The sequence below is a fragment of the Mus caroli genome, unplaced genomic scaffold (assembly GCF_978045245.1).
Source record: "Mus caroli unplaced genomic scaffold, Mus_caroli_1 scaffold_7, whole genome shotgun sequence".
Lineage (NCBI taxonomy): Eukaryota > Metazoa > Chordata > Mammalia > Rodentia > Muridae > Mus > Mus caroli.
In genome coordinates, this window is record NW_028227262.1 from 83,086,128 (window position 1) to 83,374,485 (window position 288,358).

Below are 288,358 nucleotides of genomic sequence, written 5' to 3' on the forward strand. Positions count from 1 at the left end.
AAGGCCCTTGAAGTCTAGTAGAGAATAGACAGGATTGATGGCTTCTGTACTGTTTCTGGTCAAAGAAACTCACAAAGATGGTTCGATTTCAGACATGAGGAATTAGACTCTATCTCCAATAAAAGAACAAAAACTTTGTGGTCACATTCTGTCTACTCAAGCTCCTATAATCACATGCTAAAAGCTCAGTATAGCTGAGTACAGGCTCAGTAGTATAATTGGAAAGAGGTTCTAATAGCTCAAACACCAATCCCCCACTCCTTTGAAGACATGCCATGCTTTACAGAATTAGATAATGGGGGGGGGTATTTCTATAGTCTTATTATCTGTTCAGTAGATGATGCTAATCTCAGATCCTCACACATGCACACAACTCCAAGGCATTATCTTGTTTGTGTAAGGTGGAAGACCATTCTTATAATACTAATGAAAAGAACCAAATTAATGATTGATTTAGTTTATTTCAATCTGAATAAAACACAAAAATATATTGCTTTCTTTTTTTAGAGACACTCCATGGGGTAAACAATTGCCCCAGATACCTGAGGAGAAATGATCAGTAGAGCCATAGCTATGACTTAACTTGGATGTCACTTATTAATTCCTACTCACGGAATTAACAAATATGACAGTACTTCATTGAACACTCCTAACGTTATATCAACACCTCAAAAGCATAGAAAAGATGACGGTGTCAACATCCCACCAGCAACATTCTGCTAGCAACGGAAAGTCCCCAAGTCTGCCTGAAGCAATAAAAAGTTTTACGTTTTAAACTTTATTTCTACTTTGGAAAGGGTCTTTCATTTTTTCTGTTTATTTTTTCAAAGTCTAAACATTGAAAATACTTTTTTTCTAAATTTTCTGTAGCATTTTGTACCCAATGTTAAGCTAATGCTAGTCTTCTGCAGCATACCTCTTCCACTCCGCCTGGTGGTCCTGAGGATGGGCTCTGTATGGCATGTTCTGCATGGCCTGCTCTGTTAGACGATTCCAGTGATGAGTTGGTGGAGGAGAGCACAAGGCTGGAGGAAAGAGGAGCATATTCCTTCTCTTTGATTCTTGAACCTGTTTTTACTGCCTGCTGCCATCTGCCTCTCTGTATCAATGACTCTTCAGGCAGTGACAATAAGTTTTTGGACACAGTAGTTGACTATAGTTGATGGGTTTCTGTTCATTGTTCCTCATCACATTTCCTCAGAGACATCAGTACCAAATGACCAGTGCCCTCTCCTCAGAGGTCCAATATCCTTCCCAAGGTCAAAGATAACAGAAATAGATCAATAATGCCTTAACCTTGAAGATCAGAGCTGCACTTCACAGGGTCTCCATATATGTCTCTCCAAGCTTCTAGGTTCTGGCACTTTCTCTCTTCCATCCCACAAGTTGCAACTGCTTTCGCAGGGGCACCCTGTGTGGTTATGTAGTGACCACCTTTTATTTTTTAGTTCTTTGAACAATTCCTGTTTTAAAAATAGTTAGAGCTCCTGCCTTAAGATTGGATCCCAACAGATGTGTATTATTTACCATATGAAATATTCTCTTAATAAGCCAAAGAGCACAGTAAGGCATTAAGACTAATAAGAGTGCAGAGGTGAGAAAGACACACATCTGATTGATCTTCAGCCAAAAATGCCAAGGTTGCATGGTGGAGAATAGCTTTATTAAATAGTATTGGGAAAACACGTGTGGGAGAATAAAATTAGATTCATATGTCATATCATGTACTGAAAACCTGTAAGTAAAGTTGATTAAAAATACCAATAGAAGTCTTGACAAATGTTTGTAAATATATTTATTTTCATTTTATTTGTATTGGTGTTTTGGCTGCATGCTTGTCTGCATACAACTGTATACAGTGTCCATAGAAGCCAGAGAGGGCATTGGAGATCCTGGAACTGCAGTAACAGATCGATACTAGCTGCCATGTAGGTACTGGCAATTGAACAGCCAGTGCTCAACTGCTGAGCCATAGCTCCATGCCCCAGTCTTGAAACTTTTTTTTTAAATTTTTAATATTTTTATTACATATTTTCCTCAATTACATTTCCAATGCTATCCCAAAAGTCCCCCATAGCGCCCCCCACTTCCCTACCCACCCATTCCCATTCTTTTGGCCCTGGCATTCCCCTATATTGGGGCATATAAAGTTTGCAAGTCCAATGGGCCTCTCTTTCCAGTGATGGCCGACTAGGCCATCTTTCGATACATATGCAGCTAGAGACAAGAGCTCCGGGGTTCTGGTTAGTACATCATGTTGTTCCAACAATAGGGTTGCAGATCCCTTTAGCTCCTTGGGTACTTTCTCTAGCTTCTCCATTGGGAGCCCTGTGATACATCCAATAGCTGACTGTGAACATCCACTCCTGTGTTTGCTAGGCCCCGGCATCGTCTCACACAGTCTTGAAACTTTAATGGTACTATAAAAATACAAAGGGACAAAATTTGACATTGATATGGTCAATGATTTGGGGCCTATGACCCCCTCAATGAGCAAAATTAGCTCAATTGAAATGTAGCAAATCATTTTCAAAACAGAGTAAAGACATTCTGTGTAAAGGAAGAAAAAAAAATTACAACTCATATGTCTGATAAGGAGTCAATCTTCAAAATATTCCAGGAACCCAAAAATCTCAATAGCAAGACAATATGTGACCCTATTAAATAAACATGGTAAAGGGGTGTGATTTTCTCAGAAGGGTGTGACGATAAATGATCAACAGATAAACAAAGATCTGGACAGAATTAATCATTGAAAGAAAGTCCAAAGCTCAAGAAGATACGAACTCACACTCTTGAAAATAGCTACTCTAAAAACCAAACAGTAATAACCATTAGCGAAAACATGGGACAAAGGCACCTCATACAATTTAGCACTCCCGCATTTGTAGCATCACTATTTATAAATGACACAAATAAAGTAAATGTGAACACACAAATGCCACAATAAAATACCATTCAGTTGTAGAAATGAAGTCTAGCCAGTCATTCACAACAGCAGGGATGACCCTCTGCTGTTGTTCTAGGTGGTGGTGTGAGCTGGGGGAAACAGGGCCTAGAAATGAGGCAGACTAAAATCTCATGCAATAGCCAACTCTATTCAGAGCATCAGACAATTTATACTCTGAAAGTTAAGAATCGTCACCTGAATAAATTATAAAATCACAAAGACAAGCCACAGGGGACAAAAACATGGCTCCTTCCCCCCCCCCCCCCCCTAGAGGCATATGTTTAACAGCTGGAGTAAACTCCTATCTGCTACATCTGTAAGGAGCACAAAAATACATTCCAAGAACAGCTCTGAATTTTGGACAACCTGAGGTCACAAGACAGCTTCATACGTGGGCCATGTTCTGACAACACTGCAGGACATTCTAACTGAAATAAGCCAGAGACAAAGAGATACATCCTGAATGACCTCACTCACGTGGGACATCTAGGAACACCAATGTTTCAAGGAGTGAAAAGTTGTAATAAAAATAGTAGAATGGTTGGTTCCTGGAACTGGTGTTATGGTGGGGAAGGAGAAAAGACTGGCAAAGTGTACAGAGTTTTAGTTCAGAGGAATGATTTTTTTCTGGAGCTCTACGCATGTATTGCAAAAGATGATTCACAAACTTAAAACGTGCAAAAATGGAAGATCTTAAATATTCTCAACACAAAATATCTGAGATAATGGGCATGCAATGAAATGAGTCTCATGTAGTGACTTCATAATATAGAAGCACAATAAAACCTGATGTTATACTCTGGTGGACTACTTTTATTTTGTGACTATACCCAGTTAAAAGGAAATACATGAGACTAAAAAATTCTAAAAGTGTTTTATTATTAGATACATTGTAATATTATCATCACATATAACACATAAGGGTAGATTTTATAATATTGATATTTGGGATTAATCTGCTTATTATTCTCAGGAATATGATGTAAGATAAAGAGGATCTAATAAACCAGGCCTGTTACTTTAAATTTTTTCAAATGCTTTTAATTTTTTTCATTTTTAATGATGGTTCTTAAACCTTTTAACAACCCTTTGAGTCCACCATCCAGAAGAGATAGTGGAAAAGAAAGGATGGCGGCGGGGTGGAGGTGAGGTGCAGGGAGTGGAACTATTTAGAAAGGTTCTTTGGAACAACTCCTGTCTGTGTTGTCTGGTAATGTTAGTTTAGTTCATAGGTTAGCAGGGGCAGCTAGATCCAAACACTTGCAATCACTTCACAGATACATCAGCAGTCCAGTTAAGTAGAATTGAGATAGCAAACATGAATCAGCAGCAGTGGCACAACCTAGAAAAGACAGCCAGGCTCCAGCCTCAGCACAAGTCAGCAAGAGGGATCAGCAGGAATGCCAGGAGAAGTTCTCAGCTGTGCTTCTCTCAGTGAAATGAAGATCAGTGAAGATGTGAGACCAACAAGCATTGCACATCTAGCTCTATAAGCAAGCCTAGCCCAGCCTCCATCACTGTCCATCAAGTTCTTTTTATATGCCCTGCAAACATCAGATATCCTCCTAGGGTCTTACCTCTGCTGACTTTACTCTGCCAATCAGCCCAAGTACTCAGAAGTGGCAAGAAACTGCAACACATCACTAGAAGTTTTTTGGTACATTTCTTTCAATGGAGTCTCAACAATTGAAGCTCAACTGCAAAATGTAAGGCAGACCAATACATGCATGTAGACAGCAAAAACTTCATCACATGTCCTTTTGTGTACTTACTTTAGCAAGACATCCTTTCTCCTGTGTCTGCTTCAATGAAACATTTCTTCATGAGTCTGCACAAGTCTTTCACTTGTGTCCACTTCAGCTAAATGTCCCTTCACGTGTTTGCCCAGTAAAACACCCTCCAACAACTTTCCAATGAACCTTTAAGTTTTCACTTCACAGGACAATATTAAAATATAGTTTCAAATAAGTTTTTTTCAAACAAATACAGCAGAAAATACAAATATATAATTTTTATATTCAACTAAATTAAACAAGGGAATATAGAGGAAAAGAATCTGACTTTAGGAGACTGAGGTTCACTCAGCACTGGAGACTGTGGGGAGAGGGACACAGCTTAGTTATAGTTCCAAGCAGAAGAGATCTACCACATTGGGCTTTTTTGGCCCAGTTTCCTGTGAGGTGGAGTATCCTGTGTGTATTGAATAATGTTTTTTTTGCAGACAGAATCCTTCTCCTTGACTGAAAGGCTCTTAATATTAAATGAATAAGCCATGAAAGAAGGCCAGCTATAGGTGTCAGCCACGGGTCTCAGCCTTCAAAATTTGGAAGAAGAGTCGAGGCTGGAGAAAGATAGAGGGGGCACTAGAAATGTTTTATGGAGAATTCCATAGTACCTTGTACATATGTAGCCCTATGGGAGGACAAACAAGAACATTATCACTTCTCTTGTCCTAAGAAAGCCCATTTGAAGGGCTCAGGACTCACAGGAGAGACTTGCCTACCATTTGGTATATTTCTGAAATCCTAGAAGTTTATGCAGCATTAGTGTGTGTGTGTGTGTAGTCATTCTTGGCGTTAAGGACTGAGATTAAAGGTGGTTGTGACAATATATGTAAAGACCCAAGGGTGCCAAAGTCCATTGTAAGTTGAGGAAAGTCAAGTTAAAGGCACAGGAAAATGGCTGAAAATGGCTGAAGGTACTGGGTAGTGGTCATAGTATGCTCACTCTTAAGAACCATCTGAAGGTATTTGGACTTGGTCCTTCAAATCATGAGAGTAATTCATGTGTTCATGTGTTCAAAACAGGAATAATTAGATTAGTATTTATCAAGCTCTTATTTCCTTCAGTGTGGAAAATGGATTATCAGAAAACATAACATTTGCAAATGTTACTCCATTTTTTTTCCTGTTGCTGTGATTGACACCATGACCAAAAGCAACTTGGGAAGAAAAGGAGTCATGTGGCTACACATCCATCATGTCACAGTCCACCATCAAAGAAGTCAGGGTAGGACTACAGGAAGGAACCTGGAGACAGGAACTGATGCAGAAGCAAGAAAAGTGCTGCTAACTGGCCTTCTCCTCGTGATTGCTTAGTATGCTTCTCTATATAGCCCAACACCACCTCCAGTTGGCTGACCCTCATACTATGTTTAATTTTAAAAATTCCCAGAGATAGCTCAGAGTCCAATCTGATGGAAGTCATTCTTCAACTGAGTTTCCCTCTTCCTAGGTGACTCTAGTTTGTGTCAAGTTGAAAATGAACCAACTGAGTAGAACCAATAAGTGACCTGAAAGATAACTCAAAGCTGTCAAAAGATAAAGACTAGACACTTTGTTTCTGATTAGAAATTGACATGAACCTTATCAAGAAGGTGAGATCTAGCCAATTAAGGTGATGTGTCGCTGAAAGGCCAGCATTTAGTAGGATGAAGATTTCAGGCCAGTATTGGCTACATGGTACATACCAAGAATTTGGTGTTCTGTGATTCAAGACCTTATCTCAGATATTCAGATAGATGATAAATAGATGGATGCATGAATGAATAGATAGATGATAGATGATACTACATGATGTGATGTGATGTGATATGATATGGTATGATATGATATATGGGTGGATAGATGGATGGATGGACAGACAGATATGATGTGATGTGGGGTGATGTGATGGATGGATGGGAAGATAAAAAGAGAGAGAGAAAGAAAGAAAAAAGATAGATAGATAGATAGATAGGTAGGTAGATAGATAGATAGATAGATAGATAGATAGATAGATAGATAAATGGATAAATAGATACGATAGACAAGGCAAAGAAACGAAAGGAGAAAGACTAACAAGCAGACAGAAAGAGAAAGAAAGAAACACAGAGAGAGAGAGAGAGGTAAAAAGAAGAAACCAAAAAGAGGAAAGATTAGGGAAGATTTATCTTAAATATGTGAAAAAGTTGGAAGGTATTTTGTAGTAGAAGAAAAATATCAGTGAAAAGAAAATATCCAAAAAAGTATTTTGGGCATGATGAGCAGGAATTTCAGTGCAGTGTTATATATGTATTACATCTCAGAATATAAGTTGGAGCTGTATAGAAAAAAGCCATGAGTCTCAGACCTAGGGGCTTGGATTTGTTTTAAAATACAATAAAAAGTCAGAGAAGATTTTCTTCCCCATATTTGAAAGTTGGAATTTTGAGAATTTAGAAAGATATGGTAGCATACTAAAAATAAAGACATAGAAATGTTGAGTGTTTTTCTAAAGCTATAAATAATTGGATAGAAATGGTCAATAAATGGTGAAGTAGCTGGATGGGTGAGAAAGTGAGTGTTCTACTCTGTCTGCTGTGGCAGAGGGCTACATGCTTCATGTCCTTGGTGCTGGGGACTCGCACCCAGGGCCTGCTGTCTGCATTTACAGCAATGTGTTCTTGGGAGACCAACATCCAACCTAGAACGTGAATTTCTAGGCTTTCAAAAACACAGAGTGGAAAAAAAAACAGATTGGATAGAGAAATTTACTGAGTGTCCACTACTTTGGTTTTTGTATATAAAACAAATCAAAATCTGATGTTCAAAATTCCCTTTTGATAAGTGATTTAAAGGGAAACTAGAGAATTTCTGTTAGTTTTTAAGATTCTTAAATTATTGGGTAAACTATTTTGACTGTAAATGTAAAGGAAACTATATCTCAAAACTTTAAAAATTAATATTTCCTTCAAATATAAGAGCTTTTAAAATGTTAAAAATTCAATGGGAGCAGAGGCCCTTGGCCCTATGAAGGCTCGAAGTCCCAGTGTAGGGGAATGCCAGGACAGGGAAGTGGGAATGGGTATGTTGGTGAGCAGGAGGAGGGGAGATGGGATAGGGGATTTTTGGAGGGGAAACCAGAAAAGGGGATGACATTCGAAATGTAAATAAAGAAAATATCTAATAAAATGTTAAAAATTGTAAGTATTTCAATTTAATTTACTGCAAAGCATGTTAAATTTTAGTAAGGAGAGATTTTCATATTTAGGACAGAAGCTTCAACAAAGAACAAAATGTGCTCTCCAGCTTTGATATGTGCTATTTGCATTAAGTAAAGTAAGTGGTACAGTTTAAGTAAACTTGTGTGCGATGGGTAAGAGTGTGTGAATTAATGCACAGGGGTAGTTTGTGAGAATTCGAGAGACATGCGGGATGGACACTAGAACTTGCTCTTTGTGGGCATGTTTCCAGTCTTGAGGGCTTCCTCAACTTTTTGGTTGGTACTTTGTATTTTTATATATTTACATGTCTGTGAGGTTTTAATTACTGGCTTATTAAGGAAGTCTTCCAAAATTCTAGTTTTAAGGCAAAATTTTAAGCAAAATATTTTTACTTGTTATTATTAAGCCTAAGAAAGAGAATAGTGCCCAGGAGGATTGAGCATTGGACCATCTTAGTTGAAGTCTTCACAGCGGTGCAGTTCTGAATATCAGCTGTCAGATGGCATGCATTCAAAGTGCTAATGTTGCTTATATTAAAAAAAAAAAAAAAAAAAAAAACAACAGGGAAAGAGAAGGAAATCATCCTTTAGATTTTATGCCCTAACAACAGGGAAAGTTGGAAATAGGTTTTCTAGTCTCATTTGTTTGAGACAATAGTTCCACCTAGTGGACATTTGACTTAGAAACAAACCTTTGAATCCAAATGTTAGTTTTCTCTTTGATGGGATCAATATTAAAGGAAAATAATAATAGATATATTATTAACAAGGTAGAAGTCAAAGGTATTAACAGAAAAACAAAAATTCAGATATTTAGGAATAAGCTGATACTTAGTATAGGCCTGTCTAATTTGTGACTAAAAGGAGCCAAAGCCACACAAAAGGCCCAGTGGGACTGTGGCCAGAAACAAACCAACTTGTTTAAAATGTGTCTTGTCTAAAAACTTCATGACAAGATTACTTTTTCATGACTCACTTGGACAATGTTCATTATTACTGTGTGGACACTAAAGTGTGCTTTAGCAGAGTGGCCAAGTAAGCCTCTTAATCCTGAAACTTAACCTGGTCCAAAGTGAACTATGGAGAAGAATAAAAAGGAAAAAAACAAAACAAAACAAAAAAAAAACCAAACCAAACAAAACAAAACAACAACAAAAAAAAAAACCACAAAGAAGAAAAAAGCACTTCACTTCAGATGATCACTGTTCAAATGTTTAAATAAAACACCAACCATGCCAATGATTCCAAACTACTAGCCCAGTTGAAAGATTTATATTGGTTCTGTTGAATGTTGTCTGTCTCTAACCATTCTAAAAGTAGACTAAAACCCTGTAGTGTAACTAGAATGCTGGGAGATAGAACCCTGCAGTGACAGGTCTTTCCCCCTGTTTTATCCCACTGTCAGTATACTTAAAACCTAAAATGGTCTTTATGAATGGTTCTATGAAGCAGATACAGAATTAATTCTATTCTGAAAGATCAAATGGTTAGATTATTATTTACTTCTATTTTGTTTCAAAACCAAAATGACTATACCAGACAAATATTTTAAAATCTACAGCCTGAGTTCTCATGGCAAGATCTGAAAGACACATGATGTTTTTGACTACATTGCTGGACAAAGATGACTCAAGCCACAGCCTACAACCTGACCAGAAGGGCCCCCCCCCAGTTTAAGGGGAAAGTTACTTCATCTGTTTTTTATATCTTGAGACCAATTCTAGCCTGGGTTTAGGCTTATGAGATACTGTTTCTCTTAAGGATTCCTATATCTTCAGGCTAACAACAACAACAACATATGCAAGCTTACATTCCTAATCGGTGACATGGTCCTTGAATGTCTTTTCTGTAAGCTTTAAGAGTTAAGCCTGGGGGCTGGGGAGATGGCTCAGCAGTTAAGAGCACTGACTGCTCTTCTGAACATCCTGAGTTCAAATCCCAGCAACCACATGGTGGCTCACAACCATCCGAAATGAGATCTGATGCCTTCTTCTGGAGAGTCTGAAGACAGTGTACTTACATATAATAAATAAATAAATCTAAAAAGAAAAAAAAGAGTTAAGCCTGGTCCTGTCACCGAGATGGACAAGATGTAGTTAGATGAATGTCTTTCTCAGTACCTTTCCACATATGAGCTGCAAGGAAACTGCCATGAACACTCCTGAATCCTGAAAGCAGCTCATTGAGTGATTCTGGTAGAAGAAGTCTTTGAAAATGAAATGCTGCAGATTAGTAAATTGGAAAGTGACGTGGGATCCATGTAAGCAAATAAAATAAAATCCCCAGGAACCAGTAGAACGAGGCAAAGAACAAAATCCAGATGTGACAATGGAGTGAAGAAAACAAGTTGGTTCATAGGAAAAGCTAGTGGTTTAAGTAAGTGGTTTGAGAAATACTACTTACTACTAATGCTGATGGATAGAAATTGCTCTTTTACAGACCAAAGCGGGTACTGGGGATCAAATCCCAGGGCCTCACACAGACTAGTCAAGAATTCTACCATGAAGCTTATCCTGCCCCTAATACCAGCTCCCCCCCTCCCCGCCCCCCGGCTGTCTCATTTATTGGAAATTTTTACTGAACTGTTCTGAAGAACAGAGGTTGTTTTGAGACAAGGTCTCACTGTGTACCTTTGGCGAACCTGTAACTCACAGGCCTCCTGCCTCAGCTCTCAAATGCTGGAATTAATTGTAGGTATGAGCCAGCATGTCCAATGTACTGGATAGTATTATATCAAGTTGACACAAGCTAGCAACATCTCAAAGGAGGAAACCTCAATTAAGAAAAGTCCTTTATTAGATCCAGCTGTTGAACATTTTCTTAATTAGTGATTGATGTAGCTTAGCCCATTGTGGGTGGTACCATCCCTGGGCTGGTGGTACTGGGCTCTGTAAGAAAGCAGGCTGAGCAAGCCATGAGGAGGTGGTCAGTAAGCACCACTCCTTCATGACCTCTGCATCAGCTCCTGCTTCGAGGCTCTTGCCCTGTTTGAGGTCCCGCTCTAACTTCCTTCAATGATAAACAGTGATGTGCAAGCAAAAGCCAAATACATCCTTTCCTTTCTCACTTGGTTTGTGTCATGGTATTGCATCACAACAATAGTAACTCTAACTAGGACACCCAGCTGGGATTTGATTTAATTTTAATTTTTTATTATTGTAGGCCAGGTCTTCTGTTGTGGCAAACAAGTAGAGATCAGACAAGAATTTGGGTGTAGAGTTAATTTCTTTTTCCTTCTTTCTTAGTAAGAAACTCTGCTGAGCCTTCTTGCCTCCCCATATTTATTGGTTTTTGCTTGCTTGCTTGCTTGCTTGCTTGCTTGCTTGCTTGCTTGCTGACTGGCTTGCTTGATGGCTTGCTTGATGGCCTGCTGTCTGTCTGTCTGTCTTGCTTGCTTGTTTTTCTGTTATGAATAGGATTCTTCTCCTAAGCTTTCTTTTGAATGGCTCATGGTTCATACATAGAAATACCCTGGTTTTCATACTCCCAATTTTGTACTTGGCCACTTTATTGCATTTATTTTTTATTTTTATACTGTTTTGTTGTTGATGATGAGGGTTTAGGATTTTTTACATAAGCAAGGATATTTCCTTTCTCCTTCCAATTCAAGAGACTTATTTTTTTCTGGTCCATTACCTCTGGTATGTCATGAACAGAAGCAAGCCTTGTGGGAACCTTGCTTCCTAGAACCCTCTCTTTGGAGAAGCCTCACTTTGGACCGGGCATGGCTTCAGCTACCCCAGTGAAAGCAATGTTTCCTGTGATTTTTTGGATGTTGAACCTGCCTGGCATTTTCTGTGTGTGCTGAGATGATCATCAGTTTTTATCTCTTCTTTTGTCCCATACTATGCTGATTTACTTGTGATCAAGGAATAAGGAGCAGTACCTATTTCAGGAAAAGAATCACAGATACTTTCTTAGCCTGGGTTTTTAAACTGACAAGTAGGGGGCTCTCCTTTGCCTTTTTGCTTGTTTCTGAATCTTCCTTCTTTGCTTCCTTCCATGTGAATGACACTGAAAGAGCAAGACAAGCTAAAGATTATACACAGTGGTTAAATCTCATCACGCAGTAGTCCAGAACCCTGAGAACAGAGTTAAGGGTTGAAGGGACTGTTCAAAAGGAAAGCATAATCAAGCAGGGTTTCTTTGAAGGAGGAATTCACTTATTTATTCAAGCATGGATATTTACTGAGGACCTGTCATATACCCGAAGCCCCTCTTGCAGCCAGCACAGTCCTCTGCAGGATGTGGTTACAGACTGCTACTTCCTGAGTCAGGTCGATAGCAGAGTTTCAGAGATTTTGTATTAATGTGTCTCTAGCTCACAGTACAGTTGGACCAAGAATGGTGATTGAAGCGACATAGCTTTAGATACAGCAGAAAGCAGCAGGGCATTGTAGATCAGCTTGCAAGAAAGTCTGGCGTGAGAAAAGGCACTGGGATGGGATGTGGCATGAGAATTGGGGTTTCAGGTCAGCCCACCTCATACTCAGCCAGACACAAGTTAAACTTCCCTAAGGAGGGGTCACCTACCTTTCTGTATAGTATCCATCCAGAGGCGTAGGTAGGTGACACTGTCTATGTAAAACTGTCTGTCCTCTGGGTTGTGTCATCTTATTATAAATCTGGCCAAGAGCATCCACTTCTAATATTTTGGACAAATGCATGGATTATACCAGCGGCGGGACAGTATATGCAAAGATGACAATGACACAGAGTCAGAGATGGCTCAGTATGCTAAAAGCAAACTGTCCCTGATCTGTTGACCCTCTCCCACAAAGAGAACCTTTGCTAATGTTTTCCATCACAAGGGAGGTGTGATGACTTATCTTGATTGTTTACCTAACAGGATCTGGAGTCACCAAGATCTGTTGGGACATTTACAGAAAGAATTAGCGAAGGAGAATTTTTCTTTGAGACAACATCGTCTTCCTCTATGTGGTCTAGATCACAAAGAGATCTGAGAAAAGGACAGTGCTTCCTGTCAGGCCTGTCTTTTGATTCCTGATGAGTGAGGTTATCTATCCCTCCTTTTGTGGCTCCCACTTCCATCTCTGCAGACTTTTGCCACCACCCTAGTACCTTGGACATTCTAACATAAAGAGTAGTAGCTACCTAGGAATCTTCCAGGCATTCACTGGGTTTCGATCCTTGACATCCAGCTTCATGGACTGAGCAGTAATTGGTGTCTCAGCTTCTCTAGCCTGCAGGCACTCATGTCAGCCATTCCAGTGAATCCCTTTCATAATGCTCTTCTCAAATCTCTTTCTGTTCTTCTAGACTCTGAATCTAGAGGATGGTGCCAAACAGAAGAGAAGTGATGTAATTAGTTATAAAATAGATGGCAGAAAAAGACAAAGAGCCATGAATTAGAGGACAGACTGAAGATCATACAGGACCTCTTAGGCTCAGTCAAGGTGACCAGAGGATGTAAAAAGAGCAAAAACCACTGTGAGAACAAAACCAATTATAGAGGCTGTGGAATCTCTGCCATTCGAGATTCCATTCAAAGAAGTACTTTAGCTTAGTGATGCAGAAGGAAAAAAATCTCACAGGTGAAGATTCTTATGACTAAATGTTTAAAACACACACAGGTTTTAAGTTGAGAGGCACTTGAGGAACGATGCCTGCCATACACAGCATGGCCTCACTGCTTCAGGGCTGCTTCCTTTCAGCAGCACTCCCTTTCCAGAAACAAGATTATGATTAACATGATGAAGTAGATTTGACTGTGAACAAGATAATATTACAAATCAACATGTTTCTACTAACAATAAAAGTTTTAAGGAAAGATTATTTATGTCTCCTGTACTGTCTGGTTACTGTGCTTTTTTTAAACTGTGAGTTATGGTAAGTGGGAGATGTCTTAGTGAATAGTTCCTTGGTTAAGGATAAGCTTAACCAAGCACAGGTAAGCTCTGCTCTGCTAAATGTGTCCATGAAGGTTTGACTAGTCAGGGTTCTCCAGAGAGACAGAACTGATAGGAGGAATATATACTAACAGAATTTATTAAATAAACTTACATTAAAATAGTAGCTCACCGGAGAGGCTTCTTAAAATAGAGCTCACCTGTCTCAGGGGTGGGGATGGTGAGTGCCTCAGTTGTCCTGATCTGAAACTGAAAAACTGAGAGGTTCCTGCAGAACCACTGGCCTTAGTCAATGATGGGAGCCTGAAACAGTGGTTCTGTTAAGAACAAAGGAATTAGCAGCAACAACAAGGTAAATCTATTCAAATCAACAGTAGGAAAAAAGTCCAAGCAGCCAAGAGGGAAGGGCAATGGGGAGAAGGCACATAACCTTCCTGCTGCCATACCCATTTTTATCTGGACTGCTACCAAACGGCGTTGCCACACTTGGGGCAGGGGCTCATTCCACATCCATTAAAATAATTGGAACAGTTCATGTGAGGCTCCTTACTCAAGTAATTCTACTTTGGGCAAAGTTGGCATTAAAGCAACCATCACAGAGAGACGTTGTCAAGAGGGGTTGCTAAACTGCTCGAACTGAGTTTGTAATTCAAATTCTGTGCTGTAGCCTAAGAGGTTGTAATTCTAGAAAGGCCCTAGGTGGGTCTGCTACTGCTGGTGATCGTTTTGAGAATAGCATTTGTAAACTAGAATGGTGTGCTTCACTACAATGATGAAATCATTACTGAAATGACAATGTTACAGCTTGCGATGAAGTTACTGAGTTAATGTGTGGACCTCTCTGCTTCTGAGATAGACAACTTTGCTCAGACCACTCCAAAGATGTCTGGTGCAAAACGGGTTAGCTGCAGCAGCATTTAAGTCCTGTCTTGCAGAGGCAGATATCTGACTGGAGAGTTAGGTAAGACTGACTAGGCTATGCCAAATAAAGGAAAGACTTGTTGGAAATATGGACTGGCTTCATTCGTCTATTAAATAATGACAAGATTCTTGATGGTGAGTTTGAAGACCTTCATGTGCCTCAACATAAACAAATCACTGTGAAATTTGCCTGCACAATCTTTGGACAAAACACTTTATATTTGAAGAAAAAAAATAAGACAAGGACAAAGGACAAGGACAAAAGGAACAGAAAGAATAGACTTCCTGGTGATGTCACAACTCGTCTGAGAGCCATATGGATTCTTTTCAAATCAAAAGAATCAGCACCACAAGTCAGCAAGCTACCCTGGGCCATGCTTTATTTAAATACCTCTTGGTTAAATGGCTTATGTAGTTCCAAATGAAGCTCTGAGTTCAATGGAAACAAAACTCCTACAGCTGTTCCTCCTGTTTTTACTGCCAAACATACCTCTTCAGTAAATAAGTTTTACCCAATGAAGTAATAGTCAGCCCAGGACTTAGTACAATAAGCTAGTTGGCTGAAGGGGTTTCTGATATTTGTCTCAGAGTGATCTCTCATTTGAGCATTCTATATTACTCATAGGTTGTCACAATAATATAAATCCACAAGCTATTTTGGGAAAGCAGTAAGTGATGGGTCCTACTTCAAATGGAATAAGTTTCTTATAACACAGCTATTCTGAAAAGGAGAACAGTGGTTCTGAAAATAAAACTGTGTAGGCACTGCATAAATACCATAGGAAACATTGCAGAATCTTATTAGGAATGCTGTTGGAAGTAGCTGTGCTGGGAGGGTGGAGTTCACCCTTCAAGTTTCTTTAAGAGGAAGGTTGGAACTATTGAGTTAGCGCTCAGCTCCTCTCATTAAAAGGGACTTAAATGAAGACTCCTGACTGAGAAAGGAAGGCTAGGCAGGCTGGGTGAGGGAGGCTTCTGCTAACAAGCCTGGTATGGGGGCTCACACAGAGAACCAGCACAATTGACTCCCTTTGTTGTTTTCACGTGGACGGATGTATAGGGGAGAAGGCCCTGATGGGTTAGTTAAGGATATCCCTAGAAAAGGAGCCAGATGGTATAATAAAGCCTAGCCCAGATCAATGTGACATGGCCTCTGCAGCACCTTTTAGTATGGCTCTCACTGGGAGAAAAAAAAGAAATCTGTTTGTTCCCCTTGCAGTTATATGCTATGTTCATGTGGTGTGAATGTCTTGAATGTGCCCATATAAATGCAAAAGGCTAAGGCCAGTGCAGAGCATTATTTGACTGTACACACACAAAGAGACTTCAATTAGGCCTCCTCCAGGATGTCAGGATTTTAATGGTGCCATTGTTTACTTTGCATATCAGGCCAATCTAGGTAGTCACAGATAATCTGATGAAGAAAGATTGACTAGAATTCTTTTATGCCCATACTGTGAGTTAGACCACTTTGAGTTCTTAGCAGCTGTGCTTTCCAAATGTGAAGGATCAGCTGGTCCCAGTGGTTAGTTTCCTGTTTACTTTGCCTTTAGAGGGTACACACATTGGTTCTTGTAGTTCAGCTCAAGGAGAAGGTCAGATTCAAACAGGGATAGTCCTGATTATAGGAACATTCTCAAGAAGGGAGTCTTAAAACATCTTAGAGACATTTGATTCTTACTTTTAGAGCATATACCATCTTGGAAACGCTTCAGTAACAGAAAAACTGAACCCAGAGACAAGATTACAGCAGGATAAGGGTCTCATGACCAGAAGTAACACAGACATTGATGAGACTGGCAGCTCATTTTTGTAATCCCTTAGTGTCTGTGGCCTTGAAAGCATTCCTTAAGGATTTTGTTAAGTGTAATAAAGCAGGACAGCTGACTTTGCAAAATCTTAGTTATCAACAGTAAAACGTGATCAGTTCTTCAAATTTTCCAAATAAAAATCTTGAAACATACTTGGCCTCTGTACTGTCATGTATCTCCTTAACCTCAGTATGTAAAGTTCACAGAGTAAATGACAATTTATTTATGGCATCCTAGTGGTTTTGTTGGGCAGTATTTTGTTCAAACTTTCAATGTATTTCTTGTGTGAATTTAAATACATTTCAACTGTCAAAGGCAAAACTGATTTTCAAGGTTATTGATTTAAATTTGTCTTAGAGTCCTCAAAATGTCTCATTAGTTTGGGATACCTGTATGCTTCTTTTCATAGAAAAAGCATCGAGTCTTAAAAGTTACAGAACCATGCCCAGTTAGTCTACTTCTCACCACCAGTGTACTAGTACCAAGCTTTTTTCTAAGTCCACACCAACCTAATCACCTATAACCATCATCATTAATAAGAAAATGCAATTCAAAAGATGAAGAGATTTCAAAATACTGAGGCACAAGAAGTAATATTTTGTATAGATAAGAGACTGTAAAGAATAAAAATAAAGAAATAAAAAGAAAGATCTTTGAAAATAAAACCTGACTCAGTCTCATGGTGTGGATCCAAGGTCCGCAAAGACCTTTTCTTCTACTCTACTCAGCTTTCCTGTCTGGTCCATCTCCATTCCTTTAACAAACTTGCTGTCCAGGACCTCCAGTGTCCAGATTAGGCTAGAATGCTGGTAATCAGTTTTTATTTCCCTTCCTGCCTTCTGTTCTGGTCTCTTCAGACTCACTTTCAGTCCTGCTGCAGCCTGACTAGGGGATCCCCTCCTCCCACTTTCCATGAACTCAACCTCTTGGCACAGATCCAGAGGGCCTCCTTCCTCCCAGCTTTCTTCAACTGCTCCTCTCAGCCTTTTCTCCTACACCATTTCTATTCCTTTATGTCATTCACCTAACAGTGTAAGCACATTCACACTTTACCAGAGACCCCAAAGCCATCATATTTGCCTAGAATCCAGAGTTTTCAACAACAACCAAAGAATGGGACAATAGTCCAACAAAGACAAAAACAGAAATTGATACCAATGAACACCTCCACATGCCTTGGTCCCAGAGCAAAACACAAACATAACTAGGAAAGAAAATATGCCACCTCTAGAAGCCAGTAACTCTATTGTAAATAGAACCTTAGAAATGGAATTTAGCTGAACTACAAGATAAGGTATTAAAAGTAACAATTATGAATATGAAATCCTTAAAGAGTATATAGATAAATACCTCAATGAAAACTATTAAAATACAGTGTAATGAAATAATAAAAATGTTTTAAGACATGAACATAGAAATAGAATCACTAAAGAAATGCAAATTGAAATAAAACTGAAGTAAAAAACTCAGGATATGAAACAAATACCTCAACAACAGATCAACAGAAGTGGTAGAGAGAATTTCAGGAATTGAAGACAAGATAGAAATGGTTAGCTCACTGAAAATGTTAAACCTAAAAAAAGTCCAGGCATAAAACATACAGGGAATCTGGTGTGTTATGAAAAATCCAAACCTATAGCTGAGATAGAGGAATGAGGAGAAACACATATCAAAGGCACAGAAAATATTTTTAACAGAATCATAGAATAAAAATTCCCCAATATAAAGAAACAGGTACGTATCAGGGTACAAGAAGCATATGTAACATCAAACAGACAAGACCAGAAAAAAAATTTCCCCCCACACATAATAATGAAAGCATTAAATGTATGAACAACAACAACAATGACAAACAAGACAAACCACACCAAACCAAAACAGAAACCTAAAAGCTACAATGGGAAAAGTCCAAGTCACATATAAAGGTGGGACTACTAGAATAACTCTTGACTTTTAAATGGGAACTCTGAAAGTCAGAAGAGCTTGGACAATTGCTCTACTAGCTCTGAGGGACCAGAGATGCCAGCACACAATACCTAGTAAAATTAACAATCAAAATTAACAGAAAAAGAAAATGTTCAACAATAAAAACAAATTTAAGCAATTTCTACTTACAAATCAAGCTCTATATATGCCTTAGAAGGAAAAGTTCAGTCTAAAGAAATTAACTAGACCAATAGAGACACAGGGAATAAATAATTCAAAAACAACAAAAGAAGGAGAAAATACCCACATCATAGCAACAAATAACAGGAATAATAATAATAAAAGAAAGCACTGTTTATTAATAACTCTCAATGATAATAGTCTCAATTCCCCAAGCAAAAACACAGAGAGTAAAATACTGGGTTAGAAAACAGAATCTATCTTTCTGCTGCATCCATGAAACACATCTCACTATCATCTTGATTTAAAACTATGGAAAATGATATTCCAAGCAAATAGGCCTAAGAACCAAATATAGTTACTTTAATATCTGAAAAATAGACTTCAAATAAAACTAATCAAAGGAGATAGGAAGGATACCATATACTCATTAAAGGAAAAAAATCCAAGAAGATATAATTTTAAACATTTATGAACCAAACACAAGAGTACCCAAGTTCATAAGAGCAAACTACTGTAGCTAAAAATCACACACTGATTGGTTGCTGTCAGTGCACTACTCTTGCCAATAGACAGATCCTCCAAACAAAAACTAAACAGAAAAATGCTAGAACTAAATGATGCCATAAATCACATGGACCTGGCTGATATCTACAGAATATTTCATGAAAACACTAAAGAATATACTTTCCTTTTAGCATCTCATGGTACTTTCTCCAATATAGAGCATGTATTAGGACAAATATAAGAAAATTGAAATAATACCCTGTATTCTCTCTGACAACCATGGATTACAGCTGATATCAACAATAATAGAAACATTTAAAAAGTATACAAACTCATGAAAACTAAATGAAAATTGGATCAAAAAATCAAGAAGGAATTAAAAGATTTTTTAGACTTGAATAAGAGTAAATATACAACATACCTGGACCTATAAGACATAATGGAGGTAATTTTTAAAGGTAAGTTCTTTACACTAAGTGCCAACAACAAAAAGACCGGAGAAATATTATATTAGTAACTTAATGATATGAAAGTTCCAGAGAAACAAGAATAAATAGTACCCAACAGAGTAGACAAAAATAATAACCAAATTTAGCACTGACACTAATGAAACAATAACAACAAACACAATGAAACGAAGAGTTAATTTTTTGAGAAAAATCAATAACTCTAAGCCAAATTAACCTAAAGACACAGAGAGAAGTTATAATTAATAAGATTAGAGATGAACTGGAACATTACAAGAGACACAAGGAAACTCAGAGAACCAAATGATATACTTTAAAAATGTGTATTCCACCAAACTGGAAAACTAAACAGAAATGGATGAATTTCTTGATATAAACAACCTAATTAAGTTAAATCAAGACAAAATAAGCAATTTACACAGACCTATTACCCCTAGAAAAATAGAAGCAGTAATTACAAATCTCCCAGCCAAAAGAAGTCCAGGGCTAGGTAGATTCAGTGTAGAACTCTAGCAGACCATCAAAGAAGAGTTAATGTCAATACTCCTCAAATGATTCTGCAAAATAGAAAATAAAGCAATGTGTCCTAATTCTTTTTACAAACCCACTATTTCTATGATAACAAAACCACATAAAGATCTAACCAAAAAAGAAAATTATACATCAGCATCCAATCAAAACAAAGATGCAGAAATTCTTAATAAAATACTTGCAATCCAAATCTAAGAACACACCAAGAAGATGATTAACTTGGGTTCATTCCAGAGACAAAGGGATGCTAAGTCCAGCTTGGCTATGACAAGAATCATGTGACATGGTTCCTGACCCTGGAACAGAGCCACAAGGGTGTGGGCCTCTATAAGTGCTGATGGTTGCTGTGGGCAGAAGGCTTGTTTGTGTATGGGGAATATTCTCCCAGCCAAGATTATCAGAGACTATTCTCCCTGCCAAGGTTAACTAATTATAATTAGAATCAGCATGAGTCCAGGAGTTGAGAGTTGATCTATTTCTCAGCAAAATAGTAAACATAGAGAGACCTTTAAGTCAGACCTTAAGGCTGTGGGAAAGAACTCTGAAAACAGGAGTTCAAAAATATATAATTTTCAATTATGTAAAATATAAGAATGCAATATGAATTATATAAGGAGCTTCACAAATCTAAAAGAATAGAGGGTGCTTCATTATGAGTCAGCTTGTCAGAAAGATACTAAGGAAGGAGATAAAGAGATTTAGGGAGCAGTGATCACAAGACAAGTTTCCAACCAGCTAAGATTTTTGTTTGTGGTACAAAAGCAGGCAGCTTTCTGAGTTCAAGATCAACCTGAGTCAGCTGGAGTTTAGTTCCAGGTCCAGGTGTGGTAGGAATGATAATTTCAGGCAGGGTCCCACCCAGCTATCTTATTGTTTATGTTTAACAAAGGCAGGAACATCTCTGAATTCTTTTGCAAGGTTAAAAAAATGTGCTTGTGGTCTCCTTTTAAGAATTAAGGGACTGGGGATGTGGGGCAATGATTCATGTGATAATCAAAAGAGAACCTGGGGTAATGACTGAATTGATATGTAAATAAAAGACTGGGATTATGATCTCTAAGAGCTATCCAAAGGGTTTTTAGAATTGAAAAAAACAAACAAACTGTCTCACAGAAAGCTGTCTGAAAATCTCCAGAGAAACCTGACTTAATAGAGAACAAAATGGAAAGCTGCCTCCAGCTGAATATAGGCTTGTAACCCACAATTTGACTCAAGTCTGTGTTTTACAGCTCCCGGACACCCCTTCCTCAGAACCCCTCTCCAAGCCAAGCCAAGGCTGGTCTTTGGCAAAGGGATAGTCCAATATATGTAAATCAATAATCAATAAAGTTAAGCTACCACATAAACATATTGAAAAACAAAAACCACATGATCATCTCATTAGATGAAGAAAAAGTCTTCCACAGTGCTACTTCCCTTCATGATAAAAATCCTGAAGACATAGGCTGAAGAGATGGCTCAGAGGTTAAGATCACTAGCTGCTCTTCCAGAAGCCTGAGTTCAGTTCCCAGCAACTGCATATTGGCTCATAACCATCTATTGTGTGTGTGTGTTATATATATATATATATATATATATATATATATATATATATATATATAAATGCTGTGCATGAAGAACGTGCATATATGTGCATGCGTATATATATTCTGAAAGACCCACAACGTGAGGACTCCCCCACATTTGACTCAGGAGAGGCAACACCCCAAATCACTCATGAGAAACAGTCTTGCTGCAAACTGCAAGAGGACTTTTAATTCAAGAGCGCTCTCTGGCCCACAGTCATACACCACACAGGTGTAGAGGACCTGGGTAAGTGGGTATTTAAAGGAAGATACCACAACTCAAGGAGGTGGGGAGGGTGTTGCTGGAAAAAACCAAAGATACCAGTTAAGAGTCACAAGGAAGTGCAAAGTCACAAGAGTCACAAGGAATACCTGATAATTGTGCTGGTTATTTCTCAAGACAGTTTCTAAGAGCCCCTAACAATAGCACATTTGCATAGTGGGTTCCAGCAGTGGTCAGGGTAGGTTAGGGTGACTTTCTTTGAATGAACACTCCTTGGACCCAGGTGGGTGGAGGAATGTCGCTATCTGTTTTGTGATTAGCATTACCTTGGAGCATTGAGTCACAGAGGTCACATTCCCAAGCCTGGGCCTAAAGGCCTAGAATTTTGCTTTTGCAAGGCAAAAGACACTGTCAATAAGACAAAAAGGCCACCAACAGATTGGGAAAGGATCTTTACCTATCCTAAATCAGATAGGGGACTAATATCCAATATATACAAAGAACTCAAGAAGCTGGACTCCAGAAATTCAAATAACCCCATTAAAAATGGGTCTCAGAGCTGAACAAAGAATTCTCACCTGAGGAATACCAAATGGCAGAGAAGCACCTGAAAAAATGTTCAACATCCTTAATCATCAGGGAAATGCAAATCAAAACAACCCTGAGGTTCCACCTCACACCAGTCAGAATGGCTAAGATCAAAAATTCAGGTGACAGCAGATGCTGGCGAGGATGTGGAGAAAGAGGAATACTCCTCCATTGTTGGTGGGATTGCAAGCTTGTACAACTACTCTGGAAATCAGTCCGGCGGTTCCTTAGAAAATTGGACATAATACTACCGGAGGATGCAGCAATACCTATCCTGGGCATATATCCAGAAGATGTCCCAACCGGTAAGAAGGACACATGCTCCACTATGTTCATAGCAGCCTTATTTATAATAGCCAGAAGCTGGAAAGAACCCAGATGCCCCTCAACAGAAGAATGGATACAGAAAATGTGGTACATTTACACAATGGAGTACTACTCAGCTATTAAAAAGAATGAATTTATGAAATTCCTAGCCAAGTGGATGGACCTGGAGGGCATCATCCTGAGTGAGGTAACCCAATCACAAAGGAACTCACACAATATGTACTCACTGATAAGTGGATATTAGCCCAAAACTTAGGGATACCCAAGATATTAGATACAATTTGCTAAACGCATGAAACTCAAGAAGAATGAAGACCAAAGTGTGGACACTGTGCCCCTCCTTAGAATTGGGAACAAAACACCCATGGAAGGAGTTACAGAGACAAAGTTTGGAGCTGTGACGAAAGGATGGACCATCTAGAGACTGCCATATCCAGGGATCCACCCCATAATCAGCTTCCAAGCCCTGACACCATTGCATACACTAGCAAAATTTTGCTGAAAGGACCCATATATAGCTCTCTCTTGTGAGACTATGCCGGGGCCTAGCAAACACAGAAGTGGATGCTCACAGTCAGCTAGTGGATAGATCACATGGCTCCTAATGGAGGAGCTAGAGAAAGTACCCATGGAGCTAAAGGGATCTGCAACCCTATATGTGGAACAACATTATGAACTAACCAGTACCCCGGAGCTCTTGACTCTAGCTGCATATGTATCAAAAGATGGCCTAGTCGGCCATCACTTGAAAGAGAGGCCCATTGAACACGCAAACTTTATATGTCTCAGTACAGGGGAACGTCAGGGCCAAAAAAAATGGAAATGGGTGGGTAGGGAAGTGGGGGTGAGGGTATGGGGGACTTTTGGGATAGCATTGGAAATGTAATTGAGGAAAATACGTAATAAAAAAATATTAAAAATTAAAAAAAAAAGAAACGATCTGAACTATGTGAATGGGACATGAGCAGTTGGGTCAAGAAAGAAGACTCAGTGTAGCAGCTGCACTTTTAATGCTACAGAATCTAGAGACTCTAACCATGAGGATTTCAGCAGGTTAAGAGAGAAATGACAAAAACAAATAGACTGAAAAGTAACAATGGGACCCTTAAGTTGGGGAGATCTTGGGCTGGTAACTGCCCTGTCCCTTCCAAATGTGGATCTACCCACATGCAGTGCAAGAGGGCAGTCATTTAAAAGAATTAAGAGATTATGTAAGTCATGACAGCTGGAGTGACTGTTTCACTGCCATTTCTATTACCTACTATATATATTTTATATCTGATTGTACTATGACAGACCTCTGATAAAAATGTTGGAAGTCAAAAGCAACAACATACCCATTCTTGGAGTATCTCATACACTTTGTGCACATTTCTTTCCTCACATAATCTAAATAAGACATTTATTTTAACTCAGGATGTAACTTAATAATTCTATATAATGTATATATTTTCTCTAAATATTTTTTTCAGAACTATGATAGAATTTAACGAAAACCAAATGCATCAACACAGGGAGCATAACTTTCTGGTGCAGACTAGAAAGCAGAGCTGTGATATCCACACACCTGGGCTTCCCGCTCTGAGGTCAGTTTTGAACCTTGGCTCTGTCACCTATTTGTCTCAGGGAAGATACTGAGCCTCTGTAAGTTTCAGATCAATAAGCCATCACAAGAACATAATTATATATTTTTTCTTTGTCTTTCTTTCTTTTTTTTTCTTTTTTCTTTTTTTCTGGTGTCAGAAGTCAGTGAACACAGTATAAAACAGAAAATAAAGCCTAAAACCAATGAAGCAAAATAAAGCCATCGAGGAGGAGGCATGGCTGACCTATGCCCCGGATGTTACCCGACCTGCAGTTTCCTTCTAAACTCATGTAACAACCAAAACAAAGTGAACACATGGTTCTCTTCACGTGATATCTTCAAGTCAAAAATCAAATTCTCCATGATCATCCAGACTCTTGAAGTATGCCTGCTTTTAAGTTTCCTTCCTCAGACAGGCATCATGACCTCTGTTCCTTTGAAAGCAATACAGCTATTGCTCACTAATGCCCACAAACTCTGTGTCAAAAATAAAACAGACCCACAGAGGAGAGTCTGAACCTTATTATGATTCCGGGCAGATATGTCTCCAGACATATCTTTATGGGGAAAAGGATACAAGAATGAGGGGTTGAAATCTCTCTGGTAACAGAGTCTGAATGAAAAAAAGAGTCTGGGATGAAAAATGATATTAGTCCTTATTAACTATTCTCCACCTAGATTAACATTTATGCATTCTTCCAGTGTTTGGCACCTTGTTAATAGAATAGGGGCAGTTTGAATAGTTAAACCATGTATTTTTGCTGTAGACATTAGTTACTTGCCTGGGAAGAGTGGTTTTCTGTGTATACATTTTAAAAAATTCTATAATCACATCTTGTTTCATAAACTTAATTTAGCAGGAGTAACAGACATTACAATGATTTTGTTAGCAATCTGAAGAAACTGAAAATTCCAATATGTAGAATGTCTTCCTAGAGCTGACAGTTGTTTTTCGGACTTAAAGTGATAGCCAAGGATGACTTATCTTTCCGATGAATAGCTGCATAAACAAAGGACTTGGGAGCAAATGTCGCAGGGTCATTCTGCTTCTCTTTTTTTTTTAAATTTTTAATATTTTTATTACATATTTTCCTCAATTACATTTCCAATGCTATCCCAAAAGTCCCCCATAGCACCCCCCACTTCCCTACCCACCCTTTCCCATTCTTTTGGCCCTGGCATTCCCCTATATGGGGGCATATAAAGTTTGCAAGTCCAATGGGCCTCTCTTTCCATTGATGGCCGACTAGGCCATCTTTCGATACATATGCAGCTAGAGACAAGAGCTCCGGGGTTCTGGTTAGTACATCATGTTGTTCCAACAATAGGGTTGCAGATCCCTTTAGCTCCTTGGGTACTTTCTCTAGCTTCTCCATTGGGAGCCCTGTGATACATCCAATAGCTGACTGTGAACATCCACTCCTGTGTTTGCTAGGCCCCGGCATCGTCTCACAAGAGACAGCTATATTTGGGTCCTTTCAGCAAAATCTTGCTAGTGTATGCAATGGTGTCAGCGTTTAGAAGCTGCTTATGGGATGGATCCCTGGACACGGCAGTCTCTAAATGGTCCATCCTTTCATCACAGCTACGAACTTTGTCTCTGTAACTCCTTCCATGGGTGTTTGGTTCCCAATTCTAAGAAGGGGCACAGTGTCCACACTTTGGTCTTCATTCTTCTTGAGTTTCATGCGTTTAGCAAATTGTATCTTATATCTTGGGTATCCTAAGTTTTGGGTTAATATCCACTTATTAGTGAATACATATTGTGTGAGTTCTTTTGTGATTGTGTTACTTCACTCAAGATGATGCCCTCCAGGTACATCCATTTGGCTAGGAATTTCATAAATTCGTTCTTTTTAATAGCTGAGTAGTATTCCATTGTGTAAATGTACCATAATTTCTGTATCCATTCCTCTGTTGAGGGACATCTGGGTTCTTTCCAGCTTCTGGCTATTATAAATAGGGCTGCTATGAACATAGTGGAGCATGTGTCCTTTTTACCGGTTGGGACATCTTCTGGATATATGCCCAGGAGAGGTATTGCTGGATCCTCCGGTAGTACTATGTCCAATTTTCTGAGGAACCGCCAGACTGATTTCCAGAGTGGTTGTACAAGCTTGCAATCCCACCAACAATGGAGGAGTGTTCCTCTTTCTCCACATCCTCGCCAGCATCTGCTCTCACCTGAATTTTTGATCTTAGCCATTCTGACTGGTGTGAGGTGGAATCTCAGGGTTGTTTTGAGTTGCATTTCCCTGATGATTAAGGATGTTGAACATTTTTTCAGGTGCTTCTCTGCCATTCGGTATTCCTCAGGTGAGAATTCTTTGTTCAGTTCTGAGCCCCATTTTTTAATGGGGTTATTTGACTTTCTGGAGTCCACCTTCTTGAGTTCTTTATATATATTGGATATTAGTCCCTTATCTGATTTAGGATAGGTGAAGATCCTTTCCCAATCTGTTGGTGGTTTTTTTGTCTTATTGATGGTGTCTTTAGCCTTGCAGAAGCTTTGCAGTTTCATGAGGTCCCACTTGTCAATTCTCGATCTTACAGCACAAGCCATTACTGTTCTATTCAGGAATTTTTCCCCTGTGCCCATATCTTCAAGGCTTTTCCCCACTTTCTCCTCTATAAGTTTCAGTGTCTCTGGTTTTATGTGAAGTTCCTTGATCCACTTAGACTTGACCTTAGTACAAGGAGATAGGAATGGATCGATTCGCATTCTTCTACATGTTAACAACCAGTTGTGCCAGCACCATTTGTTGAAAATGCTGTCTTTCTTCCACTGGATGTTTTTAGCTCCCTTGTTGAAGATCAAGTGACCGTAGGTGTGTGGGTTCATTTCTGGGTCTTCAATTCTATTCCATTGGTCTATTTGTCTGTCACTATACCAGTACCATGCAGTTTTTATCACAATTGCTCTGTAGTAAAGCTTTAGGTCCGGCATGGTGATTCCACCAGAGGTTCTTTTATCCTTGAGAAGAGTTTTTGCTATCCTAGGTTTTTTGTTATTCCAGATGAATTTGCAGATTGCACTTTCTAATTCATTGAAGAATTGATTTGGAATTTTGATGGGGATTGCATTGAATCTGTAGATTGCTTTTGGCAAGATAGCCATTTTTACAATGTTGATCCTGCCGGTCCATGAGCATGGGAGATATTTCCATCTTCTGAGATCTTCTAGAATTTCTTTCTTCAGAGACTTGAAGTTTTTATTATACAGATCTTTCACTTCCTTAGTTAGAGTCACGCCAAGATATTTTATATTATTTGTGACTATTGAGAAGGGTGTTGTTTCCCTAATTTCTTTCTCAGCCTGTTTATTCTTTGTGTAGAGAAAGGCCATTGATTTGTTTGAGTTAATTTTATATCCAGCTACTTCACCGAAGCTGTTTATCAGGCTTAGGAGTTCTCTGGTGGAATTTTTAGGGTCACTTATATATACTATCATATCATCTGCAAAAAGTGATATTTTGACTTCATCTTTTCCAATTTGTATCCCTTTGATCTCCTTTTGTTGTCGAATTGCTCTGGCTAGGACTTCAAGTACAATGTTGAATAGGTATGGAGAAAGTGGACAGCCTTGTCTAGTCCCTGATTTTAGAGGGATTGCTTCAAGCTTCTCACCATTTACTTTGATGTTGGCTACTGGTTTGCTGTAGATTGCTTTTATCATGTTTAGGTATGGGCCTTGAATTCCTGTTCTTTCCAAGACTTTTATCATGAATGGGTTTTGGATCTTGTCAAATGCTTTTTCCGCATCTAACGAGATGACCATGTGGTTTTTGTCTTTGAGTTTGTTCATATACTGGATTACGTTGATGGATTTCCGTATATTGAACCATCCCTGCATCCCTGGGATGAAACCTACTTGGTCAGGATGGATGATTATTTTGATGTGTTCTTGGATTCGGTTAGCAAGAACTTTATTGAGGATTTTTGCATCAATATTCATAAGGGATATTGGTCTGAAGTTTTCTATCTTTGTTGGGTCTTTTTGTGGTTTAGGTATCAGAGTAATTGTGGCTTCATAGAATGAGTTGGGTAGAGTACCTTCTGTTTCTATTTTGTGGAATAGTTTGTGAATAACTGGGATTAGATCTTCTTTGAAGGTCTGATAGAACTCTGCACTAAACCCATCTGGTCCTGGGCTTTTTTTAGTTGGGAGACTATTAATGACTGCTTCTATTTCTTTGGGGGATATAGGGCTGTTTAGATCATTAACCTGATCTTGATTCAACTTTGGTACCTGGTATCTGTCTAGGAACTTCTCCATTTCATCCAGGTTCTCCAGTTTTGTTGAGTATAGCCTTTGGTAGAAGGATCTGATGGTGTTTTGGATGTCTTCAGGATCTGTTGTTATGTCTCCTTTTTCATTTCTGATTTTGTTAATTAGGATGCTTTACCTGTGCCCTCTAGTGAGTCTGGCTAAGGGTTTATCTATCTTGTTGACTTTCTCAAAGAACCAGCTCCTTGATTGGTTGATTCTTTGAATAGTTCTTCTTGTTTCCACTTGGTTGATTTCGCCCCTGAGTTTGATTATTTCCTGCCGTCTACTCCTCTTGGGTGAATTTGCTTCCTTTTGTTCTAGTGCTTTTAGGTATGTTGTCAAGCTGCTAATGTGTGCTCCCTCTAGTTTCCTTTTGGAGGCACTCAGAGCTATGAGTTTTCCTCTTAGAAATGCTTTCATTGCGTCCCATAAGTTTGGGTATGTTGTGGCTTCATTTTCATTGAACTCTAAAAAGTTCTTAATTTCTTTCTTTATTCCTTCCTTGACCAAGGTATCATTGAGAAGAGTGTTGTTCAGTTTCCACGTGAAGGTTGGCTTTCTATTATTTATTTTGTTATTGAAGATCAGTCTTAGTCCATGGTGATCTGATAGGATGCATGGGACAATTTCAATATTTTTGTATCTGTTGAGGCCTGTTTTGTGACCAATTATGTGGTCAATTTTGGAGAAAGTACCATGAGGTGCTGAGAAGAAGGTATATCCTTTTGTTTTAGGATAGAATGTTCTGTAGATATCTGCCAGATCCATTTGATTCATAACTTCTGTTAGTTTCACTGTGTCCCTGTTTAGTTTCTGTTTCCATGATCTGTCCATTGGTGAAAGTGGTGTGTTGAAGTCTCCCACTATTATTGTATGAGGTGCAATGTGTGCTTTGAGATTTACTAAAGTTTCTTTAATGAATGTGGCTGCCTTTGTATTTGGAGCATAGATATTCAGGATTGATAGTTCCTCTTGGAGGATTTTACCTTTGATGAGTATGAAGTGTCCCTCCCTGTCTTTCTTAATGACTTTGGGTTGGAAGTCAATCTTATCAGATATTAGAATGGCTACTCCAGCTTGTTTCTTCATACCATTTGCTTGGAAAATTGTTTTCCAGCCTTTCATTCTGAGGTAGTGTCTATCTTTTACTCTGAGATGAGGTTCCTGTAAGCAGGAAAATGTTGGGTCTTGTTTGTGTAGCCAGTTTGTTAGTCTATGTCTTTTTATCGGGGAGTTGAGTCCATTGATATTAAGAGATATTAAGGAAAAGTAATTGTTGTTTCCTGTTATATTTGTTGTTAATGTTGGCATTCTGTTCTTGTGGCTGTCTTCTTTTAGGTTTGTTGAGGGATTACCTTCTTGTAGTTTCTAGGGCGTGGTTCCTGTCCTTGTATTGTTTTTTTTCTGTTATTATCCTTTGAAGGGCTGGATTCATGGAGAGATAATGTGTGAATTTGGTTTTGTCGTGGAATACTTTGGTTTCTCCATCTATGTTAATTGAGAGTTTGGCTGGGTATAGTAGCCTGGGCTGGAATTTGTGTTCTTTTAGTGTCTGTATAACATCCGTCCAGGATCTTCTGGCTTTCATAGTCTCTGGTGAAAAATCTGGTGTAATTCTGATAGGCTTGCCTTTATATGTTACTTGGCCTTTTTCTCTTACTGCTTTTAGTATTCTATCTTTATTTAAAGCATTTGTTGTTCTGATTATTATGTGTCGGGAGGTATTTCTTTTCTGGTCCAGTCTATTTGGAGTTCTGTAGGCTTCTTGTATGTTCATGGGCATCTCTTTCTTTAGTTTTGGGAAGTTTTCTTCTATAATTTTGTTGAAGATGTTTGCTGGTCCTTTGAGTTGAAAATCTTCATTCTCATCCACTCCTATTATCCGTAGGTTTGGTCTTCTCATTGTGTCCTGTATTTCTTGGATGTTTTGAGTTAGGATCTTTTTGCATTTTACATTTTCCTTGATTGTTGTGCCAATGTTCTCTATGGAATCTTCTGCACCTGAGATTCTCTCTTCCATCTCTTGTATTCTGTTGCTGATGCTGGTATCTATGGTTCCAGATTTCTTTCCTAGGGTTTCTATCTCCAGTGTTGCCTCCTTTTGGGTTTTCTTTATTGTGTCTACTTCCCTTTTTAGGTCTAGTATGGTTTTGTTCATTTCCATCATCTGTTTGGATGTGTTTTCCTGTTTTTCATTAAGGACTTCTACCTGTTTGATTAAGTTATCCTGTTTTTCTTTAAGGATTTGTAACTCTTTAGCAGTGTTCTCCTGTAATTCTTTAAGGGATGTTTGTGCTTCCTCTTTAATGTCTTCTACCTGTTTAGCAGTGTTCTCCTGTATTTCTTTAAGTGTGTTATTAAAGTCCTTCTTGAAGTCCTCTACCATCATCAGGAGATATGCTTTTAGATCCGTGTCTAGCTCTTCCGGTGTGTTGGGGTGCCCTGGACTGGGCGAAGTGGGAGTGCTGGGTTCTGATGATGGTGAGTGGTCTTGGTTTCTGTTAGTAAGATTATTACGTTTACCTTTCGCCATCTGGTAATCTCTGGGGTTAGTTGTTGTCGTTGTCACTGTTTAAAGATTGGAGCAGAAGCTGTGTTCCACTCACCAGCAGTCTCAAAATCCTGTGGCGGGGGTTGTGGGTAGCTGGCGGGTGTCAGCCGACCCTGCGCTCTAGCAACCCGGTGCTGTTCCGGCTGGATGAGGCCTGTGGCCCTACTGAGGCTGGTTTCTGCTTCCCTAACTAATGCAGTCTCAGGTCCCACGCGCAATTGGATTGGAGCAGAAGCTGTGTTCTACTCACCAGAAGTCTTAAGATCCTGTGGTGGGTGTTGTGGGTAGCTGGTGAGTGTCAGCCGACCCTGTGCCCTAGCTACCCCGGTGCTTTTCTGACCGGAAGAGGCTTGTCCATTCTGCTTCTCTTAAGGGTTAAGTTACACCATAGATAAAGACCGAAGGGGAAATGCTCAGTTTCCTGGGACTTTTTTACCTTCTCATTATGCAGTGTGTACCCACAAATTAAAACAAAAATAGTTTGAGTTAGACAAGCTGCATAATTATGGAAGCGAAGATAGATAGATCCGGTAGTTTTCTTTGCACATGTTTGCTGGATGTTATTGGTTCTATTTAGGTTCATCTAGAAGTGTTAGATATGTGCAGTTCTCACACTCTTGTCAGGAACATTCATCCTTACAAACAGAAACTCAAGCTGACATGAGCAAAATCTTACAGAAGATGAACTTAATGCTTTTAAAACTGCTGGCTTTTTAAGAAATCTGTTAGGTCACTTTGCAATTCAACTGCAATAAAATGTATATATGTGTTATTTTTAGGTTAATAAGTTCAAAAGGTCATAGTCAAATTTCTTCAACCATTGCTCAAATTCACAGGCTGGCAAAAAGACAGAACCTCAAAGGCTGTTTTTGGCAATTCTGGCTGACTACATATAGACAGAAGGTGGCCGTCACCATCCTGTCAGGACAGTTCCTTTTCATAATGCATGTTACCAAAAGATGAAAGAGGCTCATAACTTCTGACGAGCATAAAAATGATCCACTGGAAGGGCAATTTCATGTTTGTCATTTTATTTAGTTTGACTCACTCTTTTTAGTCAGGGGAGTCTGTAGGTCTTTTGATTGTCTATTAAAATTCATGTAGTTTCAGTTCAATAATAATGAACTTATCACCTAGTCCAACTGTCAAACCACTGAAGAATTAACTTAGCCATTATAGAAAAAAGTTTTCTTCCAGGGACTACACGGTGTATTACTAATTTTTTGAGATGCATAATTGGCTTATGTGGTGTTTGTGTTGCAACCCAGGCTGGCCTTGAAATCGTTACAATCTTCCTGCAGCAATTTCTCATGGAATTATAAGATGCACCACTGTGCCTGGCTTAAGAACTGTACATTCTCCAGCACCAGAGCTGGAGTCATCTCAATCCTGGAGGCATCTTTGCAAAGCCATCAGTAGTTAGTTGAGGAGAGCTGTGAGGAGGAGCATGTCATCATGTCCTGTGTCATTTGAGAAGAGAAGCTCGACTTGTCTGTAGAGTTCTACTGGGTCCCAGTGGTCCTGACTGGAACCACTATGAGGTTTCCCCTAGGAGGGCCACAGAGAAGGTAACTGGGAGCAGATCTCGAAGGAGAACGTTCACAGCTGTCCTGAAGCAGCAAAGCGGTCACAGCTGAGAGCTCACGGCCCTCTGCTCTTCTCTGCTAACATAATGCTACAGGTCGGTTTTCCTTTCTGAGGAGAAACCTATGAAAGAAAATGATTCAGATTAAACTTTTAAAAATTTCCTTTCTCTTCTGGCTCATGGATAAATACTGTACATTTCTGAGTTGGCAAAATGGAGTTTTAATCATGAATTCCTCACATGCTTTCAAAGGTGAAAAATTGTCATTGTTTCAAGTGCCACCATATGCTTACCACTGGGAGTAATCGCTTGTGGTAGAATTTTAGATATGAATGGGGAAAAATATTCTACTTGGATATTCTTCTTGGATCTCATTCTTACAGAATGAGAAATATTCTTCTTGGATCTCATTCTTACAGGCATTCCGATGGCTTGGGTGTTTGCTTGTAAAACGAAGTCATTTTTACTTTATCAGTCAGGCTCACCCCACCTCTCAAAGAAAGAGCACTTGCCAAGTAAACACAAAGGTTAATGGTTAAATGCTATAGACGTGTCTATAATCTAGCACTGGAGATGCTAAGGTAGGAGCAGGACCAGTTTTAGACTAGCTGGCACTACATAGCAATATCCTGTCTGGAAAAAAACAAAACAAAATAAAAAAACCAAAAGGATAAAATGGTACTAGCTGTATTGTAAAGCAAAAGAAAAATAACATGAATTCTTAAGATTTGTTAGTGCAGTTTGAAGCCTTAGATGAAAGTTTTGACATGTTTTTATAGGCTTTGGATAGAACACCATAAGCAAGCATGACAAAGAAGACATAGCCAGAGGCTTACACATAGCAACAGAAATCAGGTATAAAATATGTCATTTAAAGAAAATGTCCCAAAAGCAATCTACAGATTCAGTGTAATCTTCAGCAAAATTCCAAATCAATTCTTCATTAAAGAATTAATGAGAAAGAGCAATTTGCAAACTCATTTGAAAAAAAAAAACCTGGATAGCAAAAACTATTCTCAACAATAAAAGAACTTTGGGCAAAATCACCATCCCTGACCTCAAGCTGTACTGCAGAGCAATCCGTGATAAAACCTGCATGGTATTGGTATAGTGACAGGCAGGTAGATCAATGGAAGAGAATTGAAGACCCAGAAATGAACCCACACACCTATGGTCACTTGATCTTTGACAAAGGAGCTAAAACCATCCAGTGGAAAAGAGACAGAATTTTCAACAAATGGTGCTGGTTCAACTGACAGCATGTAGAAGAATGCAAATTGATCCATTCTTATCTCCTTGAACAAAGCTCAAGTCCAAGTGGATCAAGGACCTCCACATAAAACCAGATACACTAAATCTAATAGAAGAGAAAGTGGGGAAGAGCCTCAAGCACATGGGCACAAGGGAAATTTTCCTGAACAGAACACCAATAGATTATGCTCTAAGATCAAGAATTGACAAATGGGTCCTCATAAAAATGCAACGCTTCTGTAAGGCAAAGGACACTGTCAATAGGACAAAACTGCAACCTACAGATTGGCAAAAGATCTTCACCAACCCTACATCCTATAGAGGGCTAATATCCAATATATACAAAGAACTCAAGAAGTTAGACTCCAGAGAACCAAATAACCCTATTTAAAATGGGGTACAGAGCTAAAGAAAGAATTCTCAACTGAGGAATATAGAAAGGCTGAGAAGCACCTAAAGAAATGTTCAACACCCTTAGTCTTCAGTGAAATGGAAATCAAAACAACCCTGAGATTCAACCTTATACCAGTCAGAATGGCTATGACCAAAACCTCAGGACAGTCCATGCTTTCGTCTTAGCTCCAAACTTTGTCTCTGTAACTCCTTTCATGGGTATTTTGTTCTCTATTCTAAGGAGGAATGAAGTATCCACCCATTGGTCTTCCCTCTTCTTGATTTTCTTGTGTTTTGCAAATTGTATCTTGGGTGTTCTATGTTTCTGGACTAATATCCACTTATCAGTGAGTGCATATCTAATGACTTCTTTTGTGATTGGGTTACCTCACTAAGGATGATATCCTCCAGACACATCCATTTGTCCAAGAATTTCATAAATTCAATGTTTTTTAATAGCTGAGTAGTACTCCATTGTGTAAATGTACCACATTTTCTGTATCCATTCTTCTGTTGAGGGACATCTTGGGTAGTATTATGTCCAATTTTCTGAGGAACCTCCAGATTGACTTCCAGAGTGGTCCATCCCATAATCAGCCACCAAACCCAGACACTATTGCATATGCCAGCAAGATTTTGCTGAAGGGACCCTGGTATAGCTGTCTCATATGAGGCTATGCCAGTGCCTGGCAAATACAGAAGTGGAGGCTCACAGTCATCTATAGGATGGAACAAAGGGCCCCCAATGGAGGAGCTAGAGAAAGCTAGAAAGGAGTTCCCCCCAATGGAGAACCCCAAAGGAGCTGAAGGGGTCTGCAACCCTATAGGTGGAACAACAATATGAACTAACCAGTACCCCCAGAGCTCATGTCTCTAGCTGCATATGTAGCAGAAGATGGCCTAGTCGGCCATCACTGGGAAGAGAGGCCCCTTGGTATTGTAAACTTTATATGTCCCAGTACAGGGGAAAGCCAGGGCCAATAAGTGGGAGTGGGTGGGTAGGGGAGCAAGGTTGGGAAAGGTATAGGGAACTTTTAGGATAGCATTTGAAATGTATATAAAGAAAATATCTAATTAAAAAAAAAAGTCAGGTGACAGCAGATACTGGTGAGGATGTGGAGAAAGCGGAACACTCCCCCATTGCTGGTGGGATTGCAAGCTAGTACAACCACTCTGGAAATCAGTTTGGTGGTTCCTCAAAAAAAATTGGACCTAGTACACCTGAGGACCCAGCTATATCACCCCTGGGCATATAACCAGAAGATGCCCCAACATGTAATAAGGATACATGCTCCACTATGTTCATAGCAGCCTTATTTATAATAGCCAGAAGCTGGAAAGAACCCAGATGTTCCTCAACAGAGGAATGGATACAGAAAATGTGGTACATTTACACAATGGAGTACTACTCAGTTATTAAAAACGATGAATTCATGAAGTTCTTAGGCAAATTGATGAAACCAGAAAATATTATCCTGAGTGAGGTAACCCAATCACAAAAGAACACATATGGTATGCATTCACTGATAAGTGGATATTAGCCCAGAAATTCGGAATACCCAAGATACAATTCACAGACCACTTGAAGCTCAAGAACAAGGAAGTCCACAGTGTGGATACTTTGGTCCTTCTTAGAAGGGGGAACAAAATACCCATGGGAAGAGACACAGAGAAAGTGTGGAGCAGAAACCGAAGGAAAGTCCATACAGTGACTGTCCCACCTGGGGATCTAAATGGAGTTACCAAATGCAGACACTATTGTGGATGCCAATGGATGCTTGCTGACAGGAGCCTGATATTGCTGTTTCCTGAGAGGCTATGCCAGTGCCTGACAAATACAGAAGTGGAGGCTCATAGTCACCCCTTGGACTGAGCACAGGGTCCCCAATGGAGGAGCTAGAGAAAGGACCCAAGGAGCTGAAAGGGTTTGCAGTCCCATAGGAGGAACAACAATATGAACCGACCAGTACCCCCCAGAGCTCCCAGGGACCAAACCACCAACCAAAGAGTACACAAGGAGAGAAGCAAGGCTTCAGCCGCATATGTAGCAAAGAGTGGTCTTGTGGGACATCAATGAAAGGAGAGGCCTTTGCCCTTGTGAAAGCTCCATGCTCCAGTGTAGGGGAATGTCAGGACAGGGAAGTGGGAGTGGGTAAGTTAGTGGGCAGGGGGAGGGAGGATAGGATAGGAGGGTTTTTGGAGGGGAGATGAGGAAAGAAGATAAAATTTAAAATGTAAATAAAGAACATATCTAACAAAAAATGAAAAAGAGAAAATGTCTCATGATAATACCAGAAAATTATATTAAATATTTATATTTAATATCCTGAATTTGGAATACCTAAGACCTGGAAAACTAACACCTTGGTTAATACAAATGAAAACCAGTAAGAAAATGTTAATTTTCTCTATTTAATGAAGCATCTCTTTGCAACAGAAGACGGCTATTCCAGAAAACCACAACAAATCAAAATGAAGAGAACAAGGGATAATGTAATACCCACCCCAACATCTATATCTAAGGTTTAGTGATCCTATTAGAAGAAAGGCTAAAAGGACTGGAAGAGCCAGAGGAACAGGGCATTTGCTGTGAACTGTGTCCCCTAGAAATGTCATAAATTAGACACACAAAGTCTCATCAAATGCTTGCTTAAAAATGTGCTGAACAAAGATGACAGCAGTGAGCGTGCTACAATGGAAGGGAAAAGCTCACCACCCAGCAACTCTAGACATAGAACTATAGGCAAGAAAAGTATATTGAGAGTGGGAGAAATAGCTTTTTAAATAACCCCAGTTTGTTATCCAATACCAAGTGGTCAGTCCTGAAATCTCATATGAACAAGTAATATTAAATAGACTGAGCAGCTTATAATTACATATTTAGGAATATATATTCACATATATTCACATATATTAAGATATATTTATAGTTTAAATATATTTAGGAATACATATATATTTCTAGTATATTATAAATATACTTAAATATTTATAAATTGCTATTATATGTATAAACACACACATATACTAAAAATATAGGCCATGAACTTGAAAGAGAGTGAGGGAATACATGGGAAGAGTTTAAGGGAGGCAAAGAGGATGAAAACAATTTAACTATATTCTAATTTAAAAAAGATTAAAAAAATACATTTCAAAAAGTATAACCGTTATAGAAAGTCCATCTAAAGAAGTGCTGTGACAATGAAGAGAGCCATTGCACACTCCCTCAGAAACAAGATGCCGGAATGTTATACATGCTTTAACAAGAAACAAGATGCATGTGACCATGTGATATGACCCACTACTCATTAAACTAAATCATAATAATGGAGAAACAAGAACTAGAAGCTTTCTCTACATTGAGAAAACTATTGAGATAAATATATTTAACCCTGAAGTATAATTTACTGATGTAACCAAGAGGAGTTAGGAGTAAGCACCAATAGTTCCTGTCTATAGGTGGCTTTAAATAGCCCACTTGTCATTTGGCCAGTGCTTTTATGAGATAGGTAGAGCTAATGTCTTTGTTGTCTTGCTTTTGAAAGAGCTGTGGCCATTAAATAATCTATAGCAGAATGGAAATTTGAGGGGAAGGTTTCTAATAGCTATGCAACTAACCTCCTTTGCATTTGAGATGCAATAATATACAGTTTGTTTTCCATCTTAAAAGTATTTAGTTGCTATTTAAACAAATATAAAAAATTTACTATTTAAGTAACTGATTATATACCATACTTATTCATCCATCTCTCATCTATCTGTATGCTGTCTGTATATTAATGTATGCATATATGTATGTTTATATAATCTATCATCTATTTACTATCTATATATTATCTATCATTTATCAATCTATTATCAACTATCACTTATCAACTATTATCATCATAATCATCATATCTCTGTCTATGTTGTCAGTCCATATAATCTATTTCTTATCTAGTATCTATTATCAGTCATCTACCAAGTACCTATCATCATATCTGTCATCTACTACCTATCATCTAGCGATCTAGCTTAATCTATCTGTTTTTCTGTCTGTCTGTATACTTATCTGTCAACATATCTGTCACCTACCCCTCTTTATCTATATATCTTTTTAATATCTATCATCTATATATATATATATTATCATCTATATATCGCCTCCATATAAATTATTTATCTTTCTATCTAAGATCTATCTTTCATCTATCTGTATGTATTATCTATCTACCCCTCTACTATCCATCAATCCACCATCTGTCAATCCATCTGACATCTATCTACCATCTATATATCTTCCATAATTTATCCACATATCTATCATCTATCATATAGTATATATCAACACATTCTATCACCTATTTATCCATCTATCCATCTACCATCAATCACTTCTCCATTATCTATTCACCTAGTTATCATTGTTCAATCATTCATATATATATATGAATGATTCATATATGTATATATATATATATATATACACACACACACAAATTATCTACTGGATATATATGTATTTGTTAATGAAAGTATTTAACATTCACTTATAAATCAATGGGGTTTTTTGTTGTTTGTTTTTTTTGGTTTGTTGGTTTTTTGAGACAGGGTTTCTCTGAGTAGCCCTGGCTGTCCTGGAACTCACTCTGTAGACCAGGCTGGCCTTGAACTCAGAAATCTGTCTGCCTCTGCCTCCCAAGTTCTGGGATTAAAGGCGTGTGCCACCACTGCCCAGCACAAATCAATGTTTTAATACTATTTATCACTTTATGTATATAAATGTATGTACATGTAAGTATATGCATATCCTTATATATCCTTATATATATGTATACTTTATTATTTCTTTAGCAAAATTGCTGCATTAAATAAGCAATTTTGCTTATTAATTACTAGTAGAATAATGAAAACTGTATCCAATAAGGAAAATTTATAATAATTTGTTTTGGATATTATACTAAATATAATTGTAAATATCCTGTTTCCTATAACTCAAAATAAGCCTTGTTATTTACAGTAGCACCTTTGTTTTTGCATACTGACAGGAACAGAAAATATCCAAATAAGCTAGTCTTTTACTTTTATAAGCATTATCTGTAATGATGAAATATAATTGCAGTTATGAAAAACATAGAAACTTAAAATTACATATTCTGGCTTTCAGAATAAGATCATTATAAGTTATTTGAGCAAAAAGCATTCATGTTTAATTCTATTTTATTTTACCTATGATGTAGCTCAGGACTGTTTATGTTCTTGGCGGTCTTAATTTGTGATTTGCTGTGCTAGCCAGTAACCAGCTATGCTTCAATTTTCATATTTATAAAACATGGCCAATAATAGCGCCTACTTAACAGGCTTACTATGAAGCTTCGATAATGTAGTGTATGTATATACAAAGCACCTAAAATAGTGTTTACCATGCAGTCAGGGTTATGGGTTTAATTGTACCCTTGATAAGATACGTTTAATTCCCAAAGCTTGAAAATATGTGTAACAAGTTCTGGAAATACAGAGGACTCCTTGATTATGTGGCTGGGTGTAGAAAAGGCAGAACTCCTCCGGGTGACCTCTTAGTCCATAGAACCAATATCTTTAACATAAGAGGGAATTTGACTGTGAACACAGAGGAAGATGGTCAGGTGAAGTGAAGGTGGAAACAGAAGCTTTGGCCGCGATGGCTGTTCTGGCGTTTACTTGATTATATTTCTTCACCTAAGAGGCAATCCCTTGGGCATGTCTGTGATGGTGTATTCAGAAAGGTATAATTGAGCTAGGAAGATGTATCTGAAGGTGGGCAGGGCCCTCCCATGAGTTAGGGTTCTGGACTGAATAAAACCGAGAGTGTGTGGAACCCCAGCATTCACCTCTTTCAGGAGACCACATGTCTCCTGCCATTGTGGATCAAACACTAAGCCAAAATAAACCCTTTCATGTTGCTTTTTGTTAGATATTTTGTGACAATGATGAGAAAGGGTATTAATATTCAGAATACCTGGAACTGCGCCAAATTGAAAGAGGAAAGGAAAGAACCTCCCTTACAGAGATCTTACGGAATTTTGGACCTTGCCAACACTCTGATTTTAAACCACTATGAAGAATGTTTCTGTTCTCTGAAACCACCTAGTTTTGGATTTATATATTTCTATTTCTACAAACTAAATCCAGGCAGTGTTCAGTATTCATCAAATGGTCAATTGTGATGTTTAGGTTCTGGTCCTCTTTACTTGTAGCACATTCTAGGAGTTCCTTATTTCATAACCTAACTTACTAAGCCAATTCTGCACTAACTGAGAAGCTGGCAGTGCACTCAAGTGCCAGGCATGTAGTGCAGCCAGCCAGAGCTCTTTCATTTGAAGAAAGCAAACAAACATCATGTTTTCAAGATGTACTGATTCTGTTATGCTATAGTCATTCTTCAAATATGGAAGCAATTTTGCATCTCATTACAACAGCACATGAAAGGAGATGGAAATGTGCTCTGTAAAATCACCTTTGTAAACAGGAGCTACCACTCATGAACATCTGTGGATTTACACACATGAAAAGGCTCATCGTTCAGTCAGGAGGTAGGAGATTCTTCAATGCCTTGGAAATGTTCCCTGACTTCAACGTGCCTCGAAAGCATTCAAAACTAACCATAGATAGTGGATGAGATCAAGGCTGGAAATTAGGTGACTGGAAGACTATGTCAGGTGGTACTCTGCTCCACTCCAGCTATGACCCCCACCCCAATGTGTGAGTACTTTTTCTTCCCATACAATTTCCTAGTACACAAGTGTTGACTCCAAAGATCCTGCCCAAATGTCCCTAAACTCTCTTCCAGGAAACACCTAGTCTCTGCACAACTTAGGGTCCTGAAGGAGACATTTATGTGGGATAGTGATGGAGGTAGAATCAGATTGTGCAAGCTGTGCTGTCTTGAAGCCCACGAATAATAGCTCTATAGAGCAGTGAGAGAGGAAAAGAGGGCGGCTGTGGGCAAGAAGCTAGGGCTCATACTGATGCTGGGAACTGACTTAGAAAGAGCATTCTAAATCTACTCAGGCCTATCTCAGAGATGCTTATTAAGGTAATGAATGATCTATAAGAGTTTCCAAGTGTGATTTATAGAAATTTCCATAGAGTGTGCAACTCTGTATTTGTTCTTGCACCTGTTGATGGTTGTTTAAAAAATTATAATTAAAATTTCACCATCATCTCATATGAAGCATTTCCAGGTTAGATGGCACCCTACAGTTATCTCAGTGTGACCCAGTGAAGGGAAAGAATCAGAAAAAACATTGACTAGCTTCAAAAACAGAGAGTTGCAAGTTCACAAAGGTAGTGATATAGAGTATTTTAAAAGAAAAAAAAAGATAGAATATTTTAAAAGAAAAAGACGAGAAGTGGGGGGGGCGGGAGGGGGGCAAGTCAGCCACAGCTCCAGACATGTGGTTCCCCAGAGCAGGAAGAGAGGCAGAAGTCTCTTCCAGAAGGTCAGCCAGGAAAGCTTTGTAAAAAGAGACTGGCAGTCCAGTTCTCAGGGCAAGCCATGGATGGGCCTCAGTTGCAGGTTCTGCTGAGACAGAGATTCCTGCAATGTGTAAGGATCTCATTTTGTAATGCAAAATGAGGCTTGGAGGACATGGGTCTGGTGCCATTTACAGCAGCAGTCTATTGCAGCTGCCCCAGTGACCTTAGCACACAGAGAAAATAAAAAATCACAAGTCCCTGAAACCTGAATTTAATTTGCCACAGGGCAATAGATAGGTTCTGCAGGCAGTTTTGACACTCTGGCTGGTAGATGATGCCAAGGCCCAGGTCTGCCAGGAGCAGATCTTATAATGAAAATAACCCTGGTGTCTGATAGCCCTGGGAGTGAGATCACGAAACCTCTGGAGCCACCTATTTATGGTCATTGCTGTAGAACCTGAAAATTCTGAATCCCTGAAGTCTGTCTGACACCCACAGTTGCATCTTTTCATTAGGGTGATTACATCCTTAAGAGGACTTCAAAGCACACATACAAGTCCCTTCAACAATGACAGCATAGGATAGAATAAATGTCATAAGAAGGGTAGTTAAACAAAGGAGAACTATCAGGAAATTCATCACACCCCAAGCAGCAGAGCAACCTTTGATACAGACAGGCCAGAAGGTACATATCAAACAGTATCCAGCCAGGCAGAAACAACCAACACCATTTCAGAAATTGGCAAATATCTCTTAGTGATAATCTTAAATGAAAAGGATCTCCCCTCACCAAGAGCCCAGTCCAGATGACTGAATTATAAAAGTAGATCCAATCATCTGTTGTCTCCAAGAAACACAGTTACTGGTAAGGACACCCACAGATTAAGAGTCAAAGGATGAAAGATGATAAATCAAGCCGCAGAAGTTGGAAAGCAAGACAAAACTCTACACAAATTAAAAAAAAGAAATACAGAGAAGACCCAAATCAATAAAATTACACATAAAAGTGAGAATATTGCATCAGATGCCAGTGAAATCCAGAGAATCATAATAAAAAATATATTTAAGAAAAACAGAAAACTCAAGAAAAAATGAATACTTTCTCAGACACATATGATCTACTAAAATGATTTCAAGGATATGTTGTAAAAATTTAAATAGTTCCAAACAGATGACAGGGTTAAAACAGTAATAAAAGGTCAGCCTATTGTGAGAAACTCAGGACTGGATGGACTGACAGGAAATTCTACAAAACATACAATAAAAAACTAGCACTAGTATTTCTCACAGTGTTCTACAAATAGACAGAGAAGGGATACCACCAAAGTCATGGAGGGAAGCCCATATTACCCCAACACCCAAACAGAATAAATACATTACAGATGCATAAGCTATAGTCATGTTTCATTCATGAACAGAGATGCACAAATTCTCAATACATTTTTTTGGGATCCAATGACACATCAATAAGATCATACACCATGATCAACTAGGCTTCCTTTGGGGGATGCAGGGCTGGTTCCACCTGTATAAGTCAATAAGTGTAAATAAACTTCAAGACTGAGATCATACCATATTCTCAAATAAACCCACAAAATGCATTCAATCAAATTCAACATCCCTTTATGATAAAAGCCCCAAAGACAGTAATGACTGGGGGAATAAAACTCAATATAATAAATGCATTTTCCACAAGCCTATTATCATCAGAAAGGAAGGAAGGAATCTTAATGGGAAGGGTAAGAGAGGACAGCAGAGTACATGTGCCATGTAGATAAAAGGGAGATCAAGAAGACAGGTCAGAATGAGGGAAGGAACAAACAAGAACAAAATATAAAGAAACATATGCTTAAAATGCCAAAATGAAACCCATTACTGTTTATGCTAACTTTAAAAATAAAATTTTAAGTGTAGCCTTGTTTGTAAAATATGAAATAAGACTCATGGAATAATTTCCAAATAAATATCCAAGGTATAAAAACCCCTGTAATTTCAGCTTTAATTTTCAGAACAGGAATAATTATAATGGAAGATACTGGATAGATAATGGGTAGAAATTATTATTTTATCACTTCCATTAATTAGAAATAAAGAAATAAACTTGTCAGCAACCAGGAAACTATTATCAACAATATTGTCTGATCTTTAAGGCACATGTATCAATGAGTGATATATGAAATATCATCTTTTTGTCTATATCTGCCATAGAGTCAAATCTTTACACTTTTAGAACTATACCTAGGAAACAAATCAATATACTAAAAAGGTACCTCAGTATCAAAACTCTACATAGGATTCAACCTATTTATCTATTAATGTGCAAATGGATAAAGAAAATGTGGGTTATGTGCATGATAGAATATTATTAGTCATAACATAATGAAACCCTGTCATCTACAGCAGAACGGATAGAACTGAAGGTTGCTATATTAAGTGAAATGAGCCAGACACAGAAAGACAAATACCAGATGTTCTCTTCTACATATGAAAGCTAAACTTTTTTATCTCAAAACATAAGAGTGTATGATAGTAATCACTAGATGCTAAGAAGGATGGCTAAAGTACACGATATCCACCCTACATTCCACAGGCCTAAAATAGCTAAATAAGAGGAAAGGCCCATGCAAGGATGCTTGACTCTCACTTAGAACGGGGAATAAAATAATCATAGGAGGTTGATGGAGGGAGGGAAATGGATAGGAGAATTGAAGGAGTTGGAATCAGGTGTAGGGAGAGACAAGAAAGAGGGCCAGAGGGCCCAGGAGAATGAATGGAAATCTGCAGCTGCTGGGGGTGGCAGGGTATGCAGTCATCTGCCAGAGACTTGAGATGGGGGAGGCTCTCAGAAATCAATGGTCCTTTATTGAGACTCACAGCAGTGGAGATATGGAACCTGAAGATGCTCTCTCCTGGAGCCAGGCAGGATTGCCAGTGAGGCAATAGGGACACCAATCTATCCATAAAACTTCCCACTCAGAATTTATTCTGTCTACAAAGAAATGCAGGGACTGAGGATGGAGCAAAGACTAGGGGAATGACCAACCAATAATTGGCCCAACTTGAGAGCCATCCCATGATCAGGCACCAATCCCTGACACTATTAATCTCTGACACTATGTTGTTGATTAACACTAGTTATCATGTACTAAAACAAGGACTACTGACATTAAACTATAAGATGTATGTTGTAGTCACTTTTAATTGTCATTTAACACAATCTAGAATCAAGTGGGAAGGACTCTCTCAACAAGGAACTGTCTATGTTAGGTTGAGCTGTACGCATGCCTGTGAGGGATTTTTATACTTAGGTTAATTGAGGTAGAAAGAACCACTTTAAATGTGGACAGTAACACTTCATGGGCTGGACTGTGGACAGCATGAATAGGAGAAATCTCTATTAATTAATCCATTGATCTAGAGTGTAAGCCAAAATGTGAGCCAGAAAAAGGCTTTCTCTCTAAAGTTGCTTGTATCAGGGTACATTATCTCAGCAACAGGCATAAAACTAAGACAATGTATAATTTAGAATGTAAACCTAAGATTTCTTAGTAATCATGACAGTTAAATTGTTATATGAAAATCCAAAACAACCAAGTTAAAACTACAGATCCAAAGGGACTTCCCAGTCAGATGAACCAAAGCACAGCGAGGTTCACTAGAAAAGTTAATGATAGCACACATTTCATTGTGACAAGGATGATTTCAGACTTGATGAAGTCGGGCTGGCTTGAGCTATGAAGTAGTCACTTAAAAAATCCGAGTAAGGGATTTATTTAGTATTGCTAACCGACAACAGTCATTCCCTGGCTGTATCCAGTCAGTCAGTGACAGGGCTGGGTGGGAGCAGAGAATGGCAGGTTACAACAGCAGCTGCCTGAGAGGTTCTGCCAGGCCTTTTATGCATGGGCTAGGTAATATGTTTATTAATATAGTACTGTGCTTTTTACTTGTGATATTCTAAATATCAGATAAAGAATACACAATATCTTCTGTTTGCATTAAATGGTGGTTTTTATCCTCTCCCTTGGAGCAATTATGTTGCTTATAGAATGAGTGTATGACTTTTGAATTAAAATGAAAAGTTTTAGAAAAGGCTATAATGCATGCTGTGACCTCAAAGGAAGACAAAATTATTGAAAATTAAATATCGCTCAGCTAATTATCCAAATTAGAGACCACGTTCTCATTTTTAACATTTTAATATAGTTATGGAAATTGAAATTGAAATCCCCAGGTTTTCAATCCTTTGTACAAAAGGATCTAAATTTAGTGTTAAAATACACTGTGAAATTTAAAATGTTACTACAACTCTCTAAGGCTCAGTTTCCTCACACATGTTATAGTATTGCTGAGAAGATTAAAATAAACAATGTTATAAAACTCCTTGAGTTGGTACATTATAACTATATTTCTTGATTGTTTTGTTATCATTGTAGACACGGTTATAAGTTAATATATCAGAAACTCATTCTATTTTCGTAGGCAGTAAATTTTATGCAACTGACAAGTTTCACTTTATATATTTTATTTAAGTTGTGAATATCATCATAACTAACTCATACTTTATGTGATTATTATCTTCTGTGACATTGGATTAGAAATACTTTGGTAGTGATATATGGATTACTAGTTAGTGAATTTGAAATTTTATTTTCTAATGACTAAAACTGCAGCACATGAAGATAACATCTTATTTTCATTGCATACCACTAGAAAGTGGGAAATTATACCTTATAGCAATTCAATGGATTTCAAAGCTACAAACTTTATGCAATGGCCCGGGTTAACAAGATGCCTTTCTAATGCATTTCTTCATTGGGGTGTGGGCAGGGAACCGAAACTTTACTAGTTATACTTGTAGTCTATCTGTAGTAGAAATCAAAGCAAAATGAAAGTCTAGTATGTGTCTGAAAAAATAACTGGACATTTTATTACAGAGTATCTATTTTTTATGTTTCTTTATGATACTAATGTAACCTACAGCCTTTACTACTCTCAGTGCTGATGTTTGGTGCTTTGTGTTAATTATCAAAATCGTGAATCACCTTGGAGATAGCCTCTAGGTATGCCTGGGGAAATTCTTTTGGTTACATTAATTGAGATAGGAAGAATTGCCCACCATGGGCAGCACCATTCCCTGGCTAAGATACTGTACAAAAACAGAGACAGGGAACTAAGGGGCAACATGGCTTCATGTTTGTCTCTGCTTATTGATGATGGATGTAAAATGAGAAGCTGTCCCACACTCCTACCACTGTGGCTTCTCCACAATTATACAGCATGCCCTCAAACCGTGAGGTTTCAAATAAGCCCTTCCTTCTAAATTTTCTTTGTCAGAGCATTTTATCACAACTGAAGAGAAACTAAGTGGGGCGCTTTCTATATGAGCATACCAATGACGTTCTTCAGTCCTTTGAACTGTTAGCACTGAAACATTCAAGAGTTTGGTGCTTTGGAAGGATAGCTTAATAACCATTTTCTGGGATCTTGAGAAGCAAAAGTGCTGCAAAAAAATGAAGACAATGGGGGCCTGGCTCCTGAGGCCTCAAAGCAGAACGGGAGCTCTATTGGAGAAGGACTAGGAGGTATTCATGTGGTGTTTTGGTGAAGAATCTGACTACATTCTGCCCCTGTCCCGAGACTTCCGTGAAGCTGAACTTAAACCTATTGGACTAATTTGTTTGGTTGATGGAGGGAATGGCAAGAAAGTTACAGTTTCACAGAAAGAGTGCAGACAACAAAGCAGCTATAATTGTTCTTGAGAGTAGCATCACTGAAGCGTACAATGGCACTCTACACTGGAACAATTTAAAGGATAACTTTTAGATAAAACCTACTCACTTTATAAAAATAATGCAAATTTACATGAAAGGAGAAAACCTGAACTGAGAAAGCAGCTGAGGGTGTTCCCCATCCCTCAAAAGCAGGAGCTTTGGGGAGACCTTTCCCAAGGTCAGCACACAGAAGCTGATGCAACTCGGGTCCAAGTGTCCTAGATTCCATCTAATGGAACAGAACTTGACAGTGTCATCCCCATGGTACTACATTAGAAGCACGAAGGCCAAGGCTGCAAGTGCCACAGAGTCCTACTCCATTCTATGGTTTTAGAGAGCTGAGGCCAGGCCATGTGTGGCTGGAACAAGAGAACATTGTGTGAAGTTGCAAAGGTAGAGCTAGGTGGCAGTAGAGACTCCAGGTTATTAGCGATTACAGATGACAGAATTGGACGAGTGGAGCATGTTAAAAACAAAACTCATTATCTCAGCTTTGAATTAAATGTGATAACATCTCAAGTATATGTTGAAGCAACAGAGTTTATCCTGAGGTTTCTAGAAAAATTCCCATCTAGAAAAATTCTTTGTTCATCTCTGAAAATGACCAAGGTGGAGTAAGTATATATCATGTAAGGCTTTAAATGGCAAAGAATAGAAGAATAACTTCGTTCATACTAGCACTGGATGGCCAGGTCCAGGAACTGTACAAACAAACAGAAGGTAAGATTAACTCCAGAGAAAGGGGGAAAGAATAGTAAACCAAAGGAGAATGAGACTTACAGGCGCTTTCAGTTTGGGGTATTTTGCAGATGGCACTTACTATTTTTCCAGCCCCATAGGAGGTGGTTGCTGTAAACAGTTTTGGATGAACAGAACTGTTCCTTGGAGTCTGGCATCACATCCCAAGGGAAAGCAGTTCTGAGCTTTGGGGTTCTGCCAATGACATTTGAAACATCTGCTTTGCTAGGCTTGGTGGCGCAGCCCTGTAGGTCCGGCTCTTAGGACATCGCAGCAGGACCAGGACCTCAAGCTCCTCCTTAGCTACCGAACGCAACTGAGGCTATTGTTCTATGTGAGACCACGTCTCAAAACAGGACAAGCAAGAGTCTGCCTTGGAGCCTCCTAGATTGTGGGTTCACACCTGTCCTTCAGGGTAGAATCACAGTGCTGTTGCTGTTACAGGGTGCTGTAAATGGCTGTATTTAAAGGTTCATCTCTAAGTCTCTGACTCTGAACCTAAAATAGGAGCAGAACACAGATTTGGGACACACGTTTTGGCATCTCAACATTGTCTGAAGGAGTTCACTCCAGATCACAAATTGGAGCTGTGTGTGCAACACAACTTCACAGTAACTTCTTTCCTGGTACAAAGGGATGTTGAATAGGCATTCCCTAGAGATCCCTTTTGTATACACATGAAGGGTTGCCTATTAAAGCTGTGGTCTTACCATGTGCCTTGTGCTGTACACGTGGAGGAAGCTGGCTGAGAGCATTCCACTGATAGGCTGGCTGTGAGGAAAAAAATAAAGCACTGTTATAGAAATATAGACTTCAAAAACAGCACGGTGGCACACTAAAATATAATTAAACTCGGTGGGTTTTGTTAAGTAACTGATGCCCAAAACGTCGTTTTGATACAAACCATTTGCCAATCTTCCTCATCTTACTGCTTTACCTCAGCCACTCTGAATGTGCCTAGCTAGAATTTTTATGACTTGGAAGTTGTACATTTTCTGCCTCTTTCCTCCACTCATCATCCTGATTCCTTTTTTTCCTCTCTCCCCTCCCCCCAACTTCTCTATTTTCTTAACATTTTTGTCAATTTGACATTAAGTAGAATCACAGGGAAGAGGAACCATCAACTGGGGCATTTCTTCCATCAGACTGACCTGTGCACCCATGTGTGGGGCATTCTTTTGATTAACAATTGATGTGGAAAGGCCTAGATTATTGTGGATAGCCCCATCCCTGGGCACATTGTCCTGGGTTATATAAGAAAGCAAGCTGTGGAAGCCATGGGGAGCAAGTACCATCCCTGAGTGGTCTTGGCTTTAGTTCTTGCCTCTAGGCTTCTGCCTTGTGCTTCTACTGTGGCCTCCTTCAATGATGAAATGTGTGATGCAAATGCGTGAGCCACATAAACCCTCTTAGCCCCAAATTGGTTTCAGTGAGTGTTTTATCATAGCAGCAGGCAGTAAGTAGAACATCCCATTCCCTCCCTCTCTGTCTCCACTTCCTCTCCCTCTCTGTCTTGAAATGGTGTTTTTGAATCTGAAGAAGTATAAACCCCTCTGAAAACTTACTATCTCCTGCAAATCAAATAAAAGCTATTTTTTTTAATACCTTCACTTGTAGGCAATAAGAAAGCCAGAACAAAATACCAATTTAACAATTTCTAGTGGACCGAAAAGAAAACCACGGGCATCTTGGGAATACAGTAAAGTCCAGGAGGCAAAACTGGACAAAGCTTCTTTCCTGCTGCAGCTCTAGAGAAGATTGGCTCCACATTGCACAATAGGTACACTAAATGGAATACACACACACACAAACACACGCCCGCGCGTGTGTTTGTGTGAGTGTGTGTGTGTGTGTGTATTTTTTCTTGAAGCTTCCTCCTAAGTTTCCACTTACCTGATGATTTTTAGGGAACAAGCCAGCTGCACTGAATAAATGATACTTTATTGTGTTGGCTAGTTTTATAACAACTTTACACAAGCTATTGTCATCTAACAGGAGGAAGCCTCTATTTAGAAAACACTTGCTTAAGATCTGACTAATTAGCCTGTCGTAGGTGGTGCCACCCCTGGGCTGGTGATCCTGGGTTCTGTAAGAAATCAAGCTGAATAAGGCATGGGAAGCAAATGAGTAACCTTCTTTGTGGCCTGCTGCCCCTGTGGTCTCTGCATTAGCTCCTGCCTCTGTGTTCCTATCAAGTTTGAGTTCCTGTCTTGGCTTCCCTCAATGAACTATGATTCACAACTTTTAAGCAAATAAACTCTTTCCTTCCCAATTTGTTTTTGATTATTTTGTGTCATCACGGCAGTAGTAGCCCCAACTAAGCCCCAACTCTTATCACATCCTAAACTACCAGGAAAATTTTAAGCCACTGGCTTGGTATTTAACCTCTTGGAATGAAGGTTAGTCAGCTCTTTCAGGTCACAGCAGTCTGACCCAACTCACCCCTCAGACACCTAGGCTCTTGACTCTTTGGCCCATGAAAGAACTGCAAGATGAAATGAGATCAGCTGTTTCTTTATCTTCTTGTTTATTTTTAGATGGCACAAGTAGCACATGGTGCAGCTAAGTGATGTGAGCCCCACCTTTCTATTCCAGGAGAGCTGCCAACAGGAGGTAAGAAAGTGTAATCTTACCAACATTAATGAGCTATGATTTAATTCAGGGGCAGATGTAAAGAAATATGAATTATTCCTTTAAAATTCTCCTTGAGGCCGAGTTACACTGATTTCATTCAATAGAATACTGTTTAAAATATAAGCCTTTACTTCTCCTTCATCAAATACTGGCTCTTCTGGTATTAACGTTATAATCTGAAATTCCTTCCGGGAAAGTTTACTACACCACAGGACATGGATTTTTTTTCCTTCTTCCTGTTAATGAAGGTTGACAGAAGCAGCCAACCATATCTATTTCAACATAAAGTTGAGTTATTCATGTACCTTGTATTTCACAAGACTATCAAGTTTCTCTTTTTCCTTATACTTCCCACAAACTTAATTTACTTCTATATCCTCGGGAGAAAATTTGTAAGGAGTGATGGCTATGGTGAAAGAGCCCCAGAAGTGTCTCTGGTGAAGACTGAAACAGTAGGAAAGCCAGTAAGAAAAGATAGAGTAGAAGTGACCAGCAACTAGCCACATCTGGGAAAGACACAGGTCCAAAGGGACCTCACTAAGTTCCAGTGTCCTGCTTCCCAGCAGATACCATCTGCTCCCAAAAGAGAAGGGTTTAAGTTATACTCTCACACAAAAGTACCAGGGTTCCAGAAAACCTGGAGAAATTCATTTTTCTAAGTGCTTTGCTAGGAAAATCCTACTTCAAAGCCTCAGAGCTGAAGTATGATTACATTGATGATAAAACCTAAAGGCAGAGAGAGTTGGTTGTTCATTCCAAGATGTAGAAAATGTATGACCGTTCCACCTGAATGAGGGTTCCACCCATACTGGCAAAGCAGAGTAGAATCAAACAGGGGGATCACAGAGGCAAGAAATATTGTTCCTCAGAAGGACAGCAAAGGTGCTCAGGTTCTGACTCAATCAGGTTCCTGGTCCAAGTCAATTCTGCTTACAAATAATTATTCAACGGTCTTGGCAAACACAGCTACAAAGAAGAATTTTAGTGAGCTACTTTTTTCTTGCATCTTCCAAGAAAATCCCTTTTAACCTGGAAAATGTCAAAACTCTTGCGCATCTACCTAGTAAAACTCATGGTAATTCAATAAATAGCACTTTATAACCGAAGAAAACAGTGTAGTTGTTTGGTTTGACTATCCTTACTTTGTTCATCTTATATGTAAAAATGGCCTCTGGGTGGTGTCATATGTGGTGACTGAGAATAGCCCATGTAAAATATATTTGTTCAAAAAAATTAGAGCTAAATTTGATATCTTTTACTTAATCAATTCATATCTGTATGTCCCGTGGGTTCTGTGTCCCAAGGATAATTATAGTGGACATAGACCATGAGAACATTGCAAATTGGAGGTCAGATGAAGGAGATGCTCTTGTCTGGGAGCTGCATGATCATTTCTACCAACCGAGATTCCTATATCCACATATTTTGGAGGAGGAAGTCTTATTCATTGAACATTTCCATAGATGCTGTTCTGACCCTGAGGCTTTTGGTACTCATGGATCCCATAGATAAAAAACTATGTCACAGTTACATGTTGGAAGACACATCTGAGGAGAAGGATCAATTTATTGGAAGTGGGTGAAACTGAGAAGTTACACTGATACTTGCTATACACAACCAGCCTTTGTTTACATTTGAAGGTTCAGCCTGATCCAGCATAATACTTGCTCAAAACAATAAATGTTAATTAAAAACTTAAGAGTGTTCGAGGTGTCTCATGAAGTAAGTCTTTCCCAAGATGGCATTATCATTAAGGGAATTGGGAACACTTGAAAAGTCCACAAACTAGCTGTTTATGAGTTCTTTTCATAGAAGGCATCATTAAAGGCCAACCATTACAGACAGAGATGCTAAGAAGAGATTTCATGCAGGCGATTAGTAGTGGAGAAACACGATGTCAAGTTACAGAAGTAGTGGGGTGAGATAGTTCAGTGACAGAAGTGTGTTCCATTTTCTAGAGATAAAGCTCTTGATGCAGTTTTCCAGATTATGTTATGCAAGTAACTGAAAGAAACACCAAGAGCTATAGGAGCTTGTGAGTTTGTGAAGGAAACCACATTTGCTGTGTGCCTGTGACACTCTGAGGGGTACATGGATTTCTTGATATTCTCTGTAATTCCTAAGTATTATCTATTCACTGACATAGTGAAAAATGTGGGTAGTTCTGGACCAGCTACTGAATTACTAGAAAAAGATGCCATTGAGACAATGGGAAATGTTATGGGGGAATAAAAACTGTTGATAAAAGACAAGAGGTCTTATGTGTGGACCAAGATGTTTGCCTATAAAAAAAGATATTATTTATCAGGAGATTTCAAGTCATTAGTTCCAAAGTTGATCTTGATCTAGCTATGAGTGACTCACTCAGAAACCCAGGGGTAGGTTCGTTGCCAACAGCAATGCCACATGAAAGAGACTGCCCCTGGTTGTGATATGTTGATTTTATCTTGAAATTCCCAAAGGCAAGTTAGAAATTAAGCTAACTTTAAGTTGTTTTCCAAATTTGTCAGTTCATATCTTTCTGTATTGGTAAAAGTATTTAGATATAAATACAGAAATGTTTACTGCTTCCTAAATGAAATTGGAATTGGTTAGCCTGAAATTGAGACTCTGAATCTCTCTCTCTCTCTCTCTCTCTCTCTCTTTTCTGTGTGAGAAGTATGATATGTGTTAACACAGGACACTTGCTGCTTCATGTACCTTCTGTACAGTCAGGCCTTCTCCACATGCCTCTATGCAGCCCAGCAAAATCTCACCCTGAGAGACGATGACACTGGGACACAAGATAGTTATGTTGCTTAGAGCCACAACTCTTGGCTTTACGTCTTCTCACTATTTAAGTCCCAACTTCATCTTGCTAAGTCAACAACCTATGATCTTCCATAACTGACACACTTAGAGGAAGCTGGCTTTTGACCTATTAGTCATACCAATGAGATCTGATGTCCATGTTATCCATTTCTATAAAGCATGGGCAAATGTCCCTGTCAGTATGATTAACATGGACCATCAAATCCATGCAACTTTTTATGAATTCCATTACTACTTTACCACAATGAATGAGAAATTTAAAAATAATTAGGCTATCATAACTTGAAAGAAAGTTTCTAATAGATTTAAGATATTAGATCTGAGGATTTTTTTAGCTTATAAACACAATTTTTCTATATTGTGCTTAGACAGCTGAATGTTTTATTGACATAAGTAAAAAATTACAGATATCTCCTGGATAAAAGTTACTTGTGGGTCTTTCTCTATAATGTCAAACAAAAGAATATATATGTTACAGAGCTCTGAAATAGGAAGTACACTGCCAAACCTCAACATCAAGTTATCACCAACTGAATTTAATACAGTAGGAATGAAATATGGTAGGAAATAAAATAATTTCTACTCAAATAACATGAATTAAAGTAGCTTCACATGTAAGAAATAAATGAGAGGGTAATTTGTTCACTAGAAACAATTAGAGCTTTTTGCCTATTGTTGTTACTTATTAGATTGAATAAATGATTTTCACAAAATTACCTAATTATATTTTGATCCCTTTTAACTTAAAATTTTATTACATAAAATAACTCCTAATTTCTTAGAAATGGTTCTGCCAAAATAACTCATATGTAAAATTTGGAATTTCATGTCAATCCTAGAAAAAGAGTGAAGAAAATAAAATTTAATTCATAATCTACTGTGAAATAAGAAGGAAAGAAGGATAATTAATACTTTAACATTTCCTGAAAGGCTGAAGATTTTGAAGCTAAATGGCCAGTCAAGCAGGTCTCATGCCAGTTCCCTCCTTTTTCAAATATCTGACATAGCTTTCAAGTACAATATTCTTGTTCTTTAAATTATAAATCACATTATTTAAGGTATGTGTGTATGTGATATAAAAATAGAAAGAAGATCATGAGAGGAGTGGAAGAAATCTCAAGGGAGAAATGATGGAAGTTAAAAATCTGTATGAGACAAATACATGGAACATATAATGAGTGAAACATCTGAGAGGAGGAGAGCATCTGAGAGGTGGAGAGGATCTGAGAGGAGGGAAGCATCTGAGAGGAGGGAAGCATCTGAGAGGAGGGAAGCATCTGAGAGGAGGGAAGCATCTGAGAGGCATCTGAGAGGAGGGAAGCATCTGAGAGGAGGGAAGCATCTGAGAGGCATCTGAGAGGAGGGAAGCATCTGAGAGGAGGGAAGCATCTGAGAGGAGGGAAGCATCTGAGAGGAGGGAAGCATCTGAGAGGAGGGAAGCAACAGACAGGATGGAAGCATTTAAGGGGAAAAAACACCAGGAATAGTGAGACAGGAAAAAGAGTGGCAGACATGAATATATTTATAAAATGTCACAATGAGCTGGGCGTGGTGGCGCACGCCTTTAATCCCAGCACTCAGGAGGCAGAGGCAGGAGGATTTCTGAGTTCGAGGCCAGCCTGGTCTACAAAGTGAGTTCCAGGATGGCCAGGGCTATACAGAGAAACCCTGTCTTGAAAAACAAAAAACAAAAAAACAAAACAAAAAAGTCACAATGGAATCCTTTACATTGTATGTTAACTTCAAAATTAATAGAAAGGGGACATTAGTTAATTTTCCTTAATTAACATCAGTATTTACTTAGCATAGTAATTTCCTGAGTCTACCTTTAGTATATTCTATTACACTTAACTTGCTTATATTTAATATACTCTACCTCGTGAAACTGGCTTCCTTGAAAGTGTACCAGTTCCATTAAATCAAGAAATCCACTGAACAAAACCTGGGATTTCACTAGTCATGTTCATGGCATTTAGAAATATGTATGCCTTGGAAGGCAGGAACATTCCAGCACAGCCCTTCAAAGAAAAGGTCTTCAAAACAACTACTTGAGTAGTAGGTAGTTAAACTCTCATTCTCCCAAGATAAATATTATAAGAAAAAGATCAGAAGAACTCTTATTTCATAAATAGTCTCTGGGACCCAGTGTTGGGTAATGCTTTAATACACTTAAGTTAAAAGGAATTTCTAGTGGTTTTTATCTCCTTATAAGAATGTATGGGGGTGATTTCATCCTCAGTCATAACCTCTTAAAAACCAAGTTCCAATCACCAGAATTCAAAAAGGCTGACGCTTAAAAGAATAAGAAAATAAAAATAGAACATGCATACACTTGGCGAAAGTTCCTTGTACTAACCTATAGCTGAGAATTCAGTCTGTCCAATCAGGATTGAGACGTTATTTTCCTCTTAAATAGTTAAATTATTTCCAGAAAAGGTATCATTTGTGCTTTTTCCAATTAAAGTATTCTTATCCTCTGTCCATGAATATCCCATCGTGGTAGAATATAGAGATACCTATGATTATAACTTTATCTTTCGTGGTTTGGTGAGCCAGCCAAATTTTTTTATTCTTGGCATACACAAGCAGCTCAGATGTAAAGCAGCATGGGGAACTTTTAAAACAGGTCTGTACCCATTTTAAATTTTGTTATTACTATTTTGTTCACTCTATACCACTGGCTAATGAAGTTTAATATCGACACTATTTCAAGTTCTAAAATAGAGCTAACTAGCAATAGGTGAAATCACTGAATTCCACACACTGCAAGTATTTCATATGGCACTTGGTGGTATGATCATTATAGTCATGCAATTAGAAAAAAAATGGTTAAAATATAAATGAAGGATGTTAGCAATAGAGCCATTAAAACACAGAGGAGGTGGGTTTTGATTGTCTCTTTGCTATTACAAACCAGGGTTCACTTGCCACTGTCTGCATTAAACCTGCATTTTCCCAGAAACTTGTCCTTGCTGGGAAAGAAGATCAAACTTTACCATTTAATTTTGCAGATCATCTATTTACTATGATGTAGTAACAAAGTCCACTCGATAAGGTTTAGAGATGCTGGGGTAGTGAGAGGAGAGAGCTGATGTCCAAAATCAAACATGTTGCTTACCTACTAACAGATGGAAGGAACTGAGCTAGCTTGATTGTCAGTGAGTAGGTTTCTTTTTGGAAACTGTGAGACAGCTCAGTAAGTGGGAAAGTGCTTGATCTGACCACTTGTGGCCTCTTACCTGCTGCTTGTGCCATTCCACCTCTGTTCTCATCTCTGCATGGCTGCACCTGCCTTTACACTTCCCTGAGTCCTCAGAAAGCGGAGAGCAGCCAATGGTCAAGGCATCTTGAAGAACCTATATTAAAAATGAAGCACACTGTCGATAAGAGATTTACTCTCATCTTAGTAATTCTTTCATAATTGTTAGAATCTCCTCCAGTACAAGAGGAGGCATGTTTTATACTCTCCACGTGGCTGACTAGCTTTTCTTTTTTTCATTGTCTGCATGCGTGCATATTTTCCAAGTCTCTGTATTCCCCATAATGATGTAAAAAGTACTCAACATCCACTATTTTAAGGGGATCACTCATGTTGACCTCCCTGTCTCCTAGCTAAGAAAAGAGAAGAAAAGAGAAGACAAAAGAGGAAGAACCTTCTGCAAAGCCTCTGATTTCCTGCAGTGTGTTTGCTATCTGTGCTATTCAACTGTTGGAGGCACCTAGAAGAGCAGATTCCTTGGCAGTCTATCTAGAGGTTCTGAATCAGTAGGTCTAATGGGGGATCCAAGAACACTGTTGTAAGCCATGCCATATCTCCAAGGAAATCTATACCAAGTGCCCATTTGTAGAGTTAAGGCCTCCAGGCCTGCTGTTCCTCTTCTGCTCTATCTTTTCCTAGCACACCGTTCTCTGAGCTAGCCAGACATATTTATGTTTTATCAAAACATCTATTTACTCCTGATTGTGTGGGATAAAATATGCTATAACTTTATGATTTTACCAAGGAATAAGAAGGCAAAGCGAAGCTGCTATTTGCTAGTGAATTCTCACCCTTTCTCACTTGCCCAATGGGGCTTCATACTCATACTTAGATTATATACGGATGTTACTTGTTAGATTATATACAGAGTTACAATTCATGGTGAGTTTCATAAAAATAATTTCAACATTGTAAATTCAAGATGCTCTCATCCATGAGTATCCTCATCACCATAATTGGCAGTGTAATAATTAGTCATGTGAGACCTTTGGACTCAGAAAACGTTCACCTCAGAGGTCTATGAGTTCACTTCCTTAGGAAACAGCTTACAAATCTTAGTGGGGCAAGCAGATAATCATAGCGGCACTGTACTGTCCACACTGCTACACAAGACTGTCATAAAGGCAGAAAGGAAAGCCAGCTTATAGTCTTGAACAGATTTTGTCACACTGAGAATTTTCTACTATTGGATTTTAGAATCTATTCACACCTCCTAGTTCAATGGAAGCATTAATTTTCAGAACATTGCAGGAGAAACTAAAGGAATCGGTATAGCCTCAGATCCCCCCAAGACTATGTTCTCAGCACAAAGAAGAGACAAAGGCAGGAAATAAGAGATAAAGACAAAAGATACAGACTGAGGGAGAAGGGGAAGAGAACAAAGGAGAGGGATATTTGTCCTGGGTTGGAGAGAGAGGACACAGACATGGCCCATAAGAAATATCTAAAGATGTGTTAGGATGAGGTGTTTGATTTTAATTGGGCATGCTTATTAGATGAGCCATAGAGGCGATTTGATTGCTGGATTTCAGTCCTTTGATTTCAGGACCTCAGGAGGAGAAGGTGGTTAAATAAGGGAATAGACTTTGGTCTATCTTTAAGAATGTAATCTAATGATTTTCAGCAAAGGAAATGGGGGAAAGGTCAAGGCCTGTCAGACCCATATTTGCCATGTTTGGGTTGGCTAGAGTGCTTTTAGACAAAAAAATATTTTTTGGTGGTGATGTTTTTGGTTTTGTTTTTCTTTTTTCTTTCTCTAGGAGAAAATTAAAGAACTAAGTTATTAAATAGTTTTTAATTAATATACTTATTTATTTATGATAGTGAGTTGGGAATCCTTATGTGTGTGAAAGCATTCAATTCTGTTGTAACCTGTAAAAGCTGCGAACTTCTAGGCAATAACAATCAAGTTGAATATTTGAAGCTATATGATCAATAGTAGAGAGAGACCTGAGAGGGTGACACAAGTGAGTAACAGCAATAAAACATGCCAAAGGAATGGCCAGGACCTGTCACAAGACTCCTTCTGGAGATCATCTTATTTTAATTGCCTGGTTACCTCTCAGTGCTCTTCTGAAAATTGAAAAATGAGTCATGAATGAAAAGTGAGTTGAATCAACATTTGTGTCATCTTGGTACTTTCCAACTTCCTTGAACCTGTCCTAGATTAGTCCTTTTCACTATCAGTTCTGATATACAAAACAGTCCAGCCTTTCCCAAAATGATGAGGTGGCAGACAAGGCAATTTTGCTCTGGATGGCGCTGGGTGATTAGGCTCAATTCTCATTCCCGTTAAATATCTATCATTTCTGCTAGAACTTGATATTGTCAACATCCTTGGATATTGTCTTCAAAGCAAATGAGTTTAATTAAATACAAGCATATATTTGTAAAGATCATATTAATTATTTGTGTTACTGTCTGTTCCTGTTGTTATTTTTAACCCTTGTATCTCTACTGAGTGACTGGGTTAGCAGTCAGCTAAAGGTTGCTCCCAAATTCATGTTCTGAGGTATACTCAAAATTTCTTCATATTTATTGCAATAGGTAAAAAAAGAAAAAAGAAAAGAATAGTATTCATCATAAAAATCCAAGCATCTGAACACTTAAGAGCTTTGGGGTTTAGTTCTTAGAACTCACATCAGACTATTTCCAACCACTTGTAACTTCAGCTCCAGGAAATTTAGTGCCCTCCTCTGGAATCTAGGAGGGGAACACACATGGTACACAAAAAAGACAGAGACACACACACATATAAATAAAATACACAAATAAATTTAAGCCTACTACTAATAATATTAATTATGTGCATCTCATCACTTTATGTATTTATTTATGTATGTATGTATTTATTTTATCTACATATCTATGCTTTTAAGTGACAGACTCAGTTGAGCACAGTGGGCTGAAATCTTTTGGGGTTTGAAGTATTTGGGAGTTTTATATAATTTTATGTTCCTTGTCATGAATCAGAGGCAATAAATGATGTGTTATGTTAGTGGGATGCCTTTTAAATGACGACACTAAGGTCAAAAATTAGTTATTGCATATGTTGTGAACTTTCTAATCACACTAATTAATTCAATGAACATCTAAGAACTTTGTATGACAAAGGCCTTGTTCTAGACACTCCAGAAACTTCAGGGCCCAAAGCAGAAGTTAAGGCTTCATCCTGACCCATTCTTATCAAACCTTTTCTCCAAGAAGGTCCATAGTAAAACTGTATTTTACAGCTGCTTTGTGGTACGAACAAATACTAACATATAATATGACTTTAACCTAAGACTTAGTTTTTCTTCTATTTAGAGAGAAACAAGGCATATTTATAAGTCCTTGCATGCACTGTGTACCACACTATGGTAACCAGGGCTTCTATCATGCGCAAGCCTACCTCACGGAGCTCACAATCAACAGTGGATCAGTAACTAGGGGCTGATAAATGTTACATATTATGCCCTGGGTGACATTCAGAAATGCCAGGAAAAAATTAAAGTAGATTGTATCTGGGGTGAGGGCATATAATTTTAATTGAGGTGAGAAGAAAAGTATTTTTTTTAAATATATTTGTGTGAAGACATGAATTTTGTTAGGATTATTTTTTTCTTTGATGAGATTTTGTGTTTCTATGTACCAAACTGTAGCATTACTTTTTCTTTGGAGACACACCTGCTAGGCCTGGAGCTTGCTATAGAGACCAGGCTGGTGTGATCCTCCAGGAGTTGTAGATCCTCCTGCCTCTGCCACCTAAGTGTTGAGGTTATAGTGAATGGCAAGTGTGCATGGCAGTTGCCTATTTCTCTGAATTTAAATAGGTTCTGGCAACCACAATCACCAATAGCAGAAAAACAGCATGCGTTAGCATTTTCTCTAAGCATTGCCCCAGTTACCTGGCAACAGCCAGGTGTGTCTAAGTTCCTCCCCACAGTTACCTGGCAACAGCCAGGTATGCCTGACTCAGTATAAAAGGAGCTGCTTGCACCCCTCCTCTCTCTCTTGCTCTTGCCTTCTTTCTCCCACTCTGTCTCCTCACCCCTTCCCCCCATCTCTCCATATGATCATGGCAGCCTCTACTTCTCTTTTCTCTTCCCTTCTCTTTCTCTTTCTCTTTCTCTTTCTCTTTCTCTTTCTCTTTCTCTTTCTCTTTCTCTTTCTCTTTCTCTTTCTCTTTCTCTTTCTCTTTCTCTTTCTCTTTCTCTTTCTCTTTCTCTTTCTCTTCCTCTTCCTCTTCCTCTTCCTCTTCCTCTTCCTCTTCCTCTTCCTCTTCCTCTTCCTCTTCCTCTTCCCCTCCCCTCCCCTCTTCTCTTCTCCCCTCTTTTTCCCTCTTCTCCTCTCTCTCTCTCTCCCTGCCTTTCTCTGCTGCTACTAAGCTATCAACTCCCCTCCTCGTGCCCCGAATAATAAATTCTATACTACATTGTGTGGTTAGTTCCTCAGGGGGAAGGGATGCCTCAGCATGGACCTGAGGAGGCACCTCCTTCCCCACATCTCATCACATATCCACAAAACATATCCCCCTGCTCTTTATCTTTTTATAAACACAACAGCATGAGCACATGGAAATGAACCAAAATACAAAACTTTTGAGTGTTTATATGTTTTTGTTGTTTGAATTTTTGTTTTGGTGTTTGTTTGTTTGTTTGTTTGTTTGTTTGCCTTCATGTGGCAAGATGACCAGGAGCTCAAATGTGATCATATTTATCTAACTTCCTCTGATGCATGTGGAGTAATTTTTCCAGTAGAGGATAAAAAAGAAAAGACATATATTTTCCCTGAACATTTCTTCTCTCTCTGAAGGATGAAATAGAGTTTATGAAGTCTTTCTTTACCTTCCTGTTTTCTCTTGAAGAATTACTTGTGCTGCAAGCAGACCTAATGCCAAGTCTGGTTAGTAAGCATCCTGTCAAAGACATCAGCATACCGCTCACTTGGGTCTTTAAACGGGGTCTGTGAGCATGAGCTGGCATGCAGTCCAAAGTATAGGACTAGACACATTTTAAAGGTCAGCCTGCTACTTTCTTTTGCTGTAGATAATTTCTGTTAATTTGGTCATGAAATAATTGCGCAATGCATATCTCAACTCAACCACATTCTTCAGTATGCCTGTGTTTACATTTGACTTAGCTCTTGGAAAAACAACAGTACAGGATTTATGTTTTTGTGCTACATTAGCTTTCTCATTCCACAGAATATTACATTAGTTCATGAAACAAAACACATACACATATACATACACCCATATATACAAATGTATACGCACATGTACATACACACAAATATATGCACACACTTATATACATATACACATATATACATACATAAACACATATACACACACATGTTTACATGCATACATCACACATATACATTCACAAACACATGTATATATATATATGCTACACATTACACACATACATACATGCACATATCACACATATCTAATACACACATATATGCATACATACATGCCCACATATATACATAGACACATAGGTACATACACACACCTATACAAACATATGCCCACATTCACACACACACTCATAGTCATCCTCTTACAACAATTCAGTTTCTCCTCTGAGCTTAGCTATTGAGCCATTTGTAGGCCCCCAAAGCCCTGCTCTTTAGTAGCTATTCACAGTGTACTCAGGCTTGCACCCCCGACAGCAGATGGCTCAGCCTTGAATTTGCCCCTGGGCATGCTCCCATATATCATGCATGCATCAAACCCAGCTCCAGAGCTATCACTTTAAAGAACAGCTTGCTTCCTCAGGAAGCTTTTGTGGTTGACCAAAATATGTGTTATTGTTCACAAACACCCCATGCAGTTATGTAGTTCTTTTTTTTTTTTAAAGAAAAAGTTCTTACTGACGACTATTATTTCTCTTTTATTTCTACTTTTCATGGTCCTTGGCAGGGACAAAAATTCCCTAAAGTGTCCTAACCAAATATGGCTACATGCTGTGGCTAGGTGCTCTGTGTAAACTGGAGAGAGCATCCTCAGCAGAAGCAAGAAGAACCTCACTGTGGCCCTGGCTCTGTTGTGATTCAGAATCTCCTGCTGAGGCTTTCTTGTTGACTCTCCTTGCTTCACCTGCTCTGGTACCTTATTGAGGCGTTTAATTTCACAGGCATAATGCTCTTTCTTCCTGTTGGCCAGAGCGTTGTTTTCTTTCAACAGCTTATTCTCCTTCTTCAGTGCCTGTAATTCTTTCCTTAGGCTGTCCTTTTCCTTCTGAAGAAAAGAACAAGAAAACAAGATCCAAATGAAAAATTACCGAAGGGAACAGTAGGACAGAAATCCTCAAACCGACTGCCTAGCGTAGGCATTCCCCAAGCAAGCAAAGAGAACCTGCAAGGCTTTCTCTAACATTCCTTTTGAGCATTATTCTCTGAATAGGGGATAGGCAGAGTTACTGAGTGCATCAAAACTCAATGCGATTGTGGTGATGCTTGGGGTAAAACTTAAAGACCTGAATCATATGCAGTAGTCAAATCAGTGGGTGTGGTGTGTAATCTACTTCCTATTCCTAAGGAACTGGTTTAAAACATTTAAAAGGCCTGGTCTACAAAGTGAGTTCCAGGACAGCCAGGGCTATACAGAGAAACCTTGTCTCGAAAAAAAAAAAAAAAAAAAAAAAGTAGGGGAAAAATCACTGCAATAAACTAAAACTAAATAGATCAAGGCCAATCCTTCACCATTCTATATCAAAGACAAGGACAGTAATTTTTAGAAAAATATGGAACTTCACTACAGGTAAATATTCAGAGTATAGCATTTTCATACAGATAAAAGGCAAAATTCCAGCCTCTCACCGGCTGTCCGTGCCTCAGAAAATCTCTAAGAAGTTCACTGTTTTATATAACTGGGGCTCCTGACTCACGTCTCTCAGTTCTTCATTTCATACAATAGCAAAATTTTGTGGAGTAAATTGGACCCTTAATGAGATTTCGGTCTAGAAAAATAAATATTTCAGAATATAGCTAACTCAAGATTCGAGGTAGCTAACATTGGTTAAAATGTCATTTCAGTCTTTATAATAACTTTCCAATCTAGTTATTATATTTAATAAAGCAACTTATTTTCTTTAAAAGGGAAAACATCTCATAGCACTTCCACTAACCCTTAGATGGGTTAATCATTTTCTATTTAACAGAGGTTAAGAGAATAGTATTGTATCACATCTATAAAAGGTTCCCAAGTACAGAAGGGAAAAAAAAATATTGAAATTCCCAGCTAGGGTGTAGCTGGAGAAGGAAGTGAGTGTGTGCAGAAAGGGAGCCTATACAACCTTGCTTCCTGGTTCACACTGTCAGTAACCCGAGGTAGGTGGGCAAACCTGGGCTATGGTATGGTGAATATGGCTCCTGGCCAGAGCGAAGATGCTCAGAGAGACAACATGCATGCCCTTCCTTTGACTGTCAGACTACTGAGATAAGGCTCCTAAGGATTTGGGATCCCATCCCCCCCCCGCCCCCCCAGGAATCTCATGCTGGAAATGAACCCTAGTGCCAGCCAAAGAGATTTCACAAGGATGTGTGTGTGTGTGTGTGTGTGTGTGTGTGAATTTGTCAGATTCACAGGGCAGATTGAAGCACAGCGATGACTAATCAGTAAGTATCCTGCAAGAGCCACAACCTAACAAGGACTGCTTAGTGGTGAACACCTCTTGACCTCCGTTTAAAACTGATCGTCAAGTCAGAACCCAGAGCCTGAACTTGAAGGTCACTGAACCTTTCTTGTTGTTCTTCCCAATGTGGGTACACACACTGGCTACATTTCCTATCTCAGGTTTTCACAATGAATCGTCACTTTAATTTGCCTATTGAGACTAGTGTCTGAATCCTGCCTGTCAGGGGCACCAGGACTCAGACATCACTCTAGAAGTTCTGCTAGCAATATTGTTGGACTTCTGCACTTAAATGTATGGTAGTGGCAAGCTTTCTTTATGAATACTTATAATTGTTTTTATTCTTACTATAGCTTCAGAGAAAGGTCATTGGAATTTAACATTCTCCTTTCATATACCTTCTCATGGAGTCCAACCACTGAAGACAAAGCTTGCATCAGGAAAAACCGCTCTCAAACCTGGGTTCAGGTCCCCATGTTCTTAAGGCTGACCTGCTCAAGGCTGGACTCAGGATTGTGAATGAGATAATGAGTGTGAAGTGGTTTTTAAAGTATACTACTTCTATAACCCACCCCAGGACTTGGGACCCTTAGGCAGGAGAGTAGATAGCAGGTTCAAGGCCAGCCTGGGGTCAGTAAACAAGTCTGGGCAAGAGGATTAAGACGGTAGATTTAGTGAGACTTTGTCCTTAGCAATAAAAGGGAGTCACAGAAGAGGTTCCAAAGCCCTGCAAGGTTCTCATCCAATCAGCCACCTTCTCATTTCCTGGTCACGGGAGGCACGCCTCCCTCCCTCCCTCCATCCATCCCTCCCTCCCTCCCCACTGCCCATACCTCCACTTCGGGGGCACTGTGCCTGCTTGGGACTCCTTAGAGAGCCGGTTTTCATAACCCGACCTTGCTCAACCAGAGGCCACCCACCTCGAGCTGCCTGTCGCCCTCTGTCACACTCTGCTTCTGTTCCTTCACTAGGGTGTGAGTGTTTTCTGTGGCCGCCAGTTTAGTTTTCAGCTCCAGGACCTTAAGGGATCATCAGAGAGGATGGCAGACAATCACACCAGGTGTCCAGCCCAGGGCACTTTGGATCAAAAGCACCTCACCCCACCCTATTCGGGAGGACCCCCAAGGAAGAGCTCTTCCCTACCTTAGGTAGGCAGGTTTGCATTTTAAAGGGCGCTTGCTCTACAAAGAAAGCACACAATTCCCTAATGGGATCCTGCTCATCTCTCCTTTCTCCAAATCACCTCGGTTTCCTACTTTGGAGGAGCTAGAGCATAGAAAACAGGAATGAGGGCTCCCAGATGTGCCAGATGTGCCCCGCCTCTAGGAGGTAAGGGGCAAGAAAAAAGCCGCAGGTGGCTGGGAAGCAGGTAGAATCACCCAGGCCTGGAATCTGCCGCTCCACCTCCTGACAAATTAAATCTCTGAGAACCTTAGTCGTGGTTCTTCCTCCACTTTGAGGGTTGTACTTGTTCTAACCTCTGGGTTCACTGGCCACTCTGGGAAGTTATGGAAACAGTCTTTCTGGGAACAGTGTTGTTGGAATTTGGACCCACAGACTGGTCCAGGATGGATAGACCTAGGTGGCCAGACAACTGTAGTAGTACATTATCTTTCTGTTTCTAAACTTAACGCTTCTGAGTATCAAATGGGGAAGAAAACACAAGGGCTGTTGTATTACTGAGGTCAGCATTCTTCATTTTGAAAGAAATTATTTAGGGGAATTTACTTCTGTCTTTTTGAAAGTGAAGTGCTTTCAAATAATAATGACTTTAAGTTATTAAAAAAAATTCCCCAAAAAAGTTCCTTTCTGGCTAAAAAGCTTTTCCACTGCATATGCTTTAGAGAAAGCAGAAGGGGGGCATTTCCCTTCCACCCTGGCTCTTATTGCTTTTTCTTTCTGTGTGGAAGGTAGCTGATTTTCTCATGGACTTCTCACTGACCAGACCTCAACCTTAACTTGGCAGTAACAACTCAGAGCTGGGAGCACTCAGGAGAACTCTTGGTACAGAGCCTAGACTACATTTCCAGCAACTGACTGACACTGAATCCTCAGAATGAAGAAACCGGTCATGATGATAGAACTCTGTTCTACATTTGCCAGTATTAGGGATCCTCAAAATTCTCTTGTGGCCTAACCAAAATTAAAGAAACCCCAAGGGAAGAGTTTCTTACCTTTCTTTCATATAACTCTTTCATATTTCGGAATTGCTGGTCCCATTGTTGATTGACATCCAGGAGCTGAAATTATTAAAACTTGGTGATTCAACAAAAGATTTCAATTTATTTGGAAGTTTAGAAAACCTGAGATCACTATTTGAACTTATTTAGAATTTTCTTTCTTTTTTTTTTTTGAATTTTTTTTTATTACATATTTTCCTCAATTACATTTCCAATGCTATCCCAAAAGTCCCCCATACCCTCCCCCCACTTCCCTACCCACCCATTCCCACTTTTTGGCCCTGGCGTTCCCCTGTACTGGGGCATATAAAGTTTGCATGTCCAATGGGCCTCTCTTTCCAGTGATGGCTGACTAGGCCATCTTTTGATACATATGCAGCTAGAGTCAAGAGCTCCGGGGTACTGGTTAGTTCATAGTGTTGTTGCACCTACAGGGTTGCAGATCTCTATAGCTCCTTGGGTACTTTCTCTAGCTCCTCCATTGGGGGCCCTGTGATCCATCCAATAGCTGACTGTGAGCATCCTTTCAAAGCCATAGATAAAGACAGCTCTCCCAGGAAGGTCTGGTTGGACTGGGATGGTTTTGAGGTCAGGCTAGAAAGAGTGGATTGTGAGGACATGGGTAAAAGAGCAGCCTCTCACCCCAGAGTCTGGTGGGATCCTCTCAACAGCTAAGCTAAGTCAATAACTCCAACATCTATTGTAAGACTGTATAAAGACAAATTTCCTTTTAGAGAGGTTTCAAGTAAGATGGTTAAAACAGCCATGCTCAAGGCCTGAGTGTGAATGGCTTTTCTCTTTTCCACAGTTATCTAGGAATCTCATTAGAAACTCCATCTACATTGGAAAAAAGGGTGTCTTAAGTTCTTTCTGTGCAAACTTTATGACCCACTGTTTATTTTATCAGTGTACAGTGCTGCCCAAGGCACCTCAAGGGCCATCCTATAACCTGTCTTATCAAATCAAGTAAAGGAAAAAATGTTTCTATACAGCTCTGTGAGTCACCAAAATAGTTTACATAGCTACCATTAGGAGAGTAAGCCCAGCTCTCTTATGAGGAGCCTACACCCACATTCTGGAGTGTACTTTATTCTTTCCCTGAATTCTTTTCTTCTTATTGTTTAAGTCTATGTTCAACTTCCTTTGTCATAAACTCCAACTCAACTTCATCCTGGCTAATCCTGAAATTCTTTTCTGTGGTGAAGTCAAGGATTTGGCTTCCTCTGAGTGGTGCCCCCATAAGCCAAGGGAACACCTCAAACTGCAGGTAGCAATGCTGGGCTGTGTCCCTCATAGCACCCCTGCTGGAAATTTGGATGGACACATCCTCATATCTCAATAACTGGTTCATGAATAAAAAAAAAATACTAGGTCTTAAGCCATGTCTTGACAAGTCAGCTGAGATGTATATTAGAAACTTTCTACTTTTCTTATTTTTTTTCATCTTTGTTTAATTCAGCCAGAATCTGGTTAAATTTTGTAAGTATTTATGTTCCGTATGAATTATTGTTAGGTGAAGGCTCTTTTTTCATATTTTTCTTGTTTGTTTACTATGTCTACCAGAATGAATTCTTGTTACAGCTTTTCAAAGAATTTATCTTGAAATACAAACTGCACTAATTGTTATCATTTGTTTGCAGGAGACAGACATAGTTTTGATTCCTCTTGGATGAAGGTAAAATAAAGTCATTCTGGAAGTATAGATTTTCAAGAGTAATTTTTTTTTGATCTTAAGACAGTATTTAGAAATACATTTAAAACTCTTTGCTAACTAGAAGAAAAAAAACATCTTGGTCTGTGTTTCATTGTTTTGTAAGAAAAGTTCACAATTCTGCAGTTAGCCACACGAGGCAGATATCAAGAAGATAGTCATAATGTCCAAAAAACAAATATTAATTAATTAATTAATTAAAAATCCAAAACTTCCACCTAAATATAAACAATACCAAAAAACTTAATCCAGAGTGGCAGTCATTAGAAAACTCTTGTGCTGAGAACTCTTACAGTTACTTAGCATACAAGTGTAGAATAGATTATGAAGATACTTGGCTTTCCTGCCATGCAGGGCTATGCCATGGTGTCATTCTGTAATAGGTTAGTGATTTTCCAAAAGGGCACGGCCCTACCCAGCATCAAAGGGGAGGAGAAGGTTCTGAAGAAGAAAACAAGGAAGTTGAGCTGCACAGAATGAGTCAGCACAGGAACCACAGAACTCATGTGTGATGTGTCTGCATTGCCTTTCACCTCCTCTGTGAAGAAGAAGAGTTCTGACACCCATCAGATCAAGAACACGCCAGCAGTACAACTAACAACAGTTGTTAATTCAAAGCAACATCTTAAAAATCACATTTCTTCTAGTGCATTGGACTTTATGTACTTTTTCTTTTAAAGATTGACTTTGAATTTTTATTTTATCTGTTTGGGTATTTAGCCTGCATGTATGTACGTGAACCACATACATGGTTGGTACCATCAGACATCAGAAGAAGCCCTAAGATCCCTTGGGACTGGAGTTACAGATGGTTAAGAACCATCATTTGGGTGCTGGGAACTGAACCTGAGTCCTCTACAGAAGTAATAAGTACATTTACTGAGCCCTCTCTCCAGCCCCAGACAGGGTTTTATTATAACTCATATTGATTAATGCGATCAACTCAGGAAGTCACTGAACTTTAATCCATTGTGCATAAGGTTTTAACAAATCAAATTTCTTCATGTGCCAGTTTACAAGGTTATTGGCAATAAGTTCCCATGATGCGATGCACATTGTGAAAATATCAACAGTTACAAAAGCAGGCTTATAACTACCACATTATAACATCAACACTTTTTCAGTTGTCATAGCACAAACATGATTTCTAAAAGCTTTTCCTTTTAAAATAGTACTCTAGAGATAAACACTGTGATTTAATGACAAGACATTAAGGATATCTTATTTTATTCTCAGTCTTAATATATGGCTATGTGACTTTATCTAATATTTCTATATTACCTCTTGTCTCTGTTTTTCCAAGTGTTTTATCTTTCGTTCAAGAGAATTTGTCAAGTCGTTTCCTCTTGGTGGAGCACACTTTAAAGATAATAATAATAAAAAAAGGTTGAGATTAAGTAGTCAATAAAATAAAGAGAAGAAGCTTTGATCTTCAAAAATCTCATTGATCTGATCTTGTGTTTTGTAAAAAAAATATTTGTTACAGGGGTTGTCAATATGCATTTTGTGGTATACACTTAGCATGCACAAGGCCCTGAACTTGATTCCCAGCACTTAGTACACAAAAACATCATGACAGGGACAAGCTGATGGGCCAGCCTAATATGCTATCTACTGTTCATTTATTTTAATTACTGAAACAATTCATTAATAAATTGTAAGTAAGCAAAACCAATACATACAGCTAAAATGCATCAATTTGATTACAAATTATGAACGAATTAACTGCCAGTATGACCATTACACAAGTATGTTATAGAAGTGGGTAGAGATCATCTGGCCCTATGAACTTTAGCCAGCCTTTTTAGGTGGGACATTAGAACACAAGTTTACACTAATAATAAGTTATCGGCATAATGAGAACTAAAAACCCTGTCTTCAGTTACTTTCCACCTAGGGACTGAGACAATCATTCAAAGAAAGGCCTAAAGTTCTAGAAACTGCCTGCTACCTAGCAAAGTAGACCACCTCCAGGAAAGCTTACAGAAAACAATGTTTTCTTGCTGTAATTCAATAGTCTACATACATCCTGTCCAAGTCATTAATTAATTTAATGAACTGGGTGATCAGGGCAGTTCTGAATTCTGTGCTCAGTTTTAGCAGCAGTCATTACCATGAGCCACAGCCCTAAAAGCCATTCATGAACAACCAAGAAACCTTGTTCAGAGTTAACGGTCTTCACCAAAAGTGGTTAGAGGAAATGACTGGCAATCAGCTTGGGATTTCAAGAACTTCTTTTCATTGGAAACAAATAATAAAGCTATTTTCTAACATATTCAGGTCTTAGTGTTTCAGGGCTTGATAACATTTTACAGAGAGTGGATGCTGTCCTTTGTTCTTAAGCTTTTAATTTAGAGTCGTGTGCTCATCAGACCACATTCTAAAGACAGTCTTCTGCTGGTCAATAGACAGAGTGATTAACAGTATCTCATTACCTCAAAAGGCCATTTAACTAAACTGGAAGTATGACATCAAAACCTAAGTGGCAGCAATGCCTGGCATTATTGTTGGACTTTCTCTTTTGGGGGATGATTCTGAGAAATTAGGTCCATACTGGATTAGAACTGAGTAAGCACAAAGTGACGTTGGTCTGGAAAATGCTAGAAGCTGATCCTACCCAGCATGCTCTGAGCTAGCAAGGTAGAGATGCCTTGAGGTTGATTCTAAACTAGTGATTCTCCCCCATAGCATAACATCACAGGGGAACCTGTGAAGGGTAAAGCACCCTGAGTATTAGACCAGTCCTGGGGATTCACAATTCCCCCATCATGATAACTATCCTAACATCCAACATCATGTGAACTCTAGGTCCTAACAACTCTTCCTATTGTGATACAAAAGTGTGCGTAGCAAACATTTGCAGTCTTGCATCTGGTGTCACACGCACCCTCCAACCCCCGAGCAGTGTTCTCTGTACAAAAAAAAAAAGAGTAAAACACATTGACTCTTGGCTTTTATTTTATAAGTAAGGTTTCTATACTAAATCTTTAAGAAAATCTACTTGTAACCATAGGAGTACTGATGTACAAGATTCTAAAATAGTCGTTAAAACTGGAGACATTGAGAAGAGAAGATAGAACACAGGGCTAGAAAGAGTTTTTGAAAGAAATATATCACCAGGAATTTCTAGATAGACTAGACAGGTCAGCATTTTACCATGGTTTCTATGCCTCAGGTACATTTTAAAACCAAGCAGAGTCAAACAAACACAAAGCTGTTCATATTTGGAGTAAGTTTTTGCGTGTGTTTTCTTTTCTTTTCAGTTTTTCTTCAGGTAGCAGTCATCTGATATCATAGTAAATACAAAGACATTTAGTCATTGGGTTCTAGGAAGGACCTACTTATGAAACAAGTAATCCTTCTAAACAACTCCTTATTATCATTTTTTGTGAAATAAAGTCTGTGTTGAAAATGTTTGGCTATTTCTTCTACCAAAACATTCAAGTCAACTGCTAGGACATTCAAGTTGTGACACAGCAAATTAAATATCTAAATGAACAAATGAATTCCACTTAGTTTCTCATTATGTCTTGGGCAACTCTTTAAGAAGAATTTGAGATAATCCAGCAAGTTGGCAGAGTGGGTAATTCACAGGCCACTGAGACAAATAACTGAATTTGATCTCTGGGACCTACACCGTGGAAGGAAAGGCCTATCACTGGCAGGTAGTCAGTCTTCTGGCCTCCACAGTCACTCTGTGGCATATGTGTATGCACACATTTAAAATAAATGAATAAAAATATACTAAAACTAAGAAAACATAATAATGAATTTATTGAAATAGTGAATGTTTTTGTAATAGCTGAAACAAATTATAGCACCAGTTGAATATATTAATAAGTCTTTTACCGCTAAATATCTTATTTCTAATCACATCTTTACAGTACATGTTTTAGACTTTACACTGAACTAACTTCTTCTACAGAAGAACAAAATCACATAGGAAAAGGAAACTGTGCAGATGTGGTCCTGTCATTTAATAGAAGCAGCCCAACTCAGTGAGTTCAAAGCCAGCACAAGGTACCCAGTGACCTTTCTTTTCATATGTCAAATAATACTGGTTCAAATTCTGAGCAGGTCTCAATTGAAGAAGGCAGTTCAGCTACTGAAGTTCTCTACTCTTTGACCCCTCTACCATCGTGTTCTTGGCTCTGGGTATAGCCACCTTAACCTGACACATGCTCTTACCTCTGTGTGCTCCATGCAAGCTCCAGCCGCACTCAGTCCAGACATGTCCTGGGAAGACAAGGAAGCTGTTTTTCTGAGAGTCTTGTAAAGCAGAAGGAAAAAGAGAGAAAGAAAAGCTCTTGTAGTGCCTTTCACGACGAGAACAGGCAAGCTTTGGAAAACCTATGTCTCTGTTGACTCGAGATAGAAAATAATAACAAGTTTTCCTTAGTCTCCAGCAGAAGTGACTGTATGTTAACCACACAGAATAAGGATGCATGAGGAGGAATGGGATTTTAACTTTTATTGGCTTCCATGTAACTGGGATTTCCCAGGATGTCTCAAGTAGGCAGGCAGTGACTAAGAGGTGGGGCAGATTGGCCTTGCTATGTATATAAATTACCCTTCTTCCTTTAGAGCAGTTTCTCCCACTAGAGGAGGAAGTTCCTACCCACAGAATGCCTGGGGCTAACCTAGCTTCTCTTCTGGCCTAACTGCCAGAAATTTATCATATTTACCCAAGTAGTTAGGTCACTGCTGATTTTTTGACAGCCTGATTTCTTGTTTCCTACGGGTGTGATTTTCCAGCAATGTCTCCTAAACATGAAGTTAGCTGTGTAGGCCATGGTGAGTCACACGCACCTGTGAGTGCTACGAACTATCACAGAAGCAAAAAACAACAACAACAACAAAAAAAACAAAAAACAAAAAAAACAAAAAACAAAAATAATTCTTAACAAAATAAAATGTATGTTGCTTATACACCAAGCCTGGCTTTCAGATTGAATACTCATAAGCTGAGTTCAAATTTTTTACCAAGGCATTTGCTTAAATCATTAAATCAATTTTCCCTCCAAAATTTTGATCTGCCTTAATTGGCTGGTTCCTTCCTGTCTTGCTACAGACCTTTCAGTTAATGGTATACTGGAGATGGGCTGCATAGGGGGCTGAGGGCATTGAGGCATTGAGCTGTTCTTTGGATGAAATCTTATGGAACAGAAACAAGTAAAGAAGGGGTTGCTGAAATGAAAAAAAAAAAACCTTCTTTAAGTTCAGTCACATGACTGGAGCCTTTTGTAGAGTCACCCCCATACAAATAGGATAAAATGAAAAACAAAACAAACAAAAAACAGAAAACTAAAAACAAAGAAAAAAACTCTGGGACCATAAAACTTAAAAGCAAGTGTGTACATTTCTGAGGTCTGTCCTTCCTTTTCCATCTATCAGATAGTCAGTCTATCTCTCACTTTCTCCTACACTACTCCATGTGCCTGTCATATTAACTTACCTTAACAACCTGAAATGAGGCTTTTCTGTTTGCCCTTGTGCCCTTGAGCATGCCCCTTTGTCACCCTGCTCCCTGCCCTTAGACCTGGTGAACACAGAACCTCTCTTGTCCTCTGACTGTACCCTGTCTCTTCTCCCCAGCCAGAGGGAACACTTCTCCAATTTTGACCATGAGTTTCTTTGTCACTGTGTTCATCTCTGTATCTACACTGCACTAGCAATATTAAATACATTTCATAATATGAGTAGATTGGTGAATCTCTGATATACTATACTCCAAATGTGTGGATTTTTGTAAGTGTATTTGCTTACTTCCTGCTATTTTGGGGATGTGTTCTGAAGATATATCTGAGTGAAAGAAAGTTGTGCTGCCTTAGAGCAATATCCAAAAATACCAGTGGGAGTCCAATTGTTCCTGTAGAGTTCTGAAGGTAAAAGTTATGACGCACACATGCTCTGAGTGTAGAGGAGAGAAACAGACGCTGACGTGTTATCTACACTGAGACATGCTCATCAAAAATAAAGAAAAATCTTTAATGGGAAAGCAATTTTATTCCAACCCACACTCATATATCCTCCTTCCAGTCCCCAAATATACATGCTCAGAGAAAAGTGTGTACGGTTAAAAGTTCTTTATGCTTTTCTGTGTTAGGTTGTACTGGAGTATCAGAAGCAGCAATGTGAACCCTCAAAAATGGTCTAAAAAACCATTCTCTTCAAATGTCATCCTTGGCATGTCTGTCCCTGAAGTCTTCCTTGTCATGGATCCTGACCCAGGCTCCTCATGTGAGGTATGATGGCTTCTGTCATGTCAAATCCTACAGCTTCACAAGTCTCATCACAACTCCTCTGTCTCTTCTGCTGTACAGACTGATAGCAAAGTGAGTTTCTGTGAGTTCTTGGTCCTAAAACGTATGAATAAGCCAGGCGTGGTGGCACACGCCTTTAATCCCAGCACTTGGGAGGCAGAGGCAGGTGAATTTCTGAGTTTGTGGCCAGCCTCATCTACAGAGTGAGTTCCAGGACAGCCAGGGCTATACAGAGAAACCCTGTCTTGAAAAACCAAAACAAAACAAAAAAAGAAAAACTCAAACAAACAAACAAAACAAAACCAAAAACAAAACCAAAAACAAAACCATATGAATAAACATTTCCTGAGGAGACTGAGAACATTAGTAGGCCTGGGCCAGGAATGAAAAGAGGCTCTACAGGCCTTGGTGCCTTGGCTCCACTCCCTCTCAGGGGTGACTCTCAGTCATTCTTTCTTTCACGGAAAATATCACCTGTTGAGGAGACTTTCAGAGAAACTGAAGTGTCATCTTAACATCTCCAAAGCAATTTTAAAGCTTTCTCAATCATGAAATTGCCAAAGTCATATTTTACAATAGGAGAAAATATACCTAAGGAATTTCCAGGCACTTATCAACAACCATCATTGGTGATATCTACCGCACTTTTCTCACAATTAGTCTGAGAAGATAGCATGGCATGTCTGCCGATGTCTGAAGGCTTTCTTTGGCAGGCATCTGAATCGATGTGCATGGAGGTTGAGGGGCACACACTATTTTAGTAAGAGACAGAGGACCTGAAAGGAACATGTTCTAGTTGTAGGGTTAGGTCCCCTGGCTTCGTACCTCAGCTCTATCGCTCAAGGCTTGTGACTGGGTAAGATGTTTCAGCAATTAAAGGGCCAACTCCAACATAATGCGGTAGGATAATGGTAATATCTTTCCCAGAGTGGCTTTTTGTGATAGTAAAGATAAAAGCTAGGGTAATAATCATAATGTGATATTTAAAATGGGCTAATCAAGCAGATTGCATAACAAAGGAGAGGGACATCCCTGTTTGGTGTGCCATTCACTATGCACTTGGGAGTGAGTTCCAAAGGAAAATAAGTAAAAGTCCCTGCTTATAAGGACATTTGCATATTCAGTACTCATGTGTGCATGTCTATAGATGCTGACAAGCATATGTAGGTGCACTTGTGTACACATATATGTGATGCTGTATGTATGTCCATATGTAAACTGGGCAATACATAGAAGCCAGAAAATAAGTGCTAATGGCAGTACAGCAAGTAGCAGTTCAGAACAGAGTGCTCCTTCTCCTCTATTCACAGTCATGGAAGAACGTAAGTGTCCAGGGTTATCCAGATGGTGAAAGCAGAGAGTGTGTGAAATAAAAGAGCAGCTTAATAAACACCACAGGGATGGCCAAAGCCAGGTACAGAGGTCTAAGATGCCCATCTTAACTAAAGAAGATCTTATGCATATGAGTCTAGCTACAGAAACTATGTGTGTCTTCCAATTTCAGAGAACCTTGAACATAGCAACTAAAGTGGACTTCTAGTAAAAACAAGCCTACAGGATATGTGTTGTGTATTACATGGCAAAGATGGGCATCTGCACACAAGGTAATAGAGCCTAGCAAAAGGTAATAGAGCCTAGCAAAAATATTTCAAATATGTAACATTCTGTGCCAGTCAACATATTTCATCACCTGTTGATCCAGACCTCAGTCATGCCAACTCTAAGAGCCCATGTTAGTAGCCATTTTGCCATCTCTGATGGGATGTTTCGGAGTTACATTTGTTTCCACACTAAGACCCATTTTCCACATTGCAATTAGTGAAATCTTATTCTCCAGACCCAAAGCCTTAGAGTCATTTTTAACTCCTCTTTGGGTCTGAGTGCCTGTATTCTTTTTCCATGGACTTTTTCTAGACTGTGTGATCCTGAAACAATAGCTTTCCATTGCTACAAAGACCTAGAGCATTCCCACTTGGGTGACTGATAAGTGGCAATGAAATAAATGCCTTTTCATAATTGGCTCAGAATGGGGGTAGGTGTTCCAGGTCTGCTCCCTGCTTTTATCCATAGAAACACATCTGTGGCTATGTGTAACAGTGACTCTCCCTGGCTCTGTCATCTTGTAGTCCACTTAAGTGGCCTCACTTAAGATGCTCGGTCTTTGGACTGACAGCAAACCATTGTTGTATTGAAAGACCCTAAGCCTGTTCTAAGCAACTTCTTGCCACCTTCTCCCTTTGTCAGCACAGTAGCTACTGTGTGACTTTAATGTTCATGTTCCTCATCACAGTTCTGTGGAAATGATGTTTGATCTTAGTCAGAAGGCCAAGAAAAGATTACATGTAGAAATTATCAGTCATAAAAGCCCATTTAAAGGTACGAAGCACACAGAAGCCTGCAAAGAATTTTTATAAAAGAATTTGGGGACTTGATATTTCAATTGATTCCTCAGAACAAAAAGAATACTTCCCCCCACCTTTTTTTTTTTATAGTGATCATTACATCTGTGTCTTCTCTAGTAATGACTAAAATTGCTTTGTTAAGCAAATTTAGGCCTCTTTTTTCATGGAAGGATTTCCGAGTAGTCAAGGCATTTGTTAGTGCAGGAAGGACAGTATCATACAAAAGTTGTGCTTCTTGGCAGATTGCACAATGAACTTGCAGGATACTATGTGCCTTGTATCTTTAAATAGGCTTTATAAGTGATAATTTCTACACATGATCTTTTCTTAGCCTTCTGACTAAGATCAAGTATCATTTCCACATAGATGTAATCCTTGAGTTTCATGTAGGCAATTATTTTTCTGTTCCCTAAAAGGGCTGTTCATCCAGTAGCATTGTACCTCAGAGGCTCTACTATAATATCATAGTCTGTTTTCTTGCTGCTAGGCTTTCTTGCCTGCTTCTCACCACATTCCCATTTCCTCTGTGCAGTGAGTCAGTCTCTTGCAGTTCTCTAATCTCTTTATTTATTTTTAGCAAGAGATGCTGAGAAAAAAAAGAGAGCTTTGCATTTGTTTCAGAACCTTTAATTAAATTATACCTCTTCTGTTTCGTTATCTTCCAAATTCATCAAGTCATAAACTCATTTTCTGCTCCTACACCAAGAGTCTACCTACCATTAGTAATGATTCCATTCAAAGCGAAACCAGAGCTGCCTTCCACAGTTCCTTGGCCACTGGCCCACTCCTGTCTACTCAAATAGAAATGTTCCGATCCTTTTCATTCTGTCGTTATCACAGTGAAAAGTGTGAAAGTGTTTGCTTTGTTCTGGGCAGAGAATTGCCTTCTTCAGAGTGTTAGTGCATAAATCCCAGTTCAGCCACTTGCCCTGGAGACCAAGCTATTTACTCAAGGAATCAAATATTTGAAGATACATTCAGAGGACAGTCTGGAGCGTGAAGAATGAAGACTCCCTCCCAAGGCTGTTCTTTTGAGAAAGAGAGAAAGGGGCACACTGGTTGAACCAAGTGTAGTGCTGTGGCCAAGAGGAGATGCTGCTCCTGAGAGGCTGCAGTCACTCCTGACACCAACCTAAGCTCAGTCCCCAGATGACTGACAGGTGGGAGGGGAGAATAAAAGCCAAACTATAGAACAATGGTTTTAGTTAGACTTAAGCCTGGGTATGGATTCTAAATCCTATGAGCTGTAAGATGATGCAAAAATTATTTCGCATTATTAAATCTTTTCCCCATCTGGACAGGGGTAGGGATTAAATAGGCTAAGATAGAGAAATGCTTTGCAAATTGCTGGCTCAAAATAGTTACTAACTAGACACCATCCAGAACCCAAACATAGGAACTGATAGTAATGACACACATCTCTGGAAAGTAATAGAAATTCAGGATGGCATGAGGATTTTGCATAACTAATGCTGAGGGCAACATTTCTTATCCTCAAAGGTGGAAGCCGCTGTGTGCAGCTGCCTTTGAGACATCAGAGGACACACCTCAGCTGGGGCATGCTTGGTACAAGGATGGTTACCTGACAGTGCTCCAGAAAGCAGGCATCTAGGTAAGAGATAGATGTATAGAAAACATTAGCAGACTGTGGAAGACAGACATAAGAAAGATCACATGGCATCTTTCGTGTGAGAACAGGGAGACTGCTTCTGTGAGTAGGATGGTTTGGGCCTAAAGTGTATTTCCAAATCCTTGTGTGCTAAAAGCTGATAGGCTTTGGAGGTGATTGGATCCTGAAGACTCTGATTTAATTGATGGATGGATCAATCCTTGGATATACTTACAATATGACAACATTATTTGGAAGTTCTGGAAAAAAAGAGGGTGGAAACTAGATGGAAAATATAGGTTAGTAGGTACATGGCCTGGAAAGGTACCCTGGTCCCTGGCTACCTCTGCTCTGTAGCTTTCTTTTCCTGAACACCATAAGGTAAGCAACATGGCTCTTCTGGACCTTTCTGCCTTCTTGTGTCTCATAACAGCTTTAGAAAATGAAGCTTTTTGGCATTAGTTAGGGAAGCAGAAACCGGCCTGAGTAGGGCCACAGGCCTCACCCGGCCGGATCAGCGCCAGGGTAGCGGGAGCGCAGGGTTGCCTGACACCTGCCAGCTACCCACGACCCCCGCCGCAGGATTTTGGGACTGCTGGTGAGTGGAACACAGCTTCTGCTCCGATCCAATTGCGCGGGACCTGAGACTGCATTAGTTAGGGAAGCAGAAACCGGCCTGAGTAGGGCCACAGGCCTCACCCGGCCGGATCAGCGCCAGGGTAGCGGGAGCGCAGGGTTGCCTGACACCCGCCAGCTACCCACGACCCCCGCCTCAGGATTTTGGGACTGCTGGTGAGTGGAACACAGCTTCTGCTCCAGTCCAATCACGCGGGACCTGAGACTGCTCTGGTTGGGGAGAGAGAAATCCGGCCTACATAGGGCCACAACCCTCTTCCGGTCAGAAAAACACCGGGGCAGCTGGGGCTCAGGGTCTGCTGACACTCACCAGCTACCCACAACACCCGCCACAGGATCTTAAGACTTCTGGAGAGTGGAACACAGCTTCTGCTCCAATCCAATTGCACGCGGGACCAGAGACTACATTAGTTAGGGAAGCAGAAAAACGGCCTGAGTAGGACCACAGGCCTCTTCCGGCTGGACCAGCACCGGGGTACCATCAGCTACCCACGACCCCCGCCGCAGGATTTAGAGACTGCTGGTGAGTGGAACACAGCTTCTGCTCCAATCTTTAAATAGTGACAACGATAACAACTAACCCCAGAGATTACCAGATGGCGAAAGGTAAACGTAATAATCTTACTAACAGGAACCAAGACCACTCACCATCATCAGAACCCAGCACCCCCACTTCGCCCAGTCCAGGGCACCCCAACACACCAGAAAAGCTAGACACGGATTTAAAAGCATATCTCCTGATGATGATAGAGGACTTCAAGAAGGACTTTAATAACACACTTAAAGAAATGCAGGAGAACACTGATAAAAAGGCAGAAGACAATAAAGAGGAAGCACAAAAATCCCTTAAAGAATTGCAGGAGAACACTGCTAAAGAGTTACAAATCCTTAAAGAAAAACATGATAACATAATCAAACAGGTAGAAGTCCTTACAGAAAAACAGGAAAACACATCCAAACAGATGATGGAAATGAACAAAACCATACTAGACCTAAAAAGGGAAGTAGACACAATAAAGAAAACCCAAAATGAGGCAACACTGGAGATAGAAACCCTAGGAAAGAAATCTGGAACCATAGATACTAGCATCAGCAACAGAATACAAGAGATGGAAGAGAGAATCTCAGGTGCAGAAGATTCCATAGAGAACATCGGCACAACAATCAAGGAAAATGTAAAATGCAAAAAGATCCTAACTCAAAACATCCAAGAAATACAGGACATAATGAGAAGACCAAACCTACGGATAATAGGAGTGGATGAGAATGAAGATTTTCAACTCAAAGGACCAGCAAACATCTTCAACAAAATTATAGAAGAAAACTTCCCAAATCTAAAGAAAGAGATGCCCATGAACATACAAGAAGCCTACAGAACTCCAAATAGACTGGACCAGAAAAGAAATACCTCCCGACACATAATAATCAGAGCAACAAATGCTCTAAATAAAGATAGAATACTAAAAGCAGTAAGAGAAAAAGGCCAAGTAACATATAAAGGCAAGCCTATCAGAATTACACCAGACTTTTCACCAGAGACTATGAAAGCCAGAAGATCCTGGACGGATGTTATACAGACACTAAAAGAACACAAATTCCAGCCCAGGCTACTATACCCAGCCAAACTCTCAATTAACATAGATGGAGAAACCAAAGTATTCCACGACAAAACCAAATTCACACATTATCTCTCCACGAATCCAGCCCTTCAAAGGATAATAACAGAAAAAAACCAATACAAGGACAGGAACCACGCCCTAGAAACAACAAGAAGGTAATCCCTCAACAAACCTAAAAGAAGACAGCCACAAGAACAAAATGCCAACTTTAACAACAAAAATAACAGGAAACAACAATTACTTTTCCTTAATATCTCTTAATATCAATGGACTCAACTCCCCGATAAAAAGACATAGACTAACAAACTGGCTACACAAACAAGACCCAACATTTTGCTGCTTACAGGAAACTCATCTCAGAGAAAAGGATAGACACTACCTCAGAATGAAAGGCTGGAAAACAATTTTCCAAGCAAATGGCATGAAGAAACAAGCTGGAGTAGCCATTCTAATATCTGATAAGATTGACTTCCAACCCAAAGTCATTAAAAAAGACAGGGAGGGACACTTCATACTCATCAAAGGTAAAATCCTCCAAGAGGAACTATCAATCCTGAATATCTATGCTCCAAATACAAAGGCAGCCACATTCATTAAAGAAACTTTAGTAAAGCTCAAAGCACACATTGCACCTCATACAATAATAGTGGGAGACTTCAACACACCACTTTCACCAATGGATAGATCATGGAAACAGAAACTAAACAGGGACACAGTGAAACTAACAGAAATTATGAATCAAATGGATCTGGCAGATATCTACAGAACATTCTATCCTAAAACAAAAGGATATACCTTCTTCTCAGCACCTCATGGTACCTTCTCCAAAATTGACCACATAATTGGTCACAAAACAGGCCTCAACAGATATAAAAATATTGAAATTGTCCCATGCATCCTATCAGATCACCATGGACTAAGGCTGATCTTCAATAACAAAATAAATATTAGAAAGCCAACCTTCACGTGGAAACTGAACAACACTCTTCTCAATGATACCTTGGTCAAGGAAGGAATAAAGAAAGAAATTAAGGACTTTTTAGAGTTCAATGAAAATGAAGCCACAACATACCCAAACTTATGGGACGCAATGAAAGCATTTTTAAGAGGAAAACTCATAGCTCTGAGTGCCTCCAAAAGGAAACTAGAGAGAGCACACATTAGCAGCTTGACAACACACCTAAAAGCACTAGAACAAAAGGAAGCAAATTCACCCAAGAGGAGTAGACGGCAGGAAATAATCAAACTCAGGGGTGAAATCAACCAAGTGGAAACAAGAAAAACTATTCAAAGAATCAACCAATCAAGGAGCTGGTTCTTTGAGAAAATCAACAAGATAGATAAACCCTTAGCCAGACTCACTAGAGGGCACAGGGAAAGCATCCTAATTAACAAAATCAGAAATGAAAAAGGAGACATAACAACAGATCCTGAAGACATCCAAAACACCATCAGATCCTTCTACCAAAGGCTATACTCAACAAAACTGGAGAACCTGGATGAAATGGACAAGTTCCTAGACAGATACCAGGTACCAAAGCTGAATCAAGATCAGGTTAATGATCTAAACAGCCCTATATCCCCCAAAGAAATAGAAGCAGTCATTAATAGTCTCCCAACTAAAAAAAGCCCAGGACCAGATGGGTTTAGTGCAGAGTTCTATCAGACCTTCAAAGAAGATCTAATCCCAGTTATTCACAAACTATTCCACAAAATAGAAACAGAAGGTACTCTACCCAACTCATTCTATGAAGCCACAATTACTCTGATACCTAAACCACAAAAAGACCCAACAAAGATAGAAAACTTCAGACCAATATCCCTTATGAATATTGATGCAAAAATCCTCAATAAAGTTCTTGCTAACCGAATCCAAGAACACATCAAAACAATCATCCATCCTGACCAAGTAGGTTTCATCCCAGGGATGCAGGGATGGTTCAATATACGGAAATCCATCAACGTAATCCAGTATATAAACAAACTCAAAGACAAAAACCACATGGTCATCTCCTTAGATGCGGAAAAAGCATTTGACAAGATCCAACACCCATTCATGATAAAAGTCTTGGAAAGATCAGGAATTCAAGGCCCATACCTAAACATGATAAAAGCAATCTACAGCAAACCAGTAGCCAACATCAAAGTAAATGGTGAGAAGCTTGAAGCAATCCCTCTAAAATCAGGGACTAGACAAGGCTGTCCACTTTCTCCATACCTATTCAACATTGTACTTGAAGTCCTAGCCAGAGCAATTCGACAACAAAAGGAGATCAAAGGGATACAAATTGGAAAAGATGAAGTCAAAATATCACTTTTTGCAGATGATATGATAGTATATATAAGTGACCCTAAAAATTCCACCAGAGAACTCCTAAGCCTGATAAACAGCTTCGGTGAAGTAGCTGGATATAAAATTAACTCAAACAAATCAATGGCCTTTCTCTACACAAAGAATAAACAGGCTGAGAAAGAAATCAGGGAAACAACACCCTTCTCAATAGTCACAAATAATATAAAATATCTTGGCGTGACTCTAACCAAGGAAGTGAAAGATCTGTATAATAAAAACTTCAAGTCTCTGAAGAAAGAAATTATAGAAGATCTCAGAAGATGGAAAGATCTCCCATGCTCATGGATTGGCAGGATCAACATTGTAAAAATGGCTATCTTGCCAAAAGCAATCTACAGATTCAATGCAATCCCCATCAAAATTCCAAATCAATTCTTCAACGAATTAGAAAGTGCAATCTGCAAATTCATCTGGAATAACAAAAAACCTAGGATAGCAAAAACTCTCCTCAAGGATAAAAGAACCTCTGGTGGAATCACCATGCCGGACCTAAAGCTCTACTACAGAGCAATTGTGATAAAAACTGCATGGTACTGGTATAGTGACAGACAAATAGACCAATGGAATAGAATTGAAGACCCAGAAATGAACCCACACACCTATGGTCACTTGATCTTCGACAAGGGAGCTAAAAACATCCAGTGGAAGAAAGACAGCATTTTCAACAAATGGTGCTGGCACAACTGGTTGTTAACATGTAGAAGAATGCGAATCGATCCATTCCTATCTCCTTGTACTAAGGTCAAGTCTAAGTGGATCAAGGAACTTCACATAAAACCAGAGACACTGAAACTTATAGAGGAGAAAGTGGGGAAAAGCCTTGAAGATATGGGCACAGGGGAAAAATTCCTGAATAGAACAGTAATGGCTTGTGCTGTAAGATCGAGAATTGACAAGTGGGACCTCATGAAACTACAAAGCTTCTGCAAGGCTAAAGACACCATCAATAAGACAAAAAAACCACCAACAGATTGGGAAAGGATCTTCACCTATCCTAAATCAGATAAGGGACTAATATCCAATATATATAAAGAACTCAAGAAGGTGGACTCCAGAAAGTCAAATAACCCCATTAAAAAATGGGGCTCAGAACTGAACAAAGAATTCTCACCTGAGGAATACCGAATGGCAGAGAAGCACCTGAAAAAATGTTCAACATCCTTAATCATCAGGGAAATGCAAATCAAAAAAACCCTGAGATTCCACCTCACACCAGTCAGAATGGCTAAGATCAAAAATTCAGGTGACAGCAGATGCTGGCGAGGATGTGGAGAAAGTGGAACACTCCTCCATTGTTGGTGGGATTGCAAGCTTGTACAACCACTCTGGAAATCAGTCTGGCGGTTCCTCAGAAAATTGGACATAGTACTACCGGAGGATCCAGCAATACCTCTCCTGGGCATATATCCAGAAGATGTCCCAACCGGTAAAAAGGACACATGCTCCACTATGTTCATAGCAGCCCTATTTATAATAGCCAGAAGCTGGAAAGAACCCAGATGTCCCTCAACAGAGGAATGGATACAGAAATTATGGTACATTTACACAATGGAGTACTACTCAGCTATTAAAAAGAATGAATTTATGAAATTCCTAGCCAAATGGATGGACCTGGAGGGCATCATCTTGAGTGAAGTAACACAATCACAAAAGATCTCACACAATATGTATTCATTGATAAGTGGATATTAGCCCAAAACTTAGGATACCCAAGATATAAGATACAATTTGATAAACGCATGAAACTCAAGAAGAATGAAGACCAAAGTGTGGACATTGTGCACCTTCTTAGAATTGGGAACAAAACACCCAGGGAAGGAGTTACAGAGACAAAGTTCGTAGCTGTGATGAAAGGATGGACCATTTAGAGACTGCTGTATCCAGGGATCCGTCCCATAATCAGCTTCTAAATGCTGACACCATTGCATACACTAGTAAGATCTTGCTGAAAGGACCCAAATATAGCTGTCTCTTGTGAGACGATGCCGGGGCCTAGCAAACACAGGAGTGGATGTTCACAGTCAGCTAGTGGATGTATCACAGGGCTCCCAATGGAGAAGCTAGAGAAAGTACCCAAGGAGCTAAAGGGATCTGCAACCCTATTGTTGGAACAACATGATGTACTAACCAGAACCCTGGAGCTCTTGTCTCTAGCTGCATATGTATCGAAAGATGGCCTAGTCAGCCATCACTGGAAAGAGAGGCCCATTGGACTTGCAAACTTTATATGCCCCAATATAGGGGAATGCCAGGGCCAAAAGAATGGGAATGGGTGGGTAGGGAAGTGGGGGGCGCTATGGGGGACTTTTGGGATAGTATTGGAAATGTAATTGAGGAAAATATGTAATAAAAATATTTAAAAAAAAAAAAAAAAAAAAAAAGAAAATGAAGCTTTAAAAAAAAAAAAGTGAGCCAAATTTTTCCTCCTTTAAATTCTCAGACATTTTTCACAATAATAAAAAACTTGATTCCTATACATACACAGTACATTAGTTCCCTCTATGGATCTTGAGAATGATTTGTAAGGAAATTGTAGGGGCAATCTATTCTAAATCTCACTCTATTATAGCCCATGTCATTGAACAAACTGTTTATTGCTGATATCTTTTAGGAAAATCCCCATTGTGATATGTTTTGTATGATTCTAAACAACTTAACTTTCTAAAAACCTATGACCAACCAACCAGTGGGATGGCTCAGTGGGTAAAGATGTGTGTCAACAAGTCTGATGATCTGAACTTGACTTCTGAAACTAACATGGTAGAAGGAGAGAACAACTCTTTCCAGTTGTCCTCTTATCTCCACAAAACTTGTCTTGGCATATGTATATCAAATATATGTACACATATTTACAAAATTAAAAAGGATTGAACATAACAAATAAAAATTTCATGACTAGTAGAGAACATAAGGTTATTCATGTATGACCCTAGAACTAAAGTAATAACACTTATGGATGAAGTAGAAAGAAGGCAGATGCTTACACCGAAGCAGGGAGGGACTCACACTGTATCGGAGCATGAACATGGCAATAGGTTTAGTGAATGATCTGAACAGGGACAGAACAGTTCATTCAGTAGGCAAGTATCCAGGGATTCTGTTGGGGGATTGATTGGTTCTAGTGGTTTTTCTTATCTTGGCTATCAAAAAGCTGAACTTCCCGATCTGAAAGTCTCTGCCCCCAGCTGGCTTCACTGATAATTAAGAATTGCCATACAGCCAATGGTTGGGCAGAGAGATAGAGACAGGACTTTTAGATTGCACAGGCGAGACACTGGGAAAGAACGGAAAGACAGAGAATTACCATGAGGCAGAAGGATCAGATGAAAGAGCTGCAGGAAAGAAAGCAACCAGCCATATAAAAATCCAGAGAAAATGGTCCTAGTGGCCATGCCCCTGTTTGGATCTGGGTAGCAGAGATGAAATGTGGATTTAGCAAGGTGAGCAGGAAAGCTGGAGGGGAGAATGTATGCTAGTCACGGGGAGGATTAGAAATGCCCAACCATTGAATTAGTAGTCAAGGCACATCAAAATTAGTGGGCATATTTGTGTCTTTCATTCGCAAATCTAGTGAGCTCTTGGGAAGGTGAGCACTTAAGCCAAAGTGGTTTAACTAATTCACCACTACAGGCTTCCAGAAGAAAAGATGCAGTATATGAAATCTTACAGCCCACTAGAGGATTATGGAGGGACTTTTTGAGAAGTGGCAGAACAAGCACATTTTGAGAGGTAGAAGAATATGTAGACTTCAACAATGTATTGTGGGGAAAATACCCATGAGTGATTTTACACCCTTGGTACTATATAATTTTGTAGATTTTGGCAATGATTTAAATTATTTCTGGAGCTTAATATTTTTATTAGTAAAACAAAGATAAAGATGGCCCCGATTCTCATTATAGATGTCAAAGTAACTATAAATAAACATTAGATCCTTCTTCCAATGCACACAGAGGACTTTCTGCATCATGGAAATACTTCGCTCTCTGCTGCAGGTGAAGGATAACAGCTTTCAAACTTCAAGGGCTCAGCTGTAAAGGGGAGGTCAAAAAAGATACCATAAAATCCACAGGGAAGAGGATAGACCTAAAGAAAATCATCTTGAGTCAGGAAGTAACCCAACTCAAAAAGAAACCATGAGTGTGTGTGTGTGTGTTCTCTTATATGTCAGCTTTTAAGTCTTCAATAGGTATAGCCAAAGAGGTTAGGAATAGATTAGGGGACTAGGAGGGAGGAAAGGATCTCCCAAGGAAGAGGAAATAGCATATATCGTTAGGGAGAGACAGGGAGGTGGACTGGAAGAGGAAATAGCATGTATCATTAGGGAGAGACAGGGAGGTGGACTGGAAGAGGAAATAGCATGTATCATTAGGGAGAGACAGGGAGGTGGACTGGAAGAGGAAATAGCATATATCGTTAGGGAGAGACAGGGAGGTGGACTGGAAGAGGAAATAGCATGTATCATTAGGGAGAGACAGGGAGGTGGACTGGAAGAGGAAATAGCATGTATCATTAGGGAGAGACAGGGAGGTGGACTGGAAGAGGAAATAGCATATATCGTTAGGGAGAGACAGGGAGGTGGACTGGAAGAGGAAATAGCATGTATCATTAGGGAGAGACAGGGAGGTGGACTGGAAGAGGAAATAGCATATATCGTTAGGGAGAGACAGGGAGGTGGACTGAAACAGAAGAGTAAACAGAGAGAGGGAGGGAAAGGGGAGAAAGAAACGGACTCCAGGGAGGGACAGCTAACACTAAGCTCCACTTGAGGGGTCATAATGGAAACCTCCTGCAGTAGGAATTCTCAAAATATCTACATATATGAAAGAAATGTAAATAGAATCACCAAATAACAAGAGAATGAAACCCTGACTAGATTTCTTTCCCCATCAAATGAAAACTCCAAACCCAAAAATGAGTTACATATAATTAAGTTATTGACCAAGGGGCAGCTCAAACAACTCAGACTATTGCTACGGCTATTGGTTTTCCCCCCAAAAATGGATGGTAACACCCTATTGCTGGAAACATATCTTGTTGAATATGGGGAATTTAAGGTGTGGCTTAACTAGAGCCTTCACACCAAATGAAGTACCACTAGGTCATGGTAGTGGTAGATTGTAGAAGACAGAGGTGATAGAAGGCAGTAAGGAAACAATACCTCTGCACATTACAGGACTGGTGCACATATGAATTCATAGAGACTGTGGCAGCGTAATGCCCGGTTTGGGTATTGTTTTTTAAACCCTGCTTGTCTTTTTTTATATTATGGTTTTTGGCTTTGAGGGGTTATGGGTTTTGTTGCTGCACTTGTGTTTCTAATGCTTTCCCTTTGTTTCTTTCCCTTTGTTTGTTTTATTTTATTCTGGATTGATTGTCTCTATATTTGCCTGTTTTCTAAGGAAAGAGACATGGAGTTGGACATGTGGTGGGGGAAGGAGCTGGGGGAATCTGAAAGGAGATGTGAGAATATATTGTGTGGAAAAAAATTATTTCCATTGACAAAATAAGTGCACATATCCAGAAACTCCAAATTTGAGGTAAGAGAGTTGGCATTAAAAGAACTTGGCATTCTTCCAGAGTACCTGAGTTCATTTCTCAGCACTCACTCACAACTTCCTGTACTTCCATCTCCGGGTGATCTAATCCCTGGTGAGTTCATTGGCCACCAGAACATGGTCCATGAGTGAACCTGCTTGAGGGGAGATTTTGAGAACTTGTGGAATAACTCCAAAGAAGCAAGACAAAAGTCTTGTTAATCTCCGTTTCTTCATAACAAGGGTTGTTATTAGAATGTGCTTTTGTGCCCTTTCCAGGTGTAATAAAGGAGTCGGTTTACTTTAGATCACACATTATTATTCAGAGTGATCTTTCCAAACAGAAGTTGGTCTGTGACTGTATATGGCCTAACCAGTGGTTCTCACCTTCCTAATACTGTGACCCTTTAATACAGTTCCTCATGACCCTTTGTTGCTACTTCATAACTATAAATTTGTTACTGTTATGAATGCTATTATGTTTTCTGATGGTCTTAGGTGACCCTGTGAATGTGTCATTTGATGCCCAAAGTGTCATGACCCACAGGTTGAGAACAACTGGATATGACCTTGCCCTTGTGACCTCAAGTGAACTTTGCCCATATGATTTTACCTAGCCCTCAGAATGCCCTCAGCATATAAATTGCCTGATGCCCCAAATAAAGATGCATATTGCACATACACTTCTATCCACTTCATTTTAGGCTCCATTCTCCCAGGTTCACACTGTCAGCTAAGGCAATACCAATAAGTACTTTCACTACAGTGGCACACACCCACAATTTCCAAGTCCATATGTAGGAGGTATGTGTGTCTTAGAGTTTCATGAGTGAAGAATTGTAGACACACTCCTGAGTCCTACTATAGGCTCAAGGAGGTGACTAAAGGAAACAATATGAAGAAAAATGAAAAGAAAAGGACCAGAGAAACAAAGTGTATGAGAAGACTGTAGATATCAATGTGTAACACATTTGAAGAAAATTGAGTTCTGGGTAGTGTGGATTGAAAGTGAGAGGATGGATGAACAGAAATGTACAAATGTCAATTACATTTGTAAAAGTAAAAGCTTTTTTTGTTTGTTTGTAAAGGTTTTTGTCTGTTTGTTTTTGGATTTTCAAGATGGCTTTTCTGTGCAGCCCTGGTTGTCCAAGAACTTACTCTGTAAGCCAGGCTGGCCTCAGACTCAGAGATCTACCTGTTTCTGCCTGGAATTAAAGGAATGCATTACTACCACCCAACTAGAAGCTACTAATTTTGTGCTGTGGGTTTCGATGGGGAGGTCAGTTGGCTCAGCTAAACTTTGAAAGAGTGGGAAGATGAACGTATTTCAAGTTGGCATGTGGAGGTAGAGTGTGGCCACATGGGAGCAGTACTGTTTAGCAATTAATCTTACAGTGATGATTTTCACAATGTGCTCTTCTGGATCTTATTTGCCTCTTCTGTTTTCTTGTTTTTCAATGGCCAATTCACAGATCCTTCAATTTCTTTAAACCCCACAGTTTCCTTCTTACAGTCTCTGCAGATGCCATTGCCTTGTGGGCCACAGAGAAGTTAGAAAACATCAACCCATTAACAAGTTCACATTAAGCCCACACAGTGGTTAGAACTTGATACCCTGTGATGTGTAAAGACAGAAGACGGTTTTCCTACGAAGCAGGATCCATGGAAGTGAATGCACAGAACAATGAGAAAGTTAGTTAGGAGCCTAGAACTGTGTGGTAAGAGAACACAGGCCAAGATTATTATGGAGATATCAGTGGTCCCTAGCACATTTCCTTCTGAGATGAGATAAGCATCAGAGGAGAAAAAACACATCTCTTCTGTTAAAGAAGAAAAATGCTCTGATAGCTGAATAGGCAAGAAACTAGAGGGGGCTGTTTTAAGCATTCTAATTGCTGGCAGAGGTTCACTGATAACTTTTAAAAGAGCCAGGCTTTTACATCCCTCCATTCAGTGACATGAACGAAAGAGATTTTGGAGTAATAATAATTTAGTAAGACAGGTGTGTGTGTGTGTGTGTGTGTGTGTGTGTGTGTGAGAGAGAGAGAGAGAGAGAGAGAGAGAGAGAGAGAGAGAGAGAGAGAGAGAGAGAGAGAGATCCTGAAATGTGCTCCCTAACAATGATGCATTTTCAAGGTAGGAGTCTTATAGTGTCTATGTCTGTGTTCAGTGGTGGCTGAAGCTTGTAGAATTCTGAGATATTTCTTAAGAAAAAAAGCATGTGAATTTATTGTTGCAATTTTTCTATGGCAATATATGTTCTTTAGGGTCATCTAGTCCCAATTTGCTCTACACAAAATATTTGTCTTGAATTTTTATAGCCTTCTGTGTGCTACTTTACTGATAAGAACTAAAATTACTTGGATCAAAATCTTATATATTCATTTTTTAACAGCAGCCATGAATGCAAAAGTATGTTGGATCTTAGAAACGATTGTTAGAGATGAGTTCTAAATTGAGGATTGTCCAGATCTGCGCAGTCCCCTGTGTTTTATGAGGCATCCCTGAAAAGTCATCTACCACATCCCAAGCAGTAGCTTATTATCTCTATTTACACGGCAGTACCACAAACAAATATCTTCAAAGAAAATAAAAATCCAAAACAATTCCTTAGCAATAAAGCGCTCCTCCCCCACTCTTTGAAGCAATGCAGAAAGAAATAAAATCAACTGCAAATGAACATGGATATGAATTGTGCTGACCTTAGCCAACTGGGTCACCTTCTCCAAAGATAGATGCCATTGGTACTCAGTGCTCTTTCTACTAGCAGGACTCAGTTCTTGTTCTCCTTTGCTTTAGGCCTCTACCTAGCAGGGGCCTCATATTGACTGGAAGATAAGATTTGTTCTGATTCATACTACCTTCTCAGCATCAAGAACGTTCATGGCTGACTATAAATGACTTGGATGAACACATTGTAGAGTGTGTGTTGAGAGAAAGCAGGAAGAGAATGACTCCTTACCTTTGGAGAATGGACATTTCTGTGGCTGGCTGTGGTCTCTGGGCCACCTGCTATCAGATCCCGGATTTTGTAATCAAGCTCCATGCTCTCACACCTGGAAAGCAGGACACATGACAAATGTGATTGAAAGTTATTCAAAGATGCAGTGAGTTTACATGCAGGAAGGTGGCATTTGTGCAAGGTAACTTTCTGCCATCATTCTTTATCAACAACGCTCCTTACTAACAGTCACTGCTACCCTCATTTTAGCTATATTAACATGAGTTCAGAATGTTGATTTGCTCGTAAAATCACACCCAGTAAACCTTGTAGGACAGGACCAAACTCATATCTATAGAGTGGCCTCTTGTGTGTGTGTGCAAGTGAGAGAAAGAGAGAGAGAGAGAGAGAGAGAATATGAGAAGAGAGAAAATGAGAGAGTGAGTCTCTAAGACTGTGGATGCATGCATAGTATAGCAGGCATATGGAGGTTGGAGGTGTTGGCCTTCTGCTCCACCTTGTCTGAGAAGGCTTTGTTGTTCGCTATTGTGCTCCAGGTTAGCTGGGCTACAAGTTTCTGGGACTCTCCTTTCCCCATCCCCCTCATATCTTGCCAAGGAAATCCTGGGATTACAGGGGTGTGCTACTGTGAATAGCTTGTGTGTGGATTCAAACTTAGGTCCTTATGCTTTCTGTGGCAAGTGCATGACTTGCTGAATCATCTCCCCAGCCACACTGCCCAAATAAACATGTGATATACATATATACACATACATATATACATATACATACACATACATACACACACACACACACACACACACAGAGAGAGAGAGAGAGAGAGAGAGAGACACTGTTTGAGGAGAGGATTAGTAAAAAGTAATACATGCAAACCTGGGCAAAGTGAATATGACAGATGATAATGCACACTTAATTGGCATCTCAGGAGCCAAAGAGAGGATATGGCAGGGCCATTGTACACAAAGAATGTGAAATTCTAGAAATATTCACTCCTTTCCGTAGCCCCTCTTAACTATTTTTGCTACTTGTATAACTCCAGTTAAACCAGACAACAAACCCTGAAGCAATTACTTGCCATCAGTGGGAAATAGTACTTTCCAGCTGAGGAGTATATTGAAGCTCCAGTAAGGAGAACCTAAATTTGCTTCATTCCGCCGCGCATTCCGTAAGTTTTGCTCTGTCCAGTGACCTGTTGCTGATGGCTCTGACAGTGTAGCATCCCTTTCAGTGCAAGACCAGGATTCTTGTCAGTTTGGTTGTGAGCCTACCCCTCCATGCCTGATACTGCCGCAGTCCACATCAGTATCTCCCGTTATGCTGTGTTGGAATGAATGTGAACGCTTCTCATTAAAACACAACTCAAGAAAATTATCCCATTAACTTTCCGGTAACTGTTATTTCTACACACACACACACACACACACACGAGAGAGAGCGAGATAGATAGATAGATAGATACATAGATAGATAGATAGATAGATAGATAGATAGATAGATAGATAGATAGATAGAGACAGACAGACAGACAGAGACAGACAGAGAGACAGAGAGATTTTGAGCCCCACAGGCTAAGAAGTTCTAATTGTCTCCAAATAAAATAAGAATGGAATTGGAAGGCCTAACAGCGAGTCTGCATGGCAGTGGCTGCCTGGATTGTCTGCCCAACCTGGTACCTTCCATATAGCAGCCTCCAAGAGAAATCAGTAACATCTAGACTTACGATAACACTTGAATTTGTTCACAATTATTAGACTCAAAGTAAACAACCGACCTTAGTGCTCTGTATCTAGAATTAACCATCTGTATTTTTCAAACCAATAGATCTAGTTTTATTTGTTTTCTGTTATTTGTAGTAAAAAAAAACATAAATAATGCAACTTGACCTTCATATTCCCTTTAATATTCCTAGCAGGCTGTGAAATGTCTGTACCGTATACTGACAAGTACACCTCACACTCTCTTGCTGCAAAACAGAATCTATAGAAACACTATCCTACTGCCAAGCTGAAATCTATGGAGTACCTTTCCACCTTTCATGGCCTAAAGGACTGAGTTAGTACTGGGCAGAATCTGAACCTACCTGCAAGGATTCCACACTTCTCTAGGAGGACTCTTAAGACTCCTTCCGTAACTATGTTGGCTTTTTGTCACTAACAAATAGTTCAAAGAAATAATTACAAGAAGAAAGATAATGTCTTTTAGTGTCTCAGAGGTTTCTGTCCAAGGCCAGCTGGATCAATTGCTTTGCACCAGGGTGGAGCAGGCTAGCAGGACAGTAACAAAGAAGGCTCAGGCAGCCCCAAATGACGGCTGTGTGGGTAACTGTCCTTTTTCTTATCTAGTCTTTTGGAGCAGGAGTGAGAGCAGATTTTCCCTTGCAGGCATGCCCAAGGCTGTGCTTTGCTAGTCTCACTGGAGCATCACGATTAACCAGAACAGAAACTGACCTTCAACCTTTCCTTTCAGAACTGGAGTGTACTGAAGACAGTTCCCTCCAGGGAACATTCTCTCTTGTACTATGAGCCAGTCTTGCCTGCCAAGAGGCCACACTGTTTTCTGGTATTGTAACCTTTGGCGGAACTACACATTTCTGTGCATTTGAGACCGCAGGCATGAGGAATCCTTGAGAAGACCCACTCTGAGGTCCAGGTCCTGAAATGTTCTGATGCCTTGCTGCCTTGCTAACTTTGTCTTTGATTCTCTCCTCCCTGTTTGTTTCCATGATGACTTCTTCATAGTTTATGAAACACAGTTCGCTTTCTGGGTCCCTGCAGCTGCCATTGCTTTTGTGGCTCTCACTTATCCAGTTCATTTACGTTTTAGCTTAAATGTCACTTCATTAAGGATACTTCTGTTTTCCTGCCACCTGAACCAGCGTTCTATATTCTTGCTAGTGTTGTCCCTCAGTTCTGCTTTATTTTCTTCCCGGACTTCTAATTATCTTGATATCTTTTCAAAGTTCAGTTCCCTCTATACTTTCCATGAAAATGTTCATTCACTTTTATTTGCTGTTCTGTCCCTTGGCAGATATAAGCCCTCCATAAATATTGATTATTGAGTAGAGTGATCCCTTGGCAATGTTTAATTCAAAATACCTGTTAACCCAATTGTAAACATTAAGTTGTCTAAAATATATATAAATAACCTCACACTTAGGGGTCAAATGAGGCAGAACATAGGTTATCAAGCAAGAGGGTCCTAATAACAGCTTCAGAAATGAGCATTTGAGCATTCATTACCCTTGGAGAGGCCCTGTCTTTACCACCTGGGTTATGTGTTCACTACTGCAAAGCACTGACGTCATGGAGAAAAACCACATGCAGTGAGGATTCTCACCACTTCACTTGATAGCTGGGTGTGCATGAAGACTGGCAGCTCCCTTCTCTCTGCACTTGAACAGGTGGTTAAAGGGTCGGCCCCATAGTTAGACCTTGAAGTATGGTTGAAAGTGTATTTGCCAGACTCACAGGCAAGAGGCATCCTTACTGAGAGGTGGATTCCTGACCATTCTGATGAGGGAGGTTCTCTTAACTGCCTTCAATCACTCTAGGAAGAAGAGAAGTGGCAGCAAAGGAGAGCACAGGTAAGTGACAGGAAGCAGGTAGTTTGGCCACCTCTATGGAGAGTGGGATGGGCAAGCACAGCCAGTGCTTAGCTGGCTGCTGAATGGAAGAGGAAAGGGCATCGACCTGGGTATCACATCTTGGACGGGACTTGAGCTAATGTGCTATTCTCATTGAAAAAGTTGCTGTCAGTGTCTGTGCCACTACGGGTATGACTGAGAAAATTCATTTGAATACTGTGGAAACATTTAGTAGAAGTTAAATAGATAAATACTCATCAGAGGTCAAGCACAGTGCTTCTAGTTGTAAGTCCCTCTGTGCACCCTGTTGGCTTGGTTCATAGACTAGGAAAACAATGCGGTTTTACTTCTGTTAGGCTCAGTGATACACACCCAAGGAAGGCAGCTTTTGCTGGATGCTCCCAAATGACGCTTTATTATTGTTGCTTTATTCTAAAGTCACTAAGGGTTGTCACAAGTGTGTTTGGAAAGTAGAACTCAGAAATTTAATATATTGCTAAAAAGAAAAGGAAAAATAATTTTAAAAGCACAGAAATTCAATTTAGTGTAAGAGATAATAAAATGTTTAGTAACACCATTGGATAGAAGGCAATCCATTTAGGTGTTATAAGAATATGAACACATTTTTTTAGAATATTGTCTAGTAAATGGAAAAACTAAGTAGGTGGAAATATTTTGTACTTTTCTTTTAATTAGTATACTTTCTTATGTGTTATGAATTTTAATGTTTCCTAAAAATAAGAGAAATGCAGGCTTGCTTCTTTTCTACAGAGTCACAATTCTGACAACTGAGGGCAAAAAAAAAAAAAAAACATTACACTTGGTAGGTGTCTGTTTTCTTTTTAGATCACTAATTAATTGCATACATATTATTATGTTCTTATTATAATACAATGAACTGAGGCTTGCAACAGAGTGCAAAACAAAACAGCAACAATAATAATAATTAAAAAAACTAGAGAGGCTGGGAAAACAGCTCTGTCTTTTCTTTCTTCACAAACCCTCAGATCTGAGTTTGATACCCTAGAAACTACAAAAATACATCACACCAAGCCCCTAGACACAATCTCAGCACTAGGGAGACAAGGACATGGAGAGTCCCAGGGCTCTTTGCCCAGCCATCTAGGTCTTGCTGAGCCCTAGACTGTCTCAGATCATGTTTCAGAAACAGGTGGCTCATGGTGCCTGAAGAATGAATGCCAGATTGTCATCTTGCTTCCACATACATGTTCATGCACTACTACCCCTCCCTACAGCCAATTTAAAGCAAAATTTCATGACATATTATAAAGGAATTAGTAGAAAAGTGGGGACAGTGTGTGAGGCCAATTTGGCAATAAACTTTTGAAACTTAGCTTCCCCCAGCTTCTATGAGATGGCGGTTAGTTTCTCCACTGACAACTCTCCTCCCAGAAGCCCAGGAGACCAGCAGAGAGGACAGGGAGAGGAATGAGTAACTGCCAGGAATATTTGGAGTTCTTGTGCTTTCAGAATTAGTTCAAACATTTCCAGCCGAAACATCTTTTAAAATATTCAAAACATTCATCCCCTCAAACAACTCTCTTGAATGCTATTGTTTACAAAGCGTACCCAGAGTCATTTAATTATTTACATTTTATTATCTGATCAGAGCCAAGCTACTGCTGACCAGTAGAATCATTTCTGGTAGAAAATAATCCTCAAACATTATGGATTATTGCCTGAAAGGGGAGTTTTGAGTCTAATCTGCCACTTCTATTTTAGCAGTTCTCCTCAATTGCCTAGTTCTTCAAGTGCTCTGTGACTGAACTACTTTCTATTTTGGTATACATTGTTTATTCATGTGCTGAATAAAACCCTGAGAAAATGTTCATTTTAGCCTGTATGTGATCCGTGCTCTCAATTTCTTGCACATCATATGTTAATGTCGCTGGGCACCTGCATCTTTCTAGCTAGCATTGGTGGTGTGTGGCGAGCATATAACTAAAAAAAAAAAATAAAAAGACTTTGTTTTATGGATTCATGATATAGCTATTTAATTAGCACCAGAATGTAGGTAAATTCCTGGGAAAAATAATTACACTCAACAGACAAAACAGAAAACCATACTTCTGGGAGTAATCACATGACCTCTCACTTCATCTCCTAGGTGATAGAGAAGCCACACGCAGCAGGACAGAGGACAGACAGCAAAGCTGGGACAAGGGTTCAGAGCCAGAGTTTTCTCTTCTTAGAGTCCACATGTCCTGCCCACTCACTGATAGAACCACAAGTTGAGCTTTTATCTTGTGTTTCAAGCCTTGTTTTCAAGGAAGAGTGTCTGGAGAACAAAGATTTAAGTACTAGACAAGGAAAAATTGGTAGTAGTTTCTTTTTTTTTTATGGAGATTCTTTTTGTTGTTTAACTCTTGAGATGCTTCCAGTTGTTCAAAGACCAGGGTTTGGTACCTAGACAGAGAACTGTAGACCAAAAGATACCGACCAAGGTTCAAAGTTCTACAAGTTACTTTTCACTAGTATGTGCTATGTTCCAGTTTCCTCTGAAATAAAACATTTCATTATAAGGAAGTTCATCAAAACTTAAGAAGGAAACAAAATAATGCCTTCAAGAAGTCCCTGAAGCTGACCGGATTCACCGGGATCCACATTCTCTGAGGTTACATTAACAGCAAGGAATATGAAGACTCTCTCAGACCGGTGGACTGCCAAGAAAGAGGGTCAGACCAACTAAATTACCTGGGACAGACACTCTCTCACATCCTGAATTGCCTATCTGGGATGAGTAGATTTTCATTTATGCTTTCCCAAGAATAGCGTCACAAAGAAGTATGGTTGATATTTTCAGATGCTTCTGGCTTTGGGGGAAGAAACTAATTAGTCAACAAAGGAATTGTGTGGGGTGTTTTAAGTTAGTAAGTCTTAGTGTTTTCGTTACCATACTACTGAAAACATTAAGCGCTGTGGCTTGAGAAGTAGGAGAAGAAAAAGCATTTACTCATAGTCTTTAAAGGCTTTAAAAACTTGCATTTATTTATTTATTTATTTATTTATTTATTTATTTATTTATTTATTTATATTCATTTATGTGGGTCAGTTCTTTCTTTTCACTGTGTGGGTCACAGGATGCCATCAAGCCTGTTGGCAGGCACCTTTACTGGCTGAGTCCTCCGAGGACCCTCAGAGAACTTGTAAAGTAGTATTGTCTTTGGACAAGAAGAAACTTTTCAAAAGTTTTATATAAGGCAATGTGTTCTTAATAATGTAAATAACTCTTTAAAAGTGTATTTCATTTCTGACATGTATCCCAGGTGACCAAGATGTAGACCCTGTTATTGTTCTCCTGTGTTCTTGGAGGGATCCTGGTTTCTTTGCTGCATTTTGAGATTATCCAGGTCACTGTTCTGATGCCACATGCCATGTCAAACGTCTTGTGGCTATGTCTAGAAGAAGCACAAACAGAGAAGCCAGACTGGAGCAGACACAGGCACGACTGCCTGAGCGGTCTGGTCTTTCATCTCCACTTGGCTCATTTGAGTAGGAAATACAGCACTAATTAATGGTGTCCCTAGAGGGCGCTCTGCATCTATTTCATTAGAAAAGCATTATTGACTTTCCTTCCTGGAGATTTTCACCTTGAATTTTAACTTCAGAGACTGAGATGTTGTAAGATGGAGGGAGGACAGATGGAAGGGCAGAATGTGTGGGTTACCTGTGAATAAAAATTACAGACCATTTCTGTTGTTTAATATATTTTACTAAAAGTATTAATGAAATACATTTTGGTTTAAAATATAGAATGCATCATGAATAAGCATTTCTTCTTTGTGCAGAAACCATGTTATTCTTTCAGTTACCACAATTTCAGTAGCTGTTCAACCAAAGAAAGCATCTCTATTTCTTTCTTTTTTAAAATTAACTGTCTTTGTAGTTGTGATCCTTGTAGGATATTCCGTATAGCAGAATTACAGATCAGCTGTCTTCCTACTTGCACTATAGAAGACATAGACAGCTCATGATCAAGTACAGAATTACTCACATATAGTGATAGCTTGCAATGACTTGATTGAACATTTTCTGTAACTTTTCCCACCTCTGACATGGGGCCTTGCCCTTAGTATCTTAACAAAAGGATATAGGACATGTTTTCTGAGATTAAAGGACTGTCACCCTTGTGCACATGGAGTGTGATCTACTTTTATTCTTCTCTTTGTCACGTTCCTAAGGAAATGAAATTTATGAACTTGGGATTTCTTTTTCTTCCAGAAAACAGGGAATCCTTCTTCAAGAACTGATTAAATATTTTCAACATCAAAGTAAACAAAAATAAAACTACAGTTTATGACTTAAGATGTAGCTTAGCGGTGGAGTGCCATGTCAGGATTTCATCCATAGCACAAACAAATAGCATGTAATCAACAAATAAAACTATTCATCTCCATGACAATAACAATTTTTGATGGAGAATGGGATGTTTATATAATTTCACTGAATCCTGATCAAAACTTATTTGGTATTAAAGGAATGTAGGATGGAGAGAGGATAGATGGACGGGCAGAATATGTGGGTTATCTTTGAATAAAAATTACAGCCCTTTTGTTTAATATATTTTATTAAAAGTTTTAATAAAATATTTTTTGGTTTAAAATATAGAATTCTGTCAAAAATAGGATAGAAAGTATCTGCAGAAGATATCACACTCACAGAGGCAGGCTCTGAGGTCCCATACACTCTCAAGCTATGCTCAGTGTGGTAGCCAGTCCATGGCTGGCAGCTATCTTTACTAAGCTAAAAGGGAGGTCTAAAATGTTCTTTGGCATTTTTGTTAAGCTATATTGTGTAAAGCAATTATGGCAGCATCCATAAAATATTCCCAAGGTCTCTTCTTATCACTATATCTCCTTTTGGAGAGTATGGAACCAACAGCAAGCCTTCAAGGTGGGTTGCTTTATCTGCTTTTGTCTACAAAAAGAGAGGCAATAAAAGGTCTCAAAAAAAACGTTCTATACCTTAAATGCTGCCAGGACCTGGCCTAAACTGTAAACACTGCCTTGCCAAAGTAGAGCAGTTCCCCAAGTTATTCCACAAGAAAATCTCTTAGATCTTCTGGGTCTTATGATTGAAGACCTAATGATGCCCTTTGTGGTAGGCAAAGGCTAACAACCTGTATCCCAATCAAAGCCATCAATATCAACAGAGAGGAGCCCAGGCTGCCTGTCCATGTAACAAGTAAGTTTCTGTCATTCTTAATTGGTTTGGAGGCTGCTTGCTCTATACTTCCTACTCAAATATATCCTTCTCAGATCTCCGAGATGGCATTGGTGGAGGGCACCAGCTTTATCAGACAGTAGTGTTGGGGAGCAATAGTGATATAAACTGCATGGTATTGGTACAGAGACAGACAGCTAGATCAATAGAATATAACTTATATAAACCAGAAATAAACCCACATACCTATAGTCACTTGATCTTTGACAAAGAAGCCAAAACCATACAGTGGAACAAAGGAAGCATCTTTTAAAATGGTGCTGGTATACTGGCAGTCTTCATGAAGAAGAATGCAATTGATCCATTTTTATCTCCTGGTATAAAGCTCAAGTTCAAATGGATCAAGGACCTCCACATAAAACCAGATTCACTGAATCTAATAAAAGAGAAATAGCTTTGAACACATTGGCGCAGAGGACATTTTCCTGAACAGAACACCAATGGCTCAAGCTCTAAGATCAACAATTGACAAATGGGACCTCATGAAACTGAAAAGCTTCAATAAGGCAAAGATTACTGTCAATAGGACAAAACAGCAGTCTACAGATTGGGAAAAGATCTTTACCAACCCTACATGCAATAGAAGGCTAATGTCCAAAATACACAAAAAACTCAAGAAGTTAGACTTTATAAATCTAAATAACCCAATTAAAAATGAGGTACAAAGCTAAACAAAGAATTCTCAACTGAGGAATCTTGAATGGCCGAGAAACACCTAAAGAAATATTCAACATCCTTAGTCATAAGGGAAATACAAATAAAAATGACCCTGAGATTCCACCTTACACTAACCAGAATGGCTAAGATCAGAAACTGCTCTTCATCCTCACGGAGCCCCCTGTAACCTTTCCCCAAAGATCAACCAGTTTCTGGTCAACAGCCCATATCAGCTCAGATCCCCACCCTCATGACTGTCATATAGCAACCACTTGCTTCTCTCTCCCCAACCCTTCAAAAAGGGCCTTGCTAGTTTGATTCCTCCCAATAAACCCTTTTTACCTACAGATTGCTACAGTTCAGTAGATTCTCTACATCATCACTTACAGAGGCCAGTGATTTTTCTCTGGGATTTGTTGAAATTAATGCAAGCAAATGATTTGTTAGCCTGTTTTATTATTATGAAAAAGCAAATAAATAAAGGATCATCATGAAGCCACGTTGTACTGACCAACAGCAAATAGTCCAGAAAATGAAGGGAAATATTCCCACCAGAATAGTTAGACTCCAAACCGTGAGAGTCAACATAAACAAGATCAGAAGTGAGAGGCTTTCACCTCCCTGTGGACTTTTCCAATGAATCTTCTCTTAGAAGATTGAAATAGAAACTTTCAGTAGAAATTGAAATTCTTTCAAAGATTTGTCCTTGAAATATAGGTCAGGAACCATATTCATGGACAAAAGAGAAAATGAATAACAACTTGGTTTAACTCAACAAACTTTTTGTAAATCCTCATTGATTATGGACCATTAATCATCTGAATTAATTGCCCATATCTTTATTATTTTAATGAAGTCTAGAAAAAGAAATATGCATAAATTATGTTTAATTATACATTCTATTAAAATATAAGCATTATGCCTCTCCACACCAGAAAGCATCACTTAGCTACTCAGAGACTAAGTGATATTTAGTCACTGCCACCATTATGTACAAGCTGCCACACCAATTATTTTCTACGCATTCCTTCCTAAAGAAAATGCCAAAACAAAATTCTCTTTATGTCATGAAATATTAAAATATTATTTACACATAGCAACTTTCACACGAAAAATCAACAGAGAAAAAAAAAACGTTTGGTGCAAAATCAACTGCTTTTCTTCATTAATTTTAATAGGCTCGACATAAAGGCCAGTCTTGAAATTTGAAGAAATATAACCACACAAATTCTGAAAGAAAAGTTTCTAAGGTCTAAGAATTTTGAATATCTGGCAGGATAGAGGAGCTTCATGTATAACTGGCATTTCAAAAAATAATCTATTTTGGCTAGATAATCTACTGTGCAACAGAAATGGGCAAGGAAAACAGCTTTGGGGGGCAGCTGCCTAGCAGGTTCAAGGCCTTTAGTTTCACTCCAGTATTGTAAAAATCAAACAAAAGGCAGAGGGACCTGAGTGCCCTCTGGACATCAGACCCCTCTCCAGGAGATCTGGCCACCTGCCCAAGAGAAGTCTGAGTCACAGCATCCCACCTAGGAACCAATGGTGTATTTCTACCTGTAGAAAGAAGACACAAATTCCTATTTACCTTTATAGATCTTTGCATCTTCGAATAATAATGTGATAAATATTGTGATTTAAAATGTGTGCTTGTAGATGGCTGACAACAGTTAACAGATTACCTAGAAGGAGGAATTAATAAAAAGCTGTGTGTGGGTGTGGTCTGTGCTCTTCTACCAGGTGGGTCCAAAAATGGGAGGAACTTAAGTAGTCAGGCCTGGTTTTTACATGCTAAGCTATCTCTCTAGACCTGCTTTTTATGTTTTTATTTTTCCTTCAAAAATTGGGAATTGGGAATAATGCCTTATATTTTCCTTTTCTGATTAATGCATCATCAGACCCTGGCAAGATTCTTGTAAGTAACAAATTTCATCTAAAAATGCCCCTAGTTTATCTAGATTCCCTATGAAGAGCATTCTATAAAATGAACTCCAGATTAGATTAAAAGTTTAGTGCAAGGCATTTTAGGAATAAACAGAAATAGATTTAACTGATATTAGTATTACCTAAAAAGACATTAGTATAATGACATTAGTATAATGGCGAATGAAAATCAATTTGAAAGCAGGGAGCTATTGCTAGTGTGATATAGAAACCACTCTCACTCCCTCTTTCTATCTTTCGGTCTGTCCCTTCCTCCCTGTTTCTCTCTTTCTGTTTTACACACACACACACACACACACACACACACACACACACAAAGATACACATCCCACAATAAGAGAAAAAAAGAAGAAAGGTAGGAAGGGAGGGAGGGAGGGAGGGAGGGAGGGAGGGAGGGAGGGAGGGAGGGAGGGAAGAAAAATGAGCTTGTCATATTGGCACATGCTATAACCCCAGCACTAGGGAGGTAGACAGGAATCTGAGGGCAATTAGTCCCAGAAAAAAAGGTAAAAGAAGTCAGTATGGGGCTTTTAAGAAAAGAATCTTGCTACTCTTCTGGCTTGGAAATACCCCCAGACTAGCCCAGACATGTCCCTGGATGGCTCAGTGGATACACAGGAGAAGCCAAAAGCCCAGAGGCCCTGGGTGCAAGCATAGCTCAAGAGGTGGAAGAGGAAGTGGCAACTGGTAATCACCAGTTACAGATTTTATCACTGAACTGATTCTTACCTCCCTAAATTCCCCTACTCTCAACTGGAACTGATTTTGGTGTCAAGCTGCAGCAGGCAGAGAAGAATGCTCTAAGGAAGAGAAAGCTGGTCACATACACCTAGAATCACAATGTGCCAGGGAGAGCATCCCTGCAGTACCCCAAGGGAAAAGTTGAGGTTCAAGAAGCTGTCTGTAAGATAATACCAGAGCAAGGGATGTAGCTCATCTGCCTTGAAGATTGCTAATTCCTAACTCACACATGGCTTAAAGGGTGGTGGCAGAGACTTTATTCTTTTTTTGTTTGTCAAGCCCAGAATTTTGAATGGTGTTCCTGCCGGGGGAAAGGGGTGCTCCTGCAGGCAAGTGATGTGAACAGACTGTGTGTGTGTGTGTACTTTAATAAACATAGTCAAAGTTGGGGTCACATTTGGCATTTATTCTGTTTGTGTGTTAGGAAGATGTGGCTGCGTTTGACTTTCCCTGCCCTCGAAAGGACAGAGATAATCCTCATGAACTTCCTCTGCCTTTCTTACCACTGAAGCCAGTGACACAACCACACCAGACGATGCTGAACAACAGCTTTACCAAACTTGGAAGATGTTTTGCAAAAAAGCCACTACATGAATCACAAAATCTCTTTTGCATAATCCTGAACTAAGTAGAATATTAACAATCTAAGGCTTCTCAAAAACTTTATAGGAGGGCCCTCCATGCTCTTTATTTAGACCCAGTTTCTCAAAACTGTACCTAGTTAGAACTCGTCAGGCTGCGGGGGTTTTCCACACTTCTGAGCAGTTTTTCATCTTTACACAGAGCGGTGGCAGTTAGCAGCTGTTGAGTCTCCAGAGTCTGTGCCTGTACCTTGAACATGTGCCCAGGCCAGCAGGTTCCCTTTGAGCATTCAGTAACCACCCACAGCCTCCTGATTAGAATATGTCCTTTTGCTTTGGTGAAACAATTCAGTTCAAAGAGCTGTGGATGACTGCTGGTTGTGGTATAAAGATCAGGGAATCATCTGCCAGCCATTACGTTAGACATCCAGTTTTCCATTGAACTTTGTTTATTTGCTTTAACATCCTTGGAGAGCATACTGTTTCCTTCCTCGCAGCAGATTTCTGGTGCCCTGGCCTCATTGGTTATTTCAGTTGTTCTGCTCAGGCCCTGTTATAAGAGCAGACTGGAAGATAACTATGCCTGGATGACAGTGTCACAAAGAGAAACTGACTCTCTGATCTGTTATGTTAGAGTAGAAGTAAAGGTCACTTTGTGATAACAGACTTGGCTGCTAGTAAAAGTGGAACTTAGTGTTGAGGAAGAGGGGAGGAATTGAAGGTCAAGAGGAAACTTGGTGGCTTGAGTCACTATGGCTGACTTGTGAATAGACTCTAATGATGAGGGTGGATGAGTAGGGGTCCAGAAGGGAAGTCCAGAAAGCCCTGTTAGTAAAATGTTCCACCAAGGAGCAACTTTCCTGACCATACTAAAGCTGGAGAGATGCCACATAAACCTTGAGGTTGCTTGGTGGACGTGGCTCCCTGCAGCTGTGGGTTACATATGGAATGTCCCATCAGTACGCAGCATTTGTGTCTCATGTGTTTGCATGCCGTTTCTAAGTAGTATTCTATATGTTTCAGCAGGAAAGAGCAATCCTAAAGTCTAAAGGAAAGTAGCATTTCTAAAATGGAGGAATGATCACTCTTTTTCACTGTTAGCTCAGGAATTTGCATGTTTCATGGAGACCATGGAGAGTGGTCTAGAAGCAAGTGAAGACCTGGACTCTATGCACACTTCTGCCACCAGCCAACTGTGTTTCAAGAAGACTTTCAGCTCATCAGTCCATCTTATATTAATACAAATCCTCATTTACTCAACATTCACATTGCAAGAACCCACTGCTTGCATGAAGATCTTGTTTTGGTCATATGTAAATTAAAGGAACTACCTCACATCAACTCCAGTGTTGAAATCATGTTCTTGATTTTTTTTTTGAAATTTATTTTTTCAATTAGGTATTTTCTTCATTTACATTTCCAATGCTATCCTAAAAGTCCACCATACACTACCTCCCACTCCCCTAACCACCCACTCCCACTTCTTGGCCCTGTCATTCCCCTGTACTGAGACATATAAAGTTTGCAAGACCAATGGGCCTCTCTTTCCAATGATGGCCAACTAGGCCATCTTCTGATACATATGCAGCAAGAGACAAGAGCTCCGGGGTACTGGTTAGTTCATATTGTTGTTCCACCTATGGGGTTGCAGACCCCTTTAGCTCCTTGGGTACTTTCTCTAGCTCCTACATTGGGGGCCCTGTGATCAAACCAATAGCCGACTGTGAACATCCACTTCTGTGTTTGCTAGGCCCTGGCATAGCCTCACAAGGGACAGCTATATCTGGGTTCTTTCAGCAAATTCTTGCTAGTGTATGCAATGCTGTCAGCATTTGGAGGCTGATTATGGGATGGATCCCCGGATATGGCAGTCTCTAGATGGTCCATCCTTTCATCTCAGCTCCAAACTTTCTCTCTGTAACTCCTTCTATGGGTGTTTTGTTCCCAATTCTAAGAAGGAGCAAAGTGTCCACATTTTGGTCTTCGTTCTTCTTGAATTTCATGTGTTTTGCAAGTTGTATCTTGTATCTTGGGTATTCTAAGTTTCTGGGCTAATATCCACTTATCAGTGATTACATATTGTGTGAGTTCCTTTGTGATTGTGTTACCTCACTCAAGATGATGCCCTCCAGGTCCATCCATTTGGCTAGGAATTTCATAAATTCATTCTTTTTAATAGCTGAGTAGTACTCCATTGTGTAAATGTACCATAATTTCTGTATCCATTCCTCTGTTGAGGGGCATCTGGGTTCTTTCCAGCTTCTGACTATTATAAATAAGGCTGCTATGAACATAGTGGAGCATGTGTCCTTCTTACTGGTTGGGACATCTTCTGGATATATGCCCAGGAGAGGTATTGCTGGATCCTCCGGTAGTACTATGTCCAATTTTCTGAGGAACTGCCAGACTGATTTCCAGAGTGGTTGTACAAGCTTGCAATCCCACCAACAATGGAGGAGTGTTCCTCTTTCTCCACATCCTCGCCAGCATCTGCTGTTACCTGAGTTTTTGATCTTAGTCTTTCTGACTGGTGTGAGATGGAATCTCAGGGTTGTTTTGATTTGCATTTCCCTGATGATTAAGGATGCTATATCTTTTTCAGGTGCTTCTCAGCCATTCAGTATTCCTCAGGTGAGAGTTCTTTCTTTTGCTCTGAGTCCCATTTTTTAGTGGGGTTATTTGATTTTCTGGAGTCTACCTTCTTGAGTTCTTTATATATATTGGATATTAGTCCCCTATCTGATTTAGGATAGGTAAAGATCCTTTCGTAATGCGTTGGTGGCCTTTTTGTCTTATTGACAGTGTCTTTTGCCTTACAGAAGCTTTGCAATTTTATGAGGTCCCATTTCTTGAGTCTCGATCTTACAGCACAAGCCATTGCTGTTCTATTCATGAGTTTTCACCCTGTGCCCATATCTTCAAGGCTTTTCCCCACTTTCTCCTCTAAAGTTTCCTGTCGCTGGTTTTATGTGGTGTTCCTTGATCCACTTAGATTTGACCTTAGTACAAGGAGATAGAAATGGATCAATTCGCATTCTTCTACATGATAACCGCTAGTTGTGCCACCACCATTTGTTGAAAATGCTGTCTTTTTTCCACTTGCTCCCTTGTCAAAGATCAAGTGACCATAGGTGTGTGGGATCATTTCTGGGTCTTCATTTCTATTCCATTGGTCTACTTGTCTGTTGCTATACCAGTACCATGCAAATTTTATCACAATTGTACTGTAGTACAGCTTTAGGTCAGCCATGTTGATTCTACCAGAGGTTCTTTTATCCTTGAGAAGAGTTTTTGCTATCCTAGACTTTTTGTTATTCCAGATGAATTTGCAGATTGCCCTTTCTAATTCGTTGAAGAATTGAGTTGGAATTTTGATGGGGATTGCATTGAATCTGTATATTGCTTTTGGCAAGATAGCCATTTTTATTATATTGATCCTGCTCTTCCATGAGCACAGGATATCTTTCCATCTTCTGAGATCTTCTTTCATTTCTTTCTTCAGAGACTTGAAGTTCTTATCATACAGATCTTTCACTTCCTTAGTTAGAGTCACACCAAGGTATTTTATATTATTTGTGACTATTGAGAAGGGTGTTGTTTCCCTAATTTCTCTCTCAGCCTGTTTATCCTTTGTGTAGAGAAAGGCCATTTACTTGTTTGAGTTAGTTTTATATCCAGCTACTTCACTGAAGCTGTTTATCAGGCTTAGGAGTTCTCTGTTGGAATTTTTAGGGTCACTTATGTATAGTATCATATCATCTGCAAAAAGTGATATTTTGACTTCTTCCTTTCCAATTTGTATTGCCTTGATATCCTTTTGTTGTCGAATTGCTCTGGCTAGGACTTCAAGTACTAGGTTGAATAGGTATGTAGAAAGTGGACAGCTTTGTCTAGTCCCAGATTTTAGTGGGATTGCTTCCAGGTTCTCACCATTTACTTTGATGTTGGCTACTGGTTTGCTGTAGATTGCTTTTATCTTGTTTAGGTATGGGCCTTGAATTCCTGATCTTTCCAAGACTTTTATCATGAAGGTGTGTTGGATTTTGTCAAATGCTTTCCCTGCATCTAATGAGATGATCATGTGGTTTTTGTCTTTGAGTTTGTTTATATAGTGGAGTGTGTTGGTGGTTTTCCCTATATTAAACCATCCTTGCATCCCTGGAATGAAACCTATTTGGTCAGGATGGATGATTGATTTGATGTGTTCTTGGATTCGGTTAGCAAGAATTTTATTGAGTATTGTTCCATTGATATTCATAAGGGAAATTGGTCTGAAGTTCTCTATATTTGTTGGGTCTTTCTGTGGTTTAGGTATCAGATTAATTGTGGCTTCAGAGAATGAATTGGGTAGAGTACCTTCTGCTTCTATTTTGTGCAATAGTTTGTGAAGAACTGGAATTAGATTTTCTTTGAAGGTCTCATAGAGCTCTGCACTAAACCAATCTGGTCCTGGGCTTCTTTTGTTCAGAGACTATTAATGATTGCTTCTATTTCTATACGGGACATAGGACTGTTTAGATCATTAACCTGATCCTGATTTAACTTTGGTACTTGGTATCTTTCTAGAAAAATTTCCATTTCATCCAGGTTTTCCAGTTTTGTTGAGTATAGACGTTTGTAGAAGGATCTGATGGTGTTTTGGATTTCTTCAGGATCTGTTGTTAAGTCTCCCTTTTCATTTCTGATTTTGTTAATTAGGATGCTGTCCCTGTGCCCTCTAGTGAGTCTGGCTAAGTGTTTATCTATCTTGTTGATTTTCTCAAAGAATCATCTCCTCGTTTGGTTGACTCTTTGAATAGTTCTTTTTGTTTCCACTTGGTTGATTTTGCCCCTGTGTTTGATTATTTCCTGCCTTCTACTCCTCTTGGGTGAATTTGCTTCCTTTTGTTCTAGAGCTTTCAGGTATGTTGTCAAGCTGCTAGAGTGTGCTCTCTCTAGTTTCTTCTTGGAAGCAATAAGATCTATGAGTTTTCCTCTTAGAAATGCTTTCTTTGTGTCCCATAAGTTTGGGTATGTTGTGGCTTCATTTTCATTAAACTCTAAAAAGTCTTTAATTTTTTTCTTTATTCCTTCCTTGACCATGTTATCATTGAGAAGAGTGTTGTTCACTTTCCATGTGAATGTTGGCTTTCCATTATTTATGTTGTTATTGAAGATTAGCCTTAGTCCATGGTGATCTGATAGGATGCATGGGGCAATTTCAATATTTTTGTATCTGTTGAGGCCTGTTTTCTGACCAATTATATGGTCAATTTTGGAGAAGGTAGCATTAGGTGCTGAGAAGTTAGATCTTTTTGTTTTAGGATAAAATGTTCTGTAGATATCTGTTAAATCCATTTGTTTCATAACTTCTGTTAGTTTCACTTTGACCCTGTTTAGTTTCTGTTTCCATGATTTGTCCATTGATGAACGTGATGAGTTGAAGTCTCCCACTATTATTGTGTGAAGTGCAATGTGTGCTTTGAGCTTTACTAAAGTTTCTTTATTGAATGTGGCTACCCTTGCATTTGGAGCATAGATATTCAGAATTGAGAGTTCCTCTTGGAGGATTTTACCTTTGATGAGTATGAAGTGTCCCTCCTTGTCTTTTTTGATAACTTTGGGTTGGAAGTCGATTTTATTCGATATTAGAATAGCTACTCCAGCTTGTTTCTTCAGACAATTTCCTTGGAAAATTGTTTTCCAGCCTTTCATTATGAGGTAGTGTCTGTCTTTTTCCCTGAGATGGGTTTCCTGTAAGCAGCAAAATGTTGTGTCCTGTTTGTGTAGCCAGTCTGTTAGTCTATGTCTTTTTATTGGGAATTGAGTCTGTTGATATTAAGAGATATTAAGGAAAAGTAATTGTTGCTTCCTATTATTTTTGTTGTTAGAGTTGGCATTCTGTTCTTGTGGTTGTCTTCTTTTAGGTTTGTTAAAGTATTACTTTCTTGCTTTTTCTAGGGCATCTTTTCTATCCTTGGATTGATTTTTTTCTGTTATTATCCTTTGAAGGGCTGGACTCATGGAAAGATAATATGTGAATTTGGTTTTGTCGTGGAATACTTTGGTTTCTCCATCTATGGTAATTGAAAGTTTGGCTGAGTATAGTAACCTGGGCTGGCATTTGTGTTCTCTTAGTGTCTGTATAACATTTGTCCAGGATCTTCTGGCTTTCATAATCTCTGGTGAAAAGTCTGGTGTAATTCTGATAGGCCTGCCTTTATATGTTACTTGACCCTTTTCCCTTACTGCTTTTAATATTCTATCTTTATTTAGTGCATTTGTTGTTCTGATTATTATGTGTCAGGAGGAACTTCTTTTCTGGTTCAGTCTATTTGGAATTCTGTAGGCGTCTTGTATGTTCATGGGCATCTCTTTCTTTAGGTTTGGAAAGTTCTCTTCTATAATTTTGGTGAAGATATTTGCTGGCCCTTTAAGTTGAAAATCTTCATTCTCATCTACTTCTATTATCCGTAGGTTTGATCTTCTCATTGTGTCCTGTATTTCCTGGATATTTTGAGTTAGGATCTTTTTGCATTTTGCATTTTCTTTGATTGTTGTACTGATGTTCTCTATGGAGTCTTCTGCACCTGAGAATCTCTCTTCCATCTCTTGTATTCTGTCGTTTATGCTGGCATCTATGGTTCCAGATTTCTTTCCTAGGGTTTCTATCTCCAGCGTTGCCTCACTTTGGGTTTTCTTTATTGTGTCTACTTTCCTCTTTAGGTCTAGTATGGTTTTGTTCATTTCCAATACCTGTTTGGATGTGTTTTCCTGTTTTTCTTTAAGGACTTGTAACTCTTTAGCAATGTTCTCCTGTATTTCTTTAGGTGAGTTATTAAAGTCCTTCTTGATGTCCTCTACCATCATCATGAGATATGATTTTAAATCCGGGTTTAGCTTTTCAGGTGTGTTGGGGTTCCCAGGACTGGGTGGGGTGGGAGTGTTGCCTTCTGATGATGGTGAGTGGTCTTGGTTTCTGTTAGTAAGATTCTTGCATTTGCCTTTCGCCATCTGGTAATCTCTGGAGTTAGTTGTTATAGTTGTCTTTGGTTAGAGCTTGTTCCTCTCATGATTCTGTTAGCCTGTATCAGCAGACCTGAGAGACTAGCTCTCTCCTCTGAGTTTCAGTGGTCAGAGTACTCTCTGCAGGCAAGCTCTCCTCTTACAGGGAAGTGCACAGATATCTGGCATTCGGACCTGCCCCCTGGCAGAAGATGAATGCCTGAAACAGGGCCTGTTCCAGAAGCTGTGTTGCTTAGGCCTGTCACAGAAGCTGTTAGCTTCTGTATTCCACACTTGCACCTGCACAGACTAGTCTTGGAGGGATCCGGGAACCAAGATCCTCCCCCAGGTGCTCTGGCAAAGCCCTCTCGGGCTGGGCAGACACCTCTCCTCTGGCAGGGAAGGTGCCCAGATGTCTGGAGCCCAAAAGTGGGTCTGGTTCAGAAGCTGTCCTCTAGGGACCTGGGTGGTGTCTGCCAACTCTGCGCCCAGGTGACCCGGTGCTGGCCCCATCTGGAAGGGACTTGTGACCCTGGTCAGGCCGGGTTTTCTGCTTCCCTGATGCTGTTTCAGATCCCGTGCATTTGCATTGGAACAGAAGTTGGGTTCCACTCACAGGTGGTCCTAAGATCGAGTGGAGAGTCCTCTAGGGGATCTTGGGGGTGTCCGCCGACTCCACGCCCAAGGTAACCTGGTGCTCATGTTCTTGATCTTAAATGCCACATTTAAGTAATGCTGAAATAAAAATTCTATGCTCTTTTTTTCCTTATTGTATCATGTGCTTCTATATGGTAGCCTGTTTATAGGTACGTTATATAAAATTTTCAAATACCCCCAGTTCATGGCCTCAAACATTCTAGAGTCTGTCACTGAGCTAAATTTATCCCTACACCCTAGTTTTTTCATTACTGGGTATTTTTACATTGTATAAACACATTCATTTTAACAAACAAACATTAGAAAACACACACAAAAAAACCCGTGTTACCTTCAGTTCCACTGGGCTGTGATGATTTAGTATTATGAGCGATTGCCAGATTGTTCTTTATGTTCATACAAATAAATGTTTTTATGGATATGTGTCCATATACGTATTTCAAGAATATGAGATAGATATTTATTTTCATCTTTTCTTTTATTTTCTTCTTTCCTTCCTTTCTTTCTTTTCTTCTTTTTTTTTGTTTTCTTTTCATTTTTTGACTTCCAAATCTTGATTATTCTGTTTTAGTCTTCAGAATACTAGCCTTACATGATACCTATCCTTTCAGGGGTATTTTATGATAGATACATCACTTGTATATTAGTTCTCACATTGTTATGTACAAATTTATTTAAAATTGTTGAAATATTAAATATAGACACAACCCAAGATATCTTGGAGAAAACTATTTAGGAATCAGAGCTTTACAATGTTTTGTTCATGTATGTTCCTTCTTAATCTTTATAAAATAAACTACACATCTAAGCATTCACTGAAAAGGACAAGGGGCTGAAGTCACTAAAAAGTACACTCACAGCACAGTTTGTGAAACAGGTATATTTGAGCTGCCTTTTTGTTTGTTTGTATTTGTTGCTGACTGGAGGCTGAAGATGAAGATAAAGGGCTCTGGTACCCTCAAGGAATTATTCAGACATATACAGAATGTTCAGAACCTAGCAGAGCCCTAAGAGGGTGAAAAGCATACTAATGATGTGTTTGAGCTCACAAAGAGCTCACTAAACTTTGCTAAGAAATTTTTGAATCAAAGGGAGAAGTAACAAGTCCCTTTTAAGTGGGTTCTGTTCAAGCTTGTTAGATATCAGTCTGTATCATGAAATAAAGTACAGTAGCTAAACTTAATGGAGGAAATCACTGTGAGATGCTCATGCACACAAAATGTATTATGCATATATAAAAATTTAAAATCATGCCATGCAAGACTGGTGACCCGAATTTGATCCATAGAGTCTACATAAAGGTTAATGAGAGAACAGACTCCACAAAATTATCCTGACCTTCACATACACCTGTGGCATATGCCTCTATAGATAATTGAATTTAAATTTTAATTTAAATCGTTTAAAACCTTATACTGTATAGCTTCATCATTTTGGTGATCTTTAAGTGACTGTTGTTACACTAAGTTAATATATTGGGAATAAAAGCAAAAGTAAACCAAGGAGAGGACAATTTAGACAAGGAGACCAAAACTTAATATGGTAAAAAGTTTGATTGGTCTTTGTCTCTAGCCCAGCACAAAGCACACCACAGAAGTGATATTTGTCAAGCTATGGAAATGTCCTTTATTGCTTGTAACTAGGCCCTCTGGAACACATCTATATTTACGGTAATGGGATGAATCTCTGGGGCCTACTCAAAGCTTCAGGATGGGGTCTGGTCACCAGTAAGATTACACCCACTCGTAGAGAATAGGATGTCTTCCTAACCCACATTTCCCAGAGAAAGGAGCCCAGCAGAGCTTACCTGCTGATGACACATGCATAGAATAAGGCATTTCAGGGAGGGCAGGAAAGCCCTCCATGAGCTAGGGCCACAGACACCTGTGTTCTTCTGGTCTCTATCTTTTATAATAAAATTGAAAACGTAAGTGCTTTCCTGCATTATGTAAATTGTTCTAGGAAATGGTCAAATCTGAGGAAGCCCCACCTGGCAGCTGATGATGAACTGAGTTGTTGGGTGCATGGTTAGCATTGGAGAATCACTATGAAACCAAAGCCTCCACTTAACAGAAAAAAAAAAAAAAAAAAAAGAGAGAGAGAGGGGGGGAGATGAGACACTGTATGTGGCTTCCATGAATCCAGCAAATAGCATTATCCAGAGAAGGAATGATGATCCCAGAGGAAGTGGTGGTGGTGGTGGGGTGCTATTGGTGAATTCTGAACACACAGAAGATGAAGTTTGGGAGCTATCACAGAGGGTCCCTCAGAGGCTCTGTGATGCTATGACCACCTACCCAGAAAATACCTATGAAATTTCCCATGGGCTAAGAACTCAAGTAGTTTTTAACAATATATTCTTGTCATAAAAAGCAAGTTAGTGCCATACTTTCTGGTAATATATCCAGTGTTTTCTACTATTACATTACTGGCTTCTAAAAGAAAATGGTTGAAATGCAAAATATTTTTTAGTGAGCTATGTTGTACATAGTAAACTAGGCTAGTTGTCTTAAGGATGCAAGATGACTGAATACTTACTACAGATCATGGCCTGTGCATGTATTGCTTTATTTAATCCTAACAACTTTTATTAGGTCTATCAGGAAAATGGGGAAAAAATGAAGATTTTTTTTGTTTTTTGGTTTTTTTTTTTTTTTTAGAGAGAGATTAAGTGACTTTCCTAAAAAGTATGATTTGAACTCAACAGTATGATTCAATAAGCCACACCCTTAACCACAATACTGGTCCTAAGTAGTGTCATTGAGTTAGCCAGTCCTCATCACTTGTACATAAATAAGAACCATAGTCTCAGCTCTGCTGAGATTTTACCATTTCTAATAAATTACACCATTCGTACATGAGAGAAACATTGTCATTACTTGAAATTTGAATATAAAGTTATATTCTATAGCCTTTTTCTTTGAATGTCTTTACTCTGGGCTTGAAGATCACTGCTCTCTCATCAGTGAAGTTGTAGCACAGAGCTAACCATCAAGTCTTCTTCTAAGGATGCTCATCCCACAAAGGACCCTGCCTCCGAAACTACCAAAAGGGGTTAGGGCAGCATTTCTCAAGCTTTAGAAATAAAATATGTTTATTTATTGCATACACAATAATTTAGTACTTGTGAGATGGATATGCTCATTTATGTGAAAAGTTCTTTTTTATTTTATTGAAAAAATATGTTTTTTATACAATATATTCTGATGATGGTTTACTCCCTTTTACTCCTCTCAGTTCTTCCCCATCTTTTCCCCCATCTGTATCCATCTTTTCTGTCTCTGCCATGGGCAGGCAGCAAACCCTGACACTATTACTGATGCCATCCTGCATTTGCAGAGAGGAACCTATCATGACTGTCCTCTGAGAGGCTCTACCAGCAGCTGACTGAGACAGAACTTATAGCCCATCATTGGACTGAGGTCAGGGATCCCTATGGAAGAGTTGGAGGAAGGATTGAAGGAGCTGAAGGGGATGGCAACCCCATAGAAAGAACAACATATCAACTAACCAGACCCCTCAGAGCTCCCAGAGACTAAGCCATCAAAGAGCATATGTGGACTGGTCCTTGGTCCCTGGTACATATGTATCAGAGGCTTTGTCTGGTCCTGTCTGGCCTCAGTGGAAGAGGATTTGCCTAATCCTGTAAGGAATTGATGCCTCAAGGAAGGTGGGGGTGGGGTAGGGTGGGGTAGGGGTAGGGTACAGGGGGATGAGGGGGATGAGGGGGGTGGGGGAGTACCCTCTCAGAGGCAAAGGGGAGGTGGAGAAGAACTCTGAGAGGCGAAGCCAGGACGGGGGCCAATATTTGGAATGAATATAAATAAAATAATTAAAAAAAAAAAAAAACAGGTAAGGCTGGAGATACAGCTCAGAAGTTAAGAACACTGAGTACTCTTCCAGAGGGCCCAGGTTCAATTCCCAGTCCCCACTGGCAGCTCACAATTGTTTGTAGCTCCAGATCCAGGGAATCTGGTATCCTTATACAGATATGCACGCAGGCAAAACACCAATGGGTGCGAGCATGTGCACGCAAACACACACACACACACACACACACACACACACACAAAATCTAAAAAAATAAAACAAAATAGACATCTAAGGAATAATAATAAAAATAAGTAAATCAGAACATGATAAAATAATGAAACAAGAAAAAGAGCCAAAGAAAAATGACAAGAAACAAGATTCAGTGACACACGTTTGCTCACACAGCATCCCATAAAAACACAAAACCAGAAGCTACAATACATATGCACAGGACCTGTAAGTTAGAAAACAATCAAACAAAAAGAGTAAATGAATAAAACTGCCCTGACTTAAAATTATGAAACAATGATAAAACCTTGAAGAATGTCATTGAGTACATTTTGTCTTGGTCAGCCAGCAAGGGGCCTACCCTTTATGCTGCTTTGCCCAGTGAGAGTACCTTGGGGAAGACTTTTTCTTTTCCACTTGCAAGAGATTATATATTGGAGATGGCTTTGGGGTTAGGGATGGGGACCCGTGTCTACTTCTTTCAGCTCTTGGGCCCATCTGGTACAGACTTGTGCAAGCCCTGTGCATGCTGCCTCAGTCATTGTGAGCTCCGATGTGTACCACCCTTGCTGTGTCTAGTAGTCCTTGAATCCTTGGTGTCTTCCATCTGCTCTGGCTCTTACCCTCTTTCTGTCCCAGTCTTTTGCTGCATTTCCTGAGCTCTGAGGTGAAAGGTTTGATGGAGACATTGATTTGGGGGCTGAATGAAGAAGCAGAATACTTCAAATTTCAATTCCCAACCAAAAGAAAACCTAAGTGTATAAATTATGCTGTGGAAGCTTCTTCTGAATTCTGGGTTGAAATAGGAACAAGTCACTGGGGTTGCTGGTAGTAAGGGGTAATGCTATAATGTCCAGCAGGAAGAAAGGGCCCAGCATTCAAAAAAACTACTTATCCTTCCTCACTAAATCATTTCGGTTAAGATGTTAATGAGTAAAATTGAAGAAGATATCAGAAGATGGAAAGATCTCCTATGCTCATGGTTTGGAAAGACAAACATAGTAAAACTGGCTTTTGGTAGGATTTACTCCCCATGAAAATTTCAACACAATTCTTCACATTTATTGAAAGGATAATTTTCAGCTTCATGTAGAAATACAAAAATACCAGTATAGCTAAGACAATCCTGAATGGGGAAAAAAAAGAGGTATTGAAGGTATCACTATACCTGACTACAGAGTCATAGTAATAAAAATATCATGGTATTGGCACAAACCCAGGCATGCTGATAAATGAAATAGAATTAAAGACCCAGAAAAATATGCACCTACCAGATATCTATGGACATCTGATATTTTATAAAGAATTGAGTAATACACACAGATAAAATGACAGCACCTTCATCAAATGGTGCTGATCAAATTTGAATGTTGCATGTAGAAGAATCCAGATCAATCCATACTTATCATCCTGCACCGTAATCAACTCCAATGGATCAGAGGCCTCAACATAAAGCCAGATAAATTGCATCTGACAGAGGAGAAAGTAGGGAATACCCTTAAACTCATGGGCACAGAACAAGACTTTCTGAACAGAATGTTGATAGCACATGCACTAAGATCAACAATTAACACATGGGACCCCAAGAAATGGAAAAGCTTCCATGTAGCAAGCAACTATCATTCATAGAACGTGGCAGCTTACAGAATGGGGAAAGATTTTTTTAACAGCTACATGCCAGATAGAGGACTAATATCTAAAACATATAAAGAACTTTAAAACCAGATATTTAAAAAAAACCCCAATACTCCAGTTAAAATACAGTACAGATCATGATCTAAACAGAAAATCTCAAATGAGGAAACTGCTATGTTTGAGAAATGTTCAATATCCTTACCTACCTAGGAAATGAAAATAAAAACTACTTTGAGATTTTAGCTTATACCAATCTGAATAGTGGAAATCAGTAAAACAAGTAATAACTTATACTGCTGAGGATATGGAGTAAGAGGAACACTCATCCATTGCATGTGGGGGTGCAAACTTGGATAGCCACTGAGGAAGTCAGCTTGATGATTCCTCAGAAAGGTGGGAATTGCTCTACCTTAAGATCCATCTATACCACTCTTGGGCATAAACCCAAAGGACACGTTATCGTACTACTATCAACTATGCCTTTTGCTGGTCTATTCATAATAGAAACTGGCAACAACCTATATGTATGTCAGTGGATAACTAAGTAATGAAAATGTGGTACATTTCCACAATGGACTATTACACAGCCATTAGAAATGAAATCATGAAATCTGCAGATAAATGGATGGAACTAGAAAAACAATATCCTGAATGAGGTAATTCAGGCCTAGAAAGACAAATTTGGTATGCATTTACATATATATGAATGTTAGATCTTAAGTCATTGTTTAGCAAACTACAATCCAGATAACCACAGAAGTTAGGAAGAAAGTAAGAGACTAGGAGGAGGGGATGAATCTTCCTAGGAAGGGTAAATAAAATATACAGTTATAGAAAGACAAGATGAGGGACTGAAATGGGAGCATCAAACAGAGAAGAGAGGAGAAGAGCGATGGAGGAAATATGGAGAGGGACAGCTAAAACTAAGAGCCATTTGAGTGGCATATGGAAACCTAATACAGTAGATGCTTCCTATAACATACATATGTGAAGGCAATCTAAAACAGGTGGGTGGTTAAATAAATATCCATAGACCCATGTGACTGAATACTTTCCAAATAAATACTTAATTTGTAAAGTTTCATACTATACCTTCTTTTTTAAAGGAGGGGGGTGGGGCTGAAGATATTGCTCAGTGGTTAAGAACACTGACTGCTCTTGTAGAGGATATGTGTTCAAATCCCAGCACCCACATGACAGCATACAACCATCAGTAATTCCAATTTGAGAGGATCAATGTCTTTTTTAGACTTCGGCAGGCACCAGGCATGCATGTGGTACACACACATGAATGCAGAGCAAGCACTTATATGTATAAAATAAAAGTAGATCTTTAGAAAATATCTTAAAGGAAATTTCAAATAGAATCATTTATTGTATGCTCATTTTTAAAAAAAATATTTTTTATTATAAGTATTTATGGTGTGTGTGCTTGTGTGTATTGTGTGCTTGGTGCTTGTACCACAGTGCAAACTTGGAGGTCAGAGGAGAGCTTGGAGAAGATGACTCCCTCATTGGACAGTGTGGGTCCTGGGGATCAAATTCAGGTTGTAAGCTTGATGGAAGTTGCCCTTTTCCACCAAGGCTTCTGTCTGGCCCATACCCATTAATTTTTTTCTTTTACTATTTACTCAAATTGTTTATTCTAAAATGGGAATGCTTCAATTATACTAACTGACTTGTAATTCTCTTTCTCACTGGATGCAGATTTGAATGCTGAAAGTTTGGGATAATGGAGAAGGAGGTAGCACATGGCTTGCTTTCAAGAACAAATATGGCTGAGTAGAAAATTATGGGGAGAGTGTGGCATCAGTGACATCCCAGGGCTGGAGTCCAGCAGGAGGATAACCTTAGGTGAGCAGCCTCAGAAGCACTGCCAGAAACAAGAGCAATGCCAGCTCCGATGATCTCACTGTAAACAAACAAACAAACAAACAAGATGCCCAAAATATTCAGTTGCTAGTTATCTCAGATGAGGGATTAAACACAAGGTGTGTGTTTGTTTTTCTTCTTGTTTCTATTTCACAATGATTTCATCCTCTATATAGCACCTCTTACAATTGGCAGAGAAGTAACTGACATAAACTGTTCTAATTTATTATTAGAACAATAAAAAATACTTTAAAAAGTAGAAGATGAGAATAAGAAGGTGGCAATGTCAGGTTAATTTGTAGATTCAGAGACATGAGCTGCTTAGAGAAGTCACACATGCAGGGCACTTGCCAGTCGTCATTAGGTAGTTTTCTGTTAGCAGCTAACCAAGCAACAGGTACAGCATGGATGCCATTGGCAATGATGAAGAGCTGCATACCAATGAGCCCTTTCTGTGCAGCTACTTTAAATGCCTGGGTGACATAAATCTCCACACCATGCAGACCATGAAACAAACCGAACATCTGATTATGATTAATAGTTCTCAATGCCATCTGACTAATTAATAATCATGATACTATTCAGTGTGGAATATCTTTGAGTTTCGTTGGTGATGCTTATAGTTTGGATTCCTGGTTTATGTATGAGGGTTCAGCCTATTGCTGCGTTTTAAAATGGCAATTGCAGTGCAGAGAAAAATGCAGCAAAAGGACAAATCAAAAAATGATTTGCATCTCAAAATAAATTCTGTTTTTAAAATGCTAATATTTTCTGTGATGATTAAAATCATTTAAGATCTGTAAATATAAAGAGATTAAAGAAATTTTAGAAATAAGAACTATGAGAATAATTGAGTTTGAAAGTAAAAATATCCTTGATTTAGAAATATTTTCTGGATAGAAATGAGAAAAATGTTTCCAGTTCTATGAGCTTAGAAATGCATTGATGTAGGATTTAAGTTGTTACATGCATGTCTAATAGGAGAGGACACGGGTCTATACAGTGTCACAAAATCTATGTCAGTGGAAATCAAGTAAGTTACAAATTTCAATTTCTCAGTCTAATTACCGGGTCTCCATGTAGGCTCATAGTGAGTTGACTTAAAGAAGCCACCAGAGAAGAGAACTTGATTCCTTCCGGGCACTACATTTTCAATAAGGAAGCTGTCCAAACCAAAAGCAAACTCAACTTCCCAAAATCTGTTCCTTCACTCTCCCTGATATTTCTTCAGTGTAGTAACTTGACTTCCTGTCAGAAAATTGGAAAGAGCTCTAAATTTCCTGTTTCCACTTGCCCTGAAAATTGAAATTTTTCTAATACAATGTCTTTCATCATGTTGATCTGCTCTGAACAGTCTCAAATTCAAGCCGCAGAGAGGGAGTGTTATTGCTGTAGACTCCAGGCCCGAGAGGGTCTGTGTGTTTATCAGGTTGGAGAAAACAATTCAACATCAATTCTGAAACCTTACTTTAAAAGAGAATGACTCAGCTCAAGGAGAGAGAGACAGAGGGAGGGAGGGTGGGAGGGAGGTTGGAAAGGAGAGAGAGAGAGAGAGAGAGAGAGAGAGAGAGAGAGAGAGAGAGAGAGAGAGAGAGAGTTTATTTATCTTTCCCAGGCTGTGTGTTGTATGTGGCTGCCAGGACCCAGCGCAGAACTCCACACCAGCACCAAGCATTCACAGTTTCATGAAAATTATTTCACTGAGAAACCATGCAGTCTCCAGTCTCCAGACACACAAAATTCCATACATAGAAGAGGCAGTGGGACTCCTCTCTAGGTAAATAGTGAGTTAATTATTAGGAAAGGTCTAACCTACTATATTTTCCAATATACTTCCTGGATAATGGTAATAGCTTTACAAGTGATTGCCACACTGTATCCAAAAATTTAAGCAAGCTCAATTTATTAAAATCTGCACAAAGGTAAATCCCTGATAGCTGCTTGGACTTCCCATAGAAGTGGAACGTCAGAAGGGATGACGTGCACAGAAAGCATTTCTACAATGAGGTTTATCAAGTCCTACTAAAAACAAATGGCGTGCCCTCCTCCAGTGGCATGGCTCGATTCTCTGTGAATGCCCTCCCCCCGCGCCCCAACTAAAGGTTAATTTCATTTGCTACATTACACAGAAGCCCAGGGTTAACAATTGAACTGATGTTCAGAAATCCATTGGGATTGGTGATTATTTGCTTGGAGAAATATAATTTCTGAAAAACTGACACATTTCTATTACGAGTAAATGAGAACAATTTGTAAAACAATTATGATCTGTTATGCTGGGTGTATCATGAAAGTATTTATTCAGCTCTTCAAAAAGGGATTTCTTCTTTACTTAAAACAATTGATTCTCTTCTCTGCAGTAGAGGGAGTATCTATGTGGAAGCCCCTTTACTCCTCAGCCTGTCCATGAGAGTTAAAATTTTAACCGTGAAAGGAGAGGGTTAAAAACAAAGAGGCCAAAATACTTGCTTACAATGCCATAAAAGAGATCATTTTAGTTTTTGATTACCACCACCATTGTCCTGTTCCAACCCAAACATCTGCCTGTCACCCCATAAACGTACTTACACTTCTCTTCCCTTTATGAGCAAATAAGGGGGCTTTGAGAGACATTTTAATAGAGAGCAGCTGTTTGGCTGCTAAACACTGCATCTGGAGGGGAGTAGGCTATTCACATGGAGGAAAAACACCCTATTGTTTAATTTTCTTAAAGTACACCAATGTTTTACAAAAAGATACTTTACATTGTATGTACAGGAAAAAAAAAAAGAGACTCTAAAGTGTTTCTGGAAACCAGTATATTGCTACCAGAAGGCAGGGGATTGCTGTAATAATAATAATAATAATAATAATAATAATAATAATAATAATAATAATAATAATAATAATGGTGTATAATACAGGGTCAATGACTGCTGTACTGCATGAGCTCAATGCCAGGCAATCCACAAGGATTGACATTTATTTCCTTTTGAAACGATCTCTGCTTCAGACTAAGATGAATCATTATTGTTTCCTTGCTAGGCTCTGACTAAATTTCTGAATGCATGATCCATTTAAAAATACTAAAAATAAACGTTAGAACAAAAATCATGGAAACATCTGCTTTACAAAAATTTAAATGAAGCCCTAACTCCAGAATCCCAGCGTGCTGAGTGAGGCTCCTTATAAAACGCTGTGGACCATGCAAACCAATGCCTCTCACTGAGAATCAAGGGTGCCTCCACCTCTTCTTTGCTTTTCCTTTGAAAGGTCACTGGATATACAAGCCCTAAAACTTCAAGGGCATTGAGTTCTGCCCTTGCAGTTGCTTCCATTAAAAGGGACTTAGTTTAGAAGTGGTGATGGATGGCTAACCCAGGCTTTCTCTGGCCTTCTGCCTTCCTTTTATTCTTCTTTTTTCTCTCATCCCATGTCTGTCTTTCAGCTTCCTGATTCCCTGAGGATAAAGAGATTTCAGCATTTGGCTCATCCCTCTCCCCCTCCTTCTGCACCCCTGGTCACATATACGACACAGGTTAACCTGCCAGGTATCTGCAATTTTTTATAAGTAATCTAAAACAGGCCCAGTAGGGCAAATATTTTAACACTGTATGAAAACAATACGAACTCTTGGGGGCTCTGTGGTTTTCATCCAGTATAAACACAGAAAGGCTGAATATTAATATGCCGAATAGCCTGTTAACAGTATGGTGGGGGATGGCTATAGCAAGTCAATTTAACACCACATAAAAACGGACATAGTATGAGAACTTGGATTCATCCTATTCTTTTTTTATTAGATATTTTCTTTATTTACATTTCAAATGCTATCCTGAAAGTTCTGTATACCCTCCCCCTGCCCAGCTCCTTTACCCACCCACTCCCACTTCTTGGCCCTGGCATTCCCCTGTACTGGGGCATATAAAGTTTGCAAGACCAAGGGTCCTCTCTTCCCAATGATGGCCGACTAGGCCATCTTCTGCTACATATGCAGCTAGAGACACGAGCTCTGGGGGTACTGGTTAGTTCATATTGTTGTTCCACCTATAGGGTTGCAGACCCCTTCAGCTCCTTGGGTGCTTTCTCTAGTTTCTCTATTGGGGGCCCTGTGTTCCATCCTATAGATGACTGTGAGCATCCACTTCTGTATTTGCCAGGCACTGGCATAGCCTTATACGAGACAGCTATACCATTCCTCCTTAGAATAGGGAACAAAATACCCATGAAAGGAGTTACAGAGACAAAGTTTGGAGCTAAGAAAGAAAGGATGGACTATCCAGAGACTACCCCATTCTGGGATCCATTCCATTATCAGCCACCAAACCCAGACACTATTGCATATGCCAGCAAGATTTTGTTGAAGGGATTCATCCTATTCTTAAAGCCCTATGATAAGACTCTCAAGATTACATAACGCTCTTGGAATTCCCCACAAGGGAGGCAGCTGTGTCAGTTTGTGCCCAAGGCAAAGGGATGGGGTAGGAATATCTTTTTCCATCTCTGCACAAACACTGGGTTTCTCAATTCTCATTCTCTGTCTCTCTCTTATCCTGTTCATTCTCTCACTTTGTGTTTTTTGAAACAAGGCCTCTGCTGATCTCAATCTTGCTGTTCTTTTTAACTCCTGATCCTTCTGTCTCTACCTCCCAAGTGCTGGGGTGAGGTGAGCCCCTCCCCGGTTCCCATTTCCCTTTCTTTCTTTGTCAATGTCAGAGTTTGTAGTATGACTATCTTCAGATTACTCCTGTAATAAAGATGTACATCTTATCACATTTTATTTAAACTCCTTAAAGGTCCATTGTGGTATAGGGACTCTTTCCTTGGAGTACATAAAATCTTACTAAGGAGGCAAGAAATGAACACCACTATTATAGAATGATAAAGAGTAGTATATAACAAAATACTAAATTGTCTATAATTGAGGTCTACTTATGAGAGACACTGAATTTAAACAACTTGGAGGAATCGGAGAAATCAATATTGTGATAGTTTGAAAAATAAAAACAAGTGTATTAACAAAAATTCAGAGCATACAACTTTGTCTTATACATTTTACCTCTATATAAGCATAATTGAAATACACTATAAGCTCATATATGTTGATTCCAGGGTCGTCAAAAATAGGCAAGAAATAAATGTCCATAGACATTTATCCATAGACTGCATGCTTTCTTGCAAGCTTTTGCTTTTAAAATAACCTCATCTGCTTGAGTCATATCATGGTAATTGCTGCAATTAGAACATATAGAAAAATAAATATTTAAAGGCAACATATCAGCAAGTGTGTCTTCTCCTGATGAACAGAGAGCACCAATCAGCCAGGGTCTGCATATGCGTGGGGTGTGTGAACACTGCTATTTATTAATGCTATTGCTCTTTCCCCTAATGGATTGTAGGCACTGCTGGCTGACTCTCCTGCTGTCAGTTCCCTGTCCAAGTTCTTTACATAGTCCTCATGATCTTCATATTGGAAGCAGGTTGTTCACAAGCTCAGAAACTGAAACTATGTCTCCAGCCCAACAGATGTCTCTAGTTGAAAACTAACATTAAGAATCTGAGTTTTAGTATGTCTTTAATCATCGTTTATCTTTAAGGCATTAAAGGCTGCCTATGCTGGCTTAACAGAAAGAAGTGCTTAGGGATAAGCCAGACAACCTAGTTCAAGCCCCAGAACCCACAGGAAGGTGGATATGAGAGAATGCATCCCATAATGCTGTCCTCTGATCTCCACACACATGCTGAGTCACAAGTGCCCCCCACCCCCACATATAACAGTAGATAAAATCAAGTCTAAACTCTTGTTAAAAGATAGATACTATAAAAGGGAGTCTCGGGAACAAAGAGATGTCCTATAGAATAAAGCCTTAGCTAGTTAGTTTCACCATGGGACCTCATCTGAGCTTCCCATGACATTACAGTACATAAAGATGAACAAATCCAAATGGCCCATTTCCTGATGCCGACACTCCTACTCAGCTTTCCTGTCACTCTGTGTCACACACTCCTTTGGACATCTCTATCCTTAAGTCTTGCCTTTCCCAAACTTCTCATATTATGTTTATCTGGGTGTTCCCTTTCTACTCTGTTTTGTTTAATTTCATACTAAGCCATGGCTTAAATTTTACTACGTAGACAAGGTGGGTCTCAAGCTTATTGAGATTCTCCTGGCTCTGTCTCCTGTGTGCTAGGGCTGCAGGTGTGCACACTCCATTCAGTTTGGGGCTATTTTTTTTTATTAGGCAAAACACTTAACCATATATTATTATTAATTATGCATGTAGATTTTTCCATTTTTACTTGTAAGCAGCTGGAGACAATGGTGTGCGCATGCCTTCTGCAAGCAGCTAGCATAGCATCTTGCACATAGACGGTACCAAGTGAGAACCGAGAGTTACTCACTGTATCAGTGAATAGAAGGAGACAGGAAAAACCCCTTTAATGATTGTCAAAATGAAGGGTGTGGCTGAGGAACCTGTGTAGAACTTCTTCAATGTATTGGCAAAAGAGTTGTTTCTTTAGCAAAGCAAAATTTGTACAACCTAGAAAGCATCACCAACACAAAATCTCCCATGGCCCACCACAGTTCCTGCCTCTTGGATAGCAATGGAAAAAATGTTCAAGTCATGTACCCCGGGAGACAAAGAGATGACTTAGCAGGTGAAAGTATTTGCTGTGCCAACTTCATGCTAGAGTTTGATCCCCAGAACACTCCTCCCCCACAACCCCCCCCCCCACTGAAGGAGGGAGCTGACTCTTCAACTTTGTCCCCTGACCTCTCCACCAATGCCTTGACTCTCTCTCTCTCTTGCTCGCTCTTCCTCTCTCTCTCTTCCATAGGTGAGTGTGTGTGTGTGTGTGTGTGTGCGCACACACATGTGGTTTGTCCCTCTCCCTCTTTCATAATGATGATGATGACACTGATGATGAAGATAATACAATAAAAACAAAAAGCCGTAAATGGCTCGTGCCCATTCCCACTGCCTTCTCTTGTCTGCTCCATTCACTTGCATCCATCAGATTCTCTTTCCAGAGTCATCACTGTTGAAAGCAGAAATGCTGCAAGCAGAATCTTTTCATTACAGAAATGTAACCTCTAACGAAAACACTGCTTTTACCTTTCATAATCTTCGCACTCGTGGGTGATTGTTACCAGTGTCTCGTCATGTTTCTCATGTGTGAGGTGTCGATGTGGAATCTAAAAGAGAGAAAAAAAATTAAAACACAAAGGATGCAAGGCTCAGATGTGGGAAGAAAAATCTATCAGTCTCGGAAAGAAAACCACCTGTTAGATGCATTTTTCCATCCAAAGTCATGTTTTTATTCTCATGACTTATTTTCCAGCGTGTCAGTCATGAGAAGAGAGGCCACAAGTGTGCTTTCTGTGTGCTTCAGCGACAGGGTAAAGAGCTGGGTATAAACAAAGTCTCAGCCTTTCAGTTAAGGAAGACTCTGATGACAGAGAGAAATTGTCCAGTAACAGGGAGACGGCTGGGCATAAACTGTTAAAGCTGTCAGGCTGACATGTTTGCAATTCAATTAGCCACACTGTAGGGACAAGCTGTCCAGGGTCTCACCACCACCCAGCACAAGGCCATTCTTCCCAGAGCACCCTTTCTGCCAGGTTTTGTTCAAGGGGAGTTGGTAATTATTTCCACTTTCAGGATAACAGAAGAAATTAGTGATGTTACAACTAAAAGAAATGTTTTTTACTTCCCATTTTTCTATTAAATATTAATTGCAGCATAGTTACCCAAACTGTTAAAAGCTACACAGGCAACATGGTGCCTCAGATGGTACATAGCAGACACTTGAGCTTGAAGAGTTAGATGAATCATGTATATTTTGAAAGCTAATTCCTGCAGGAAATTAACACATTTTAAATGTTCCTGGAAACTAGTAATTGCCATGATCCCTTTAGAAAACGCAGGGAGTTGGGTCTCTGGGAAACAGGAGGGTAGCTTGTCTGAGTTTTTTGAGTTTCTGTCAAATTATAAAAACTGGCCCCCAAAGTCTGCTCATCTCAGGTCTCTGAGAAGGACTCACTTTACCTATTGGCAAACTACCTACACACAGCGTGGGAGGGTGGCTTTTTGTTTCATTTTGTTTTTGACTCGGGACAGCTGTTTAAAAGTCATCTGTTACCACCATGACAGCCAGTTACTAGATGAAAGCAGAATGCCTCTTGGGACTGTTGAAAGAACTGGACCACCAACTAGTATAACTTTTTTTCCTTCTAATTATGCAAAATTGCATAACTGCCTCTCTTCTTTGTGTGATGCTCCAGAGATGTTGCACAATTCCCCACACTCATGGAAGAGAAAAGCCAGAGATACCTGACAACGAGGGGCCTATCCTGGCAGCTTTAGAAGTTGAGGTTTTTTTTTAATATATAAATGAAGTAATAAATAAGTTTGTAGCAAAGCCCATAAATGTGCTATTAGTTTAAATGAGGCATCAAGAACTCTACTACCCGGAGTTGCCAAAGGAAGCAACGGAAGCCCAGAGAGGCAAACAACCAGTCAGCTGCCAACCTAGGTCTAACTAGATATGTAGTTCTTTATGTTTATTCCTCCACAATTGCACATTGTAGAGGAGATATCTTAAATTTGAAATATAAGTATACTTCTTTTAACAGTAATGTTTACATTATAAGTGAAACCTCATCAATAGATATGACAAAGGCAGTGGTTTCACATTATTTGGCAGATGGAAAGGGAAACCTTGAGACTTCATCTGCACAAAATCCCGGATTAGGGTAACTTCAAGTTGTCCCACAAACAACTGTAGTGAAATATGCTCCTTAATAATCCCAGCACTCGGGAGGTAGAGGTAGGCGGATTTCTGAGTTCGAGGCCAGCCTGATCTACAGAGTGAGTTCCAGGACAGCCAGGGTTACACAGAGAAACCCTGTCTCAAAAATAAATAAATAAATAGATAGATAGATAGATAGATAGATAGATAGATAGATAGATAAATAGATAAATAGATAAATAGATAAATAGATAAATAGATAAATAAATAAATAAAATTTCACTAAGTAAATGAAGCACAGAATCCCTCTGTCTGGGTTGCTATGTCCTTGCATGGCTTGGGTCCTAGAAAGCTGACTAGATGTCCTGAGGGAATGGAGAAAGTATAGACACACAGACACAGAAAAGCTGGGATCGGGTGGACCAGGCTCTCTGATGTAGAAGCTGCAGCACCCAGAAAGCTCAGTGTGTTTATTTTATACACACTGAATAGAGACACAGGACTATTGCATACAGATAAACAAGGAGGCAGGGCTATTACACAGCTGACTAAAATGGCAGGTTTAGCTTATCTTGGCAAGAGAAGTCTGTGGAGGAGAGTAGTCTTCAGGGTGTAAAAGCCTAGGGGAAGCCAAGAGAATACTAGCATGGACATTATCTTCATACTGTCAAAATTCTCACTTGGAACAGAGGAAGCCTTAGACATCCCTCTGAGACCAACCATGAGAAGGCTTTGCCACTCCCATGAGTCTGAGTCATTGGACCTTTGACGTGGTCATGACCATGTCAAACAATACACAGTCAATCAGAACATCACTTAATCCCTACACTGGGTGATCATGAACTCACTGAAGTTCTCTTGGTTGGTATGAAGACTAGCAGACAGATAGACAGACAGACAGACAGACAGACTAAACACCAGGCAGGAGGCCCTGAGTCACAGGTCCACTGGCACTAAGAGAACACGGCAACTATCTTTGATAGTTTCTTGTTCAATGTAATTTAAGACATTTTATCTTTATTAAACATTTACATACTTAAACCAGATCTGAAATGAAATAAACAAGCTGGACACAGAATTTTTTTCCCAAGAGCAATTGTGCTGGAGGTATAGAAGGATCAACCAAAACAACATGCATAAAAATGCCATAAGGAAACCTATGACTTTTTATGCCAATTTGAAAAAATTAGTAAAAATTTAAAATTGCATGTGAATGCTAAATAAACGGCGTTAGAACCAAGGGTGTATCAAACCTCTTCACCTGTTTGCAGGAGCACATCAGAAGCCACTATTTTTGGATGCTCACAGTCATCTATAGGATGGAACACAGGGCCCCCAATGGAGGAGCTAGAGAAAGTACCCTGAAGAGGTCTGCAACCCTATAGGTGGGACAACAATATGAACTAACCAGTACCCCCAGAGCTCATGTCTTGAGCTGCATATGTAGCAGAAGATGGCCTAGTCGACCATCATTGGGAAGAGAGGTCCCTTGGTCTTGCAAACTTTATATGCCTCAGTACAGGGGAATACCAGGGCCAAGAAGTGGGAGTGGGTGGCTAGGGGAGCAGGGCAGAGGGAGGGTATAGGAAACTTTCAGGATAGCATTTGAAATGAAAATAAAGAAAATATCTAATAAAAAAAAGGCAAAAAAAAAAGAAGCCACTATTTTGCCTAGAAGTACTTGTGTCTCTTATAGATATCATGGTCTAACAGAGGTCTTGCCATGATACATCTGATCCCTCTCCAACAAAGTTACTGTCAATTTATTACCCTCTGCTAAGATCACCTCTAAAACTTATGATCTATTCCTTTGGAAACCTTCAGGAAAGTTCTACCTTTAAGTTGGATGACTGAGATGAGGAACATCAAGCTGCACAATGCCAATAGCTTTCAAAGGATCCCCGGATGGAACCCCCGCAGCTGCTCTCCCAACCCGCCACCTGCTTGAGAGCTACTTTTTAAGCCACAGAGCTAGAGCAGCAGAATAGCTGTGAGCAGCTTGCCGGGAAGTCTAATTTTCCCACACCTCTCCATCTCCTCTTCTGTAAGCAGGGGTGATGAGTACATCCTTCACAGGACTGCCATTCGCTCGAGTGCCTGCCTGGTAGGTAGCTAGCACTGTGCAATTTGAAAAATTGGGACACAGTGTCATATTCCCCTAAGTAATACAGTATGCTGGGAAGAAGTCTGGGCAGCAATCATGCTATTTTGGCTCCTTCTGAGTAGATGGGTCAGTTCACTACCTTGATTCATGATCATATTGACACAGCTTGATGTGTATCAGTAGATATGAATTATTATTTCTAAGATTTGTATGACTAATGATTTCAGGTAAGGCTAAGGAGATGGCCTCAGAGAAGTCAACACAAAGTGGCAAGCCTTAGAGGTTGCAAATCAAGGGTTTCTTGTTTTCATATCCCATCATGGGCCAGAGTAAGGTCTTTCTGCCTTAACAATAGAAGAATGATCATATGCTAACAGTATATGATGAATTGGAAGATAAACGTTATTGTCAGTTAAGAGTAGAGGGTGATACTTCATTGTCGCCAACAGTGTTTTGCTTGAAATTTTAGTAGAGTATTTACACTGTTTTATTTTTACATTTTTTTCGTCAACAAAGCAGGAAATCAGAAAGATTAAAACTTGATTTAAAGTTGCTTCAAAATTTAGTTTCTGTGGTGAAATAAGTTATAAGTCATATATAATTTTTAGGACCATAAGATTAAGCACTAAAGAACATAGGAGGAAAGATACCCAAGTGGTTGACGACATTCACTCAAGCTAAAAGAAAGTACCTTCCCATCATCGCTTTATTAATTTCCTCTTCTTTTCTCCCACCCACTTCCTCCTTTTCACAAAGGAGTCTCTATATTGCTAAAGAAGCAGAGGGTGCTTTGTGTTTAACATAACCAAGACTTGCCTTTAATTCTTGGATGAAGTTCAGTACATCAGTGAAGATCATAAGTTGTTTGATTGTTTAAGCAGAAGTTTACACAATCAAGTTCCAAAATAATTCAAACTTAGAAAATAGACACATTGTTGGAAATATGCTGTGCTGATCAAGTCTATGTTATATTGTTGGAATGTGTTAGAATATAAATATCATAAAAGGTATGACACCTTCTCTTAAGACAGGAGGTACTTGATGCTGACAAGTGATTTTTATCTTTACAACATGCGCTTTTCTCTGGGGTGTTCCATTTGTAGCTCATTATACTTGCTTAGCAAGCCTGTTTCATTTCAGGATCTGCCTTTGCTAAATTTAAAATTAAATGTTAACCAGGTTCAGTATATTTTTATGATGCGTCCTAAGTAAGCATTAAACCACCATCAAAATGTTATCCTCTTTTGTACATATAACCACTGAAAATTCTAAAAGATACTGTGTTGCAAATACATATATATTCATTCACATATTTTTATATATAGGAACAGCCACTAAATTTTTATGGCGTTTTGGTATAAGTGTACTGGATGCTGTCTCAGAAGACCCAGAACCCACACGCTGGCTCACAGTTGTCTGTAACTCTAGTTACATGGGATCTGCTGGTCTCACACACACACACACACACACACACACACACACACACCATTAAAACATAGAAAATAAAAAATAAGAATATGTATCAAACCTTTCTAATAGATTACAAAGAAGATCCACAAGTAGAAAGTTAATAAAACATTGTTAAGACTATGAGAGTAATATGTCAATATTATTTTACTGTATTAAATAGTTAAATATATGCCTTCTATTCCTAGTAGAGAACTATTGCCCATCTCAGCTTCTGATTAATCCTGTGATTCTAATTTTGGTTTCTTCATAAGAAGGCAACAATACTTTCTGAACCCATAGTGTTTACAAATTTTTATGGTATTTTTCAATCACATTCAAATTTAGTCTGATTTTATTTATTTATTTTTTAAATTTTTAATATTTTTTTATTACGTATTTTCCTCAATTACATTTCCAATGCTATCCCAAAAGTTCCCCATACCCTCCCCCCCACTTCCCTACCCACCCATTCCCATTTTTTTGGCCCTGGCATTCCCCTGTACTGGAGCATATAAAGTTTGCATGTCCAATGGGCCTCTCTTTCCAGTGATGGCCGACTAGGCCAAAATTTTCCCAGGTATACAAGTTAGCTTGCATAGACACAATAATTCTACATTTTTAGTTACACACAACATAATACACTTACATTTCACTTAAATTGTATAATTACAAATAGACATATATCCACAAGTATCTTGGGAAGACAAATAAAACTGGTTTTTCATAAATGCACTGTTCAGCTTTTAAAGGTAAAAAAAAATGAACTGGTTGTTTCTCGATGGGTCATGTGTAAGAGCGCTTGTCATGCAAGAATAAAGTTCTGAGTTCAGTCCCTAGCTATCAAATGCTAGAGATGACCATGCACATCTGTAACCCAAGTGCTGAGAGGGCCAGAGACAGGAAGGTTATAGGGACTTGTTGGCTGCCCTCTTAGCTCCAGAGTCAGTGAGAGACTCTGTCTTAGAGGAGTACTGTGGAAAGCGACAAAGAAGGACACATGATATCAGTGGATCTGTTCTCCTTACAGACACATGAACAGTTGTACACACATACACACACATGTGCACGCATGCTCTCTCTCTCTCTCTCTCTCTCTCTCTCTCTCTCTCTCTCTCTCACACACACACACAAACACACACACACACAAACACACACACACAAACACACACACACACACACTAGTGAGCCATTTCAACCATGAGCATATGGCCTTCCCTTCGTGCCATTCCTATACTGTAGAGAGAAAACAGAGAGTGTGTTGAGTTCGTGGTTGGCTGGAGACTGAGGAAGTAGAACAGATTCAGCCAGGAAAGGACAGATACTTGCAGAGTCAGGAAGCTTAACATCAACAAGTGGTCACGTGGCTGCAGTGAATGGGTAAATGAATCTGTCTTCTCCACTCATTAAATTCACTCAGAAATGAAGCCACAAGCGGAAGGTACAGCATTTGTAATGTTTAGTTACCTTCACTTTGCCTGGAAACTTCTGTGGGAGTCTTTTTGCAAATTTCAAAACATAAAATATTTGATGCCAATATGTTGATGAAAATAATCAACAGTGGTTCCTGCTATTATCAACAAAATAAATAAAAATAAAAAGTAAGGTAACCAGGGGGAAAACCCATCATAGATTAGAAACTATAGTTGTTTTTTTTTCTCCAAGTCTATTTCTCACCTGATTGTTAAATTAATTTGTTAAATTAGAGCTTGTTAAATTAAATGTAAAATATTAAGCCTTTTATTCTCTGTATATCAATTTTCAGAACCACAGTCTAATGGAATGAACTCTAAGGGTGCTGGAAGTGTAAAACACTAGACTATCGCTTCCAAGAATCTGTGGTCAGAGCCTGGGACTGGGTGAATATCCTCACTGAATAGCACCGAAGCTGCTCGTTTGTATTTGCTGGCTATCAAAGCAGAACTGGGGACTTGCACCATCTGAGAATTGCAATTTAATAAGTGCATTTAATGATTTGTCAACTTGGCTGATAATAAACAATGTCTCTCCAATGTGGTCCAACCACTGACAATGCCATCCACACTTGGCACCGTGGGGACACCCTGACTTCTCTGCCACTTCCTATCTGTTTTTTATGTTACAGCCATCTTAAAACACATTTGCTCTTGTCATCACCCCTCTTCCCACACACATAGTAAAAACTGTGTGGTCTTCAGTCACAATGATAGAGTTGTTAACACAGCTGAAAAGCTTGGAATCCCTCAGATGGGTCACCAGACTCTCTGCTATTCCCAGATCCTTGCCATTTATGCTCCCCAGTCACCATGGTGACAAGTTCCTCCACGGTGAGTGCTCCTTTCTACTCTGCTCCCTGCTCCCTCTAGACCCATTCTTCCCACAAAAAGCAATCTCTGTATATCCATTAATGTGAACTTTTATGACTCGCTCAGCCCTCTTAGCAGCATGAATTTTGATTTTACTATTTTAGAGCATATCATTGTCCATTCTAGATCATTTTTCTGCATCAGACTGCAAATTCTATGAGCTTGTCGTTCTGTCACAAGAAAATGCCCAGTATTCAATGTTTGGTTACATAAGTGCCCTACAAACAAGGAATGAATGAACTGAACACTGAGTATGGTAGCAGATTAGCAGATAGTTATACACAGAACTGGTAAAGAATTTAGAAAACATTTCTCTAATAGCACCTTAAATACCATGTTTAGGCTAAATCATTCTTCATACATGAAATAACCTGTTTGTATGTTCAAGAAGCCTTATACCTAAAGCCCCACACAATACTTCTGTGTGTGTATTTGCATATATGTGTGCAAACACACACACACGTGCATAGAAAAATAAAACATACCAATTAACTATCAAACTTAACAAACTTTACAAGCACAAAGGTAAGCCACCACTCCAATATTCAGAACATTTCTATGAGCAAAAGCAGGTGCTCAGCTTTATTTGTTTGTAAACAGTGTCTTCCTGTGTAGCTTAGGGTAGCCTCAAACTCACTATGTAACTCAGCTGCCCCGGAACTTTTGTCTGATCTGCCTTAGTCCCCTAGGTATTAGGATTGCAGGTGGACACCATCCTACCCTGTTAGAATTTTTAAAGTATGACAACATAAGCCAACAACAGCAATAAAGGGTATGCCTTCTACATTCCCATTCATCCACTGTCTCTAATCGACAGAATTCTCACACTTAGCTAGTAGTGAAGTTGCTTGTATTGTGGAAGAAATTGGAGGGAAGGAAATTTATACACCTGTCTCATTTACCGTAATGGCTCAAGGGAAATCAAGAATGAGAGATCTTTGGCTACACATCATTTGGATAAATCAAAAGAAATAACCAAAGAGCTATAGTTTGAGTTTGAGGTATTTTTTTCCATTTCATATTTCTGAGAAAGGTGTTAAATCAGGGGACTTTTAACACCTGTTTCCTTCTAAGAAATCATTTTGCTTTATATCAGTCAAGTTTTGCTACCACAGATTCTCCATAGTTCAGTCACATCAGGGTACCTGCATTTCTTTCATCTGAGAAAAATGTCACTTGGGGGGCCTCAATTCCAAATATTTCTAAGTCCAGAAATCAGGGACCAGCAGCAGGAAACTCAGTGTCTTTCACCCTAGTTACTAGAGACTACAATCTGTAGACAGTATTGAAAACTTTTTCCAATACTGTGAGTCATGAAAATTAGTGAAGCCAGGATTATTGCAATCCTGCTGAGGTACACATGGGCTTAGTGAAAACTCATCACCAACCAACTTCTAGCCAATGATATAGGTCTTGTTTGTAGAATGATTCCTTCATCTGCAGAAAAATAAGTGTCTCCTTATTCTTGGTCTTTCTTCTGCTCTCTCCTAGGAAATACTATTTTATTGAAGCTTTATATTGAGCAGTTTTAATTAAGGTTCCTCAAATTACAAATTTGTCCTCTTAAGCATTTTAATGGAAGGCTGATTAGATTTAAAATCAAAAGATATGGATCTCACCTATCTCTTACATCCAACAAGCTAGCTGCCCTTTACACTAAGCTCCGTCTGTGAAGCAGATTGAATGCTTGCCTTTTTCAAAAGAAAGAGCCTAATAGTGAAACAGGATGGTCCATCTTAGAACAGCCTTCAGCTCCCCTGACTACCTGATGATTTGATTGGTGTTTCCTGGTGAACTGAAAGTTCTAGATGTGATAGGATTTAAGCTATATTTGATGCGTCAAAACTGACTAAAAATCCTGTAGAGAAAGTGACTTTTAAGAGCTACAAATGTTATCATGTATGTAATTATTGATGAATGTGGACTACTGTGAGAAAGATCAGAAATGTTGGACTAAAGATGGGTCTTCTCTATGGAAGTTCAGCTCAGGTAAAACCTGTCATAGGTAGTTTTCATATCCACGACAAGTAAGCCAGCCCCACCTCCATCCTTAGCCTCTTCCTAACAGTATCACTTCCTCCAGACACATTCCCATTTACTTGAAAGGGAAGTTGGTAAAGGCCGGGCTGGGCCAATGTTTGTTTACAAGCCTGGGGATTGATATAGGTATTCTTTTATACCATGTAAGCCATCCATCACTCTGCTGCAACCTCACCCCAGCTTATTTGCCTGGCTTCTGTTTCTCTAAGACAAGGCTTTGTGGTGTTCCTAGATACTCTAACCTGCACTAAAGTTTTTAAGATGAAGAATATGGTGTATTTTTAAGTGTCATCACTAAAACGTCAATCAACCATACACAGTGTAATTCCCAGAGCCACACAGAAAGCACCTTGCAGCTCAATACTCAGGTGCTCATCCTCAGACTGACAAAAGTAAACGCAAAGAACTGAAGCTGGGAGCACAAAGTCTGGGTTCTACACACAGCAACAGAAGAGTGAAGTCTGTGTCTCTCAGCTCCAAATGGAAATCAGTGAAAGACAGTCAGTTGTGACCATCAGAAATGATGGCTGAGCTCGAACCGCACTGATGGAGGCTGTCTCCTGGAGATGAGGGCCAGGATTTGTATCTGAATCTGTTCTTTGGCTTTTATAAGTTGGATGCTCTCAGAACAATTATATCTAAATATTTGTTGTTATTTTAAAATATTATTTCATGTGTTCAAATAAGCAACAGATATTCTAATCAAAAATTAATTTTCCTGTACTAATCCATATTTAGGCAAATTCCAATCTGTCCATATCAGACATGTTATGTTTCTTATCATAAGTCAAACAATTGCTTTTGATACTATTTATGTGTTTTACATTTTATCCTACAAGTAATATTCAAAGAGAATGCATATTTTTCACTGAAGCTGAACAGTATTTCTCTAGTTTTAATATAATACAGTGTTTTCTCTTGTCTGAGAATGTCATACAAGCATACATTGTGTATTAATCAAATCCAGCTCCTTTTTCACCCTGGAATTTCTCCCATTATTCCTCCCCGACTCCATGTGCTCTTCTTTCAGAACCCAGTGGATACACTTAGTGCTACTAGAATGTGTGTAGTTTAGGGAAGTCTACTGTGTTTGTTTCAAAGTGGTCCCATGTATTCCTGAGGCAGTACTCTATATAACATGGGAGTAGGAAAGGACTTCCTGCTTTGGACTCAATTGGGCCAAGTATTAACGCCAACCATTGACAAGTGAACTTCCTGAAACTAAAAAGCTAAACAGAAACTAAAACAGCTAAAGAAATCATCAGCCTTCTAAAGAGAAAGCCCTCAGAATGGCTGGAGGATTATATGCAGAACATACAGCAAATTTGAAAAACAAAGAGTCAGAACCAAAACAAAACAAATGACCCATTCAAAAAAAAATGGTCCTGGAACCTGAAGAAAGAGTTCCCCCAAAAAGTAAAAATGGCTAAGGAATGCCTTTTAAAAATTCATTGTCCTAAAAAAATTATGGAAATCACATCAGAACAACATCTTATTCCAGGCAGAATTGCAAAAATCGAGAAAACACCTGGCAACAAATACTGGAGGGGAAAGGGGAAAAGGGAGCCTTGTTCTCTGTCGGTAGAATTGCAAAGTGGTGCGAACATTATGAAAGTTGGTGGGCGAATTCTCAAACGGATAAAAAAGCTACCATACATCCCAGCTATACCACTCTTTGGCATAACCCCAAGGGAACCAGCATCCTTCTCCACAGCTACCAAGCATGTTCATTGCTGCTCTAGTCACAATAGTTAGGAAATGAAAACAACCTAAATAAATTCTGACTGGTAAACGGATAATGAAAATGTGGTAGATATGCACTATGGAGTATTATTATTCAACTACCAAAATTCAGAGAGCAAAACAAGACCATGGCTAGGATAGGGGTGGGGGAGTGACAGGAAGGGAATAGTAGAGTATAATTAATCAGAATAGAGAAATGGGAAAATGAGGTACTATGGGGATGGAGAGGGGTAAATACTGAAGAATGTGGGAGGAGGAAAAAGAGAAATAGCAGGATACAAGTGATCTGATGGGGTAATGAGAAAAGGAAAGGGGGGGTATGCTTAATTACAGCCTCAAAAACAGACTAACTAACAACAATAACAGCAAGCCACTGAGGACATTTGGTGTTCAGCAATCTACTGTTTTTGCTTTTGACAAGGTCGCATGTATCCCAGACTGGCTTAGCATTTGCTACTCAGTGGAGGATAAATTTCTCACCCTTCTGCCTGAACCTCTTGGTCGCTGGAATTCTATCCATGGGCTGCCACAACCAGTTTACTTGTTTTGTTTGGAAACTCAATGATGCAAACTGTATCATGTTTTCATGGAAAAAAAAAAAACAACATTGAACAACTTTCCAAGTGAGAATATGTGACTAATGACAAAGTATTCTCTAAAACTGAAAGAAAAAAAAACTATGGCTATACCTCAAAAATGATGCTGAACACAGTGACAAGAGTGCCATCCCCTGAGAGTCACCTGGACATAGAGAGTCCACAGCAATTGTCTACAATCTTTTATAACTGAAGGAAACCTTTCTACCTATTTTGAGCTTGAGGTGAGGATCAAAAGAATGGAAGGGGCAAGCTCCCTTCAGATCCATGTCTTTAGCTAGTCTGATCATCTCAGACCAGCTTACTTTTTACAGAAGTAATCGAATCTAAGACTCAGCTTCTTGTGATTACAAATTAGTTCTTCCTTGTGTCCTGAAAACTGGGACAATGGCTACAAATCTAATGGGGAGGTTGTACTAGAGGCTAAGATATCTTAATTAAATGTATACTTCATGGAGACAGCGGGCAGGAACAATCTGTGGTAGACAAGTATGTTAGGGCTAGATATGCAGACACGTAGGTGGCAAAAAGGCAAGGAAGACATGAGGAGGGTTTTTTACTGCAAAATACATTGCAGTTTGTAATTTTAATCTTTCAAAATGTTGATTAAAAATAGTTTATGAAAATTGATCCGCTCTATAAATATTTAATACTTGTCTCTTGTCTTTGTCTGGGCCCTTGGAGGTCCTGTGCAGCAGGAATGAAATTGTGGAAGCCTCACTAAGGATCAGAATGCACTCCGGGCTTCAGGACAACTCAAGAAGGATGATGCCTATCAGCATCTCTTAGCAAGAAATTTCTTGGCTGTGCTTGCAGCTTAATGAAACAGCATCATGATGCCCACAGACAACTAGCCTACCTCGTTCTGTCCACTAGTAAAATAAGTTTCCTCTGAGAGCATATTTAAACTATTCCTAGAAAATTTGTTTTCTAATCTCCTTTGGAAAGACTAAATAAACCTAGTGAATTTATTCTTAAAAAACAACCCATTATTTTAGAAGTCCATATTAACGTGATTACATAATAGCATGCAGAATGTAATGGAGAAGTTCCCCAGCTATGGATCACACCGAATGATGCTTTCATTGAGCCCTATTTAATCGGTATTACTGAACTCTGTAGCAGCATGAGAAAGTGACTGGAGTGAAATTATTCATATGCTTATTTAAATTAGCTGCCATTTATAGAATTTGATTTAAATTGTACTCATACAGCAAGGAGTTCATTTCAATAACCTATGTGGTATGGATGAAATACCTAAATGGCAAAGCTCTCAAATGAATATTTGAAAGGAAAACATCACACATTATTACACCTGCAACAAGTTCCTTGTTATTTCCCACCTGGAACACACAGACCCTTGTTCTGGTTGCTAACAGTCCTGAGCTCATAATCACACAGGCACATGATTTCAAAAGGAAAAGCTTAAGCCTTTCATGAAGGACAGTTAGAGGATACTCAAGCAAACTGAAAGCAAAGGCACACGTCCTGTGTCACTCACCATGCTCTGTATGATCGTTCCTCTCAGATCTAGGTAGGGCACAGCAGGGTATAACACGGAGTCCTTGTTTTAAGAGCTCCAATCAAACAATAACTAAGTGGTTTAAATAGAAACATGTATTTTGAAAGGTTAATCCGCCCATGCACAGGGAACTCCCCCTTGTCACTCTACCACCAGTAGCTATTAATATTCCCTTCTCAGTACAAACACAACCTATAGATAAAAAGATCCACGACCTATGTGAAACACCACAGAGGATTCCCTCTTAGTCTCTAATGTTGCAATGGAAACACAAGAAAACAACAGACTTCTTCAGGCAATAGGGGTCCTACAGGAAATCCACCTGCCCACTGAGTGGAAAAGTTCTATCAGGTTTAAAGGGCCACACATAAAGAGAAGTTTAGAATTAGTATAATTTACTGTAAGGACCACACAGGTCAAACACTCATTTCTAAGAATGTTCCTCTCTTTCCTCTCACCATTTCTTTCCCCGAGAGAACCACTACTGAGGTTAATATCTAAATATCAGTATTTAAAGTCATTCAGAAATAAACACATTACCTTTTAAAAGCAGCAATGGCTGTTATCTTAGGTAGAAGAGAAATTACATTTATAAGCCCTAACTGATGTCTGACTAGTATTATAGGGTTCCAAATTGTATGTATCATCACCTAGAAAACAGTCTCCCACAATGGAGGACTACTCAGCTATTAAAAAGAATGAATTTCTGAAATTCTTAGGCAAATGGATGAATCTGGAGGATATCATCCTGAGTGAGGTAACCCAATCACAAAAGAACACACATGATATGCACTCACCGATAAGTGGATATTAGCCCAGAAACTTAGAATCCCCAAGATACAATTTGCAAAACACATGAAACTCAATAAAAAGGAAGACCAAAGTGTGGATACTTCGATCCTCCTTAGAATGGGGAAGAAAATACCCATGGAAGGAGTTACAGAAACAAAGTTATGAGCTGAGACGGAAGGAAGGACCATCCAGAGACTGCCCCACCCAGGAATCCATCCCATAAACAGTCACCAAACCCAGACACTATTGCATATACCAGCAAGATTTTGCTGAAGGGAACCTGGTATGGGGTCTCATATGAGGCTATGCCAGTGCCTGTCAAATACAGAAGTGGATTTTCACAGTCATCTATTGGAATGGAACACAGGGCCCCCAATGAAGGAGCTAGAGAAAGTACCCAAGGAGCTGAAGGGGTCTGCACCCCTATAGGAGGAACAACAATATGAACTAACCAGTACCCTCCAGAGCTTGTGTCTCTAGTTGCATATGTAGCAGAGGATGGCCTAGTCGGCCATCAATAGGATGAGAGGCCTTTGGTCTTGAGAAGATTATATGCCCCAGTACAGGGGAATGGCAGGGCCAGGAAGAGGGACTGGGTGGGTTGGGGAGCAGGACAGGGGCAGGGTATTGGGGGCTTTCGGGATAGCATTTGAAATATAAATGAAGAAAATATCTAATAAAAAAGTTAAAAAAATAAAAGAAGAAAACAGTCTCCCTAAGCAATGGTATGCCTCTCCAGAGTAAGACAGACATATAGACATTTCCATCAGTTTAGGAATGAAGTGTTTGCTGATGAAGTACCTGATATAATCAGTATTGGCTATGGATGACATTCTTTTGCATTGAGTTCACTCTTCAAGCTGGTGAAGTAAAGAAACTAATGGCCTACATTGCTGTGTGCATCTGCTGTACCAATCCAGCCCTCAGCACAACAAATGTGCCACCCCCAGACCCACCATCTGAGACCAGTTCACAAGATGTCTCACCTGGAACTCCACTTTCACGAGTACTTGTTAGAGAGTCTTCAAAGAATTGCTTCTTTAAAATTATAGTGTTTATAAGAATCCGTTCTGGGGGACCACGTCACAGGAGGTTTTAGAATTTTATATTTTTCTATATTTTCAAAAATATTCAAGAGCATAGATTGTTCATGTAGTTTGCACAGGCCGTCACGTAACTCCTCTCCTAGAATAGAGCAGAAGACAGGAAACAAACTGTTCTTAATCTGAGTTATTAAACACAGTTGGTGAAACACCATTGTTTCAAGATATAAAGTATTTTGAATGCCCTTTGAAAGGCCTCTCAACTAACACAGAATGACATTTTAACTTGTTCATTTCTCCCCATGTGAAAAATACTTACTGTTTCACTAAAATATGTCCTGTTACTGTGATGTCAAAGAGCAAGAAGAAATGCATCATCTAACATCAGAAAGGTTAGGTGTTAAGCTGCCTTTGCAGGGTGGAACTTTTACATGTAACCAAGGTTTTCTCTTGTTGTAAACACTGCTATCATCACAGAAGGCTGCACAGATGTAAGGCATGAACATTGTTATTACAACGCAGGAGAGTTCCCAGCGTTTACGGAGGAATCATCTTCTCTCAAGCCTTGTTCCTCCTCACTAGATTATCAACCACATAAAGTAAATGACATAAGAAAAACATAGGTGTGTATTACAAATCTGTCAATTCAGGTAGGAAGGTTATTCCCATTCAAAACCGGAAAGTGGACAGAGGCGATGTATGGGAGTGCTATGGAGGAAGAAGAGTGCCTGTAAGATGGACAGATAGACTTCGTTATCAACATTTCTCACTGTTCTGTCTGGAAAGCAGCCTGGATTCTGCACAGAATGCTGTGGTAGAGCAGGGTTAGGACAGGTCCCTAAAGCCCCTGAGTCTTTTCAGTACATTCAAGCCACTAAACACCAAAGCATTGAGTTGGCCATCTGCCTGCTAAGTGACCAGGGCTGCTCACAAAGTATCACTCTGTCCAGTGATTTGTCTTCAGGGAAAAACAAGGAAATGAGTTAAAATTTTTAATAAAACTTAGAGACATGTCTAAAGTGACTGATGAAAAATGAAGTTTACACGCCTTGAGGACACAAGTGTCGGGCAAGGGTGAGAAGATGGAGAGACTGAGACTAACGAAGTAAGGCAAGACACATGAGTGTTGGCACGAGAGAAACGCAAGCTCCAGACTCCATGCATTTTCTACCAAACACAAAGAGTAATAAAAAAACCTCACTCGAGCAGCTCCCAAGCTTCAGGCTGGAGAGAAGTCAGCATTGCCTGTCTCCAAAGACAAGCTGTCTGTGCCATGCATCAGTGAACTCCCCCAGATGTGTATGTCTCAAGTGCAGGCTCTGCACCTGTGTACCTTGTACAGATGTGCCATTATAGTTCAGTGCACCTTTTGAAGAGATTCTCAGTGCTCTCTTCTTTCTGCCTGTGTCATAGACTCAGGCCCTGACCCTTCTTGACCTTACATCATCCAGAGTCCAAAGAGCACATAGGAAATGAGAGTTGAGTTGAGAGTAGGTACAGTTGCAAATTCTACTCTCAAAGATTTCACCACCATTAAGTTTCTCTAAAAAGGAGGTAAGGCCTATTCGGCAATCCTTGTCTGATGTAAGTTCAGTCTCTCTAATTGTTCTACTACATTCTATCTGTTAGCTGGTAGTTTTCAGAGAACTGGAACCCTAGAAAAAACCCAGAATCCTCCTCAAGGGAAGCTACAACTCATTCCACGTTTTGGTACTTAAAATTGCCACAAGAGATTCAAGCCAGAGTTTGATTATATTTTTCTCACAACCCCAGAATGTCACCTGTGATCCTACTTAAGGACAGAAATAGCTGTGCAAGTATTCCTGGCTGGGCTGAGTATCAAACTGGAAAGATAACAGTGCAGGCTTGTGTTCCATTGTCTCCTAAGTCAAAATGCTACGAGCAAATTTTGTTGTTTGCTTGAAGCCTCTAGATTCATAAAAGGAATGTCATTTTCTATTTTATTCAGGCATCTGGAATGGGAAGTAGACATAGCTAAAGTTTAGTGACTCTCATTTCAAAGTAAAAAGGCAGTTTAGTATATTTTTGCTACTGTCCCAGACTACAGCATCCATTTTCCTGTGAAAATGCGTTTAAAAGACAGTTCATAGTAGATCTCATGAAATTTAAGAAAACATGAATTGGATCTCAAGTCCAAGTGGGTCAAGAACCTCAGCATACACTGAATCAAATAGAAGACTTGGTTCTCTAAAAAGATCTCATTCTGCTTTGTTCTGCTCCAAAGGAGGATACGATATGCAAAGATGTGGGGCAGGAGATCGGCATACATTACCTTCCTAAAAAGGCAGAAATGATGGAGACGGGTTGGAGATGCAGATAAATCAGAATCACAGCTGTCTGGGACTTAAGTCCAGTTATCACTGCAAGCCAACCCAAGAGACATTGTAGCTCTTAGAAGCAATGCTGTGTTGATGGCGCAGATCAGACCCTGGAGAGTTCTGGCACTCAGCACCTGTGACTTTTGCCCTCACCGTCATATCCTTTCCTGTTTGCAGGGCTCATGGATGTATTTCCTCACTCAATTCCAAGAGCCCTGACTGTTTTCAACATCAACTTTGCCTTTGATCATTCTTCCTTTTTGTTCACCACCCAGAGAGTATTAACGTAGAGATCAGGGATTTGGACAAAATACAAATTAAATCCATTAAATTCCATCATTGAATGATGTCTACAGTCTCCATTCATAGAATGAATAGTAGGTACTGGAATCTTTCTATGCCCCACTTGAAGAAATACTTTTCTTATAACATGTTTTGTTTTCAGTTGAAAAATAAAAAGAGGACAATGATTCCTGATGGTAAGCTTTGAGTTCCATCTATTGTCTGTGACCCTCATTTCCTTGATCTTCAGATCTTAATTCCAAACTATTGTGGAGGTCACGCACTGGGGAATAGACAGGAACCTTAGAAGTATACAGATGGCTTATGGATAGGTTTATGGATATTTTGAAGTAAAGCTATTTACTAAGCAGAAGTTAGAAGAGGGCTTCAATGTTTCATCCCAAAGGGCTCAAAAATTATATTATAAACGTAAAAATTTCCCTCCAGCACTCTGAAACTCATAAAATAATATTAAAGCTTATGTTGGAAGTATTTTATGCACCAAGGAAAATGTCTATTTATAGAAGTTTAATTTAAACCAATTAAAACCACTCTTAGTGGCATATGATCTAACCAGTTCACTGCATAGAAGGTCTGTTTAAACACTGGTTGTCTCTGTTGCTTTTTCTGAACATGAGATTGGCATAGACTGTGCATGACTATCCCTCTAGGCCAAATAACCGATCAGTTTGTATTGCAAATATCACATGACATGTGTTTATGTAGCTTAGTATTATGCTATAAAATCAATATTCTGTTCTTTTTAAGCTGAGTGTTCTTTTAAAAATATTTATTTATTTTTGTTTTATGTAGTTTTTTGACAGATTTATCTATTTTTATTTTATGTATGAGTATTTGCCTGCATGTACATATATGTGATCCATATGTATGCTGTACCCACAGAGGCCAGAAGGGGGTAACACACCTGGAACTGTGGTAACAGATGAGTGTATGAGCTCCCATTTTGATGCTGGGGACTAAGCCAGGGTCTACTAGAATACCTGTGGGTGCTCTTAACTGCTGGGCCATCTCTCTGGAACCCCGATGGTCTGTTTTCATGAGCTGGTATAACCGAGGGGAAGAGCTTCCAAATACAACCCTTACATTGTGCTACTATTCCTTGGTTTTGCTCTGATAATAATTTTACTGGTAGAATTTAAACTTTTCCAAATATGAAGCTAGAGTATCAAAGACCTAGTGTTCAATGCCCAGAACAATCAAAGAATTACACACATGAATAATACAGTAAATAGGACTTGGGAAAACTATGATTGTATATTTTATTATTGTATAAAAATATTTGATATTTATGAAATATTCAATGCAAAACTTTTTTCCTCTATTTTGTAAATACGGTAGGGTTGCAGAGAATCAGGAGTAGCCAAAGACCTAAAATATATTCTTTCTTTAACTTTTAAATTATCAATGTTAATCATAAGAACAATGTAAAATATATACAGTCCCAAATCAGAGAACATCGAGAAATAGAGAAGTACCTGCTTTTTTTTTGTTTTTAAATATGGCGACCAGTTCAGAAATTTGAGGCATCCTTTCTCTATTCATTTACACAATAGCTGTTGTCAGACTAGCCATGTTCTGTTACTTAGTGAGTGTAACAAGTAATTGGGTACCAGGAATACCATGCACAATTCAAACATTCTCTCTTTTACTGACCATGTGCATCCTGGGAGGACAATATGAGTGCCTACTGGAATCCTTGCTGCAAGGAGAAGCAGATCAGGGAACATCCCTCTGATCCTAGAGGAATCAGAACACACAGGATTAGCCTGCTAGCAGCCTAAAGGCCAACTTAGTAGATCCTCCGAGTTGCCTAGGAGGGCCTGCTCAGAGTTGAGGGTTCCTCCAGTCTGTCCAGATCACAGACTCTAGCTGTACATGGTGGATTATGTATGTAGTTTCAAGATTGGAGGATCCTTGAATGTTCAAGGTCCCCACAGTATATAGAGTGAGACCTTATCTCAAAACAACAATAAACCTCCCTCAAACCAAAACAAACTCAAAATAAGACGTGAGTGGCTGTTATCCCTTGGGTGGCTCATTCCTTGCTACCTCTGATGGCTGCCTCAAGAACCATTAGGTATTTCACTGTATGCTTCTGGGGTTATTACTCTGCGCAAGGTCAGACTCATTACATGGACTCCTTTTTTTTTTTTTTAGGTATTTTCCTAGTTTACATTTCCAATGCTATCCCAAAAGTCCCCCATACCCACCCCACCCCCCAATCCCCTACCCACTCACTCCCCCTTTTTGGCCCTGGCATTCCCCTGTACTGGGGCATATAAAGTTTGCAAGTCCAAAGGGCCTCTCTTTCCAGTGATGGCTGACTAGGCCATGTTTTGATACATAATTACATGGACACCTAATGCATCCTAGAAGGCTGGGAGTCTTGCATTTCACCCTGCCTTTGTGACTTCAGCCAAAAGAGCTTTTTAAGCTCTTTGGACAATTTGGGAAGTTTATTTTCCTCTTCTTCCAAGATTATTGCTGTTCTTGTAGGGTGATCATGCAAACTGAGACCAACACAAACAAAGCAATAAGAGTCCATCATGTACTTTGTCAACGTGCACAAGCAGAAGGAACTTGAATCCTAGCGTGTGGCAGGGAAGTAGGCATTGAGCTGACCTCAAGAGCAGGTCACTCAGAGCTATCATCGACCATTCCAAACTTTGAGAAACATCTGTATGCTGCCTTCTAAGCCATGCCTCTGTGAATTCTAACTCTTTAGGAACTCTTCATGAAAATTATAGCTTGGTTTGTTTTTCTGCAGAAAGACTACCTTGTTTTTGCCACCAGGAAGGGAGTCACCCTGGAGATCTGATGTTCCCAGACCACAGCTTTGTGAAATACAACTTGGTGTCTGCTGCAGGGCAAGTCTGCCAGCCTCTCAATACCCAAGGCCCCTGCCTTAAGGGAGGTGGAAACATGTGGTACAGTTCTACTAAGTTCTCAGAAATGACTTTAGTGATGCATTGAAAGAAACTAAGTTCTAGAAATGAAGGCCAAAGAGGCTTGTGCCAAAACTGTGGGTAAGTAGGAAGTCTACTCATGTTGTGCTGATGAATTATTGAGCTTGGAAAACAGCGTTGCCCTAAGTTTAATTACCCTGTACAAATGAGGAAGAACAGAAAAAAAAAAAAACAGAAAAGGCAGATGAGGCTGTGGCCTCCCAACATCTCAAAGCTACATGGTGCCTGGGGTCAGATTTGTAGCTAAGCTTTGGGTGTCCATGAAATCGGAAAAATAAGTGGGAAGGGCTGGGACTCTCTTTCCTTCCTTCCTTCCTTCCTTCCTTCCTTCCTTTTTTCCTTCCTTCCTTTTTTCCTTCCTTTCTTCCTTCCTTCCTTTCTTACTTCCTCTTTCTTTCTCTCTCTCTCTTTCTTTCTTTCCTTCTTTCAATTATTTATTTATTTTACCTTCCTACATGAGTGTACATATTTATATACAGAGAAAGAAAATACATGCCATATGTTGAAAGTTTGGAATTATTTGGGTTTTAAATCAATGTGTGTGTGTGTGTGTGTGTGTGTGTCTGTCTGTCTGTCTGTCTGTCTGTCTGTCTGAAGGTGAATTTGCTTACCTTTAAGAAGAAACTCAAAATAACAATTTCTTTTCAGTGCTTTATTTGGTTGAGGAGTACATTGTTGTCTAAGACACAGTGTCTGAGACACAGTCTTCAACTAACAATGAAATATAGGTCATATTCTCTTGGCAATAGCTGTGGACACTGTGACCCAAAAGGGAGTTTCCAGTGAAATGCTGAATTTATTATATTGAATGACGGCACCTTTATTTTAAATGGAACAACCCAACAATATATTTAAACATAGCCATGCATTCTGAATACTAAAAATGTATGAGTGGTTTATAATTTATCTCCTGTACTGGTACAAGTTGATATAATCGCCAAAGTTTTCATTTCACAAGCAAGGCTGGCTTTTGAAAGTATGGGACAAATTTAAGGGAGGCAGGAACACAGTGAATAAGATACTACCCTGAGCAGTAGGTCCGGCCAGGGACTGTGAAGCATCCCAGCAGCCCACAGCTCCCCACACAGCCCGGAACCACCTCCCCAACACTCCCACTGCCTCTCTGCGTGGGAGTTTATCTTTTCTAGCTATCACCACTGGTAGGGTAAAAAATACTTTCATGGTTACTGAAAGCTGAAGAGCAATACTTGACTGATCATGACCCATGACTCATAGTTTAAAGACTTCTGTAGTAAGCATTTGTAAGATTTCTCCTGGGCAAACTTTTCCCATTGTACAGATTGCTTTCGGTTCTTTTCGTCCACTTCCCCGTGGTACTTTCCAGATGAAGTGCTTTCACTTAACCTCTGGATTCAACACTTCCAGGAGAAACAGAATTTTGATGATTATTTTATTAAATCCCCCTTAAAGGTTTGTGCCTTAATAGTCCAAAAACTGGTGGCTGTGCAAAGACATTAAAAGCAGTTGAGAATGTTTCCAAGTGACAAGGCATCCTGTGCCCCTTGAACTTCATCCACATTCATTCTGGATGTGGTTCCCTTTGTGTGAGCCAGTGACACAAAGCCGAATCACCGACTCATGAATTCAGAACCTTCTATAAACAGACATTCTTGAAACCCTTCATTCAGATGTTCCGCAACCCTTTCATAAGTCATATGATCAAAACTTGTACTTCAAAATAGACTGAGTAAAACACCAATTTCTACAATCTCTTTGAAACTGGACGAATAGTCAAAGGAAAAGTAGGAATTATCAACAATATTTGTAAGATAAGGGAAATTGAAATACCAGAAAAATAATTTCATAGAACATTCTAAAACAATTTATAATCTATCATTTTTTTGTCATTATAGTCATAGTACTTCAATGATTTGGCATTAGAAATTTGTATATTTAAAATTCAGTATTAGTTAAGCATTTAATTATTTAGTTTCTAGTTTACAGTTACAAACAAGTTTACTGGTATTTCTATGTATAAAAATACCATATGTAAATGCAGTTTCAAATGTGGTTCATAGGAATCTGTCAGGATATAAGAGTGTATGCACATTCACATTTATGTGCATGTGGAAAAGATTGTATATTCACAAGGTACTCATGGCTATATCAGGGCTCTGGCAAGATTTTTTAAGAGAGTGAAGATGAGAGGAGAATAAGCCAAGGTTGGCACAAAAACGTGAATGGAAGTGCAGTACGTGTAGTTTCAAATCCTCTCCAAGTATGTTGAGCTGGAGGGTCTGGGCTTGGCAGACAGGGATGAGATGTATCAGGTGTAGTAATAAGGGCTACCTGCAGATGTTCCCCTTCCTGTTTACTTGGCATCCTCTCTGGGTGTTCCTTCTCAGCATCAGCATCTCTGAATCTCTATGGAACCAATTCAGCTTCTGAGATGCTCAGCATCATCATTAAACTAGAACACCTGTCCTCTGAGGTTAGCCTTATATGATCCTCATCCTCTGTTGACGAGGTTTTTTGTAAAAATCACATTTCAAAATCACAGTGATTTAATTCACCTTGAAATTTCACTTTGAAAGCAAAGTACAGGTCCTGTGTGTGTGTGTGTGTGTGTTACTGTTACATAAGACACCCTGTCTGCTAGGATGCAAATGGTATTTTACTAGACTTTTCCCATTAACACTGAACTTCCTCTGTATTCTGTGTATGTGTATACTTGTGCGTGTGTGTGTGTGTGTGTGTGTGTATGTGTGTGTGTACGTATGTGTATGTGTGGTTGGGGAGGGGGAATAGGAAATCTTTAGCAGAGCAGTGGCAGGCCAGACACATCCTTTTAAGGTTAATAAATACACAATAAGAAAGGCACATATTCAAGGTTAATAAGAGACTGCTGAATGTCGCTTTGATTTTCTCAGAATTTGCTAATCATCATTATGTGAAGGAGATCTCATGGGAAGCAAAGCCCCTCTTAACTTAAGGTCACTACTTTTTCTCAAATCTAAATGGCACACAGCAGGTAAGTAACAAGAAAGGAAAATTTGTTCTCTGGCTTCAACTTTTAAAAGTAAGTTTATACTTACCTATTCGTATTTCAAAAAATATTCACCTTGACTTTTAAATCCTCCAAGAGTAACCTCTCCCTAAATCCTTTTCAAATATTATATGTTTTTAAGCTTTTATGCACATTTAATTTTCTGGAGAATTTAGCTTCCAGTAGTATTTTTCCCCTCACATACATTTAGGATTAATTCTTAAAACATGAATATTAAAAACAAGTAGGTGAGGGAAAAACTGTCTTTAAAAATCACCTTTAGAAAGTAGTAACTGGCATGGTCTCTTTGAGAGTATAGGGATGGTTCTGTAGTCAGATAAGAATATCTACTTTGTTGTTATTCATTTCCTCAACTAATACCCAGCGAGTGCCTCCTATGTGCAAGGTGTCATTCTTAGTGGGACCAGAAGTAACAAAGCCCAATGTAATGCCTTGCCATGCCATGCCTTGCCATGCCATGCCATGCCATGCCATGCCACAGTAGAGCATGAGATGAAATGGAAGAGACCGAGCATCAAGAGCAAGGGAAACATAGAATGTGCCGTGTGGTAAAAGGCGAGGTGCAGAAGCATGAAACCGAGTGATATCTGCTGTGAAGGGGAAGCAGGGAAACAGTGAGCACCTAGGTTTCTGGGGGCATGGTGTTCCACAGAGGGAACAATACCAGTCAAAACCTCGGAGAAGGACTGTGCTGAGAAGAGGCAGCTAGAGGATCATTACTTAGAAGGTCCCTTCTAGATTGGAACCTTCCATCTCCCAGGGAAGCCCCTTAATGCAGAAGGTAAACAATTCAAAACAGCATCATGAGGGGCCCTGAAACTGACCCGATTCACTAGATCTCCCTCTCCCAGAGTAGAGGAAGATGGCTGAGGGTTACTCATAGTCAAGCCAAGCTGCAAAGAAGACTGAGAGCAGACCAGCTTCTTGGGAGAAGGAGAACCCAACTGAGTCACTTGGAGAGGACACCACCAATCTGCTGAGCTGCCTGTAGGCTGTGCAGTGTGCTCCAGGTTCCCAGCTTTTACTGAGCTCTCCCAATGCATCTCCATGCTGGGGTAGGCTGTGGTAATGCAGCTGCCTTTGAGTCATTTCTGCTTCTGTGAGTAACATGCACACTCCCCCGGCCCCAGCCCTATTCCTGTAAAGTAATCACTATACAACCCATTGGCTCACCAAGTCAGACTCTGGTTGGATCTGTACTTTGATCTGTCATGGGCTCTGCATGTGGAGTGAACATGTGTTGCATCCCTCCAAGAAAAAGTCCAGTCACAGAACAAAGAGTAAGAAAGAGTGGATTATAGGACCTAGGAGCTTTCATTGGTCTTTGTTACCCTGACAGATCTTGGGCCAGGAATGATCTGAGTATGATAACATTGCAATATCATTTTGTTTCAGAAGAATCCTTCTAGATTCTGTGTTGAGGACTGCCTTTAAAGGAGCAGAGATACAAAGGCGGTCTAGGTTACTTCAGACTCATGTATTTGATGGCCAGATGACATAGGAGAGTATTGTGTGAAGTCAGAGCACTATGGCAGGAGGACTGGAGGATGAGCAGCAAGGCTTTATTCATGTAAAATGGGAGAGTGTGCCATCCCCCACTGATGAGCAAGACTTGCTGGGAGGAATGGAAGGGTTAAAGAGGAAGAACTCATGTTCAGTTTCCACTCTATTATAGCTAAACACGTATGAGACATAAGAGCACCAGGCAGGAGGTCGAATACACATCAGCTAGAAGCTGATGACCTGAAAGTCCTGAGGTCAGGGTGTCACCATCCAGGAAGAGAAGGCTACAAAATGAACTCTGGTTTGCTCCAGTGTTAAAAGAAAAGGAAAAGTCAGCAAGCAACCGGTAAACAAATAAATGTCTAGAACTTAGCTGTGGGGGGCAAACAAAACTGGTGCCCCTGAAATCAAATAAAAAGGAAGAAGGGAGATCTGTATAAATACTCCATCTGTATAAATACTCCATCTGTATAAATACTCCAGACATGTAAGGGACATGAAAACTGCCCTCTAGTTTCAAAGATGTGAGCCTCATCTGGGATCTCAATAAAAGTAGTGTTGTTGGAGATCTCAGGTGAAGGCCACAGTGGATGGAGCTAGGAGAGAAAAACAATTTAGTCATCTGTATTAGTCAGGGTTCTCTAGAGTCACAGAACTTATGGGTAGTCTCTATATAGTAAAGGAATTTATTGATGACTTACACTCTGCAGTCCAATTTCCAACAATGGTTGGTAGCACCTCTGAATGGAAGTCCAAGGATCTAGCAGTTGCTCAGTCCCTCACGGCAAGCCACCACACATTTAATCCCAGATGACCCTGAACTTGGAGACCATCCTGTCTTAATCTTCTGGAATCCATAGCCACTATGCCTCAAGATCTCCATACCAAGGTCCAGATCAGAAACTTCTATCTCCCAGCCTCCAGATAAGAGTCACTGGTGAGCCTTCCAATTCTGGATTGTAGTTCATTCCAGATATAGTCAAGTTGACAACCAGAAATAGCCACTTCAGCATCAATATCAGGATTAATATTATTCTGGTATTTTGCTGGTCAGGAAACTTTTGACTGAAGGCCTCATGTACTCACTCAAAGCCCCAAGTCTAGTAGAAGCCAGTGTGTCAGTTCACTGAACCACAGGTGAGTCATGACTGTATTGGAAGATGGAAGAAAGCACAACAGAAGGGTTAAATAGACAGAAGATGAACAACAGGAACACGGATTATCTTAAGAAAGACAGTCCCACATTCTTGCATGATGTGTCTTCTTGTCATTAGACTTCCTCTCAGTCTCCCATAGGAGACATTCAGAAGAAGTTAAGGAAAAATGTTTTCTTTGTCTTTAATCCATAATATTGATATCCACAGGCCACTCTTCAAATAGTATGTTTGTATTTCTCCAGACAAAACCAGGTATGACCATTGATTTTCAGAGCTGTGACTTCAGAGGAAAGTGGTAACCACAGCCAGTTATGTTACTTCCACTCTTCTATGAGCAGGGATGCTTGGGAATCTGAAGAGGTGGCTCAGCTCCCAGCTCCCAGCTCCCAGCTCCCAGCTCCCAGCTCCCAGCTCCCAGCTCCCAGCTCCCAGCTCCCAGCTCCCAGCTCCCAGCTCCCAGCTCCCAGCTCCCAGCTCCCAGCTCCCAGCTCCCAGCTCCCAGCTCCCAGCTCCCAGCTCCCAGCTCCCAGCTCCCAGCTCCCAGCTACAGCTCAGACTTTAAGGAATGCAGAGACATTTGAAGCCTTTTCATGTACACACAGCCTATACATACATAAGATAGAAATAAAATCTAAAAACCAAAATTGCCTCTGAAAAAGGGCCACTCTGAATCAGGAGCCATGAGGAAATTCACACTAAAAGATTTTTCTGCTGTTTCTTGAGGAACAAAGAAAGTGTGAGATGGAGAAAAGAGCTTCATAATTAAAATTTAGCATGATTAATTAATAAATAATTAATCATAAATAATTAATTGGGTTAGAAGATGAATATGCATGGTTTAGTATTTTTTAAAAATGCAAGGCCATATATATATATATATATATATATATATATATATATATATATATATAGTGGTAAAGAACAGAATAAGAGGAAGGCTTTTTAACCACAGGAAACAGGGGGAAAACATGTTATATGGATTGACTTTTTTTTTAATCACTTACTTTTAAATCCAATTTTATAGGAAAAAAAGTTGAGAGTTTATAAACGGAATGAAGTGGTCCACACAGAAGTCAAAGTTATGGATTGTGTTCTCTGTCTGGCAATGGTGTTTCTAAGCACATTTAGTTTTATGTTTGCTATGTCCAGTGTGTTCTGTTTGGAAAGGCACATACGGTATGTCCAGTGTAGGGCACAAATAAAAACCCAAAAATAGATACTAGACCTGAGGAAATACAGCTTCTCTCAGAGGATGTCTGGCTTTTTAAACCAGTGAGGCTTGTTTTATTTTGTTTTTTATATTGTCAACACTATTTAAGTTAGGCTTTGGCTGTTCCACTCATATTAACAAGATTTTGCTTTAATTTCATGTTGATATATATTATAAATGAAATTAAGCCAAGGGTGTGAAGTATGTTTGGATGAAGGGAATATGATGCTTTAGAGAAGGTATTAACTACTCTAAATTTATTGACTTGCTATTAATATTACATATGTTCAGACGGTAGTGCTAATTGTGTTGTGAGACTTCCTAATTTCCCCGAATATCAGAATGGACACATAGCAATGCTCAGAGGCCAGAGCATTCTACAGATGCAGAGGATAAGGTATGTAATACCTTGCTGGCAAGATGGACCACGCGATAAGGACAGTAGGAAATTAGGAGACAGCGTTGACTTTCTAAAACTTTACCTTCTTTCTCCTGAAAAGTGAATTTTAAGAATACATTTAGCATCTGGGCCATCTCCTCTCTGTTTACACCAGTAGTCTAATGGAATTGGCAAGTCAAATACTTTAGTAGAAATATAAATTCTGATCTGGTGTAAATGTGCTAGTATTAGTGAGAAATCACTCATCTATGAGAGTTACAAGATAACTATGACAGTAACGGTTTGCAATAAGCACACAGGTCTGGTTTTGAGAGAGAAAATGAAGATGAAGTGGCTTCATTCCAGGTTGTTGAACTGGAGTTTGGATCCTAGAATCTATCAGTGACAGAGACTTGTGCACACCACAGAATCTATCCTGATTCCCAACTGCTGTTTGGTGCCACCTAGTGGCTATTGTCTCCAACACCTTAACTAGCTACACAGGTTCTGGTTATGGGGACCCCCATCTTACTGTCTTGAAGAGGGGGTGCTTCTGCTGAAAACTTTCTCTTCACTTATCATCTGCTTCATCAATGTTACCGCTCATTTTCAAGACAAGAGAAGGTTTTTGTTGTTGTTGTTGCTGTTGTTTTAACTTTGTAAGACAGGTTTGTTTTTTGTTTTTTTCTCAAGACAAAAGGGTTTTGTTTTGTTTTGTTTTGTTTTGTTTTGTTTTGTTTTGTTTTGTTTTGTTTTGTTTTGACTTGTCTTGTCTGTACTGTCAGGAAGACCATAGGAACTGTTTTCCAATCGCTTTATGTCAGAACTCAATTGTCTTAGAAGTATTCTTCCTGGATATTTCTCTATGTATACAGCTTTAATATGGTGTTTAGAGAATGGACTCACAGACAGAACCATGAATTTCAAGAGGTATGCTGTGTCCTTGAGCATGGTTGCCTATTTCTACAATTCCTTTCCATGTCTCCCTTTGTATAAAATAATTGGCTTAATTCTGCATCTCCCACCTAGAGAGACAGAATGCCATACTGTCTTGATTTACAACTTTTTCTTTTTAATTATTGTTTTCTTTTTAATGTCCTCAGTTCTTTCTGGTGGAAGATAACTTTAACTGTTACATTTTTTGAAGTACTATGGGATTTTTCAGGCAGAAAATTATAGAGAAAATAAAAATTGCCACAGTATCACTACTTCTCAAATAAAATCAAGTTGGTTTTTACAGGACCACAGAATGTGTTTCAAAAATCCAAATAGTACTTACATGAAAATCATGAACATAAACTCATATTCTTCCATGAAATTATTACTAGTATATATCATTAAATTTTCTTTTTAGTCGTCAACTTTATGACATGCTAAAATAGAAACATTTTGCATCTTGCTTTTGGGGATTTAATGATATGTTTTAGAATTCATTCCATAACAATACCTACAAGCATTCATTTGCCTCATTAAAAGTATGAGAGAATCACTCAACTTGCCTATAACAGTTTAAACTCAAGGAAGGATTTTTTTAATGGAAGACTGTGCAAAATCAGCTTAGCTTGCTGTTGCAAAATGAGAATTCTGTGACTGAGTAGAATGCACATTTTCATAGTCTGGAGGCCGGAGGCAGGAGGCAGGAGGGGGAGATGCAGGAAGCCCTTCTTGCTCTCTGGGAGGTTGAATCTTGCTATGTGAAGAGAAAGGAGGTCTCTCCTTGCCAGGACACTAAGAGGTCATAAAGGTTTATCATGATTTATTAAGAGTTCGACGGCCAACATGACTTTTGTTGGAGAATCACTGTATGAATTCTCAGGGGGGCCAAAACCCTTCCATCCACAGCAAAGTAGTTTTTTTTTTTTTTGAAATGAGTCTAAGGATTCAGAAAGAAGTGCTATGGAAGCATAGTGGCTAATCTCCAAAATGGTCTCATAGAGCCCACTTCCTGGCATCCGTACTCTCAGCAACCTCCAACTATCTTCTTTTGAAATAAATGGATCACCATAGACACTAATGAGCAAAGGCAACAACTGAATTTAAGTCGTGCTTCAATCTGAGACCCAATGACCTGAGAAGACAGTAGGTTGACACCTGCTTTGGGAAGCCTCCTTCCAATGGGATGGGGAACAAAGGCTTCATCTTCCCTCTACTCTCAAGCAATCAGCCAAATTCTCAGATGTGTGATGTCTGTGTCTCTCTTTTTCCTACATATTGAATTCTTCCCTATTCTCTGGATTTCTGGACTCAAGCACTTCTTGGGCTACTGAGCCCATTGTCTACCAGAATCAACTACATACTTCTCCAGAGTCCTCCATGCAGAAGAGTTAACTCACAACAAGCCATTAACAATGCGTATGTGCTATGCTAGTAGTAACATATGCATGTTTATACCTTTTTACAATACAGAATATAAAAGTCCCCTCACAATATCAAATATAAAAGTGCTTTATCCATCCTCCCTCTCCATCAAAATTGGGTGATAAAAGACCATTCCATACAACTTTAGTAGCACAAGTCTATAGTTCCCACACTTGGGAGTTCAAGGTCATACTTGACTATGTAAGGTGTTAAAAGATATTCTGGGGCAATAAATCAATTGGGTTTTTTTGAAGCGTGGATGCTTCAGTCCTTCTTACAAGGAGGAACAAAATACTCATGGGAGGAAATATAGAGACAAAGTGCAGAGCAGAGACTGAAGGAAAGGCCATAAAGAGACTGCCCCACCTGGGGATCTATCCCGTATACAGTTACACTATTGTAGATGCCAGGAAATACTTGCTGACAGGAGTCTGATATAGTTGTCTCCTGAGAGGCTCTGCCAGAGCCTGACAAATACAAAGGTGGATGCTCTCAGCCAACCATTGGACTGAGCACAGGGTCCCCAGTGGAGAAGTTAGAGAAAGGACTGAAGGAGCTGAAGGGGTTTGCAACTCCATAGGAAGAACAATAATATCAACAAACCAAACCTCCTCAGAGCTCTCAGGGACTAAACCACCAACCAAAGAGTACACATGGAGGGACCCGTGGCTCCAACATACATAGCAAAGGATGGCCTTATTGGTCATCAATGGGAGGAGAGGCCCTTGGTTCTGTGAAGACCCTATGCCCCAGTGTAGGGGAATGCCAGGGCCAGGAATCAGGAGTGGGTGGGTTGGTGAGCACAGGGAGGTGGGAGGGAATGGGGGTTTTCGGCGAGGAAACCAGGAAAGGGGATAACATTTGAAATATAAATAAAGAAAAAATCTAATAAAAAAGATATCAATCTTATTTTTTGAATTTTAAAGGTGTAATGAAGTTAAACATCCACCAAAATAGACTCTAATTTGTTTGTTTATTTATTTATTTATTTACTTACTTACTTATTTATTTGATTGTGTGTGTGTTGATGTGTGTATGTGTGTGTGTGTGTATCACGTGATGGTAAGACGAGGCCTTCTGATCCCCATGGAACTGGAGTTACAGGAGACCATGTGGATGTTGGAAACCAAACCTGTGTCTTCTGCAAGAGCAGTAAGCATTCTTAACTACTAAGCCATCTCTTCAGCCTTCAAAATTGACTTTTGACTTTACGTGTGTTATATTAGTGTTTCTATGGCTTAGCTCTATATTAATTTATAATTTCAACTAAGAAAATGATCTCTTTAATGGGTGAAATACACTAAATTAGTAAAAGATTATGTATAACAGTCGATAGGACCCAGAGAAATAGAACTAATTTACATGTTACTCATGGGCATTCCTTGGGTCTCTTAGAGTCTGCAATTGAATACAAAGAAAATTCCAGGCTTTGGGAAATCATTTATGAGCTCCTTTCTATAGCCAGAAATTATAGCTTAACTTATCTGTAAAAAAGCTTGGAATAATGATTGTTTTAAGTTTGACTTTTATATTATTTCTCTTTGATCACAACACTTTTCAAAATTACTTTCTGTGTCTTCAGTGCCATCCTTAAAGCTTTGTTGACATTGTAACTAGATAGGGGAAACCAAAGTTTTCATATGGAACATCTAGACTTCATGAAACTTTATATATATATATATTTTATATATATATATATTTGAGAAATTTGTATAATGTGCTTTGATCACATTCCCTCCCACCCAAGTTTGCATCCTTTTTAATTCTTATTTGTTTAATTTCATCAATTCCAACCTGTGCTGATCAACTATTCTTAGACATGAACACTGTAGCATGGTCAACTCATCAAGGACTACACTATTTGGAAAAGCTGACTCTTCCCCTCTCTGTAGTTATCAGTCACCAATAGCTCCTCAGGTCACTCTCAACCATCTGTAACTCCAATTATAAGAGATAAGAGGTCCACTTCTGAGGGGCTAAAGAGATGGTTCACTGGTTAAGATCACTGACTGCTCTTCTGAAGGTCCTGACTTCAAATCCCAGCAACCACATGGTGCCTCACAACCATCCCTAATGAGATCTGACTCCCTCTTCTGGTGTGTCTGAAGACAGCTACAGTGTACTTACATAAAACGATAAATAAATCTTAGAGAGAGAGAGAGAGAGAGAGAGAGAGAGAGAGAGAGAGAGAGAGAGAGAGAGAGAAAGTCCACTTCTGATATCCACAAGCCCCTACGTACAAGGTGTACGTGCCTTTCCAACTTCCCATACCATACTGGGATTTGGTCTGACTTGAGCGTGTGAAGGTCTTCTCAGTCTTATCACAGCCAGTATGAACTCGTATGTGCAAGTTCCCTACTGTGTTCAGAAGACACTCTTTTCTTGTGATTGTCATCCAGTGCTCCCTAGACTCTTTCCAGCCCCTTTTCTGAAAGTCTTAGGAGGAGGAATTATGGTATGCATGTTCCATCAAGGGCTGGACTTTCCAAAGTCTCTTATCCTCTGCACCTAGGCCATTTAGGAGTCTCTGTGTGAATCACCATCTTATAACATTACTATCCACAGGTTCTTGGCCAAATAATGGTAACAGGTATAGGTTTCATCCTATGGAAGCAGACTTAATCCTATCAGAAAATGGTTTACACCCACAATAGTAATGCCACTATTGAACAAATGTCATTGCAAATGACATGCAAATAATGTGGAAAGACAGTCATTATTGTAGCTCACAAGATTCACAGCTGAGTAAGATTGGTGAATTATTTTCTCCTCTGATAAAGTGCATTGAACTTTTCAGCACTATGAAAAATTTATGCAGGGATGAAATATCCAACTTTAGTCCCAGATTGGTTTCTCCATATTCTATGACTTGGGTATCCTTAGCAACAGGGTTTAACTGAGACATGTGAGACTCTTTTCTATTATATGGATGTCTGAACTCTGGCACCTCTTAGGCTACTAAAATGGTAAGTTCTGGATGGTAACCTACTGCTGGAGAAGCTTCTTAAAATAAGCGCGCACACACACACACACACACACACACACAGAGAGAGAGAGAGAGAGAGAGAGAGAGAGAGAGAGAGAGAGATGGCAAGAGAGAGAGAGAGACATAGAGATAGACAGAGACAGAAAGACAGAAAGACAGAGACAGAAAAAGTTAAAACGGAACTACCCTGTAACAGGGTAATCATATTCCTATTAGATACCTCAGGCTAAGAAACAAAAAGCCCAATGTTAATAATGTATTACTTCTTTTGGAATTGTGCAGTTGACCACTGAGATCCTATTGCCCCCCTTACATGATAGGCTGTTGCAGTTGCCAAAGATCTTAGTTATCTTTTCCCTGAAATTGGATCAAGAAATCTGTTGGTAGAAAGGAGAGTCGTGAGTCACCTGAAGTGGGTTCTCAGACTGCAGGAAACTGGGTGTGCAGAGAGGGAACCCATTTCAGTAGAGTGCAGGAAGTCACTTAATGCTGCTTATGAGTCAGAAATGAGCAGAGCCAGTTGTGGCTGAGCCCTGGAACAGCTGCACTGTATGCAGATGCTGGAGGATGTGTGCATGTGCATATGTGTATTCACTTTTTTTTCATCTGGACTCTGCTCCACTTTGATGGAGATCTTCCACCCCTGCCCAAATTCTGTCTTTTGAGTCCCAGAGTAATCATTCATGGCCAACTAAGGTTTTGAGAGCTTCCTAGGTCAAAGACATCTTAAAAATATTACAATGCATTTTCCCTTTTTTAGTTTCCTTAATGGGTTCCAATGTAAGAATCTGGGTCCTAATGTAAGAATCTGTAGTTCACAAAATGTTTGATTGGAAAAAGAAAGGAGAGAGAGAGAGAGAGAGAGAGAGAGAGAGAGAGAGAGAGAGAGAGAGAGAGAGAGAGAGAGAGAAAGGAAGAAAGGAAGAAAGGAAGAAAGAGAAAAAGAAAGGAAGAAATAAAGGCTATTCTCACAACATATTTATGCACTAGGCATTGTATTTAACTTATAAACAGATATGGCAGCTTTGGTTGAAAAGCGTGAACATAGTAATGGTCTTATTTCTGTTGCTACTCCCTTTTGGAATGGCAGAATTATGCCTCTCCACATAACCTCTGACCTTGCTGCCACACTGCTTCCTTCTAATGCTGTAGCACCATCCAAGTCGTCAACTCTTTCTACCATGTTTTAATTTGTGACAGTAGGAGTGGAAATGCAGTCCCAGCGTTCTAAGTCTTTGAGGGACTGGACAGATGTACTGGCTATCTTCCCACAGGACTGCCCCAATCACAGGCACATTACTGTCCCAGTTTCCAGGAACCCATTCTTGTGTCTTGGTGTTTAGAAACATCCACTACGATCCCTGGGAGGCCTGGATCATCTGCATTCAATGAGGACAAAATGTGGGGTCTTTCCACATGTCTTAAGGTTTCTCTTTGACCAGATCAGAAAGTGTTGGGGAATTTTAGGAGTGCCTGGGGAGTATGGAATAATTATTCCATATTGAGAAAAGGACTTGAAGTCTCTATCCTCTTCCTGACTCTGGGAGAATAAAGAATCAGTCGGGTACCATCTCACACTTTATTGTAATATAAATTGTTCCATTTTATTCTTTGAAGAGTGCTTCTATAGCAGAAATTGAGAGATATTTCTGGCAGTTTTAGAATAAGGTTCTTTTTTGTTGTTGTTTGTTTGTTGTTGTTGTGAGTGGATTTTTAAAGAATGACAAAATACGTAGTTAATAAAGACAAATAGCAATGAAATGAAAACTGACAGAAGACAACTGAATATAAAGATTGCTTAAAGGGCTTCTATGTTACCCAACATGGCCTTGAACTCCTTGGCTTGAATGATTCTGCTGAGACTTCCTCTTGCTAGAACTACAGACTTGTACCTGCATGCTCATGAAAGATGATAAACTAAGATATTAGTAATAATATTGTGCAAATTCAGTGTTTGGAATAAAATTGTCTGTGCAGTTAATGTTTCTTTTTGAAATCAGAAGCCAAGATTCACTGCTCAAGTTATATAGAAAATTTGTCTCAAAATATATCAGAATCAAACATTTTACTAGCTATACATGGTAATAATCTATATTCTCAAAATTTAAGAGGGACTTCCCGAGTTCAAGTTCAACCTCAGCTACGTTGTGAGTTCATACAGCCTAAGCTGTATGAGGCCCTGACTTCCAGTCTTTCTCTGTGTGTGTATCTTCTCTTGCTGTTTTTGTCACTGTTTCTGCCTCTGTCTCCTCTCTGTGTATACCTATATCTATATCTAGATATATATTTTTATTGGATATATAAATATAGATAAAGATATATGCAATAAAATAATTATTTTTATCTATAAAAACTATTTTTATACATATGGTGGTAATTGAAGCAACTGATAACACTCTTTCAATTGGATTAGAGTAAGAGCATAAGGAATATTTATAGGAGAAACTGAAATGATATTATTTATTTAAATTAGTTATAAACTAACTCTGCAACAAAGAGCAAAGGAAAACCATAAAACCAGAACTAAAACTTCTACAGCCACTAATAACAGTTGTTATTGTTAGGATAAATAATTACAGTCTTCAGTTCCTCAACTAAGTGTCAGACAAGTAGGCCAGGATTGTTTGTTGGTAGTCAAGTGTTAGAGTTCTCCATTTTTGTATGCTAATTTGTATGTCTGAAGCACATTTTATGGATTACCAAGGAATCCATAGCAGTTGTATACAGCTGGTGAGTAGCAATTTTTAATTCATATTAAATAATTGAACAGTTTATACTTAGTGTATATGTGTCCATATCAGGCCTAAAATTAGCATGTGTGTATCTTCTCTTGCTGTGATAAACACCATGACCAAAGCTGCAAAGCAGCTTGAGGAGAGAAGAGGTTATCTGCCTCAGTGACAATCTATCACTAAGGGACACCAGGGCAGGAACTCAAAGCAGGAACATGGAGGGATTCTGTTTGCAGACTTCTTCTTCTTCTTCTTCTTCTTCTTCTTCTTCTTCTTCTTCTTCTTCTTCTTCTTCTTCTTCTTCTTCTTCTTCTTCTTCTTCTTCTTTTTGCCAAAAACAATTTTTTAATTAGATCTTTTCTTCATTTACATTTCAAATGCTATTCCAAAATTCCCCTATACCCCATCCCCCGCCCTGCTCCCTCACCCACTCTCTCTCACTTCCTGGCCCTGGCATTCCCCTGTACTGGGGCATATAATCTTCTCAAGACCAAGGGCCTCTCCTCCCAATGATGACTGAGTAGGCCATTCTCTGCTACATATGCATCTAGAGACACAAGCTCTGGGGATACTGGTTAGTTCATATTGTTATTCCTCTATAGGGTTGCAGACCCCTTCAGCTCCTTGGGTACCTTCTCTAGTTCCTCCATTGGGTACCCTGCGTTCCATCAAATAGATGACTGTGAGCATCCACTTCTATATTTGACAGGCACTGGCATAGCCTCATATGAGACCCCATACCAGGTTCCCTTCAGCAAAATCTTGCTGGCATATGCAATAGTGTCTGGGTTTGGTGGCTGTTTATGGGATGGATCTCTGGGTGGGTCAGTCTCTGGATGGTCCTTCCTTCTGTCTCAGCTCCAAACGTTGTCTCAGAAACTCCTTCCATGGGTACTTTGTTCTCCATTCTAAGGAGGATCAAAGTATTCACACTTTCGTCTTCCTTCCTCTTGAGTTTCATGTGTTTTGCAAATTGTATCTTGGGGATTCTAAGTTTCTGGGCTAATATCCACTTATCAGTGAGTGCATATTATGTGTGTTCTTTTGTGATTGGGTTACCTCACTCAGGATGATATCCTCCAAATCCATCCATTTGCCTAAGAATTTCATAAATTCATTGTTTTTAATATCTGACTAGTACTCCATTGTGTAAATGTACCACATTTTTTTGTATCCATTCCTCTGTTGAGGGACATCTGGGTTCTTTCCAGCTTCTGGCTATTATAAATAGGGCTACTATGAATATAGTGGAGCATGTGTCCTTATTACAAGTTGGAACATCTTCTGGGTATATGCCCAGGAGAGGTATTGAGGATCCTCCAGTAGTACTATATCCAATTTTCTGAGGAGCCATCAGACTGATTTCCAGAGTTATTGTACCAGCTTGCAATCCCACCAGCAATGGAGGAGTGTTTCTCTTTCTCCACATCCTCGCCATCATCTGCTGTCCCCTGAATTTTTGATCTTAGCCATTCTGACTGGTGTGAGGTGGAATCTTAGGGTTGTTTTGATTTGCATTTCCCTGATGATTAGGGATTTTGAACATTTTTTCAGGTGCTTCTCAGACATTCGGTATTCCTCAGTTGAGAATCTTTGTTTAGCTCTGTCCTCTATTTTTAAATGGTGTTATTTGATTTTCTGGAGTCCAGCTTCTTGAGTTCTTTGTATAGATTGGATATTAGTCCCCTATCTGATTTAGGGTTGGTAAAAGTCCTTTCCCAATCTATCGGTAGCCTTTTTGTCTTGTTGACAGTGTCTTTTGCCTTACAGAAGCTTTGCAATTTTATGAGGTCCCATTTGTCAACTCTCAATCTTATGCACAAGCCATTGCTGTTCTGTTCAGGATTTTTTTCCCTTGTGCCCGTATCTTCGAGGCTTTTCTCCACTTTCTCCTCTACAAGTTTTCGTGTCTCTGGTTTTATGTGGAGTTCCTTGATCCACTTAGACTTGAGCTTTGTACAAGGAGATAAGAATGGATCAATTCCCATTCTTCTACATGATAACCTACAGTTGAGCCAGCATCATTTGTTGAAAATGCTGTCTTTTTTCCCACTAGATAGTTTAGCTTCTTTGTCAAAGATCAAATGACCATAGGTATGTGGGTTCATTTCTGGGTCTTCAATTCTATCCCATTGATCTACTTGTCTGTCGCTGTACCAGTACCATGAAGTTTTTAATCAAAATTGCTCTGGAGTACAGCTTTAGGTTAGGCATAGTGATTCCACCAGCAGTTCTTTTATTGTTGAGAATAGTTTTTGCTATCTTAGTTTTGTGTGTGTGTGTGTTATTCCAGATGAATTTTCAAATCAGAATTCTTTTTTTATTGGATATTTTATTTATTTATATTTCCAATGTTATCCCCTTTCCTGGTTTCTCCTCCACAAATGCCCTATCCCATCCCCTTTCCCCTGCTTCTATGACGGTGCTTCCCCCTCCCACTTCATTGCCTTGGCATATCCCTACACTGGAGCCTCTAGCCTTCACAGGACCAAGGGCCTCTCCTCCCATTGATGACCAACAAGGCCATCCTCTTCTACATATGCAGCTGGAGCCATGGTCCCTCCATGTGTACACTTTGGTTGGTGGTTTTATTCCCTGGGAGCTCTGGGCAGGGGGGGGTCTGGGTGGTTGATATTCTTGTTCTTCCTATGGAGTTGCAAACTATTCAGCTCCTTCAGTCCTTTCTCTAACTCCTATATTGGGGTCCCTGTGCTCAGTCCAATGGTTGGCTGCTTGCAGACTGCTGGCTCTTTCAGACTCAGACTAGCTTCTTCATGTGATGCAGAAATACCTACTGAGGAATGTTGCCTGGGGATTGTGTTGCCCATAGCAGAAGACTGAATCACATACATTGTTCCTTTGTAGATATGCCCATAGACCAATCTGATAAAGACAATTACTCAATTTCAACTCTGTTTTCACTACTCTTGAATCATCTCTGGAGAGAGGCTGGAAAAATTACAAGAACCAGTGGTACTAACTTCCTGGTATGAGTCAGTATTTCCCAGGCATTATGACACCACTGCTGCCAGTGATGGGAAAGGAGTGGAGAGGAGGAAGTGGAAATAGATTTAATGAAAAATGCATGCCTGAAATTCTCAGAAGATATTTTAAGCGATCCTTTTTTTAGGTGATGTTTAAGTTGTGTCCAATTGAGAGTTAATGCTTGCTAGGTCAATGTGTTTAAAAGGAATAATTGCTGTGGTGGTTTGAATATGCTTGTCCCATATTAGGAGGTGTGGCCTTGTTGGTGGAATATGTAGAACTCTCAGCTCCTCCGTTACCATGTCTGCCTGCACACTGACATGATAATGGACTAAACCTCCATTGTGGCTGTAAGCCAGTCCCAGTTAAATGTTTACCTATCTATGAGTTACCTTGGTCATGGGTGTCTCTTCAATGAAACCCTAACATGACAATTGCTTTTTATGTTTTGGTGTGTAGTTAATAAAATCATGCTACCACCTTGCCTGGGAGCTGCCATTCTTTGGCCCCTCCCAGCTCCCTTTTGTAACCAGACTTTGCTCCAGCTTGGCTCTGGGATCTGCTCCTGGCAATCCCAACCGGGCCCTGCTCTCTACCTGCCTTTGCTCCGGAGGGGTTGAGTTACCAGATCAGGTTCCCTACTCTTCACCACTGTCCATTTTCCCTCCCAGGTCCCTCCCTCTTTCCCCACTTGTGATTGCTTTCTTCTCTCTCCCAAGTGGGACTGAGGCATCCTCACTTGAGCACTTCAACTTGTTGACCTTTTTGAGTTCTCTGAACTGTTTCTTGAGTATTCTATTTTTTTTTTTTTTTTTGGCTAGCATCCATTTATTAGTGAGTACATACCATGCATGTCATATTGGGTATGAGTTACCTCACTCAGGATAATATTTTCTACTTCCATCCATTTGCCTGAAAAATTCTGGATGCCCTCATTTCATTCTTAATAGCAGAATAGTATTCCATTGTGTAAATGAACCACATTTTCTGTATCCATTCTTCTGTCCTGGGACATCTAGGCTGTTTCCAGCCTCTGGATATCACAAAGCCACTATGAACATAGTGGACCACATGCTCCTGTGACATGGTGGGGCATCTTTTGGGTATATTCCCAAGAGTGGTATAGCTGGGTCTTCAGGTAGATCTATTTCCAATTTTCTGAGGAACCTCCAGATTGATTTCCAGAGTGGTTGTACCAGTTTGCAATCCCACAAGCCATGGAGGAGTGTTCTTCTTTCTCCATATCCTCTCCAATATGTGTTGTCACCTGAGGATTTGATCTTAGCCATTCTGATTGGTGTAATGTGGGATTTCAGGGTCGTTTTGATTTGCATTTTTCTTATCGCTAAGGACTTTGAACATTTCTTTAAGTGCTTCTCAGCCATTCTAGATTCCTCAGTTGTAAATTTTTGGTTTAGTTCTATACCCCATTTTTGGATTGGGTTGTTTGGGTTTTTTGGTGATTGGCTTCTTGTGTTCTTTATGTAATTTGGATATTAGCCCTCTATCAGATGTGGGGTTAGTGAAGATTTTTTCCCAATCTGTAGGTTGCTGATTTGTCTTATTGACTATGTCCTTTGCCTTATAGAAGCTTTCCAGTTTCATGAGGTTCCATTTATCAATTCTTGATCTTAGCGCATGAGCCACTGGAGTTCTGTTTAGGAAATTTCCACCTGTTCCAATGAGTTCAAGGCTCTTTCCCATTTTCCCTTCTGTTAGATTCAGTGTATCTTGTTTTATGTTGAGGACCTTAATCCACTTGGACTTGAGCTTTGTACAAGGTGGCAAATATGAGTCTATTTTCATTCTTCTACATACAGACAGCCAGTTAGACCAGCACCATTTTTTAAAGATGCTTTCCTTTTTCCATTGTATATTTTTGACAACTTTGTCAAAGATTACGTGTCTGTGTGTGGTTTTATTTCTGGGTCTTCAATTCTATCCATTGATCAACATGTCTGTCTCTGTACCAATATCATGCAGTTGTTAATCACTATTGCTCTGTAGTAAAGCTTGAAGTCAGGGATGGTGAGTCCACCAGCTCTTCTTTTATTCTTAAGAATTGATTTTGCTATTCTGGTTTTTTTGCCTTTCCAGATTAATTTGATAAATCGAAGAAGATTTCAGAAAATAGAGAGATCTTCTATGCTCATGGATTGGCAGAATTAACATAGTAAAAATGGCCATTCTACCAAAGGCAATCTACAGATTCAATGCAATCCCCGTCAAAATCCCAACACAATTCTTCAAAGACATGGAAAGAACAATTCATATTTGACTTTCTATATTATTATTTGTGCATGTACATGTTTGTGTGTGTATATATATATATATATATATATATATATGACTGTGTATGTATTTATGTGAATCTGTGAATGTATGTACAGAGATGTGTACTTACATGTATATACATGTATTCAGAGGCCACAGATCAATATTGGGAGTATTCCTCAGTCATTTTCAATTTTTAAAAATGTGTATATTAGTGTTTTGACTATATGTATATCTGTGTGCTGTATGTATGCTTGGTAAAGTCAAATGCCAGAAGATGGCATCAGATCCCCTGGACCTGGAATTACAGAGAGTTGTGAGCAGCTACATGGATGCTAGGAATTGAACACTACTCCCTTAGCAGAGCAGAATATGTTCTTACTGATTGAGTCATCTCTCCATCTCCCCTTTCTCACCTTATTTTTTTAATATGTATTTGTTTATTTATTTATGTATTTATGTATTTATTTATTTATTTTATGTATATGAGCACCCTGTCACTGTCTTCAGACACACCAGAAAAGAGCCTTGGATCCCATTAGAGATGGTTATGAGCCACCATATGGTTGCTGGAAATTGAACTCAGGACCTAAGGAAAAGCAGTCAGTGCTCTTAACCACTGAGCCATCTCTCTGGCCCCACTTCACCTTCTATTTTTTTGTTTTTTGTTTTATGTTTTTTTGTTTTTTTGTTTTCTTTAGGCAACATTTGGATTTTTATTTCCTACAGTAAATACTATTTCTCTAAGGGCTTAATTCTGATTTGTGAAACGCTTTGTCATCCACAACCAAAAGTCAAGAAAGACTTAAAATAATTACAGGGAAACTCCATAATACAGCCACATGCTTACAACATAATTCCAAACTTAGTCATTTTCAAATGCATAGTCCATGTTGCAGTGGAAGAGTGCATCAGAACCCGAGTTCTCATTTATGTATTTTAGATAATTGAGCTTTAAACAACAACAGAAATAAACAGTGGCTTCATGGCTGTGTAGCAGCCAGGAAGGTTTTTGTTTAGGCTTTACCTCTCTGAGTCTTTCTCCATATTTCCTAGTATCTACCAGTAAAACGTCCTCACTAAATAATTTTAGTACCACAATTCATAAGCTTGAATGACACTTTGGTCTACACTCTACTCTAAAAATTGACATATTAAACTTCAATGAGTGCCATTACAGCATGAGCTTTGCCGACTCTGTACTCACCTTCTGTTCGAATGCAGAGTTTCTCACTGAACCTGGTGCTCATGAGCTAGGCTAAACTGGCTGGCCTGGGGCACCAGAGATCAACTTGTTTCTGTTCATATTTCATCAGCTAGGTTAGTGATGTGTGCAGTCATGCCTTGATTTAAAAAAAATTTTTTTCATGGTTACTGTGGATCCAAACTCAAATACTCATGCTTCTGAGACAAGCACTTTAATTGCTGAGCCACCTGCTCAGCCTATGTTTTGACATTTTCATACTGTCATTTATATCTGTGTCAAGAGCCATTAAGAGCAGAAGCGACAGCTTATCTTACAAACACGAAGACCAAAACTCACTCCTCAGAACTTAGGTAAAATAAAGCAGGCCTAGTGTTGTAGGCTTGTAAACTCGGTGCCAAGGAGGAATGCAGAGTAGGTATTCCTTGAGGTCACTGACTAGCCAGCCTCACCCATGTTGTGACTTCCAAAACTAGTGTGAGAATCTGTCAAAAAGAAAAGTTTCTTCATTGCCTCCACCAAGACACTCCATACCCAAAATCCCTACATTACCCACCAATGTTTATCTTCCCTGATGGGTATCCAGGACCACCCTGTCTTTGTTTTCTACAATCTGTCAGAACTAGCCCAGATCCAATATCTCTTGCCCTAGCCTAATCTGACCACCCCTGTCTGTAGTGCAGCCTGAGACTACCACAGGTCCCTCTGTGCTGCCTCCACATCCCTGCTAGGCACTTCAACATCCTATGTATTTCTTCCTATATCATTCTATATTTCCTCAGGGTCTAACCTAATGAGTATACCTGACTTCCCCATCCACACTTTTTCTTCAACTCACCAGATTTAGCCTGGGTTCTACAACCAAAGCATCAGGCTACTCTGACCTTGCCTGCCTTCACTACAAAGGAGCTGTAGGCTTGGAAAAGGATCCTCATTACCTATCTTTCTCACCACAGAATCTTTCAAGTCACATCTAACCTCTACACCCAGACAGATCTACTATCACACTCCATAGTCAGAACAGTAAGAACATTTGTCACACCAGCCCAGTCCCTTCTGCCAATCTGACTTCACTCCACCCAAGACATTTCCAACCTCTAGATCTCCTAGCCCATCCCTTCTTCCTCAACTGCTCCATTCATAACAAACTTAGAAATAATGAAGAAAGTCCACATGCTCAAATCTTATTGTATGAATACCAACAATATGAATATCAAGCCAGAATCTTCTCTTTAAGAACTACCAGTCCTGGAGATATGACTGTCAATGAGAACTACCTAGAGAAACTCCAGGACACAGAAACTAAACGGACATCACAAACTTCATTCAAGAATTCAGTGAGTTTAAAGAAGATACAGAGAGAAACAGCTCAAGAAATCAATGAGGTAGAGCTTAAAGAGAATAAAATATCTGAGTGATGCCCAAGAAAACACAAACATAGGCTAATCTGAATAAAGATAATTGAAGTCTTGAAAGTAGAATTCAGTTAGGAGAAAGAATCATTGAAGAGGACTCGAGATGTAATTGAAGAACCCAATAGTTCAACTAGAAAACTCAAAGGAATGCCTTACAACTAAAAAGAAATCAAGCAGAAGACAGAATATCCAGCCTCAAAGGTGAAGTAGAGGTTCTAGACCAAACAATCAAGGAACACAAAATTTTTTACAAATAAATGAAGAAATAAATAGAAAATGTGAGATAGGCATAGACGAGGAAGGAGAATACCAACTCAATAGTGCAAACCAGATTTTCCATAAGATCATAGAAGAAACTTCCCCAAACTAAGGAAGGACACAACCATACAAAATACAAGAACCACACAGAACACCAAATAGACAAGACAAAAAAAAAAAAGGAAGGAAGGAAGGAGGAAGGGTGGGGGAGAGAGAGGGGGGGGAAGGAAGGAAGGAAGGAAGAAAGAAAGAAAGAAAGAAAGAAAGAAAGAAAGAAAGAAAGAAAGAAAGAAAAAGTAAAAAAGGAGGGATGGAGGGAAGAAGGAAAAGCCACATAGCACATCATAGTAAAATACCAAGTATGCATAATGAAAAAAGGATATTGAAAGCTTCAAGAAGAATAATAGCATAAATCACATATAAAGAAAATCCATCAGAATTAAAAATTTATTTCTCAATGGAAACTCAAAAAGCCTGGAGTAATGCATTGCAAGTCTTAAAGGATTATAATGACAAACCTAGAATAATTTACCTAGCAAAACTAATTACCATACCTGAAGAAGAAAGAAAAGTTTCCCACTGCATAAACAGCCTAAAAAATTTTTATATTCAACAAATCAAACCTAAAAAAAAATTTAAACCATTATTTCACGACAAAGAGAAGAATAAGCCTAGCAGGAGATTGTGGAAAAAATATGAAGCCATAATCATTAAATCATAAAACAACACTGAGAACACAAACAACACAAAAAATCAGCAACACACCAAAATTAACACATACATTTCAATAATAACTTTAAATACTAATTTAAGCGGCCTTAATTCTCTAGTCAAAAACAGGGAGCAACTGAATGAAACATGAAATGAAATTCACCTATTTGCTGCCTCCAAGAAATACATATTAGTTTTAAAGATAGATACTACCTTAAAATAAAGGGATAAGCAAAAATACACGAGTGAAATGGAGCCAGGAAGCAAGCAGGCATCACTGCCCTCATACCTGACAAAATATACTTGAAATTAAAACTAATCAGAGGAGCTAAAAGAGGACAAAGTTATTCCAGTGATTGGAGCAGTGACCCAGAAAATGTATAGGCACCAGACTCTGGTTAGCCTTATTTCATGAAAAAAAAAATTAGACTACTGCATTTAAAGACACAGATTAGCATTGACTTACTAGTATTACCCTTTCTCCAATAGACAGACCATCTGGACAAAAATAAATAGAGAAATATCAGAATTAACTGACATCACACATCAAGTGTTTTAAGAGATTACTGTAGAATATTCTACTGACAACACCAAAGAATACATATTCTATTCAACAGCACATGGAAGCTTTTTCTAAAGCAGACCACATCCTGTGACAGAAAAAATAAATCTTTACTAGCTCAAAACGATTTTCAAATCATTCTTTGTATTCTACCTGACTACAATGCAATAAAACTTAAAATTGACAGCAAAAAAACCTTCAGTAAATATGAAAACTCATAGAGATCAAACACTTCATTACTAAAGGATAAATGGCTCAAACGGGGGAAAACTTTGTGGAACTAAGTGAAAATGAAAACTACACAAAATAACCTCTGGGACACATTGAAATTAGTCCTATGAAGGCAATTTCTAGCTCTAAGATCCTACATTAATGAAAACCCAGAATACAGCCCACAGACGTCAACTAAGGAGAGCTCACAGTGGCTCACAGAGACTGAAGCCATAATCATGCAGACTACATGGGCCTGTGCTAGGTCCTCTGCATATATGTTATGGTTGTTAGCTTGATGTTTCTGTGGGACTCATAACAATGGGAGTGGGGAGGAAGTATCTCTGAATCTTCCATCTGCTCTTGAGACCCCTTTTCTCCTACCCTATTGCTTTACCCAGCTTTGGTAAGAGGGGTTATGTGTAGTCTTATTGTATCTTCTTAAATTGTGTTTTGTGGATATCCCTGGGAGGCCTGATTTTTTTTTTCTGAAGAAAAATGGAGGAAGAGTGAATCTAAGAGGTAGTGGAAGTTGGGGAGATGACTGAGAGGAATGGAGGGAGGGAAAACTCTGTTAAGGATGTACTGAAAACTATATATATATAGTTTATAGTGTGTTTATATATATAACTATAACTATAACTATAGTTTATAGTTATAGTGTATATATATATATATATTCTCTAGTCAAAAACAGTCCTTCTCAAACTATTCAAACAATAGAGAAAATGGGAGTTGTCACTCCCATATTCCTTCTATGAAACCATTATCAGTCTGATACCAAAATCATGTAAATACTTAGAAAACAAACAAATAAATAAACAAACTACAAACCAATATCCCCAGTGCACATACACTCAAAAATACTAAATAAAATTCTTGCAAACAGAATAAAGACTTATGTTGAAAAGACTACACACCATGATCAGGCTAGCTTTATCTCTGAAATACAGAAATAGTTCAATGTAGGTAAGTCAGTATGTGTAATAATCTGCTTAAATACAAAAATCACAAGATTATCTCAATAAATGCAGAAAAGCCAGTGACAAAAATCCAACATGTCTTCATGAGCAATAACACAAGAGAAGGAAATTTATGGGATTGAGAAAAAATTAAATTATTCATATGTATATCATATGGTATTATACATTAGCTGTCTCCAAAATTCTACCAGAAAACTTCTAGAAATTAAAAAAAAAATGTAATTTGGCAAAATATAGAATCAACTTCATAAATCAATAGTTTTTGTATATTCCAGCAGGAAACATATAGAGAAAGAGATCATAGACATACTCCAATTGACACTAGCCTCAAAAAGAAAAGAAAATATCTAATCAAAACTGTAAAGAATCCCTACAATAAAAACTTTGAGCCCCTGAAAAAAAGCAATAAAGATTCTAGAAAATGGAGACATACCATGCTCATGGATTGGTAGAATTAATATTGTAAAAATGACTATTCTGCCAAAATCTATTTACAGGTTTAATGTAACTCCAATTAAAATTCCCATTTAATTCTTCACAGAAATAGAAAAAAATCACCCTTATATTCATATGTAAGCACAAAAGACTCCAGATTGCCCAAAGAAATTCAAGCAAAAATAGCAGTGCTTGGAGGAATTAACCATTTCAGATCTGCAGATATATCACAGAGCAATAGTGATAAAAACAATATAGTACAGGCACAAAAACAAATATGAAGACCAGTGAAACAAAGGTTCAAACAGGAGCACATATAACTTAAGCCACTTAGTAGTTGGAAAAGACAAAAATGATGAAAAAAAGCATCTTCAACAAATAGTCCTAGGATAACTCGATATCCATGTGCAGAACTAAATTCTAGCCTTATCTACCATCTTGCACAAAAACTAACTCCAAATGGATTAAAGACCTAGTGTGAAACCTGAACGCGGAAACTTCTAGAAAAAACATAAGAATCAGAAAAAACTTCCTGAATAGGACTCTACTTGCCCAAGTATTATGGTCAATAATTGACTAAAAAACATCTGTACAACCAAGAAACAATTTAATAGGTTGAAGTAGGAGCCAAAGGAGTGGGAAAAATTATCTGCTAGCTAAAAATCTGACCAAGAATTAATATCCAGAATATTCAAAAAGCTTGAAGAACAAGTCAAAAACAAATGATACATTAAAAAAAATGAGCCTAGGACTTGAACAAAGCAATCACAAAAGAAGAAAAAAAATATGGCTAAGAAATTAAAAATAAATTAAAAATCCTGCCCCCAAAATGTTCATTGTCTCTAGTGATTAGTGAAATGCAAATCAGAGTAACCGAGATTTTATCTTACCCTTGTGAGAATGTTACAGATCAATAGAACAACTGACAATAGAGCTGCAGAAGGCACAGAAAAAGAAAACACTCATTCACTGTTGGTCGAATCACAAACTAGTGCAGTCATTATGGAAACTAGTTTAGAGTGTTCTCAAATGGCTAAAAATAAATGTACAATATGACCCAGCTATTCCATTCCTTAGCATATACCAAAAGGAATCAATATTGTACTCTACTGGCACTTGCCATGTTTGTTGCTACTCTAGTCACAATAGCTAGAAAGTGAAATAGCTAGACGTCCTTCAGCTGAGAAATAGATAAAGAATAGATGGTACATGCACACTATGCAAGTCCATTCAGCTGGAAGAAAAATAAAATCATGAATTTTGTAGGTAAGTAGATGGAAATAGAAAAGATCCTACTGAATGAGGGAACCCAGACCCAGGGAGACAAACACTGCACGGTCTATCTTTGGAGGCTCCTAGCTCCAAATCTTTGAGAATAAATACATACAGTGTGTGGTAACTGTGTAAATCAGGAAAATAAACAGGACCATTTCCAGAGTGGAGCAAGGATAGAGGGCTTAGAAAGGAGACTGATTAGGGGAAAGAAAAAAAGGAGGGTTTCTTAGGGAAGGGGAGGAAGGTAAATACTGCAGAACGTGAAGAAAGGTAAAGAATGGGAGGATACAGTGACCTGATACTGAAAATGGAAAATGTTGGTCTCCTTGGGGAGGGGGAGGGAGAAGCAGAAGGAGGGACAAAGATAAAACAACAATACTGATGTCTGAAAAATGCACATGGAATCATACTATTATCTACCTACCTAAAGCTATAATGCATGTAAGTCAGCATATAAGTACACATATATGGTTTTAATGAACTTTTCTCCTCTGTGCTGATGGTGCTCTCTCTAAAAGCCAAAGACCACACAACGAAAAACCCAATAGCAGACATAAGAAGCCTTCTTTGAGGTTGTTGTCCTGACCTGTCTAAGAGACTCTCAAAACATGCAGCCTATTTCTTTTGCCCTTGATTACCCTGCAAAAGTTGAAGGTAAGCCCCATGATTTCTGAAGATATCATGCACTTCAATAACAGGGCCAAAGACCCCTGAGCTAGAACTGACCTGAATGCCTCCTCCCTGAGTAGTAGCTTTCATGATATTGGATGGCACAATACAAGCTTCCAAGTGAGGGAAGCAACCAGCACTCCTACCTACCTATGATTGATCCCTATGAATCAGACAATAAGCAGCAGGGCACAGTAATTCTCCAGGTGCAGTAGTGGCACCCTGGTGGTGGTTACCTTGGTGGAAACCAACAGCTCTCTAATGAGATTTAAGTCCTAGGCAACAAAAAGGAAACCATGTCTGGTAGTGGAAACCTACTTTGATACTCAGTGTTAGCCAAGTCCTGCTTGAAGGAGAATCTACAACCACTAATTTACTAAACCATCATACTCCCTAAGCACAATCTTTAATTATAATCACTACCACAGACAATTACGCTCTTCACCATCGAGGAAACTTTTCTTTGCAACAGAGAAACACCACTACAGAAAAACCACAGTCAAATGTAGAATTGTGAAGCCAAGTACCGATGAATACATCTAAGAAAAAAAAAAACCTTCCTGAACCTAAGGCTCATATTATTCTGTGGAAGAAGGAACAGAAAGAATATAAGAGCCAGAAGTTCAAGGATCACAGCCATGCATATATTGTATAAAACAAAACAAAACAACAAAAGAACATGAAAAAAATAGGCCCAGGATCACACAGATCTTTAGTTTACTGATTAGACAATAGAAGGCTTTTCTCCCTCCCTCCCCATCTCCTCCATCTCTTCCTTTTTCGTTTTCTTTCTCTTCCTTTTTCTATCTCATTACATATGATTCTTTCCTTTCTCTCTGGGAGAAATGAGCAATGCGCCGTGAGCAGTTTGGGATTGGCTAGTGTGAATAATGTTGCCTGAAACCAGGCTATAGAATGGCCACTAGCCATCAGGTTCTTGGCTCTGTAGTGGTTTAGGGTTTGACAACAGTGAGTTGATTTGTGAGAGTCAAAGAAAGGAGATGTTTGAGGGAGTAATGTTTTGGATTTGTTGCTGATATGTGAATAAAGTGTTTTTTTTTTCTTTTCTCTAGAAATTAGATAGCAGGGAGAGAGGCAGTCTTTCTACAGCTTCAGGTCCCCCAAATATAAGTACATAATAAATACTGAAAATGGGTTTCTACATAGGAAGCTCATAAAGGACAGGAGCCTTGGAGCAAGCCTAAGCTCTGAGTCTTGCCAGTTATGTCATCTTTTATAAGTGACTTTTACAGCACACATTTTCAACCTCTTTGTATACACACTAACAAAAAATACAGGCCCTATTCCCTACAGCAGCTTATTGTGCCAGCAAAAGAAATTCATGCTTATGAAGGAATTTTGTAAAGCTTAAAATAATTCGAAATGGAGAATGTGCAACATACAGGTATGCATTTAAAACGTCTCTCTCCAATCTGATTGATGTATTCTCAATAGCCAGTGAAGAGCTCGGCACGCAGCTCTGATTGTGTCTCCACGTTGAGTGACCACAACCCAACCTGCACTAAATTTATAGCAAGCTATTTCCCCTGAAGGCTGTTTGATTTGAATTCTTTGTGCTACTGACAACTAATGGCTCATGGCCCAGTGTTCTTTGGAAAATACAGTTGAAAGTTTAGCTACCAGATGAAATTATTCTCAGGATAACAGAAACATCATTCATATCATGATTTAATGATGTCTTAAAGCTTCAGAAATGAACTCTCTCTCTCTCTCTCTCTCTCTCTCTCTCTCTCTCTCTCTCTCTCTCTCTCTCTCTCTCTCTAACAAAGCCCATAAGACAAAGAAGTAGGCCAGTGGATAAAGGAAATCACTGATTGCTGCCTATGCTGCCTATACTCAGTTTCCCTTTAACCTGAGGTCTCTTTCACCTAAGAGAAAATAAAAGTGTTCTAATTAAACAGAAAGCAACTAAAGAAAAGGTGGTTCTCCATTTCACTGTTTGACTATGAAAAACAAGACAAAACACCATGTCAGTACACAAATCTAGCTTATTACAGTACACAGATATAGCTCGTCTATGTGAAGTACTACAAAGAAATAAATGTTATGGTCCATTGTCAATGTAGGATGCCTTGGTTCTGCCTGCTGAGAACAAGTGTGTCTCTGTTAGTACTGGAGTTAGTAATCATGGATGCAGCAGGCTCATGGACTCTAAGAGCAGCAGCAATGGTGACTGTGGAGATGCTGATTAGTTCAGGCTTTGCAGGTCCTAAAATCTTCATCAGATACAGTGTGCCTGGGGTCCTCCACAATAGAGTTAACATAACCACCAACCACAGCAGCACAGTTTTCTCGTAGGAATGAAGTCCCGTTTCTAATTTGGCCTTCAACAGATAATCATGACAGATTTATGAATAAGTCCACTCACAGATACTGTTATTGAAAATGAGATAACCCTAATCTAATGAGTATTCAGAAGCAAGCACTACTGCAAGTGTCACTGGGTCACGATGACTCAACTGGAGAGTTTTGTTGTTATGACATCATGAAGCCGTCCATATTCAGTTGAAATCATCCTTTGAACTTTGTGTCTTGACCTTTTTAACACTCTTCACAAAGATATTTAAAACTGATTATAAAATGGGTTTTGTGCCAGACAATTTTGTTTAACATTAGAGTAATGCAAAGTTAGGGTTCTGAGTTGGGGCTGAGCTATGGCTGTCAGCTCTGCTAAATGCATTATTTTGGCTTATGTTTTCAACTTACAAGGGAATGCAACTTCATTGTGAGTTTAGAAACATGTGTAAGACTAAAAATTAAGGTCTCTGATGAAGGCACTAAAATGTTCTTTGTTCCACAGGGAAATCTAAACTTAATAAGAGTTGGAGATATTAGATTTTTTAGTAAAAATCAATAAAACTCTTTATTACGTCACTTGAAGTTCCTTTTCATCTTCAAAATTTCTCATCTTTGAGACTTCAAAACTAATTCCTTTTCTAATAAGGACATTATAAAATAATAACATTGCCCATAGTTTTCCTTGGGAAATTTTCTAAATCAATAATAAAAGTTGATTGTTACTTAACTATACTGAAATAATATCTAATTTATGTTTGTCCACTGCTTCAGGAAGGTTGTATAATATAAGGCTGAAACTGCTCATGGCATTCAATCATAAGCATCCCAGCTTCTGAGCATAAACTTGAAGGGCAATTGAGTAGGTGGCTCTTTGGGTGCTGGCTTGCTAACCAGCTTCAGTTGTAACAAAGAGAGGTATAAAAAAGAGGGTTCAGGTCTGCATGTCTTTCCAGGCTCCTCCAGGTATACCCTGGCTACAAAAGCAGAATTTCAAGAGGATAGCACCGCAGGGAAAGTGCCACTTGAGTATTACTTGGCTCAGATTCACCTAACACCCATAGCCAAATATAGCTGCATGGCCCCAGCTTACTGACTGAGATAAAGTTCATGACCAAAAGCAACATGGTGAGGAGAAAAGGGTTTATTTAACTTATAGATCCATCACTGAGGGAAGACAGGGAAGGAGCCTGAAGCAGAGACCACAGAGGAATCCTTCTTACTGGCTTGCTCCCCAGAGCTTGCTCAGCCTTATTTTTTATACCCAGGACCACCTGTCCAGGGGTGGTACCACCCACAAAGGACTGTGTCCTTCTGCACCAATTATTAATCAAGAAAATGTCCATAGGCTTTGCCTAGAGGCAATCTGATGGAAGCACTTTTCAACTTACATTCCTCTTCCCAGATTATCCCACCTTTTGTCAAACAGAGAAATGCCTAAACACTCTAGATGGCTAAGTCCAAAGTCAAAGTGCAGGTCTCTGCAAAGGTACATGGCAAAGACAATATAGTTAGGAATGAAATTAGAGCAATTTTGAACACTTCATAACATGAATAAAATTTAAGGGGTGATTAAAGACTATGCCATGAAAAATTACACCAAAAAGTGCTACATGTATATACTTGCCAAAGATGTAATAAAATTATGCTGATCTTCTTTATATTAAAGATCTTTTAAAATATGCAGAATTTATAATTTCTCATCTAAATCAATAATTATATCTGCATTTGCAGTTGTATTCTTTTTCCTCAAGCAGAAATCAAATAATACTGGGAATTTCAACACAGCTAAGCAAGAGCTCATCCAGGCCTGTGTTATACAGCAGTCTTGAGGGTTAAGAGAATATGACCCTAAAGCTTGTAGTTCATGAAACATGGCTCACTGAAGATGCAGAACAAAACTCACCACATTACTGAGATTTCTTCCTGTCTTATTCCCCTTCTGCATCAGGTTAGAAATACATCTCTCAGGGTCAGATATTTGAGAACATGGTGGGTCAGATGAGAACATAAGGTCAGGTGCTCAGAGTTGAAACAATGTATTCATGTCAATTAAAAGCTGGTCGCATTGCTGGCCAACCTAAAAAGCTAGTCTCTGCTCTGTCTTTCCTCGCTGGTTGTAGCATTTGAAACTCTTGATCACATCTGACATCATTTAACTGCTCACCTCAGGCCAGGCACCCACAGTAAGTAGTTTACATGTATAATTTTAATTGATCTTTAAAACTAATGCAGGGAGTAACCATCTAGCACTCCGGGAGACTGATTATCATAAGCTGTGCCATATGCATATTAAGTGCTAGCAACTGATTTCACTCGCAGTGTGTAACCTAGCCCATGGGCTTTTATTTCCTTCTGAATTTTGCAATGAAGAAAGTGCAATGTGAGTGGGGTGCCTAGTTTCTATGCATTTACTCAGAACAACTCCCTGTGTAACTATTAGTTACTATTGTAACTAAATTGCCTAATTTGTTTTTGAAAATCTGATTGGCTTTATAGGGAGTAATCATGTCTACTTCTAGTGACCACCATTCCTGGCTCACCCTCCAGTAGCACTCCACATGGGCAGAGACTGGCAGCAATTCAGAAGAAATCAGGTGTTGTGATCTGCGTTTGTCTCATAAGTAGTGATCATGAAATAAATAGGGTAATTATTTTTCATTTTTCATCCAAGACAGTTATCACAATTAAATGAAAGGCAGGGTGAGAAAATGAGATGTTGAGCCAGTTGTATGGGTTCTGGAGGGAGGGTGTCCTGTCCTGGCTGTTTGTTTGTTGTTTGTTTGCTTTGTTTTTCAAATTTATACAAGAGAAAGCAACTGAAAAAGTGCCTCCATTAGATCAGTCAGTAAGCAGCCCTGTGGGTGCATTTTGTTAACTGGTGATTCATTGGGGCATCTTAACTGTATAAGAAAGTGAGTGGATCAGGTACTGGGTGGGGTGAACAGGACTGAAGCCCTGAGGGCCAGCAGAAAGAATAGAAACAGGCAACTTTTGGAGGTAGTAGGTAGTGGGGGGTTCTCTAGAATGTACCAGAGACTTGGGAGTTGAGAGACTCTCAGGACTCAAAGGGAGAGAACTTAGATGAAATGCCCTACAGTGGAGAGAGGTAACTTGCAGAGCCCACCTCCAGTAGAAAGACAGGACATCAAGTGGACAGATAGGGTTGACATCCCACAGTCAAAATCTCTGACTCAGAATTGTTGCTATTTAAGAGAACTGTGGGGAGAAGAAATGGAGAAGAGCCTGAGGGAAAGAAGGTCTAGCAACAGGCTCAAACTGGGATCTAGCTCAAGGGGAGGCCCCAAGGTCTGACACTATTACTGAGTCTATAGTGTGCTCACAAAAAGGGGCCCATCATGACAGCCCTCCAAAAGACCCAACAAGCAGCTTAAAGAGTCAGATGCCCTGACCTGAATGGATCCCAGCCTCTGGTCTGGTGGGGTTCCTTTGTCTCTGTTCTTGCCGGCACAAGATCCTCCATGATTCTTTGGAGCTGATGTTATGTTCTACTCACCGGTGATCCTGAGGTCCAGCAATACCTCTCCTGGGCATATACCCAGAAGATGTTCCAACTGGTAATAAGGACACATGCTCCATTATGTTCATAGCAGCTTTATTTATAATAGCCAGAAGTTGGAAAGAACCCAGATGTCCCTCAACAGAGGAATGGATACAGAAAATATGGTACATTTACACAATGCAGTACTACTCAGCTATTAAAAACAATGAATTTATGAAATTCTTGGGCAAATGGACTTACCTGGAGGATATCATCCTGAGTGAGGTAACCCAATCACAAAAGAAGTCACATGATATGTACTCACTGATAAGTGGATATTAGCACAGAAACCTAAAATACCCAAGATACAACTTCAAAAACACAAGAAAATCAAGAAGAAAGACCAACTCATGGATAGTTCATTCCTCCCTAGAATAGGGAAGAAAATATCCATGGAAGGAGTTGCAGAGACAAAGTTTGGAGCTAAGATGAAAGAATGGACCATCTAGAGACTCCCCCATCCAGGGGTTTATCCCAAAATCAGCCACCAAACCCAGACACTATTGCATATGACAGCAAGATTTTGCTGAAAGGACTCTGATATAGCTGTCTCATGTGAGGCTTTGCCAGTGCCTGGCAAATACAGAAGTGGATGCTCACAGTCATCTATAGGATGGAACACAGGGCCCCCAATGGAGGAGCTAGAGAAAGTACCCAAGAGCTGAAGGGGTCTACAACCCTATAGGTGGAACAACACTATGAACTAATCAGTACCCCCAGAGCTCATGTCTCTAGCTGCATATTTAGCAGAAGATGGCCTAGTTGGCCATCATTGGGAAAAGAGGCCCCTTGGTCTAGCAAACTTTATATGCCTCAATACAGAGAAATGCCAGGGTCAAGAAGTGGGAGTGGGTGGGTAGGGGAGCAGAGTGGGGGGGGAGGGTATAGGGGACTTTTGTGATAGCATTTGAACTGTAAATGAAGAAAATAATCTAATAAAAATATTTTTTTAAAAAAGAGTCAGATGCAAATATTCATACCCAACCAATGGACAGAGGCTGCTGACACCTGTGGTTGAATTAGGAAAAAGCTGGAAGAAGCTGAGGAGGGTGACCCTATAAGAAGACCAGCAGGCTCAACTAACCTGGACCCCTGAGATCTCTCACACACTGAGCCACCAACCAGGCAACACACACCAGCTGATATGAAGCTCCCAACACACATACAGCAGAGGACTTCCAGGTCTGGGTTCAGTCAGGGAAGAAGCACCTAACCCTCAAGAGACTTGAGGCCCCAGGGAATGGGGAGTTCTGATGTGGTGGGGATGGAGGGTGGGGACATCCTCTTGGAGACACAGGTGGGGTTGGGGGGGGAGGAGGTATGGGATGTGAAACAGTTAGAGGATAGACCCGGAGGAGGATAAAGTCTGGACTGTAAAAAATGATTAAAGAATAAATAAATAGAAAGAAAGAAAGAAAGAAAGAAAGAAAGAAAGAAAGAAAGAAAGAAAGAAAGAAAAAGAAAGTGAGTTAAGCAAGTCATGGGGAATAAGCAAGTAAGCAGCAATCATCCATGATTTCTGCTTCAGGTCCTGCCTCCAGGTTCCTTTCTTGAATTTCTGTCCTACCCTTTTCCATGATGGACTGTGATGTGGAACTGTAAGCTGAAATAAACCATAAACCGTTTCTTCCCCCAAGTAGCTTTTGCTCTGATATTTTATCTCAGCAATAGAAACCCAAACTAAGACATGGGGGAAAGATGTTGACCCCACAGACTAACAAAGGGTATGGGATATCACTGGATATGCACGAAAGGGAAATTAAGAGCCACCATCACCATAACCCAGGCTCTGGGTGAGGATTGGCACTGAGAGAGTTACTGGAATAACTCTCCACTTCAGTAGCTCTAAGCAACAGCTCTGCTCATTTGATCCTCTCCTAATTTAGTTTCTCTAGTGCTTTTCCAAAGCATAAACATGGACATATTGTTTTTTTAAGTGGTCTCCATTCTCACAACTCAGTTTTAGTATACCTCTCCATCCCATTACTAACAAAAAATAAAAATAAACAAAAAGTGTAGAAGAGGGGATTCTGCCTAGTCTGTGCAGGGGAGAGTGTGGACTGCAGAAGCTAACAGCATCTGGGTCAGGTGGAAACCAGAGAACTTCTGGGGCAGACCGCAAGTCGGGCTTCAGACATCTGGGCACCTTCCCTGCCAGAGGAGAGATATCTGCCCCACCAAGGAGGGCTTCACCACAGCATCTGGGGGAAACATCTTGGGTTCCCGGATTCCACCAAGACTGGTCTGCACAGGTGAGAGTGTGGACTGCAGAGGCTAACAGCTTCTGGGACAGGCAGAAGCCACAGAGCTTCTGGGGCAGACCGCATGTCAGGCTCCAGACATCTGGGCTCCTTCACTGCCAGAAGAGAGGTGTCCGACCCACCCGGGATGGCTTTGCCACAGCATCTGGGGGAGATATTTTGGTTCCCGGATCCCACTGAGACTACTCTGCGCACGTGAGAGTGAGGACTACAGAAGCTACACAGATTTTGGGACAAGCCCTGTTTCTGGTCTTCATCTTCTGCCAGGAGGCAGGTGCAAACACCAGTTATCTGTCCACCTTCCCTGCAAGAGGAGAGCTTGCCTGTAGAGAGTGCTCTGACCACTGAAACTCAGGAGAGAGCTAGTCTTCCATGTCTGCTGATAGAGGTTAACAGAATCATGAGAGAAACAAGCTCTAATGAGAGACAACTATAACAACTAACTCCAAAGATTACCAGATGGGGAAAGGCAAATGTAAGAATCTTGCTAACAGAAACCAAGACCACTTACCATCATCAGAACCCAACACTCCCACCTAAGCCAGATCTGGATACCCCAACACACCCGAAAAGCTGGAACCAGATTTAAAAGCATACCTCATGATGATGGTAGAGGACATCAAGAAGGACTTTGATAACTCACTTAAATACAGGAGAACACTGCTAAAGAGTTACAAGTCCTTAAAGAAAAACAGGAAAACATGTCCAAACAGGTGATGAAAAACAACAAAACCATACTAGACCTAAAAAGGGAAGTAGACACAATAAGGAAAACCCAAATGAGGCACCATTGGAGATAGAAACCCTAGGAAAGAAATCTGGAACCATAGATGCCAGCATCAGCAACAGAATACAAGAGATGGAAGAGAGATGATCAGGTGCAGAAGATTCCATAGAGAACATCAGCACAACAATTAAAGAAAATGCAAAAGGCAAAAAGATCCTAACTCAAAACATCCAGGAAATCCAGGACACAATGAGAAGACCAAACATACGGAATAATAGGAGTAGATGAGAATGAAGATTTTCAACTGAAAGGGCCAGCAAGTATCTTCAACAAAATTATAGAAGAAAACATCCCAAACCTAAAGAAAGAGATGCCCATGAACACACAAGAAGCCTACAGAACTTCAAATAGACTAGACCAGAAAAGAAATTCCTCCCAACACATAATAATCAGAACAACAAATACACTAAATAAAGATAGAATATTAAGCAGTAAGGGAAAAGGGTCAAGTAATATATAAAGGTAGACCTAAGAGAATTATACCAGACTTTTCACCAGAGACTATGAAAGCCAGAAGATCCTGGACAGATGTTATACAGACACTAAGAGAACACAAATGCCAGCCCAGGCTACTATACCCAGCCAAACTTTCAATTACCATAGATGGAGAAACCAAAGTATTCCACAACAAAACCAAATTCACACATTATCTTTCCACGAATCTAGCCCTTCAAAGGAAATAACAGAAAAAAAAAAACAAAAAAAACCCAAACAAACAAAAAACAATCCAAAGACATAAACCACGTCCAAGTAAAGAAAGAAAGTAATCCTTCAACAAACATAAAGGAAGACAGCCACAAGAACAGAATGCCAACTATAACAGCAAAACCAATAGGAAGCAACAATTACTTTTCCTTAATATCTCTTAATATCAACAGACTAAATTCCCCATTAAAAAGACATAGACTAATAGACTGACTACACAAACAGGACCCAACATTTTCTTGCTTAGAGGAAACCCATCTCAGGGAAAAAGACAGTCACTACCTCATAATGAAAGGCTGGAAAACAATTTTCCAAGCAAACGTTCTGAAGAAACCAGCTAGAGTAGCCATTCTAATATAGAATAAAATTGACTTCCAACCAAAGTTATCAAGAAAGACAAGGAGGGGCACTTCATACTCATCAAAGGTAAAATCTTCCAAGAGTAACTCTCAATTCTGAATATTTATGCTCCAAATGCAAGGGCAGCCAAATCCATTAAAGAAACTTTAGTAAAGCTCAAAGCACACATTGCACCCCACACAATAATAGTGGGAGACTTCAACACACCACTTTCACCAATGGACAGATCATGGAAACAGAAACTAAACAGGGACACAGTGAAACTAACAGAAGTTATGAAACAAATGGATCTAACAGATATCTACAGAACATTTTATCCTAAAACAAAAGGATATACCTTCTCAGCACCTTGTGGTACCTTCTCCAAAATTGACCACATAATTGGTCACAAAACAGGCCTCAACATATAAAAAATATTGAAATTGTCCCATGCATCCTATCAGATCACCATGGACTAAGGCTGATCTTCAATAACAAAATAAATAATAGAAAGCCAACATTCACGAGAAACTGAACAACACTCTTCTCAATTATAACTTGGTCAAGGAAGGATGAAAGAAAGAAATTAAGAACTTTTTAGAGTTTAATGAAAATGAAGCCACAACATACCCAAACTTATGGGACACAATGAAAGCATTTCTAAGAGGAAAACTCATAGCTCTGAGTGCCTCTAAAACGAAACTAGAGAGAGCACAAACAAGCAGCTTAACAACATACCTAAAAGCTCTAGAACAAAAGGAAGCAAATTCACCCAAGAGGAGTACAGAGCCAGAAACAATCAAACTCAGGGGTGAAATCAACCAAGTGGAAACAAGAAGAACTATTCAAAGAATCAACCAATCATGGAGCTGGTTGTTTGAGAAAATCAACAAGATAGACAAACCCTTAGCCAGACTCACTAGAGGGCACAGGGACAGCATCCTAATTAACAAAATCAGAAATGAAAAGGGAGACTTAACAACAGATCCTGAAGAAATCCAAAACACCATCAGATCCTTCTACAAACGTCTATACTCAACAAAACTGGAAAACCTGGATGAAATGGAAAATTTTCTAGAAAGATACCAGGTACCAAAGTTAAATCAGGATCAGGTTAATGATCTAAACAGTCCTATGTCCTCTATAGAAATAGACTCACTAGAGGGCACAAGGACAGCATCCTAATTAACAAAATCAGAAATGAAAAGGGAGACATAACAACAGATCCTGAAGAAATCCAAAACACCATCAGATCCTTCTACAAACGTCTATACTCAACAAAACTGGAAAACCTGGATGAAATGAAAAAATTTCTAGAAATATACTAGGTACCAAAGTTAAATCAGGATCAGGTTAATGATCTAAACAGTCCTATATCCCCTAAAGAAATAGAAGCAGTCATTAATAGTCTCCCAACAACAACAAAAAAAATCCCTGACCAGATGGGTTTAGTGCAGAGTTCTATCAGACCTTCAAAGGAGATCTAATTCCAGTTCTTCACAAACTATGCCACAAAATAGAAGCAGAAAGTACTCTACCCAATTCATTCTATGAAGCCACAATTACTCTGATACCTAAACCACAGAAAGACCCAACAAAAATAGAGAACGTCAGACCAATTTCCCTTATGAATATAGATGCAAAAATACTCAATAAAATTCTTGCTAACCGAATCTAAGAACACAACAAAACAATCATCCATCCTGACCACGTAGGTTTCATTCCAGGAATGCAGGGATGGTTTAATATACGGAAATCCACCAACGTAATCCAGTATATAAAAAAACTCAAAGAGAAAAACCACATGATCATCTCATTAGATGCAGAGAAAGCATTTGACAAAATCCAACACCCCTTCATGATAAAAGTCTTGGAAAGATCAGGAATTTGAGGCCCATACCTAAACATGATAAAAGCAATTTAAAGCAATCCATTAGCCAACATCAAAGTAAATGGTGAGAAGCTCGACGCAATCCCACTAAAATCAGGGACTAGACCAGGCTGCCCACTTTCTCCATACCTATTCAACATAGTACTTGAAGTCCTAGCCAGAGCAATTCAACAACAAAAGGAGATCAAGGGGTTACAAATTGGAAAGGAAGATGTCAAAATATCACTTTTTGCAGATGATATGATAGTATATATGAATGGCCCTAGAAATTCCACCAGAGAACTCCTAAACCTGAAAAACAGCTTCAGCGAAGTACCTGGATATAAAATTAACTCAAACAAGTCAATGGCCTTTCTCTACACAAAGGATAAACAGGCTGAGAGAGAAACTAGGGAAACAACACCCTTCTCAATAGTCACAAATAATATAAAATACCTTGGCGTGACTCTAACTAAGGAAGTGAAAAATCTCTATGATAAGAACTTCAAGTCTGATGAAAGAAACTAAAGAAGATCTCAGAAGATGGAAAATCTCCCATGCTCATGGATTGGCAGGATCAATATAGTAAAAATGGCTATCTTGTCAAAAGCAATCTACAGATTCAATGCAATCCCCATCAAAATTCCAATTCAATTCTTCAACGAATTAGAAAGGGCAATCTGCAAATCCATCTGGAATAACAAAAAACCTAGGATAGCAAAAACTCTCCTCAAGGATAAAAGCACCTCTAAAAACCATCCAGTGGAAAAAAGACAGCATTTTCAAAAAATGGTGCTGGCACATCTGGTGGTTAACATGTATAAGAATGTGAATTGATACATTCCTATCTCCTTGTACTAAGGTCAAATCTAAGTGGATCAAGGAAGTCCATATAAAGCCAGAGACAGTGAAACTTATAGAAGAGAAAGTGGGTAAAAGCCTCGAAGATATGGGCACGGGGAAAAATTCCTGAGTAGAACAGTAATGGCTTGTGTTGTAAGATTGAGAATTGACAAATGGGACCTCATAAAATTGCAAAGCTTCTGTAAGGCAAAAGACACCGTCAATAAGACAAAAAGGCCACCAACAGATTGGGAAAGGATCTTTACCTATCCTAAATCTGATAGGGGACTAATATCCAATATATATAAAGAACTCAAGAAGGTGGACTCCAGAAATTCAAATAACCCCATTAAAAATGGGGCTCAGAACTAAACAAAGAATTCTCACCTGAGGAATACCGAATGGCTGAGAAGCACCTGAAAAAATGTTCAAAATCCCTAATCAGGGAAATGCAAATCAAAACAACCTGGAGATTTCACCTCACACCAGTCAGAAAGGCTAATATCAAAAATTCAGGTGACAGCAATTGTTGGTGAGGTTGTGGAGAAATAGGAACACTCCTCCATTGTTGGTGAAATTGCAAGCTTGTACAACCACTCTGGAAATCAGTCTGGTGGTTCCTCAAACAATTGGACATAGTACTACTAGAGGATTCCCCAATACCTCTCCTGGGCATATATCTAGATGTTCCAACCCGTAAGAAGGACACATGCTCAGCTATGTTCATAGCAGCCTTATTTATAATAGCCACAAGCTGGAAAGAACCCAGATGCCCCTCAGAGGAATGGATACAAAAAATGTAGTACATTTACACAATGGAGTACTACTCAGCTATTAAAAAGAATGAATTTATGAAATTCCTAGGCAAATGGATGGACCTGGAGGGCATCATCCTGAGTGAGGTAACCCAATCACAAAAGAACTCACATGATATGTACTCACTGATAAGTGGATATTAGCACAGAACCTTAGAATACCCAAGATACAAGATACAACTTGCAAAACACATGAAACTCAAGAAGAATGAAGACCAAAGTGTGGACACTTTGCCCCTTCTTAGAATTGGGAATAAAACACCCATGGAAGAAGTTACAGAGACAAAGTTTGGAGCTGAGATAAAAGGATGGACCATCTAGAGACTGCCATTCCCAGGAATCCATCCCATAATCAGCCTCCAAATGCTGACACCATTGCATACACTAGCAAGATTTTGTTGAAAGGACCCTGATATAGCTGTCTCTTATGAGGCTATGCCAGGGTCTAGCAAAGACAGGTGGATACTCACAGTCAGCTATTGGATGGATCACAGGGCCCCCAATAGAGGAGCTAGAGAAAGTATCCAAGGAGCTAAAGGGGTCTGCAACCCTATAGGTGGAACAACAATATGAACTCACCAGTATCCCCCAGAGCTCGTGTCTCTAGCTGCATATGTATCAGAAGAAGGCTTAGTCGGCCATCAGTTGAAAGAGAGCCCCATTGGTTTTGCAAAGTTTATATGCCTCAGTACAGGGGAATGCCAGGGCCAAGAAGTGGGAGTGGGGGGAGCAGAGTGGGGGGGAGCGTTTGGGGGACTTATGAGGTAGCATTGGAAATGTAAATGAAGAAAATACCTAATTAATAAAAAAAAAGTGTAGAAGATAGTCAATCAAATACGAAAAACAGCTGTATGAGACTGCATCCTCTGGCCTACCTCCATCTTGGTCTGCACACAACCTACACCCAGTTCCCATTCCTCTATCCTAACCTTCCCTCCAGTCTGGATTCTGATCCCATAATATGCAGAATGTCTTCCTGAAAACCAGCACTTCTCAAGTGTTTTAGAAACTGTGTCTTACTGCAGTTCATCATCCATGTGGGATTGTCTTTATCTCACCTGTGCCCTGTTCCAGGTAGTCACTTAGATACCCACCACAGTGCCCAACAAAGAAGGGGAGCCAAACACACATTACTTAAAGTGAGGGCCATCAGCTAAAAAAGGTTTAATTAAAGGTTGATATCATCATATTGGGCCATGAGAAGACAGCCAGAAGAGTTACTGCTATTTGCCATTCTTCATGCTTAGTCACCTATTCTTTGAATGTTTCAGTATATGCACGAAATGTCTCTGATATTTAAAGGTGAAGGAACTGTCCAAAGTCACAGTGAGTCATAGTGAGATACTAATGATTGCCGGAAATGGCATCTCTTGGTCCTGTCAGGCCTGCCACCAAGTATAATCAGCTGTGTCATCTCCAGATGATATCTCCAGACTTTTGTTCTTAGTCATCTGCCTGAAGCTAAGACTGGGACTACTTAGTACTGAAACAAATCATGTGACAGTAATGCCTTTTTGGCTGATCCTCAAATACAAAACTTAGAAGCTGTGTGTATGCATGCAAATGAGTGCTTGTAAAAAAAATAGAGCTATGTACTTTTTCATGCAGGGGAAAATGAAGCAAAACCCTATGTCTTCCCTGATAGTAACAGCAAAAAGGAATTCACCATGTTGGATGGAGAGTTGGGTGACAGATACACTGTCATTTTCTACTGCTATCTAGTAAACCACACCATTCTTGAAAACAAAAATGGGTGTTTTATTCATCTGTTTCCCCAAGGAGACTTCTATTTGATTTGCTGTCAGGATAACTTCAAGGCCAGGACTAAGTCATCTGACATCCGCTATGAAATTGCCCAAATGGATGGTTATTCGGCCAGCCAGCAAAGCTTTTACATATCCTCTGCATGTGTTAATGTGGCTTCCATGTAGACTAGTGGCTATATTTGGTGGTGGGGGGGGGTGCAAAAAAAGTAAAAGTGATGCCATTTTCAAAATTTGTTCCTCCGTGACCAGTCATGTCTGATTAGGTTAGAGGCCTCCTCATGGGAGAGAATACATGCCTGGTCAGAGTTTAATAGGTGGGAAGTTGGGGGCCTAGGGAGGAATTTACTAATTCCCATCCTTGCTGTGTCAAAAATAAACACAGAGTATCTTGGGAGCCTCCCGGGATTCATGGGGAAAACACATCATTCCTAAAGTGAGTCTTTAACTATTACTTCTGCTCATTGTCATTGGCGATTTCCTGGGTATAAGTTAATAATAGATTATAAATTAAGAATTTTCATTATTATTGGACAGTTAGTTCTTCAGCACTGTCACTGATCACTGGTAACCACTAGAGATGGGTGATTTGCTCAGTAAGTAGTTGAAATTGTAGATAGGTTTTTCGACGTTGTTTTCCCCCCCAAGACATTTTAGCAACAATGAAAGTAGACAGCACAGTGTCCCATTACAAACTTCTCTTTTAAGCAGATAAAATATTGGCTTTTTTAAAGAAAGAGAAAGCAAAAGCATTTAATGTATTAACAGGCTTATCGCTATGCAGAAAATGGAGGGGGCATTAAAAAATGTAAGCTTGTGACATATTCATTGCTTCTGTTTTCCAGCTACGTCACTTAAATTAGAAGTCAGCAGCAGTGATCTTCCTGGCTTTACATAGGAGGCAATCTAGAGAAGGTTGACAAGATTACTGTGTTTGGCTTTTCTTTTTTCTTTTTTCTTAAGAGTCTAAGGTTTACACAATCCCTCACAATGTGACTCGAGCCAGCAAGGCCAAAACGGCTAGAGAAACAATGGGATCTCTCCTTGTAAACTTGTACAGTACACGGGACTTTTTTCAAAACAGCTTTTTGTACATGATTTAGAGACAAATTTTGTACATGAAACCCCAGATAGACTATAAATAATTCTAACCCAACAAGTAGGTCGCTGTGTATGACACTGCATTAAATCATTCGAACGCCTTTGGTTTTGGACTGGGCAAAGGTTGCAAGTGGGTTTGCATTTCCAAAATGGCGACTTTTATTCTGCACGAGTTCTTAGTAACTTCTTGAGTGTGGTAGACTTTGGAACATGTACATTTTTTGCTTGTAATGTTATCCTGTGGTAGGGCTTTGCCCTATTTTATTTTGAGTCCAAGTTCAATGTTTTCTGAAGAGATACATGCACTGAACTGTTTCCACTACAAATCAAGATGTGGTTAAAAAATGAAAGGACCAGGACCAGTGAGATCTAATACTACTGTCAGTTTAATGTCCACTGTGTTTTATACAGTATCTTTTTGTTGTTGTTCACTTTGGAAATTTTTACTAAAACCTGCAAAAAATAAAGTATTGTGCAAAGATGTAATGTTTTTTGAAACTTGAAATGCATTAATAAATAGACTTGATGAAATAAAAAAAGAATTTTCATTATTATTGAAGTAATTTATTTTTACTTCTGTATCAAATGTTCACAACATCCATGTTTTATAGACATATTTTAAAGTTATAATTATTAGCATACATTTATTATGTTAAGTATATCCACAAATTATCTAACCAGTCATCTACTGAAGAACACTTCAGTTGAGTCCAATTCTAAACTACTGCTAGCGTATCCTTCAATATTTGTGTGCTGTCATTCATCTGAGCACAAGTTCTCAATTTTTCTTATATAAGTATCCAAGAATGGGGTTGCTCAGTCATAGGAAAGTTGCAGGTTTAGATTTTTCATTGTATGGGTGGAGAGGGGACATATGTGTGCCACAGTATGTGTGTGGAGAACAGAGAACAGTTTTGGGGCAGTCAATTCTCTGCCCCTACCATGTAGGCCACACAGAATAAGCTTGGGTTGTCAAGTAAGTGCATTCACCCACTGAATCATCTCACAGATGCAGCCTGTTTAGTTTTTGCCTTGATTTAATGTTTACAGCTAAATACACTCGATAAAATTCGCCACTTTGGCTATTTTAGGTGTGTGGTTAAACTGCACCAAGGATACTCTTATTATTGAGTGCTCACCATCACTGCCCACCTCCAGAGTTCAATCACACTGCAGCACCTCCACCCCTGCAACTCTGATTCTGTTTTCAGACCCTGTCTTGTCATATTCTAGGGACCGCGTGTCAGAGGAGTCAAACAAGCCTTGCGATGTAGCTAAGCAGTACAGCATTTTCCTGCTTTTGATTCCCAGCATGAAAGAGAAATGGGAATAGAGAATGGGTAGGAGAGAGGGAAGGAGGAAAGGAGGGTGAGAGGGAAGAAGGAAGAGAAGGAGGGAAAAGGAGGGAGGAGGAGGGAAGACGTATTCTATAATATTTGTTCTTTGAATCCTTTTTTTCTTCAGTATATTTTAAGGTTATTTCATTCACAGCATGGACAGGAGTCCACTCTTCCCTAATTTTCAGCACCACGCCACTGCAAGTGTGTATGACATTTGTTCATTTGTCCATTGTTGGGCAGCTATACTGCTCTCCCTTTTGGTTATTGTGGATATGATAGCATGAGTATGGTGCACAGCAGTCTGTTGAAGCCACTACTTTCACTTCTTTGTGGCAAATGCTCAGAAATGGAATTTGTTCATCACATGATTACCGCATGGCGGTTTGACAGTTTGTTTTTTGGAGGAACCATCGGCAATACAAACCTTCCAATTTCTCCATGTATGATCCAATATTTGCTATTTTCTGAATGATTTTTTTAAATGGTCACACCAATGAGTACATTTCAAACCTTATTTTGATGGACACAGTCAGATTGCTTCCCCGAGAGGCTATGCAGCTCTGGGCATCCCAGAGCAGTGAACCCATGATGCCTTTCTCAGCATCTTCTTCAGCATCCAGCATCACATCATCACTATTTTACCATTGAGATGCATGTGTAGAAAAGCTGCTCATTTTGCTTTTAAATTGCAAGGTCATGATGACTCAAGACATTAAACATCTTTTCCATCTGTGAGCCTACATTCTCTTTAATAAAAAATCTGTCTCTGTCTTATCAATTTCCCAGTTTTCCATTTAAAGATGTGCTTCTGGGAGGGGGGCAGTTCAAAGAACTCTTGTGTTGCGTGTCTGTATTTTTTTAACGTTATATTATTATACATTTAAATTTAGTTCCATAATTCGTTTTAAGTTAAATTCTGCACACAGTTCAGTTCGAGGCTTGGTGTTTTGCAAGTGGCTTGCCAGCTGTTTCTCTGTCCCTGCTGAAGTGCTCCTTCTGGCCTTCAATTATCATCTCACCTTTGTAAAAATTGCCTGAGCAATTGTGTGTCCATTTCTAGATTCTTTATGCAATAATGCAAGTGGGTCTCATGTGTTTAGTTGAAAGCCTGACCCTCTCCAGGCACAAGGTGTTTCTCTAGTAGACTGGGTTTGAATTTAATCAGCTTCTACCAGGCTTCCAGAAGATGGCCTTTGGATTTGATTCAAAAAGCCTCTCAGTCTTATGAGTTTCGTTAAGTAAATATCTTTCTGTGTGTACATATCTGTTTCTCTCATTAGCACAAAATATAAAATTGGGTTGAATGTTAACCTTCTATCTCATAACTGTGTATTTACTTGATTCTAGGTGTGTAGATGTGTGTGTGTGTGTGTGTGTGTGTGTGTGTGAGAGAGAGAGAGAGAGAGAGAGAGAGAGAGAGAGAGAGTATTTTATAGACAAAACATTCATTTATTTTCCTCTTTCTACACTGTTTTTACCCAAACCTCCTTGCATGGCTATCACAATGCTGTGGTGAGAGTAAGGGGACCTGTTTGCAACCTTAGAAAGCTTTCCTTTTTGAGATTTAGTAGTAATGATTTGTCATCTCTCTACATTTTTCCCATTTTATTTCATACTCTTGTTTTTATTTGTTTTCTTTTCGTGGTGCTGAGGGTCTGCCATGGACCCTTTGCACACCCTAGGCAAGAGTTAAGACATCGAAAGCAGAATAAAGCTCCACTCCTGCTGAAGCTCTACTAAAGATGATGACTCAGAGGGAAAGTCAAATAACCTTCTAGGCCTCCCAGCCAGACCTACCATGGCCTGTCTCTGCCCCTGGGAAAAATATATCCCAAACAATAGACACATTGATCAAGGAATATGGCTTTGAACCATTGTTAGAACGAGAATATGAAGCACAATCTTGGTCAGGTATCATTGCCCATCTGAGAAGCATAGAGGAGGGCCAGTCACCAACCTAATGACCAGCTGACGACTTTCAAGGTTAGGGGTTTACCCCACAGGATGATATGATTAGTAGTAGCATCGAATCATGTAAATAAAGGTGTCGTTTATGTTGGTATGCTGTATGGGGTGAGGCTATGGCAGTGTATTTTTCTTCCTAGTAGTTATACCAACTCCTAAAATTATTCTTCTCCTGCAGACAGATATAGTGTCATGCTTTCTCTGTTAAAAAGGCAGAAGACAATGTCAGGACCCTGAGTTTCATGTCCGTGTTTCCCACTCTGACAGTAACAGCAGTCTATCATAGTTGTTCTTAGTGGCTTGTGGACTGAGCTCATTCCATCTACTCCTATACCCACTTGCTGTTTTTATTCGAACATCATTGCTATCAATTCCAGATTATTATTTCAAATAATGTTTCTATTAAATCATGCCTTTCTACCAGTTGAAAAAAATTTACCTTGTCTGTTCATTCTAATAATAGCTTAGAGTCTATCAAATAAATTTGTAATCCGAAAGAAAACATTTATCTTGTTAGGTGAACGATGCAGTCAATCTTACTTGTTTTGCTGTAGGCTGGTAATATTGCTCATCGGGTTAGGTACTTGTTGTGGAGCCTATCCCCTGAATGTGGTCCCTGGTCCCCACATGGTAAAAGGAGAGTTGTCCCCTAATTATCCACAGTGTACCCTATCTCTATCACAAAAATCAGTAAGTGAAAAAAGAAAGCTGTTTTCAACACACATGAATTTGCTTTGCCCATTAGAGGGTGAGTTCCACACTCATCTCTCTTTTATGCTTTAAAGAGCTCAGAATTTTCTCTCCTGTGATCATGACTTAAAGTCATCATGACATATAGAAAAAACAAAGTAAGCCTAGCATCAAGCCTGCTCTTATAATCCAGATATAGGTATTATGGTGATTAGAACATGCTTGGCTCATAGGGAGTGGTACTGTTAAGAGGTGTGGCCTTGTTGGAGGAAGTGTGTCACTTTGAGAGCCTCCTTCTAGCTGCCTGTGAAAGAGTCTGCACCAGGCTTCCTTTGGATGATATGTAGAACTCCCAGCTCCTCCAGCACCATGCCTGCCTGGACACTACCATGCTTCCTGCCATGACGATAATAGACTGAACCTCAGAACCTGTAAGCTACCCCTAATTAAATGCTGTCCTTTTTAAGAGTTGCTTTGGTCATGGTGTCTCTTCCCAGCAATGGAAACCCTAACTGAGACATGCATAATTTGCAAGCACCACACAAATAGATTTTAATAAACATTATGATATAAACTCTTGCAGCAACAACATTGCATGATGCTATTAAAGAAGAAACACATCCAGAAAGGATAATTCACCTAAAAAATCAAACAAGCTTTCAGGTATCTGGCAATAACCTCAGAGAAGAGAAAACAGCAGTGTTTAATTCATTGTGAATTATTCTGAGTCCCCACCAACTTGGCTCGCTTGGATATCATTGTAGAGACCAAACTTGAATGTTATTGTTAGTAAGCTTTGCTTTTATGCATTTGTCACCCTTTGAGCATGGTGGCTCTTGTGAACACTCTGTGACCTTTTATTAAATGTGTACAAGCTAAATGTTCTTATGCCACTAAAATGAATGGGAAATGATCCATTTCTGTAGTGCTGATGGAGAGACAAAATATGGGTTTTACCTCCAAGAAACCGCACAATGTTTCACAATGAAGAGACAGGAAAAAACTCCTCATGACAGAAAGAAAAGAAAAACCACCATGTTGAAATACACAAAACAGCATGCTTTCTAAGAAGTTTTGCTCCCCATGGGAAAATCCATCACTAGAAGTGTATTGCACGTAGGGAGTAGGTCACAGATCAGATGTTGTCCCTTTACTTCCCTCTAACTAATGGTCATTTCTCTAAAGAGAGAAAGCACATCTCAGTCCACAGCACAAGCATACTGAGAGGATGACATACAGCCATAAGATCACAGGACTCATACCCATCTCAATACCTCACACATGCAGCTCAAAGGCTGAAGGCTCTGACTCTGTTTTACAAAAGATGTCTAGGGACACCAAAGGCAGCCAGTGACACAAAATAAGGACACAATGGGATTTTTCAATCCAGTACATCTACAATTGCAGAGGCACCAAGCAGAGCCCAAAAACTCTGGCTAATTTAATATGAAACTGCTCTCAGCCAAGACCATCAACTCACTTGTTATTGCTTCATGCATCAAGTTCGTTTAGAGCTAATGGGTAGAGACATTCTGAAAACCAAGGACAGAGTCTGTAGAGGGAAAACACTTATCAGAAGCAGACTAGAGGTGACACAGGTACCAGTTCCCTGTCTGGTTCCAGGAAAAAACTGACAGCACTCAGAAAGAATTTAAGTAAAGGTAGTAGAGAGCCAAAAACCATGAGAAGATCCAGAAGGGAACTGACACTGTACACTATATCTGTTTATCTGAGGAAACATCAGATATACATCCAATTATATATTTATGTCATAAATTCTGAAATTGAGAATAAATCAGACACTATATAAACTTCCCATAATCTATGTCCTGTTAGACTTTTAGCAAGTTAGTGAGGGACATGTAAAGCAACAAGAAAAGAAATAAACTCAAATTGCATCACTTGTAAACTTGTGTCTTTAAACAAGGCCTCAGAATTCCTTTCCCCGGGAAAATAAATGGAATCAGGAGCATATGAATGGAGTGAGGCTGCTGGGGCAGGAGAAGGGAGAGTAACAAGATGTCAGTCACGGGTCTGGGAGTCAGGTTTGTAAGAACATGGGTTTGTATTATGTGGATTTTGCCATTGAAAAAGAGGAACCTTCCAGAAAAAAAATAAACCAGGATAGTAAGTATATAGCAGAAGGCAGAAATACCCCAAAACTCTCAAAAGTTTCAGAGCACAGAAACTTAATACCCCATATACCACCTTCTGACTAAGGATGCTTAGTGCTTCAAGAACACCCCTGTTTATCTCAGCCCTTTTTCTCCTTCTGCTTTATGGTCAACTGCTGTTAGGCTCTTCCTTACCCACGACTCCCATTCTTCTTCATCTCCAACACTCCCCAGGCCATAGCAGCCAGGAATCCAAAGTCCCAGATTAGCTTCTTTAACTTGTCCATCTCATCTGAATGGTTTTCTCTTTCTCATGACTCAGATTGCAATTTCAGGGCAAGCATATATTTTTTGTTCAATTCCCTGTGTTTTAGCCAAAAGAAATTTTATGCTTCACCTTTTAAATCTCCATTCAATGAAGTGTCTATTTTCTTTTTGAAAAATCATGCTCCCGGTACAAAAGAATTAATGTATCTTAATCAGTGTTTAAATTAAACATGTATATTAAGAAATAATTTACATATTAGCAAAATAAAAAGGAGTGTTACTAGAAGTGCACAAAATCTATTAATTTTTGCCCATTTCGATAAAATGACATTAATATGCTGAATCTATGTTGATCTTCCTAAATTAAACATCCTTAATAATCCAGTCAATAAATAAGTAAACTAATGGTTAAAGAGATGGTTGTTGAAGGCGTAAATACAGATATCCAGTCAGTGAACATCTGAAGAAGCATTTGACATTCTTAGGCAGCAGACACTTTCACAGGATAGCCACAACTTTAAATATTCACTATTTTCTCGTATCAAAATAGTTGAAGCTCGGTTCTGTACGACTTGAGAATATTTTAACATTCAATAATGGAGCAGCTTTACCAGCTGACTTACATGATGTCTGCTATCATATTTGGAATAGAAGAAGTCATATAGATATGGCCAACAAATGAAAGTAACCAAAGTCAGTGATTTGGATTTATTTTAATTTTTGGTGTTTAACAAAACACTGCTTTGTAACAGGATAGGTAGGCACAACAGACACACAGTTCACAGTACGACCTAAACAATCCGTTCCCAAACACATGATCCAGCCTCCCTCTCTTTGATTTGATAATTTTACTGTCATCTTGGCATTTCCCCTCCTCTATTACCACACATTATTTCATCTTCATCTTTTCCATGCATGCTTCGCTGACACACCTGAGGAGTTGAGATTGTACTGAGGAGTTAGTAGCCTCAATTGTTTGGTTCCCATGTTTTAACGCTTAAACCACAAAGCAGCCTGAGGGTTCTTGACATTTTTGTTATCAGCTGAAAAGAATCAAGACTAGAAACTGGAGGCATAAGAAACATTTAGGCTACAAGGATGTGACTAATCTTTGAAAGTATTAGATGCTTGATGGGAAAGGGCCATGTGCTCTGATGATGGTGGCCCCTGGATCTGTGACATGTGGGAGTCAGAAGACCAAATTGGTTTGAGGGAAGAAAACTGGGTAGTCATGGAATAGCAAAATTTCACGGGTAGAGTTCAGTCATACCCTCATCAACATGTTACACTTATATAAGGAAAGATCTTTCCTACCACTAGAGCTTATCTCAAATACTTATATTTTAACCCTATTTATATTATATATCAACTCTGTCGATACATGAGGTCCCTCAAACTCTTCTCTTTAGTAAAGAACGCAGATGTGTGTATGAGGAAAAAGTTGAACAGTGTCAAGAATAAACTCAGAGCAGGGAGAGAGGAGGCTGGAGATATGAGCAGGACAATGCTTCCGAATGCAAGACTGCTCTAGAATGCAAAATACTTTTCTACGTGTGTCTTATTTAGCTTCATGGTGACTTCATGAAGTACAGCCGGTATCAACATCAGTTTGCACAGAAATAGATATTTAAAAAGAAAAAAAGGGGGGGGGGAGGTACGAGAGCACAGAAATGGTCCCTCTGGCTTAAGAAGCTCCGATCTATGTGTTGCTGAGTTGCACTCATGTTTGGCTGCTTCTCCACTTTTTTGGACTTTCTGACTTTAGTACATGCTTTCTTTGCAAAAGAATGAGGCATAACTTCGGCAGTCATGTGTGGTGCTCAACTACTAAATTAATATTCTAGGAAGAAAATGAATTGTTAATGTTTTCATTCAATTTAGCAATACATAGGAAATCATATCACATTGACCACACAGAAGAAAATTACTAGCTAAGATCATTGAGTTTTATACAAGATACTGAAAGCTCAGGAGAAGGCAGGAGAGATATAGAGGACCTGGGATTTATTCCCAGGATCCACGCAACAGCTCACAACCATCTACAACTGTAGTTCCTAGACACTAGTGCCTTCTTGCCTTTGTGGGAACCCAGGCATAGTATGTGGTATACAGACATATACACAGGTAAACTAACCATATACATACAATAAAAACACATTTAAATTTTTTTAAAACTTCACCTATTAATCACAAAGGTGGTTCAATAGTTTTTCAAAATTGAAGCTTATATGTATTTTCAATGGAAAAATTCGTTGTCATTATCATTAGTTAAAAATGGTTGTTTTAATTATTATGGCTTCTTGAGACAGGGTCTCTTGTAGCCCAGGTTGTCCTCAAACTTATCATGCAACTGAGGATGACTTTAAACTCTTGAATCCCCTGTCCCTGCCTTCTCAGTGTTTGTCAACATTTTTAATATGAAAGCTCTCTGGCTTTTTCTCAAAATCATTTTCTTTCGATTACAGTATGACAGATACTCATTCTGAAGACACTGGTACAATCAATGTTCACGTCTACAGCCGAGTTCTCAGAAATTCGGAACTAAAGAGGACACGATGCCACTTTTGATTTCTTCTTCTTCTTTTCTGGCTGTTCACACCACTTGATATCGATGTTGCTGCCCCCAAATGCTTCTCCTTTGATCTCTACAGGATTCTCTCTCGAAACTAACTTTGCCCTCCTGTGCATCACCATAGCTCCTGAACTTCCATGCTTCCGTGTTGAAGAAGGGGTTTCCTTCACAATGCAATAGCAAACGGCAGACACAAAGTTTTTTTTGAAGTTTTCATTCATAAGTGCATAAATAATGGGATTACAGATGGAGTTGAAAAATCCAATTATTTGCACTATAGCAAAAATCATCTTGATTGTGACTTCATCATATTCCTTTTCAAAATTACCTGAAAGAAAGTAATACTTTAGAATGCTTACTGACTTCAACAAGAAATAACTATCAAGTTGTATCATGTGTATGTATAAAGATTTGCAGTTGAGCAAGTGGCTAATGATGTGAAACATTCTCATGACTAAAAGGAGTCTGGTATCTGGATAAAAGTACCTGTGTAACATGTACTCATTCATCTATGCATTGGCTAGTGCCTGGGATGTATATATACTTTAGAACTAAAAAAATTTCAACTCAATGATACCAAGTGTAGCAGTCACCACCATAAACCCATGCATTTGAATGCTTGCCCCATAGGCAGTGGCACTATTAGGAGGTATGGCCTTGTTGGACTATGTGTGAACTTGTTGGAGGAAGTGTGTCATTGAGGATGTAGGCTTTGAGGCTTTTATGCCTAGAGTGATACATAGTCTCCTTCTGATGCCTGCAGATTTAGATATAGAACTCTCAGCTCCTCCAGCATCATACCTGCCATGCTTCCCACCATGATGATAATGGGCTAAATCTCTGAAACTCTAAACCACCCCAATTAAATGTATGCTTTTGAAAGAGTTGTCATGAGAATGGTATCTCTTCCCAGCAATAAAACCCAAACTAAGACGCCAAGCTTCACATACCCTAAAAGCTCAGTTACACTGCCAATCCTCTCCTGCACACCAGAAACACAATCGTATTGAGGCCCTGAGAACACACGAAGAGTAACTGCTTCAAGGCATCTGACTTGAATCCAAGATACATTAAACTCACTAAGTGTAAGGCAAGGTTCTAAACAGAGAAGACTCTCAAGGTGGCTCCCCATGCCTAACAGCTTAGGGAAAGGAAGGAAAAGATCTGAGAAATTTACAGAGCTTTTCTTTATCTTTTGTAATTATTAATAACTTAGCCCTAATCAAGCACAGTCACCTACCACATGATGACCTGATACAAAAGCAATGTTCAGTATTTGACAAGCGATTATCCAAGTGGACAGCCACCAGAGAGAAATCAATGACTTCTTGTATGTTCTAGTAGAAAAAAAGAACTACACACGAGAAGGGTGAAGGGGGGAGGGAGGGAGAGAGACTTACTGTATTCAATCATCATGTGAACGATGTGGAAAGGTGCCCAGCACACAGCAAAGAGAACCACCACTGTCACCATCATGATCACAGCTCGCTTCTTCTTTCTACCCCAACAAACATTGCATTGGTTAACTTTGAGTCAGCAAACATGTCAGAGGAATAGGAAATGCATTACTGCTTGAGCCTACTGCACTGGACCACATGTTTTCATGCACTGTGGAGTTCCTGAGGCTATGGGAACATTCTCAGTATTCTCATCCTTACACATCTCTGTAATGTGTTCAGTACGGGTCTGGGACTCTACTAAAGCATAGACATACAGAATGTCTTTCGTTTTCCCAAAAAGCCAGTGGTCAGAGGTAAAAACTGGGAAGGAGAGAAGTTTAATTCACAGTAGAATGACATAAATGATGCTCTCTGGGTTTAAATTTAGGGGTGTCTCTAATTTAGGGACATGCACTTCTTTTTATTATTTTTTATTATATATTTACTTCATTTACATTTAAAATGCTATCCCAAAAGTCCCCTATACCCTCCCCCCACCCTGCTCCCCTACCCACTCACTCCCACTTCTTGGCCCTGGCATTCTCCTGTACTGGGGCATATAAAGTTTGCAAGACTGAGAGGCCTCTTTTCCTAATGATGGCCTACTAGGCCATCTTCTGCTACATATGCAGCTAGAGACATGAGCTCTGGGGGTACTGATTAGTTTATATTATTGTTCCACCTATAAGGTTGCAGACCCCTTCAACTCCTTGGGTACTTTCTCTAGCTCCTCCATTGGTGACCCTGTGTTCCATCTTATAGATGACTATGAGCATCCACTTCTGTATTTGCCAGGTACTGCCTCACAAGAGACAGTTATATCAGGGTCCTTTCAGCAAAATCTTGCTGTCATATGCAATAGTGTCTGGGTTTGGTGGCTGATTATGGGATGGACCCCCGGGTGGGGCAGTCTCTGAATGATCCATCCTTTTGTCTTAGCTCCAAACTTAGGGACATGCATTTCATTTGTTCATTTGTTTGGGACGTGCATTGCATGTGTTTACAGCAGTTCATACCTCTGATAGCTAAACATTATTACTTCTAAAATATGGAGAGCCTCAAGTATAGAACTAAAATTTTATAATACAGTAAACCGTATATTCAATTTTCTTCGTTCCTCAAAAAATAGATTTACATCTGTACAGATCCACATATTTGCTTACTATTTTCATTTTCAAATATTCAGGCTCATAGTCTGTCATTTCAGCCTGATAACTTTCAGGGGAAGTGTTCTTTCCTGTCTTGAGGCTCTATTGTATATTCAGAGCAAAGTTTTCTTTATACAAACTGGGCACTAGAGGTCACTGCACACTTGAAGAATTAATGAACTACCATCAACTCACTAATCTAGGTACTGCTTGTTTGTTTTACAGTCATTCAACATAGATTATGTCATGGGAACTACAAATACATCAGTGAAGTGTACTTGAAATTGAGGCTAATAAATGAAATGAGATAGCACTGCCTTTGAGGTAAAATACAAAGCATCAGTTATAACCATTTAGAATAAGTAGCATTCTAGGGTTTCAAAATCTTTTCAGGCCATCTCAGTATTTTAACATTATCCTCCAGTAAGAGGGACTAGGGATGGGTGTAATCACGTGGCCTTGTACATGGGAGTTCTCTCGGGGTCCTCTGAAGCAAGGCTTTCTGGATATTTCTGATATTGCCCGCAGTGAAGGAGGACGACAGGGGGTCTTCACAGCACCCCACATTATCATGGGTTCAAGTGAGCCCTTGCTGTCAGATTGAGTTATAAATGATGCTGAGGCTGAATTACCTAGGGAGCCCCTTCCAGGACAACTAATAAAACATATTTAAAACACTGGTGAATTTGACAATGAACAGACCTGGCTATTTTGAACATTTCTTTTCCATGAATAGTTCGGAGTACTGAGCCATCCCCGATTCTTTTCTTGATCCAAAGCTCATAACCGATTTTCCCGTAGAGGACAGTGAGCAGCAACAGAGGTAGCAGGAAGAGGGTGACAAGGATGAAGGTGGTGTAGATTTTCTGGTGCACGGGACTGCTCCACTCTTCCAGGCAGCAGATGTGTTCTTTTTCATATAGGAAGTCATACTTAATCTTTACAGTAAGAACAATTCAGTTACGAACCCCAGGAATCAGCATTCAAAGGGCAAATTATTCCACTGGGACATCTTTAAGACCTCCCAGATGCTAGCTGCTGCTGGATTTTCAAATTTGAATCAACTTCTATAGCTATTTTTCTGTAAATTTTAGGTTTTCCCTGGACCACTAAGGTTTTTGTACTTTGTGATTTTAAATGGAATGCAGGACGGTGTCTGCTACATTCACGTTTAGCCTTTCTCAGTTTTTATTTCCACTGGTCACAGTTTTATTTTCAGTTTGCTGAGAAGGCATACATGGGAAAATATTGTGCATCATATGCTAGCCAGTCAAATACTAATTCAGCTGATACATTTGCTTCCTTAATTTCTGATGAAATGACTTTGGCAAGCCTCTGCTTTAGAGTAAGAGGAACCTAACTGTATTTACCATCATTTCAGGTCAGACTCACCAGATTGTCTTTACAATGGAAAGGCAGCGCGTAGCTTCTAAATAATGAGGTGAATGACATGTTGGATTTAGCCTATTGCCCATATTTCAATTGTATTTGTTTAATAAGTTGCTTTTCTGAGTCTTCCACTGGACTCATCTCTCAAGTTCTACATGTACTGTTCACAGCAATGATAGATAGCACCAAATGGATGGCTCCTTTTGGAGGCAAAGTAAGCATTTAAAATATATGCCAATTCATATCTCTGAGATAGGAATGGAGAGGAGAAAACATATTGAATATCAGTCACTGTGGAGTTCCAAATAATAGATTTCTGCCTATCATCCCAGCAAATTTAATCACTAGTCTTCAGCATCGAGTTAAAAGTTAAGATGATTTGAGTTGGTTTTGTTCATAACTACAACTAGGAATGGTAACACTTAATGACCAATAAGCTTAATGAAAACAGATGTGAAAATGAAAATATTTCTGACTCAATGAGGGTAGAGCCCTCATTGCAAAGGGCCATTGACCATAGTACCCATGCCCCATCCTAGGGTTAGTGACCATCGTGACCACGCATGAACACATCCTAGAGTTAGTGACATAGTGGGCATGCACGAGCACTCCAAAATAGTGAGTCTCCACATGAATTCATACAGCACAAGCAAAGGTTCCCCAAACACATCTTAAGATGGATTCATGGCAACCAGTTTCATATTCTCTTTGTCATTTTTTTTTATGGCCACAGGGATAAAACTCAGGGCCTTGCACACATGCAAGCCAAATGCACTTCCAGAGAGTTGCTTCACCTGACCCTGATTATGTTATTTCTAAGCAAATGTTTCTGTAATCTTCCACTGTTTACAACTGTGGCTGGGCTTGAGCTCCATCTATATTACCACTTCTACCACCACCTACTCCGACTCAGAGAGTCATATCCCTTGTCCAAGCTAAGCCTTGCTGCTGGGGACAATTTGAATGACTCATGTTCTGATCCAGGTATCATACATTCACTGAGAAAGCCTTCTAATTTTTCCCTCTCCTGAGTAAACTTCTATTCAAAGCAGTCCAGAATTAGGGAGTCATGGCATTTTGATGAGGTCTGGAGTGTTGTAAATTCATATTTTTATTCACTGAGGGGAAAATTAAGCATGATTTTACCTCATTTAGCTCCCTGAAGACTGTGAGTCAACTCACTGATGAGAGAGCCCAGGGAAACCAGAGTAAGAGAGCATCATCGAGAATGGCTGGCTTTGATGCTGCCTGTCATCTGGAACAGGCTCCATCTCCCACACTCAATTCCATTCTCTCTAATAGAGTTTCAGAATGAGCACGGAGTTCTGGGATGCACATTAATATATCTATTTCAAAACTGAAATCTGACTCTTTCCTGACAAGAAGCAAATCAGATCTGACTGGTGTTTAGCAATGAGCATGGCTCTGCCTATTAGATCAGGCAGACACGTTTTCTACAAATTAAATGATTTATATGTGTAGAATATATGATAAAAATGTTATTAAAGTGATAAATCTGTTTGATTTATGTGGGTAGGAAATGAGGTCTAGGATTGAAAATCAGATTTTTTTTTTTCATTTATAAAACATGCTACTGGTGTAGGGGGGTCTACCAGCAGAAGGAGCCAGCCACAGGGGCTGTTGAGATGAATAACAGGCTAGAGAATGGAGGCACATTCAGAACCTCAAAGATGTTATCAGGGATTCCAGATGGAAAGAGTCAGCCCTGGGCCACACCCATGTTAACACCAAGACATGTTCTCAGTCCTCTCTCCTCTCTGTATTGCTCTCTGAGAGTGGCACCTAAGTGTGGGGAGGAGATGATAGACCCAGGAACCCATAAGCATTTCAAGCTAGGACAAAGACAAGAGTTTACATTATTCCAATTTTAGTATGTGTGCTGCCAGAGTGGTCATCAAGTGTTAACTTGATCCTTATTATGGTTTTATGTGACCATGGCACTGGCCTGGACATCTTGTAGCAGAGCAGATAATCTTTTGTGACTGACAGAAGTCACAAGAATTTAATCATCTATATGACTTGAGGAGTTGCAGGGCCTGCTGAAAGTTTCATACATATTTCATTATTAAGTTCTCAGGTGACATTTTCAAAGCTGGCAACAGAGTAAAGCCACTTTCTGCTCTCACACAGGCCAGCTCACTCAATATATCAGTAATACACACACACACATACACACGGGGGGGGGAGGGAGAGAGAGAGAGAGAGAGAGAGAGAGAGAGAGAGAGAGAGAGAGAGAGAGAGAGAGAGAGCACCTTTTATTCATTCTTGTGTTTTTGGTAGTAGGGGGTGCACTTGCTAAACAAGCACTCTAACACTGGGATAGCACCCTCATCCTGGGGCCCCTTTCTTCAGTGTCTTTCACCTTAGATCTCATTTGGGATCCCCATTAAGGGATGTAGCATGCTCTGGGAAGTTTCACATTTGTCTATCTCCATTTAACAAGGTACAAAAGAACAAAGGCACACATGGCTTTATAGATTACATTGCAGTTATTTTAAGACAAATAACCTTTTTCAAATCCTTCTGCAAGAATTCAATTTTGTCTAGGTTCTCTGTGTTGAAATATAATGAAGACATTGGCATATATTTCAAATTAGCTTACATTGTACCTCTAATTAAAAGCATTATCTTACAGAGGTATTTTTACCTTCTTAATTAAAAAAATGTACAAAATGCTACTTCAGTGCCACTAAACACATTTTCATCTCCAAGGTTTATTTTCCTGCACATGGACTTTGAACTGCAAGATTCGAGCAATGTGTAATGACTTTTCCCCTGGCTTGCTATTTTCCTGACATATCCTTAGAACAACATATTACTGATAAATCCAAATTAATTCAAGTTTCTGCTTCTTCATTCTTCTCTGAATTGTATGTGGTTTTACCACTCAGTGTTCACTCTCAAGTATATTTTGGGTTAATTTTGAATGGTGGGCAGGGTAGGAACCTGCAGGTGATTGCAGGATCCTTTGATGAAACTTTGCTCTTTCTGTTGCAGGGTGTGGTATCCCTGCTGAAATCAACTGATTAAAAAACATTGATTTCTAGTGTCTCAATTCAGTTCCACTGGTCCTTGTTTGAGCTGATTTCTCTCTGTGACAAACCAATACCAGACACGAACCATTTTGGGGAGGAACAATTTGGGTTCACGATTTCATTGTGGAGAAGGTAAGGTTGTCAGGGGATAGTTCAGGGATGTGGGAGCAGGAACTCACAGTGGCTGATTACACTCATCAAAGACAGGAAGCAGAGAGTTAGTTGTGGAACAGGGTGGCCATATAATCTATAAGGCAGGCCTATACTTCCTTCATCTTGGTAAGGTGCCACAACCACCCCCATTTTGCACCACCAGATGGCTGCAGAATGTTTAAAGCATGGGTCTATTTGTGCACAGGTCACACTTAAACATTAATGTGCCTATCACCATACCAACACTGCACAACGATAACCCAGACTTTTTGCATTAAGCCTTGAAATAGAAGCTGCACTGTATTTGTGCTTGGCAAAACTGTTTTGTTTTTTTCTTTTTTATGCGTTTGTGTGTCACACCGCGCTGTTTATTTTTGCACTGTTCTGCTGGTTCAGAGGTGGACTCTCCATTGCTCAGTGCAGCAGCTCTGGGTACCGATTCACTTCATCAGTCCTTTGAGATCGTTTTGTTTGAGTCTCTAATGACTGGATGGATAGTTTTGATAACATCTATTTCCCCTGCAGTATGAAGCCTTACATGTTGCTCAGGAGATTCAGTCTTGGGCATATGAACCTTCTCTCTGGATGATGGGGGGAGGGGTGCTTCATGGCTGGACTGTTTCTTCAGTGCTCTGCATAAAACTGCTTCACTGTCTAACATCAGCTTCACACAGCTAAAATCAGACCGGTGGTTGACATTACTCTTATGTCTGCTTAGCCTGTGTGTGTGTGTGCACGTGCGTGAGAGAGAGAGAGAGAGAGAGAGAGAGAGAGAGAGAGAGAGAGAGAGAGAGAGAGAAACACTCTTGTTTGTGGTTTATATAACTGGCTTCTTATAATGAGTCAGGACTGTTACTAGTAAGATACCCTCTAATTGTTTACTTCTAAATTATATTTGTTTTACCTGTTTTGAAAGTATCATTCTCTTTAAAGTTTCCCACAGGCCCCTTCCACCAGAATCACTTTCCTTGACTGAAGGTAACAGCAATCTGGTTTTTGGGCCTGAATCTTATGTGGTCAAAAAGAAAGTTAGATTTGAATTTGGATTTAAAATAAATAAAAACATAAATAAATTATGTTCCAGGATGTATGATGAATATTCTACTCACTTTGAAGACAAATGACTGTGTTACATACACTACAAGCCATGCTAACATATACCCCAGGAGATAGGCTGAGCTATCCAAAACCACCATCCTTGCCTGTTCCTTTACTATAAATTCCTATTCATTTGAAGAGAATCTCACAAAAGATGTAAGAATAGAAGAAAGATTGAGAAACCCAAGAATTGGACATGTTTCTAATTTATATTTCAGTTGTCAAAGGCTAGGACAACAAAATCAGCTAACAAAGAGACAATCTCTTACAATTTTAAGTGACTTAGAAAGTGAAAACGGTAATTGAACTGTCATATCTAACAAGACTAGGATATTCTAGAAAGAATGCATTAAGCTAAGAAAATGGAGGAGGTTATTTGGAATTTACTTTTTTTGTAAATTTAACATTAAATATTAGCAACGCAATATCCAGTAGATTTAAATAGCAGAGAAGAAAATCTTAAAACATTTTTTTTTATTTCAGTGAAATGGATGAGGTCATATAAATTCGCCACAATATTCTCAGAGGAAGAAAAATGAAAAGGGGGAGGAATGAGAAAATATTTCAAGCCTGAGTTTACCTCAAGTCGCTGCACATGCCACATGGGTGATCCTATGATGATGGCCACCAGCCACACCACACCTGCAAAAAATATGTCAGTTATAAAATGTAGCATAGCATCCCTCAATCTCTAATCATCAAGATGCCTGGTCTCCAGTGTCCCCATCTTCTCTGTCATGGAGTACAGACATCTCTGTACTTCTTATCTCTGGTCTTCTTAAAAGTGTGTGTGCAGGTGTATGTGTGTGTGTGTGCTCCCCCACGTGTGTGAGAATCCCAGAGCACAACATCAGGTCTCCTTGATGAAGCACTTTCCACATTATTGCAGGCAGAACTGCAAGCACATTGTATGTTTGCCTTTTTATGTCAGTGTTGGGTAACCAAATTCAGGTTCTCATGCCCTTACCCACTGAGCAATCTCTCCAGCCCCTACATTTTTTAACTGTTAAAATTTCATTTATATGACTGTGTTGTCTAGAAGGTAAGAATCCAAATCCAAATGCACATCCTGACCAGGTCTTCATTCTCTCCTCTCACCACTGCATGTCTTCCCACCTAGACCCCTACTGGGGAAGGATATATATGGTTCACTTCCCTTCCTGGATCCCAGAATGCCACACACTGAAACACATCATATTTATACCGTGGATGGGCCACTCTGTCATCACTGTCCATCTGTGCACTTGTTTCCTAGATTACTCAGAGGTGCCTTGAAGGTTGCTGTCATTTCCTAGTGAACTACTTCATTAATGATTCTGGGCCTAACCACATCATGACACATGTCTTGTCAAGCTTCCTTAAAGTCAAGCAGGGCAAGGACAATCGACTTACATTTTTGTTCCTCCAAATGAGAATCTAAGGAAAAGTCTCAGCCCTTACCAACAGTTGATCGATGTTTGTTGGACCAATGAATAACTTCTTAAATTTTTACATTTATTTATGTGTATGGGTATTTTGTCTGTATGCATGAATGGACACTGTGTACATGCCTAATGTCCAGGGAGTTTAAGAAAGAGTGTTAGATTTCTTGGGACTGGCATTAAAGTCAATTATGAGTCACCATGTGAATGCTGGGAATCAAACCCCACTCCTCAAAAGAATGTCCAGTGCTCTTAACCACCGAGCCATCTCTCCAGTGCTGAAATGCAAAACTTTTAGATATTTTACAGACCACCTTCTTTCATGTATTCTTCAAGTCTAACATACATGTATCACTTTAAAAGATTTATTTTTATTATTTTTATCTATGTGTAGTGTGTGTGTGTATCTGTGTGTGTGAATGACACATGTGTGCAGATACCTCTGGAGGCCAGAAGAAAGTATCAAAATCCTTGGTGCTAGAGTTACAGTCAGTTGTTAGCCATCTGACCTAGAACTGGAAACAGAAATCAGATCCTCTCAAAAGGCAGTATGTTCTTTCAACTGATGAGCAATCTCTTTAGCATCCAAAACATGTATCTTACATTAATCTTAAAGTTAACATTCAAGAAAATGGGTTTCATTATGACCCTTATATTATTTAGGCCTAGTTTTACATCAAGTCCACTTCCCAACTGCTCTCTCCAATATTCTAGTCCCACTCCAGCCAGTTCCTTCCTACATCCAACATTAGCACATCACACCTCAATAGCAAGGCCCATTCTGTTTTCATAAGGGATGTTGACTTGGAGTCCTTATATAGAATACAGAGGGGGCACATGGTATTCTATTTCCTTGAAAGAGCTCCAGACTGATTTCCCTAGAGGCTACAATTTCACACCTCACAGCAGTGATGTGTTCTTCATGTTTTATCTCATATGTAGAAGCTAAAAGCTAGAAAATTGTGTTTGTGAGAGAGACAGATTCAGAAACACACACATGCAGAAAGAGAAGAGAGGAGAGGAGAGAAAGGGAGGGGGGAGGGGAGAGAAGGAGAGGAGGATGGGGAGAGGAGGATGGGGGAGAGGAGAGGAGAGGCTGGAAATGTGGGTATAAAAGGAAAAGCAGATAAAACATAATCATTCAATTTTACATTCATTTTCATGCAAACACCATAACTTAAATTTTCATGACTTGAAAAATTCCTCCTACATATTCTTTATCCTTTCATGTGCTAATAGGTATCTGGGCTACTCCCACTGCCTACTTATTGTGAATGAAAGCAATAATTATGGATGCACGCTTGTGGGGTGTTGATTTGGAGCCCTTTGGATATATAGAATATAGCTGAGTATCATAGCTAGTGCACATGAAAGCTCTACATTCATGCTGGCTGTCTTTTCTTGAGAAAGCTCCGTATTGATTTTCCTACTGGCAGCAGTTGCACATCCCACAGCAGTGATATGTTCCTTTACCCACATCCTCATCACTGCTTGCTGCATTTTTTTTCCTTTATGATGACCACTCTGAGTGTGGCACAGTGGAATCTCGGGGAATTTAAATTTTCATTTTCTCCACGGCTAAGGGTGAATATCTTTTCAAGTATTTATTAGGTATTTGTGTTGCTTTTTTCTGGGAACTATTTATTGAGTTCTTTAGCCCATTAATGTTTGGATAACTTTTCTAGTGTTTAAATACTGCAGATCTTTATATGTTCTAGATATTAGTCCCATCTGATGAGTACTTGGTACAGACTTTTTCCATCCTGTAGGCTGCTATGCTGTAAGTATGCCTTTACTATGTTTTCCATCAGCAAGTTCTAAGTTCCTGGATCTACTCTTACTTATTTAATCCATTTTTCATTGATTTTGGATCAATGGATTTTCAGGGTAAAATATACATATATATATATACTCTTGAATATATAGAAAGCACTTTTCCAAACACCATTTCCTCTCACACACGTGGCGGGGGGGGGGGGGGAGATGATTCAGCTTGTGAAGGTGCTTGCTGTTGAGTCTGATGACTTGAGTTTTAGCCCCAGAACCCACAGGATGGAAGAAGAAAACTGATTTCTGCAAATGATTCTCTGATCTCCACACATTGCTTCTCTCTCTCTCTCTCTCTCTCTCTCTCTCTCTCTCTCTCTCTCTCTCACACACACACACACACACACACATACACATACACACAGTGTGATAAAATAAATAAATATAATAAAATTTTAATTAGGTACTTGTAGCAGTGTGAGTTAGATCTGGGTCTTCTGTGCCATTGGTCTCTATGCCTGGTTTTCTGCCTGCACTGGGCTGCTTTTCAATCATGTCTCTGTAATGTAATTTGATGTCACGTATTGTGATACCCACAGCATTGTTTGTTTTAGTCTGTGTCTTTTGTGAGTGAGAACTTTAACATTGCTTTTCCTAGTTCTCTGAAAAATGTCATTGGGATTTTGATGGAAATTGTATTGAGTGTGTGGATCGCTTTTGATAATATAAGCACTGTCACAATATTAACTCTGTGAGCCTAGGGACCTTTCTCATGTCCAGTCTCTCCTTAGTTTCTTCCCTATGCATTCCTAAGCCTTCATTCTTTAACTTCTCTGGTTAAGTTTATTCTATGATGCATTTTTGAAGCTAGTGTGTGAATGGGGCATTTCTTCCTTTTTTTCTTGCAAAATCTGTTACTTGTGGAAAGAGAAGCTACTGTGTTTTGTCATCATTTTACTCAGAAAGCTCAAAATAAATATCTCTTGGGCACTATTATATGGCACCATTTACTTACTTAGAAAATGGGTATTAATAAAACAAACACAAATAAGAAAACAGCATTCTTTACAAGATCCTTGTCCTTTGTGAGTCTGTTGAGAGAAATTACTTTAAATGTGTGCCATTGGCAAAGAAAATAGATTAACTACTAAAGGACATTTCACTCTATGAATCTTAACAGAATAAGAGGAGGGTAAATTTTTATTTGTCCATTCTTTATTGGTTTTGTATCATTTAGAAAACAGCATATTACTTATAGCTTCAAGGAACTGAGACTCAAACTATGATTGGGGCTTACTAGAAAGACACACAAATTGACATTACCCATAGAATATTGCCATGATTCAATGATCCAAGTCGGTTCAAAAGGCTTTTAAGTCTTTCTGTGTGTCTCTGTCTCCACATCAATAAACTCTTTACTACTCTGATTGCATAGCATTATCTTATTCCCAATCATTTTCCCAATATATCGAATTCTGAAGGGATTGAGTCTAATTGAATGAAGCTCATTGTCTCTACGGGGCCCCTGACCTTCCAGATACAGAATCCTTTGGGTGAGAAGAACATTACTGATAGGGGATGCTTCCCTCAGCATAAGCCTGTAATCTAAGCAGTTTCAGGCAGAAGGCACATAATCCGTGACTGACAGAGTCCGTGGTGTTAAAGCAACAGATGTCGGGAAGAGTGAACACCAGCCCCATGGAGAGATGAGTTACCTGGATTTCAAGCATTGCTGCTTTCTCTGAATTATTTTAGTTGGAACAGCTTTCACTGCCTGCTACCATCTGCGCTTTTACGACACTGAGATTCACCCTATTTCTCTTCCTTTTTAATAGCCTTCCTTCTCCTTTAAACTCCTTCCTATACTTTGGTGTGGCATATTGGAAAGTTGTTAATTATTAGAAACCCAGAGATGTCTGCGTTATTTTTAAAGATGTTATGACATAAATTTCACAGTAACTAATGAATTTTTTTTCCTACTGATTTGTCTGCTCACTTCCAATGTCTTGAAAATAAAAATTAATTTGGGTTGCAAAGACGTCAAGAGTGCTTTCTAGAATTCTACATTCTGCTACTGGGTACATTCCAGTAATGAAAATAACTGTGCTTATTCCTACCACGTGAATATTAGTAAAGTTTCTCTCATTCACTATCGTGTTAGCTGCTCATCATACTTCTGGGTCTTTAGCAATGACAGATGCAAACAGAGATGCTGATCGAGTTTTCACAATCAATGAGCAGTTAAGTCTCCTATTCTGCTGTGCTAGGTGTTAGGACACTCACTTAAAGCTCTTGTTTGTCACTACACACTCCTTGGGGACAGTTATAGTAAACTGAACATACATGGTCTTCAGAAATGAACCTATAAACAGGAAGACATCTGTCTTTGTCAGGCATCTTTAGGACTCTACTTGCCTTCCAAGAACCTTTTGTAACAGATACTGAATATCTGGCATTTCTCAGGAAAGCAGTGTAGTTTTGTTATTTCTTTAAAAGCACATCTCTTTCTCACTGGCAAAATCTACTTGCCCTTGTAGGCTTAAAGCCTACCTCAGAGTAGCAGCCTCATGGTCTAATGAATGTTACTGTGGCAATGCCCCTGAGTGTATTATCATTAGTTAGGTGAAAGAAATGCTTACAAGATAACGTTTTTAAACTGAAGAATACTCAGAATGACACATTTTCAGGATTTAGACAGAAATGAGAGAACCAGTGGGGTATATTCAAAAGGAAAGACCGGACCCCTCCAATCACATCCTAATACAAACCATGGGAAGCTACTTCCAAAAGTTCCTAGATAGGGTTTGTTCTCTAATGGCATTAGCATAGAGTTGGTCTAACTGAGTGTCACACTTTGAATTTGAAATGTACATTAAAGATTCCTATGTTAAAGGCTTGGTTGTCAGCTGATGGAATTCAAAAGTGAGGACTCTAACTTCAAAGGCAGATTAATCCATTGATAACATTGAGTTGAGTTGTCTATTGGGAGCTGGGTCTGGATGGAAGGCATAAGTCACCAGGCATCATTATCCCTACACCACTGCTTTCTGTCCTCTTGTCTGACATGAGGTAGGCATTGCTGCCCATCATATGCTCTGCCTCACCACACAAGGGCCCAGAACCAACAGAGCCAAGAGACCATAGACTGAAATAACCAGCAAAGATGAATCTGTTCCTGTTTAAGTTCTTCAACTCAGGTGCTTTGTGACCGTGACACGAAATTATCAACATACCCAGCATTGTGAAAGCCCTTTGATTGGTGTACTGCCGCTTCATTTTAAAAGGATGGACAAGTCCCTGGTGCCTTTCCACAGCAATGCAGGTCATAGTAAGGATTTCTGTCACAATGGCAGTGCACTGGACAAATGGGACCATTTTGCAAATGAAGGCACCTATACCAAAAAGAAAAAAGAGAATCATATATGTAAAACAATGATATTCAGATTACCTCTTTTTTTTCTTTTTCCAAATTTTTTATTAGGTATTTTCTTCATTTACATTTCAAATGCTATCCCAAAAGTCACCTACTACCTGCTCCCCTACCATGCACTCCCACTTCTTAGCCCTGTTGTTCCCCTGTACTGGGGCATAAAGTTTGCAAGACCAAGGGGCCTCTCTTCCCAATGATGGCTGAGTAGGCCATCTTCTGCTACACATGCAGCTAGAGACACGAGCTCTGGGGGTACTGGTTAGTTCATATTGTTGTTCTACCTATAGGGTTGCAGACCCCTTCAGCTCCTTGGGTACTTTCTCTAGCTCCTCCATTGCGGGCTCTGTGTTCCATCAAATAGCTGACTGTGAGCATCCACTTTTGTATTTGACAGGCATTGGCATAGCCTCACAAGAGACAGCTATATCAGGTCCTTTCAGCAAAATTGCTGGCATATGCAATAGCGTCTGCATTTGGTGGCTGATTATGGGATGGATCCCCGGGTGGGGCAGTCTCTGCTTGGTCCATCCTTTTGTCTCAGCTCCAAACTTTGTCTCTGTAACTCCCTCCATGTGTATTTTGTTCCCAATTCTAAGAAGGGGTGAAGTGTCCATCCACACTTTGGACTTCGTTCTTCTTGGGATTCGTGTGTTTTGCAAATTGTATCTTGGGTATTCTAAGTTTCTGGGCTAATATCCACTTATCAGTGAGTACATATCATGTGAGTTCTTTTGTGAAGGTGGACTCCAGAAAAATCAAATAACCCTATTAAAAATGGGGTACAGAGCTAAACAAAGAATTCTCAACTGAGGATTATCGAATGGCTGAGAAGCACCTGAAAAAATGTTCAGCATCCTGAATCATCAGGGTAATACAAATCAAAACAACCCTGAGATTCCACCTAATACCAGTCAGAATAGTTGAGATCAAAAATTTAGGTGACAGCAGATGCTGGCGAGGATGTGGAGAAAGAGGAACACTCCTCCATTGTTGGTGGGATTGCAAGCTTATATAACCACTCTGGAAATCAGTCTGATGGCTCCTCAGAAAATTGGAAATAGTACTATGGGAGGATCCTGCAATACCTCTCCATATATCCAGAAGATGTCCCAACCAGTAAGAAGGACACATGCTCCACTTGTTCATAGCAGCCTTATTTATAATAGCCAGAAGCTTGGAAAGAACCCAGATGTCCCGCAACAGAGGAATGGATACAGAAAATGTGGTACATTTACACAATGGAGTACTACTCAACTATTAAAAAAATGAATTTATGAAATTCCTAGGCAAATGGATGGACCTGGAGGGCATCATCCTGAGTGAGGTAACAATTGTCACAATAAATCAATTCTGAACCTCTGCAGAAGGCTTTATAATTATAACAACGTTACGGACACAACATAAGTGAAAATGTGTATTTGGACTTATACGTTCTTTCTCTGACTGATTGTAATGTTTCAAATGTCAAGCAATTATGCATCCCAAAACAATGAGAGAACAAATCCATACCTAGCTACTGATAATAGGCAGGGACAAGTTCATATGAGTAGCTAGAGAGTATGGAACATATCCACATTTCTTGAACTCAGGAGATAAATGCAGAAGGATCCAGAGTTTGACTTCAGTTGGGGTTATATAATGAAGTCTAAGTCAACCTGGATTACATAATAAAACCTTGACTCATAAAAAACAAACAAACAAAAAAAAAGACAACAACAGCAATGACTCTTCTTTAAGGAAGGGCTAAGTATGACATGGTCTTAGGCTCTTAGCTTCAGGGTCATCTGTTTCCTCCCTTTTAGCTTCTCTGTAAAATCATAGCAAGGGGATAACTGCTATCAGAGTCCCAAAATGTAGCTTTTATTCTTTACTTTTCTTTTGGCTTTCTGCCCAAAGCTTTATATAAGTCTTCTAACACTTTTCTTTTGATGGAGTATATTTTCTCTGTGGTGGCTGGACAAGATGCTGCACTATGAAGACATTTCATTTGGTTTGTGTGATCATTTTTAAACATTTAAATACATTGCTAACCATGTTAGATGTTTATCTGTTCTGCCTGGCCCTTTACCATTTGAATTGTAAGCTGTATTCCTGCCATGTCTGCTATTTTTGGTGTCTGTGATGGCTATGCTTGGTTGTCAACTTGACTACATGTGGAATTAAGGAATGAGACGATTTTGTTTAATTTGAAATAGGAAGATCCACTTCTAATCTAGAGTTTTTAACCAGGAAGACATGCCACTAATCCAGATCTAATTTTCAGGAAACATACATGAAGGTGTAGGAAGAAGGAAGAATCTTCCCTTTGCACGCTTGCTCTCACCTTGCTAGCAAGGGCTCACTGTCATTAGAGCTTCATTCTTCCGGTGCATACTGAAGACGAGCTGAGACATCCAGTTTCATGGACTGACCAATAACTGTACACTTAAACTTTCCATTCACAGCTAGTCATTGTTGGATCAGACTGTTTGTCATTCTAATAAAGTCCATTTTGGTACACACAGAGAGATTTATTCTACAAGCTCTGTTATTCTAGAGCAGTGGTTCTTAACTTGTGGGCTATGACCCTTTGAGGTTGAATAGCCCTTCACGGTGTCTCCTAAGATTCTAATAAAATGCAGATATTTATATTATGATTCATAGCAACAAAAAAATTACAGTTATAAAGTAGCAACAAAAAATAATTTTATGGGTGTGGTCACGACAACAAGAAGAACTATATTAAAGCATCACAATATTAGGAAGGTTGAGAACCCTGTCCTGGAGAACACTGACTGAATATAACATCTATCCTTCTTGCCTTTTCCTAATTATTTGCTGTTAGAGAACCAGCAACTCATGGAGGAGACCTAAAAGGTTCTGTAGTTCAATGCTACACCCATTCTGCTTCTCTGAACAACACTGGATTCCTTCACAATGAGGTCAACCCACTTTAACCACAGAATTTTAAAGATATTTTTAGAATTCTTCAAGAATTACTTACAAATTTCTCTCATCTCCAAGGCAGTCTCCTTTCTTGCACATATCTACCTGAAGCCTTTCAATGGGTTTCTCTGTCCTTGAAATGTTCCTTCTAAAACAACTTCCTCATATAGTTCACAGAAATCTCTCTTCAAGTGCCATTATGATGATTAATTCTGTATGTCAGGTTGACTGGGCTAACGAATGTGTCAAACAGCTGATGAAGCACCATTTATGACTACACCTATGGTTGTGTTTCTGAAAGAAATTAACCTTTTGATAAATGAACTAAATAAAGATCATCTCTCTTCAGTGTAGATAGCCAACATCTAATCTGCTTGAGTACTTGAATAAAAAGTAATGATGAAGAAAACAAAGCTGCTCTGTAAAACATCTGTCACCCCCACCCACGGCATGCTGATTAGCATGATGGTTCAAACATGTTATATTGCTCTGTAGATGTGTAGCTCTGTTGGTTGATTCCCTCTTTTGGAAGCTTGCATGGTTCCTTTTGATATATTAAAGCTAGTCCTCATGGAGAAGGCTTTGAAGCCAATTATAACTCAAGGGCCTCTGGGCCCTTTTTCTGAGGTGCACGGAGTCCTTACCAACAGGATTTTAACTTGCACCCCTGGCAACCAAGGGCAATAGCAATAACCTATAATGTTTGGGGCATCTCTTGAACAGTTCTGACCAACAACTCAAAAGAGAGCTTCTCATCCCTGGATTGAGGTTTTTGTTAGATGCTATTTAGCTACCAGAGGGAACCCAAATAGGAAAATCTCATTCATTTTCTTTCTTTTTTCTTTTTCCTTTGGTTTAAGTTTTATTGCATTATGATGAGAAAAGAAACATAATTTCAATTTATCTGAATTTGTTAACATTTGAAAACATATTTTGAGTAAATAGACTTACATCACATTCTTCTTTCTCTTTTGTACCCCAACTCCTCCCATAGACCTCCCTTCAAAACCTGCAATACCTTTCATTTTTATTATAGTCTTTAAAATTTATAAAATATTGTAACAATAAAAGTGAGTATTATAAAAGTTGTTTGATATACAACAACAATCAATTAAACAGTCTTATATAGATGTTTATTTACAGCAATACTGAAAATACATATGTTTTTCTCAATATAAATTTTAAATAACTCCAGATATATTAACTATGATATTTTAAAATAATATATCACTTAGTTTTTTTAATGAACATAAATAGATAAAGTATTTTTGTTTGTTTGTTTTGTTTTTAGTAGAGCTTAAAATCTTGGCTCTTACTGTGGTACAAACACAAATAAGAACAGTTTTTGGACATTGGAGTTCATTGAAATAAGGCTGTACTTGAATGTCCCTCATATCACCAAAGGATTTTATCTCCCTAGTAGATAAGCTAAGAGTTGACAGTTTTGCTGTGCCAAGGAATTAATTGTAAGCATGATTTTTGGATACAGATTTCCTGCTACAGCCAAAGCTATTTGACTTGAGTGATTGTCATCATTCTCAGCCTACAGGGAACAGGTTACATTCATTTAAGAAATGGTGTGTGTATTAAGATGGTCTATCCATGAAGTCATTCATCAACTGTTTCAATGAACAATGGTTCTCCTTGGAGGGTGGCACAGACGTTAGGTGAGGGTAAGACTCTGGTGCATTGGTTGTGATGATTTTGAAAAGCATTCATCTCAGAATAAGAGTTATTTATAAAGTCCTCTTCTTCAAACTTGATACAAAAATTATAAATATCAAGCAGAGCCTTCAGTCTCACTCTTTGCTGTTCTCTTACAAGCCATCTCCTGAATTAAATGTCTACATTTCTTTTGGCTGTATAAATAATTTTGAAATATGTAAGCTGTTCTGAAAACCATATTATAGTGTAAAAACATCAAATAAACAATCCTACTAAAAGAGAAGCTGAGATAGGGGAAGCATGATTTCATGACCATTATGGGGCACACAGCAGGACCCTGTTATGCACAAACAAGCAGAAAGTGTATATGGATTGTACAATATTGGACCTATTTCACCCATTACCAAATTAAAGAGGCCATGAAATGATAGTGGACAAATTTACAATTCCTCATGTTTTTGAATTTCAATCAATTAGGATATGTTGGTAATATTAATTTTCATATTAAGAGATATTAAGGAAAACTAACTGTTATTTCCTGTTAATTTTCTTGTTAGAGGTAGAATTGTGTTTGTGTGGGTTTGTTGATAGATTAGTTTCTTGCCTCTTCTAGGGTGTAGTTTCACTCCTTGTGTTGGTGTTTTCCATCTATTATCCTTTGTAGGGCTGGATTTGTGGAAAGATATTGTGTGAATTTGATTTTGTCATGGAATATCTTGTTTTTTTCATGTATGGTGATTGTGAGTTTTGCTGGGTATAGTAGCCTGGGCTGGCATTTGTGTTCTCTTAGGGTCTGTCTGTATGACATTCGCCCAGGAACTTCTAGCTTTCATAGTCTCTAGTGAGAAGTCTGGTGTAATTCTGATAGGTCTGACTTTATATGTTACTTGACCTTTTTCCCTTACTGCTTTTAAAATCCTTTCTTTAATGCATTTGGTGTTTTGATTATTATGTATTCAGAGGAATTTCTTTTCTGCTCCCATCTATTTGGAGTTCTGTAGGCTTCTTGTATGTTCATGGGCATCTCTTTCTTTAGGTTAGGGAAGTTTACTTCTATAATTTTGTTGAAGATATTTACTGGTCCTTTAAGTTGTGAATCTTCACTCTCTTCTATACTTATTATCCTTAGGTTTTGTGTTTTCATTGTTTCCTGGATTTCCTGGATGTTTTGGGTTAGGAGCTTTTTGCTTTTTGTGTTTTCTTTAACTGTTGTGTCAATGTTTTCTATGGTATCTTCTGCACCTGAGATTCTCTCTTCTATCTCTTGTATTCTGTTGGTGATGCTTGCATCTATGACTCCTGACCTCTTTCCTAGGTTTTCTAACTCCAGGGTTGTCTCCCCTTGTGATTTCTTTATTATATCTAGTTCAATTTTTAAAATCCTGGATGGTTTTGTTCCTTTCCTTCGCCTATTTGTGTTTTTCTGAAACTCTTTAAGGGATTTTTTGTGTTTCCTCTTTAAGGGCTTCCAGCTGTTTACCTGTGTTCTCCTGTATTTCTTTATGGGAGTTACTTATGTCATTCTTTTTTTTTTTACAGTATTTTCAGTTTTATTATAAAAGTGCACATACAACCAGGATTGCCTGCATTATTTCCTGGCTCTGCTTGCATTCAGCACTTGCTCCTGAGCAGCTTTCTTTGCTTTCACCATCTCCACAAGTTCCTTGTATCTCCTCATGCAGTCCTTCTTCGTCCTGCCAGGAACAGCTTCGGCTATCTTTTCCCATCTTTCAGGGGTATTTACTCGATATGTTTTCAAAGCCTGTTCTAAAAGTTTCTGTTCTTCTGTTGTCCAAGGGGTAGAATCTACGCAAGAACCTTCAAACCGTTCTGATGGTGCTGCACTGTCAGGCCACTCCATGTTCTTTTTAAAACTTATCAAGAGCCTTTTTGTTAATGTCATCTTTTTGAAGAGGGTCAAGTTTTGGGGGGCTTTTAGCCTTGCTAATAACATCTTTGGCAGTTCTTTTGATGCCAGAAGAAGAATGTATATTCATATAATTAGCAATGACTTACCATATTGAGTTTGTTCCAGCAAGGAAGAGATTGACAGCTTTAATTAATAATTGCAGATCATCTTCTGACCAATTTTTACTGCCACTCCCACTTCCACCAGTTGACTTCTCTGCATCCTTGGATGCTTGTCGCATCCAAGCATCAGCTTCCTCCTTCTCTCTCCTCATCTGCTCATTTACTTCTTCTATCTGTTTTTCAAGTGCAGCTTTTCCTACTTCTCTCGTAGATGAAGACAGTATTTCATTCAAGCCCTGCAAGCTTGCTAGTTCAAGCCGATCACAGAGTTTTTCCACCTCTTCCATCATTTTAACACGATCTGCCTCATTGTCCAAGAAGTGTTTCCAGCTCTTGCACCTGTTCCGAAGTTTCTGCCTTTCCTTTTTAATGGCTTTCTTCTGGATATCTTTTTCCTTCTTGGCCAACAATGCTTGCTGTCTAACTTCTTCCTCTTCTTTCTCCTTAGCCAACCAGCTTCTAATTCAGCTTGTCTGCATTTCTTTGGCTTCCTGTTCCTTCCACCTGGCTTCTGCTTTTGCTTTCTTTTCTGCTTCTTTCTTGGCCTTTTTCTTCTTCCTTAAACATTTTTATCCTTGGGTCACAACTGTAAACATTATCAACTAATGTTCTTATTCTGTTCTTCTCTTCCTTTTTCCTTTGTGCCCTCATGGCTCTGTCTTGCTTTTCAATCCATTTCCTCTCATCACGACATTCTGCTTGTTCTTTTTCTTCTTCATCTAAATAAGAAAATTCTCTCCAAGAATCAAAATTATACCAGAAAGAGTAAAACACATCTACATCTTCAAACGAGGAGTTCATATCACCAAGTTTGGGAACTTTTTTTTTTTATTTGACCATCTGGAATTCCTTTCAAACACTGGAGAAAACACTTGAAAAAAAATTGTCCTTAGCTTCACTTTTAGAAGGAACTGAGTTGTCAAAAGCAGGATCTACACTGTTAAATGTCCGCCTTTTCACTGGATCAGACAACATTTCATAAGCTTTAGCTATGCAAGTGAAGTAGTCATTGTCTCCTTCTTTGATGGGTTTCCCAGCCACTTTCCGTTTGTCTGGATGATGTTTCATGACCGTTGCTTTATGTGCTTCTTTGATCTGTCTCTGTGTAGCTTTGTATCTGATGTGGCCAAGTCCAAGAACTGCATAATGATCTTGATTCTTCCAATCTTCGGGATCAAGTGTTTTCAGCATGGGGAATTCTTCTAACTTCATCTTCTGATTCCTCTGACAACTCTTTCTTATCTTCCAGTTCCGGAGGTCAGAACGTGGGTGATGGCGGTGCCCTCTCCCTCCAAGGTGCTGGGCAGGAGCAGCATGCTCGCTGGGGCTGGTCCCGCTGACGCCGAGGATCATGGCTGGCTGGCAGGGCCCTCCGCTTCCACACTACCTGTGCTCTGAGCCTCGTGCCTAGGCTTTACATCCCGGAGCCGCATTTATGTCATTCGTAATGTCTTCTATAATCATCACAAGAAGTGATTTTAGATCTAAATCTTGCTCTTAACAAGTCTTTTCCAAGTAACTTTTGAAAAGTGAGCAAATTAAGCTATATGGAAATAGCTATCGTAATGGCATACTCAATATTGTCGTCCCTTTAAATGAGAATGAGGTCCTAGCTTTACTGCCTTTTGGCATGCACTACCAGTGCTAATGTATAAACATTGTCGCCCTGCTTTTTGTTTCTTTATAAACATAGTGGTGTATTACTCGGAAGCCGTTATTGATTTTTTTACTATTAGAATTCTGAGATGAGGATATGCTGAAGCACACATATTTTTTTTTCTGTTTAATTTGGGAGTTGGATAAGGGGGAGATCATCTGTTTGTTTTCTGCTCCTTCTTAGCCATGGTGATTCTTTTAAATCTAGTGACTATTTTCCTGTATTTTTTCATGACATTCCTGTTTGTTTAAAGAATAAATGTTTAAATGGCATCTATGTTTAAAGAATAAATCCCCTTATATAGAAATTTTGCCTTTGTCTTATGATTCCTCTTTTTTATGTGTACTCTCGAGCCTGTTTCACTGGTAAGGATCTTCTCTTGCTCTTAATAGTTTTTCCAATGGAGGTTGCTTCTGATTTGCAAAGTCACTATACTTTTAAAGCAAGTAGCAGCAGTTCACCTTAGTAACCTGTCTCTGAAAGTGTGGCAGTCTATGTGAAAATGTGTTCTGGTCCCTTAAAATGCCCCATTTCCCACAGATTCTATTGGGTGTAACCAAAACACAGGAAAACTATCATTTCATATGTAATATTCTTAAAATAGTTTCCTGTGTAAACTGACAGCATAACCTCCCCATGTCATGGTTAAAGGAAGGATTATTCTTGTCTATGTGAGGGAGAGAGAGAACGGCCAGAGGAATCTGGAAGAGTCCACAGCAGAGAGAGAAAAAAAGGAAACTGAATGGGGCCATCAGGCTGGATCTGGCCAAGGCGATCTGGGGGGGTGGGGGGTGGAGAGGAGAGAACAGCAGGGGGTAGGGAATAGAGATAACATCATGAGAGAAGCAGGAGCTGAGAGAGACAGACAGACAGAGAGACAGAGACTATCAAGAATAGTAGGGTTATAAGGATAACAAATAGCTGGGGGAGGAAGCCTGTAAGCTGCAGAGAGTTTAGGGGAGAGGAGGAGGTGATGTAAGTAAGGTAGAGGAGGAGGTGAGAAAGGTTAGGACAGTAGCCTGTACTTGTTAGGATAGTAGCCTGTACTTTGACCTGTGTAACAGGTATTTGTGATATTGAGGGAGCCTGGAGGCCAACAATGGGCTTTGATATGCTGATAGGTCCCACAGACAGCCATATGTCTCTTCTGCCAGAGATGAGGAAAATGACTTCTTTTAGTAGGTGAGAAGCAGTTTCACACATTCCTGAGGGATGCTATCTTTTATCTAATCTCCAGAAATCCTCCCATAGGTGAGCACATTTCTGGGTACTTGGACTTGGGGTGTGTGTGTGTGGGTGGGGGGGGGAATTGGAGTTTCCTTTGGACCTGACATTCTCTCTGATTACAATATCTTTGTTGTTGTTTGTTGTTGGTTGTTGTTGTTTTGATTACAATATTCATTTTGTTTGTTAGTTTGTTTTTTGTTTTTGAAACAGGGTTTCTCTGTATAGCTCAGGCTGTCCTAGAACTCATTCTGTAGACCAGGCTAGCCTCGAACTCAGAAATTTGCCTGCCTCTGCCTCCCAAGTGCTGGAATTAAAGACATGTGCCACTACTTCCCGGCTTGATTACAATATTCTTACAAGTGTTTTTAAAAATATAAATTAGTTGTGTTCAGCTGTTCTATATTAGTAACATGTTTCTAACAAAGTAGAGCAGCCAGCACACAGCAATGAATAAATATGTAAAGAGATTCAGGTAAAATCTGCAGGAGAAATAGGGAAACAGGTGACCTGTAATTCATGAAAAAAAAAGAGAAAATGGAAAACCCGAGAAAGGGAAAGCAGGAATGAAGATATCTTCATTTACAGTAAGTGTGAAAGGCAATAATGGATGACTGGGTGGAAGGGGACGAAGTCAGTCAAACAATGAACCTCAAAAACTGGCGCCTTCCTTGTCTTCTTTATATTGTGGTAGGGACTTCTAGATAGATTTTCAGAGGTAGCTGCCACTCCAGGTTGCAAAACTAGAGAGCTGCATTTCATTTCAGTCTCAGGTTCATGCTTACAGAATTCTTTGCATAGTGGTACAAAAAAAATGAAGCACTTATAGGCCACCAAGTTCAGGGTCAAGTTTATATCACTCTCTCGGTGTAGCCTGCAAGTGATGTCCATTTGATTGGTGCATTTCAGGCTATCATTGTGCCTAACTTTTGCAGATCAATATTCTAAATGAAGTTGAAGATCTTATTTCACAGCACGACACCAAATGATCCTTTAGCATCTTTTCTGGCTCCTTTAAAGCCAGTCTTTTTTTATTAAGTAACAATTGCCGAGAACATCTCACACTGAGTCAAATGAGGTAGTGCATCCTCCTCTTGTATCATTAACCCTAAGCACAGACCTCCCTTTGAGAATACCAGGCATGTTTTCCAAAGTAATTACTTGTGATCTTGATGTTCTTCCAACTTCATTTGGAATAAAGCTTGAGAACATTCATATATATATATGTGTGTGTGTGTGTGTGTGTGTGTGTGTATACATATATATATATGAATTTTTTAGAATGTTTTATTAAGTATAACTTCCTTTTTATTTATTGGGTGGGTGGGTGAGTGTATGTATGTATGGAAATTATAGAACAATTTAGGAAATCCATTCTCTCCTTCCACTCCGTGGGCCTCCAAGGATCCGACTCAGGTCATCAAGCTTGGCAGTGCAAGCCTTTTTTGCTGAGCCATCTTGCTGGCCATTTTTCTTCATACATAATCATCAAGACTGGCTGACACATTCCTCTCAGAGGACAACAACAATCCCGCGGGGAAAGTAGCAAGTGAAGAAACATCTATTAAAATATCTCATTAAAGTAGAATTACAACTTAAAGTTTGCTTCTAAATTCCCTTCTATAAAAACAAACAAACGAAACCTCTTCTTTGTAGTCATCTCTCTGGTTCTCCTTTACTCCAAAAAAATGTTACTTTCTGTGTCCAATCGTCCCTGGTAGCCCACGTGAGACAGCAGAACAGGACATGTGGAGAAAGGAAAAGTTTCCAGAGTATAACATATAAACGCCAGCACCATTGAAAAGACTGGCAGCCCTTCCTTACCTAGGCTTCATGAAACCAAAGGAGCATGCTTAGAAAGATGGACCAGGTGGTCCTATCCATCCTAAGGACCTCACAGATTCCACACCTGGAGGTGTTCAACTAGCGGTCCTGGAGCTCACAGAAATTCTGTATTTGTTCTTGGGATGCTCCTTCAATCACACTGTAAGAAATGTTTTTGGTGTACCTGTGTCAAAAGATTAATTCATCAGAGTAAACCTATCTATAATATTAGCCTCTAATTTTTATTATAATAGCTAAAAATGCTATTAAAAATAACTGAATTGACTTTCTAGTTCTCACTAATGACCATAAATTAGACCATTCAAATAATGGACTAAAATGAGCACCCATTAAACATTAGGACAATAATATAAAAATCAGAAATAATCGTTTTATTATGCTCAGAATGTTAAATTAATCCGTTGTGAAGTTAACAGGGGGTGGAGAGTTACTTTTATGTATACTGAGAAATGAACAGAAATCCTCAGAGTAAGCACTAGAAAAATTTGTTGAGTCAACAAAATGTATTATAATGTGTCCTTCAAAAAATGCCTTCAAAATACAGGACATATAGAGATTTTATGCAGCTCATTATGTACACGTACTAAATATACAGCTCTCTGTCTTGCAGAGACTGACTACTGGTGAGAACTGCAGCGGCATTTAGCTCTATACCCTAGTATCCATTTCCTGCCCACCTCCATGTCAGAGCTAATATCTTGTGGCTAATAGAGAAAAAGCCTTTACCTTAGCAGACCACTAGCTACCACCAACCCCAAAGTTTAAAAATGTGGTCTTGGACCAGTAGCAAGACTCGCCTTATCTTGCTTGTGTCCATCACTCTGACATGTACAGAAATTTACTTTAAATTTGCCTTTATTTACGACTCTCTTCATCCTATAAAACTACATGAAACTGTTTCCAAATTGAAACTCGGAATTTGGGATAAACTAAATTTGTGTGTCTGAGCCATGGTAATTCAAGATGGGTCCAGAATAAACTGTCTCCTATTCTAAGATAGGAGCTATAGGTTTTGTGTTGACAGAATTAATGTCAAAAGTCAAAGACTGGCTAATAAATTAAAGTGTTAATGAGTCAGATTTGCTCCTGTGCCCAGGTCATTTATTTTCGCTGGTGTAAATGCAATGGAATTTTCCCCTGGAGATTCAACTTTGAATAAATTGAACATTTACTACAACTGGCAGAAACTCCTCTATGACAGAAATATGAAGTGTTAGGTCCCAAACAACAAGAAATCAGTACTACTGACTGCCTCAAAATGACACTCTGGACTCTGCTTGGTGGAGAGATAAAAGCCTACACTGAACACTCTAGAAACCTGTGAAAGGGGGCTGTCTGTCAAGCGGAGCTACTGCGGTTATCACTTCATATAAGTGGGCATCTGGTTGCACAAATGCTCCATGCTAACCCTCAGGCTACATCAGTCCCTATTGATGAATACCTGTAACCCATGTCCAAGAGCATCACTGGCCTCCGAGCTTGCTCATCTCTCAGACTATGCTAGCTCCCAGGCTGTTCTGGCTTCCAGCTTCCTCCCCCCACTGCTCTCTTTCAAACTGGCAAGGCTTTTCCTCATTTGGCTCCTCTCCCTGTCTCCAAGAGGTAACTAAGGCAGCCTTAGACTCCACAAATGCCTCTGGCTATCCTCTCTCAGAAACAGCCATGCTGCAGTTCCATATTTAAATAAATCTCGACTTTCCATGGTCACATGGAGTGTGTCACTGCTTCCTCACTTTCAGTAAGGAAGGTTTTACCAAACCCAGTGAACTCCACACCACACAAATGACTTCTTCAGGTTTATACAGGAAAAATAGCCACTTTTCTTTATTTTCAGTTTTTTTTTTTTTAATTCACATTACATACCAATCTCAGCCCTCCCTTCTGTCTTCCTGGTCCTGTGCTTGCAAACCCCTCCCCACATACTCCTTTTCCTTCTCCTCAGAGAAGGGGAGCCCCCCCCCCTTGGGTGTGACCCCACTCTGGGACATTTAGTCTCAGCAGTACTCAGCACATCCTCTCCCACTGAGGCCCAATCAGGTAGTCTAGTTAGGGGAAGAGAATCTAATGTCAGGCAACAGTCAGAGACAGCTACCCCCCCGACCCCCCCCCCCCCGCTCCAATTGTTAGAGGACCCAAATGAAGGCCAAGCTGCATATCTGCTACAAATGTGTGTGTGGGGTTGGGGGGAGTTGGTTCAACCCCTGAATGCTCTTTGGTTGGTGGCTCATGGAAGATATAATAGAAGAGCCATTTATTTAATCAGAGGAAATCTAACTCAGTAGAGGCCTTCAGCAATAACGTGGGGTTGGGAACATAATGTGTTAGAATTAAAGAAATCAATGTGCTATTTGGCCATTGTGAATGATAACATTGGATGGCTGTCTTCTATTATCTTCTTTATTACTTACTTATTTACCTAATTTAACTATGTACAAGACCTAGGGGCCCTTAATATATCTCATTCAATACTCAATTTAAAATTTTCTGAAGTAGCAAGCATACTCAATAAAACAAGGTTACTCTATATCTAATATCAAACGCTCAAAGACTGAGCTCCACAATTAGGAGTGATTTTTCTCTACAAGAATGCTGAATGATGATCGTTTCTAGATTATTTTCTAAATTTCTAGTAATAGAAAGTATTATTTTTAAAGTAGAATTGAGTTGGAGGCAGAGAAGAAATCACTATTCATTTAAATTATAGGCAAGAAACACAAAATCTTTTTTAAGAGATGAATATTAAAAACACTGTTACTTGAGTGTTCTACCTGAATTTTTCTCTTTTAGTATGTGTATTCAGACATACAAATGTATATGGTGTAGGCGTAGATTTGTGTTACAGGGTAGGGGATGGCTATCGGAAGACAACTTTCTCCTCGTCCACCTTGTTTTAGAGACATGGTCTTTTGTTGCTGCCATGCTGTGCTCTCCAAGCTAGCTGTCTCATCAGCTACTTTACAATTCATCTGTCTCCACTTTCCATTTCACCTTAGAGACACTGGGATAACAGATGTGTGCCACTGTGTCTAACCTTCTTTATGTGGTTCTGGGGTCTTCAGGTTCACAAGGCAAACACTGTCTGAGACATTTACTAAGCCCTGAGTAACACCTTGTGTGGCTATAGTTATTTCTAACTGAAACCACACTATTGGTTCTGGTGGAAAACTCCCCTTTCAAATGCATATGATTTAATCATGAAGGAATAAGCAGGGGTGGCTTTAATTAATTGAGAGATCAGTTTAATAAGTATCCATAAGTACCTCCTTTTAGCAATTGTTTGGAAAACACATGCCAAAGTATAGAATTGCATGACTTTTGCATCTGATTTTGTGACATCAATTGGCTTGTTAAATTCCAACAGCTATGAACAAAGTCAGCAATGTGACTGGGCTGGGTGACATACACTTGTCAATAAGGCACTGGGGCCCAGGCAACAAGATCACAAGTTCCTACAGCCAGTACTACTGAGTGAGACAATATGCAAACAAGCAAACAGGAAATAAACACTGCCCCAGGAAGTAAATATGACATAACTATTGTACATACAGTGTCTCACAGAGCACATCTTTACAACTTTATGGTCATGTCAATATCCTGTGGGGATGGGCTTTTCTAAGCACACCAGGAGCTCAGCCTGTCTGAGCGAAATCAAACTGTCTTCAGAAACATTAGCAGACAATCAGTACAGTACACTGTAAGAAAACTTCCTAGGCTCTATTCTTTCATTCAATTCCGGTGTATTTTCTCTCTTAGAGCGAGAGTTCTAGCCACAGTTGGTGTGCAGATTTCATTTTCTCCTGAGAACTCAGAAGAGCTGATACCTGACTAAAATAAAGAAAAACAAAACAAAGCAAAGCAAAGCAAAGCAAAACAGGTAACAGTGCCTCAAAGTGATCCTTAAAGGTTTACTTATTTAGTATTTTATGTGTACAACTGTTTTGCCTACAGGTATGTCTGTATGTCATGAGTATGCCTGGTGCCCTCGGTGATCAGAAGAGGGTATCAGGTCTTCTGGAACCAGTTACAGATGGCTGTGAGCTGTCATGTGGGTGCAGTGAACACAGCCTAAGAGCAGCAAGCATGCACTCCTAACTACTGAGCCATCTCCCATGTCCTCCAAATAAGTTTGTAAAAGGCATGTAGGGCTCAGGCAATGGCTCAGTAGGTAACACTCTCGTTGTGCAAGCCTGACAGCACTGAGATTGAAGCCCCACAACTCACATAACTGTCCACAACAGTGCACACTCTATAGCCCAGTCTTCTAGGAAGATGGGAGACAACACCAGCAGAATCTCTGGGACAAAATACCCTGTCAAAACAAAGTGGAAGGCAAGGACCAACACCTGAGGTTTTCTTCTGACACCATACACCCCCTGTGGAATATGTATGTGCAAATAAACAGAGGAGAGGAGGAAGGGAGGAAAAAGAGAGGGGGGAGGAGGGAGAGAGATTGAGAGAAAGAGAGAGAGAGACACTACATCCAGAGATCCACCAAAATTTCTCAAATACCATGTTTTCCTGTTCCCTTCCTCATAGACCTGTATATAATCCATGAGTCCATTATTAAAAACAAAATAGCACCATTGCATACACTAGCAAGATTTTGCTGAAAGGACCCAAATATAGCTGTCTCTTGTGAGACGATGCCGGGGCCTAGCAAACACAGGAGTGGATGTTCACAGTCAGCTATTGGATGTATCACAGGGCTCCCAATGGAGAAGCTAGAGAAAGTACCCAAGGAGCTAAAGGGATCTGCAACCCTATTGTTGGAACAACATGATGTACTAACCAGAACCCCGGAGCTCTTGTCTCTAGCTGCATATGTATCGAAAGATGGCCTAGTCGGCCATCAATGGAAAGAGAGGCCCATTGGACTTGCAAACTTTATATGCCCCAATATAGGGGAATGCCAGGGCCAAAAGAATGGGAATGGGTGGGTAGGGAATTGGGGGGCGCTATGGGGGACTTTTGGGATAGCATTGGAAATGTAATTGAGGAAAATATGTAATAAAAATATTAAAAATCAAAAAATAAATAAATAAATAAATAAATGAAAAAAAAACAAAATTAAAAAAAAAAACAAAAAAACAAAAAAAACAAAATAGTTTCCTTTGAAGAACGTGTTCTGGGCTTGGAGTCGAATCGAAACACTGAAGAATATCAACATCAGTGATTTAATATCATTTCAGCATAAAAGATGAGCATCTGATAAAGACACAACACTCATATTTCATTGGTGTAGTGTTAGTGGCTCAAAATGTTGGGAAGAGATAGTAGGAGATTCAGTCCCAGTCAACTCTGAACTCAAGAACTGTCCTGGTTGTGGGTTGATTGGCCTACGTCAACTATAGGTCAAAAGGTAGCCACACTGACAATCTCATCTGTTTCATCAGCCCAAGTTCTCAGACAATCTTCACATGTCTCTGCCAACCTCTTCCTTTCATAAACATCCTCGTTAGTTTCACTGAGCCCCTGGATAATCCATACCTCACCTATAGATCTTAGCTCACTAGCATAAGTATTGGCAAACAATCCTTGAAGTATCTTATTTCTCACTAACACCTTGAACTTAACTCAGCATCAGACAGTCACCACACTATGAAGATATCAATTTTCCCCAAAACTATATAGATTGAATGTGATAATAAAAATCTATTGTCATTTATTTATTTTATTTATTTATTCACTTTAGATCCCAATCTATGCCCCTCACTCCTCTCCTCCCAGTTCCACTGTCTCATTCCATTTCCCCAAATCCCCTCCCCTTCTCTTTAGAGAAGGCAAGTCCACCTCCTAAGTACCAACTCACCCTAGGACATCAAGTCTCATCAGGGCTAACCACATACTGTTCCACTGAGGCCAGACAAGGCAACCCAGCTAGGAGAAAGGGATCCAAAGACAGGCAACACAGTTCGAGTCTGAGTCATCTCCTGCTCCATTTGTTGGGGGACCCAGATGAAGACCAAGCTACAGATCAGCTAACTATGAAAAGGGGCGTAGGTCCAGTTCACACATGTTCTTTGATTGGTGTACCAGTCTCTGTGAGCCCCCATGGGCCCAGGGTAGTTGGATCTGTAGGTCTTCTTGTGGTATCCTAGATACCCCTAGCCCCCTGAATCCTCCCTTCCCCAACTCTTCCATGAGACTCCCCGAGCTCTACCTAATGTCTGGTTGTAGCTCTCTGCATTCATTTCCACTAGCTGCTGGGTGAAGCCTCCAAGGAGACAGTTGTGCTAGGCTCCTATCTGCAAGCATAGTAAAGTATCATAAGTAGTGTCTCAAGTTGGGGCAGTCATTAGTTGGCCATTCCCTAAAATCTCTGTTCCATCTTTATCCATGCACATCTTATAAGCAGGGCAAATTTGGGGTCTAAGGTTTTGTGGGTGGCTTGGTGTCCCCCGCACTGGAAGTCCTGCCTGGCTAGAGGAGGTGGGCACTTTAGGCTCCATTCCCTCTGCTTCTCAGCTAGGACCAGCCCCATATCCTCCCAGGTCTCCAGTTTGTTCCACAGATATCCCTCCTGCTGCTGATTTCCCTTCTCTCTCCCAGCCCTCTAACCACACACCCCTGCTCTCCCCATACCTGATCCAATTTTCATTCCCTTCCCCAACCCTTCTCCCACCAAGTTCCCTCTCTCCATCCACTTCCAGTGTCTATTTTATTTCTCCTTCTGGGTGAGATTCAATCATCCTTCCTTGGTCCCTCCTTGTTACTTAGCTTTGGGTCTGTGGACTGTAGCATGGTTATCCTATACTTTATGGCTAATATCCACTAATAAGCAAGTACATACCATGCATGTCTTTTTGGATCTGGGTTTTACCTCACTCAGGATGATATTTTCCTAGTTCCATCCACTTGCCTGCAAGTTTTATTATTTCCTTGTTTTTAATAGCTGAGGAGCATTCCATTGTGCAAATTACCATATTTTCTGTATCCATTCTTCAGTAGCAAAACATCTGAGTTGTTTCCAGTTGCTGGCTATTACTAATAAAGCTGCTGTGAATGCTGTTGAGCAAGTGTCCTTATTGTATGGTGGAACATCCTTTGGGTACATACCCAGCAGTGTTGCATCTAAGTCTTGAGGTAGAACTATTCTCAGTTTACTGAGAATGTATCAAACTGATTTCCAGAGTGGCTGTACCAGTTTGCACTGCTGCCAGCAATGGAGGAGTGTTCTTCTTACTCCACATCCTTGCCAGCATCTGCTTGAGTTTTTCAGTATATGTGCTGCCAAAGTGAGCACATTGAGTTTTTGATCTTCGCCATTCTGATGGGTGTAAGATGAAATTTCAGAGTAGTTTTGATTTGTGTCTCTCTGAGGACTACGGATGATGAACATTTCTTTAAGTGCTTCTCTAACATTGAAGGCTCCTCTGTTGAGAATTATCTGTTTAGCTCTGAACCTCATTTTTAATTGGGTTATTTGGGTTGTTGGTGCTTGAGTTCTTTATATTTTGGAAATTAGCCTCTGTCACATGTAGGGTTGGTGAAGATCTTTTCTCAGTCTGTAGGGTGCCATTTTTTCCTATTGATGGTGTTCTTTGCAGTACAGAAGCTTTTCAGTTTTATAAGGTCCCACTTATTAATTGTTGATCTTAGTGTCTGAGCTGTTGGTGTTCTGTTCAGGAAGTTGCCTCCTGTATCAAGTGTATTTCCCACTTTCTCTTCTATTAAATTTAATGCATCCAGTTTTATCTTCAGGTTGTTGATCTACTTGGACTTGAGTTTTGTGATAAATATGCATCTATTTTCATTCTTCTACATGAAGACATCCAGTTAGACCAGCATCATTTGTTGAAGATGCTTCCATGTTTCCATTGTATGGTTTTGGCTGCTTAATCAAAGCCAAATGTCTATAGGTATATGGTTTTATTTTCCTGGATCTTTGGTTTCAGTCTACCTGTGTGTTTCTATACTAATATCATGTACTTTTTATTACTATTGCTTTATAGTACAGCTTGAAATCAGGGATAGTGACTCCCCCAGACGTTTTTTATTGTTCAGGATTGTTTTCATTATCCTAGGCTTTTTATTATTCCATATGAAGTTGAGAATTGCTCTTTTAAAGTCTGTAAAGAATTGAGTTAGAATTTTGATGGGGATTGCATTGAATCTGTAGATTGCTTTTGGTAAGACACCCATTTTTACTATGTTAATCCTACCAATCCATGAGCATGAGGGAATATTTCCACCTTCTGATTTCTTCTTAAATTTTTTTCAGAGACTTGAAGTTCTTGTCATACAGGCCTTTTATTTGCTTGGTTAGAGTTACAGCAATATACTTTATATTACCTGTGGCTATTGTAAAGAATGTTGTTTCCCTAATTTCTTTCTCAGCCTATCATTTGTATGAAGGAGGTCTATTGATTTTTTAAGTTAATTTTGTACCCAGCCACTTTGGTGAAGGTATTTATCAGCTAGTAGAATTCTCTGGTTGAACTTTTGGGGTCCTTTATTATACTATCATATCATCTGTGAATAGCAATACCTTGGCTACAGGGGAAATGATCTGCACAGTTACTCTTCCATTCCCAAATTTCCCACATTAAGTCCTATAAAGTTTCAGTGTCCCATGCCACTTGTGCATGGTTTCACTTCCACAGAGACTGTAGCACTTCATTTGTTCTGCCTTAAAGAGCAATTTTGCTCCTGGAGATGCATCTCTGCTTCCGTTTATTTCAGCATGGCCTCCATCAGTCCTGATGTAACACTTAGTGCTGAAACAAGGCAAGGCTTTGGGGGAAGGGTGTCCCTCACCTCAGCCTGCCCCCCTCTCTCTCTTTCTCTCTCTCTCTCTCTCCCCCCCCCCGAAACCGTTCCTCCCTCCCCTCCTCTTTTCTGAGACACATAGCATTGAGAGCACTGCCACTCACCGAGCTTACTAGGGCTTCATGTCTACCAGCCATTACTTCATGGTCCTGGGTTTTGGTGTGTCATGTAGACTCAGTTTTGGTTTTGTTCCCTCTTTTCTCATCTCTCACAGAAAGCAAATGACCTAGGAACCATTTTGCCAATGTAGCACTCAAACCAGAAGGCCTGAGTTCTATCATGTTTCTCAAAACAAATTGATTAGACATTTAGAAGCAAATCAGAATGGCTGGTTAAATGATGCCTTGACATTTGTGGCCACTGCTGGTTCTGTGGTAGGTAGAAAACACCAAGTCATCTTTGGGGAAATTGAAAGCAATGTCAGTTTTGAAGATACAGGCCTCCCCATAACACTGCTGCCCTGAGCTGCAGTACCAGTGAGCCATGTGTATAAATGCCTTGAGGGTTTCATAAATTTCCCTCTTCTTTAAACTTTTTCATAGTCAACGTGAACAAAACCCATTACGATCTTGGAAAAATTAGATATTAAGTTGGGCAATAAGATTCACACTATGAAAGTGATCTATTCTAAATTTCAAAAACATGGTAAGCTCTGTAGAATCTTTCACAGGATAAGGTTTAAACTATATGATTATCTGCCAGAGGTACTGGGCTATTATTTTCTGGTTGGAGGTTGAATCCCTTTCAAGGCATGTCTTGGTGAGATGACAATTTGTACAGTCTGGTATCAGATAATGAGTGTTAAACTACAAGTGACTTGAATGGTAGGAGGGACATTTCATTTCCTCCTAGCTGGGAAGTACTAGCACAGTTGACCATTAGAAGCTGGTGCCAGTCCTCAAATTCCATTCACATGTATAAAGGGCCAATCTGGTTTTATACACTGCACTATCATTTTGATGCACAGCACTGTTTTCAGCAAGATGAAATGGATGATTATATACACACACATCCCCACTTTTATGAGCAGCCCAGAACTGACATTGTTCCTAATGCTACTCTGGTTTCTGGGCCACTCAGGCCACTCTCCTGGGCTTAACTCATCTCCATGTTTCTTACTCACTAGGTCAATTTGCAGTCAGGATAAGAATTGTCTCTGTTGAGATTCTTTAACTTCTTTCTGTATTATTTCCTTTTGTTTGCTCTTCTTTAATGGAAGGAATTATTCTGGGTATCTTGCTTTGTCCCTGGACCATTTCTGCTAGCAATTCTTTTTGAGAAGTTTGAGTTCTGGAAGCACCCAGAACTGCCTGTTCCTGTGGAACTGTAGAGCAGTTAGCTGTATCCTTTAAAGACTTCTGAGCATCTAAAGCAGCCTTAAAATTAGATTCTTACTAGCTTGTTTAGAAGATACAATGAAAGCTCTCCTGGGCTTTGCTGGCACAAGCAAACTACAGGACATGCTTCCTGTCAGGGAGTCCTGCATATGCATCATCTGGACACAGTTCCTGTCCGGAAGTCATGAATATGCATCATCTTCCTCCCTTCTTCTCCACTGTGACTCAGGGTTTTTGGTTGTTTCCTGGGTTGGTTGGTTGGTTTGGTTTAGTTTGGTTTGGTTTGGTTTGGTATGGTTTGGTCTGGTTTTGATTGCTGTTTTTATTTTATTTTATTGCCTACTTTCAATTTTTTATTAGATATTTTCTTTCTTTACAATTCAAATGTTATCCCCTTTCCTGGTTTCCTCTCCAAAAATCCCCTATCCCTCCCCTCTCCCCCTGCTCACCTATCCACCCACTCCAGCTTCCTGGCACTGGTATTCCCCTATACTGGGGCATAGAACCTTCACAGGACCAAGGGCCCCTCCTCCCACTGATGACTTATTAGGCCATCCTCTGCTACATATGCAGCTAGAGCCATGAGTCCCACCATGTGTTTTCTTTGGTTGGTGGTTTAGTCCCAGAGAGCTCTGGGGGGTACTGGTTAGTTCATATTGTTGTTCCTCCCATGGGGCTACAAACCCCTTCAGCTCCTTGGGTACTTTCTCTAGCTCTTTCATTGGGGACCCTGTGCTCCATCCAGTGGATGGCTGTGAGCATCCACTTCTGTATTTGTCAGGCACTGGCAGAGCATCTCAGGAGACAGCTTTATCAGGCTCCTGTCAGCAAGCTCTTATTGGCATCCGCAATAGTGTCTGGGTTTGGTGGTTGTATATGGGATGGATCCCCAGGTGGGGCACTCTCTGAATGGTCTAAACTTACCACAATGACCTTTGTCTTCCAAAAGTTTTTGTCCTCTGTAATTATTTTTCCAAATGTTTTGTTTTGTTTTTATCTTAAGAAGGAAGTACCTATAAGTTTCGTCTATACTATTAGGCATTTCTGGTTCATACAAACATTCTGCTGTGTATTCCTGACTGTTCCAGCTCTCCAGCTGCTTGGAAGTATAAATCTTCTCATTACTGCATTCCCTCCATGGAATCCCACTGGTCATTTCTCCAGCCAGGTAGGTGATATTCACTCTCTTTCCCACCCTCCATTCCCAATTCCCCAGGCTAATCCCCAGCTTTGTAGTAGACCACTAGATATAGCCTCTCCTCCCTCTCTGCCAGACTCCCAGGGAACCATGCAGATGCTCTCCCACTGCCTTCTTCCTTACACCAGACCTTTGTCTTACTAGCCAATAACCTGGAAACCCAAATTTCCAGAACATTTCACCCAAACACAAAAGAATATACCTTCTTCTCATTGCCTTATGGAGCTTTGCTTTCTCTAAAACTAATGACATACTCAGACACAAGCAAGTCTCACCACATACAGGAAAACTGAAATAAACCCCTGTATCCTATCAGACCAGCACAGACTATAGTTGGATATCAACAAAAACAGAAAAAAGACAGTCTACAAAGTGAGTTCCAGGGCAGCCAGGGCTATCCAGAGAAACCCTGTCTCAAAAAAAAAAACAAAAAACAAAAAACAAAAAAACAAAAAAAAACAAAAAAACAAACAAAAAAAACAAATTCATGGAAACTGAACATCTCTCTATGGAATTAAAAAAAATTGATCAAGGCAGAAATTATTTTTTTTTAAACTAAATGAAAATAAAACCACAACATACCCAAACTTATGAGACACTATGAAGGTGCTTCAAAGAAGCAAGTTTATGACACCAAGTATCTAAATTAAAAAAAGAAAGAAAGAAAGAAATATCATACTAGTAACTTAACATCACACCTGAAAGCTCTAGAACAAAAAGAAGAAATCACACCCAAAAGGAGCAGACAGCAAGAAATAATCCAAGTCAGGGCTGAAATCGATAAAATAGAACAAAACAAAACAAAAATATCAAAGAAGCAATGAAACAAAGCGTTATTTCTTTGAAAAATATATCTTGGGGTAACTCTAACTAAGCAAGTGAAGACTTGAATCATAAAAACTCCACGTCTTTGAAGAAAAAAAATTGGAAAAGATATCAGAAGAGGGAAACATCTCTTATGCTCATGGATCAGTAGGATTAACATAATAAAAATCACCATCCCACCAAAAGCAATGTACAGATTCAATCTCCATCAAAATTCTTCACCTAAATTGAAAGGACAATTTTCAATTTTATATGGAAACACAAACACACACACACACACACACACATACACACATACACACAACCCAGTATTACTAAAACAATCTTTAACAACAAAAGAACTACTAGAGGAATCACCATCCCTGATCTCAAATTGTACTACAGAACTATAGCAATAAAAACAGTTTAGTATTGGCATAAAAACAGACATATTGATCAATGAAATCAAACTGAAGACCCACACATAAATTCACACATATACAGACATCTGATTTTTTTTTATAAAGAAATCAGAAATACACACTGGGAAAATGACAACATCTACAAATGGTGCTAGTTAAACTAGATGGTTGCATGTTGAAGAATGCAAATAGATCCATACTTACCACCCTGCACAAGACATTAACATAAAGACAATTATACTGAATCTTATAGAAGTGAACGTGAGGGATGGTCTTTAACAAGAAAGAGCCTTCTGGAGAGAACAACATTAGCAGAGAAATTAAGATTAACAATTCATAATGGGACCTCATGAAACTGAAAAGCTTCTGAAAGGCAAAGGACACTATCATTTGGGCAAAGCATCAGGCTACTGGATGGGGAAAGATTTTTTTATCAACTAAACAGCTAATAGAGGAGTAATATCTAAAATATGTAAAGAGATAGAAACAAGACAAAGCAAAAACAAAAAAAAAACCGAAACAACAACAACAACAACAACAAACCCTTGACATTAAGAAAACAAAGCAAGGCACTTTAAAAATGTGGTACATGTCTAAACACAGTACTCTCAAAAGAAGAAAGAGAAATGGCTGAGAAGTACTTATAGAACTGTTCAAACCCCTTACTCATCTGAGAAATGCACATCAAAAGTACTTTGAGGTTTCATCTTATACCAGTCAGAATGGCCAAGATCAATAAAACAAATAACAGCTCACACTGAAGAGGATGTAGAGTAAAGGGGACATTCATACATTGCTAGTGAGAATTCAAACTTGTACAGTGACTATGGAACTCAGTATGATGTTTCCTCAGAAAGCTGGGAATGGGTCTACCTCAAGATCCGTTTATAGCTTTCTTGGGCACATGCCCCCAAAACTCCATTTCCTAATACAGAGACACTTGCCCAACCATGTTTATTACTGACCTAATCATAAATAGCCTAAATGTGGAAACAGATTAGATGTCCATCAATAGATGAACAGATATTTTAATGTGGTGCATTCACACAATGGAATATTATTCAGCTGTTAAGTAATGAAATTCACATGTAAATGGATGGAGCTAGAAAAAGCCCATAGAGTGAGTTAAATCAAACCCCAAAAGACAAACATAATACATATTAGTTTATATGTGGATGTTAGCTGTTAGGTAGTTAGTAAATAGAGTACAATCCGTATAACCACAGAAAGTAGATATAAAATAAAGGACTGGGGGTGAATTGGATCACCCTAGGAAGGAGAAATAGTATAATTATAAATGGATGGAGGAGGAGACAGTAAAGGAGAGGAACAAACAGGGAGAGATTAAGAAAAGGGGGAGCCTCGTGAGGGAATATAGGAAAGGACAGCCAAAATGAAAGGCCATTTGAAGTCTTATATGGAAGACTAACACAGTAGAAGCTTTCTAACATGCATACAGACATGAATGTGATCTAAATCCTAAAATGCCTACAGACATGAAGGTGATCTAAACTGAATCATCAAATAGCAGAGGAGACAGAGACCCAACTAGATGTCTCTTGTCACCAAATGAAGCCTGTTCAGGAAATGGGTTACATCTAATCAAGTGGTTGGTCAAAAAGGCCCCATGGGAACCCCAAACCCCAGGCTATTGCCAAGACTATAGGCTGCTCTCTACTAACTAAAGCACAATTGCTGAAGACAGCACCTGAACAACTCATTGAACATGGAGAAGTTGAGATGATGCCTACCTACAGCCCTCACTCCTATTGATTAGTATTCATGGTATTGGAATGTACTCTGTATGATACCAAAGAAGAAAGGTAAACACCAACCCAGATAGAAATATTTTGATCTATAATAGTGACCTACCTGCTAGTGCACTAGTGTAGAACAAAGCTAGTGGGATTAACAAACTAATATCTTATTTGATTTAAGGCCTACTCTACGGGATAGAACTTATACCTGCTTAGGTGGCCCAGAACCTGAGACTAGATAGGAAAAGGGCCTAGGAGAAAATCAAGTACTATTGTTCTGCTACAGGAGAGTAGCAACAAATAATTCCTAATGATGCTCTGCTGTTCTCATAGAACAGTGTCTTGGTCAGTTATCATCAGATATATTTCCTCCTTTAGACAGAATCGTAGACCCACAGATGGACAAGGAGAGACACTGTAATTCAGTCCTAAGTGGGACAGCCCCATTAATTCCCTACCCTCAGAGCTCAGAGAAGCCTGTGAAAGATGAGCTGGGAAAATTGTAAGCACCACTGGGGATAGAGAACATCAAGCAAATGAGACCTTCTAAACACATCAGAACCAATGCTCATATAAACTCACAGAACTATGGCAGCATGCACAGGGCATGCATGGATCTTCACCAGGTGAGGTCCCAGCACTGAGAAGAATGGTAGACAGAAGCCCACATTTCTAACTGAGAAGCTCTCTCCAATTGCTAACTACTCACAAATTAAAAATTAGTTTTCTCCAACAGAGTATCACTGGGTTTTGCAGAGTTTTGCTATACAAACTTGGCCCCATGCCCAGCAGTAGATGGCCAACCCAAAACAAACTCGATGGCATTTATGGAATTTCTTTGTCTTACAAGATTTATTTAGGTTTTTCCTCTCCTCTCTCCTCTCCTCTCCTCTCCTCTCCTCTCCTCTCCTCTCCTCTCCTCTCCTCTCCTCTCCTCTCCTCTCCTCTCCTCTCCTCTCCTCTCCTCTCCTCTCCTCTCCTCTCCTCTTTTCTCCTCTCTCTGTTGCTTGATTGCTTCCTTGATTCCTTGCTTCTTTGCTTCCTTGCGTCCTTGCTTTCTTTCCCTACAGGACATTTCCTTATACATTCTGATTTCCAATTTTGTGTTTTTAGCGGATCTCTGTGTGCCAATATATGTGTCTCTCTCTCTGTTTCTTGTGCTTTTTCTTTGGCTCTTCATTTTTCTGTTTGTTTGTTTGTTTGGTCCTATTCAGGTTTGTTTGATTTTATTTTATCTATTATAATTGCTGTTGTTTTAGATGTCTGTTTTATAATGAGAGTAAGGATTGACTTGGAGTTTGCAGTGGTTTATCAGCTGCCTGTAGGTAGACTCAAATTGAAATTTTTCAAGTGCTGATCTTAGGAAGGTGAGTGGCAGCAGTTGGTGCCCTCTAGTGTTGCAGGTGATGTCCAGGCATGGGATATTAGGACCCTGAGTCCCAAAGGTAGCAAGCAGCTCTTGGAGCTAGTTCACAGCTGGTAATCATCCTTGGTGATGCAGCTTGTTCCCATGTCTGAATGTTGTGATTCCTAAGCTCTTGGCAACAGTGAATGTCACAGCTCTCAGCCAACTCTCTGAGACACTTGACCTGGAGACTTGACAATTCTCTGAAACTCCTTTTATGACCAGGGCCTGCAGGTTCTCTTCCCCATACTTGTAGCTTTTTATTTCTCTTTAGACTTAGCTCTATACCCTCCCCCAGTCTCTATCTTTCCTGCCATCCTTCCTATCCTGGCCACTCCTTCTTATTGAGAGCCAGCTCCCTGCTTTCCTCTGTCTGCTGACTTTTTCTGTCCATGTATCTGAAAAGTAGGCATGAAAGCCTTTTGGTGGGCTTATTATTTTAACACCCAGAGAGACAGCACACAGAATGTGTGCTAGCTACTCTACATAACCAATCTTCTGAAGCAAGTATTTTAGAGAAACAATAAATATCTAAAATACCTTGCTGAGAACATAGATTGTTTATGTAAAAACAGCATTCACCATAATCATAAAACATATTAAACTGCATATTTTAAATTGAATATACACTTTGATAAGGATTTTGTTCCAAAACAAATCCTAAAAAATTATTTCTGTTAGAAGTGTTTTAGCATATATTAATTACACACAATAACAAGTTTCATTGTGACATTTTCATTCATGTATATAGTCTCTTTAATCATGTTCACCACACTAGTTCTATTAACTGCTCTCATCCACTTTCCACTCCCTTCCTCTGCCCAACTACCCCATCTTTCTGTTTTCATTGGGGTATTGTTATTTTTTTCTGTATTTCCTTGGGGTTATTTATAAGAACATGAGTTTTTATCTGCAGGATCATGGGCAGTTTCAAAGTAGCTAAGCCAATGGAAAAAAAAAGTCTCTTCCTCCACCAGCAACAGTAGCTGCCTACTGATGCTCAGGGAGGGATGGGTTCTTATGACTCCACTATTCTTCATGGCAGGATTTTGGTGGGCCCAATCTTAAATAGGCCTTGTCCAAATAATCCTAACCCTGTGACTCCAAAAATCCAAGAATGCAAAGAAATCATTGTGCCCAGGAGACAGCACTCATTGGCACTCTATTCCTCCATCCAGCTCTTACATTTGTTCTGCCCCGTCTTCAATGATGTCACCTGAACCTTGCAAAGAGTGACAGGGATGCCTCACTCATGGCTAAGTATTCAACAATCACTTATTTTCAGCACTTTGACAAGTTATGAATCTTTTCCGTTATCAGTGCCCACTGTAATAAGAAGCTTCTCAAACCAAAGCTAGCAGCAGTCAAACCCTATGAACATACATGTACATCATCCCCATTTTACACATTAAATGTATAATGTGTACCATGGCTTCCACACTAGGGCCTGTAATCTCTTAGCTATGGGATTTGACCAGGTTTAGAGTGCCAGACAGAAATCTCTCCTTTAGAGTAGCCTCAGATCTAATTAGAAACTGGTTAGTAATGTAGTGTGCACGGACAATAACTAAGTAATCTTGCTGATGATGGATATCCTACATAGCAGTTTCTGTCAATATGGGGCTAACCAGAAAGAATAAAAATTCCAGCTTAACCTTTCCTGCAAACAGGGTGTGTGGCATCTTTTATTTATTTATTTATTTATTTATTTATGGTTTTTTTCGAGACAGGGTTCCTCTGTATAGCCCTGGCTGTCCTGGAACTCACTTTGTCGACCAGGTTGGCCTCAAACTCAGAAATCCGCCTGCCTCTGCCTCCCAAGTGCTGGGATTAAAGGCGTGTGCCACCACCGCCCGGTGGATGTGTGGCATCTTAAGCAATGAAGACCTACTACCCAGTGCTGGTGGGCAAGCAACAGCAGGGTCAACTGCCTATAATGTTTGTAGGGCCACAGAAGCCTCATTTACTAAATTGATCAATAGTATCCTTGCTTTGTGTTTTTGTTTGCTTCATTATTTTCCTTTTAAGCACTATTGGCAATACTATATACTCAGTAATTAAAATTTCATACTGTGTTTCTTTTTTGTGCATTCTACCAATGAGCAGTTGTTTGGAATTATGCTTTTATCTTCAGCAGAGTCTCAATACACAACCATCAGTATGTTTCTTTATAGCTCAAAGGCTTCCACACCCAAATTCCAATGTTAAGGACAGTTGTTAGTACAAAACCAAAGTGCCTTGAAATGCTGACAGCAATATAAGAGAGAACCTGTGACATTATTAGAGATCTGGGTATATATATCTTACAGGTCCAGAACCATGTCATCAGTTCCCAAAGATCTGCATACTCAAATCTATGTCAGAGTCTGACTCATGTTTTGGTGGCTTTTACTAGCATTCTGGTTCCCAGTAATCTCATGGTAGAATATATGATATATGTAAATATATGTAAAATACATATAGTATGTACATACATGTAGTATGTACTATATTTATGTAAAAGTCACCTGAATAGAAACAGAAGGTGTTGGGGATTGGTTCTAATGCTTTTTAATCTGGTGCCTTTGGGAATATACAGGTGCAAACGCTAAAGGTCCTTGTCCCCAATTGGTTTTTGACCAATCAATATAGAGCCAATGGCCAATTGCCAGGCAGGTAGACTGAGTGGTGATCTTTAGATTTGCACAGGCTAGGGGTTGGGAGAGAGGATTAGGGAAGAGAGGGATCAGATTTAGAGCAGCAGAAGGAAAATCATCTGAAATGTAGGTGAGAAGGAACAAGACCCCCCTGGAAGGGCTGCCCAGAAGCATCTTGGGCAGTAAAGACTAGGGAGCTGCCCAGAAGGAGCCAGGGCACCAAAGGTAAAATATAGAATTAGCGGGTCTTAAGCCAGGAGTACTGGAGGGAAATGTGTGCTATCACATTAAAACTGCCCAAACTTTGAGTTAGTCAAGGCATATTAAAATGAACTGGCACGTGTGTGTGTGTGTCTTTCATGTATGAGTGAGACCTGTCAGGAGCATAAAGCAGTTTAACCAACTGTCACTACAAGGAGACATTTAAATTAGGAGTATGAAAATAAGAATGAGTTACACATAAATATTAAACTCATACAGCATTCTATTCCTCCTTTTCCAGCGGAGAACCTGCAATTTTCTTGGTATCTCTCTCATACACACACACACACACACACACACATACACAAAAATCTACCTAAATGTACAAGAAATTAAGTTGTCTATGCAACCTTTGTGGTCTATGGTTTTAACATCTGTTTACAGTCCTGTCTAGTGCACCTCTAGAGACACCCCCTTAATACCAGTTATTGAAGGGGGGAAAAAGATGGACTGCTATCCTTCAGAGACCCTTTGAGCAATGCAATCGCCAAAGCCCATAACTGATGGCTATTCAGTAAAGTAACTGCCTTTTGAGAAGGCCTCACCCAGGTTTTTGAGAGTGTCTCATACTTTTCCCAAAGAGCCTCTCTTTCTATTAACTCCCCTACGCTGAAATATATGTCAAGCTTTATTCCTAATAAACTCCAAATCGGCTTCACATTAACTTGTCATGAAATTCCTTTCTGTGGTCAAGTGAAGATGCAGAAGCAAACTTAACCATGCACACTCTGAATGATGCTGTGTTTTTAACAGTGCTCTAGGTGAAAAGTTTCTGACCCACGAAACTGACTTCATAATAAGGGAAAAGTGCACAGTATTCTTCAGACTTCTTACCCACTCCTAAGAAACTTCCTCTAGGGCCAAGAGTTTTTGTAGCCCAAGTAAGTTGAGCCGCAAGTCAATAGTGCAGCCCCTTGACCCAGCCAGGCATGAGTGGAATCTGAATGGAAAGGACCCGGCAGGACCCCCTGAACAGCCAGGCGCACTGTCAAGTGTCCCCTGGGCAGACTGTGCACCCTTGTTGTTTAGCGGCTTCTTAGGTAAAGGCCAATCAGCACACAAATGGATTACTTGGCTCCAAAACTCGATTGTATTTTGGTTATTTTGCTTTCTAAAATTAACACTATGCTCTATGTCTTTCCTCTTTAAAAGGTACCTTATTTTAATATTTAAAAATGACAATTGGGAGATTTTAAACTTCTTTTTAAATCCATTGCCTTCCCTACTATATAGGTTTTTAATAAATTTAAAACTTGTTTTAAGCTTCAGAAAATTATTCTAGATCCACCTCTAACAGGTCAAATGAACTATGGATTACTTCTTTTTTTATTTACCAATCTATCTAATATGTCATTTCAGTAAAACGTTGGTACAAAATTAACTGGGAGATACGTTTTGCCGTCTTTTATTTTGCTTTTATTATTTAGTCTTCAGTAAATTTAAAAGAGGTCACATCATTTACATTTCATTTTAAAAAGTTGCCAAGAAACACAGTCCAAATGGACGTACAAAGTTTGATGTCTTTCACCTGCTGAAACTTAGAGCAAAGAGCCATCACTAATTGATTTATACACACCATACGTTCCATACATATGTTAATGCAGAAATGTACCTACCGTGTTACCCTTAAATGTTTGTGTGTTTTCAGAGCTAAAGGACTGAGGAGGTGGAGGAAGCACCACCAGCGACAGAACATGATGGCCTGGAAGGAAATTCATGATCTGGAGGCCACCGCCCAAGCCATCTCACCTCCACAGGCTTCCCTTTCCTCTATTCTTTTGGCTGTTTTTGTAATTCTTCATTCTAACTCTGCTACTGCCCAGCGTCTCCCTAGCCCTCCCAATACCCACCACTGGAGATTCTTTGTAGGGAGACCTACAATGGACACAACAAAATCATAGGAACCCACGACTGTCCAGTTGAAAAATTCCAGACCAGGTTTGAAATTCCTCTGCACCCCAATTCCATCTCCACTGTCCCCAGCCCTTTCTTCTGTGTTCCTCACTGCAGCACAGGTGACTGCCTCTAGGAAGCCTTCATATATGCAGGTTGCAGACACTGGGGATGCCGAATTGAATCCACCAGCCATGGTGACAGTGTGCTCACCAACTTTAAAGCTCATTTTCAGCTTTCCATCAATGATCCCAGGGATGAACAATGGAGTATGGAAGTCACGGGTAAGCGCTACCTGAGTGGCTATGCTAAACACCCCACAGCCAACCTCCATGTGCCTTGCCAGCTTGTACCTGCCTCCAAATTGGTCTTTACCCACATAAATATTCTTCAATAGGAAAATCAAACCCAGAAGGAGATCCAAGCCCCTTTCTCCTGGCTGCAATGTGTCCAATATGCAGCTGACCTCCTTCCCCTAAACCACCCACCCAACGCCTCTCAATGTTTTTTCTGTACTTCCCTTCCCTGGCCACTACTGGCAGCTTTTCCCATTAATATCTCACTACATTAACTCCCATGAAAGTCACAAAAGATTTCTCTCTTTAATCTACCCCCTCCCCTTTTGCCTTATATGACACTCTTCAAGATCTCATCCTAAATGTTCCCTGTCACGAAGCCAAAATGTACTAATGTCCAGCCCTTCTTCTCTGATGCAACAACACTACCAGTTCCCCCATTAAACCCCATTTCAAGGTTTCTGCACCCCGGTAATGATTGTTCCACAGGTTTATCTCTATAAGCCTGAAGAGTTCTCTCTATAGCTGGGAGGAGATGGAACGAGAGATCTTCACCCTTCAATGATCAGACTGGGTCTCACCATCTCACTGCACCACAGGAGCCACTGGAGCAGCCCTCATCCAAACATGCCATCTGGTCATCCACTTCCAGGACAGGCTTAGCCAGGCTATGACTTCCACTGTGGACAGTCTCGAATCCCTTCAACAACAGATCACCTCCCTACAAGGTGTTGTTCTCCAAAACTAAAGTAATGACTGGTGAACAGGGATGGACTTGCATTGTGTTGAGGGAAAAATGTTGCTTCTATGTCAATCTATCTGAGCTGGCGAAACAAGACAAACAAATGCTCAAAGAACTCAGGTGAGATCTCTGGGCATGCTATGAGCCCACCACCTCTAGCCCATGGCACTCAAACCTTCTGGTAGCTTGGCTTGTCCCCCTTCTTGAACTCTTACAGGCCACTGGTCACACTGCTCCTGGCACCTTGCCTCATCCAAATTCTAAAATGTCAGATAAGTAGCATTATTACAACTATCACTGTCAATTGGGTTCTGCTTCAATACCAAACTGTTGCCAACATAGCAGCTGATGACTATGATGAAATTGTCCCTTTCTAAAACAAAAGGTGAGGGAAGATGTAGGACAAGTGTGACTGGGGATGACAGGCCTGGGACAGGAGTGAGGTCGAGCGTCTGAACCCCAAAAATCCCATCTTGAGACTTGCAGAAGTAGAGATTGCTCCCTCCCTGTTCTGACCTATATCCTCTAGTGCACATATTACTGTGACCTCCACCTCCACCACCATCGAGGTAGCTATGAAGACTGGCGGCCAAAGAGGTTTAATTTTCTCTGCCTATAAGGATATGTCCAGCAAGCACCTGAAATCCCTCTTCATGTAAATGAAGCATTCCTAGCACCTCAGCCCCAACTAATAATGTACACCCACCCCCCCAAAACCCCTACCCACTCCCCAAGGTGTATTGCCCCAGAATAAAGGAAGCTGCTTCATTAAAAACCATGTTGGAAAAGGCGATCTATGTGTTCTAATGGAGATAAAATGGTTTCATCAAGATGGCACCTTCCCTCTCCTTGGTGTCTTTTCTCCTTTGACTCCTACCCCAAACACATGTTGCCTTTTCAGATTATCTCATGAGGATAAAGGAAAAGCAATTCTCCTCTGAGGGAGTGGAACGAGGGATGTGGTACTGTGTTATATAAACTCTCCTGCCTGAGCTCCAGCAATCTTCCTGCCTTAACCTGAAGAGCAGCTCAGCACACACTGCACTTCCAGCAGTAAATCCAATTTAGAGAAGTACTACTACTTGACATAAGGTACTGTTATGTCAGTTCTACGACTACAGCTCTCATTTTAAGGGGATAATAGAGAGTTGATTCTGGTGGCGTTCTGAGTAACCCTGGCCCAGGAACAGATTTGGGTTACTTCAAATTCCCTGTTCCAACATGGAAGCAGTTTTTATGAAGTTTTTATAGTTTTCCAAAGAAAGTCATGCATCAAAGCAATTTAAAATACGTTGACATCAGAGAAGAGGGTACAGCAAGGGGGGAAGCTACCCTATAGAAACAAGATGCTATCTGAGTTGGTGGAAGCCATCTGCTCAGTTAATAGATTCTAAAATGTTTTAATCCATTAGTATAAGACTTTAGCTCAGACACAGTTGGACAAGCTGGTTACACCTGTGAGGCAACTTTTGTTAATTGGATCATTAGCAGTAGGAAGACCCACCTTACACCTGGGCCACACCTGAAAGCCTGCAGAAAAATACGTGGGAGAAGGAAACTTTGACTTTTTGCCTGTTTGCCCTCATTCTCAGTGCTAACTCAATTGTATGTACAACTGCTGAAGTATTCCTCTGAAATGAGCCAAACTCTTAGGATTCTGATATTACTAAGGACCCTGTTGTGCACTGAAGAACTATTGGACTATTTGGGCCATAACCTTTAAGTCAGTCTAACAAATCACACACACACACACACACACACACACACACACACACACACACATCTTCTCATTCTATCAGTCTGTTCCTCTAGAGAACCCTGCCTAATACAGCTATCAAAGAGGATTTCTTTGCATTGACTTATACAACAGGACAAAGCAGTCCAAGAAAATGACCATCTCAGTGATCCCAAGGCAGAGAATCAAGTTTCTAGCCCAGGAAATGGGACACCACAGTAGTTCCGATCTGACACTGAAAACCTGGAGGCTCTGTAGAGAGTGGCTGGTAAGGCATATGTGTTGAGGGGCCAAAGAAGTTGGAGTCTAACATCTGGAGGGAGCAGCAGGGACAGCCAGAGTCACTTAGAACATAAATGCATGCTGCTTACATTACCTTCTCACTTAGCTCTTATGCATCGAGGCAGGTGGTCCACTTTAGGGATTCCCTGCTATTCGGGATGGGTCTGGTCTCTGCCCCACCTGGCAGTTTTTTGGTGAATACCCCCCCCCCCCAGCAGACACACAGACTTGATGTGAAGCTCTCTTACTCCAATCAGGCTGAAAACTCAGTTCAATCATCACAGATTCGTCTTTCTTGACGACAGAGAAGAAAAAATAACGAGGCTGCAATAAAGGCTGAATTCATAAAAATATAAAAAAATTATGGGTAAGAATGGTACCAAAGGGATTAAAGAAATAGTAATATAGAGACAAATAACATTCATTAACGCAGTGATGCCTAATCATTATGCTAACTGCATGGATTAAGAAGTGCCTAGAAGATTATCAAGACACACTCTGGTGATCTTTAAGAGCCTTTCTAGAGAGGATTAATTCAAAGGCTACATGGGACCTGATGTGGGCAGTATCATTCCATAAGCTGGACGTCAGGATGTGGAAATAGAACTACTACAATACAACTCTCCCTTTCTCGTTTTCAAGTTCTCCCCTCCAGGGTAGGATGAGAGCACAGAAACCATGAAGTAAAATGGAGTCTTTTCTTTTAGGTATTTGATCGCAGCAGTATTGAAAAATCACACCAAGGTCGGAGTTGTTCTGGTTTCCTCCTCTCTTCCTTCTGCCATTCTTTTTTCTTTCTTTTTTTTATTAGATATTTTCTTTATTTACATTTCAAATGTTATCCTTTTTCCTAGTTTCCCCTCTGAAAACCCCCTCTTCCCTCCCCACTCCTCCTGCTCACCAACTCACCCACTCCTGCTTCCTGGCCCTGGCATTCCCCTACACTGGGGCATAGAGCTTTCACAGAACCAAGGGCCTCTCCTCTCATTGATGTCCCACAAGGCCATCCTCTGCTACATATGCAGCTGGAGCCATGGGTCCCTCCATGTGTACTCTTTGTAGTCCCTGGAAGCTCTAGGGGTACTGGTTGGTTCATATTGTTGTTCCTCCTATGGGGCTGCAAACTCTTTCGGCTCCTTGGGTCCTTTCTCTAGCTCCTTCATTGCCTCCTGCCATTCTTAACTCAAGGAAATCTTGGATGGTGATTTAAAATCTTGAATCCCTCTGATGGTGATTTAATTAACCAGGTAGGTGGAGTAAGTGGTGGCTGATGTCCAGAAAGCAGGAAGGGATATTTGAATGAGTGAAGCTGGGGATGGAGAGGTCAAGAGTAAAGAGAAGGATAAGGAGAGTGGGGGATGAAAATGTCCTGTGCTACAGCAGAGGGGAGAAATCAGATGCTCTGGAAGTCCAAAGAATGACCCAATGAACAAGGGGATTCAAATAGGATGAGAAGCAGAGCTGGCTTAAGGGCTGAGAGACCTTGAGGTCTTCACTACAAACAAGGCAAGCCCCAGTCAGAACATCAGTTCTGAGCTGATACTACTGGTGGGCTGAGAAGACACATGAGCCTTGAGCATTACAAAGTGAAGCTTCAGGGCAGCACTGAGCGCAGCACGAGAGACCTGAATATTTTCAACTATGAGAGGGAGATTTGGGGATTTTGATGAGCAACAAATTGAAATCCCTGTAAATTTCCTCTCAATAAATAATTAAACAGTAAAATTCATTTACATAGCGTTGTTCACTGAACCACATTTAGTTGATTTTTACATTGTGCTTCAGTAAACTCTCGAGCGCAAGGATTTACTCGCCCTTCCATGAATAAAGAGGAAAGCAGAAGCTGGGAAATTCAACAAGACGGATTAAATCAAAATAGTCGAAATTGTCGATAAAGAGCAATATGTTGTCCTTTGCTCACTGCAGAGAAGGACAAAATTGCATTTGTGGCTGAGCCTGGAGATGGCGAATTCCTTTTGCTTAGCTTCACAAAGCTGTTGCCCTGAGTCCTACTTCAGTTTCCATGACAGCTACCTACCTCTTACCTTATATTCAAAAGACATTAGCCTCCTTCCTTACTGCCACAAAATAAGCCATCCAATAGCATCAGTTACTTGAAGTAAATTGAATTGATATCCCTTGCAAGTAAATAAAGCCTGTAGAAAATACAGAAAAAATAGGTGCAATTCCATAAGTCATCACACAAATGAATACTGACCCCTCTAAAAGCTTCAAACATGACTAAAATGGGAAAATGACATTCACAAATTCATTCATACAAATGTCTAGAATCTGTGATAAGAACTGTTCAACAGGCTACGTGAGATTAAACAGACCTGCTTCTGACCTTATATTCTAGGTCGTGGAATGGAAATTCAATAAGCAAATGACCACAAAGTCATAAAATTACCCAGATAGGTTATTTTTCAATGCTAAAAATATACATTTAATTTGAATTTTGAATGTGTCTACTAAATCAACCATGTGTCTACTAAATCAACCATCCACCATCTTGCCAACATATTGATTATTCTGTAATATAAATTTAACTGAAGTTTTAACTGAAGTTTTATTTTATTTTATTTCATTAAGTACTCATTTAATTTTTTTAAACCGAAGCCATGACTAATTAATTGCTAAGGCTTTGCTACTTTACTATTAAGAAAGTCTCAGACTCTACTCAGGTTTCTTCCTCCGCACATGCTGGTCAAGTCACTGCTTGAATCGGGCTTATACTGATATTCAGATTGTCTTTTGCTTCAATAAAATACTTGCTATTAAAAATGCATTCTTTATTGTTTATAGATGCTGCAATAAAGAAGCATTTTTAAACACCAAGCATGAAGTATCATCTACTGAGCAGCGCGACAGTCATCTACATCCTGAGATAACACAGAGCATGTGTATAACACAACACGTATAAAGGTTGGGGTCTTTGCCTGAGCAGGGCTAAGGAAATTTAGTTAACAGAAAAGGTTTTTTTTTTTCATAAACGTTTTAAGAATATGGAAAATTTTCATTTCATTGAACCCGGCTGCAAAGACAGAACTGTTACCGGCAGTGCTCAAGTAGTGATGGGGCACAGTTCACTGGAGCACATTCTTCAGGTCATATCCTAGCATCATTTCTTCCCTCCTGAGTGAGCACAGATCATTTACTAGAGGACAGGGGAATAGATTTGGCTACCTTTCTCATGAAGAAGCAGGTTGCTCAGACCTCTGAATAGGTAGCAGAGATGGCTTGCTCTGTCACGGGATGGCACCTGTGACAACTTTTTGTTGTTGTTGTTATTGTTTGCTTAGTTGGTTTGATTTAATTTTTTTTTCTTTTGAGACCGAGTTTTTCTGTGTACCCATATCTGTTCTCGAACTCACTCTGCAGACCAGGCTGGTCTCAAACTCAGAGATCCTTCTGCTTCTGCCTCCCAAGTGCTGGGATCAAAGGAGTCATGCCCAGCCTGATACTGTTCATCTTCAAATCCTGGGAGGCAAGACACTTGTGGAAACCCATGTGCTTGTTTGCTTGAAGTAGCCCCCCACCCTCCCCAAAAAATCAACAACAACAACAATCCCAAAACTGTGTGAGGCTGGAGAAGGAGTACTGTGGTTAAGAGCACTGACTGCTCTTCCAAAAGTTTTGAATTCAGTTTCCAGCTTGAATTCAGTTTCCAGCAACCACATGGTGGCTCACAGCCATCTGTAATGGGATTGGATTCCCTCTTCTGGTTTTATGTATGTGAGTACATACATAAAACAAATAAATAAATCTGTATTTAAAACAAAACGAAACTGTGGGCTCTTCAGATGAAGGAAACTATCTGGGGCAGAGATGGTTTGGCCATTGCTTGGGACATCCAGTATAATGAGTGCCAAACAGTTCATTAGTTGAATGCAGTCTCTCGAGTGATTCCAAAGAGATCACTATAAGAAGCCCTCATTTTAGCCAAAATGAACATGCTGCCTCAGAGAATGTGAGCAATGGCTTCTTAAATCACCCTATTTCTGAGTGGCTTCGTACACAGAACATATAATTGATACATTTAATATATATACATATAATTGATACATTTGAGCACCCCCCTTCTCACCTGTGTAATGAAGATAATGTACTTAGTACACATTAAATGCTCTGCTCAGAGCTGGGTATTCTTCTCACCGTTATTATTATCTCCTCTCTGAAGTGCAGAGTCAGGCACTTCATCACTGTCCAGATGGAGAAAAGCCATGCTGTCACAAGTGACTTTCCTCAATTAAAAGGTTGGGGACAAGTCAACAGCATCACTGTATGCTCTTCTGGGATGTTGACATTATCAATACAGTTTGGAAAGTCACAGAAGCCTTTCAGGTATTACCAAAGCAGTGTGGACCCCAACAAAGCCTTCACAGCCCCACTCCACTACCCTGCCCTAGGGATCTGTCCCCACCTCTGCAGTAAATGAAAGCAGTGCTCTGTTCCTTTTTGCTAAGTACAAAGGACCAGTCTGTATCCTAATACTTTCAGAACAGAAGAGATGAGTGTTATATAACTAATCAATGTTAACATAATTATCTAGAAATAGATAGGATTAAAGCAATTGTTTTGGACAAATGTATAAAGTATGTATTTAAAATATTACTAACAATATAGTGACAGTTTTTAAATTTCTTGTCACTTTATCATATTTGAGGTTTGTTTTTATGTTGCATGGGTATGGGTATTTTGCCTGCATGTTTGTTTGGAAAATATATCATGCACTTCCCAGAAAAGTCAAAAGAGGCTGTTGAATCCTCTAGAACAGGAGTTACTGGAGTTGGCCACCATACAGGAGCTCCAATGGATCCTGGTCCTTTTGGAAGTCAGTGCTCTTAACTGCAGAGCCATTTCTTATGCCACTTTGGTTTATTTTTTGAGATGGTTCTATACATCCTGGCCTAGAACTAATTATGCTTGGAGAATGACCCTGGGCATCTGAGCTTCCTAGGATTATGGGTGTACATCACTATACCTGGTTTGTGTGTTTCTGTAGTCAAACCCAGGGCCTTAATCACACTGAACAAACATCCTATCAGCTGAGCTTCATTGTCTCCCCCAGTTTTTTTATTTAAATCATTTTTATCTGATAAAAATCTATTCTACACACAAATACACCAAATAGATACAAAGAAATAGCTTGACTTTGAACAATTGTAGTCTCCTGCCAGTGAGGTCTTGATAAGTGTTCAGCCTTTTTAATGCATGAGGTCCTTTATTCTCATATCATTCCTTCCAAGTGCATATGTTTTCCCAAGAGTACAGGTGAGGAAACAATACTTTCTTTAAAAAAAATTTAAATAGTTCCCCTAATGCTAAACATGATGTTTTTCCAAGTTATATTGTTAACAGATTGAAAATGCATTTTAGTTCCACAATGACTTTTTATGCATATACTGAAGATTTTCCTTCCTCCCAGAGCTCTCTCTCCCTCCCTCTCCTCCCTCCTCATTTACTTAAACAATGTCACCCAATAACTCAAGATGTCCTCAAATTTGCATCAATCTTGCTGCCTCAGCCTCCCTCTCAAGTACTTGAATCCAAAGCATGAACCACCGTACCTGGCTTTGAAAGAGTTTTATAGGTGACAAATACAAATAACCCTTTAAGATTTATTTTTATTTTTAATCGTGTGTGTGTGTGTGTGTGTGTGTGTGTGTACTTGGAGGCAGAAGAGGGTGTTGAATCCCTTGGAGCTAGAGTTACAAGTGATTGTGAGCTATCTACTATGGTTGCTTGGAACCCATTTCTTGTTCTCTGTAAGAACAAGTGAGCCTAACCACTGAGCAATCTCTCCAGCTCCAAGGTGTAAATATTACATGCATGTTAAAATCAAGCTGAAACTTCTAAGAACTGGATATGTATTATTATATTATATATTATAAAATATGTATATTTTGCTAAAATTCAGCGAGTTGTACAACTTACATCTTTGCCATATAATTCTTCTGTGGCTTCATTTAACACTGCTGGGACAGCTTTGGGCATCATTTTATAAATCTTCTCTGCATTGTCCTCTAATAGGGGCTGATTTAAGGCCAGGCATGTATTGTAGAATCTAGTTAATACAGCAATAAGTGGGAAAACAGAATTGATAACCAAGGCTGTGTGATTCCACAAGACACATTAGTTTTCCTGCCCCGCACTGCCTTTGTCTTTCTCCCAGGAGAGGCACAGACTATCTTTTTAGATTTCCATTGTATGAATTACTTACAATCTAGTTGGTATGAGTATACATTATTTAAATACTCAGTCATAGAAACAATGAATGGAGTCTGTTTAATTTTAGTTTTGTGAAATCAGATCAAACAGTAAGCCTTTACCTGTGGGTCTCATTACAAGTCATGAAGAACCTGCAGTGTTCAGATGGGAATAGAAGTGAACACAGCTTCTTGTGAATCTTTCTCAGCACCACGGGCTGAAAGAGAGCTGGCCAGAGAAGGTACCGAACTCTATCCACTAACCTACTATGATACTTCAGTGAAAAAATACAGTCAGGAAAACTGAGCAGGGGAGTTGTCCACCACAGAGAACATAAACATAAAAGGAGTGGCAGAGAGCTGTATCCATCCCAGAGTAGGAGAGTTTGACAGGGGTTCATCTTGATCTCAAAAAAGCCTACGTTGGTACTAGGGCTATGAAGAAGAACATCAAAGAAATCAAAGGCAGAGGATGTAGGTTCAAGGACCTTAGAGACCCATCAATTGACTTTCAGCCCCAAAGATGCATGTGACCTAAACACATTGGACAGCCCTGCATATGCTCCTCCTCCAGCAAAACTTCCCTTCTACCAGTCAAGCACTACCTGGAAGGTTTGTGGCTAAAGACAGCAAACCTGAAGGTCAAGATGACCAGTAACATAGTTACAAAGGCAAGTATCCCATGCCCCTGTACAGCCTGAATTGAGGTGAGAAGTTCTCAGATCAACTGAAAGCAAAGTAGGGAGATGGCTGGAAATCGTTTCCCACAGGAAGGGACAAGAATCAACCTTGAGTAGCTTCTTGCTCCAGGAGGTATCTTAGATATCCTGTGAAGACTAGGGTTGGATGTTGCAGCCTATGTAGTCTGGGTAAAAATGTGTCAGTCAGCCACAGTGCCATGGCAGAGATATCCTGCCTACCCTACCTATTCTACCCAAGTAATACAGTTAGGAGTGAGTCTAACCCTCCCTACAAGCCCTCTTCCAGCAGATCACCATCACAGGACAAGAGAGTAATATCTGAAAAGAGGATTCCACAGTTTGGGCTGTAAGCTAAGGGTACAGGGAAAACTTTTGGGTTTTGCCATTGCTGTCTTCTCCTATGATGTAACTTTAACTACAATTGACCCAAGTAGGCCTTCCCAAATAAAAACTCATGGCTGCTACTGCTGCCATTCCATCACTCAGGAAAACTTAGTGACTCTCCTGACTGACAGTGTCATTACCTTGCAAAATGTGGGGGCAGCAAAGAGCACCCAGAGGCTCCCCACGTGGCATGATTCCTCCCTTTACCTCAAGAGTAACTCCTGTTGATCTCCCTCATTTTTTCCTTTTTTAATACTTCTTTTAAAATAGGACTTTTTTTCAATAGTTGCCATTATTCCTATTAATAGATTTTAAAAGAAAAAGAACCCACAGTTGTCCTGATAGTACAACAATGTCATCATATGTAAATTTGATAAGTGTCATAGAAAAAGGGAACTACTAACAAGCATAACTGATGCTTTATAATCCCTAGTCAAGTAATCAAGCTTTAAAAGCATCAGGCTATCACTCTGAACAGGTCTTCCCAATTAACAGTATTTTCTAAATCTTACCGGATACGATATACTTTGTGCATGATGCACTCTTTCTTCTCCTCTCTTCTCCCTCCCTCCATTTTAGCGAAATTCCATTGTATATCTTACATGAAATCACCTGCAAAGGTCTACTTGTTAATAGGAGATGCAGGTGCTGTTCTGATAAAGGCTGAGAACCATTTTCCTGTATCATCTACTTACCAATACTACCTGTAAACCTTTAAAAACCTGTAAAATACACTGGAAACTTTGATGTGAATTGTGCTAACTACTATGAAGTTAAGTTCTCTAGAAAGGAGGCTATTTATTCTACTCTATGTTTTGAATTTCAACCTGCCTCTGTGAGCATATATGTGGGTGCGCATGTGTGTGTGTGTGTGTGTGTGTGTGCACGCGAGCATGCAACTGCCTGTGTGCTAAGGTATATATGTAATGTGGTATGTGTATATGATACATGTGTGGTAGTGTGGTATGTGTACATGTGTGCACAGGAATATGCTCACCTGTGTGTGTATACGTGTGGACCAGAGATTGAGTTGAATATTCTAAAGTCATCTTGAAAGACTTTAAAAAGATTAAGGGCTTCAATAAAGACATAACAGAATGCATGTAATTTAATTGCCATGAATCTCTTTGCTGGGATCCTTTTATACACTGCCATCTGCATTTGGTAAGCACTTTCATATTCTATTCCTTAAGAAAATTACAATCAGGTAAGAAGGACACATGCTCCACTATGTTCATAGAAGCCTTATTTATAATACCCAGAAGCTGGAAAGAACCCAGATGCCCTTCAACAGAGGAATGGATACAGAAAATGTGGTACATTTACACAATGGAGTACTACTCAGCTATTAAAAGGAATGAATTTATGAAATTCCTAGGCAAATGGATGGACCTGGAGGGCATCATCCTGAGTGAGGTAACACAATCACAAAGGAACTCACACAATATGTACTCACTGATAAGTGGATATTAGCCCAAAACTTAGGATACCCAAGATATAAGATACAATTTGCTAAAAGCATGAAACTCAAGAAGAATGAAGACCAAAGTGTGGACACTGTGCCCCTTCTTAGAATTGGGAACAAAACACCCATGGAAGGAGTTACAGAGACAAAGTTTGGAGCTGTGATGAAAGGATGGACCATCTAGAGACTGCCGTATCCAGGGATCCATCCCATAATCAGAAAATTATAATCAGCCGGGCAGTGGTGACTCAATCCTTTAATCCCAGCACTTGGGAGGCAAAGGCAGGCGGATTTCTGAGTTCGAGGCCAGCCTGGTCTACAGAGTGATTTCCAGGACAGTCAGAGCTACACAGAGAAACCCTGTCTCGAAAAGAAAAAAGAAAAAAAGAAGAAGAAAAAAATTAAAATCAAAATTTAGCTTTTACATGTGAACAGGACTGTGCTATTTAAAGCACTGCATCTATCATTTTGTTATTTTAACACTGTTGGTGCCATAGGCTGTCTGTGGTTTTCAGCCTTAGCTGCTTCCTGTTCTCTGGAACTTTGAAAGCATAGTAGCAGTATCCACACTCATGCCAATTCACTTAGTATCTGTAGGGAACAAGGTACCTATACCTTGTAAAACTCAAGGAGTTCTGTGTTGTCAAGGGTAAGAACCATTCCTTGTTCAAGAACTCTCAGATCAGGCATGGGAAATTCAATGTCCTACCTCTCCTTTCCCCATGAGCACCTTTCCAACGGAAGTCATCTAGGATAAGTACTCTTGAGCTTGCTACCATCAGTCAGGTTATTTTTGGAACATCTTTTTTTAAATTGATTTTGGTAGGTTTTCCAGTCACTATTAGAAAAATTAATGTCACTATCCAGACAAGATGGTGGGAGGAGTCACTGAGCTCAGGGTGTTGTTTAAAAGACTTCTCCAGGCCCTGGACTGTGCTGTACCCATGGTAGCAAGAAATGGGCACAGGCCACTGTAGGCTTCTTGCAAGCACCAGTCTCCGTTTATTAGTGCCTAGAATTTAAAATGTAGCTAGAACTAGAACTTATTTTCCATTTCCTTCTAGAAGATCTTCAATCAGCCCTTAAGCTTTTTTTTTTCTTAGATATTTTCTCCATTTACATTTCAAATGTTATCCCCTTTCCTAGTTACCTCTCTCTCCTAGACCTACCCTTGTTTGCAGTCTCAGCCACCAGGCTCTGAACATCCCCTGCTGAGTCCTGCTCCTTATTTGGCAGTGCTGTGCACTCAGGAACCCTGAGTACCATGAATTCATCCCACTTCCCCCATCTCTTCCTTGAATACTTCCCTGCCCGTCTTAATATTCCACAGGAATATTAAAAGCCTCTCTCTCACACCTACAGCACACCTGCAAAATGCTGAATACCTGTGTGATTCCGACTGTGTGATTATAGTTGAGACAGGGCAGAACTACAAGATATGATGAGGACATTCTGCATGCTGATGATGTCCTATTGTAACAGCCTCTGCTGCAGATCAGGTACAAGACTACTTCAAGGAATGATTAGCATAGAGCTTAGAGTCTGCCAGAACTGATGCCGGACAGTAACCTCTACACAGAAATGAATCTCGAAGGAAGAGATTGCATCCTGCTTCCATGCTCATGCATTATGACAGGGGAGTTAAAAGTAAAGGGGGTATAGAAATGCAAAGGGAAGAACAGGTAGATAGGAGTGAGTGAACGCTAGAGGAAAGTGCCCTGGAGAATTGGTAAGAGCAAAATCAGTTATTCTGAATTTATCTAGAAACAAAACACTTTTGCTCAGTGAAACTAGAGGGATCTTTAACACATCATAAAGAAAGATACAAAGGGAAGGAAGGAAGAGGTGATTTGCAGAGTCTTAAAAGGAGGTCAAGTAAATGTCATAGTCCCAGCACAGTCACAGGCCAGTTCAGCCCTGACATCTGACCAAACAGACCCAAAGGAAAGTGGCCAGAACTTCCCAAGGTCTGTACATTCAGTACATCCCCACCCTAAACTCACATCAAGTGCAAAGGAAATAAGAATATGCTGTTGAAGGTACCCCGAAGCAGAGAAGCTCCTCTCCTGCTAGCTCGGAGAATTGAGGAGGAGGGGCGTGGTGATGTGTGAGCCAAAGACAGCAGCATGGGATGTGGCTTGATAAAGAAGATTGCACACCAGCTCACCTCCTGCTGAATAGTAAAGTAACTGCTGCAAATCAGGTGTATCTCCTGAAGAATGAAATTCAGGCAAATTATCCCGTGTTTACAGATTTGGCGACTCAGCTGTCACTGGTAATATCAAAAAGAAACACAACCTCTTTGTGCCATGGTTCGATAGAAGAGGCTGACTGGTGTTTCCATTTGTGCGGCTCTTTGTTTTGCAGGCCTAATTTACAGCTGTTGATTTCTATGGTGTAAATACTCCCACTAGGGATAATTGTTAGGCCCACAACAAGACATCGTGACACAATCCCTGCATATAGCTGCTTCAGACCACAGGCTCCAAAAGTCACAGGAAGCTGGATCTGAGCTGAGAGTTGCTGTCTAGACTTGGGCTCACAGGAACAGTTTTTAAGAGCCCTTCAGAAGAGTCTCTACACAGATAGGTCTGAAAATAGCTGCATAGAGTGCCATTTACAGCCATCCAGCCCTCACCTGAGGATCTTGGGAAAAGGGTCATTCAGTAGGTGCTGTGATCGCTAGGAAATGGAGATGGGAGCTTAGTTTTGTGTCAATGTGGTGTAAGCTAAAGTTGTCTGGATGGAAGAAACCTTGTTTAAGAAAAATGCTTCTAACAGACGCCTGCTGGCAATCTACAGGGCATTTTCTTGATTAAAGACTATTTGAGGGCTCTGTGTCACCCCTGGAAAGATGTTCTTAGGTTATATAAGCAAGTAAAAAGGGCAAGCCCTACGAGGAACAAACAGTGTTTCTCTCTGCCCACTGCTTCAGTTCCTTCCTCCAAGCTCTGGCCTTGAGTTCTTGTCCCAACTTCCCTTTATGGTAGACAGAGACCCGGATATATAAGACAAATAAACCCTTTCCTCTCCGAGTTGCTTTTGGTCACAGTGTTTTATCCCAGCAATGGAAAGCAAACTAGGACAGGAGAGAAGTGAACTAGAAGGAAAGGCAGTCACCCACAGACCACCACTGTCAAAACTGTTTAGAAGAGAAATGTTGAGAAAATGCATGCATGTAGAGCTTATAGGCTATGTATGACCAAAGTTAGACAGGTGCTTTATTTTACGCAATTGTATCTCACTCTTTACATCTGAGTTAGATGCCAGTATCGTTTGTAAAAATGTGTCCATGGTTTCTCTTAGGAAAAGAAAGGGGAAATAAATTGGAAATAGTGACCACACCAGAAAATGTGACAGCCCTGCCCACAGCTCTGGAGTAAGCTACATTGCCCATCTAGGAGGCAGCCTCCCTCCTGCCATTGTCTGGCCCACCTTATGCCTGGAGGCATCTCAGAGGTATTTATATTTTACACTTTTATGTAACATTTTTTTCTCCCCATTACAGTAGCTTTCTTTTCTTATTTCCTACCAATTCCCACGTACCAGCTGTGTATTTCTGAGACACCTTACACAGTGCTCTTAAAACATCAGACCTTTCTCTCCCCAAACTGTGGATGGACCCATTCTCCTCTGTGGAAAACGATCTGAATCATCCTTCAAGACCCGGTTCAAACAACATAGCCTCAGAAAGCTTTCCCAACTCCTCTATGTTCCGAGAGCAAACTGAATCTTTTTCTAAATATTAACGACTGTCCTGGCTCACTTGGGCTCCATTCTATTCTCTGAGGCCCTGCCAGGGACGATATAAGCTCATTTTTTTTTATAATCTCAAGGAAAATTCCTTTGCCATATAGCAGATTCTTAATCATTTTATCAAATGAATAAATTAAGAATTAATTTTTAGGTCTCATTAATTTGGGTTAACCTGTGTTAATTTATCAAAGAAGTTCTGCAATACTATCCTAACCTATAACATGCGAGTTACTTCTCTTTCATATCCTTATCCAGTCCCTCTGTAGTGCATTTTTTCCTCCTCTAAAGTTTTGTTGTTGGTCACTCAATATATGGAATATTATTTATTCCGTAAGTCTTGTCCTAGATAAGTAAGAAGAGGCTTTCTATAATACTTCTTAATACCTTGTACTTCAATGATACGACAACTTTTTTGGCTTATTTCTGGGTTTTGAGACAGTTTCACCTGCTGCCCAGGCTGGCCAGAAACATAAAAGTCTTCTGCCTCTCTACCCATCTCAGTCCTGGAATTAGACATGTGTTCTACTGAACTGGGGATAATCATGTTTTACAAGCTACTTTTTCAGACACACTTTATTTTTACACCATCTCCATAAAATGTAAGAATAACATATGACCCTCCGTTCGTAGTTGGAAGCTACAGTGACATATCTTTCCCAGAGTGGGAGGGAAGCAGAAAGCCTGAGAGAATCCTCAGACTTCCCTCTCAGGGAAGATCTGTGACCTTCCTGAGTATCGTCCCTTAACCTGACTTGGAACAGAAGATCTGCCTCACTTCTTCTTGCAAAGTTCTCCAAATTGTAACATGCTATTGAAAAATCGGGGCCCAGACATGTTCAACTAGCCCCACGTTAGAGCAAAGTAGTGAACCTGGTCTTTCCATAGCCAGGAGAGATCCTCAATTCTTGTGGTCAGTGTCACAATAATGATGTAACCACCTCAGCAGAGCAAATATGTTTCTAAATACATACAGGAAAAGTAGTAGTAACTCTATGACTTCTCCTCAATATGTAATATTTGATAACCCAAAACCCTCCATTGATGAACTTATCTGTCTCAGGTAAATCTAGAATGCCCAAATGCAATTATTTTATCAGAGAACATAAAACGTTTCTAACCTATAATCTATTTACAATGATCTATATACTTTCAAGCCAAACCTATGTACTCAATATTTGATGGTTTTTTTTTTTTAGGAAATATATCAGATGAAATGACAGCAATTTACTATCCTTATCCCCAACAATTAATGCAACTCAAGTTCATGAAAAAACCCGCAACACTGAAGGTATTCGCTGGTAATCCCCTAGTGGTGGTAGGTAAGGAGTGATGAAAGAGCCTCCAGTAGTTTAAATAAATTAGCCTTAGGGACAGAAATGGCAGGGTAAGAAGGCATAATGATCCATTTCTCATGCATTTACAACCACTTTCTAAGAATTTCAATGTACCCACAGGATACAGCACTCTAGAAAGCAGGGGTAGAATTGCTATTTCCTGCCTAAGTTACCCTGGAAGCAGCGGGAGATTATCACTGGTCCCGAGGCCCCTGGAACCCAGTGTCCACCTTTCTTCTGTCCACCCACTGCCTCTCTCATTGCCTCCAGTCTCTGATTTCTTTGCCAGTCCTACCCCTTGTTCTAATGAAGAGCAATTTCACCTGTCCCTTAGAAATGAAGAGGGGACATGTTTACTTAATATTACTAAACCAAGACATTTTTGCTCAGTGTCTATTTGTTGTGAAAGGTTTTAAGTCTGTGTGTTATTAGTTAATACATGCAAAACCCTGTCTGGAAGCCACATATATAACTGTGAAGGAAACCTGGAAGTTGGGGGAAAGGAGAGAAAAAAATGACCTTTGAGATGTTTTATTATTTGAAAGATTATTCTAAAATTGCAATGGTTTATTTTAAACAGCGTATGGGGGAACAGCATGTAATTACGGTGAGGGGCTGAAATGAGTGAAGAATCATGCTGCTGTGGACTGTACTTAAATCTTACCACAATCAATATATCTATGGGACAAGGAGGAATGCTGGCCCCAAGCAGAAAATAAAACAAAGAAACAAACGCCCCCTCATCAAGTAAGCCCTGCAGAGAAGTTCCAAAAATTCAGGGGTTCTCTTGATGGAGAAAACAAAAGGCGACCAGAAAGGAGAATGCCTAGCGGGGACCTCCTTACCCCCCAGCCAGGTGTCCGAGACGTTCTGGAGCATGGTGACCGGGATGCAGAAGAAGACGATGAGCAGGTCGCTGAGTGCCAGGGAGCAGATGAAGATGTTGGTGACGGTGCGCATGGCCTTGCTGCGGGTCACCACATAGACTACCAGGGCGTTGCCGAAGAGCGCCAGGGCGAAGATGAGCATGCCGACCAGCAGGAGGGCCAGCCTGGCGCGCGCGGGAAGCTGCGGGGTGAGCACCAGTGGCCGCAGCCCATAGTGCGCGATGAACTGAGCGCGCGTCAGGTTGTGCAGCCGAAGCAGCGCCGAGAGCTGCTCCGCGGTCAAGTTCCACGACATGCCGGGCTCGGGAGGCGTCTCGTCCGCGCGTGGGGCAGTCGAGGACCGGGAGATATAGGAGAGAAGCCAGAAGCCGCGCCGCCGTGCCGTGCGAGCGGCGCGAGAGAGTCTAGCAGTGACCAGAGCAAAGTCAAACTGTTTGCAGTTCTAAGAAAGTTCCCAGCCAGGCGCTGCGGTCCTCAGAAACCTCGCAGAGCCACGCGAGGCTCAGTGTCCAGTTTTCTGGACCTTAGTGGAGCTGAACCCCGCCCCTCCGCGCACTTCCCAGCCCCTGGAGAGCCGCCTCCTGCAGCAAAGCACCTAACATGGAGTGTCCTGCCTTGCTGGAGCCACCCAAAGCCATGCCCCAGCCCAGGTTGAGGATACTAAAACAAAAACTGTTGTTGAGGTTTGGAAAGCCTCTTGGTTCTCCTCTTGTAAACTCATGTATGGGCCACAACTACCCGTGGCAAAGTGGAGTTCAAGTCTTTTCAGCTTTGAAATAATAATTACAGAAGAGAAATTGCAGTCATAAAAGAGGGTCTCAGCATACACTGATTTTCTCCGTTGTGTCGTAACTGTGTATGACAAAGTACAAACCTAAAAATTGACATATAGTGTGTGTGTGTGTGTGTGCGCGCGCGCGCGTTTGTGTGTAACAAAATCAAGATACAAAACTCCATCACCGCCCAGATCTCAGTCTGGGACTTTTTCATGGCCGCGCTCCTCCGTTCATGACCTCTAACCTCGAGCTGTCTCTGCACATCTGTCAAGAGTATAAAATCAACAGAATCAGAATCTATATACTTTGTGTGTATGTGATCTCCTCCCCCTTGACACAATATGCTGTAAACCTATCCAGGTTGTGAGATGTTTTGTAAATCTAACCAGGTTGTGAAGTGTATTGTAAATCTGTCCAAGCTGTGGGGTGTATTGCTGACATATACTAGTTTATTTCACTATTCCCTCCTTGTAAAACAGTTGGGGTGTCTCCAGCTTTGGGCTATAAAACTGCTATGAAGAAACATGGACTGGTTTCTGTGTGGCTATAGTTTGCACTTTAATTATGGGAAGCATCAAGAAGTTTGTCTAGTCTGTGATGCTGTTCTAGTTAGTTGTTTTGTTTAATCATCTTAGTACAAGGCAGAGTTTCTTATCAGCTTAGCACAAGAGAAGAGGAAACCACAGTTGAGAAAATGCCTATAGGCAAGTCTGGGGAGTATTTTCTTGGTTAAAGACTAATGTGGGAGAGTCCGGATCTCTGTAGGCAGTGCCAACCCAGGCAGGTGATTCTGCATGATATAGGAAATCAGGCTGAGCAAGCCATGAAAGAGCAAGCCAGTAATCGGCACTGCTTCAAGCCTTTGTACCAGTGTCTGCCTTCAGGCTTCTGCCTTGAGTTCCTGCCATGGCTTCCCTCACTGATGGGGTATGACTTGAGAATTATAAGCTAAATAGAAAGCCCTTTCTCCTCAAGTTGCTTTTGGCCCTGATGTTTTATAGCTACTGGGGTGGTTCTGGACCACTGAAAAAGTATTGCTACTTGTGTTCTAGCCTCATAAAAAGAAGCTAAGAAAAAAGCCAGAAGGAAGCTCTAGGAGCCCTATAGTTTAAAATAAAACTCTAATGCTATTGTAACACATGAGTGTACAGAGGGAGGGGGGCAATTCTAAAATCATTTAGAAAATGGCCCAGAGTTGGAGAAGATACAACCTGGTTTGCCATGAAAACTTAATGATTTAGTCCAAAGCTTTTCAATAGACAAATTTGGTGACTAGACTGCTATTCTAGTCCCCAACCTCACATGGAATATTTGGAAAGGTTGCTATCTAGAAGATAAAGAGTTCCTGACTACATTGCTGACTAGAGACCCAAGGATGTTTCTGACAGTGCTGCTTTTGGGTCCCTACACTAACTGCCTCTCTGGCAGCTATGCCCTGTTCTCAGCCTTCTCCTCTCTAACCCTGACTCCCATTTAAGAAAGTGCAATGCTGATTTTTGTGGCTTTTTAAAGCTGAGTAGAGTAAGTTAGGAGAAGGACTGAAGGAACTGAAGGGGATAGCAACCCCATACGAAGAACCATATCAACTAACTAGACCTCTCTGAGCTCCCAATGACTAAACCACCAAAGAGTATACATGGGCTCCAGCTACATATGTAGCAGAGGACTGACTTATCTGGCATCAGTGGGAGGGGAGGCATTTGGTCCTGTGGAGGCTTGATGCCCCCAAAGAAGGGGGATGCTAGAGGGCTAAGGCAGGAGTGGGTGGGGTAGGTGAAGGAACACCCACTTAGAGGCAAAGGTGAGGTTAATGGATTGAAGGCTTCATGTAGGGGAGACTGGGAGGGAGACAACATTTGATATGTAAGCAAATAAAATAATTAATTTTTTAAAAAGAAAAGAAGTTGAGTGGAGTAGCTCAGTATTGAAGTCAGAGTATCCCTCCAATGGGTAGAGGACCCTAAAGTGAATCATAGTTGCATTATATGATTTATACATAACTCACCACACTCTGCTGATATCAGGATACCTCTTTGAGCCAAGTATAAAAATGTCACTTTTTATCTCCCTTTAGCTTTCTTGAATATAACTGTCTTAAATATTTCTTCTACAGTCATTTAGAATGACCTGTTATTCTAGTAATTTTATCTTCACCTGTTAAAAAAGTCAAGATCATTAAGAGGAAATGGAAGCCCCACCGGTCGACTGCAGCACCGGGGCTCCTGGCCCAGGGAGTCTCCAGACACCCGCAAGGACCCACACAGGATCCCCCATGGGATCCTAAGACCTCTGGTGAGTGGAACACAGCATCTGCTCCAATCCAATTGCTCGGGGACCTAAGACTGCATTAACTAAGGAAGCAGATAACCCGGCCTGATCAGGGGCACAAGACAAAATCCAACACCCCTTCATGATAAAAGTCTTGGAAAGATCAGGAATTCAAGGCCCATACCTAAACATGATAAAACCAATCTACAGAAAACCAGTAGCCAACATCAAAGTAAATGGTAAGTAGCTGGAAGCAATCCCACTAAAATCAGGGACTAGACAAGGCTGCCCACTCTCTCCCTACCTATTCAACATTGTACTTGAAGTCCTAGCCAGAGCAATTCGACAACAAAAGGAGATCAAGGGGATACAAATTGGAAAAGATGAAGTAAAAATATCACTTTTTGCAGATGATATGATAGTATATATAAGTGACCCTAAAAATTCCACCAAAGAACTCCTAAACCTGATGAACAGCTTCGGTGAAGTAGCTGGATATAAAATTAACTTAAACAAGTCAATGGCCTTCCTCTACACAAAGAATAAACAGGCTGAGAAAGAAATTAGGGAAACAACACCCTTCTCAATAGTCACAAATATTATAAAATCTCTTGGCGTGACTCTAACTAAGAAAGTGAAAGATCTGTATGATAAAAACTTCAAGTCTCTGAAGAAAGAAATTAAAGAAGATCTCAGAAGATGAAAAGATCTCCCATGCTCATGGATTGGCAGGATCAACATTGTAAAAATGGCTATCATGCCAAAAGCAATCTACAGATTCAATGCAATCCCCATCAAAATTCCAACTCAATTCTTCAATGAATTAGAAAGAGCAATCTGAAAATTCATCTGGAATAATAAAAAACCTAGGATAGCAAAAACTCTTCTCAAGGATAAAAGAACCTCTGGGGGAATTACCATGCCTGACCTAAAGCTTTACTACAGAGCAATTGTGATAAAAACTGCATGGTACTGGCATAGTGACAGACAAGTAGACCAATGGAATAGAATTGAAGACCCAGAAATGAACCCACACACCTATGGTCACTTGATCTTCGACAAGGGAGCTAAAACCATCCAGTGGAAGAAAGACAGCATTTTCAACAAATGGTGCTGGCACAACTGGCGGTTATCATGTAGAAGAATGCGAATAGATCCATTCCTATCTCCTTCTACTAAGGTCAAATCTAAGTGGATCAAGGAACTTCACATAAAACCAGAGACACTGAAACTTATAGAGGACAAAGTGGGGGAAAGCCTTGAAGATATGGGCACAGGGGAAAGATTCCTGAATAGAACAGCAATGGCATGTGCTGTAAGATCGAGAATTGACAAGCGGGACCTCATGAAACTGCAAAGCTTCTGCAAGGGAAAAGACACTGTCAATAAGACAAAAAGACCACCAACAGATTGGGAAAGGATCTTTACCTATCTTAAATCAGATATGGGACTAATATCCAATATATATAAAGAACTCAAGAAGGTGGACTCCAGAAAATCAAATAACCCCATTAAAAAATGGGGCTCAGAACTGAACAATGAATTCTCACCTGAGGAATACCGAATGACAGAGAAGCACCTGAAAAAATGTTCAACATCCTTAATTATCAGGGAAATGCAAATCAAAACAACCCTGAGATTCCACCTCACACCAGTCAAAATGGCTAGGATCAAAAATTCAGATGACAGCAGACGCTGGAGAGGATGTGGAGAAAGAGGAACACTCCTCCATTGTTGGTGGGATTGCAAGCTTGTACAACCACTCTGGAAATCAGTCTGGCGGTTCCTTAGAAAATTGGACATAGTACTACCAGAGGATCCAGCAATACCTCTCCTGGGCATATATCCAGAAGATGTCCCAACCGGTAAGAAGGACACATGCTCCACTATGTTCATAGCAGCCTTATTTATAATAGCCAGAAGCTGGAAAGAACCCAGATGCCCCTCAACAGAGGAATGGATACAGAAAATGTGGTACATTTACACAATGGAGTAATACTCAGCTATTAAAAAGAATAAATTTATGAAATTCCTAGCCAAATGGATGGACCTGGAGGGCATCATCCTGAGTGAGGTAACACAATCACAAAGAAACTCACACAATATGTACTCACTGATAAGTGGATATTAGCTCAAAACTTAGGATACCCAAGACTAAGATACAGTTTGCTAAACACATGAAACTCAAGAAGAATGAAGACCGCAGTGTGGACACTATGCCCCTCCTTAGAATTGGGAACAAAACACCCATGGAAGGAGTTACAGAGACAAAGTTTGGAGCTGTAAAGAAAGGATGGACCATCTAGAGACTGCTGTATCCAGGGATCCACCCCATAAGCAGCTTCCAAACGCTGACACCATTGCATGAACTAGCAAGATTTTGCTGAAAGGACACTGATATAGCTGTCTCTTGTGAGACTATGCCAGGGCCTGGCAAACACAGAAGTGGATGCTCACAGTCAGCTAGTTGATTGATCACAGGGCCCCCAATGGAGGAGCTGGAGAAAGTACCCAAGGAGCTGAAGGGATCTGCAACCCTATAGGTGGAACAACATTATGAACTAACCAGTACCCCGGAGCTCTTGACTCTAGCTGCATATGTATCAAAAGATGGCCTAGTCGGCCATCACTGGAAAGAGAGGCCCATTGGACATGCAAACTTTATATGCCCCAGTACAGGGGAACCCCAGGGCCAAAAAATGGGAATGGGTGGGTAGGGACATGGGGGGGTGACGTCATGGGGGACTTTGGGATAGCATTGGAAATGTAAATGAGTAAAATACATAATAAAAAAATATTTAAAAAAAAGAGGAAATGGAAAATCTATTCAATTTACTCTCACTCTCCTTATTTCTTGTGTTCCTTCTTATTATGACAGGATATCCTATTGAATAATTCTTTTCCTCTTTAAATTCACACACACACAAACATATGCATGCACACATGTACACATGCAGGCCCACAATGCACATGCATGCATACATACATACACACACTCACAAACACACACAACTAAGAAGTTTGAGGACAGCTTTCAAGAATCTTTTCTCTAAGTCCACCTTATGGAATCTGAGGATCAGACTTGGGTCATTGGGTCATTTACTTCTTCCCACTTAGCCCTAGATAATTCTTTTTCTTATTATTTCCTTTGTGCTTAGGAGACATTGTCTTGTTGTCTATTTTAAGAATGCTAGAATCAAAATCTCATTGTTTTTCCTTAGTAAAGAATGCTCCAATTTCCCCCTTTGTTTGTGAAGGACATTTTCTGTGATATGTCTGGATTGGAAGATTTTTTTTATTTTTTTCCCAGCATTTGAAAAAGACTTTCTTACTTCGGTCTGTTTTCTGTGCTCTCTATGTTGAAACCTATTGTTACTTACATTGTTTCTTCCTGCAGGTGTGATGTCTTCTCTTGGTATTATTTTAAGACTTTATTGTCCTTGTCTTTCATAAGTTTTGCTGGTATTACCAGCATAGATCAAAACCTGTGCCCCCAAAAGCCAGGTTCAAGCATCCATCCTAGTTAAATTAACTAAATGAGTCAAATAATAGCGAAGAGCAGAAAAGGGAGAGTTATTCAATAGCATCCAATTGTGAAGAAGGAAAATGAAGCTCCAGTCTGTGCTCAGGATCCTGTTGAGATGTTGAAGACAGAGTAATGCATAGCTAAACAGCCTCTAGTCCACACATTGTCCTGACCTCCATTGACCATCTATGTCTCTGTGGAAGGTTGTTATCAAGTTGTCAGTCTCTGGCTAGCCCAGGATTTTGGTTTTTGTTTGTTTGTTTGTTTGTTTTTTGTTTATTTTCTTCTCCCAGCAAGAGTTTGCTGGAGAAATTCTAGTTTCTTGATGCCCATTGTTTTGGTAATCTGATAGCCAGCTTGAGTGTGTCTCTGTAAAATATCCCCATCCCTGCCACAGCAGCAGTTGTAGGGCATATGTCTTCATGTTGATGTCTTTAGGTTATCTTTTTTGGGGATTTCCTGAGGCTCTTGAATTCAGAACTCCTGTCTTTTACTATATCTGGGACATCTTAGCTTTTATTACTTCACATTCTTTACATTTCTTTTAGATTTATTAATTTTACTTTATGTGAATGAATGTTTTGTCTGAATGTATGTATGTGAACCATGTAAGTGCCAGTGAAGGTCAGAAGAGAGAATAGGGTCCACTGATCCTGGAGGTACAGATAGTTGTAAGCCACCATGTGAAGGCTGACACCCAACCCTGCTCCTCTGCAAGAGCAATGTGTTTTCTTAACTGCTGAGCTATCTTCTTTCTCCTCCCCTTCTTAACTTTGAGTGCTGGAGGGCTAAATTTTTCTCTAATTATCTTCTTGAAGGGAAGAATCCAGTGGAGAGACAGACACTCTAAGCAGACCTTCATTCAGCAAAGCAATACCATACTCCAGATGGTTGAGCCAGGAAGGGTAACAGCAAGAACTCTCAGGAAGCTCTTGATAAAAGAGAGTGTTTGATGATTCTTTATGAGATGGCTTATCCACCCAAATCATGGATTAGTTCTCCCTTTCAGAGTACTTCTCCCCAGTGTCTCATGATCATGAGGCAGGTCACTACTCACAACGCAAATGAAATTCTAATAAAGCTTAACAACAAGCACTGTAGTGCTCACCATTGGTCCCAGAACAGAGGTAGAGGCAGAAGCAGAGGCAAGAGGAACTCTCTTGAGTTCGAGGTCATCCTGGGCTACAGAGTAAATTCCAAGACTGCCAGGGCTACACAGAGAAACTCTGACTCAAAAAAATCAAAACACATACATACATACATACATACATACATACATACATACATACATACAGCAAACTAGTTTCTCTGTGTCCACAAAGCCTAAATTAGTGTGCAACTGAGGAAATTCTCCTAACACTCCTTAGATACTGTGGAGAAAATTTAACTGTAGCTCTCAGAGTATTTACCCACAAGGGGGCATCCCAACTATCAGGAAGCACAAGTGTCGAGATAAATCTTCAGTTTCCTTCGTTTCTCTGGTATAAATAACCCCTTGCCTATCTGATCTCATGGTGATATAAAGGTAAGTCTTGTTACATTCTCAGAAGGTTCTAAGACTTCATCCAGCTTTGGGAGTGTGGAAACCAATTTCTCTCAGTTGTTTCATAAAATTTCATTGTCTATAAATCTTTTCACGGTTTACTAAAATGAACCTTGTTTGTTGATTCATACATTGTCTACACTGCTGTTATACAATAGTTGCATATCAGTTGCCCACTTGTGAAAGAGCCCCAGAGCAGAAAATATTTTCTATTTGATACTTTGCAGGAGACATTTTATCAGCCTCTGATTCTGTCAGTATAGCAGAGTGGTTATGTATCCGATTTAATATCCTTAGCTCAGTGAGTAAGCAAAGAAGGTGTGTTCTAAGAACCTAAACCAGTTATAACCATATATGGTTCTTAAAGAAAGCAGACTGTAATATAAATTGGTCTACAAGGAAGACAGAGTAAACTTCCCATAGAAGAATTAGTTCCCTGTTCTGAATCCTAATCAGCACGTAAAGACTTGGTGATGTAACTGTAGCTTGCTAGATGTTGGATATTATCAGGCTTGGAGAATGTGGGAATGGGCCCCTCCTTCATAATCAAGGACTAAAACTGCAGGATCATAATTATTGGTCACAGGAATGGGACCATACTCCTTTCTGGTTCTGGGAAGAGGTGTGACATCTTGGACTGCCTGAAGGATCATTGATAGAAAAACAAAAACCAAAAAAACAAAAACCCACTAAAACCAAAAAGCTATCTACACTTGATTCCAGGAGCCCTGGGCTTTACAGGAAAAGCCCTGTCTACCAGGAAGCTTTCTGCTAAGGACAGTGCCCCTCCTGTAAGTCTCAAATCAAATGGGCCTGTCAATCACCTAGACAAGACCAAGTCCCGCCCAAAAGACTTCTTAAACTAACGAATTTAAATTTTTTCCTAGATTTGTCTAGAACATAGATTAGTACAATGTTCCATTGGTCATTATCCAACATCACCCACTGAGCATACACTCAGCACTACATTACAATAGGCTCTGTTTATCTTTGCATCTGTTGTTTGTCAGCAGATGCTTCTTGATGAGTTAAAGATCAAGGAGCCCGCCGGGCGTGGTGGCGCACGCCTTTAATCCCAGCACACGGGAGGTAGAGGCAGGCGGATTTCTGAGTTCGAGGCCAGCCTGGTCTACAAAGTGAGTTCCAGGACAGCCAGGGCTATACAGAGAAAACCTGTCTCGAAAAAAAAAGATCAAGGAGCCAAGCGGAGGGGAGAATGAGACAGCAGCTCCACCCATGGGAGCCTCTTCCCTGTTCTGGCCATAGCTTTTCTATATTTATCAAACTGTGGTCTCCCCTTCTTTGAAGTAAAAGGCCATGCAATTTTCTGTCCCTTTAAGCTTATGATGTATGAACATAAGCTTAAATCTTCTAGCTATGAGATCTCTCCCTCTTTCCTGTATTGTCTTTATGAGCCTCAGAAATGTCTCAGGTTGCCTGCTTTCCTTCTTTCTTTCTCTTCTAGACGGCTATCTACACTTTTATGCCCATTAATTCATCATTCATAAGTATCCTCCATGATTAGGAGAATTTTGATTCCAAATTTAAAAGAAAAACTGGTTAACTGACCTGGACATTATTGCTAATATTTTTATCCCTTTTGTAAGTTACTAAACAAATTATCTCAAGTAGTATAAAAGTTCCTTACACATTTGGACAATTTGACCAGGCAATGCCAGTTGTGTGTTAAAATAATCCTGGTAATTGGCATTTTAAAGTTTAGTGTGATTCTGTAACTAGACAGAAAAATACAGAAAACAAAAACAAACAAAAAACAGTGCTCAGACATGCCGTATGTGGTTTTAAGATCTCAGATTACATGAAAAATATTGTAAAGAAAAGACAGAAAGAAAGCAACAAATATTAAAAGGGGTAAACAATTAAAGCTATGTAGACACATTTCTGGTTTAAAAAAACGTGTTTTGTCATAAAAATTTTTACATGGTTAAAATATAGTTTTGTTATACAAGTCAATGAATACTCCAAAATGGAAATAGAAATTAGGACAAGTCACAAGGTCAAACACGGTTTTGTTTTTGTAAGTTTATGGTAGGTTGTGGTGGCAACCTTTAATACCAGCATTTGGTATTAAATCAAATCTCTGTGAGTTTGAAGCCAGCCTGGTCTAAAAAATAAGGTCCAGGACAGCCAGGACAATTAAACAGAGAAAAAACTAACTAACTAACTAAAGACACAAATACAAAGTTGCTATGGATTGTAATAATTCTGCTACTTAAAATTCCTCATGTTAAAATGTAATAAATTGGAATTTGATTCCCTGAAACAAAACTCTATTTACAGTAACATTTTCTAAAATATCGATCCACTCTTAATGACATTTGCAAAAACAAAACAAAACAAAAACCACAAAAATAAAAAAAACACAAAAGAAAAAAAAACACCTTAACATTTAAAAACTAAAACACCTTAACATTTAAAAACTCAATGATCTTGCATTTTTTTCAAAATTATTTCCTTTCTCCTGAGTTTGATAGACTTTTAACTACCAAAAAAACCCTGAATGTTCATAGAGACAAGATGTATTTTAAAGGCTGGAGAGATGGCTCAACAGAGGACCCAGGTTGAGATCCCAGCACCCACAGGAGGCTCACAACTTCTGCAACTACAGTACAAGACACTCTTCTGACATCTTTGGACACTAGGCATGCAGTGTACATACATACATGCAGGGAAAACATGCATACATAAAAAATAAAAATAAATCGTTTTTAAAAGCCACTTATTTTTGTCAAGCTTTTGCTAAATGCTGTGTACTAGAATTGAAATCCACAGCTCCTTCTTCAGGGCTGGAGAAACTGGCCTTCTGGGTGTTTAGCAACCATGCTTGGAGGCCAAAATCTGGTGTGAAGACAAAGGAGCTAAAAGGACAACAATATTTTGAACTATGCTCTCAGTCGCCAGTTCTACAGGATAATAGGGCACTTCTAAAATGGTTCTAGATGCTGCTAAGTCACCATCCTTTTGGCAAGAGAGGCTCTAGAGACATCAGAGATTGTATTCTAATCAGTGCACACTGTACAAAGAGGACGGTCATTACAAAAGGAAACTTCCTCAGTACTACCAACTGAAGCCATATGGTCTGCATGACCCTGAACAACAGATGACAAAACGTGGTAGATGAAAAACTTAAGTGATCCTGCAAAATTCTTCATAAATAGCAAAGCATAATCTTTAAATTCTAGCCACCTACATGGTCTTAAACACCCAAGAGTAGACAATAGCCATACCGGGAAGTAATTGCCAATAATACAAAACCAAGTAAACAAATAAACTAGCCTATATTTTGAAGACATTTTAGTGGCTTGAATGTAAATGACACCATAGGCTCATATAGACATAGTCCCTACTTGGTGGAATTGCTTGGGAAGGATCAGGAGGTGTGGCCTTGTTGGATCTCATGTGTTACTAGGGTCAAACTTTGATGTTTCTAAAGCCTGTAGCATTTCCCAGTTTTCTATATTTCAGTGATTCGTGGTATAAGCTCTTAGTTACTGCACCAGTGCTATCCCTGCCTGCCTCAATGTTTTTTGGCATAGTGGACTCTAACACTCTGTAATGTTAAGTCCCAATTACTCTTCCTTCTATAATTTGCCTTAGTCCCAGTGGGTGTCTATATAGCAATTGAAAAGTAACTTAGACAGAATCTAAGTACTATGGCAGTCATTATAGGTTTTTTTTTAAGTAGCTAGTGGATTACTACAGCATCTAGCCATACCTGTGGTGTCTTAGCTGGTGATCATATAAAGTTCAGAATCAGATTTTGAGCCAATTTAGTTCTTTACCCTACTTAAATGAAATATTACCAGGTCTTATGCCATAAAGTAACTCTGAGAACCTAAGAACTAAAAACATGATTACTGTAGCTTTTTTTTAAGCTGCTGAAGCTATTCAGGCTGTACTCCACATCAATATTGGCCTCCAAAAATCTCATCAAAGTGATAATGGCCCTTCCTTGATTTTCCAGATAACTCAAGCTACAGCTAAACCTGTGGGAATTAGATATTATCTCCGTTCATTTTAAAGACCTCAGTCCTCCTGAGAGATAAAATATGCTAATCAGACCTAAATTTACCAATTATGCATAAAATCCTCAAAGAACTAATAAAAGATGAAAAATATATGATATTTATCTTCTTGAAAAATGTGTATATGTCACATGAGAACTGAAAATATTCACCAGTTGTCACTATTGTAGGGAAAGAAAATATCTATCAATATGTGCTAATTGGTAAATTCAGGTATATAAAGTCTAATTTAAGTAAGCATTTCTACAAGAGTCATCAAATCATATAATTGTATAAAATTAATATCCCTTTAGACTGGCAACTTATGCTATAAATTGAAGTTTCTTTATTTGTTTTGCCTTTACTCTTTGGTTTTGAAATCTTTGAAGGCAGCAATCAGTCTCACATCATTAAGAAATAAGTTTAGATATTCTGTTGGTTATAGTCAATGATCCTTGATTCTTTCAAATACATTTTAGACTGAAATATAGAAAAGAAGCTCTTGACTTCTATAATACATGAGCTGAATGATGAATAGAACATCCCCATTTTAGACACATTAACAATCCTTGCTATAATTCAGACATTTTGTAACATTAGAGAAAGCATAGAGATGCTTCACATGAATCGTAGGTGGAAATCAGTGTGCTGTGATATGAACCCTTAAAGTCTTTGAAGCTATTCTGTCAGTGCATGTTTTCTGTCTGTAGTGTTCTGCCTGTTAATATAGCCATAATATTTCTAAGGAACGTTCACTAGACTGAAGGGACGGACTATTTGCTAACAACCTTGTAGTTTATAAAGTCTCTAGAAAATGAGGATAAATGAAGCTTAGCCAAGCAACTCTTCCTACCTCTCCTTAGAGTCCATACCAGATTTCACTTGGCTATCAGCCTATTACCTCTTGAGGTGCTTAATGGATGCTCTTTTGTAAATGTAGTCTCTTCCCTAATGTGATCAATCCATCTTTAAACCAACTTGGCAATAGATTCAGTGGATTCTAACAGGCTATCAAACTTTATATTAACAGAGAATGCCTCACTCACTTGGTAAGCATGAATATTCTTTTTGTATAGATAAGACAGATGCTAGTTAGAATTCACAGGAAGGCCTTCAGGAACAAAATCTGAATGGTTTTATGATCTGAACCCTTGAAAGAAGTTGATAGGTTTCTGGTTATATATTAGGATCTTGATAAACATTGGGAAGAGGTCTCTCCTTCATAATTAATGGATTGCAAATCAAAGAACAGAAATGGTAGGACTCTAAATGCTGGTCAAAGGAATGGGAAGAGAAATGATCTCCTAAACTGCCTATATGGTCATTGAGAGGTAACTATTAAACATGATTACAGGAGTCCTAAACCTATGTTCTAGCACAGAGCTTTTTGATAAAGGACCTTGTGTATTGTTACTTCCTCCTATAAGATTTGTCCCAAATGATCCTATTGATCAGATGGGACAGGACAAAGTCCATTACAAAAAGCTCTAGAGATTTTGGAGCTAGTATTAAGATGGTCTACAATGTAGATTATTGTGATGGTTTTTTTTTTTTTTTTTTGGTCTATGTCCACTCTCATTCCTTGACAGACTGACACATTTTATTATGCAATAAAGTACCTATACTCTGGGTGTTTCAGGAGAACTCTTTCAGTGAAGATCACATGCACTCTGAGTTCACAGTAAGCCCAGAGCAAGATTTCCTTGACAAAGTGAGACTGACAGAAGCCCAAGAAGGTATTGATGTCAGCTTTGAGTAGAAGGTGAGGGTGATCCAGATAGGAATTTCCAGCTTCAAGAAGCCAAACTGGCCGGGCGTGGTGGCGCACACCTTTAATCCCAGCACTCGGGAGGCAGAGGCAGGCGGATTTCTGAGTTCGAGGCCAGCCTGGTCTACAAAGTGAGTGCCAGGACAGCCAGGGCTACACAGAGAAACCCTGTCTCGAAAAACCAAAAAAAAAAAAAAGAAGCCAAACTGGTGACAAAAAATAATAAGTGATCCCTTGGCTACATCTTCCACAATGGGAGATGACAAATGTCAGGGGCATAGGCATTAAAATTACTGACAGGATATAGAGAACATCACAATGAAAAAAAATAATGACATTATATCCACTGGTACATTAAAAGTCTATAGAATCATCATTAGTACTTCTGTGAGAGAACAAACATTTGTTCTGTTCTAATAGAGTTTCTCTCTCTCTCTCTCTCTCTCTCTCTCTCTCTCTCTCTCTCGCTCTCTCTCTCTCACACACACACACACACACACACACACACACAAATATAGAAATATCTAGAAATAAAAACTTCAGGATAGTCCAAAATAATTTGTATGTGTGACTGAAAGTGCCTACAGAAAAAGGGGAAAGAAAACTGTTTAAGTGTATATAGTGAGGATTTTAATTCACTACCAACATAACTGGAGGTGGTTTGTGCTTAAAGAGGATTGTAGCTAAATACTGGATGAAGTCTTAGAACTGTTAAGAACGTTCTGCAAGTTGGAGGATACAAAAGCAATTCAAAAATCTAACTATATATGCTGTATGCTGACAATGAACAATCTGAACAGAAAAGCAGTTCCTTGCACAATAAAACCAGGAAGGATAAAATACTTAAGAATATATTTTACCAAGGACACAATGATTTGTACAGATAACTACAAACTTTTATTGAAAGATGTTAAAGAGACAAGTGAGAGGACACTTCATATTCATGTATTAGATTTACTATTGTCAACTGGTCAAAACAGGACGTGTGGGTAAGATGGTAGGGCAGAAGTCCCCGCATGAATAACACTGTCGGCAGGATGCATATCAGTCTCCAAGTTCCTGTAAGCAATAACTGAAAGCCAAGCATAGGCCAGGCAATGTCCATGAAGGACATAGGACAAGGGGTCAACCAGTGCCCATGTATATTACAGAGCTCAGGCTGAGGTCAACAGGAAGTGCTTGGGAGACACTGCCCTTCTGCCTTGGACCAAGGTTTTGCAGGAAGAGTGAGTTGAGGAGAGATGGATTCGGTTCTAGACATATGAGACACTTTCTTCAGGGAAACCCAGAATCAGCACCAGTGTACAGGTGAGGCTCATAGTGTGATCCATGAGTCTGCAGGGGAGATTCCCCAGACTCATGGATGTGAACACAGAAAGATCACCAGAGTCCTGTGAAAATGAACATTTCTTACAAAAAATATGACTTTCAATAACTCTCATAGTCTTTAATCACTGTTGAACACAACAATATCCCAATTTCACCCTTTGATTTAATTTTCTTTTTTCAATATTCTAAATTATCTGGAGGGAGTGACACCTCAACTCTACCGTAATATAATCTAACATGAGAATTGCAAGTACCTCAATGATATCAGACAGTTAAATATAAAAACATCCACCCAGTGAGATATGCCCAGATGTGCAAGCCCTAGGGAGGAGACAAAACAAACAAACAAACAAAAAACAATCAAATACCAGTTCCATAGAAATTGCTTCTGATGAGAGGGACTTAGGTGGAATCCAAGAAGATGAATTCAGAATAGGAATTTCAAGACTATTTAATTGAAGTAAAAAATGGAAACAATTAAACACCGAGGAAGAAAGTAAATAAGAAAAAAATAAAGAAGAAACATTGAGGAGGGGAAAAGAGCATTTACCATTCTTATCTTACAGATAGATGAAAAGGTTTCACCTTACAGGTAAAACACAGTTCAACTGAAATGTACTTCATGTTATACAGGGAAGAGCAGGTAATTCATCCTTTAAGACTGCAGCCCACACTGTCTTGACTTCTACGGAGGTATTCTAAAATCACCAAAGGACAAAACAAGGGAAAAAGAGAAAGAAGATGACATAGATTAGTCCAAAAGCCAAGTAGGCAATTCCACCTGTAAATGTAGATTACAGGGAGCTTTAACAACTGAGTAATATTCTTAGTTATCATTGGGTGACAGCCTTTTCCTGGGATGACACAATACACAGTCTATTCTCTCCCAGAAAGAGAACGTGTGACAGACCACAGTAATGATTTTTGCTAATGTCCAATTTTGTGCATCAATGATTATTTTAATGTGGTTGCTAACAGGAGTATGGGTGCCTTGTTACTTACTAGGAGCAGGTATCACCAGAAAATGCACCCAACATTGGTCTGCAACCTGCAGACCGAAAACTGCAACCATGGAGGTATCTACACAGTATGCGGAGCTCAACACTCCCAACATCTCTTTTTCCTGAAATTCAGCTGGTCAGAGTCTGCCCCAAGCAATGGTTTAATGTTTTTTATACTGTTGGTAGGACCCTTTGAGAATCTTCCAAATTTTTATTCCCCTGTACATGTGACCTTTTACTTACCTCCTGAGAGTAACACAGCATCTCCTTCCCTCCCAGAAGAAGTTTGGAGTGGACATTACAAACTGGAGGAACACAGCACGCAACAGCTCCCAACTTCCGATGAAGAATCGGGACCAAGAGGGAAATATAAAGAAACAGCACAGGTTTTACTATATGAAAACTGAGGAGACAAACTGGCATGCCAGAAGAGACCAGCTAGCTCTGACCTCTGGAAGGAATTTTCCTTGTTAGTTTTTGTATAAGAAACTGTGAAGTACATAAAGGGAGTGAAGATTCTACAGTAGTCATTTCTAAGAGTAAACATGCTGTGGTGTAAGCTGATGGCCTAATTCTGAAAAATTATTTCTGTGGAGAAGCAGAATAACATGAAGTAGGTTCAGTAATTTCTTCCTTGTCCCAGTGAACAAATAAATATCCATGTAGCAATTTAAAGGAAGAGGTGTTTCTTTTGGAAAGAGACGGGTCATCGTTGTAGTGGCAGCCTAATGTAGATAGTCAGTTGCATACATTCATAGTTAGGAAGCAGAGAGTAGACAGGAAATGGGATCAAGCTATCAAACCTACAGGCCTATCTCTAAGGACTCACTTTCTCCAGTAAGCCACTGCCTCCTAAAGGTTGCATAACCTTCCAAAGCATTGCCACCAGCTGAAAGCTGTTGGAAAAAAAAACATGTTCAAATTCATGAGTCTGTGTGGGACTTTTCAAATCAAACTATAGCAGGTGTGCTGCTTTCTGATGATTTGACGTAATTAGAGAAAATTTAGAACACATGAAACCCTTCACGTCTCAAACTACCAGCCCTGAATACAAATTGTCATTGCCAGGTTTTGCCCCAAGAACTGTGTTCTATCTGGGATAAATAACATAAGCTCTGCTGATGACTAAAATGAGATCCTTGGATTCTGGACAAGATTTGTCCAGCAGTGAGTAGATTTGCTGCAGAATTAAGAGGTTAAATGGGGATCACCTGCTGCATAAGGAAACTCTTTTTGATTCTACATTAAGATGAAAATAGTTGGTGAAACTATAAAGCATAAGGAAAATTTATACAATTGAAGAGCTATTGCTAAAAATCTCTGACAATAAGAAGTCCAGGAAAACCAGGTGTGTGAAAATTCCCAAATTTTCATTTCCCCTAAAAAATAAAATGGGTATTTTAAAACCATGATTTTGAGATCAATTCTAATAGACTGATCTATCACATTAACTGAAGGACCAAGAGATGTTTTCCCCAGAAATCTCCCCCTCTCCCTTTGCCCCTCTCTCCCTCCCTCTCCCCCTCTCTCTCCCCCTCTCCTTCTCCCTCTGCCCCTCTCTCCCTCCCCCCCCCGTTCCCCTCTCCCTCTGCCCCTCTCCCTCTGCCCCTCTCCCCCTGCCCCTCTCCTTCTCCCTCCCTTTTCCTCCATCAATTTCTCTCCTCCACCCTCTCCGTTTCTCCTACCTCTCTGTCCTCCACCCTCTTCTTCTCCCCTCCCTCTCTCTCTCCCCTCCCTCCACCCTCCATCTTCATCCCTCCCCCCTTTCCTCTCCCTCTCTCTCCTTCAATCTCTCTCCTCTCTCTCACCATTTCTCCCCCCTCTCTCCCTCTCCCCCACCCTCTCTCCCTCTATTCCCTCCCTCTCTTCATAAGTGTGCACAACATCTTCCAATACCATGCAACCTAGCTAGTAAGGATGAAGCCTCTAGGTCAGTAGCAGCTTGATTTCTTCATGTTCTGTCACTCAGGCATGCAGGATCTTCAGCAGGAGGAATTTACTGTCAAAATCTGGAAGGCAACCAGGAGCACTGGCAGTGGCCTCTAATATTTGGAGGTCAGTGGGATCTTATTGGCTAATAAGTCCAAAAGAAGTAATTCATTTCTGAGACTGAGCCTTTTACTTATTAGTCTCTGGTGTCTAGTAGGGATATCATTGCTTCACTATAGGATAATTCCATTGTTAATATTTTGTATGTATATAGATATATTTTAGGAAGCCTCTTTAGTGTAGGTTTTCATAGTGCTTTTCTTTTTTTGTGTGTGTTTAAAGTCTCTGTACAGAGGGCACAAGATCCTTATTCTCACAGATAAGCTCTAGAGAAAATGAAATGTTAAACACACAAGAGTAATCTCTTCAACAGAAGAGATTTATAACCTGGTTTCCACCCAGAAGGCTCTGAGAATATAGTTAGTAGCCTAGTGACCTGTGCTATCTGTACAGCCAGGCAACACCTGAATTCCCCAGACTTTTATATTTATCCCAGATTTTTGCATCCTAGACCTGTATCTTGCATATTGTTTTTCAGTCAATAGAACACATATTTATGGAAAATATCACATGTACTTTACACATTAAACAGAGTCCAGATGCTCTCTCTGCTATTTATGGGACCAGGCTACACCTAACTCCCACAGACTTTTATGTTTATCTTGGTCATTCTCCCCAGAATTTTATCTTAAGAACTGTTTCTCAATCAATAGAATCCATCATTCTTGGTGAAGTCATCTGTATTTTATAAAGAGTTTCAATGTAAAAGTGTTCAAGCATTGTTGTACAAATAGGGTTGTGTTATCATCAGGAAACTTTACTCCAGAATTGTGCTATGCTTAAATATGCCTAAAATAAACGGTCTGGTTTCACATTTTAAAGTTTGAACCAACACTGGCTACTGAGATGTACTGAATCAGATTTCCGTTTTTGCCTCATGTGGATTGACACACTCAGATGGCTCTGGTGTCTGCAGAAAAAAACAAAACAGAGAGAGAGAGAGAGAGAGAGAGAGAGAGAGAGAGAGAGAGAGAGAAGGAGGGAGGGAGGGGGACAGGGAAAGAGAGGAAGAGAGAGAGAGCTCTATTTATCCTTCCCAGTTCCCCTCTTCTTCCCAGCCCCTACTCCCCCCACCACAGTTTATGGCTCACTGTTAATTCCTTATATCCATGCATTCTATCTCTGCTCCTGTTAAAGCCTCTCTCCAAGAACCTGTAGTAATGTCTTGTCCTTTATGAGTACTCCCTAAATATGGCACATAGCATGTTATGTTGGGAATAACAGGATACAGTGGATAATTCTAGATGGCAGAGCCTTTTCTTATATTCCTGCAAAATCAGGAAGCCTGTATGTTCCTAAGACCAAGATTACCAAGCTGAAAGGTTCATTAGAATCATTCGATCAATTTCCAATCTTTCCTGCTGCATTTGGATTTAATTTAGAGTGAGCCAGGTGTGACCCTAGTTCTCAGCCACAGCCTGAAGAATGAATACAGTTTAGAAAGTGACCTTGACAATGCCACTGAGGTATTTCACATGGTAAAGTGAATAATAAGTCTGTATTATATCGAAGGCTCACCGGTGATACTGGAGAGGATAAGGAATGCAGCGTGCATAGGAAGTGATGATCTGCGGTATTGGTGCCTTAAGGATTATTGTATTCCAGCAGGTTTGCTGTTGATTTTTTTTCTCTCACATGCACTTGAGCATGCCATAGGCAACACATACAGATGTCAGAGTCATGAGTTGGCTCTGTCCTTCCACAGTGGGTTCCAGGTTCTGGGTACTAAGCCCAAGGTTGTCATGTTTTCTGCAAGTCCTTTTACCCACTGAGCCATTTTGCTGCCCTGCTTTTCTTATTTTAAATAAGATGTTTTACTAAATAAGACCTGGATCCTTGAATAAAAAATTCAGCTTTATCTATTGCCCCCATACAAGCAGAGAAAATAGCTAAAAAGTGTGTGGCATAGCTCAGTAAAAACAAAATTTTATAGGAATATAAATAATTTATAACAGATCTTAGCATAAGTGCGGAGAAGTCTACCAAACCTCAGACTGAAGTGACCCACAGGATGCGTCTGGATAGTGAACACCAACATTCATAAATACGCCCAGAATCTTAAAGTAGACTAAGTTAGAGCAAGAAATCACAGCAGAAAACAAGAATGTAAAAACTATCCAGAAGGTTTCAGATGATCACAGCAGCCTGACAATAGATGTAGGACCATGAAACAATGCCAGTCATGGCAATAGGAGCAGGGCCTAAGACAATGGCTATTCTGGTAATAACCCTATATGGAGCCATGAAAAGATGGCTATCCTGGTAATAGCCCGATGTGGGGCCATGAAACAATGGATATCATAGGCCTTAGGCAGCAGGAGGAAAGTCCAGACTGGGAGCTAGAATTAGGGATGACAGAATCCAATGAGACTTAAGAAAATAGGAAAGGACCATTGCCTTGAGTTAGGGGTATGTCACATTCTTGGCTATGAAGGTAAGCATAAAGAAAATGGAAACAGAGGCCCAGTTCTTAAAACTGAAATATAAAGTACAGCAAGGAAACAAGTTAACAAACCACTTGGAAGTAGACTAAAAGGACCATCAAGAATGGCAGCGTGTACGTGCAGCTTTACACTGAGTAACTGTGCTGTGGGCCTTGCCGAAGACTGACTCCAGGTATCACAGCTAGGCTCTGCTGGCATCAGCTGAGGTCCTCAGAGGGGACCTGACATCAGGAAGCCAGCCATTCACTCATAACACACACTGTGGCTACACAATCCGTCCCTACACATGGTTGCCCTGATGTGAGAAAGCAAGTCCCATTTAGATGAGACAGTATTTTATTTCCCAAGACGGCAACATGTGGCACTTTCTTCCCAGACAGTGCAGTAAGTCAAGGCTCCCCATCAGATTTGTAATCTAGGGAATTAACAACCCTTTTTCTACAGTTTGCTGCCTTGCTAACCAGTGGCATCTAGGAGGCATACTGAAGGCAGTGTTGTGAACTTACAATGGACTTATAGGAATGTAGCATCTTCCTAGAATAAAGAGATCTATAGATTCCGAGCAGAAATGGCGGTCAGAGGGCCCACTTACTAAGTTTACAACTAAGAGAGCCCCATTGTGCCTCATTCCACACATCAGGGGTTTTTTGTTGTTGTTTTTTTTTTTTTTTTCTTAAAGCCAGTTCTCAGTGTCTCGAGGATCCGTGGTCAAGGAAACAGATGGGAGGTCAGTGGAGAATGTTGGAAAGGCAATTTTCAATTAGTGTATGAAAAAGCATACTAGTAGTGTCAAAAAGATTTCCTAGGAAGCAATGGACAATTTCTACGACCCTGAGATTGTAGGTGAAGGGTAAAAAAGGTTTATTCACAGAGAATAACACTTTCTAAATGGTATTAGGCCAAGCAGTTTTTATCAGAGCTGCTTGTTGCAGATGGCTTCCCGCATCTGCCACTCATTTCTGTGTATGAAGCACCAAGGAACGAACATCTGATGTAAGTATTCTGAGAGTGCATGCTGTCTCACACAGCCACAACTACACTCCTGGAGATAGAAGAACAGAGGAAGCATAATGGGTCTTCATAGCCAAACTGATGGAGAAAAAAAAAATCATGACTCTCATTTAAAATGTGTGCCACCCAGTCTCGCGGGACCTGAGACTGCTTTGGTTGGGGAGGCAGAAATCCGGCCTGAGTAGGTCCACAAGCCTCTTCCGGTCAGACCAGCACTGGGGTATCTAGGGCGTAGGGTCGGCTGACACTCGCCAGCTAGCCACAACACCCACCACAGGATCTTGAGACTTCTGGTGAGTGGAACACAGCTTCTACTCCAGTCCAATCGCGCGGGAACTGAGACTGCTTTGGTTGGGGAGGCAGAAATCCGGCCTGAGTAGGGCCACAAGCCTCTTCTGGTCAGACCAGCAGCGGGGTAGCTAGGGCTCAGGGTCAGCTGACACTCGCCAGCTACCCACGACACCCGCGACAGGATTTTCAGACTTCTGGTGAGTGGAACACAGAGTCTGCTCCAATCTTTAAA

General features: G+C 39.7%; 2 protein-coding genes and 1 pseudogene across 3 annotated transcripts; all 3 read right to left on the reverse strand.

Annotated features, from left to right (window-relative positions):
• Window positions 1-31,269: 31,269 nt before the first annotated feature.
• Tnip3 (TNFAIP3 interacting protein 3) lies at window positions 31,270-140,595 on the reverse strand. Of its 2 annotated transcripts, none has more exons than XM_029478771.2 (11): window positions 140,467-140,595; window positions 127,056-127,135; window positions 92,020-92,113; window positions 72,827-72,874; window positions 69,920-69,997; window positions 66,922-66,987; window positions 65,668-65,766; window positions 63,223-63,351; window positions 57,100-57,216; window positions 49,126-49,186; window positions 31,270-32,941 (listed from the first exon to the last, which is right to left on the reverse strand). In XM_029478771.2, exons 1-11 carry the CDS (start codon window positions 140,467-140,469, stop codon window positions 32,910-32,912), a joined length of 807 nt encoding a protein of 268 aa, XP_029334631.1. In that variant the 5' UTR covers window positions 140,470-140,595; the 3' UTR covers window positions 31,270-32,909. The 2 variants fall into 2 exon arrangements, with proteins under 2 accessions (XP_029334631.1, XP_021021479.2); XM_021165820.3 differs by having other exon boundaries at window positions 72,827-72,907.
• A 60,948-nt stretch (window positions 140,596-201,543) lies between these two features.
• On the reverse strand, window positions 201,544-266,390 carry LOC110296789 (pyroglutamylated RF-amide peptide receptor-like). Its single transcript, XM_021165559.1, has 6 exons — window positions 266,054-266,390; window positions 216,279-216,437; window positions 210,438-210,499; window positions 204,864-205,099; window positions 202,975-203,072; window positions 201,544-201,902 (listed from the first exon to the last, which is right to left on the reverse strand). The coding sequence occupies exons 1-6, from the start codon at window positions 266,388-266,390 to the stop codon at window positions 201,544-201,546; spliced, it is 1,251 nt and encodes a 416-aa protein (XP_021021218.1).
• On the reverse strand, window positions 222,619-224,412 carry LOC110296788 (dnaJ homolog subfamily C member 2 pseudogene; annotated as a pseudogene).
• Window positions 266,391-288,358: the final 21,968 nt, after the last annotated feature.

Excerpts from the sequence above, each read along its gene's own strand:
- LOC110296789 (XM_021165559.1), bottom strand. The coding sequence starts at position 266,390 with ATGTCGTGGAACTTGACCGCGGAGCAGCTCTCGGCGCTGCTTCGGCTG. Across the intron at positions 210,500-216,278 it reads AAGGGCTTTCACAATGCTGG|GTGTGGTGTGGCTGGTGGCC; the intron begins GTATGTTGATAA and ends TATTTTTTGCAG. Across the intron at positions 203,073-204,863 it reads GAAATGTTCAAAATAGCCAG|AAAGAAGAAGCGAGCTGTGA; the intron begins GTCTGTTCATTG and ends TTGTTGGGGTAG.
- Tnip3 (XM_021165820.3), bottom strand. Across the intron at positions 69,998-72,826 it reads CTTGCATGGAGCACACAGAG|TGTGCTCCACCAAGAGGAAA; the intron begins GTAAGAGCATGT and ends TTATCTTTAAAG. Across the intron at positions 65,767-66,921 it reads AAGAGTTATATGAAAGAAAG|GTCCTGGAGCTGAAAACTAA; the intron begins GTAAGAAACTCT and ends TGATCCCTTAAG.